The sequence below is a fragment of the Cricetulus griseus genome, chromosome 2 (assembly GCF_003668045.3).
Source record: "Cricetulus griseus strain 17A/GY chromosome 2, alternate assembly CriGri-PICRH-1.0, whole genome shotgun sequence".
NCBI classification, from domain to species: domain Eukaryota; kingdom Metazoa; phylum Chordata; class Mammalia; order Rodentia; family Cricetidae; genus Cricetulus; species Cricetulus griseus.
Window position 1 is genome coordinate 459398802 of NC_048595.1, and position 269497 is coordinate 459668298.

General features: G+C 43.5%; 3 protein-coding genes, 2 long non-coding RNA genes and 1 other non-coding gene across 14 annotated transcripts; 3 read left to right on the forward strand and 3 right to left on the reverse strand.

The window, feature by feature from the left end:
- Window positions 1-9195: 9195 nt before the first annotated feature.
- On the forward strand, window positions 9196-31631 carry LOC113830872. 6 transcript variants are annotated; one of them, XR_004768837.1, is made up of 8 exons: window positions 9199-9344; window positions 18099-20402; window positions 21975-22415; window positions 26466-26613; window positions 26718-26835; window positions 27512-27573; window positions 29079-29154; window positions 29286-31631. It is a non-coding gene; the product is annotated as an uncharacterized LOC113830872 (long non-coding RNA). The 6 variants fall into 6 exon arrangements; XR_004768836.1 differs by having other exon boundaries at window positions 9196-9344; window positions 27512-29154; XR_004768838.1 differs by lacking the exon at window positions 29079-29154.
- Window positions 31632-73105: 41474 nt separating this feature from the next.
- Window positions 73106-90216, reverse strand: LOC100773835 (myosin regulatory light chain 12B). The gene is made up of 4 exons (XM_027397819.2): window positions 90063-90216; window positions 77964-78162; window positions 75329-75490; window positions 73106-73591 (listed from the first exon to the last, which is right to left on the reverse strand). Exons 2-4 carry the CDS (start codon window positions 78145-78147, stop codon window positions 73419-73421), a joined length of 519 nt encoding a protein of 172 aa, XP_027253620.1. The 5' UTR covers window positions 78148-78162; window positions 90063-90216; the 3' UTR covers window positions 73106-73418.
- On the forward strand, window positions 74138-74244 carry LOC113830873. The gene has a single exon (XR_003481763.1). It is a non-coding gene; the product is annotated as a U6 spliceosomal RNA (small nuclear RNA).
- Window positions 90217-94435: 4219 nt separating the features above from the next.
- Window positions 94436-103038, reverse strand: LOC100773545 (myosin regulatory light polypeptide 9). 2 transcript variants are annotated; one of them, XM_027397824.2, is made up of 4 exons: window positions 102901-103038; window positions 97310-97508; window positions 96571-96732; window positions 94736-94908 (listed from the first exon to the last, which is right to left on the reverse strand). In XM_027397824.2, the coding sequence occupies exons 2-4, from the start codon at window positions 97491-97493 to the stop codon at window positions 94736-94738; spliced, it is 519 nt and encodes a 172-aa protein (XP_027253625.1). In that variant the 5' UTR covers window positions 97494-97508; window positions 102901-103038. The 2 variants fall into 2 exon arrangements, with proteins under 2 accessions (XP_035297068.1, XP_027253625.1); XM_035441177.1 differs by lacking the exon at window positions 102901-103038 and having other exon boundaries at window positions 94436-94908; window positions 97310-97493.
- A 483-nt stretch (window positions 103039-103521) lies between these two features.
- On the forward strand, window positions 103522-227167 carry Myom1 (myomesin 1). Of its 3 annotated transcripts, none has more exons than XM_027397821.2 (39): window positions 103522-103619; window positions 122832-122921; window positions 124968-125289; window positions 134082-134222; window positions 135708-135957; window positions 136999-137156; window positions 146302-146394; window positions 148143-148231; window positions 148341-148400; window positions 150732-150896; window positions 152116-152277; window positions 160977-161118; window positions 162154-162353; window positions 164819-164875; window positions 169465-169589; window positions 172172-172355; window positions 172655-172829; window positions 174719-174840; window positions 176114-176389; window positions 178139-178335; window positions 182558-182684; window positions 184378-184562; window positions 188050-188164; window positions 197621-197777; window positions 198956-199062; window positions 199175-199219; window positions 203603-203739; window positions 204382-204526; window positions 206276-206335; window positions 206586-206653; window positions 211173-211286; window positions 212047-212134; window positions 213311-213349; window positions 213438-213543; window positions 218702-218865; window positions 221750-221786; window positions 222193-222215; window positions 223486-223541; window positions 226428-227167. In XM_027397821.2, the coding sequence occupies exons 3-39, from the start codon at window positions 124976-124978 to the stop codon at window positions 226719-226721; spliced, it is 4977 nt and encodes a 1658-aa protein (XP_027253622.1). In that variant the 5' UTR covers window positions 103522-103619; window positions 122832-122921; window positions 124968-124975; the 3' UTR covers window positions 226722-227167. The 3 variants fall into 3 exon arrangements, with proteins under 3 accessions (XP_027253622.1, XP_027253621.1, XP_035297069.1); XM_027397820.2 differs by having other exon boundaries at window positions 103524-103619; window positions 122790-122921; window positions 124949-125289; XM_035441178.1 differs by having other exon boundaries at window positions 103528-103619; window positions 124949-125289.
- LOC118237762 lies at window positions 146611-158426 on the reverse strand. The gene is made up of 4 exons (XR_004768841.1): window positions 158333-158426; window positions 152872-153236; window positions 152180-152284; window positions 146611-148276 (listed from the first exon to the last, which is right to left on the reverse strand). It is a non-coding gene; the product is annotated as an uncharacterized LOC118237762 (long non-coding RNA).
- Window positions 227168-269497: the final 42330 nt, after the last annotated feature.

Sequence of the window (269497 nt, forward strand, 5' to 3'; positions counted from 1 at the left end):
GGAATGGACTTAAGAATGAGGGGACCAGACCCTCACCCAGCCCCCTACTTTAGCATCCACAACAGGCTGCAGAAAAGACCCAGCAACATGCAGGCCTCTGATTCAGTACATGTCTGACCTAGCTGGACCTGCCCTAGTCACTAGGAGGTCAGATACCCTTCACATGGCAAGGAACCAATCAGAAGTTAGCTGGTGAGTTCTGGACTTACTTTATGGAAAAAGTGGTGTAACAGTGACATGCAGAGCATAGCAACTGTCCTGGGAGGGCCTATAGGCCATAGCAACCAGTTAACCAATCAACACAGAACAGGTCACCCAAGCCCAGAAGTGCACCAATCCCCAGCCTGTTGCTTATCACTAGACACTCCCCTTGCATACCCAATAAATTCCCGCCTCGTGGTTCCCCAGGGTCCTTCTCGCTCCTACCTGCCATGTCGGAGGGATGAAAGACACGCGTTAACTTGTTAAATAATAAAAGACTCTTTGCTTTTGCATCAGGATGGGTCTCTTGGTGATTTTGGGGTTCAGAATTTGGACACAACAAGATAATTGCTGCCACCAGCATCTGAATTACAGATGTAAGGATTCAGAACAATTTGTCACCACATGATGGCTGTTCCTAGAGAACAAAATAGAACCAATGAAACAGAAACCGCCCCAAGCTTATGTAGATGGAGTTTTCCTGACAGACAAGACTTAATCTTCAGGTTCAAACAATATATAAAAATCCGGGTGGTCAATACTGATGGTTGACTGTCAAACTGATAAGGTCTAGAACCTCCCAGGAGACAAGTCTCTGGGCTGTATCTCCCATCGTTTCTAAAATTTAAAAAAATTACATTTATTTATTTGGTTTTTTGTTTGTTTGTTTTTGGTTGTTTTCGAGGCAGGGTTTCTCTGTGGCTTTGGAGGCTGTCCTGGAACTAGCTCTTGTAGACCAGGCTGGTCTCGAACTCACAGAGATCCACTTCCTTTACCCACTGAACCATTTCATCCTCTCCAGAGTTTCAAGATTAGGTTAATTGACGTGGGACTATCCACCCTAACTGGCAGCAGCAACCATGAGCTTGGGTCCTTCACTGAATAAAAAGGAGAGAGAGATGGGGGGTAAGCACACACCTCTGACCCCAGCACTCATGACAGGTGGGTTTCTATGAGTTTGAGGCCAGCTTGGTCTATATCCTAGTTCCAGGTGAGCCAGGGCTACATATAAGAACCCTGTCTTAATGAAAAAAAAATCAACTGGAGTAGTTATAATAGAAATCAACAGTACATACTTTATTCAATCAGACAGGGATAAGTAGTTATCATTGTTGTATCTATTGTCTACTATTTCTCAATAATGTGATTTTCTTTTTTTCCAGACAGGGTTTCTTTGTGTAGCTTTGGAGCCTATCCTGGCACTTGCTCTAGAGACCAGGCTGGCCTTGAACTCACAGAGATCTGCCTGCCTCTGCCTCCCGAGTGCTGGGATTAAAGGCGTGCGCCACCAACGCACGGCTCAATAATGTGATTTTAATGACTTCTGCAGGAGAAGTATTTTGGAGCTGGACGTTGGTGGCTCACGCCTTTAGTCCCAGCACTCGGGATGCAGAGGCAGACAGATCTCTATGAGTTCAAGACCTACCTGTTCTACAAGAGCTAGTTTCAGGACAGCCTCCAAAGCCACAGAGAAACCCTGTCTCAAAATCCCCCCCCCCAAAAAAAGAGGTATTTTGGGTGGCTGGAGAGATGGGTCCAGTTCCCAGCATCCAGACAACAACAGATCATCCTTCCAGTTCTGAGGGGTGATGCCTTCTAGCCCCAGTGAAAACTCTTTTGCCCTCTTTTGGCTTTAGCAGGTACCAGACATACACATAATACACATGCATGCTCCCACGCAAAACATTCATACACACTGTGGTAGTCTGAATGTAGTTCATTATGGCCCCCATAATCTCATAGGGAGTGGCACTATTAGCAGGGGTGGCCTTGTTGGAGGAAGTGTGTCACTGGGCGGGTGGGGGGCGCTTTGAGGTTTCCTATACTCAGGATTCTGCCCAGTGTCTCAGTCAACTTCCTGTTGCCTGCAAGATGTAGGACTTGCAGCTCCAGCACCACATCTGCCTATAGGCTGCCATGCTTCCCACCATGATGATAACAGACCGAACCTCTCAAACTGTAAGCTGCTCCCTCAATTAAATGTTTTTCTTATAAGAGTTGCCATGGTTATGGTGTCTCTTCACAGCAATAAAAAACCCTAAGACAGAGGCTGGAGAGATGGCTCAGAGGTTAAGAGCACCAGCTGCTCTTCCAGAGGTCCTGTGTTCAGTTCCCAGCAACCACATGGTGGCTCACAACCATCCGTTATGAGATCTGGTGCCCTCTTCTGGTGTGCAGATACACATGGAAGCAGAATGTTGTATACATAATAAATAAAACCTTTAAAAAAACTAAAAAAAAAACCCTAAGACACACGTAAAATAAAAGTAAATAATAAAAATAAAATAATAATAATAATAATAATAATAATAATAATAATAATAAAAGCCAGGTGTGATGGTATACATACACCTTTAGTCCTAGCACTCTGAAAACGAAATCAGGTGGAGTTCAGGGCCAGTCTGGCCTACACAGTGAGTTTGAGTGTTATGATAAATCTTTCCATCAAAGCCGCCCTAGCCCCACTGCCACGTGGGCAGTCTCCACCAGCCACCTGAGTTCTGCCCACCGTGTGGATGGACAAAATAATACAGAGACATATTAGGTACAAAGCTGCTTGGCCAATGACTAGGATTCTCATCTGTTAGCTCAGTCTTAATTATCATAAATCTATATATTTTATAAGACTTATCTGCCTTTCGATGGCACCCTCTCTTGCTGGTGGCTCACATCCTGCCGCTGGAGGAGGCAAAGGGGAAAGGGGACACTTCCTGTTTCTCCTTGCTTAAACATGAGTCTCCTTGCTATGTCACTTCCTGCCTTGATCACCACTTCTCTACTACATTTCCCAGAATCCTCTTTGACTCCTAGTCCTGCCTAACTTGCTGCCTCATTGGCCAAACAATATTTTATTTATCATCCAGTAAGACAAACACACAGAAGCACTTCCCCCATCATTTGAGGACAGCTAAATATACATAGTGATACACTGCCTCAAAAAACAAACAAAAAATTGTATTTTTTTTTATGGTATGAAACTACTTTGTCAGTAATATGAGATAAAGGTTCCAGAACACATCCACAAAAGCCCAAGGCTTTGGACCTGGATGAGGGTGTTAGACACACTTGGTGCTCTAGGAACGATGCCACTGGGAGACACTGTGAACTTGAAGGTGGGACCTACTGGGAAGTCTTTAGAGATTGAGAGAATACCACTGAAGAGGGTTGTGGGATCTGATCCATGCTGTCTTTCTCTCTGTTCCAGTATCATTAGCCATCTTTACCAAAGTCCCAAAGCAATGGGGTCACTTAATCTTAAACCTGGATCTCAAAAACTATGAGGCAATCACACCGGTCGTTACTTTATAAGTAGCTGTATTAGTTCTCCCCTCCCCTTGGAAAACAACAACAACAAACCAAAAACAAAAGAACAGAGTTTCATTGTGTACCCATGGCTGCATGACTGTCTTAATATCACAAAGATCAAAGATCTACATGCCTCTGTCTCCTGAGTTCTTCTGTTAAAGACACATACTGCCTCACTTGGCCTTTAGTTATTTTCTGGACTCTGTAACAAAAGACCTGACAGCAAACGACATGAGGATTAAAGGGATCTTGACTGCTGTTTTCTAAATGGGCACACTGTATCACGGCAGAAAGGTATTGTGGCACATGGTGTTAGAACGGCATGCACCACCACCGCCCGGTGCCAGTATAGTTCTTCCTCCCAAAGATTCCCACAGCCTTCCAAAAGAACACCACTACCTGTCGGTCATAATTCCCTTCCTTCAAGGTCCAACTGATAAAAGATTCATAATAATAATAATAAAAAAATCAAACAAACAAAACACCCAAGCCAATGAAAGGGCAAGAGTACAGCAAAACCAGGAAGCCAAGCTGAGCCAGGGTGAATGTGATTCAGGGGCATTTTCAGGACCACCGAGATGGTCACTATCAGGCCCATCCTCTCCAGACAGCCTGTGAGAGGTCTGGCAACTTCTGCTTACTCCTCTGGGGACTCTGGGACCCAGCTGCTGTGCTGCGAAAAGCACAAGCCACATGGACAGGCCAAGTGCATGTCTAGCCAACAGCCTTGCTGCGATGCCAGCTGCCAGCCTCTGTCCCTGCCAGCCATGGGAAGGAGGCACTGAAACAGCCCCACCCAGCCAAATGCCCAGATGAACACAGCCACAGCCCACATCACACGAAACTAAAAACTGGCCCCACAGTCCCCAGTAAACATGTAGAATCATTGGCGATAATAAAATGGGTGTTGCTTTTGACCACCAAGCTTTAGGACAACTAAACAACCACAAATAACCAAAGTGAGGGTCCAGGGGCAACCAAAGCTAACCAAAGACTCTCCTTTGGGCTTTTCCTTCTCCCTACCACCCACTCCCCATGCACTTCTATGGAGATTTTGCAAGTAGTTTCTACATCTTTTTATTTCTTGAGAAAGGAGGGTAGCCTCAAATTCACTATGCAACAAGCGCTTTGAACTTCTGACCTTCTCATCTCTATCTCCTGAATGCTGGGATTACATGTGGACATTGACACACCCTTTTATTCAGTGCTGGGTACAGAAGCCCGGCCCCGGGGTGTGCTAGACAAGCATGCTACTAGCTGAGCCACTCCCCAATCCTGATGCTTGATATCTGTTCTCTGTCTGGCATCAAAGTGAGATGAGCTGGAGGAGGTATTTACTGATATGAAGAACTACAAAACTTATTCAACTCTGTATGAGACTTTTCTTGCTATAAAAGGAAAACTGCAATTAAAAAAATACAAACAAGGATTCCAGCACAAGGGAGGCAGAGGCAGGCAGATCTCTGTGAGTTTGAGGCCAGCCTGGTCTACAAGAGCTAGTTTCAGGACAACTAGGGCTACACAGGAAACCTTATCTCAAAAAAAAACAACCAACCAAGGGCTAGGAGTATAAGGGTAGTTTGTCGCCTATCATATGTTAAGACCGAGTCCATCGGTCTGAACCACAAGACCAAAAATATTAAATTAATATTTTATGTTTTTAATTAAAAACTGTGGTAGGGGGCTGGAGAGATGGCTCAGAGGTTAAGAGCACTGACTGCTCTTCCAGAGGTCCTGAGTTCAATTCCCAGCAACCACATTGTGGCTCACAGCCATCTGTAATGAGATCTGGTGCCCTCTTCTGGTGTGCAGATATACATGGAAGCAGAATGTTGTATACATAATAAAATAAAATCTTAAAAAAAAAAAACCCACTGTGGGAGATTTAGAATAAGTCTGCAAAAAACAAACAAGCAAGCACGGAAAAAAAAAAAACATTGTATTAGTTACTTTCTTCTACTGTGATTAAAACACCACAGCCAAGGCAATTTAAAAACGGGTTTATTTGGGGCTTATAATTCTAGAAGGATGACTCCATCACTGTCCTGATGAGGAAGCATGCACGTAGGCATAGTGACTGGAGATGGAAGCTGAGAGCTGAGGCTGGCATCTTTTTTTGTTTTTTTAAGATTTTTATTTATGATGTATACAACATTCTGCTTCCATGTATATCTGCACACCAGAAGAGGGCACCAGATCTCATTACAGATGGCTGTGAGCCACAAAGTGGTTGCTGGGAATTGAACTCAGGACCTCTGGAAGAGCAGCCAGAGCTCTTAACCTCTGAGCCATCTCTCCAGCCCCCAGAGGCTGGCATCTTGAATTACAAACATGAACAGAAGGGCTAACAGGGAGGGCACATGTCTCTTGACACCCCAAAGCCTGCCCCCAGAGGTCACACTTCCTTCAGCGAGGCTATAGCCCTAAACATATCCAAACAGCACCGCCATCTGGTGACCAAGTGTTCAAATGCCTGAGACCATGGGAGACATCTTCAAATCACCACAGGCATGTATGGAACTAAGGGTATTGAGACCGTTTCTTCTGAAGAGGGAGAAGGCCTTAGTGGCATAGATTCCATTTTCCTTAAAGCCCCTATCTGAATCTGCAGCAAATAGTGTGGACACAGCCATCTAAAAAATGATATTTTAGGGGGCTGGAGAGATGGCTCAGTGGTTAAGAGCACTGGCTGCTCTTCCAGAGGACCAGAGTTCAATTCCCAGCACCCACATGGCAGCTCACAACTTTTTGTAACTCCAAGACCTGACACCTTCACACAGACGTACATGCAGGCAAAACACCAAGGCAATAAAATAAAATTTAAAAATGATGTTTTGCAGAGTTTAAAATGTCCAGCAAAGCACTAAATAATTATAATTATGGAATCACATGTAAATGTTTAAAATGTTAATGCAAATAAGTTAAGAGGTAAGGGAGACATAGAAATACAATCAGAAAGTGTTCATCATCACCAGAAAAAAGAAAAGTTAAAAATCTTAAAAATTGGGGGTGCTGGAGATATGGCTCAGCAGTTAAGAGTATGACTGGTGTTCAATTTCCAGCACCCACATGGCAGCTCACAACTGTCTGTAATTCCAATTCCAGGGGACCTGACACTCTCATACAGACATGCCAGCAAAACACCAATGCACATGAAATAAAATAATTAAAAAACAAAAAACAAAAACAAAAACATTGGCTGAAAAGATGGATCAGTGGTTAAGAACACTGACTGCTCTTGTAGAGGACCCAGGTTCAATTTCCAGCACCCACATGACCGCTAACAACTGTCTATAACTCCAAGATCTGACACCCCCACACAGATGTACATGCAAATAAAATAAAAATAAATATATTATTAAAAACAAAACAAAAAACAAAAAGAAAATCTTAAAAATTGTTCCTGGAAAGTAAGGCTGAGGGCAGGAATAATTCGAACAACTTATCTTTTAAATTTTAGATCTCTGCCCCCCACCCCACCCTGCCCCCAGTCAGAGTTTCTCTGTGTAGCCCTAGCTGTCTTGGAAATCACTCGAACTCACAGAGATCTGCCTGCTTCTAGCTCCTGAGTGCTGGGATTGGTTAAAGGCCACCACAGCCCAGCTAGAACTGTTCCTTATTTTATTAAAACTTTGTAAGAAGAGCCAGGCGGTGATGACACATGCCTTTTATCCCAGCACTTGAGAGGGAGAGGCAGGCAGATCTCTGTGAGTTCCAGGACAGCCAGAGCTACACAGAGAAACCTTTTCTCAAAAACAAAGAAAAAAACTCTGTAGGAAGTTTATACATACACACACAAACAAAAAAGGAAAAATGAAACAAAATACTAAAACTTCCCTTCAACTTTAGAAATAGATGATTTTCCCATTCATTTTATTTTCTTTGATTTTTTTTATCAGTTCCATGTATATGTGTATGCGTGTATATATAATGTATTTGGAGTATCTATAGTTAACTGATGTTGAACAAAGGATCTAAGAATATATATTGGAGAAAGGGTAATCTTTTCTAACAGAAACATGGTTATACATATTCAAAACAATGAAATTAGACTACCTCACACCACGTACAAAATCAACCAAAAAAGACCAAAACTATAGAACTGCTAGGAAAAAAAAATCAGAGGAAATACTTAAAGAAGTTGGTGTTGTCAAAGACTTTTTGTATAAGACCCATGAGCCCAAGCAACAGAAAACAAACTAGACGAGTGGGATTCTGGGAAACCAAGAAGCTTCTGCAAAGGGAATGATCAAGAGAGTGAAGAGAAAGCCCACAAAGTCAGGGAAAAAAAAAGATACTCAGAAAATATGTAAGAAACTCAAAACAACGATAATAGTGACCTAGACATTTCTCAAAAGAAGACTACAAATGTCCAGTAGGAATTGTATTCAAGTACTCAACTTTATCAGGGAACGTAAAACAAACCACAAAGAGATAGCTCACTCCAGTTAAAATGACTCTTCTCAAACAGACAAAAATTTACAAATGTTGGCAAGGACTTATAAAAAGCAAAGATTTATTTTTTGTTTTTACCTTTATTTCTCTCTATTCTGTGTGTGTGTGAGTGTGTGTATGTGAGAGTGTGTGAGAGTGTGTGAGTGTGTGAGAGTGTGTGACAGTGTGCGTGTGACAGAGTGTGTGTGTGACAGAGTGTGCGTGAGTGAGAGAGTGTTGCGTGACAGTGTGTGGTGTGTGTGTGAGAGAGTGTGTGTGAGAGTGTGTGAGAGAGTGTGTAAGTATATGTGAGGGAGTTGTGAGTGTGTGTGACAGAGTGTGTGTGAGAGTGTGTGAGTGTGTGTAAGTGTATTGTGAGAGTGTGTGTGTGAGAGAGAGACAGAGAGACAGTGTGTGTGTGTGTGAGAGAGAGAGAGAGAGACAGTGTGTATGTGTGAGAGACAGAGTGTGTGTGAGTGTGTGTAAGTGTATGTGAGAGAGTGTGTGTGAGATTGTGTGTGAGAGAGAGAGAGTGTGTGTGTGTGAGAGAGAGTGTGTGACAGTGTGTGTGTGTGACAGAGTGTGTGTGAGAGTGTGTGAGTGTGTGTGTGAGAGAGACAGAGAGACAGTGTGTGTGTGTGTGTGTGTGTGTGTGTGTGTGTGTGTGTGTGTAGAGAGAGAGAGAGAGAGAGAGAGAGAGAGAGAGAGAGAGAGAGAGAGAGAGAGTGTATTCATGACACAGCCTTCTGGTCTGTGTGTGGAGGTCAAAGGACAACTTTTGGGAATCGGTTCTCTCTCTCCACCAGGCAGTACCTGGGAAACAAAGCCAGGTTGTCAGGCTCGGTGCAAGTTCCTTTACCAGCTGAGTCTGGTCAAGGCCTCTCTGGCCCGAGAAAGGGAACCTTTACTGTACTATTAGAGTGAATGAAAATTATTAAAGCTATTATGGAAACAGTATGGAAGTTCCCCCTTCTAAAACCAAAAACCGCAAACAAACAAACAACCCAAAAATGAAACTGCTGCTGTGTGTTCTCGTCTCAGGCGTTTCGTTTGAAGGCGCAGCACAGAGCCTCTGGCCTGAACGTTTGAAGAGGAAAATTCTGAGTATGAGTCACAGCTAAACCAACAATCCTCTAATTAATTTCAGGTCCTCAGGGCAGGATGTTTCCTTGGTACCAGTCAAGACCAAGAGCTACCAGCAGTAGTGGAAGCTGACAGCACGCACGGCCAGGCTTTGTCACCAGGAGACAATAAATCCTGGCTGCCAGTTACAGAACACCCACCCTTAGGTGTAACATTTGAGATGAGGATGAAGCCACACTGGGTGTGGAGAGGCAGCGGCAGGAGGTGTCTACTCCACAGTCCCTGGCCCCCTGCAATGTGAAGTCAGAAGGATGATTTAGGTTAGTTTCAATTTTTCACCTGTCGCTCACGTCTTATCTGATATTTACTTGCTATCTTCAAGTTGTCCTTCCTTCCTTCCTTCCTTCCTTCCTTCCTCCTTTCCTTCCTCCTTTCCTTCCTCTCTTTCCTTCCTTCCTTCCTTCCTTCCTCTCGCCCTCCCTTCTTTCTTTCCTCTTTTCTTCTGATCCTCATTCATCTACTTTGATTTAAAATTAATTAAAATAAAAACACTCACCTGTATCTGTTTCATTACATTAACAATAAGAATACATTAACAACGTAATGCTGCATTGTCAATTACACTGTCTTAGTTAGGGTTTTTATTGCTGCCATGAAACACCATGACCACAGAGCAAGATGGGAAGGAAAGGGTTTATTAGGCTTACCCTTCAGCACTGCTGTTCCTCTCTGAAGGAAGTCAGAACAGGAACTCAAACAGGACAGGATCCTGGAGGCAGGAGCTGATGTAGAGTCCATGGTGCCCTGGCTTCCCATGGCTTGCTCAGCCCACCTTCTTATAGAACCCAGGACCACCTGTCCAGGGATGGAAACACCCACCATGGCCTGGGCCCTCCCACATTGATCACTAATTGAGAAAATGTCTTACAGCTGGGTCTCATGGAGTCATTTCCTCAGCTGAGGCTCCTTCTTCTGAAGACTCTTGCATGTGTATAGTTGACACACAAAACTGCCCAGTACCATCGTTAAGTATTTTTATTTCCTTCATTTCAGGTAGAATGATAACTCTCCAACCATCTTTTGTTTTATATCAAAAGTTATAAGATAATTCAACATTGGAAAGTCTGATAGGTCTCTGGCTAACTTTTATAAAAAAACTATGAGATAATTCAATATTAGGATATCTGTTACTGGTATAATATAGTAATAGCCAACAAGTTTATTTTTTTAAGGTAACACATCTAAGATAACATTCAGTACAACTTAGATTTTAAGTATTAGGAAAGTAGTAAAAGAAAGTACTTTTAATCTTTTTTGTTACTGTTGTTATTTAATTTTAATGATGTCCCTACAGGAGCCTTATCTCTGCATTGTTTTTTTCTTTTTTTCTTTTTTTTTTTTGAGACAGGGTTTCTCTATGGCTTTGGAGGCTGTCCTGGAACTAGCTCTTGTAGACCAGGCTGGTCTTGAACTCACAGAGATCTCCCGAGTGCTGGTACTAAAGGCATGTGCCACCACTGCCCAGCTTTATCTTTGCATTAGGAGTTTAGAGTCTACACTTACATTGAATAGAGTAAGCTTCCTCTATTATTTTATTTTAGTGCACACACCCCTCAGAATCATTTATCCCAAGACCTTGGACACCACAAGTATAGCTGCTCCAATCACTTCTGTGAGATGATGATGTTGAAACTTGACAATTAACTTGATGGGATTGATAGCTCCTGGAGTGGAGGGGTCAATAAAATGCCTCTCTGGGTGTGTCTATGAGGGCATTTCAAGAGGTTAACCAAAGGGAGGCCTGCCCCGGGCATGGACAGCACATTATCCTGCGAGCCTGGATGGAATAGATGGAGAGAAGCAAACACTAAAAACAAAATCCCTGCTGGTGCAGATTCCCAACCACCATGACAGGAACAGCTCTACCCCACCCTGTTCTCTTAGCCATGATCAGAGGGAAACCCTGGGAACTCTAGAGACATGAGGCAAAATCTTCTGTCATTAGTTATTTTGCTTAGACATTTCATCACACAGACAAACACACATCCTTCAGAATTTTAAAATATTTTTATTTTTTGGAAGACAAGAGTCTTACTATGTAGACATGCCTGGCCTCAAACTCCCAGAGATCTGCCTCCTAAATTTTGGGGTCAAAGGCATGTGACACCATGCCTGACTACTGCTCCATTTTTATTGTTTGGTAATGCTTAAATTATCTTAAACTTGTTCATTCAAAGACTATTCTTATAGACCCCTGATTTTTACTTGTCCTGTGTGTTTTCTGTTGTTATTTTTAAAGAATTTGGCATTTACTTTAAAACATTTTTATATTTATTTTGTGTGTTGGGGGAGATGTTCATGCCACAGAAAACACGGATGCATAAAAGGGATCAGTCTTCTTCTTCTACCACATGGATTCTTGGGCTTGAACTCAGGCCATCAGGTGTAGCAGCAAACACCTCCACCCACTGAACCATCTCACTGATGTGCTCATGTGTGTTTGAATATTTTCAACCTCCTGGGATAAGAATGATTCAGGCCTACTTCTAACCTAAAACTAGTTATTTGCTCAGGGAACCCTAATTGTTTTTTGGCAAAGACGGCACTTAAATTAATGTGTTTAATCGAAGAGTATTTTATGTTCATAAACTAGTACTTTCATTGTGGTGCATGCGTTTAATCTCAGCACTTCAAAGGCAGAGGCAGGTAGATCTCTGTGAGCTCAATGAGGCTAGTCTACAGAGTGAGTTACAAGACTGTCAGAGTTACACACACACACACACACACACACACACACACACACAGACACACACACACAGACACACACACACACACACACACAGACACACACACACAGACACACAGACACACACACACAGACACACACACACAGACACACACACACACACACACACACAGACACACACACACAGACACACACACACAGACACACACACAGACACACACACAGACACACACACACACACACACAGACACACACAGACACACACACAGACACACACACACACACAGACACACACACACACAGACACACACACAGACACACACACACACAGACACACACACACACACACACACAGACACACACACACACACACACAGACACACACACACAGACACACACACACAGACACACACACACAGACACACACACACAGACACACACACAGACACACACACACAGACACACACACACAGACACACACACACAGACACACACACACAGACACACACACACAGACACACACACACAGACACACACACACAGACACACACACACAGACACACACACAGACACACACACACAGACACACACACACAGACACACACACACAGACACACACACACAGACACACACACAGACACACACACACACACACAGACACACACACACACACAGACACACACACACACAGACACACACACACAGACACACACACACACACAGACACACACACACAGACACACACACACACACACAGACACACACACACAGACACACACACACAGACACACACACACACACACACACACAGACACACACACAGACACACACACACAGACACACACACACACACACAGACACACACACACACACACACACACACACACACACACACAGACACACACACAGACACACAGACACACACACAGACACACACACACACAGACACACACACACAGACACACACACACACACACAGACACACACACACAGACACACACACACAGACACACACACACACACACAGACACACACACACACAGACACACACACACACAGACACACACCAAAGCAAAAAAAAAAAAAAAAACAAACCATTTTTGAATAATGATTTGTGACAATTTATCCCATCTACCCCACTATCTACCATTTCAATGATGATATATTCTTGTTAATTATAGGAATAATTTCAGTTCATTTAAAAATTATCATCAGTTATATGTTATCCTTAAAATAATCTATGTACTTTTTATAAAGCATTGGTTCACTGGACTTAAAATTGATTCAGCGTAATGAGATATAGTAGATGTGCTAAAAGAAATAATTGGTTTTCAAAACAATCTTAGTACATGCCTTTAACATTTCCTTCTCAGTCAGTTCATGATTTTAGAGCCAAGCATGGTGGTGAATGCCAATAATCTCAGCATTTAGAAGGCCCACAGAGGAAGGAAGGCCAGAAATCCAGCATGGCTACATAACAAGTTTAAGGTTGGCTTGGGGTACATGAGACCTTCTTTCAAAACAAAATCAAGACAGGTTTGGTGGTTGAGAGCACAGACTCTTCTTCCACAGGACAGGGGTTCAGCCCTCAGCCCCCACTTCAGGTGACTCAAAATTGCCTGTAATTCTAGTTCCAGGACATCTAAGATCTCTACAGCTGCTGGCACTCCTGTGCACACAAAGGGTGTGTGTGTGTGGGGGGGGTAAGACACATAATAAAAACAAAACACAATGGCTGGAGGGTGAGAGCACACGCACACACAATTAAAACACCACCACCTTCTTCCTCTCGTGTTGAAGTGAGTGGCAGTGACCTCTACTGGAATCTTGTTGTTTATCTAACTGAATGATTCACTGACTGTGACACACAAGATAATTATTTCTGTTGCACTGTGGTTTCATGTCTCATGTAGTGACAGCTTTGTGCAACTCATGGGAAATGCTTCCTAAGTTCTGAGTCACAGAAGCTGTTGTGTAAACTCTTTTTTTTTTTTAAATTTTCATGTTCTGTTTAGACATTTAACAATAATATTTCAGAAATTTGGTCATTTGCTTCCTTTACACTTGTGAAGAATAGGGGCTGAGAAGGTTTTTATTTCTGTATTTCTTTTTTCTAAAGATTAATTTATTTATTATGTATACAGTATTCTGCCTGCAGGCCAGAAGAGGGCACCAGATCTCATTACAGATGGGTTGTGAGCCACCATGTGGTTGCTGGGAATTGAACTCAAGACCTCTGGAAGAGCTGCCAGTGCTCTTAACCTCTGAGCCACCTCTCCAGCCCCCTATTTCTTTTTTCTTAATGTAGCCACGGCTGGTCTTGAGCTCCTGATATTCCTGCCTCCACCTCCAGAATGCTTGGATTTCAGGTATGTACCACCAAACTATTTTTTTTTTTTTGATTCCTTAACACACAGAGATATTAGAAGACTATTGAAAAAAAAAAACTGTTATCAAGATTAATAACACTTGTTGAAGACATAATATGGGTCAATTTTTTATGTTAAGCCCCGGAACATTTATCTTGGGCACAGACGTTTGTAAATCTAGAACCCTTATCCACTTAAATTTTGAATATTTGTTTGCTTTTGATGTAGAGACAGAGGATATTTGAACGTGGGAGCTCATCACGGCTGCTAGTATGTGCTCTGTCCCTGAAGTGAACCTCAGGCCTGTGTGTATATTCTTACGTGTGATTGTGTGTGCTAAATATACTTAACAAGTTTCCATTTTCAACACGCATGTCTAGGTGTAAGGGTTCATTGTCATTAAACATTTGTCCACTGTTGTGCAATAGGAGGGTGGGCTGTAGGTTTGTGGCCTTTTCTTGTTGAGGCTTCTTTTGCGCTTGAGTCATTTCAAGCAGAGGACGATGCTTTCAATATGGAGCAGAAATATCTAACAAGATATAAAGTGTTCTGTCTTGCCAGGCATGTGGCTCATGCTTGTAATGCTATAACTTAGGAAGCACAGGCTGGAGGAATGACACAAGTCTGAGGCCAGGTTGGTTCACAGAGTGAGTTCAAGGCCACCCAGGGATATACAGCAAACAAACAAACAAAAACATATAATATGTCTTCTTGGACAGTAGGCACTGTTCTTGAGAGAAGAGATGTTACAAATATGAACTTGATAGAGAAGCTACTTTTTATCATAATGTCACACAAAAATAGATGGCTAAGGCTTTTTATAAGTAGGGGTCACAGAGTTGACTCAGAGGTTGAGAGTGCTGACTTCTGTCCCAGAGGACTCAACTGCTTGTGACCTCAGCTCCACAGAATTCAACATCTGCTTCCAGCTTCCATAGGAACTGGTATACACATAGCATAAATTAAAATAAAAATATTTATATTTTTTAATTGAAAAATTTTAAATTTATGGGCTGGAAAGATAGCGCAGAGGTAAAGAGCATTGGCTGTTCTTCAAGAGGTCCTGTGTTCAATTCCCAGCAACCACATGGTGGCTCACAACCATCTCTAATGAGATCTGGTGCCCTCTCCTGGTGTGCAGGGAGAAGACTGTATACATAGTAAATAAGTCTTCTAAAAAATTTAAAACTTATGTGTGTAGGTGTTTTGTCTATGTATGTTCTGAATATATACATCATGTATGTGTCTGGTGCCTGCAGAGGCCTGTGGGTTCTCTGTGAGTTTTACTAAGTTCTAGGCTAGCCTGGTCTACATACTAAGTTCTAGGCCAGCCTGGTCTACATGCTAAGTTCTAGGCCAGCCTGGTCTACATGCTAAGTTCTAGGCCAGTCTGGTCTACATATTAAATTCTAGGCCAGCCAGAATACATAGGGAGACCCTATCTCAACAACAACAACAAAACAAAACAAAAAAATAAACAAAAACCTAACAACTGCAGCCAGAGTTCTCAGCCTAGGCCTCCGTCCTCACCTACCATTTGCTGCTGTGTGGCTTTGGACGAGTTAAACTTGTGCTTGGTTTCCTTACGAAAAATAGTGGTTATGCCTACACTCAGTGGAGCATGGTCAAACTCCCAGTGGCCTTCGCCTTAAACAGAACTGAGGTCTTCCCCTCCCACACCCCACCAGGCGCCATCAATTGTAGAGAGCTAACTTCCGCATCCTTGTCACACATTTTCTCTCTGATGGCTTCCTGCTGAAGGGAACAGCTTCCCTTTTGGCAGCCATAACGGCCGAACACGTGCTCTATGACCTTGTCTTAGTCACTAGAAAGTCAGATGCCTGTCTTGTGACAAGGAACCAATCAGAAGTTAGTCAACTAGAAGGTCAGATCCCTGCCTCGTGACAAGGAGCCAATCAGAAGTTAGCTGGTGGCGTTATGCTTTACAACCCTGGGTGTGCTTTACGGACAAGCGCACAGCAATGACGCACAGAGCATAGCAACCACCCTGGGAGGGCCTATGAGCCATAACAACCAGTTGTCCAATCAACACAGGGCAAGCCCTCCAAGCCTGGAGGCACACCAATCGTGAGCCTGTGCGTACCCCTAGACACTCCCCTTACGCTGTCCTATAAGATCTCTCGGGAGGCCCTAGGAGCTGTCTTTTCTAGCTATCCGCCATGGCGGGTGGGTGAAAGACCCGAGCTAACATGGGGTTAGCTTGTTAAAAAACAATAAAGCCTTGTGCAGTTTGCAGCAAGCTCTTGAATCTGCCTGGTGATTGGGGTGACCGCGGTCATGGCCTGGGACCCCGGATACCTGAGTTTTCTGGAGGTCTAACACTGCTTAGGCAGTTATGGGGGGAGGTGAGGGGGGTAGGGGTTGTCACAACACTTTTCCATGTCCCTCTTTCTCAAATGTGGGTCTGCACTGATTGAGATCATGCAAAAGCAGCCTACTTGCTCTTCACAGTCATCGGAAACACGGACCATGGGCTTCCTCGTGGTTTCTGGCTACAGCACAGACCACAAGCATGGTCCCTGGCTAAAGTAGGACCACACATCCAGACAAGGCCCTCGGAAGCAGCCTGGACCATGGGCATCAACATGGCCTCACATGGCAGCACAGGAAACTCATATCAACATGGCCCCTGGAGATAAAAGCCAGTTTTTACATGGGCTTAGTGGAGTGGTATTCCAATGTGCCAGACACAAATGTGAAATTAGCAATTGACTTTAGAAAACAATTTAAGGAAGGGAATTAAAAGTCATAAAAATGTTAACACAGTTTATTTCAATAATCTGCAAGAAGAATAGAGAACTATAGTTAGTAAAGGTGACAGCTTTGGAATGTCACTCATTATGAGAAAACAAAAATGTTAACAGTATATTAGAAGAGAAAATTTAAATCATGATTTGAATAGCTTAATTTTAAAACATTTTACTTATTTAAATTTATGTGTATGTGTATGTCTTTGAGAGTTTATGTGACCCCTGTGTGTGGCATCACATCCCTTGGAACTGGAGTTACAGGTGGTTGTGAGTGCTGCAACTGGACCTGGGTTTCTGTAATAGCTATGAGCGTTCTTAACCACTGAGCCATCTCTCTAGACCCTTAAAATTTTTTTTAAAGATTTATATGATTTAGACGCTTAGCATTTTGTAGCAATGAGGACATTCAGACTAATACCTGTGGTAGCAGAATCTCGCCCTCCTCGTGTTGTATGATTCTATTCATGGGAGATTTCTAGAATGGTAAATTGATGTAGACTTTGGGCAGATTGGTGGTGGCCCAGGGCTTAGAGGAGGAGGAGGCACTGGAGGATAATTGCTTGATGGATTTGGAGTCCTTTGTAAGTAACAAAGATGTTTTGAAGTGTTTAAAATGGTAGCTATTAGACTAGTGAGACGTTCAGCAGATAAAGGTGGAGTTACTGCTAAATACCTTCACAAGGGGCAGGTCAAGCTGATGGCTCTGGTGATTCTCAGTTGTCTTTGGCTCAAAATAATCCTTTTGCTAAAGTAGCATATTTGGGAGTTGCATAATGAGACTCATTCTGAGGTTGATTTACAATGAGATATTAATATTATTTACAGGTAGTAAGGCTTTTGTTACAACCAAGCTATCTCTTCTTCTATTTATTTATTTGCTTGTTTATTTATTGGTTCTCAAGACAGGGTCTCACTATGTAGCCCTGGCTGTCCTGGACCTCAGTATGTAGACCAGGCTGGCTTGGAACTCACAGAGATTAACCTGCTTCTGCTACCTGAGAGCTGTATTAAAGGCCTGCACCATGCCTGACTCCCTACCTCATTTTCCATTTAAAAGCACCAAATCTCTAAATCCAATGGACCCTAAATCCCCTGAAGTATTTCTCCAGACAGAGACTGCAATTAGAAATGTAAATAAGGAACAAGCACTAGAAAGAAATGCTAACCTAATCCATCTGGCTCTGTCAGGTTCTGTCCAGTGATGTGACACAGCTTCCAGAACGTTCCTCACAGCAGGTGCCCTGAAAGCCCAGACCCAGCCGGCAGGTCACTTGCTGAGCTGCTACTTGAACATCCAGAGGCATCATTCAGAGTGAAGAGAGAGGCTGTTTCTTCAAAGGCAGGCGTGCTGGACGGAAGAAAACCACTGTGTCCACGATCGTGTCCAAATAAACAGAGTTAATGTAATGAAGAAGTTCCTTCGGAGCTCTGGGTCAGATCTTCTCACTGGTAAAAGGACAATTAAAAGCCTACACTCACTTTATGGAGCCCAGGTCCTAGTTAGCCTCCCAGAAACCTACATACTTAACGTTTTATTCCACAAAGTGTCCTAACTGATACAGTGGGAGAGGCATAAAAATTTAGTGTTTGTTATTTGGAACCCCCAATGACAAAATCATGTTAATGCAACCTTTTACAGAGAGAACTCAAGAGGGGAATCATCAGGTAACCCCAACGGCCTGGAAGCCAAGGAAGGCAGTGTACAGCCTGTGCCGTGGATGGATGGAGAGGAGACAAGATGCCGCGGCCATAGAGAACTGCCCCGTGTGGACAGCACTGCCCGGTGGACTAGGAATTGCCATGGAATTGGAAAGCAGAAGGGGGAGGTCTGTGTTGTCTGTGGATCTTCCGTCTAGAGTGGCCCTGGGCCCAAGCTGAATCCCCCAGCTTGAAAAGGCCAGTGTGAGTCATCAGTCCCACCCATACTTTGCCTTTTGAGGTGCTGGGGCAAGCAGGGGCAGAGAGCGTCTGCACTCTGTACAGACTAAGGAGGCAGGCAGCAACAGGAACACTCCTACAAATGAGCTTAATAGCAGTGCGTGGGCCCACACCTGTAATCCCAGCCATCAGAAAGCAGAAGCAGAATTGGGAGCTCCAGGCCAGCCTGAACGACACAAAAAGACCATCTCAAAACAAATGAACAAAGAAACAAAATCAAGAGGAGTTTAGTTTTGTGTCCCCAGAGAAGATTCAGAGCTGAAGAAAGACCTAGACATAGACAGTCAGAGGGGCTTGTTCTCTAGCTAAACCCCAGATAAGACCTGAGATTCCTGATAGTTGATCCTAAGAGTGTATTGACTCAGTGACTGTTGATATATTAGAACCCTAGTCCGAATTCAAAGTCATATAGAAACTGAAACTTAAAAGAATCTTCTGCCGGGCATTGGTGGTGCACGCGTTTAATCCCAGCACTCGGGAGGCAGAGGCAGGTGGATCTCTGTGAGTTTGAAACCAGCCTGGTCTACAAGAGCTAGTTCTAGGACAGGCTTCAACGCCACAGAGAAACCCTATCTCGAAAAACCACAAGAAAAGAAAAAAATTTAAATAAATAAAAGAATCTTCTAGAACTTTGACATCTAAAAATGGGTCCAACCTCAGGTAAATTTGGATGTTGTGCGTTGAGTATGGCAGTGTACATCTGTAATCTTGGCCCTTGGAAGGCTGACTCAGGAAGACAAGGAATACATGAGATCCATGAAACCCTGCCCTTCTAATACCTCCTTTGTAACTCTCCGAACCTAGGAGTGATGTGTGTTTGGACTTCATGGAATGGCTTGCAAGACCACAGATACGAAAAGTTCCATTCTGCAAGCTAGTAGTGTGACTCAAGCTAAGAAGTGGGAAGCCTCAACCAAAGAGGCAAGGATACAGCCCACAGGCAGAAGCCAAAGACCTAAAGCATCAATGGGCACTGGTGGGAATCTCAGAGCATAAAGACTCCAAGGAACCTGGCTTCTGAAGACGGAGAGCAGACAATGGCTAACTCAGACAATTGCTTCTTCTTCCTGGGCCCAGCCCTGTCCACACAGGGAGCAGTTCTTTTCCACTCGGTTGGCTCTGTCTCTGGAAACACTCTCACTGGCATGCCCAGAGGTGCGGTACACACTACCTTCACGCATCACTTGATCGTGTCAACACTGGAATTTTGTTAGCCACTCCGCTGCCAAATTAGCCACCACACAACTGAAACAACATAAACCCAATTCAGACCAGCAAATGTATCTTCAACCAAGTGAGCTCAGCAAATATTTCTTCCTTTCCACCCTCTGCACAGGCATGGGAGGATTACAGCTTTCCATTCCCACTGACATTTTGTTGACTAAATGACTTACTTTGCTTCTCCTAATGTAGACGATACAACAGAAGCTTGACATGAGTGAGCCAAGTCCCTAGTTAACCTTTCTTGAATGCATAGCAAGAAACAAACCTTCAAGGCATATGCCACTATTCATCTCCACACTCTATTATTTTATCCCTACAGAACCCGGTGAGGTGGGTATTATTTCCACAGTCACAAAACAAGGAAATCATGCTTTGTTTGTGGCTAACAAAATTCCAGAACCACTCCACATGTAAGTAGGGAGCAACACCAGGTTAAAAAACAGTATGAAAAGAGAATGTAAAATATCTCATTAGTAACTTATGTTGGACACCAGGGTATAGCATGTGCTGACACACACAAGGCACCGAGTTTAGTCCCTAGTACAATGAAAAGAGCGAGTACTGGAGCTTAATTGCCCACACCTGCATCAAGAGGCGCACAAACCCTTGTAACGCAAGCACCAGGGGACTCAGTGCTCTCTTCCAGCCTCCTCTGGCACTGCCTTCAGGTACACAACCCCTCACCCCCTGCCACATATACACATAATTAAAACTAAAAAGTCAAGGGTGGTAACTCACGCCTTTAATCCCAGCACTCAGAAGGTGGAGGCAGGTGGATCTTTGTGAATTGGAGGCCAGCTTGGTGTAAACAGTAAATTCTAGGCCAGCCAGAGCTATATTGTAACAACGCCTCTTAAAGAAAAAATAAATAAAAACTTCAGAATTTAAGTCTTTAAGTGTATAGTCATTATGTGATGAAATGATATTCTAGACACATTGGGTTAGATACAATGTCATTTCAACATTAATTTCACTGCTGGGTGGAGGTGGTGCATGCTTTTTTTTTTTTCTTTTAAAGACTTTATTTATTTATTATGTGTACAACATTCTGCTTCCATGCATATCTGCACACCAGAAGAGGGCACCGAATCTCATAACGGATGGTTGTGAGCCACCATGTGGTTGCTGGGAATTGAACTCAGGACCTCTGGAAGAGCAGTCGGTGCTCTTAGCCGCTAAGCCATCTCTCCAGCCCGGTGCATGCTTTTAATCCCAGCACTTGGGAGGCAGAGGCAGGTGGATCTCTGTGAGTTCGAGGCCAGCCTGGCCTAAAGAGAGAGTTCCAGGACAGGCTCCAAAGTCATAGAGAAACCCTGTCTCGAAAAACAAAACAAAACAAAACAAACAAACAAACAATTCACCTGCTCTTTCTTACTTTTAAAACTAGAACTACTAAATATATACAGTTAGGAGTTGGCTTTGCATTCCTAAGCTGTGCTGCATTCTCATTGGCTGGCACTGGTTTATAGGTTACACGCTGAGAAGGCAGGGGCCAGTTCTCGTGAGTTTAAATGCATATTTCTGTAACAAATGACTCTTTCCCCCCAGAGAGGCCATTGACCCAGGAAAGGCACCGTGGCTGCCCACACATCTGCACATCTGCTAAATTCATGGATTCACACACAGACATTTTTGTACTGTCACTGTACCCGAAGCTCTGTAGGAGGGGCTGTGAGTTTTGCTTTGCTTGGAACCTGGGGTCCAGCTGAGGCAAAAGTTTTGTGCTTAGGGAAGTTGAGCAACAGCCAAGTTTGGGAGTGATACTCACAAGAGATACTCACAAGAATGAAGCTCAGAAAGGAGAAATATGGACTGAGTCAGGGGCGTTTTTAAAAAAAGGCTATCAAAGAGTGCTAGGTGGAACTTTATTTATTTATGTTTTGTTTTTGATTTTTTGAACAGGGTTTCTCTGTGTAGCTTTGGAGCCTGTCCAGCACGAGGCCAAACTTGAAAATGCAGATTGCACTGAAGCTTTGCTGAACAGTTGCAACCCACGAAAACTCAGCAAGTGTGTGTCAACTCATTTCTAATCTACTCACTGAAAGTCAGAAAAGTCCCTTTTAGATGTGAGAACTCAGCAAGATGCTAAGGGACTCTGTCTCCTTCTGTCCCAACCAGACATTGAAATACAGTGACACACCTCACAGCAGCACTTTGGTCAAGGATGGGCTGCTTGTGACATGGAGATCCTGCAATGTGTTGATTGGTGACTTTGAAAAACAACGGTTTGTGTAAGCGTGTGCTCCATGATGCTTACACGGTGACAAAGTCACCTAGTGAGGTATTTCTCAGAACAGATCCCTTTTGTTAAGCCATGCATAACTGCCATCAATGCCATATCTCGTAAGTGAAAATAACCATGCAATTCTTGTTTCATTCTCCAGTGATTAACTGCCAATGGTTAAATTGAAATGTAAGATGTGGGCCCTTTATCACACTTTCATGTCCTGTGAGTCAATGTTTGTGCCAAAGTCTGTGAGTGTTACATCTTCGTGTGTGTGTGTGTGTGTGTGTGTGTGTGTGTGTATGTTGGTGAGCCTATATGCATGCATGTGTGTGTATGTGTTGGTGAGCATGTATGCATGCATATCTGTGCGTATCTGTGTGTGCATGCATGTGTGTGGACGTGTATATGTGTCTGCATGTTTACGCATGAATGTGTCATGTCGGAGGCCAGCCTCAGGAGTCATTCCTCAGGAGACGTCTATCTTGTTTCCTGAGACCAGGTCTCTTACTAGGACCTGATGTTCCCCGACTAAGGTAGGCTGTCTGACTAGCATACCCCAGAAATGTCTCTACCTCCCCAGTATTGGGATTACAAGTGTCTGCCACCATATCTGTTTTGTTTTGTTTTTTATGTGGGTGGTGTGGATTGAACTCCGGCCCTCACAATTCCTCAACAAATACTTTGCCAACGGAGTTATCTCCCCGGACAATTTTCATATCTATCAATGACATTTAATGCATGATGAGCTATGTAAATCCCCTCGGTCAGCGCTCTCCACCATGTGGTCTGCAGTCAAGTCACATGATACCAGGGCTGTTGTCAATGCAAACAATGTGTTCCAACCAGAACTCCGGTGAGAGTGGCCTGAGAGCCGAACTTCTTACCAGATGGTTTCTATGCACCTTAATGCTGGAGAAAGGTGAGGTCCAGAAATATTTGAAGAGGCTTCTATTAGTCAAGAGGAGTGGGGAGAGTTACTCATCGTCCCCTGGTGCCAAGAAATCTGCAATTCCTAAAGCTATGGGCTAATGCATCTTGTGTTAGTAACCTGGTACAGAAAACCCTCCACCCACAGTGCCAGGAACACAAGACTTGGCATCTTCTAAGTCAGACACAGTCGGGATTTCAAGTTACACAGGGCTTCGTATTTCCTGTGTTAGCCATCTCTCGGGATTCACCCGGGAATGGCTTCAGGTCCCCTACAGGCACCCACATCTGAGGATGGTCAAGTAGCTTATAAAACAGCATTTTATTTGCATGTAGTTCTTCAGTTCTCCCTGCTTAAATAACACAGATTACTTAGAATACTGAATGCAAGATCAATGCTATGTAAATAATTACTATACTGTATTGCTCAAGGAATAATGACCCCCCATCAAAGTTCATAAATATTCAATGGAATCTCATTTTTACCCACAAATATTTTCAATCCACAGTTGGTTAAATGCAGAGAGCATCTTTTCCTTCTTCAAGATTGGTGAGCATGTCTGACAATTTTCTTTCTTTGTTTGTTTCTTTCTTCCTTCTTTCCTTCCTTCCTTCTTTTCTTTCTTTCTTTCTTTCTTTCTTTCTTTCTTCTTCCTTCCTTCCTTCCTTCCTTTTCTTTAGACAGGTCTTACATAAATAACCCAGGCTGGTTTCAAACTTCCCACTGTAGCTGAGGATGGTTCTGGACTTCAGATCTTTTTGCTTTCTCCTCCTTAATGCTAGGATTAAAGTCAACTACCAGAACCTGTTTGTGCCAGGCAAACACTACTGACTGAGCCATATCCCAGCTCCAAAATTTTTTCCTAATTGCGTAAAAGAAACCGCTGTTTGCAGGAAATTACTGAACAAATGGCTCAGAAAAATGACACTGGTCAAGGTTCATTTGTCCCTGGTGAGAACAGAACAGCCTGGTAGACATTGGTTTGACTTTTTACTCTCTATACCATAAACCAGAGATCTTTCAGGTGTCAAATCTCTTTGGGAGTCCACAGATTGATTGGTTTTCCACATCTGAAAAATAACATTAAAATCAAGCTTCATTCAGAAAGCCTGTGAGCTGAGAAGATACTGACAGAATCCTAGAGATGTGTTCTACATCTTATTCCAGCCAGCAGATTACAGGGAGAAACTCGGAAGGGTTAGGAGACAACACCAGTCTATCATTCCAGAGCTCTGTCCTGCCCCTCTGGTCAGGGTGGTGAGCCATATTCCTGAGATTCGTGGCTTCTGCGATCCTCTCTCTGCCAGCTTTTTGCTCTTCCCTGGTTCTGTGGGAGTTTGGGCTAGTTTCTGCTGGTATCAACCTTGTTGTCTTAGACAAACCATGACCCAAAAGCCAGTTGAGGAGGAAAGGGTTTATTTTGCTCACACTTCTACATTGCTGTTCTTTACTGAAGGAAGTCAGCACAGGAACTCAAGCAGGGCAGGAACCTGGAGGCAGGGCTGATGCAGAGGCCATGGAGGGTGCTGCTTACTGGTTTACTTCACATAGCTTATTCAGCCTGCTTTTTTTTTTTTTCCATTTTTTAAATTTAAATTAGAAACAAGATTGTTTTACATGTCAATCCCAGTTCCCTCTCCTTCCCCTCCTCCCCTGCCCCCCACTAACACCCTACCTATCCCATCCCCTTTCTGCTCCCCAGGGAGGGTGAGGCCTTCCATGGGGATCTTCAGAGTCTGTTATTAGCCTGCTTTCTTATAGAACCCGGGGCCAGCAAACAGCCCAGGACTGGGCCCTCTTAATCTTTCCCAGTCTACCAATTGTTGACTGAGCCTACGGGTACAGGGACCATTCTCATTCAAGCCACCACAATGTTCATGAGTGTCTGAGTGTGCACTACATGTGGGCAAGTGCCCTCGGAGGCCAGAAGAGGGTGTTAGATCCCTTGCCACAGGTGGTTGTGACATGGGTCCCCTGGAAGAGGAAGAGGTGCCCTTAACTGCTGAGTCATCTTGCCAGATCTCATATACCTTTTATATGCCCATATGCCCAGAGTTGCATAAAATGTGCAAAAAGGCCACTAGTGGAAAAAGTTTCAGAAGTTGTGATACAAACTACTTACTGTCTTGTATGTTTATTTTGTATTCTGTAACCTTACTGCATTAATTTATCAGCTCTAATAGTGTTTTGTTGTTGTTTGTTTTGGGAAGGGGGAGCTGAGGAAGCCCTGTATGCATAAAGCATAGAGAAAGTCTTGAGCTAATGTGAATTGTAGTGGTAGTGCCACCATGTCAAAGAACCCAATGCCTCAGTTCCAAGGGAATGGACAAAACTCCCTCCACCCCCCCTCCACCCCGTGAGGCTCAGAGGGAGGTAAATCCTTCCTCTGGTCTGACTGTGAATGTTGGCAACGTGTGCAAGCATAGTGTTTATGAATGAGTGACTAGTGTGTGCAAAACCCACCAACCACAGCTTCCTCCTCCCCGATGCTTACAGCCTGCAGAGACCCTCAGCTGACCCTAGCTGACTCCTCCCCCTGTGCTACGCTCTGAGCTTCAAGATTGTTGGCATAGGGGTCTGGAGAGATGGCTCAGAGGTTAAGAGCACTGACTGCTCTTCCAGAGGTCCTGAGTTCAATTGCCAGACACCACATGGTGGCTCACAACCATTTGTAATGAGATCTTGTGCCCTCTTCTGGCCTTCAGGCATACACGCAGGCAGAGCATTGTATGCATAAAAAAAAAAAAAGATTATTGGTGTAGTTGGTTCAGCTTCGTCAGAGCACGCACAATCTACCCGACCCCAGCTCTTCTGTCCATGTGTCTGTGTATCCGTCCTTTCTTCATTCCCTCAGTGCTCCAAGACAGGTTTCTGGGACACAAACCCCTCGGGTTGTAATAGGGGATGGTTTTTGATTTTCCTCTCTATAAAATCTTGTTGTCTACAAACAGGATCATTTTGCCGATTCTTTACTTTTTGGATGCCCTTTTTCTGTCATCATTCATTGACTGACTAAACATGGCAACTTTAAGTCAGGGGTGAATGTGAGGAGCCTCCAGAGACTGCTTTTACTGTAAATCGTATTGATAATATTTGGATGGTTTCTTGCAATCAAATCTGACAAAAAATAAATAAATAAAAGGTGTGTGTGTGTGTGTGTGTGTGTGTGTGTGTGTGGTGTGTGGTGTGTGTGTGTGTGTGTGTGTCTAAATCCCAATGCATTTTGCATTTCTTTAAGTTGAGCCCAGAAAGGGAACCTCTTCCTGGGTGCGGCCGTGCACACCTGCAATCCCAGCATTGAGACAAGAAGATGGCAAGTTTGAGGCCAGCCTAGACTACATAGTGAAACTCTTGTGTATGTGAGGCAATGAAGGAGACAGATAGAGGTGAGGAAGAAACCTCTCTCACACCAACCTTCTTGCAAAGATCTGCAGAATGTGAGAATGGACTGAAGAGTAAACAGCAATCTCTCTCCTTTTTGCCCTCTTAGGACGGTCCTGCCACCCTTCCTGGCAACGTTGCAGTATCAAACACTTTGGGAAGTGACAGAGGCCTTCCTTGGCTGCAGTAGCCCTCCGTCCGCATCAGCACCGATGTGGAGGACTCGGGTGAGCAGGACAGGTTTTCCATTGGCTGGGTCCTGCAAGAGGTCAAGGTGCAAGGTTTTACAGACTTTGTCTTGGGTCTCAGGGAGTTGATGAATGAGTCTCCAAATGGAGTCTAGGCAGTGTGGAGATGTGTGCACTTGACAGGAAAAATGTGGAGGGAAAGAAACATGCCCTTTCATTTAACGGCGACGACACTGCTGTGACTTGGTATGTGATAGGTGTAGAGACAGTGCACCACATGACGAAGATTCTAGATTAATTGAAAACTTAAAGGGAATAGGTTTTAAAAGACTATGCAGAACTTCTTAGTGTAGTTATAATAATACAAAGTAGTGCATCGTGTCCATAGATCCTACAGCTAGTCGGGGAATCATGACAGTACATCTTGACGTTTGAGACATCTATTATGAAAATTTAGCACGAAGGATGTGTTTAACAGCAAATACATTTTTTTTTTTCCTGATGGAACCAAAAAGACAAAAAGAAGTCAATATAAATAGAAGTGTGTCATGCCTGTGATAAGGTAGTATGGATGCTGAAGGCTTTGTGTCCTCTCAGAGGCAGATGGGAAGGGAGTGTCTAATGGTAGAAGATGAGAGCAAGGCTGGCTGTTGACTTAGATTAATGGCACCCAACACCCTGAAAGAACTAACAGATGTGATCTCTGTCCAACCAGAGAACCCAGAGAGAAGTGGGAGATGAGCAAACGAGTTCCAGATTTCCCAGCCCAGCATGCAGGTCTGTGCACTGGCTAAGCTCAGTGAAGGGCTTGAATGGAAGATTAAAGGGAATTCTTGTGTGTTTATTCAAGAATGCGGTGACTGTTGGACATTATCACAGATTCCCCAAGTCTGAGCTCATTTTGTAACAGAGCCTTGGTGGAGCAGGCAAATATCATAGTCATTTATCTGGTAACATCCCTGTGAGTGCAGCGCCAGGCCCCTCCTTTTCTAGTGTCTACTCTATGAACTCTAGTTTTAAAGGGGCAGGGGAAGTAAAACTGTCATAACCGAGCAAGCAGCAAGCTGCATTTGCCTAACACACACACACACACACACACACACACACACACACACTCACACTCACACTCACACACAAACCTCACCACTACCACTAACTAAAGAGAAAGAGGCCATGAAATTGAAAGAAAACAAGGGGGTGAGGTACATGGGAGGCTTTCGAGGGATAAAAGGGAAGGAGAAAATGATGTAATTATATTCTCAAAAATATTTTTAAAATTATCATAACAGAAACACTTGCTTTTAAAAAACCAGATGACTTTTTAAATGTTTCATCAACAAAATTCAGTGTTTTTTGTTATGTTACATATACAGAAAACTGGAAAGAAATCATTATTATTTCCTTACTCCTTTTTTTTAAATTGGATACATTAAAGTGTGAAACATGCCATTTTAATAGACTTACCTTGATACACACATACACACAAGCACATATATATTTACACACGTGGTGAAATGGATGAGAAATGTCCCCCATAGGCTCTGTGTGTTTGAACATTTTGTCCTCAGTTGGTAGTAACTCTTTGGGGAGGATATGGAACTTTTAGGAGATAGAGACTTCCTGGAGGAAGTGTACCAGCGGGGGTGGGCTTTGAAGGTTTATAACCTCATTTCACTTCCTGTGTGTTGAAACCGTGATGATCTAGCTTCCTGTTCCTGCAGGCCACGCTTCCTTGCCTGTTGCTACATTTCCCCCACCATGACGGATTCTGTCCCTCTGGAACCATTAGCCCCAATATACCCCTTCTTGGTCATAGTATTTTATTTATTTATATCTGTTTATTTACTTGAGACAAATTACCTCTTTGGAGCTCTGGCTGGCTGGAACTTTCTATGTAGACCAGGCTGGCCTCAAATTCACAGAGATCTGCCTGCCTTTGCCTTCTGAGTGCTGGGACTAAAGGCATGCACCACCATGCCTGATCCTGATCATGGTGTCTAACAGAAGAGTAACAAGTACAGGGATCACGTGACATGCTCATCCTGCAGAGCCAGCTTCCCACGTACCCTTTGACCCTGTCATCATTCCCACTGCTGGGTCTCATCCTCCTCGATGGACCACCACTGTGGTCTGTGATGCCACCAGAGGCCATGCTGGTGTCTGTATCCATGCTCGCTGCCCCAGGGAGCCTCCATTTTATTTTGCTTAAACTTAAATTTTAGACTCGATGCCTGAGGGACTTTTCACCCTTTTTCTTTCTATGTCTCCTTTATTTCATTTAGTATAATGTCCAACAGATTTTGTTTGGAAAAATGAAGAATTTTGGGAGTGGATAGAGGTGGCAATTGTAACACAATTGTGAGTATACTTAAAACATGGATAAATGGTTGCTTTGGTTAAGGTTTTCTTTTGCTGTGAAGAGAAACCACAACGACAGCAACTCTTATAAAGAAAACATTTAATTGGGGCGGCTCACTTACATTTCATAGGTTCAGTCCATTGTCATCAGGATGGGGAACATGGCAGCCTGCACGCAGATACGGTGCTGGAGCTGAGGGCTGCATCTTGACTCAGAGGCAGCAGGAAGTTGACTGTCACACAGAGAGAAGCTTGAGAAAAGAGACCCCCCCAAGGCCCGCCCCCACAGTGACGCACTTCCTCCAACAAGGCCACACCTCCTAAGAGAGCCTGGGGTGGTGGAATGCAGCCAGGCTGCCAATCAATGAACAAATATGTGATGGAGAGGTGGGAAAAAATAGAAAAGCGAGCACTGTGGAGAGAGCTGGGACTGGAGCCTGTTGGTGGTGACAGGTGTGAGAGAGGCGCTAAGGTCAACAGCGGGACCATGTCGTTGTCCCATAGGGTCACCTCGTACAATGCAGCAGCCTGGAGCTTACACGGATGAAGACTCAGCTGCTCCCCAACCACAACACACCACCTGGCCAAGGGATGGCCTTGGTTCTGGACAACAATGTTTGAGATTAGGAATGGTTCGCTTTCTGGATTGGACCTCCTCGATGGACCACCACTGTGGTCTGTGATGCCACCAGAGGCCATGCTGGTGTCTGTATCCATGCTCGCTGCCCCAGGCAATGATGAAGCTCGAGATCCGTGTGGACTTTTGAGGTCTGTGCTGCTGACTAAAGCCGTGTGGAGCCCTGTGGGCCACGCTGCTGCTGGGGGCCATATTGATGCATCCTGTGTTGCCATCTGAAGCCACAGTGACTCCAAGTCTGTGCTGCCACCCAGGGCTACATCTGGGTCTGTGGTCCTACTGCAGTCCTGGTCTGTGTTAATGTCCATGTCCCATGTAACCTCCGGAAGGCCGTGTGATGTCTATGGTCTGTGCTGCAGCCTGAAGCCATGTTGATATTCGTGGGCTGTGCCACTGCAGGGCCATATTGACCTGGGTGGATTTCACTGTCACCTGAGGCCATGTTGATGTCCATGGTCTAGGCTGCCTCTGGGAGCCTTGTCTGGGTCTGTGGTCCTACTGCAGCTGGGGGCTGTGTGCATGGTCTGTGCTGTTACCAGAAACCATGTGGAGGCCCATGATCTATGCTCCCTGTGACAGTGGCTACTTTTACTGTCATATGGATGATCTCTGTGTGTTCAAGGTCAACCCAGTCTACATAGAGTCCCAGGACAACCGGGGTTACATACAGAGATCCTATCTCAGCAACACACACCCCCGGCCCCAAACAAACAAAACTCCAGGTTTGGGAAATTTAACAAGAGAAGAGAGAGAAAAAATTCAAGAAAAGCAGGGGTCAGGGTGGGTGGGAATGAAATAGAGATGGCTCAGGAGTTAAGAACACAAAATGCTTTTGAAGAGGGCCCAAGTTTGGTTCCCAGCACCCACATCAGGCTGCTCACAACAGCCTGTAACTCCAGCTCTGGGAGATCCTATGCAACTGACATCTAAGGGCACATTGGACTCTCACACGTACCGCCCTCTCTGCAAACACACATGCATGCTCACACACACATACACACACACACACACACACACACACACACACACACAGAGTAGCTATTGTATTCACTTATACTCAGAAAATAAATAGGAATCATCTGCTCCCATCTATCTACTTAAGGAACTTGCTGAGACCCTGAAACCTGGGGAACTCACATGGCCAACAGTAGTGAGGCAGAGAGGAAAAACAGATTTCCCCAGCAGGAAATGGCCCAAATAGAAGAAATTCCAGTCTTTGGACCCTGCTTAGACAACAGTCGGGTAGAAAGTTTATCGTTAAACTCTCAAGCTCTTTTGCCATTTAATGTACGAATGTGCTAGGTCATTGTGCTATGACTCAAAGGGGGTTAATGTTTTTCAGAAAACATTCAGAAAGCCTTTGAACAATTGCTCCTCGGGCAGGTTTGGCTGCAGGATGAATGCCACTATCACCATCCAGATGCTTTACACACACTCTCTTCCTTTAAAAAAGTTCAACCCTTGATGTTTTACGGTTGTTACTCGGTAGTAGAGCCAAGGCTACTTTATTTCCCAAGCTGAAACTCCAAAAACACTGACACACATTCTCTTGTCTGGGTTATGAAATTTCTGTGGCCTTCAAAAGCCCGTTAAGGGGTTGTCAACTCAAAAGACAGAGAAGAGCCCTTAGAAGTTCCATCCGGTGCTGCCTGGTCACATACTAGGAATCTGACCCTCAGAGAAATGTCCTAGTTTGGGAAGAAACACAAGGCTGAACTGGATGGCCCCAGATCCCTCCAGCTTATTCTTTAAGGGCAGACAACGTACAGGTGTGTGATGGAGTCAACACATAAAATATCTTACTGTGTTCATTAAATAAGTGTGGGTGTTAAAATATAAAGCTACAATTTTATTTCAATTTGTCATTCGGCACATGCAAACCCTCCTGATGGCCCCTCTTCAGTTATTCAGCCAAACAGGAAAACTATGAGCAACTTCTGCCAGGATCTGAGTTCAGAGGTAGACAAAGGAGAATAACAGATAATTAGACAGTCCGGCATAGCAAAGCTACAGCCCCTTTCTGCTGACTCCCTGCTGTTCTGACACACTTTCCATGGTTGTTTTGACCGGGGAAGAAATCAACAATAACAAAAGCCCATCCCTTTGCATGACTTCTCCTTTTTTTTCTTTTAAAATAGTCTATTTATTCTTATTTTATGTGCATTGGTGCTCTGCCAGTATATATGTCTGTGTGAGAGTGTCAGATCTTGGAGTTACAAACAGTTGTGAGCTGCGATGTGGGCTCTGGGAATTGAACCCATGTCCTTTGGAAGATCAGTCAGTGTTCTTAAACCATTGAGCCATCTCTCCAGCCCTGCATGACTGTTTCTTGATTGACTTCCATCAGGCAGCTTTAAAAGCTCTATCCATCTTTCTTCTTGTGCATGCCGGAGATGAGACCAGAGCCTTGCACATGCTAGGCAGGCACTCCATATTGAGTTACATCCCTGCCCTCTGTGCTTTCTCCAACTTTGCTGTAACTATACTACTGATACTTTTTTTTAAGTGCTGGGAGAAGGGTTGCCAGATAAAACATAGGATGGCTTGTTAAATTTCAATCAAATAACAATAGGGGCGTTCTTACAAAGAAAAATGTATTCATTGTTCATCCCCAAATTCAAGTTCTACTGGTGACCTGTCTGTTTGCTGGCACTGGCAGCCCTTCGGGGGAGGGAACTGGCTCAGAGGAATAAGCCTGACCCCTGACTCTCCTTATTTGAAAGGCTAGCCTCTCTCTCTCTCTCTCTCTCTCTCTCTCTCTCTCTCTCTCTCTCTCTCTCTGTGTGTGTGTGTGTGTGTGTGTGTGTGTGTGCATCTGTGTGTCTGTGTGTGCATCTGTGTGTCTGTGTGTGCATCTGTGTGTCTGTGTGTCTCTGTGTTTTGGTGTGTATGTGTGTCTCTGTGTTTGCGTATTTTTGTGTGTGTAATTCTGTGTGTATGTGCATCTGTGTGTCTGCCTGTGTGTGTCTGTGTGTGTGTTTGTGGCTGTGTGTCTCTGTGTGTGTTTGTGTATCTGTGTGTATGTCTGTGTGTTTTTGTGTCTCTGTGTGTGTTTGTCCATGTGTGTTTGTGTATGTCTGTGTGTTTATGTATCTGTTTGTGTTTGTGTTTGTGTGTATGTGTGTGTGTAGCTATGTGAACCTGATAACTTCCTCTTTTCTGTGTCCTGGAGTATTCTCCGAGGTGACCAGAGGGACAGCACAGGCTGCCCCAGTTCTGGAGAACAGATTTAGTGCCTTTTATATTCAAATTCTGTTTTGGATAACTTTGGCTGGAGTTTTAACCCTCAGAATAGTTTTTACTCAAAAGCACTTTCTTTGCACAAGGTACATGGATTGCCGCCTGTTTTCCACTGGGAGGTGTGAGCCCCACCAGAGCAGGTGGGACTTGCTGCATTGAGCAGACACTGTGACTTATCTTCCTTTCCTGTATTGTTCCCAGCACCTGTGCCAAGCAAGACAGCATGGTTATGGTTTTACAGTCCCCACTGTTGTGACAAAATGCTCACCACGGATTCAGGGGGCAGGAAGTCATGGCAGAGAGGCTCAGTTGTCGGGGAAGGGTACATAGAGTGGCTCGTGACAGCCAGTCAGGGAAGCAGACCTAGACTAGATCTTCAAGTGGCTGTAACCTTCAAAGGGCTCCTAGCGGACTGTCTGTCAAGCAGTCGTCACATCCCCGCTCCAAAGCAGCAGCCCCAGATGGGGACCAGACATTCAAGCAAGGGAAAACTCTGAGAGAATGCAGCTATTCTTGGAGGTGAAAATACAATTGTTTACAGGGATGGACACTTGGGGAAAAAAATCCAAAGACTTTTTTCTGTGAGTGAAAAAGGAGGACATGAGCAGAGAGAAGGCAACCCTTAGAATGTGAATCCGGGTAACAAGAAAACAGATTCAGAAGCGTGGAGTCCCCCGAGCTATTGAGCAATGGGTCTGTTCTGGCCCCCATTTCCAGGCAAGACCCTTAGAATTTGTCCTGTGAAATTGGGGACATTTTAATCCAAGACTCTAAAACATAGCACTACTATGTAAAAGACTTGGGTTACTATCCATTACAATGACAAAGCACCTGAAAAAAGTAAATGAAACAGGGAAGTTGGCTTTGGCTCCTTAGTCCACAGTCTGTTGGTTCTGTTGCCTCCGGGCCTTTGTGCGGTGAGACGGAACACCATGGCAGAGATGGAATGCGTGGTGGAAGGAAGTGGCTCATTCCACGATGCACAGGAGGCAGAGACAGACATGCCTCCACTGGCCGGCTTCCTCTTGTTCCGTTCAGGCCTCCATCCGCATGCACGGCGCTAGCCCTATTCAGAGCAGGTTTTCCCTCCTCAATATGTCCCATATGCCAGTCATCCCAGGAAACGCCCATGCCAACACACCCAAATTCCCTAACCTCCCGGGAGTCTCTCAATCCAATCAAGCTAATATAATAAGACTTACCAGGGCTGGACAGCCGAGTTGTCAGGTCCCCACAGGTGTCCCCAAGACAGAGGAAAGACCTGAACTTCCCTGCCTAGTTTCTCTCTCTCTCTCTCTCTCTCTCTCTCTCTCTCTCTCTCTTTTCGAGGCAGGGTTTCTCTGTGTAGCTTTGGAAACCAGGCTGGCCTCGAACTCACAGAGTTCTGGGATTAAAGGTGTGCACCACCACGTCTTGGCTTCGTTTGTTTCTTTTAGTTTAGTTTTGTTTGTATTTTTGAGGCAGGGTCTCACGTAGCACAGGCTGGCCTAGAACTCCATATATAATGGAGGATGACGTCCTGTGCCTGTCCCTCCCTAGTGCTCGGCTATCAAGATTAATGAAATGTTCACCAAGGCAAAAACCCTGAACTGAATTAGAGAAGGAGGTTGGGGGGAGGCACCTGGCACGAATCCTGCTTTAACCCGCAGAGTGTCCTATGATTTCTCAGGTCCTCAGCACAGTGGTGGATGCTCCGCCTGGACAGCGGCAGAAGTGGGCCATGAACAGTTTTAAAAGCCTCGGCAGGTCAGGGTAACCCGGCTGGTCTACCTTGAGTCCCACACTTCCATTACATTTTAGTGACCGCAGACTGGAAGCACACACAAGAAGGGTATTCTTTGTCACCTGCAGTGTGACCCATGCTTGTATCCCTTCCCTTTCTGGCTGGACAGGCAGTCTGTGCCAATTGCTTTCTCCTCCTATTGCTTTATAAAGGTCTAATTTAAAGTAATGGATATGGACGATTCCAGTTAAGCCACTGGCCTCAAGAACAGGAGGCAGAGGCTAGAGCAAAGCTGGGTAGTTAAGAGCACTGGTTACTCTTCTAGAAGACCCAGGTTTGATTCCCAGCCTCCACATGGTGGCTCACAACCACCTGTAATTCCAGGTCCAACGCCCCCTCCTGGCCTTCTTGGGTACCGGGCGTACCCATGGTACACACACACACACACACACACACACACACACACTCAGGCAACGCATCCACACACATAAGATAAAAAAATCTAATGGGAGGTGGGAGAATCCTTTCTTACCAAATGTTAAAAGAGCCAGGTGTGATGGTTAACATTGCCCGTCAGCAACTCCTACAGCAATTCACAGAAGCCATGAACCAAGAATGGGTTAAACTAAGTTTTCCTCAGTCCTGTCTCATAGGCTCCATCTACCCTATCACTTAACATCTCACAACAGGGATCAAAGCTCACCACTCTGCTCATTTTAGTGTGTGCATTCAAACCATCGCATGATGCTACCCCTAAACCAAGACTCTATTGTGAAACTGTTTCTCAGCCTGAGAAGCCTTTCTCTGCTTGACCAAGTAGGCAGGAACCCTTTGCAGAAACAAACACCTTATTGTTCATTTCACAAGATTCATTGCAGAAAGCAGGGAGAAGCTCAGGCCTCAAGGGAACCAGCTGGAAGCTTCTGGTGGGCTTTTCCCTTTCTTCTGACATTTATTTATTTCCTTATTTCCTTATTTAAGGGGATGGGGAACCATGTGCCAGAGCACGAGTTCGGAGGGCAAGTTGAGAGAATCACTTTCCACTATGTGTGTTCCAGGGGTTGAACTTGGTCAATGGGCTTGGTAGTAAACACCTAGAAAGGCATGGGAAATTAAGGGGACATGGAAGACAGGAGCAGTGTCTCACCAGAGTCTAGCTAAAGTCCAACACCCAGGAGTCAAGAACCAGCACAATTGAAATGGTTATGAAGGCTCCTTACACAAAGACAATAAATACCTCCTTTTAAAATATAGAGATATTTTATTTTATTAATTCTTTATTTAAAAACTTTATGCAATATATTTTGATCATCTATTCCCCTCCTCCAATTCCTCCAAGATCTCTCCACCTCCCTGCCCAACCAGCTTTATGTTCTTTCTCTCTCTTTCAAAAAAGAAAAGCCCCCAAACAAGAAACAAAAACAAAAAGCAAGGAACAAGGAAGAAGCAAACAAACAAAACAACCTACAAAAGCACAAAAATGAAAATCAGAACAAACAGGCTAAAAACCAATATGACAAAGCCAAAGCTAAGCAAAACAAAAGAAAAAGTCCACAAAAATACCACTGTGTTTGCCAGCTACTCCTGGCCTGGGCGCTGCCCTGTGGCATGGTTGATATACCCAGTGACACTCCTTTGGAAAAAACAGATTTCCCCTTTATCATTGGAGACCAATTACAAATAGTTTCCTGGTTAGGGGTGGGATTTTGAGTTTACTTCTCTCTCACATTGCTGGGACCCCATCTGGCTTGAACCTGTGCAGGTCTTATACATGCTACCACAGCCACTGTGAGTTACAAAGATACATGTGTATGTGTGTGTGTGTGTGTGTGTGTGTGTGTGTATGCATTATATATAATACAAATATACTTAAATAGTGTTAAAGCTGTAATGAACCATGCTCAAGGCCTGAACATTCATGATCTTTGAGTTTAACTTCGTTTCTTTTCCCATTCTAAGCATGTAACTTTTTTAGAACCTCAAAACACATTTATGAAGTTCGTTCACGGTCAAATGTATGTCTCTGTGACTCCCCTGAGATTGTATAGTAAGGATTCCTTTGATCTCTACAACCTTCAGAGCCATCTGTGATCTCATTAAGCAGGATTGGGAGGTGTCTTGGCAACACTTTGTGTGACTTCAGAAGCCGTCAAAATTGTTGGTGTGGCTATTGCTAAGATACGTATCCTGGAGTCTTGAGACGCCTACATTCACTTTTGGGTGTTATAAGTGTTTTTTTCTAGGCACCTTTCTCCATATGTTAATGTGCATACTCAAATCTATGCTAAAACTTAAAAAAATTTGTTTATTCTGTGTGTTTGGTGTTTTGCTTGCATGTATGCATGCACCACATGCATTGCTGTTGCTCATGAAGGCCACAAGATGTCAGATCACCTGGAATTCAAGTTGTGAGCAGCTATGTGTGTTCTGGGAATTGAACTGGAGTCCTCTGTAATATCTGCCAGTGCTCTTAACTGCTGAGCCCTCTCTTTAGCCTCATTAAAACTACTCTTCAATAAACTCCAACTTTGCTTCATGCTGACTGTTGTGTAGCAGTTTCCTCTATGATCAAAGCCTTCCATTGATGGGGGAGGTCCTTCTGTATATATGGTTCTCTTATTGGTTGATGAATAAAACACTGGTCAATGAATAAAACTGCCTGGTCAATAACCAGGCAGGAAGATAGGCAGGGCTACAAGACCAGTGGAGGAAGGAGTAGCTGAGGAAGGAGTAACAGGTCCCAGGCCCTTCTCTGGTAAGATAAGAGCACGTGGAAATACTTAGATTAATAGAAATGGGTTAATAATTAAAAGAGAGAGCTAGCCAATAAGAAGCCTAAGTCATGGGCCAACAGTTCTAATTAATAAAGGTCTTCGTGTGTTTGTTTGGGGCTAACTGGCTGTGGGACCAGGCTGGAAAGAAACTCTAGCTTGAAACATTCCATCTTGGAGGAACGCTTATTAAGACACAGAATGTTAAAGGAGGGGTGAAACAATAGGAAGTTAACTCAATAGCTTCTGGAAGCCCTGAAACTGACCAGATATAAAGACTCCCTTCCTTTCCCCCAGCATATATAAGCTGTAAAGACTGCCAAGGATACTCAAACAAGCTGAGCTGCCTGGAAAAGGTTCAGACTAGTACAGCTATGTGGGAAGGGCACTCCAACCTATGGAGCTGCCTGCAGGCTGTGCAGTGTGCTCCCAGTCTCCAGCTTTGTGAGCTGTCACCATGCTGGGGTGGACTTTGATGATGCCACTGTGTTCATTTCTGCTCCTGTAAGTTACCCCTCATCCATAGTCCTATAAGTAACACCGATAAAACAAATTGGTTCATCAAGTTAGACTTTGGTGTTACCTATATACTTTGGCTTGTCATTGGCTCCCTATCTGGGATGAGAAGATATTTGTTCAGTTGTGTGCATGTTTGTGTGTATGTGCACACACATGCATGCCTGTGCACATGTATGCCTATACATGTGCACGCGAAGGTCAAAGGGACAACTTTTGTTGTTGAGAGAAAGTTTTCTCCTTCAACCATGGGAATCAAACTTGGGTTGTCAGACTTGACAGTGAGCAGCTTTACCCACGAGCCCTCCCTCTAGCAGGCCCCTCAAAATTCTTTACTCAAGAAGACTATGTTTCTGTGTCTTAAGAGGTAAAGAAATGCAAAGAGTCTAATGAAGTGATGCAGGAGAAACAGTCAGAAGGGGCTCAGTCTTCAGTTACTTGCCGCATCCTTCTCCTTCAATGAAGAATTGACTTAGCAACCACAAGTGGTGTTCACTTAGTTACCAAGGACTTCCGTTAGCATGCTGGCTGAAACCATTGCTGGCTGTGCAACCTCAAGCCATAATTACATGGGAAATTTGCAGGGTGAATGGAAAGTATCTTATGGCCCTAATACAATCTGAGGGAACTGAACCAAAATGTATTTGTATCCAGGCATTAAGGAATTTGTAAATACTCTGTGTTATAAAAACTGCTGTGTTTGAGTATGATTGACATATTAGAATAGGCACTTTGCAAATGCAAGTGTTCGTCTGAATAATTGATTTAGGTACATTCCTTAAATTATTCATTCCTGGACATGAACTTGACTATAATTCAGGAGTGAATAATTTAAGAGAACTTCATATCCAAATTATTGTAAGTGAGATTTAACATATCAGATTTAGAATTATTTAGTGCTCAGGAAGATTTAATTTATGACAACTATGTAATAAAATCAGACATACATTGATAAGTAGACTATAAAAGCTCTTAAAATATTTAATTTTGAGGGCTGCTTAGATGGCTCAGTGGTTAAGAGCACTGGCTGCTCTTCCAGAGGCCCTGAGTTCAATTCCCAGCAACCACATAGTGGCTCACAATCATCTATAATGAGATCTGGTGCCCTCTTCTGGTGTGTAGTCATACATGCAAGCACAACACTATATACATAATAAATACATCTTTAAAAAAATTCAACTTTGTTTATATGTAAGACCAAGCTTTGATCAACACTCTCTTCAGACTAGATAAGACACATGGCAAGATACACATATAATTCCAGCATGCAGGAGGCTGGGATCGGAAGCTTGAAAGCTCAAGGCCCATTGCACGTTCTCAAAACAAATAAAAGCCTCCATAAAATAGTTGCTGAGTCTACTGGGCTTATAAAAATAGAATTCTTAAACAAGACTTAACAGCCTAAGGAGTCTTTGAGTTGAAAGATTTGCACTTTAGCATAATGAGCATTAGTAAAATTAAAACGTTTTAGGGCTGGGGACATAGTTTAGTGGTAGATTCCTTGCTTGCCATGTGCAAGGCCTTGGAGTCAATCTATGGCACCATGAAAACTTTATTTCTAATTAATTAATTAATTCAGTCTTTTACCCTGCAGACCATTGTGAGGGTAACAGACATCACATAGATTCCTGGAGTGAACTATTAAAAGGCTGGACTGTCAGGAAAGGAGTCGGGTTTATTTTGGATCACAGTTCCAGATGGATGGAGTCCCTCACAGTGGGGAAGTTAAGGCAACAGGCAGGGAAGGCAGGGAGACAGGAACAGAATGCTGGCCAATCACGTTTTCATCCAGAGACAGGAAATGGAGAAAGAGAAGAGGAAGTCAGGCCCACTCACATGCAGTGATGTGCTGCTTCCAACAAGGTTTCACCTCCAAAGGGTTTATGACCTCCCCACACTGCGACTGGGGACCAAGTGTTCCAGGACATTCACTTAGGAGGGACATTTCTCATTCAAATCCCCGCTGGCCTCCAGCCCTCATTTTATCCCCTAGAAAAAAGAGCTGTGCTGCTTCTGGGATGTGATGAGCAGTGACCACTCAGTGAAAGGACCCGACTCACTCAGAAGGACAAAGTCTCTACACTTTTACCTCTGAGCCGCCCCTAGCCCCGGACTTCATGAATGGAAAACAATGCACGTCTTTATTGTCCATATGACTCAGGGTTGTGGTCTCCTTCCTCCTGCAGACAACATAATCTCGATGGCACAGGATGTCATTTAAATCCAGTAGACGATACTTCAGAACAGAGCAGAGCCAGGGCTCTGTGCACTTCTAGCCACGTGTCTTTGGGCAACTTCCTTGATCCAGAAGTTTGCACTTCTTGCAGAGTTGCTGCAAGTCTGGAGTAACACAGGGTTTTAATACCAGTTTCTTCAACTGAAAGTGAAGGGACCAGCCCCCCCATTTTGGCAACCATGACAGTAACACGTGCTATGACCTTGTCTTAGTCACTAGAAAGTCAGATTCCCTGCCTCGTGGCAAGGAACCAATCAGAAGTTAGCTGGTGGCGCTATGCTTTATGACTCTGGGTGTGCTTTATGGACAAGCACACAGTAATGACGTGCAGAGCATAACAGCCATCCTGGGAGGGCCTATGGGCCATAACAACCAGTTGGCCAATCAACACAGGGCAAGCCCTCCAAGCCTGGAGGCACACCAATCCTGAGCCTGTGCATACCCCTAGAGACTCCACTTAAGCTGCCCTACAAGATCGCTCGGCAGCCGGTTTGAGGTGTCTTTGCTGGCCATCCACCATGGCGGGTGGTTGAAAGACCCGAGATAACATGGGGTTAGCTCGTTAAAAAAACAATAAAGCCTCATGCAGTTTGCAGCAAGCTCTCGAATCTGCCTGGTGATTGGGGTGACCGTGGTCGTGGCCTGGGACCCTGGATACCTTAGTTTCTCCGGGGGGGTCTAACAAAAGATGGTGCTTTAGCATCCGGTAAACACCGTGGTGATGAGGATGGAAGAAAGGTTTGCAGAAGTGTCTTGCAGCAATGCTGCATGCAGAGTTATTTTAATGATTGTTATTTCCAGAATATCACACTGGACTACAAACATGTTAGGGGAGTGTAGCACAGCAGTTGGATCTAATGTCGGAAGTCTCTCAGTCTCTGCGTCTGGCAAGATCTGACATAGAGGCTGGGATCTCAGGCAACTGCTTGCAATTCTGGTAGGCTAGATCCATAAACAGAATTTCTTCTAAAAACACAGTATCATGCTTGGAGCTCTCTCAGAACATTTGCGTTAGAATCTCTAATGGTGGGTCCAGCTACAGGTCTAAAAACTTCCCACATGGGAGTCTGTCAGCTGGGTTTGAGAGTCACTGAACTGGACATGGGGGTGTACACTTGTAGTCCCACTCAGGACAGTGAACAGGAAGATTTGAGTTGAAGGGCAACACAGTAAGGCCCTGGGTTAAAAGAAAAAATAATTTAGAATAACAGATCTAAGACTTGGTATATTTGAAAGGGCCTATGGGGGTGGGGGTTGGAGTGATGGCTCAGTCATTAGGAATGCTTGCTGTTCTAGGGGACTGGAATTCAGATCCCAATATTCATGTCTGATGGCTCACAAGCACCTGTAAATCCAGCTCCAAGGGATCAGATGCCCTCTTCCAGCCTCTGCAGACAAGCATGCATGTGTGTATGTGTACAAGCGTGTGTGTGTGTGTGTGTGTGTGTGTGTGTGCACGCATGTGCGTGCACACACATACACACATACTTTTAAATAAATCTAAAGAGCATACAGTAAGATCAGGGAGCACAAAGGGGACACTGGTTTAGGATGTAAAGAGGCAGAAGTTGTATCATGGACAGTAGAACACTCTACAGGAGGCCTTCCTTGTTCCTGATTTTTATAAAAGAGACCACTCATGGCAACAGTAACATTAGCAACCACAACACTTAGCATTTGTGTGTTAAATGGATGTGTGATTCAGGAGCCCAGTGGTTTTATAAATGAGGTTACTTTTAAAGATGCCTTTAGACTCCTCACCAGGCCCTCCATTGGTGCAACCCTCCATTCAAGTCTGGCTACAGTGATAGGGACCACAGGACTAGTCACAAGCTAGTTTTAGAAAAACACTTTCTCATCTTCTCCTAACCTTGGGCAGGGCTAGCTACTCTCAATTTGATCTCAACAGTTCAGATTTTGAGTAAGGTATCTAAGCAACTGGCATTCTCTAATTTGTGCACATTCCCAACATCTTCTGTCAGTTGCGTAATCTGAGGAAGAGGCTGGACTCTTGAAGCTCTTGGCAGTCTTCTTGTCTGATGAATAGTTTAGTACCTCCAGTAGCCCTTCAAAATTGGCAGTGTTCCCTCTGACTATCCATTCAGGCACACAGGATAATTTGAAATTAAATTACTGCCAGATTTTGCATTTGTAAAAGCGACTTTGATAGCTCAGTACCAACAAATGGATCTTGTCAGCCACAAATGGGTAAACACAGCTGTTTTCTTCACTCACCAAAAGCTGGGAACTAAAATATAGGGTGGCCTGTGGGCACAGTATCTAAGTCCTTACACTGACTCTTCTAAAGTCTAAATAAATTAATTTTGCTTTATTGGATTAAATAAAGTACACTGGTATAAAAATCAGAGGTTTTAGAGGATTTTGTTAACTTCCTAAGATAGTCAAAGAGGTACCTGAGGCTATTTAACTGATTTATATGTAATCCCTTACTGAGTGGGTAAAAAAGAAAAATTCATTAAACTTTGTAAATCACAAGATCTCAAGCCATTGCCTGATCCTTTCCTTTTCTTTCACTGGCTACTCAAGCCGTACAACTGAGCCTTTTCCAAATATAACTTGCAAGATCTCCCCCTGGTCCAAATACCACAAAGAAGATAAATGTATGTAGTTAGAAATAGTCTCTAGACAGAAGTGTGTCCAGAAGAAGGCTGAAAAACATATTTATAGAAGTTATTCTTTTCAGTCTTATGCTTATCACATACTGAACTGTTTTCAAGTTTTAGTATAATAAAAAAATATCCTTGCTCAAGGGGCTACTGGAAGATGGTTCAGCAGCAACAGCGTGTGCTGCTCTTGCAGAGGGCCTGGGTTCTGTCCACAGCACCAACATCAGGTGGTTCACATCACTGTAACTGTAGCTCTAGACGGATCTGATGCCTCTGACTTCCTCAGGTGCACACGCACAGATTTTTAATACCCCTATCCCAAACAGCCATGCACATAATTAAAACCAAACTACAACACTTACAAGAAATATCCAACCAATAAGGCCTTAGCATAAATACACAGTGATTTTTGTACGTTTTTAGGTGTTTTTATGTTTATCCGTCTAAGGTACGAGTCATCCATTAATTCATTTGTTTATTCAGTCTTCTATTGTATTTGCACTCATTATTAGCGAATTAGGGTTTTTTTTGGTTTTTTTTTGTTTTTTTTTTTTTTGCTTTTTCTTTTTTGCTGTTGTGATAAAACACCATGACCAAAGCAACTTAAGGAAGAGTTTAGCTTGTTTTGTCTTACAGTTCCAGAAGGCTAGATGTCTATGATAGTGTAAGACCCTCAGAAAGCTGAGGCTTTCAGAATCTTAGTCCAGGACGGCGGCCACCCCAAACACAGAATGGAGGCGAAAGCTTGATGCAAACTGCATGAGGCTTTATTGTAATTTTACGAGCTAACCCCATGTTAGCTCGGGTCTTTCACCCACCCGCCATGGCAGACAGCTAGAAAAAGACGGCTTGAAGCTGCTGCGCATAGATTTTTATAGGGCAGTGTAAGGGGAGTGTCTAGGGGTACGCACAGGCTCACGATTGGTGTGCTTCCAGGCTTGGAGGGCTTGCCCTGTGTTGATTGGTCAACTGGTTGTTATGGCTCATAGGCCCTCCCAGGGTGGTTGCTATGCTCTCTACGTCATTGTCGTGCGCTTGTCCGTAAAGCACACCCAGGGTCGTAAAGCATAGCGCCACCAGCTAACTTCCGATTGGCTCCTTGTCATGAGACAGGCATCTGACTTTCTAGTGAGTAACTTCTGATGGGTTCCTTGTCACGAGACAGGCATCTGACCTCTACGTGACCAAGGTAGGTTTATGGCAAGCACATGTTCGGCAGTTATGGCTGCCAAAAGGGAAGCCGGTTCCTTCAATAGTGGGGACAGTGTAGCAAGCAGCAGCAGGCAGCTGGGAGATCACACCTCAACCACATACCGGAAGCAGAGAGAGCAAACAGGAAGTAGCAGGAAGTCATCCCTCAAACCCTGCTGATGGCGACGGAGAAGGCTTGTAGATTCAATATACCTTTATTCAGATAAATACCAGCCAAGCGCAAGCCAGAGCGTGCCCAGAAGCAGCAAGGCAGGGAGGCCAGAGAGAAGGGGCTCCCACGTGTCTGCAGCACCTTAAGCACCTAGCCGCATTATCCTGAACTCCCCTTGACCACGCCCTGGTAGGTGGGGTCAAGCACTCCTGTAGCCAGCCCTTAGGAGGCGTGGTTACGGTGTCTCCCTACACCCTGCCCTCAGGAATGACTTTGTCCATTGAAGTTTCACATCTTAGAGATTCCATAACGGCCCCACACAGCACTGCTGTCTAGGAACTCCGTTCAGGTACATGTGCCTACAGGGGACATGTGTTTCATCTACACCACCACACTTAGGAACTGTAAGACACAATCTCAACTCAGGTTGCCTCACATTTTGCTGAGTAAGACAGGCATATAAATAAATAACAATATTGTAGGGAAAGGCTATAGAAAAGCTATTTCTAAACAACTATAGAATCATTAGGGATAGGCTGGTTGGTGTTAGAAGTGAGTGTCAGTGGAGTCTTCATAGAGCAACTCATGTTTAACTAACCTGAAGGGGTGAGTCCTACTTCTTGGGAAGAGTCATGTACATCTACAGTTTACACCCCAGTGTCTTCCATATCTCCATCTGCATGCAGACTAGACTTTACCTTTAGGCTTTAGAATACATAAAATTATACAGTATCTAGTCTTCTGTGTCCAATTTTTCATAATCTCAATGCAAAAACACAGTAAGAGATAGTTTATTTTAGAGCCAAATATGAACAGCTCATGGTCCATGAATGCACATTCGTGTTGCCTCAAATACCATATTCCATTGTGGAAGTGGTTACCTGAGATGTTTGTTTGTTTGTTTGGTCTTTGTTGTTGTTGCTGGGTGTGAGGCAGGGTCTCACTATGTAGCTCTGGCTGTGCTGGAACTCACTGTGTAGATCAGGGTGGCCTTGAATTCATAGAGATCTGCCTGCTTCTGCCTCCTGAGTACGGTTAAAGGTGTGTCCCACTACAACAATCAGTTACTTGAGATTTTATAAATTGCAGAACGAAAAGAGTCATAAACCAGAGCATTTACCAAACACATTGGCAGGCACCTCAGATGGGCAATTACAGCAAAGTAGCTTTATGGGAGATGGGGAGCCACACCCGTGGGTTTTAGCTGTTACCTGATGGCATTCTTAGCTGTTGCATCTCCAAGAGCTAGAGCCCAGCTTGGTCTACATCAAAAACTCCAAGTCAGCCGAGGGTACGTAGTGGGACTCTGTCTCAACAATATCATAAATTACATTTTAAAGATTTTTGATCATTAAAGAGGTTAGGTCATGGGGATGCTTCCCCATTCAGTCCTCAAGGGACTGAAAATGGCCCAAGATGATTTGTCTCTGCTCTGTAACATTTTATTGCTCCATAGTCTCGAGGTTCCTCATCTGACCTTGAGGAACGTGCAGTACTTGGGTTGCTTTTGCTTTTCCCTAGACTTTCTGTTTCCAGGATCTATTGTTAAAGTCCACTTTCTGATATTTCCTTGAAGAGTCTCACTTTTCTGTTGACGAGCAATATTGATCAGAAGGCTCTTTGGTCAGTGGGCATTTACTTTGTTTCTGTCTTTGGCTTTAGCATTAAGGTAGCCCAGCTTTACACATTAAAGCAACAAGCTTCTCTACCTTACCTACTGGAAGTTGTGTAGAATTGGTGTTAGTTGTGTTAACATTTGGCAAATTCCTTTAGTAAAACCAAACATCTGGTCCTGATGATTTTTTTTTAGGAGCTTTACAATGCAAATTGAATATATATATATATGATGGGAGAGCTTGTAGGTTCAAGATACCTTTTTTCAGATAAATACCAGCCAAACGCAAGCCAGAGCATGCCAGGGGCAGCCGAGCAGCAAGGCCAGAGAGAAGGGGAAGGAGAAGGGGCTTCCATGCTCTCTGTGGTCCCTTAAGAGCCCATGCTGAGTCATCCTGACCTCACCTTGACCATATATAATATATATATATATATATATATATATAATATATGACAATGAAAATGTTCTAACCAGCTCGCACAAGGTGAGCATGGCTCTAGCAGGCCTTGCCCTTCTCCCCCATTCCCTCTGACTTGCTAAAAACCATTAGATGACATTCTTAAAGCTAGAATAGCCACCAAGGCCTATTCCCTTATTTGGCTACTTGATCTTCCTGAGACCACCAAGATCCTGCTGTCAAAGTATTAAAGTCCAGCAATCAAAAGCCCCTTTTGGCTCACCTAATTAACCCTACCAATTAAAAATAAACACCTCATCCTAACGGGGGTGGTAAGGTAGAGGTAAGTGAAGAGTGACCAGCCCGAAGCCAATAGTGCTAAGGTTTTCTTTATTTAGATACACCAGTCAAGTGCAGGCCAAAGCGAGAGGGAGGGGTCTGGAACCAGCGCCGGTTGCTGGGGGAGCATAAGAGAGAAGGGCGGGGGTCTCCCTGTGCAGCCGTTAAGAACCTTCTTTTACCCCAGACTTCCCTTCACCCCGCCCTCACGGGCATGTCCAGGCACACCTGTCCGGGTTGCCTGGGGCGGGGCTAGGGTGTCTCCCTACAGGTAAGTCCCATTTTACCTTTATAGACGGCCATTTTCCTATGGACCAGGTCTGTCTCCTCTCTATCCAGAGGCAGTCCTTTACCACCCAGGGGCAAATAAACCTCCTTTGTGCTAAGACCTTGGTGTTGGGGTTTCTGAGCAGATACCAGTCTCTTACAATGTTACCTGTTTTATTTTGGGTGAATTCTGGTAGGGTATGCTGTGTGAGCAATCAGTTCATTTCCTTTAATTTTGTATATGTGTATCATGTGTGTCCAGTGCCTGTGGCAGTCAGAAGAGGGTGTCAGATCCCTTGGAACTGGAGTTGCAGATGGTTATGAACCACCATGTGGGTCCTCATAACCAAACCCAGCCCCCTTAGAAAAATAGGCAGTGCTCTTAACCACTGGGCTATCTATCTGTCTGTCCTGTCAGAAGTTTCTTCATTAGCCTTTTGATGGCATGGGGTGATCTCCCTGTTTTGCTTGCTCCCTCCAGCCCCATCCAGTTAGGCTGAATAGAGTCATCTTGATTTTATTTATATTTTAGAAACCCAGCTATTTCTTTAGGTTTATATATTATTTTCCTGTTTTTAATTTATTTTTCATTGATTTCTGCTTTAAACTTCTTTTCTCTCTCTTTCCCTAATTTCTTTTTGTTTGGAGGATTTTAAGGTTTTATTTTGTTTTTGTTTTTATGAGACAGGATTTCTCTGTGTAGCCGTGGCTGTCCCGGAACTTGCTCTATAGAACAGGCTGTCCTCCATGAGGGAGCAGGAAGACTGAGTCAGGGGAAGAATAGAGGAGAGCAAAAAAAGAGATACAATAATAGAAGGAGCCATTATATGTTTAAAGAGAAATCCGGCACTAGGGAAATGTCCAGTGATCTTACAAGGATGACCCCAACTAACAATCTAAGCAATAGTGGAGAGGCTGCCTTAAATGCCCTTCTCTGATAATGAGATTGATGACTATCTTATATGCCATCCTAGAACCTTCATCCAGTAGCTGATGGAAGCAGAAGCAGACACACACAGCTAAACACTGAGCTGAACTCCTGGAATCCAGTTGCAGAGAGCGAGGAGTGATGAGCAAAGAGGTCAAGACCAGGCTGGAGAAACCCACAGAAACAGCTGACCTGAACAAGGGGGAGCTCATGGACCCCAGACTGACAGCTTGAAATAAGCATAGGGGGCTGTAGAGATGGCTCAGAGGTTAAGAGCACTGACTGTTCTTCCAGAGTTCCTGAGTTCAATTCCCAGCAACCACATGGTGGATCACAACCATCCATTATGAGATCTGGTGCCCCCTTCTGGTGTGCAGATACATATGGAAGCAGAATGTTGTATACATAATAAATAAATAAAATCTTTTAAGAAAAAAGAAATAAGCATAGGACAGAACCAGACCCCCTGAATGTGAGTGTCAGTTAGGAGGGCTGGGCAATCTTTGAGGCCTCTGTAGTGGATCAGTATTTATCCTTAGTATATGAATGAACTTTGGGAGCCCAATCCACACAGAGGGATACTCTCTCAGCCTAGACACACGGTGGCAGGCCTAGGCCCTGCTCCAAATGATATGACAGACTTATAAGATCTCCCATGGAAGGCCTCACCCTCCCTGGGGAGCAGAAAGGGGGCTGGGATGGGGGGATTGGTAGGGGGCAGGGGAGGAAGAAGGAACTGAGATTAACATGTAAAACAAGCTTGTTTCTAATTTAAATAAAAAAATAAACAATTACCTTAGGGAAGAAAAAAAAAAAAGAACAAGCTTGTCCCCAAACACAGAGTTCCCTCTGCCTCTGCCTCCCAAATGCTGGGACCAGCGGTGTGCACCACCACGGCCCTGTTTTTTTGTTTTTGTTTTGCCTGCATGTACATCTGTGTATCATATTCATGCTTGGTGCTCAAGGAGGTAGTGAGCCTCCATGCAGATGCTGGGAATCAAACCCAGGTCCTTTGCAACCCAGGCTAGTCTTAAACTCATTTTTAAAATGACTTATTTTTTTTTACTTATGTACATATTTGTATGAATGTATGCCATATATGTGTGGGTGCCCATGGAGTCTAGAAGAGGGCATCAGACTTCTCATTTCTGCTGAACAGCAAAGGGAGTTCTGGGGCAGCACACGGTATCCTCTGAGACTGTTGGATATGAGTATCTCACTCGTGCCCCAGTATGACTTTTGCTGACAACAGAGGGTGACAGTGTTGTTGTAGGAGCGTCCTGACTCCCCAGTGCGTACTCTCTGACAACGACCAGGTCAGTTGGAGAAAGCTAAGCTCCACATCTGGTCTTGCAGATAAGAGTGGTGTTTGGGTAGAGTGGAGTGGCTAGGTGGCCCCTTCCCTGCAGCCCTTGTCTACAGAGAGCAGGCTTTGTTGTTTTATCTGTGTCAGTTGGAATTTCTGGGTTGCTGGCTTCTTCAGAGTGTTGGCTGGAGGAGGCAAAGGCAAGCCTAGGGGAGTTCGCTATCTTATTCCTTGAATCTCAAGGTCCCTTGCCAGCCTGCTTTTTCTCTCTACATTTTAGAGTTTGGCTCTGTGTCTTATCTATTGTGCTCGGGGATTAGCATTGTAAATGGGAGGGATAAAGAAAAGTACATACAGATTTCATGAAACACATATTTCCACCCATGTTTTTAGCATGTAAAATAATTTATCATAGTTTAGTTTGCTATTTTTCTTTTTTATAATTTATTTTTATTTTATGTGCATTGGTGTTTTGCCTGCAGGTGTGTCTGTGTTAGGATTCTGGATTCCCTACAGACAGCTGTGAGCTGCCATGTGGGTGCTGGGGATTGAACTCAGACCCTCTGGAAGAGCAGCCAGTGCTCTTAACCACTGAGCCATCTCTCCAGCCCTTAATTTGTTATTTTTCAATAGCGCAAAAGAAAAATACAGAGGGGATGGAGAGGAGGCTCAGCAGCTAAAGCACTGGCAGTAGTCCTTCCAGAGGACCCAAGTTCGATTCCCACCATACATTCTGTTCCTCAATTCCAGATTCTGGCCTCTTCTGGCCTCCTTGGCACCAGACACACAAGTGATGCACAGAAATACACATAATAAAAACACCCACGCACATAAAAGAAAAATAAAAATGCGTGTTCAGGGAAAGCTGTCCTTGGAATTTTGAATTTTGTCTTTTTCTTGGCTAACAATAAGCAGTAGAAAGCTGCTGCAGTGCCCACCTGTATGTGTCATCTGTGTCTTGCTATGTTTAAGGTGGGCTAATCTAAGCTATGATGTTTAACAGTTAGGCATAGAAAATGCATGCCCATGCCACCCTATGCTATGCAAAAGACAGTGAAGGGAAGGGGAGTGTGTTAAAAGGGGTTTTGTTGTGTTTGAGAGAGTCTCCCTGCACAGTCCAGCCTGACCTAGAACTCACGATTCACCTGCTTCTAGCCTTCCAAATGCTGGCATCGCAGGCCTGCTCCACAATGCTCAGGTGGTAAATGAATTTTTGGTATTTTAAATATACAGTGGAATTGTAACTTTGCTGTGCGTACATCAAGAAGTACCTGTATTATATTTGCTCTGCTTAGTTTGGTTAACGTGACACAAGCTCAGGCCATCTGTGAAGAGAGAACCTCAACTGGGACAACGCCTGCCTCATATTGCCTGTGGGCATGTCTGGGGGTCATTTTGTGGGAGAGACTGGACGCCGTGAGTTGTGCCACCTTTCGGCAGCTGGTCCTGGGTTGTACAAGAAAGCAGGCTAACTAAGCCATGGAGGGCAAGACAGTAAGCAGCATTCCTCCATGGCCTCTAGTTTGGTTCCTGTCTTCAGGTTCCTGCTTGAGTTCCCTCCCAGGCAGGCATTCCTTGACTGATGATGGACATGTAAATCAAGGAAACCCTTTCTTCCCTGTGGTGGTTGAATATGATGGCCCCCCTATGTAGTGGCATCTTGCCTGGCCAGTGAACTTGTATCAGTAGCCACACCCCTTGGGCATGGCTTCCGGTGCAGATGTGACCCATTAGGGTAGATGAGGGGCTGGCTCATGCTCTCTTGGGTTGTGGAGAGCATCCAAAGGGCAGAGACTGCAACTTCTGGAGCAGGAAGACCATGGCAGTTATTTACTCCTATCTGTGTAAATGCTTCCCTAATAAATACCTATTAAACATTTATCTTGGGTCTGATGGACTCATTTCAACCCTGCCTTCACCCCCTAGGCTCATATATTTTCCTTGCTTGATCATCAGGGAATGGTACTGCTTGAGAGGGATTATGTGGTGTGATCTTGTTGGGTTAAGTGTGTCTCTGGGGGTGGGCTTTGGGTTTTTGGGCCTAGAAAGCCATGCCCAGTGTTCCCCTCTTCCTGCTGCATGAGGATCTGGATATAGAACTCTCAGCTACTTCTCCAGCACCCTGCTTCCTGCCATGATGATAATGGACTAAACCTCTGAAACTGTAAGCCAGCTCCAATTAATGTTTTTCCTTTATAAGAGTTGCCGTGGTCATGGTGTCTCTTTACAACAATAGAAACCCTAACTAAGACAATACCCCCAGTTACTTTTTAGAAGGCTTGAGCAACAAATACCTGTAAGCAAACTCTGATCTTTGTAGCTTAACAGAAAATCGTAAAGACAGATGGTGATCATTAGCGTTTCCTTATGGGAATAGTGAAAGTAGGTCGTGTATAGTTGGTTTTTTTTTTATTTCATCTATTTATTTAGACTGGCTCTCATATAGCTCAGGTTGACCTCAAACTATCAGTGTAGCTGAGGATGACCTTGAACCTCTAGTCCTCTTGCTCCCACCTCCCTGGGATTTCAGGCACACACACACTCACACAGCATTCAGTTTCATGATGCATTTGGATTGGAGCCCAGTCATGGCAAATGCTAGGTAAGTATTCCATCAGTGGGGTACATTCCCAGCACCTGTGTGATCAGTTTTTATTAAAAGCTTGACACTGCATTTTAGGTACATTCTCATTTGGGAGTTTTAAATTTATTTACCCATGGCCATAAATAAACATGTTCCTACAAGATCTGCTCAGGGTAGTCTGGGAAGCCAGATCCATAGCAGAACCTAGTTGATATTCAACTACAACATTTCTGCCTGAAGCAGTTGAAAGAAAAGGCAGTGTGCACTCTGCCCTTCTGGAAGGATTAGCAGGTTGCTGTTGGGATGAATGGAACGAGATCAGAGAAGTCCACCATGAGATCATCTGAGACAACTGTTCATGTTCTGTAGAGCATGACCTGTTTCTCCCTTTTACCCACTTTCTCAGGGAGCCGCTGATGGACCAAACATCCAATGCAGGGTGCACTGTGTTCCCATCATTATCAGTTCAATCACAAGGGATGAATGTGTCCATTAAATGAATGTTTAATTAGGGGATGTTTCATTAAACGAAACACAGTTCTAAAACACGGAGCAAATGTTAAGGTGAGTTGTGATTTTCTTGAATCAAAGAAGCAAGTCGGTTAATTGTTAAAGATCCAAACAAAGCTGATAAACCAATATTGAAAGCACTAGATGGGTAGGATGAAAGGAACTGTTCTGTCAGGTCAAGATGCAAGGGGATAGACACTAAGAACTGAGTTTTAATCATTTAATTGGGATCCTAAGACCTACCCCTCCCCAATGACTTATCTGTTATTGACGAGAAATGTAAAAGATTGATCATGCCCAGCACTGGCAAGAGAGGAAGAAAATAAACCTTTTGATGCAGGATGTAGGATGTACACCGACAAGCTCTTTGGAATGTATTCTAGTTTGACTTTGTTGTTGCTGTGATAAACTCTAATCAAAAGCAAGTTGGATTACACTTCTAGGTCATAGCCCATCATCAAAGGAAGTCAGGGCAGGAACTCAAGGCAGGAACCATACAGAAATCGTGCTTGGCTGCCTCACTCTCTGGCTTACTCACAGACCCATGCTTAGCCTGCTTTCTTAGACAGCCTAGGATCACCTGCCTAGGAATGGCACTATCCATGTGGGCTGGACCCTTCGGAATCATCAAACAGTCAAGACAGTACCCCCACAGAAATGTCCACAAACCAATCTGAGCAAGGCAATTCCTCAACTGAGGCTTCCTTCTAAGATGACTCTCTGCTGTGTTACACCAACACAGAGGGATAATTAAACAAATTCTACCAAAAATTTAAAATGCACTTATTGTTTGATCCACTCTATAGTTCTACTGTGACTTATAAATGGGATGTAATTGTGAAAGTATACCTCATTGTAAGCGTAGAGATGCTCATTAAGAATTAATAATAATAATGTCTTAGAAGTCACCCCAAGCAAGCTTATTTGGGAATCAATCCAATGAATTGTGGTGTGGCTGTCTCATGTCTCCACAAATCAGGAATCAGAGAGTTCAGGCCAGAAGCAGGGCTGGCCATAACCTTCAAGACCTTCCCTCAATCAACCCACTTTTGTCAGCAAAGCCATATCTGAAGATTTCATAACCAGCACTTGGGAGGCAGAGGGAAACAGATCTCTGTGAGTTCAAGGGTATTCTGGTCTATAGAGTGAGATGTAGGACAGCCACAGCTACATAATGATACCCATACTCAATGCCCACTTCTGCCAGATAAACCCACCCCTTAGCCAATAGTGTCACCCACCGAGAAACAAGGCATAAGTCTGTGGCAGACAGTTCAGATTCAAACCATAACACCTTTTTTTTTTTTTAGCTGCTTGAGTTGTTTCAACCACCCACATTTCTTTTTCTTTCTTTATTTTCTTTTGTTTTTTCTACAGGGTTTCTCTGTAGACCCAGCCGGCCTCTGTCCCCCAGCTTCTGAGATTAAAGGTTGAGCCACTACCACCTAGAAACCATCTATATTTCTTGTTTTTCTTTTTAAAAATATTACCTCATTACCTCACCCAGTGAGCACAGTCAAACGTCTGATATATTCAGATGTGTTGATCAAGTTCAAAATGCTAGCATCTCACTCATAATGTGCATGTTGAGGCCTTCATAAGGAAGTTGAGGTCAGATGGACGTGGTGGTGCTCGCCTTTAATCCCAGTTCTTGGGAGGCAGAGGCAGGCATACCTCCCAGTTTGAGGCCAGCCTGGTCTACAAAGTGAGTTCCAGAACAGTCAGGGATACACAAAGAAACCCTGTCTTGAAAATCACAACCTGCACCAAAAAAAAAAGGAAGAAAGAAAGAGGTGGGAGGAGGAAAGAAGGAAGGAAAGAAGGAAGGGAAGAAGAAAGGAAGGAAAGAAGGAAGGAAGGAAGGAAGGGAGGGAGGAAGGAAGGAAAGAAGGGAGGAAGGAAGGAAGGAAGGAAGGAAAGAAGGAAGAAAGGAAAGAAGGAAGGAAAGAAGGAAGGGAGGAAGAAAGGAAGGAAAGAAGGAAGAAAGGAAAGAAGGAAGGAAAGAAGGAAGGGAGGAAGAAAGGAAGGAAGGAAAGAAGGAAGAAAGGAAAGAAGGAAGGAAAGAAGAAAGGAAGGAAGAAAGGAAGGAAGGAAAGAAGGAAGAAAGGAAAGAAGGAAGGAAGGAAGGAAAGAAGAAAGGAAGGAAGAAAGGAAGGAAGGAAGGAAGGAAGGAAAGAAGGAAGGAAAGAAGGAAGGGAGGAAGAAAGGAAGGAAGGGAGGGAGGGAGGAAGGAAGGAAGGAAGGAAGGAAGGAAGGAAGGAAGGAAGGAAAAGAAAATTGATATCTGGAACATTCAGGTAGCTTGGACCAAATGATTGAGCAAGCTGGCAACACAGCCAAAATGGGAAGATGTGAGTCAAGTCTCCCTCTCTCTCAAATTGGGGATGAATGTGAACTCCTAGGCAAGCATTGTGACACTGAGATATATACCTGTCCCTATTTTTTTGAGACAGCATTATGTAACCTAAGCAGCTCATGTTCCTCCTGCCTCTGTCTCCTGAGAGCTGGGATTATAGGCAAGTGCCACCCTGCCTGACATGAAGTCAGGTCCTCACAAGCCCTGGTCTCACAACTGACTACTGTATCTTGTGGTATCTGGACAATTATTTCTAAATATACCCAAAATTTCAATCAATTTAGATTTCATCGTTTCATTTGCTAATACTAAAAAGGCCCAGATGCATTGGAACAGACACCCATGTTCAAAAGCAGTCACTGCTGGTGAGCAGACACACTTCAGATCCACTGGTGACTATGAAGTACAGACCCCATCTGTCGGGTCACCAGTTTGTTCAAAGAACACAAGTGTGGACTGTTGAGTGGCTTACAGCACTACCCCAGGGTAACTAGAAATGAACTCCTTAATAAACAGAGGTCGTTGGCAAATGCTTCACTAATGTTCAAGTCTTATTTGTTGAAGTGTAACTTGCATTTAGTAGTGTTCTGAGTCACAGCGTTCAGCTCAAATCTTCACACACGAAAACACTGTACACCAGGCCTTGGCCTCTACACAGATCAGGCACCCAGCAGACTTCCTGTGCCACTCTGAATAAATATACAACATTTGGTCTTAAATGTCAAGTAAGCAGTAACTTACTGGCCTGGCCTTGAACACTAAAGATTTGTTTTCATGGCTTTATTTTTTTTAAAATTTCTTATTCTATTTTTACTTATCTTTCTCTTTCTCTCTGTCTCACTCTGTGTGTGTGTGTGTGTGTGTGTGTGTGTGTTTGTGAAAGAGAGGGGGAGGGAGAAGAGAGGAAGGGAGGGAGGGAGGGAAGGAGGGAGGGAGAGAGAGAGAGAGAGAGAGAGAAGTCTATGTGGGTGTGTGCAGGTAGAAGCCAGAGGACAGCTTGTAGGAGTATGTTCTCTCCTTTCTCCATATGGATCCTGGATGGACCTTGGGTTGTCAAGTTTACCCACCATCTCACGGGTCCTTTTATTGTTAAAATAAAAGTCATGCAGAGCTAGGCTACTTAAGCAGAAGGGGACAAATGTGTTTCAATCTGTTTCATCCCTTAAAGAACACCTCTCACTGCCTCTTATCTTCTGAGTTCACCGTGTTCTTTTTAAAAACCATCATGCAAAAGATCTTAGATTTTAATACATCTCTTTTGAAGGAGACTTTTTCTAGGGCCTCTCTCTTTATGGTTTATTTATGCTTGAACTTTTGGCATGCTCCAGAGATCAGAGGAAACTTAACAAGGTGGAATGAGGAAATGAATTAGAGAAGGGTCTTGACTTTTTTTCCTAAGTTCTGCTTTTCCCTCCTGTTTTAGTTGCCATCACCTTTCCTTAGCACCGTAGCTCTGCAGAGTCACAGGAATTAACATCTTACGTCTCAGAGCGTTACTGCTTACTTGACATTTAAGACCAAATGCAGAGAGATGCCCGATGTTGCAGAGCAATTGCTGCCCTTGCAGAAGACCTGGGTTCAGTTCCCAGCACCCATACAGTGGTTCACAACATCTGTAACTCCAAATCCAGCGATCCAATGCCCTCTCCTGGCCTCTGGAGCACCTCGTGCACATGGTACGCACATGCAGACCAAACACTTTTAATACACAGAAATAAAATAAAAATAAATCTTATTTTTTAAAAGAAAGAATAAAAGCAGGGAGATTGCAGAGTTTGGACATACAGACCCCAGGGAGGCAAATCCTGAATGGATTCTGTAGAGGGACAAAGTACTAACTTAAAGGTTCCTGAACTAGGACTTCTTACAAAGACATGATTTGGGTGGAGTCCTGGTGTTCTTAAGGACAGCTTTAACCTGGCACTACCTGGCTCAGGATTCCAGCCTGGCCAACTTCATGGGGATACCCTATCTACTGCTGCTGTTGTCTCTGGGGGATGAGACTATTTCAGTCCAATCCCTTTCAGGTTCACTGTGCAACACCGAGAAACAGCTTTCAGGAGTCTGGAGTTGGCAATGGCAAAAACAGCCCAACCCCTGCAGACAGCAGCCCTGACCTGATGATGTGGTCAAAGAGCTGGAACATGAGTACCAGGTCATCAAAAGCAATCTACACAAACTTCATTTAGTGTTATAGTGACAGTGTCTGGTGGGTGTGAAATTAATTGCAGGAGTGGTTCTCACCTGATGTCCAAAATGTAGAAGCAGAAATATCAATGAGTATTTACTTGGAGTCTTGACTATCTCACCTCATCACACTGGTCCTTCCAGTATGAGCCACAGCAAGTAAATAAATAAAAATTTAAAACAATAATAAAAAACAAGTGATAAAACATTCTTTGACACATACTTTTCTGACAAAAATCTCTGCCTACCTCTATATATCCAAAAATTGGATGTAAACACACAGGTGTGCAATGCATTTTCTCTCTTTTCCTCCCTCTCCCTCCCCCCTTCTCTCTCTCTCTCTCACACACACACATACACAGCCCTACATAGTCATGTCTCACACAGGCACACACCACACTCACACACACACACACTCACACTCACACTCACACACACACACACACACACACACACACACACACACTCACACACACACACACACACACACACACACACACACACACACACACACACACACACACACGATACTAAGCAACCATGTCAGTGACATTATAGGCTGTTATCCAACAGTAGCTGGTAAAGGAACTAGGAAACAGGCATGAGACGAAGGCTCTGGAGCCTGGACTTGTGGTTATATTTGAGGAGGCAAGTATGAACACCTACAGTGCAAGTGTCTATTAAAACACAGAAAGGTGGGGGCATGGAGGAGAAGCACACACTAAAGGAGCTCAAGCCAGGCTGTCATTGGAAAGGCCCCATTGCTGCCACTTAGAACACTTATTATTATTTATTATGCATGCCAAGCAGGACTTTCAAATGATTTAGACTGCTTTTATAGGCCAGTTGGAATATTTTCTTTCTTTTTTGGGGGGGCTGGCTGCCTAAGGAGAAAAATACACAGCATGAGCATCACATATCCTGAAGTGTCTTCATTTATTAAGCAAAAGTAGTTTCAGATGACCATACCTGTCAGTTAGCAGCTAAGAAATATCTAGCAACACAGCAGTAACAGGACTGCCGCTTCTTAGTAAAAAGCCACTAATCAGCTTTTATCTCGGGTTGACCAGATGGCTCAATTCTGTAGAGTACTGTCCACCCAAGCACACAGACCTGAGTGCACACCCCCAGAACCCAAGTGAAAAGCTCATCATGGTGGCAGTCACCTGAGACCCTAGCACTGGAGGGGCAGAGGCAGGTAGTTCCCTGAAGTTCATTAGCCAGATGGCCTAGCCAAACTGAAGACCTTGAGGTTCAGTGAAACACCCAGTCTCAAAAACAAATAAGCAATCAAGGTGAAGGGTGATCAAAGGTGACACTTGATGCTAGCCTCGGTACACACGTGTGCATACACATGCTCACACTCACTATATGTCACCTCCCAGCAGACACCAAAGAAAATGTATACATTGCCAGATGGCTGAGACTCATCACGTTAGAGTCCACCAGAAGAACAGCACTAAAGATACAGGTTCATACACGTTCATACAGGCTCTTCTTGCTGGAGGTGGGGGGCTCATGTCGTTAATCGCAGGGACCCGGTAGGCACACAGAAACCAGTCAAGTGGGATGGGCCTAGACAGAGAAAAGTCTCCCTCCATAGTAATGACAGTTAGATACACTTTGGCAAAAGGGCAGTTGCCTCAAGATCATCCTTGAATATCTCTGTCCATGTGTTCCATGTCTAAGCATGTCATAAATAAAAAGCTCACTTGTCTAAATAATATGGAGAGGCAGGGAAAGGGTTGATTTAATTAATTGACTGAGTAATTCTCTTATCATCTTGGTCCTATCCCTCAACTTATTGTTTAAATAAAAAAACTGACTTCATAATCAATGATAATAAAGTGTTACAAGGCAGAATATTTGTCAACACACCTTGAAGAAAAATGGGTGAGTCTTGAATAGTTGTAAGGGTCCAGACATGAAGTGACATACTTCCTATGGATTACAACAACCAATATCCATAGGACCCCTCTGAGGCTGAGCTAATATTTTCTGTTGATAAAAATTAGGCTTAAAAAATTTTAAGGACCAGTGATATGGCTCAGCAGGTAAGATGCTTGTTGCTACGCCAGATGACCTAAATTTATTCCTGGAATAGATACTGTGGAGAAGAGAACCAACTCCTGAAAGCTGTCCTCCGGTCTCCACACGAATGTTGCAGCAGGCACTCACAATAGGCTGGGTGAGAAGAGAGCAATGAGTTCTGGAGCTGAGGACCAGTCTACACTGGTGCTGAGGATGAGTCTATACTGGAGCTGAGGACGAGTCTACACTGGAGCTGAGGACGAGTCTACACTGGAGCTGAGGACGAGTCTACACTGGAGCTGAGGACGAGTCTACACTGGAGCTGAGGACGAGTCTACACTGGTGCTGAGGATGAGTCTACACTGGAGCTGAGGACGAGTCTACACTGGAGCTGAGGACGAGTCTACACTGGTGCTGAGGATGAGTCTACACTGGAGCTGAGGACAAGTCTACACTGGAGCTGAGGACGAGTCTACACTGGAGCTGAGGACGAGTCTACACTGGAGCTGAGGACGAGTCTACACTGGAGCTGAGGATGAGTCTACACTGGAGCTGAGGATGAGTCTACACTGGAGCTGAGGACAAGTCTACACTGGAGCTGAGGATGAGTCTACACTGGGAGTGTGAAGGGGCATGTGCAGCTAGAAAGAGGAAATGGTCAAATTCTAAGCAGGAAGTTACCATTAAACCCTTAAAAGCAATGGGTGCCTTCTGAATGACCAAGGCCTGCGTAGAGATGATAATCACAACCAAGCTGTGGTTTGGTGCAGATAGCTGGACCACATGAGATTTAGCCAGGCCTACAAGATGAGAAACCCTGGCTTCACGAACGGTGTCCTAGCTCCAGCCGTTGGGTGCACGGGGCTCATATGTTCCTATGACATTCCATCCTACCCTCCTTCCTCTTCCATGGCCTGTGTTTATGACAGAAAGCAAAACACTGAAGCTTATAAATACTTTACAATCCTATTACCATTTTTCTTGTTCAAGATCCAATTTCTTCAGAGTTTGGCCATTAATCTCATTAATCTAAAAATTAGATTAATTAAAATTAAATTAATTAAAAATTAATCTAAAAACACAATCATCGTGTTAATGGTGCCGCTTACACCGAATGCCTCCAAAGTGCTTAGTTTTCTCTCGGGTGTGTTAATGACTCTACCAGTCAATGAGCTCATACACTGCAGACCAGAACACTGTGTAGGATGCATGTGAGTCAGTGGCTTCTAGATATTCTTTAGGAGATCTTCTTCTAAGAAACATTTGCCAAGCACAGTCCAAGGTTTTCTCCACAGAGTCTTTTTTGAGGGGATTGGAGCAAGGCCCAATCTTCCACAGGCCTGCCAAATGCTCTGGTGAAGACCTAGGAGAATCACTGTCTACAGCTGACCTTCACAGCTTCTGCCCCCACATGCAGCACCAAGCACTCTCCTGTTCTTACCCCCGCCCAAGGACTCCTCCTTCAACCCCGGTAAAGCTTATAGCAGCATCTGCTTTTGTCTTCTACCCATTATTAGCCTTCTTCCAGGTCATGATGACCTGTCTTCTAATGTCACAAATGCTACATATCTTTTCTCATTGACCTAAAGATTATTTATGTGGAATATAATTGATATAAATTTGAACTCAAATTTACTTTTAGTTTTAACTGTCTTTCTTTTTTGAAGTACGGGAGCTCAAACCCAGTGCCTTGTATACATGCTAAGCAAATGCTCAGCCACGGAAATGTGTCCCTAAATCCAGGGCCTAAACGTTACGTCAGAGGGACTATTGCAAAGAATTGCAAGAGCTCCAAGGATACTGGTGAAAATCTTTCAGACTGCTTAACTGTACTTCCTAGTGGAAGAATAAAGAAATTTACACAAGAGAAGCCTGTTTCCACTCCACAGAAGATCTAATGAGTGGTTCAGAGGGGACAAAGAGACATGACAACGACACCCTGAGGATATAACCATCAAAATCTAGACTCCAGGAAGCTCTAGAGATAGTTTTGTTGAATCAGTGGTCCATGGACCAGAAGCATTGGACTCTAGATTAGTCAAGGTTATCTAGAAAAACAGAATTGATAGAATGTAATAAATCATTCTAGTGATTTATTAGAATGACTTACAGGCTGTGGCCCAGCTAGTCCAACAAGGGCTATTTACCAATGGGAAGTCCAAGTATCTAGTAGTTGTTTGATCCATGTGGCTGGGCATCTCAGCTGGTCTTCAGAAGTATGCTCCTGTAAATGGTGCTTTTTGTTCCAACTGCCTGGTCTCAAATAAATGCTCGGCCAATAGCCCAGGCTTATTACTAATTAGCTGTTACATTTAAATTAACTCATTTCTTCCTCCACTTCCTCCAGGGCCATAGTTTCCTCCACCATGCGGTCCTCCCATGTTCCTGCTACCACTAAAGTTTCCACTCTTCAGTGGGCCATGGTTAGAAGGTTGCTGGTTATAATTTCCAAAATCATTGTAATTTCCACTTCCATAATTTCCTCCTCCATAGTTGTCATAACCCCTTCTATAGCCCCCACCCCGGTTGCCATAGCCAGGTCCTCCACCACCATATCCTCTTCTTCCTCCTCCATAACCAGGGCTACCTCCAAAATTGCCACCTCAGGTCCTCCTCCCTACCCATTACAGCCGTCCCCAAATCCACGTCCACTTCCACATCCGTCAGAACACCCCCTGAAGTTGCTTCCTGGTCCTGGTCCAAAATTGCCACCACCACCACGAGAATCCCCAAAACCAAAGTTTCCTCCTTGTCCACTCCTAGAACTTTGGACTTCTGGCATTTCTTGTCTAGACAATGCCTTTCTAACTTCTGCACCGTGGCCATTGACGGTGTGACGGGGCTATGGTGGAAAGAGCCGATACTGACCATCTTCCTACTTACCATGGGCTTCACTGTATAAACAGGAGAGGGTGAGAGCCCAGAGGTAACAAAACAGCTTCAGGTTATCCAAATAACAATGTTAAGGAAACTCTTATCTCAGTCATGCATAAATATGCAATGATATGGCAGAAGACACCAGAGCAGATGCAGAGAGCCATTTTGTGAATGGATTGGATTATTTAATATCATTACCTTACTGTGGAGGAAGGATTGTAAAAAATGCCTTTGAGACAGTTTCTTAGCTTTTTAATTGTTGTTTCTTTCTAGTGGTCTTTGTAAGGGTGTAGAAGCATTCCTTCTTTGATAATGTTAAATTTGTAAGTTTCAGGTGACATGTGAAGCTTTTTTAAAGATTTTTCTCAAAAGTTTTGAAAAGCTATTAGCCAGAATCGTGGTGTAATAAGACAATGTTTTTCCTTTAAAAAATTTAAGTGCGTGTGTAGAGTTAAAAAGCTGTTGTACATTTATGATTTAATAAAATAATTCTAAAGGAAAAAATAAATTAACTCACTTCTACTAATCTGTGTATTGCCACATGGCTCGTGGCTTTACCTGTCCTTTGGCATGTCTTGCTTCCTGGGTGGCTGGCTGGCGCCTCTCCTGACTCTGCTCTCCTTGCCATCATTCTCAGTTTGGCTTTCCCGCCTAATAGCCAGCCCAGCCACCAGCTTGTCAGCTTTTTATATTAGCCAATGAGAGTGATACATATCCATAGTGTAGGAAAGACTTGTTCCCCAGCATGCCCCAATGCCGGTGAAAGAACAGACAGTTCTTTCACCTCACAGTGCCAGTGAGGAGAGAGTAAGCAGGCAAAGAGAGCAAACTTCCTTCCATGTCCTTACACAGGCAGCCAGCAGAAGGTGAATGACGGTGAATCTTCCCACCTCAGAAGGTCTGGGTTAAAAGTGGGTCTTCCCACTTCAAATGATTCGATTAAGAAAAGAAATTCCTCGAAGGTTACGTGGCTGCACGGGTTTTAGTTAATTCCAGATGTAGCTAAATCGACTAAACAGCCATTTACAGCTTCTCCTGGGAACCTGCCAGAAATGCACACTAGGTCCCACTTTACATCAGCTTTTTAAAAAGAAGCTTTGTCTAAACACGATGTCCAGGTGATTGGCATGTCATTTAAAGTATGAGACCTGTTATTCTAACCACAGAAGACACCCTGGTTGTTCAAGAAAAAAAAAATTGAGAGAAACAGGAAGAGAAGCATAAAGGATAAAAGTGGGTTTCCGAAATGGCTCAGCAGGTAAGGGCACTGCTGAGCCTGATGGCTTCCAATCCCCAGAGCCCGAGTTAAAAAAAAAAGAAAAACCGTGGTTGTATACCTTTGTAACCTCACTGGAAAGTTAAAGACTGGTGAATCCCAGGGGTTCACTGGCCAAACAGCCTAGTCTACTTGACAAATTTCAGGCCCTGGGAGACCTTGTCTCAAAAACAAAAGATGGGCAACTCCCGAGGTTGTTGTATGGCCTCCATATGAACATGCAAGAGCAAACACACACACACACACACACACACACGCACACGCACACGCACACGCACACGCACACGCACACACATGCATATACAATTGAAACAACAGAAATCTAACAGAAAAAAAAAAAGAAACAAAGAAAGAAGAAAGCCTTTAGGTTAAACATTGCACATGCTTGACTGACATACATAAGAACAGAACAAGCAGGAGTGCCACTCAGAGGCAAGAAGGGACAAAGGGCTGAGCAAACCTAAAGCATCAGTCAATCACAGATCCTCTATAGATCTTAGGAAATGGCCACTGGACCATCCAGAAGTCAGATGCCAACCAGTGACAGCTATTCTTGTCCCGTGTGACCTCAGCATGATGGGTAAGCTCCAGTTGTACACAGGTCATTTGGCTTTCCATTTCTTTGAAAGAGAAGCTTGTTGTGTTGATCCTGGATGTATTCAGTCTGCTGAGACTCCTTGTTCACCCTCAACTCCGACCCCTCTACACGGCAGACCACACAACCAGGAGGAACCGTGTGGTTCTTCCATGGGCTCATGCCCTTTCACTAGGGTGACAGCCTGGATCATTTTTCTCTATTTCCTGTTGCTTTGTGTCTTAGGTTTACTCAGTGTGGTGATTAGTTTTGGTCATCAACACAACTTAGAAACACCTGGAAGGACAGTCTTAGTGGGGTCTTGTGGGGGATTGTCTTGTTTGATGTGGGACGACCCAGCCTGGAAGTGGGAGGCACCATCCCTGCTTTGGGGGCCTGGACTGTATGAGTAGTGAAAGCTAGCCAGGCACTAAACATAAATGAATTTATTCTCTGCTGTTGACCATGGATAGGATGTGATTAGCTTCTTCAAGTTTCTGCCGTAATAGACTGCAGCCTGGAATCCTGAGCTTAAACAGACCCCTTCCCCCTTGCTCTGGCTGCCTGAGGAGGGTGAGCTGAGGCGGATCTCAGGTGGGGCACCTCCCATCTACTTCTCAATTATCTTTGTGCAGCTCATTTATTTCCAACTCTGCCACTCCAACCTTAGTCCACATCTTTCCAAGACCATAAGTCTCCCAATGATAGGGTAAGGAAGGTGGCTTTCAGGCCCCAAATTCTTGTTGTGTTTTCCACGGCTTTGCCATTAGGAGTTCCCAAACCATGCTGTTGCAGAACCCTTCGGCACATATACACCCATCCTTCAACAGAATGCATAGACCTACTATGTTGCCTTCCCTCAAACTGAGGCGATAAGTGACATTTCACTACTTTATGGAAAGGGCTGGACTTCTCTAGAGAATATCTTTTAAATTGACCTAGTCTTGTGAAATATGTTGTTTTGGTAGGTTGATTATGGAATATTTTTGTGTTTTAAATGAGAAATGCCAGCACAACTTGCAAAATTTTAAATTGAAAATCTGATGACCTGAGTTGAATCCTCTGGACCCATATGGTAGAAGAAAACTTACCCCCGACAAGTTGCCCTCTGCCCTCCACATGCGTGCTATAGTACACACACACACACACACACACACACACACACACACACACACACAGAGAGAGAGAGAGAGAGAGAGAGAGAGAGAGAGAGACAGAGAGACAGAGAGAGAGAGAGAGAGAGAGAGAGAGAGAGAGAGAGAGAGATTCATAGTACATCAGTAGTCCTTCCAGTACCATCTGGACTCTTAACTGGACTCTGTTTTAGCATATGGCCACAGGTTGCCATATTGTGTGTCATTTCTGACCTTGATAGCACAAGGAAGCCCAAAGGAGGGAAGATGACCGTGGCCTGCTGGCATAGTCCACCCAGCCATCATCCGCCAGCCCCCACAGCCAAGCATCCCTGAAGCATGGCACCTCTCTTCACCCCTCAGGAGATAATCCATTTTGTTACATCCCTCCAGTTCAGCCCAGCAGTGAAGAAAGCTGGACTTTCTAAATCCATGGCATCTTTTCAAAGAGAACTGTGCCACCAAGAGTTTTAAAATTTCGATCTGTCCTGATAGTCTAGTCAAGAAGCAAAGTGGCGGAGGTGACAGACATGTGGAGGTAAAGAGAGAGGCCTCACAGCAAACGCCATACAGTAAGAGAAGGGGTCAAACCAAGAGGTCAGCAAGGATACTAGCGTTCCCAGTCTTCGTAACTGCGGAGAGTATAGAAATGCTTATTGTTGGTTTCTTTAAAATGCTCAATCTGTTTCCTCTCTGTAACAATTTGATTGCATCCATATGTCCTCCATCACGTTTATTCACCCCTGGCCCAGCCTGCTGCCTTGAGGGGCCAGCTCCATTTGTAGGTCTTCCCAACGCAGCCATCTTAGACTAGCCATGGTTTTGCCCCCTCTCTCTGCTTTCCTCCCTCCCCTTCCTTCGTCCTTCCTTCTCTGTTCCTTTCTGCCTCTCAGCAGGTGCATCGTGGACTTCTAGATGGCTAGTGTCCGAATTGCCTGCTCTGGTCGGCAAGCCCATGAGATGAAAGGAGTTTCTGTTCTTGTTGGGTTAATGTTCTGGGGGAGAGATGGGACTGTAGACCCTGGTGACTTTTAACAGACTCATGAGCAAGGTAAAAAAACAAAACAAAACAAAAAACCCAAAGCAAATCATCTGAATATGGTACAGTTTAAGAAGTATGTTGCAAAAAACAAAACAAAACAAAATCCCCTAGTGCTCTTTTACTTAGGAACTAACACACACAAATGGGGACAGGGAGAGAGTCAGACACAACAAACCTTTTGGGTTTGGGAGGAGTTTCTTGGAATCACTGATTAAAATTGGCTGGCATAATGGTTTTCTAAGATTGCTCTGTTTATGAAGACAAAAGCAGGCACTGTTTCCCATTTGCCTCTGTGTTTGGAAATTCTTGTCTTTTCTTACATTCAAGGTTTGGGTTCTGTCATGTTTTTCAGATAGTAAATGTTTCCCCACAGGATGTTGTGATGAGGGCTTGGTTCCCAGCTGGTGGTGGCCTAATTTTGAAAGTTCTAGAAACTTTAGAATATGGTATCTCATAGATGGAGGAAGTATGCCACTGGGGGCATGGATTTAAAGGTGATACTTGGTCCCTAGTCCCTAGAAAGCTCTTAGCTTTCTACCCACCATGTGGTGAGCATTCTTCTCCATGTGCTGTTCTTATCCCGTGTATAGGACCAAGCAACTACAGAGAGAGCCCTCTGAAACCATGACCCCAACCATGCCCTGTCTCCTTAGAGTTGTTCTCCTAGAAACATTAGTTATAGTTACACAAAAAGAATTAACAAAGGCCCAAAGCGTGTGAAAACACTTTTTTTTCTTTTTGCAACTCAAGTGTGAAACTGAAGGGCAATTTCAGCAGCAGCATCACCAAGCTCTGGGATTTGGTAGCCAGGCCAATCCCATCTCTTGATAGACAGAAGATAGAGAGAGCACAGGGGGCCAAGGAAGAGGCTGAGTAGGAGATGTTTCTGCTACAACCGGCTGTGACATCACAGGGGAAAGTAGGGGGCACTGGACTGTCAGTCTTCTGCTCTGAGAGGTGGGAGTTGTCCTCCCAAAATGCCCTTAGCAAATGGACCCCAATGTTGACAAGGAATTTCAAAGACTGTGTCTGCGATGGAAATTTGATCTATGGCTTGCCTTTGTTACATGTCTTGTTGAGTTCTTAGTGTTGCTGGGGTAACTGACCAGCATGAAGGCCAGCAATGGGACTGCAGAGGAAATAAATTCTCCAGCAAGCAGAAACTAGCTTTGACAGCCTCCTGGGGTGTTACACATTGAGACTCAATAGCAGCTGTCTTTCACGCTGATAAACAAGGGGGACTGGCACTTATTACACTCTCCTAGACAAACAAGTAGTGTGTGAGTGTATGAGTGTGTGTGTGAGCATGTGCGTGAGCATGTGTGTGCACACACATGTATGTGTATGAGTGTGTGTGTATATGAGCGTATGTGTGAGTGTGTGTGTGCATGAGAGCATGTATGAGTGTGTGTACAAGTATGTGTGAGTGTGTATGAGTGCGTTTATGAGTGTGTGTATATGAGTATACACACATATATACACACATATACATGTATGTGTGTGTGCATGAGAGCATGTATGAGTATGTGTGAGTGAAAATGTGTGTATGAGTCCATATATGAGTGTGCGCGTATGAGTGTCTAAGTGTGTGTATGAGTGTGTGCACATGTGTGAGTGTGTGTATGAGTGTGTGTACATGAGAGTGTGTGTATGAGTGTGTACATGAGTGAGTGTCTAAGTGTTATGAGTATGCATGTGTATGGGTTTGTTTATGAGTGTGTATATATGAGTGTGTGTGTGTGATTGAACCAGGGGCCTCAACGTGCTAGCCTAGTGTTTCACCACTGAGCTACATGCCAGCCCTAAAGTGCTGATGCTATGCCACTCTCAGAGAGAAGGGTCAGTTTTTGTATTGCCTTTAACACCTGAATACAACAAAAATGAGAACCAGGCAAACAAAGCATGGAAAAAAGATAATCGGAGAGAGCATAGTCAGCAGGTCTCTTATGTCACCCAAAGTCAGTTTGCACGAGACGATTAGAAAGCGAATAGAGGAAAAGCATTCATACAGGTGGATTTTGCAGCGTCAGCTACCAAAGTCTAGGAGGAAACAGACTTCATCATGCTCCTTCAGAAGAGGGGTCTGAAAGGAAGGCATTGTGCCCTGAGAACTCAAGACAGCAGAAGCAGGACTGGGGAATTAGGGAGACTTCCTGAAGATATGTCAAAACGATCTCTCATATTTAAACATACCTACCCATGTGCATCCCATGAAATATTTCTAGCCACCTTTTGCCAAGCCTTTTATTCATTTGTCATTTTCCTGCTATTATTCTGATGAGATTTCCAGGAGATGGGGGGAGGGAATACCAACAGGAAGAAACTGTCTCATAAGATATTTGTGTTGTCTTAGTGCATTTTATACACGTCTGCAGGCTACGGCCTTAGTCTTCCCCTCTCTAAAATAGACACTGTAAAAGCAACAATGATCAAGTCCTGCTCAAATACTCAGTGACCAAAAAGTGGAACTGGGTGAGGTGGTGTCTGTAAGCCCCAGCTACTCAGGAGAGAAAGATCAGAGGACAGTTTGAAAAAGGTCAGAGGACAGTTTGAGCCAGGAATTTGATGCAAGCCCATGGGGGGGGGGCAGAGAGACAGAGAGAGAAGAGAAAGAGAGAGAGAGAGGGAGAGAGAGGGAGAGGGAGAGACCCAGAACAGGATATTCTGGAACTTTCCAATTACTCAACAAATATTTATACGTGAATTAATGATGGCTGGCTGGAAGGAAGGGGAGTAAGGGAAGGAGGGACTTTCTATGGGTATCTGTAAAATCAAATCCCAGAAACTACTCCCTAAATTTCAAATGAATGGATGTGTGAATTCCCTGTTCTCTCTAAAGAATTCTGAGTGGGGCCAAGGCTCTAAAGGCAGTGCAGCCATCATCACTCAGCACTCTTAAAGTTCCTTAAGGCTTGGTTTACTACAGTACCAGGAACAATAGTGCCACCTAGTGACACTTCGAGTTGTTGTGGCTAAACAATTGAGTTAGACTTTCTTTTTTTAAAAGCAAGATCCACTAAGTACAAAGATGTGTATAATTTGCAATTGCCACCATTTTTCAACCCAAGAACCCTTCCTTCAAAACCACAGGACGCGATAAACTCTCACATCCTAAACCAGTCTCCTCGGCTGCATTCTCACGAATCTCTCCACACCAGGTCTTTTAATACTTCCTATGTTCATATTTCAAGGATTGTGCGTCTACGGTAAGGCATAACAGTTTTTTTTAAAATAAAAATTTGTTATTATTTTACTTACGAGTATGGTGGGAGTTTTGTCTGCACGCACGTCTGTTCATCTGGTGTCCAAGGAGGCCAGAACAGGTAGCAGGATCCCCTGGAACTGGCTTGTTATAAGCCTCTGCATGGTACTGGAACCAAGCTGAATCTTCTGCCAGAGCAACAAGTGCTCGTCTTCTGTAAGTGCTCCGAACTGCTGAACCATCTCTCCATCCCCTGGAAGGCATAGTGCTAATAGAACCATGTATCAGTCTAGACCGTAGCATACGCATTGACTATGTTAGAGCGCAGAAAGGTGATGAATCCCCACTATGTAGTGCTTAAGAATGCTGATGAAAGCAGAGGTTTGCTCTGAAAAACTACCTAACAGGCATTCTGAGAAAAGAGCTGCGTCCAGGAAAAGAGGCCAAAGGAGCAGCTTCTGACCCAGGCTGTGACCTAGTAGTCCTCTAGTGACTGCTCCCTGGGAGAGTTTATCTTTTAACAAGATGATGTTTGTCTGTCATAGATTTCTTCCCTGCAGCCTCCCCAGTCTGTCAGCACCTACCCACCGCCTCCCAAGCCTCAGCCCCTTATTCAGACTGGATGACAAACACCTGACCTGAGTCACCTGTGAGGGTGTAAGGGCAGCTGCAGGTAGATTTTTACACTTTTCCTATTGTCAACCTAGACCAGTGTCCTGGCTAGTTTCATGTCAGCTTCATATTGTTGTAATTTAAGAAAAGTGGTGCTCGAGAGAAAGATGCCATGCAACAGGGTTCAAGCAGAGGGTTTTGTTGTTGTTGTTGTTATTGTTTTAATTAGGAAAAGGGATCATAAAAAGGGGAAATGGAAAGTAAGAGCAGCCTTTGGGGACAGGAGCAACAGGAGAGAGGAGAAAGGAAACAGGGGGAGAGAGAGGAGAGGGAAAGGGAGAGAGAGGGAAACAGGGAGGGAGAGAAAGAGAAAAGGATGGAAAGTGGGCAGAGCCCTTTAAAGGGGAACATAGTGGGAAAAAGGGGGGGGGGAACACAGTGAACAGGCACAGGTGGTGCTCTCAGTGGTTGCAGCTGAGGGCTTGTCCTGTCAGAACCCCAAGGACAGGCCAGTGCAGATGCGTGAATACTAACACATACAACAAGCAAGACTGTTGTAAGCTTGAGTTTTGTTTTTACCTAGGTTGTTCTATTTACCAATAAAGACCCAGGAATCAGATCACAGAAACTAAGAAGCAACCAGCTGACCTTCCTTTTTGGCTGGAGACCCAGCAAGACAGTGTCTCCCCACCCATCCAAAACCAAAAAGACCGTGAATCTCGAAGTCTCTCGAAAGTCTCTATCCATACTCCTGGCTCCGCCCGTCCTCACTATGGCTCATTCCTGTCAACTAGTCACTGGTTCTGCCTCCTGATCCAAGGTTAACTTTATTAACAGTCTCTGAGTTTCATCGTTTGATCAAATAGCCCACAACGCTAGAGTCATCTGAAAGGAGGGAACCTTAATTAAGAAAATGCCTTCGTAAGGTCCAGCTGTTGAGCATTTTCTTAATCAGTGATTAATGTGGGAGGGCCCAGTCTGTTGTGGGTGGTGCTATCCCTGGCCAGAAGGTCCTGGGTTCTGTAAGCAGGCTGAGCAAGTCATGAGGAGCAAGCCAGTCAGCAGCACCCATCCATGGCTTTTGCATCAGCTCCAGTCTCCAGTCTCCTGCCCTGCATGAGTTCCTGCCCTCTCTGTCACATGGGACTGTGGGTGAAATAAACCCTTTTCCCCCAAGATGCTTTTGATCATGGGTTTCATTACAGCGATAGTGACCCTGACTAGGACACCTAGTGGGACACGTTACTGACTTTTAAAGAGTAGAGGGAAATTTTAAATCCCTTGTAACTGGGAAGTATCATGATCAGTCTATGGGTACCAATTATTTAATTAGGAAATTATAGGCTTAATGTTTGGGTCAGAAAACTTAGAGGCTAGACTCTGTCTAGTGAGTAAAGTTGAACAAACCAGGTAACTTCTGTAGTTCAGTATTCCTACCTATAAAATAAACAACAATGCCTGCATTATCCATGTCCTGGAGTTCTGAGGGCAAAATGCAGTGACTAAGGCTTTTATAACTTCTGGAAAAGGATAACAAATTAGTGGTGTCATTTCTGATCATCACTTTCGTGGGCCACCCCTGGAGGGAGTTGTTTATCATACTTAGTAGAGAACAATAGCAGAGAAACTGGGTCCCTTCTTGGGGTTCTCAGTTCCATTAATAAAATGATTTAAGGACAGACTCATAGGGGAGCTTAAAGACAACTTTATTAGGGTTTTAAATAAAAACCCCAAGAGAAACAATTTGTAAAACCCAGCAGCTGCCTGGAAGAGGACAGAGAAGAGAGATCAAAAGCCATGTGAGTTAACCCTGCATGGAGATGAGTCACTACGTCGATGACATCCTTGAGTTGACAGCATCTTCATGTTGTACTTGTTACTGCCACTGTGCCTTGGGAGAAGCTGTCTCCTGAGGGTACCGTCTCACCCCAGCCTTTGCATAGGGACTCCTTCTTGTTAAGCAGACCTCACCTTGGCTATGCCTTGTAGGGACTGTCTCTGACTACATTGTCATGCAGTGTTCTTCACCACCACACAGTATCATGTCTCTGCCTGGAATCTGAGTCTGTCTCTCCTGTCTGTCTTGGCCGTTGGTCAGCAACACAAGAGCTTGCTGGCTAATACGTACTGCGTAAGTGACTTGGTGTCTATTTCTGCCTTGCTTTACCTACATACAATTCTTTTGGTTTTGTGACACTTCCTAGTGACTGAGATGGAAACGGGAACCTCATATGGATTCTTGGGATTCATCATGTTCCTGGATGGGAGTGTTGTCTTTTCTTAACTTCTATCAGTGAGTAGTAGCAGTGATTTCTCCTCTGCAGTGTGAGTGCTTACTTGGTAGCAGGACAATATCTTGCCTACCTGAGCTGAACCCTGTCTCACTTAAAGACGAGAGAAGAGCTCAGCTACTGAAAGGACAGCAAGAGAGAGCAGAGCAGAGTGCAATCAAGCTCCACAACACAAGTAGCAAGCAGTGCACATGCTGACTTTGACCACCACGTTTAGAAGGAAAAATAGGTTGTCACTGTCACCAAACTTCCAAGTACGCCTTTCTCTCCTTCCATAAGTCTATACTGCAACTGTCTTTAGCACATCTATAGTTGCTTATGATGTTTATCCACTAATTTTTTTCACTGAGGTTTGAACACAGGGCCTTGTATATGCTGAGCACAGGACAGCCTGTTCATCTCTGTCTTCTGCTTTCTCCCTGGGATAAATCTTCCAAAAGTTTTCAAATTACTGTCTTAAGCAAGATGATTTTAAATTTCAACCATTTGACTACTGAATTCTACTACTGGATTCTGAATTCAGTGAAATGGAAATGTGTCGGCACTTTTGCTTTCTGTAGACCTTGGTTCCAGTGCTGTGAGCTCTGGAGTTAGTAAGACAGAACTATGACTCTAACCAACAATGACCAAAGAGCCAGATTCTGGGCTTCTCTGAGTTTAGCCCTCACCCAACCCCAACTTACAAAAGAGGGTGAGTGGCTCTGTGGAACAGCATACTCAGGGCCCTGGTTTCAACCGCAGTAATCACTTCCATTTCCAGTACAGTTAGTAACAGTTCCTCTCACCAAACTGTGATGAAGATGCTGTGAGAACCATGGAGGTGCAATGTTATGCACAGTAAACATTCACTTCTCCAGAACTATACATGTGCTTACAATGAGATCAATGAAATATGTTTTGCTAGACAACACTCTATACTTAGCATTTAGTAGACATCTCCCTAGAAGGAGCAGGATAAAGGTTAAGGGTGTAACTAAATTTTAAAGATGCTAAAGTGTACTTAAAAGTTCTTGCCAGGTGTTGGTGGCGCACACCTTTAGTCTCAGTACTTGGGAGGCAGAGGCAGATGGATCTCTGTGAGTTCGAGGCCAGTCTGGTCTACAGAGCTAGTGCCAGGACAGGTTTCAAAACAATACAGAGAAACCTTGTCTCAAAAAAAAAAAAAAAAAAAAAAAAAAAAAAATCTGAAGAACCCCGTCCCAGGAATATGAAAATTATAAAGTCTGAATCTTACCAAGTTGTAAACTTGAAGAAAGGACTACCCCAAACTATCACTCATGTGTTTTATACTCCATTTGAGTCAGCATAATCTTTATTTCAAAATAACATTTTTATTATATAAAAATGTAAAAAATCCAGCAAAACCAGAAATACGGATGTATTTTCCTGGGCTTTCACATTTTTTGATTTTTATTTGTGTCTCATTTTCAATACAATTTACAACATTGTCCCCATTTCCAGTCTGATTATACAAGTGCTAAGTGACAGAAAGGTCTGAAATAAATACATTAAAGAGAGGCAAAGCTGTGAAACTAAGTGGCATGCACTAGGTCCTACAAAGTGGGAGAAGCGTCTGAGAAATGAAGCGGTCAGCTAACGCAGCAGGAGTTTCAGCTCAAGTTCTTCAGTCGTCCTTGTCTTTCGCTCCGTGCTTCAGGATGCGTGTGAACTCGATGTAGTTGAAGTTCCCCTTTTTGTCAATGGGGGCCTCCCTGTACAGCTCATCCACTTCCTCATCTGTGAACCGGTCGCCCATGGTTGTGAGCAGCTCCCTCAGGTAATCCTCCTGGATGGTGCCTGGAGGGCAACAAAGGGCAGACTTCACGGCACGATTCTAAAGAAACCAGCCTCTTGTTCCAACAAACTCATCACTACAGCCAGAACCCATGCTTCAAAACAGAGAGGTGGCTCAGTGGTTACGAGCACAGGCTGCTCTTTCAGAGACAGGACCCAGGGTTTGATTCCCAGCACTCGACATGGTGGCTCACAATCATCTGTAACTTCGGTTCCAAGGATCTTATGCCCTCTTCTGGCCCCCGATGGTACCGGGCATGCACATGGTGGTGCCACCATCTCCCAGCGCACGAAATATTTATACACAAAAAAGAAAAATAAATCCATTTAAAAACCACAGTATAGGGGCTGGAGAGATGGCTCAGGGGTTAAGAGCACTGACTGCTCTTCCAGAGGTCCTGAGTTCAATTCCCAGCAACCACATGGTGGCTCACAACCATCCGCTATGAGATCTGGTGCCCTCTTCTGGTGCAAATATACATCGAAGCAGAATGTTGTATACATAATAAATAAATAAAATCTTAAAAAAAAAAAAAAAACCACAGTATAGTGCTCACTTTGGCAGCACATATACTAAAATTGGAAAAAATACGAGAAGACTAGCATGGCCCCTGCACAAGGATGACATGCAAATTCGTGAAGCATTCCATATTTTTTTTTTTTTAAAATTAAAACAAAACAAAAAAACCACAGTATAGAAATATAAAGTTGCCAGGCATTGGTGGTGCACACCTTTAATCCCAGCACTCAGGAGGCAGAGGCAGAGGCAGGCGGATCTCTGTGAGTTCGAGACCAGTCTGGTCTACAAGAGCTAGTTCAGGACAGCCTCCAAAGCCACAGAGAAACCCGGTCTCGAAAAACCAAATCCAAACAAACAAACAAAAAAAACAAAACAAAACAACAAAAAAGAAATATAAAGTCAAATAAAAATTAAGTGGTGGCTGCCCAGAACAAAAGGCAACGTCACCTGGAGACAATCACAATGTGCCAGGGAGAGTGGGGAAACCAGGAAGGAGCGAGTATGTGTGAGTGTGAGTGTGAGTGTGTGTGTGTGTGTTTGTGTGTGAGTGTGTGTGTGAGTGTGTGTGTGTGTGTGAGTGTGTGTGTGTGTATGTGAGAGTGTGTGTGTGTGTGTGTGTGTGTGTGTGTGTGTGTGTGTGTGTGTGTGTGTGTGGGTTGATTCCAGGTGACATGTGAGGCCAACCACAAGAAAAGGAGACATGACTGAAGAAAAAAGGAAGGAGAAAAAGGAAGAAAGGTGAAGGCTAAAAGGCTTTCACATTAAAGCTTACTTCTCCAAAGGGGCAGGAAAATGAAGACAAAACAGAGCGAAACCCCGAGGTAACCCCAGAGACACAGAACCTCAAATGCTCACGCTATGAACTGTGCTGTTCAGAGAAATCAGGGTCCCTAAAAGGGGTTTTCATTCTCTAAGACTATATAATGAACCCCACATTCTTACAACTTTTTTAGTCACTCTCTAAGACTATATAATGGACCCCAAATTCTTACCATTTTTTTAAGAAGCTTGAAGCCAAATTCAAAGGTGAACAAGATAGCCTGCAGTTTTGTGGCCTATAACAGCTGTGTGGCAAGGCCATTTCTGGTCTATTGCCCATTTTAAAACAACAGGGTTTTCTTTTAAACTAAAAAAATATTTTGCACATTAAAAACATGTCCTAAAATGTGCTTCATGTACCCTAAAATGAGGCTGTACACAAACACTCAAGCAGCATTTACCTGTTGCTTCCTCGTCAAAGCAAGCGAAGGCATTTCTGATGACATCCTCGGGATCTGTGCCATTCAACTTCTCTCCAAACATGGTGAGGAACATGGTGAAGTTGATGGGGCCTGGGGCCTCATTCATCATGGCATCCAGGTAGGCGTCGGTGGGATTCTTGCCTGTAAGAGCACACATTCAAACAAAGGACAAGACCACTTCAATTGGATCATCTGGCTATTGTTCTGCTACCAAACATATTTTAAAAAGGTTTTCATTGCATTATTTTTCGTGTGTGCACTGTAACACGTGTGGAGGTCAGAGGACAACGGTTGAACCCACAGGCTTAAGACATAGGTATCTTTTCGTGCTGAGCCATCTTGCCAGCTTCTTCACCACTTATTGTTAATAACCAAAACCAACCAACAACAAAAAAACAAAAAACAAAAACCCCCAACCAACTAGCCATCAAACAAAACCCAAACAAAATCTGGAAAGTCTCAAGCTTTGATGCTATCACACATTGATTCTACATTGGCTCATCAGGGGTTGTTATTTTAATACCAGCTATTAAAAAAATCAACATTAATATTTCTAACTATGATATAGTTGCATGTGAATTGGTATGCTTAAAAATTACTTATAATTGGGGCTGGAGAGATGGCTCAGGGGTTAAGAGCACTGACTGTTCTTCCAGAAGTTCTGAGTTCAATTCCCAGCAACCACATGGTGGCTCACAACCATCTGTAATGAGATCTGGTGGCCTCTTCTGGCACGTACTGCATACACGATAAATAAATAAATCTAAAAACAAAACAAAACAAAAAACAAACAAACAAACAAAAAAACCAGAACCTGCCTGCTTTGGAAACCCGGGGCCATTCTCTTCCCAGGGAACAACCCCAACATGGTGGAATAAAAAAAAAAAAAAAAAAAAAAAAATTATAACTATTAGGCCAGTTTGGGACTGGGAACTTCTTTTGAACAGCATTAAAGAAAGCACCGTCAGTCCCAAGTGCTTTGTCTACATGCAGCTGACCAGAGTCTTTTGCTTTGCTTTCTCTCTCTCTCTCTCTCTCTCTCTCTCTCTCTCTCTCTCTCTCTCTCTCTGGGGGGGGTCTCACTCTATAGCCCAGGTTGGCCTCAGATTCACAGCAAACCTCCTGTCTCATCCTCCTGCAAGCTGATGGATGAGCCACCATGACAGACTTGAACAGGGTTCTCAGTCTTGTTTGTAAAGAGAATCCTACATCTCAGCTCCTACTGAACATAACTCTTAGCGGCAGGAGAACTGCCTGACTGACAGTGAAGGGAACATCCACACAGCTCCCCACAGGAAAGGTCCTGAAAACCAGTTCACCAACTGGTTACGAGGCCTGGAAAAAGTGGGAGAACTGGAGCTTACACCCAGTGCTCCAGACACGGAGTTTAATGCCACCCAGTCCACACAGCCTCCCTTAATCTTAACCCATGAAAAGGACTAGTGAACATCCGTATCTGGAAGGAGCCGATACACATGGAAACGATGTGCTTAAGGAAGCATCTCAGAATTACACCACACTAAACACCGACGACACTCCAATCTATTTCACCCAATGGCAACTCTACCTCACTACACCTACTCAACCCACTGGTACTACATCAGTCACCAAACAAGTAAAACTAAAAACCTGCTTCCCCATTTGCAGATCAAACCCAACTCTCCTGCAGCATTCTAGGGGTAGAGGGCAGGGATGACTGATCCAAAGATTCAAGAGGTTCTCAGAGTGAAACAGGAATCTAAAATGGATCTTTTAAAAAATGTGTGTGTAGCTGGGTGGTGGTGGCAGCGTACACCTTTAATGCTAGCACTAGGGAAGCAGAGGCAGGCCTGGTTTACAGAGTGAGTTCCAGACTACACAGAGAAACCCTGTCTCAAAAACCCAAAAGCATATGTGTATGTGTTCATGTCTGTTGGCGGTGCACACATGCACGTGTGTGCCCCAGTGCTGTGGGGCACATGAGGGAGACAGAGAACAATGTCCAGGAGCCAGGTCTCTCCATCCTGGGGCTCACACCGACGGCACCTCGCTTGGCAGCACGCACCTTTACCCACTGAGCCACCTCATCAGACACGTCTATGTTTTTTTTGGGGAAAAAAAATTCAATCTCTTTCTTTTTAAATTATAAAAATATCACTGTGGAAGTCTCTTTTCTGGGGGTCCATTTTTGAGTAACAGTGCCCTTCCTTCCCAGGAAACCATTATTAGTGATAAAGTGTCACCTCTTTGCTCATTTGTTCATGACTTGTCTTCCAGCCACAGATATTACCCACAGTATATTATTAGCTGCATTTGTTACTGAGAACTCTGAGTTTTTGCACATAGCCACCAGCATGCACGCACGCACGCACGCACACACACACACACACAGACACACACACACACACACACAGACACACACACACACACACACACACACACACACCCTCCATGCTCACACAGACGCAATAACTTAGCTAATAGGAACAGTACCCGCTAGATCCCCCCCTGCAGCTGATCCCCCTCACGACAGCTGAAAGTTTCTCAAAGGCTGTTTGGACGAGAACTGAACCACGAAACGAATGATTCGGAGGTGGACTGCCATCAGGGAGAATACACATAAAGGCTAGCTTACCTAGAGAAGCCAGCATGTCATGCAAGTCCTCCTTGTCAATGAAGCCATCCCGGTTCTGGTCGATCATGTTGAAGGCCTCTTTGAACTCCTGGATCTGGGACTGGTCAAACATGGCGAACACATTGGATGTTGCACGCTGAGGGCGCTTCTTGGTGGTCTTGGTCTTGGCCTTTTTGCTCGACATGGTGGTGGTTTAAATCTGGAATTGAATGAAAAGAAAATACATAATACTCCAGGGGAAGCAGAAAGGATATGTGATAGGTAGGGTTTTAATTAGGGGTGGCAGGGGAGGACGGGAGGGACAAGGGAACTGGGATTGTCATGTGAAACAATCTTGTTTCTAATTCAAATTTTAAAAAAGAAAATACAAAATACATAAAGCAAAAAAGTACACACACAATACACACACACACCTAGTTAGTTAATAAAAATATCTTTCTTAAAACAGAGTCTCCTCATGTAGCCCAGGGTGGCCTGGACTCACTCTGTAGACCAGGCTGGACTCCAACCTGGAGATCACTCTCCTCTGCCTCCCAAATATTGGGATTAAATGTATATTCCACTACTGCCCAACTCCCATGAATAATTTTTTTTACCATTGGAGTTTATAGAAACACACATAACAGGGTCTGGTGAGATGGCTCAGTGGTTAAGAGCACTGGCTGCTCTTCCAGAGGATCTGGGTTCAATTCCCAGCACCCACATGTTACCTCACAACTGTCTATAGTTCCAGAGCATCCAACACCCTCACACAGACATGCAGGCAAAACACCAATGCATATAAAATAAAATAAACCATAAAAAGATACATCAATCAATGGGAGCTGAGTACTATGCACCTAGCCCTTCTTTGATGGCACAGGGCGCCTCACACAAACCTCTTACCCTTGCTAGGTTCAATTTTCCCATTTATCCCTCACAAGGACCAAATGTGATCAGTACTTTTCTTATTATTTCCACTTTACTATCGATATGAAATCACCTTTCAGAACCCCAGTTTTTCACCATCAAAATCTACTATTACAAAGCATGGTGTGAACTAAGTAGGTACTGTACAAGGATGGGCAGATATGGTGCTCACCTTTAAAATACATCATCCAGACCCAACTTCCTCTTGCAGGCTTCCCAGCTACCCCTGTATTCACCTCATTGGACAATTCTCAATATCAGTTAGTAGTCAACTGCTCCCACGTCATTGTCTTCCCAATCATTTCTAAGCCTCCACAAATGGCTTTAGTGTTACCCTCCAACCCTCTACAGCCAGCCATCAGCAATTAAACTGTTAAACACAATGCTAGTTCCCATTTTTTTTTTTTTAATAGGGTCTTGTGTAGTTCAAGCTGGTACTGAATTCACTGCAGCCGAGGATGACTGCAAACTCCTGGTCCTCCCACCTGTCTCTTGAGTGCTGGGATTATAGGCTCTAGCTGCATTTTAAGCAATGTAAATACCTGCATGGCAATGCTTTGGTCATCTGACAGACAGCATGTGCACTGGTATATACCATACAGTCCTGGCCTGCAGCAAGTTATTCTATCTGGTTTGTGTGAGTAAACCCTATGGTGTTTGCAGAGAATTGAGACTGATTAGCAAAGGGATTCTCAGAATATGTCCCCAGTACTAGACAATGCCCAACTGCACATAAGACACAATACTATCAGCTCTGACTTAGAAGTTCAAACGTAAGCCATGAAACTAACTATACATAACTTGGAAATCTCACAAATATCAGGCCACTTTTCAAAAAATATTTTTGAGTTTTTATTATTTTTACATGTAGAGTTTACCTTCATGTAGTTTTTGCACATGTATGCAGTGCCCATGGAGGCCAGAAGAGGGCACTGGGTCCTCTGGGACTGGAGTTACAGACTGATGTGTGTCACTATGCAGTGCTGGGAACTGAACTCAGGTCCTCTAAAAGAGTAGCTGGTGCCAAAAGCCAATAAGCCGTCTCTCCAGACCCTCAGGCCAACTTTTACAAATATTATTATTATTTTAAAAAATTATGTGTGTTTTGCCTGATGTAGTTGGTGTACTGCATGTGTGCAGTGTCCAAGGAGGCCCAAAGATGATGTCTGAAAATGCAGGTGAGTGTATGGAATTTCAGAAACTCTCTCTCCTTCCACTGTGGGATCTAGGATCAAACTCAGGTTGCCAGGCTCGAACAGCAAGTGCTTCTTACCCACTGAGTAATCTCACCTGCCCATGGCAACTCTTTGATCTAGTGTTTTATTATGCCTCTACAAGTGCCCTATGAGATAGGTACTGCCTAGGTTAAAATAAAATCAATGTCTCTGGGTATTAAATAATTCAAGATTGTTGAGAGGGATGTCCTACCCAATATTTACTCTCTTAGGTCACACCTAACTATGAGTTACAATGGGAGATTTTTGTTCATATGGCATCAGCTTGACTTCTGACAGGGCTGGACACCCAGACATGTGGGAGTTGAGTATACCTCCACAACAAAGCCCTGATTTCCCTGATTGGCACTATTCTGCATACTGTGGCACATTACTGCTAGTAGGAGCTGACACTGTCCATGACTTCACTGGGCCAGACAACTGAAGCTGTGTTAGGAACCTTCCTGGATTTGCCCTGCAGGGAGAACCACAGCTCTCAGCTGAGTTCCGAGAGAGTCCTAACAAATCATGAAAATGTAGCACGGTCCCTGGACACCTAAACTTAAAACTGGTGTGAGAAGCGAAGACTGTATAGGGTACAGTTCCCCATCTGCAGCCCCATGGTTAGTACAGATGGACAACTCGCTGTCTTAGGGCTTCTATTGTGATAAAACACAATGAACAAAAGCAGTTTAGGAAGGAAAGGATTTATTTTATCTTACAAGTCTCAGGGAAGTCAGGGCAGGAACTCAAGGCAGAACCTGAGGCCCAGACCATGGAGGAGTGCCGCTTACTGGCTCGTTTCTCATAGTTTGCTGAGCCTGCTTTCTTATACAACCCAGGACCACCCACAGTGAGCTGGGCCTCCCACATTAATAAAAACAACACTTCACAGACTGGACTACAGGCCAATCTGATGAAGGCATTTTCTCAATTAAGATTTCCTCTTTCCAGATTATGTCTAGGTTTGTGTCAAGTTGATAAAAACCAACCAGCACTCTAGCCACGTTAGTGTCAACAAAGGAGTTTGGGCTTTGGAATTTCTATTCAGTGTTTATTCTCTTCCATCAACAGAAAACATGCTCCCAAAGTGTACAGATGTTTCCTTTAGTACAGTTTTGAAGTACTCTAGCTCCACAGCCCTGACTCTCAACATTCCAACACCTTGCCTTCCTCACATATCTGTCCCGAATACATGTTAATTTCCTTCTCCTGCCTGTAACTTAGCTTGATATTGGACTGTAGTTAACGAAAGTTAACTATATTGAAAGTTAAACGAAAAGCAGAATTCAGTAACTATTGAGGCATTCCTTTCACTTTCCTTCTTTTCTTTCTTTTTATTTTTCTGGCTGCTGCTGAGGTAGTGGCCTTGTTTTAGGATTACAATTTGGTGACAAAATATCATAACCAAAAGCGAAAGGTGGTACAGAGTTCTCCATCTTTCTGCCTCCCCAGTGCTGGAATTATGGCATGGACCACACCTGGCTCTTATGTAGAATATTTTTAAAGTCTCCAAGCCAGTCTCCACCTCTTGGTTGCATCAAAATTCCCATACATGGCTTAAAGTACTTGACTTTCCCTGGATGATCTCATCCACTCTCACTGTTCTGGCTCCAAGGCCTACACCTCCTCCAGGCCTGCACTTTACCTTGAGCTTCAGGGTCATATCCAACTGCTGAGGAAACACCAACACACCCATCCCGACATCCCATATCAACAAGCTGAAAACGGAGTCCATTATCCTCCTTCTTAACTTTCCCAGTCTAACCACTCACCCAGCCAAGAAGCCAGGTCATCCTCCACAAATCCCTCAGATGGGCTCATTTTCCTCATTTCTGTCACCACAGAGAGGCCCATCTTCTTCAGTCACGTGGACTTAATTCTGGCTCGAGACAGACAACCTCACATTCCTGATCTCACCTCTCCAGTGGGGGTATCAAAGGATGCATTACCATACCTGCATTTTTTAATTTTTTTTTTTTTTTTTATTTGTGTGTGCCCACACATGCATATGGCTGTCAGAAGACAAGGTGTGAGAACCGGTTTCCTCGCACCAAATGGGTTTGGGGATCAAACACAGGCTGCTAGACTCAGCAGAAACGGTCTTTACGCACTGAGACATTTCTTCAGCCCTATATATACCTAGTGTGTGTGTGTGTGTGTGTGTGTGTGTGTGTGTGTGTGTGTGTGTATCCCCAAGAGAAAAGGTTTATGACACCTTGCATTAAATGAAATTGCCTGCCTTCCAAATGATGCAGACCAGACATTAGAGAACTCCCCAGGTCAGCCATACTCAAACCCCATTGGAGTAATTTCCACGTACATACTCCCTACGCCATGCTAACCTCTCTTCTGGTTACTCACTCAGAACCTTCAAAGTTGCCGACAGAGACAAATATGGATTTCTGAGCAGCACTTCTCCTCTATGCTCAGATCACAGACAAGCAGAATTTTCATATAAATCCAAACATGGATATTAGGACTGCACGGTGAGCAACTAACAGGTGGAAGGCAGACCCTGGGATATGGGGTGTAGCAGCTCAGACTGGGTTAGTAAGTGGCAATATCTCCTAATAGCCATGATTTAACAGAGAAACCTTTGTGCTCAATTATCAAAGTGTCTTGTGGTTGGGGGGAAGGGGGACCCACTTAACCCAACCCTCTACCCTTTAGACTACAGTCATAGATGAAAATATTCACAACAGGGGGCTGGAGTGGCTCAGTGGTTGAGAGCACTAACTGCTCTTCCAGAGGATCCAGGTTTAATTCCCAGCACCCACATGGCAGCTAATTACTGTCTGTACCTCCAAGATCTGACAACCTCACACAGATACACATGCAGGCAAAACACCGATGCACATAAAAATAAATAATTAGAAAAGAAAATATTCACAATAAAACACAGTCCAGAATGTAAACTACCAATAAAAACAAAATGCATTTCCTTTTCAAACATTTTACTATTTCTCTACATTCCTAATGTAGTGAACTAAGGGGTGCTTGCACTCTCAGGTCACACCCTGGGCAGGGGTGCAGGAAGCTAGCCATGTGCAAGGGTGCAGGAAGCAGGCTAGACCACAGGCAGGGTGCAAGAAGCTGACCATGGGCAGGGGTGCAGGAAGCTGGCCATGGACAAGGGTACAGGAAGCAGGCCAGACCACAGGCAGGGTGCAAGAAGCTGACCATGAGCAGGGGTGCAGGAAGCTGACCATGGAGGGGTGCAGGAAGCTGACCATGGAGGGGTGCAGCAAGCTGACCATGGAGGGGTGCAGCAAGCTGACCATGGACAGGGGTGCAGGAAGCTGACCATGGGCAGGGGTGCAGCAAGCTGACCATGGGCAGGGGTGCAGGAAGCTGACCATGAGCAGGGGTGCAGGAAGCTGACCGTGGAGGGGTGCAGCAAGCTGACCATGGGCAGGGGTGCAGGAAGCTGGATTCACAAGTGATGTAAATGTCTGGTAGCCAAGTCAAAGTAAAGAACATATCATTAACGAGCAGAAATCTGTGAGTTTCATTCTGCCTGTAAGTCTTTACCAGGCTTGGAAAGATGCTCAGAGCACAAGTTGCAGCTGTTTATGGCTTCCAATATCCCTTTAATGCTTTCCCAAATATTTGTTAACACCACATGGCAAATAAACATCACTCTCCCAGCAGCTGGTCATGTATCAGTCATCTCTGAAGTTTGTAAAAAATGATGCCTGGGTCTTCTTAGTCTAGCCTAACAGAAACAGAAGGTTGGCTCACTGGTTAGGAGCACTTGTTGCTCTTGCAGAGGACAGGGTTTGATTCCTAGCACTCACATGGAGGCTCACAACTGTCTGTGACTCTAGTCCCAGGGGATCCAACACCCTCTCCTGACCTCCACAGGTAGCAGGCATGCCCGTAGTGAATAGACATACATGCAGGCAAAACACTCAAAATCATGAGATGACAAAATAAATAAAATTTTAAAAATGCACTAAAAGTGATTCCAGTGTACAGCTAAGGTTGAAACTACTTAGTCCACTCTGGCTGTACATATGTACAGTTTCCCCTGGCTTTTCAAAGTTGGTCATTAACGGTAAAGGGAGATGCAGGAGGCCTGGATTCTAATTCCAGTTCTAATATGAACAGCTGTTTGACCTTTGGCTAGTCAAGCTATTCCAGACCCCATTTTCCCCATCCATCTAAGAGGTGGCTCTGGGTAGGAAGATGGCTCAGTTTGCCTTTGAGTACAAGGACCTGAGTTTGAGCCTAGCCCATGTCTGGTGATACACGCAGGCTAGTGGGAGACAATGTCTCAAAAACATGAACACACCTAAGGAATGATACCAGAGACTGTCCTCTGGCCTGTACATGCATGTGCACACATATACACATACCAAGAGGCAGCTCATATGCAGTAACTGACGGCCAGCAAACTACATGCATTCTGTAGGAAGGTTTACTTAGTTACCCCCAAGATGGCCTTTAAAATGTCTCTTCAAAAATTAGCTTGCTGGTTTTTTTTTTTTTAAAGGCGACATTTACTTAAAAACCTCAATTTGGACAACTGCAGAATGAACAAATAAACTAGCATGCCCCTCCCTCCATCCTGCCCCACCCCCTTCATGTTACCAGCACGGTTCCTGACTGCACAGAACCTCCTTCCCCCTCTTGCCACAGGGTAGCTAGGCTCCCAGGTGACCATCAGCAGCTGTCATTGTCCAGCTACCAAATGTGAAAAGAGCAACCCACGTAAACAACAGAGTATTATGAAGTGACGGTGGTTGACATCACAACCCACACTGCATCCCGCTTGCTGTTAAGTCAATTTGTAGATGCAAGCACCAGGAAGCAGGGACCTGAGGCCTCTTACCACAGGCAGCAGCAGCTGGCCGGCTCCGTGAGTCAGCCATATTGGAGACAATCCTCCTTCAGATAAGGACAACCACACAAGGCTACACTGCTAGGAGAGCCTTGGCTTTTAACGACTGGAATTTATTAGTTGCCAGGTGTGGTGGCACACCCATCTGATCCAAGTACTCTGGAGGCAGAGGCAGGCAGATATCTTTAAATTCAAGGTCAGCCTGGTCTATAAAGATCCTGTCTCAAAAACAATGAGAAAAAATATCCCAGGTATTGTCTTATAGGTGCTCAAAACAAAACTGAGAGCAATTTGTTATATATCAATGGGAAAGCAGCAACACCACTGGTACTTTATTTCTTTAACAGACGAGGAAACATTTTTGTTTGTTTATTTGTTTCAAGATTAGAGTCACAGAATTCCAGAAAGCTCAGATGGACCACCGGTTACTCTATTTCTGGTTATGAAAATGTAACCGTGATAGAATTTCCGCCCCAGTTTGGCAGGTTCTCTTAAACCAAGTCTTCTCTTCTCCCCTCAGTCACCACTATCCTGCTTCCTATTTTCTACTGCCTTGCAGGTTTTTCTTGCTTTCTAATTGCAGCTTGCTTCAAAGTTCTATCCTTAAATGTGCTTAAACACTGGTTGAAAAACTTGCATCTCAAAGGTACCACTCAAGCTGGGTGTGTCGCTTCATGTCTGTCATCCCAGCAGTCTCCAGGCTGGGGTAAGAGGATTGCCAGCAGTTCGAGGCTAGCCTGAGATACACAGTGAGTCCCAGGCCAGCCTGGCTACAGAATGAGGCTTTGTCTCAAAAAACAAACAATAAAACTGAAAAATAAAAGTTGTCACTCAATGTGAGTCAATGAGGGAGGAAAGAGTGGAATTGGTTTTATGGGCAAAGGAGCCATAAAGGATTAAGATTTTAGGGGCTGGAGAGATGGCTCAGTTGTTAAGACTGCATACTACTCTTGAAGAGTACCAAGACTGGTGCTCAGCATCCACTTGGGAGGGGCTTCGAAACCACACCCACCTGTGATTCCAGCTCCACAGGGACCGATGCCTCTGCACCAATATTCATTCATTCACATGTACACACCCCACCCTAGACACATAATTAAAACTAAATCTTTACAAAAAATAAGGGTTCTCCTTTTAGCCCAACCACACTAGAATGGTAGCGGAGATACCCAGGACGGATGCCCAAGGTGGGGGTTGTGTATCGAGGGAGTGGGGTCTCGTTTATCAGATTTGTAAGCAGATTCACAGGAGGAACTGAAAAGCACAGAGCCGCTCCAGGGCTTAAAACTGTCATCTTTTAAAACTCAGTTTCATCTTTTCCAAGGTCTGTCAGAGCCTAGAAACTTCACATGGATTCTCATGATTAGTTTGTGCTTGTTCTAATTGTGAGGAGCACATAACTGGATATAACAAGAGCAACAGTTTGAAAGCAGCAATCAGAGAGAGAATTCGGTATATAATCAAATTAAAATGCTCCACAAAATTAACCTTATATACTTAACGACATGTTATGTTTTTATACTACATACGTAGGTTTTTTTTTTTTAAGTTCCATAATTATCTTTCTTTTAAAGAGCCAAACAGTTTTTACAGCTTTTCTGAACAGCAGACAAACTTGCCCCATCCGTGTATTTTCACAAGACACATACACTAGTGTCATCTCTTCCCCTTTACAGGTGTTCTGGGAGTCCCTGTCAGCTCTCTATCAGAGGATATCCCCATCATTTCTAAAATACACAACTCACTGTGTAACCATGTATGCCCATGTAATAACCCAGTTACGAATGTTAAACATCATTCCAGAAAGCTCCCCAACCCCCTAGGCAAATTTTGTTTGGATTTCTTTTCCTTTTTTATGAGACAAAGCCTTACTACACTGTGCAGGCTGACTGACTAACAGGACCCACCTGCCTCAGCTTCCAAGTGCTAGGATTAGCGGTTATCGGAGGTCCATAACTACCCTGACCTTCTCTTGTCTTGAGTTTCTTTCTTTTTTTTTTTTAATTTTTTTTCTTGAGTTTCTTTGAAATCAAACGACAAATGTATACTTGTGTAAGCCAGGCTTCTTCATTTCCTTTCCTTTCCTTTCTTTTTTTTTAAGGCTTATTATTTTTTATTTTTTATTTTATGTGCACTGGTTTTCCCCTGCATGTTTGTGTAAGGAAGCTAGATCCCCTAGAATTGGAATTATAGACAGCTGTGAGCTGCCATAAGGTTGCTGGGAATCGAACCCAGGGCCTCTGGAAGAGCTCTTAACTGCTTTGGCATCTCTCCAGCCCAGCCTGGATTCTTTCAATGTAATATTTTTGAGACTGACCCATTGTGTTGAGTTTATGAGTGGTCCTCCTCTTTTAAAAAGATGTTTTTGAGTGTGTGTGTGTGTGGGGGGGGGGGAATCAAACCCAGGGCCTCAAGCGTATTAGGCAAGAGCTATACAACCCAGTCCTTTATTCTTTCTACTAATTAGTAGAATTACATTGCAATTACAACTTACAAATATTTTTACTTTATTATTATTATTATAGGTTTTTCAAGACAGTGTTTCTCTGTGTAAAGCCCTGGCTGTCCTATAACTAGCTCTGTAGACCAGGCTGGCCTTGAACTCACAGGTACCTACCTCTACCTCCGGAGTGCTAGGATTAAAGGCATACATCACAAATATTTTAAATTTATTTACAAAGGCTTTTTACCTTTCTACTTGGATTATAAAGTCTAGAAGATTGCCTTGCACATGGCAGGTGCCAAATAAATACTAGGTAAGCAAGAACATGCATATAATTAATCTCTTCCAATCAAAAACAAATTGCACACACAAATGTTCATGGTTAGGCAAGTGCTGGATCTGAGGACTCCTGAAATAAGGCTTTTTTTCTAGAGCCAGTGTACACTTAGCCAGTCTTCTTTTCAAGAGGTCCTTCACAAACTCTACCAGCTAGTTACTCCTTGCTCAGTACTTGGAAAAGGAATAATTAGCAAAGGACAAACTATAGGTGTCACATGCATTAATATTTAATCCGCACAACAGATTATAATGCAGGCTCGTTGCTATCACTATTTCCCAGATAAAAGCTAGAAAGTGGCAAAATGTATACCTAGGGGATCCAGCCACAGGATGTGTCTCACCAGCCCCTCAGGCCCTTCCCATCAGCAGCTACACCTTGAAAACTTAAGGTGAGGTGACTAGCAAGGCTAACCAACAAGTAAGTACCTTGGGGCCTAGAAAATGGTAATGTTACGTTTGGTGTTTGCCATGCTGAGTTCCTTGAATCAAAAAAGAAGCACTTTTAGGTCTCCCGGCCTCACTTCTCCATGCAGATCCTTTGGCTCCGAGTCTGAGGAGGACCTAAGCATGGGAAGTACTTCCACAAAGAATTGAGTAGCTAGCTAGGGTCACCTCCCAGTGTCTGCAAACAAATCTAGAGTTCACAACACACTCAGCGCCCAGAGCAACTATCCAGGATATCATGTTTTTCAAGCCAGTTTACTTCCTCTAAAAATGCCAACCGGCACCTCCCCACCGCATCCCTTGAACACAGTAAGTTTTGAATACCCTTCCTCTTGTTATCTGGCTACTGCCAGTCACAGTGAACTCAGTGATCAACCTTCAGAGGGTAGAAGGAGATTTGTTTTGCCTGCCATGTGGAACTAGCCAGAGCCTAAAGATGCTGGCAATGGGGATACATAGTAAAACTCATCCTTGGTCAGCCAGCATCTTTCAACCTTGGGAGGATGGGGACACTGACCCACCCTTGACTTCCCTAAGCTTAGCCACCATCACCTGGGGATCCATCCTTCAGGGGCTGCAGCTCAGTAAGCCAGCCTCACTGAAGCATAAGCAAACATGTAGGCAACCATCATAGACTCTTTAACACAGCGGGAACAAACAAAAAGCTGTGCACGCAGATATAAGAGCGATCATCAGGTGTGTGTGTAGGGGCGCGCGTGTGTGTGTGTGTGTGTGTGTGTGTGTGTGTGTGTGTGTGTGTGTGTGTGTGTGTGTGTGTGTGTGTGTGTGTGTGTGTGTGTGTGTGTCATAGACTCTTTAACACAGCGGGAACAAACAAAAAGCTGTGCACGCAGATATAAGAGCGATCATCAGGTGTGTGTGTAGGGGTGTGTGTGTGTGTGCGCGCGCGCGCGCGCTGCGTGAGAGTGTACAGAGAAAACTGGGAGCATCGTATGAATTCCTCAAGTGACCCCAGGCAAATCAACTCACCACTTTCCATGATGGTAAACTAAAAGTTTCAGGAGATAGTCTAAAAGAAGTCTATTGAATTAGAAAACGCTGTAGTTTTTCTCCAACACAGAGGACTACAGCAAAGCCACCTTTAACAAAAGCTGTCAACCTGATCCCCTAAACACCCTCTTATTGTGCTATTTCTTATAGAGGAAGCCAAGCGACTCCCTAAAGCCTCTTATACAATCTTTCATTCCTTTTCAGGTTTTCAGTACATCTATAAAAAGGCCTAATTTAGCTAACTACCTTATTTTATAGGGTCTAGCACGGGGCCTTGTCTACAAGAGCCCTACCCTTCCTCGTTCCCAGCTATTCTTCTGTTGCTCCGTTCGGGCTGTTCTCCCGTTGCTTCCTGTTAGGCGATTCGATGCCTACCTTTTGAGCTTTCGCTTTTGTAACCTCCCAGCAGACACCCCGCCCAAAGCACCCCCAGTTCTTCCTCTTGGAGCCCTTGCTCGGTAAGTTCTCAATTCTTCCCAGCTTTCCCGGCACTACCCCTTTCTTACAACGACCTAAACCTTTGCAAGACGCCGGGCACGGTAAGAACGTACTGAAACCGGGCCCCGCTCTGGCCTTTGCTCACCGCGGACCCCAGTACCGGTTCCCGGCCTCTTCCCCCCGAAAGCGTCCACTTGCGCGCACTTGGCGCAAACGCGCCGCTAGCACCTGAAGCCTGCAGCCGCGGCAGGTGCAGGCAGCCGGGCCCCAGGTGTCACTCATGCGGGCGACGCAGGGCCTGTGCCCTACCAAGATCCGGGGGCCTGGGGCAGGGCTCGCCAGCCCAGGGCCTCATCCCCTCCGCCGGCCTCGGCGGCCCCGCCGCCCGCGGGCTCCGGGCGCGCTCGCGCAGCAGGAGGGGCAGAGGTGACCTGGCGGCGCCGCGAGCCACTCACCAGATCCGAGGATGCGCGCAGGAGACGATGCGACCCGACCCGATCGGCTACTGTGACCGCCGGAGGGCTGCGGAGGGACGGTGGCGGCGCCGCACTTCCGGCCCGGGGCGGGGCGGAAGGAGCACCCGCGAACTGGGCGCGACCAACCGCGGCGGGGGGGGGTGCGGCGGCGACGAGCCGGTCCCGGGACCCGGGGCCCGGCGGCCACCAGCCTGGCTGTGCGGCTCGATGAACACAGCCTGGGTGTCCGCGAGTGCGGACCCCGAAACTCAGCTGCACGGCATGCCCCTGCCGCAGCCGCCCCGGCACCCCGGTCTCCGATCCCCCCGGTTCCGCGTGCGGGTCCCGCGGCCCTTCCGCATTCCCGGGCCGAGGGCGGAGCGCCCTCGCTGGAATTTGACCCGGGCGCGCCTCGATCCGCCCTGGTTTTGGGGGTCCCCTGGCGCCGGGGAGCGGCCACCCCGAGGTTGTTTGATTTAGCAAAGGGCAGTTAGTTGGCCTGGTTGAGGCGAGTTTGAGATAAACAGTTTTCTAGAGTTGGAGGAGGAGGAGGAGCGCGACGCCTTGGAGGGTTTGAAGACGCGCACTCCATCCCCAGTCGGTGCTGTTCTCTCTCCCCAGGTCCTACTTGCAGATTATCAGGGCTCAGCCAGTCAGTGTCTGCCTCATTCCGCTTTCGGGTCACTGGAAAAGGTTATTTTTGAAGACGGGATTGAATTCAGAGCACGCACTGCACAGGATTTGTTTTAGATACTGTTCGTGGTTGTATTCTTGAGGGTTTTTTTGTTTTTGGTTTTTTTTTTACCCCCTCATACTGGATATCTAGGTGGCTAGCACTATTTTAAAATAATGAAGGATAGTCAGTCTAGTAGCTGTCTTTATATTTATATATATATATATATATATATATATATATATATATATATTTTTTTTTTTTTTTTTTTTTTTTTTTTTTTTTTGCCTAAACGTGTGCCAGGCGCTGGGGAGACAATTAAAAAGGGTCTTCCCTCTGGAGTTCATATTCTAGAAGTCTGATCAAAAATTCTTTGAAGGTAGGAACACCATGTGTGTCCAACACCGAGTGGTACTTAGACCACAGAACAGAAACATGCTGAGGGCCAGGAAGATGATTCAGCCAGTGAAGGTGCCTGGCCACCAAGCCTGACTGTCTCAGGACCCACAGAGAACCAACTCCTCCAAGTTGTCCTGAGCTCCCTCTGCAAACAAAACACACAGATCAAATGTAAAACAAAAGAACCCCCGGGATAAACCGAGGGTGGCTTTAAATCTGCGCTTGAAAAATCTGACAGTGAGCCGGGCGTTGGTGGCGCAAGCCTTTAATCCCAGCACTCAGGAGGCAGAGGCAGGCAGATCTCTGTGAGTTCGAGGCCAGCCTGGTCTCCAGAGCGAGTGCCAGGATAGGCTCCAAAGCTCCACAGAGAAACCCTGTCTCGAAAAACCAAAAAAAAAGAAAAAAAGAAAAAAAGAATCTGACGCTGGTATTGAGTAGGTCAGAGATGGAAAATAATTTCCATTTTTAAATAATTATGTTTCTTATAAAAATCTTAGAAGAGTTTGTCACAGAACTCTTCCAGTCTACGGCCACTTCCTAAGCCCTCACTCTACACAATGTAAGATCAGCTAACGGGCAGGAGGTGGGGGTGCATGCCTTTAACCCTGGCATCCCAGTGGCAGAGAAGCAGAGTGAGGCTGAAGAGGTGGCTGGGGGCTAAGAGAACTTGCCATGCAGGCAAGAGGACCCAAGATTGAATTCCCAGCACTCACACAAAGGCCAGACTTCCGCCGTCTATAAACAAGACTGCATCTAGAAGAATAGGCCCTCTGAGCCTTATCTTCTCTTCAGAATTTTTTTTTCAGAGACCCACTAGTGAGCAAAACAAAAATCACTACAATTTGAATATCTGCTGCATTCACCTCTTTTTTTCTTTCTTTCACGTTTCTAATTTTTGCAGCAAACTTAGAAGGAAGCATTTCTATTTCAGATGAAGAGGCTGGCATTTAAGAACAACCTGACCACAATTCTACTTGGGTAACGGGTGGGTGGGAGGGTGGTTGGGGTTTTATGCAACCACACCCAGCTCTAGATACCAGTTTCTTTTAATCGTAAAATGCCATTATGAACAGCATTAATTCATTTTGTAGGTGAATAAATGGGTCAAAGAAGGTTAAGTAGCTTGCCTAACGCCATAGAGCTCTGGTGTGGCAAAACTGGGACTTGCAAACACAGGTCTGTCAGAGCCCTGACTTCATCATTGTTCACTGTCATGGTTTCTATTTCCAGAACTACCTAATGACTGGTGCATGCAGAATCTAGGGGGCTCCTTCAAACTTCCCTATACTTTTCTGTGACTTGACGACCACCCTCCTTCCTCCTAAAACTAGCTTTGTATATCCAACTGTGGCCCTCACCCCTCGACGTCCTCTAGTCCCCTAAACTTCTTACTAACATTTTGTGTAAAGTGGCTTCGTTCTCAGAACTTGTCTTCTTCCTCCCTTTGTCCTAGTCACATTCACTTCCTGCCCTTAAGTCTCAGGCTCCCTGATCAGTTTGGCACTAGTCCCAATGGTTGGCCACACCATGAGCAGGTGGTCCGGGTGCTGCCCCTGTGGGGGGCTTCACCGGGGCTTTTGAGCTGGATTTTTTAAAAAAAAAAAAAAAAAAAAAAAACTAGTTTATTTAAATTTATTTCATCTGCATTGGTGCGAAGGTGTTAGATCTCCTGGAACTGGAGTTACAGAAAGTTGTGAGCTGCCATGTGGGTGCTGGGAATTGAATCCGAGTCCTCTGGAAGAACAGCCAGTGCTCTTAACCGCTAAGCCATCTCTCCAGCCCGAGCTGGATGGTTTTGAGATCATTCCCCTCATGGGAACTTTTAGAGATGGGTTCTGCAGTCAAAGTCTGTGCTAGGGGAGATTCTTGCATCTTTTCGTTGGCAGCTATTCTTGCTTAAGCAAAGCCCAGCCTCTGTGCAGAGAATCCTCCTAGCAAATTGTTGTTTCATCCAGGTTGACCTACTGTTCCTAAGAGCTACTTAAAGGGTTGCCCAGATGGAAATGGATGTTGCATGAGATAATTTTAGGAGTGCTAAATAGTGGAAATAACTTATTCCTTATTCCTCGTTGAAGATATTTTAAGCAGAGATGGTTGGTTCGGGTTTTGTGTTTTCAGTAGAAATGGAAATTCAACAAGACTAGCACTGAGTGGATAAGCTGAAAAAGGTATTCTGCTTTAAAAAAAAAAATGAAATTCAAGCAGGAAATTAGGGCAGATTTCTGTGATTCTAATCTTGAAGGAGTAGTTGTTACTTAGTCCCCCACTCCCCACCCCCATTCTCCGAGGCCGGTTCTCTAACCAGCTGTTCAAAGGCATTTCGTAATTGTTTATCAAATGAGGTAATGGTTTCCTTCAAGGGCGGTCTTGTTGAAGCAAACCCACCAACCCCCATGCTTCAAATCTTTTTAAACTTGGGAATTTCTGAAACATACTAAATAGAACAAGTGTTCTCCCGGATCAAACTCTGCAACAGTTCTGAATTATCACAAATAACAGGAAGTTATTTTTAAGATCGAAACAATGACCTCACTTTCCCAGGCATGCAGCACAGCTGTTCTCACTGTGGGTAGGTCAGGAATGTCTAAAACACACATGGGTCCTGATGGACCTCTGCATAAACAAACATGGTCTTTCAATAGGGGCTGCTATAATAAGGAAAAACTGTATGCACCAACAACAAATACTATGTGTATTGCCAACAGCCGGAAACACAACATAGAAACCTTTTTGCTAAAAAGCATTCCATAGAGCTGAAATAGTTTCTAAATAGAATGAATGATCTTATTTTAGGTGGCAGGAAGTGATTTACAGAGGTTTAAAGTGGGGGCCAGGCAGTGGTGGGCACACGCCTATAGTTCCAGCACTCGGGAGGCAGAGGCAGGCAGATCTCTGTGAGTTTGAGACCAGCCTGGTCTATAAGAGCTAGTTCCAGGACAGCCTCCAAAGCCACAGAGAAACCCTGTCTTGAAAAACCCCCCAAAAAAGTTTAAAGTGGGAAGAAACAAAGCAAGAGTGTCAAACTCTAGTATTTTAAGCTACTCAAGTGATCTAGATTCTGCAGGAATTATTATCAAAACTGAAGACCAAGTCTAGGAAATCCAAATAGGTGAGTTAAATTCTGACTTTCCTGAGAGGGAAAGAATAAACAGGAGGAGAGGAAACCAGGACTGCTTTAAACACAAAGAATGCTGGAAGAAGTGTGCGCAAACTCGGATGGGAATGTCATTGACCTCATCTGCCCTGGCTTTGAAAGACACAAATGAAACTAAAAGTCAAGTGAGGAATAAGTTTAAACGACTAAGGATTTTATCAGAAAGTTTAATTGTCATTCAGAAAAAACTGAGCGGGTAACTTTCTCTGAAAAAAATATATCAACTCTGTGTGGGCTGCAGTTATTACACAGGAGGGGCAGACTGCCTGTAAATTAAATGACAGAAGGCCCCACTTCCAGTCTGATTAAAAAGGTACATGTGGCTCAAACAAGCTGAGATTATATAAATACAAAACAAGAAAGGGGGCATGCAATGGGTTCTAGGAGAAAAATCTCAGAAATACCCCAGGTGGCAACAGGGAACATTTGGCTGGAATCTGAAGTTCTTCAGTCGTCCTTCTCTTTCGCTCCGTGCTTCAGGATGCGTGTGAACTCGATGTAGTTGAAGTTCCCCTTTTTGTCAATGGGGGCCTCCCTGTACAGCTCATCCACTTCCTCATCTGTGAACCGGTCGCCCATGGTTGTGAGCAGCTCCCTCAGGTAATCCTCCTGGATGGTGCCTGGACAAAAGAATTGAGGATCAGAACACGAACACCCAACTACACAGCCTATGCATTTCCATGGCCCCGGCAACCCCAGTAGAGAGCACACTAGATGCTCGGTGGCATTTTTCTGCTCTGTCTGCCCACCCCACATCGTTCTTGGTGGCTTGGTGTGCAGCAAGAGGCTCTATCTATTTACCTGCCACCTGACATCATTTTCATAAAACCTACCTGCCAAAATAACAGCAGGACCCTGAGTCAGCCCTGATTTCTTTCCTAGCATTGGGAGTTTTAAAGGGCTCCCTAAGTAACTTGTGTGCACAATGATTCAAACAGAGGTTTAATCACAAAGCAAAGAAAAGGCTGACAACTTCCTCATGTGTGAAATTAATACACTAAGAATACATTTCCCACCAAGTGAGCTCGAAAAAATGAGATTAACAAAGAAACTCCAATTCTACGTTTTTTAAAAAAGGTTCCTAGAATCTTATAAGTGTAGCTTTGTAGAAATAAATCATTAACTCCAGCCAGCTCACCTGATTGGCATATAAATTAACTGTGATTTGGAGTAAAATATATCAACCATGCATGTGTCAGGAGATAGACACAAGCAAAAAACCTGGTGCATGGAAAGAAAGAAAGAAAAGGCTTATTGATTTTTAGGAGCCAAAAAATGGTCTACAAAGTCACACACACATGTGCTAGTCCTGCACATATGAAAATGTAGCCATACATGAAAATAAGAAGGCTACAACGAGGAGACCAAGTTTCCAACAGCTGGCCCTGACAACCACTGGCACTTAAGATTAGCCTATTTAATGTAGGCAATCAGAGGTGTGTCTTCTCTCTCCACACACATTGGCTGAGCCACAAAAGTGGAAATTTAGAAAATATGCCCATATGCTTTCTCCTCTACTTTTGCTAAAGGACCAGGCATTCTAATAGTTAGCACATTCTGTTTGTTTTAATGGTTTGTTTTTTGGGATATAGTCTTCTTACTGGGTAGCCCAAACCCATGATTCCGGACTCAGCCTCCCGAGTGCTGGGCTTACAGCCTCTAGTCCTGCAGCACCACACCTAGCACATCACTGCCAGCAGCATGCCAGGCACCCAGCACACCCTCTCATTTCCCCATTTCACCCTTGTAACAGCCCCACAAGATGGGTCACAGTATTGCCAGCTTCACCTAAAACAAAACCAGAACCTTACACCAAAGTAACCTGCCTGAATTACACAGCCACCACACAGCCAAAGAACCCAAAACCAGAGTCTAAGTTCTTCTTGGTATATTTTAAAATAGAGGTTAGGCAGCACCCTGGACGATTCTGGAGATGAGAGATACCCAACAGGCAAACACCAGATGCTACTGTGCTACAGCCAGTTACCGGGATGCTCTGGTCAGTCACTCATTTAACACAGAACTGACAGCCAGGACCTTGGGGAAATTAACCTTTATGTAAGAGAGTAAATATGTGTTTCAAAGAGGTTGCAAACAGAACCAACACACCTCTGAGAACTACCAAACCAACACTCAAGGGGAGGAAGAGTGAGGTGAGTGATGAGCACAGCAAAAGAAAGCCGCAAAGAAAACCCTCAAAAGTGCCAACTCACTGCAGTTTAAGTACTGTATATTTTGTTACGTAACTAGAACAACACAGTGATTAAGTTACCCTGACTTACCAGTGGCTTCCTCGTCAAAGCAAGCGAAGGCATTTCTGATGACATCCTCGGGATCTGTGCCATTCAACTTCTCTCCAAACATGGTGAGGAACATGGTGAAGTTGATGGGGCCTGGGGCCTCATTCATCATGGCATCCAGGTACTCGTCAGTTGGATTTTTCCCTAAACAAAAGGAACCATATTGGTGATCCCACTAGGAAATATACCAACTACTAATCATGGCAAACATTCTGGCAGGGAATGAAACCACTGTCTGTTTGCTATTTGGGTTCATGACAGCAAAACCACAGGAAAATTTGGAGATACATAGTAATAGTCCAATGAGACGCTAGAAGGGTAAGTACTGCTTTTAATCAAGATCTCTCACGTTCTCTTTTTAAGGATTTATTTTTAATTACGTATGTATTGTGGGATATATGCACATGAGGAGCAGGAATACCCCTGCAGCTGGAGTTTCAGGTGGTTGTGAACAACTGAATGTGGGTGCTGGGAACCAAACTCAAGTCCTCTGCAAGAACACTATGCATTCTTAAGTCCCAGTCATCTCTTAAGCCCACTTTCTCAAACAATACCCACAGACATGCATGCACACACAGTCCTTTGGCCCAACCCTGAGATAGGTACAGGGGTGTGCATGTGCCCCAGTGTGAAACGATCACTTAGACAGGCTTCTTCTTAGAGCTGTAAGAATCATGAAGACATCTCTACCCAATACATCCACATCCTAAGTGGACATTACCCATCGAGGCGAGCATGTCATGTAAGTCCTCCTTGTCAATGAAGCCATCCCGGTTCTGGTCGATCATGTTGAAGGTCTCTTTGAACTCCTGGATCTGGGACTGGTCAAACATGGCAAACACATTGGATGTTGCGCGCTGAGGGCGCTTCTTGGTGGTCTTGGTCTTGGCCCTTTTGCTCGACATGGTGGCGGTTAAATCCTAATTGAGAAATAATTCAAGGGAAATAATATCAGTATCTAAGATTATAGAGTATGAATCACAACAGTGATTAACAAAGATAAGTGGAATTGTCTTTGTTCAGTGGTCTGATTCAGTGGGTAACATAACTGCATAAAAATTTCTAGCAATTCACGACTATCAGCCCAACAGCCAAACTAAAAGAGAAAACCAGTTTTGAGTTCACTCACTTTTAAAGCTGAAAGACTTTTATAAAAGGACCATCACTTATTTCCAATTCCAACCAGCATCAAGTCCAAGCTCACAGCACATAAAGACTGAATATCCCTAGAACCACCATAAGCCTAACAACAAGAGGAAAATTAAAAACCAAGGAGGCGTGTGGTGTGTGTGTGTGTGTGGTGTGTGTGTGTGTGTGTGTGTGTGTGTGTGCGTGCGTGCGTGCGTGCGTGCGTGCGTGTGTGTGTGTGTGTGTGTGTGTGTGTGTGTAGGGGAACCTCAGATATCGCCTACATTAGCCATTCCATGCCATCAGAGAAAGAATGACCAATGGAGCAGGCCTTCCCTCCCATCTCTACTGACTAATGCTATTCTTCCATTCTGGTATCAACTCAGATCTCACCTCATTCTGGATTGGTTGTCATGTAAGAACACTGCTGAAAGGCTGACATAAAAGCACAGAAACTGAAGTTAATCCACCAAGAGCTAAGTCTTACAGACGGCACTTCATATAGACCTGTTCTGCACGCAACACCCTGTATCGCTAAGGCGTCTCTTCTGCAATCAGGGGACAAGTTGCAAAGCAATTTCTTTTAAAGAACACTTTAAAACATAGATACTACATTTGCCCTCTAATAAATTTATCCCTGTAAAACTTAAAAGAACATCCAATACATAAAATGAAAATATATTTTTCCCTGTGAACACGAAACTTTAAAACAATATAAAGCGGTTGAAGTGGAAAACCCCACAGCTATCAGATAATTAAATTCTAGCATACCATTCTTCAGAGTCCAGGCGGAGGTGACAATCTGCAAAGCCCTGATCAGCAAGACTAGTCCCTGCTGAGTTATATTCCTCTAGGCAGGGCTAAAAACAGGCACCACTGACTCCACTCTGACAGAGATAACAATTTTAAAGCTTACGTCCTGAAAACAACATTTAGCCATGATGCAGCAAAGCGCCATGCCCTTGCTCTAAAAATAAAGTCTGTGGACTGCAAAGAACGAGCCGCTACCTAGATTCCAGCACCCAAAGTGACCCTCAGAGTGTTTCCTATGAGTTATAAAAAAAGGAGCTGCTACTTCCTACATTCTTTCCTTGATTACACCACACCACCAGACTACAAACAGTTATGGAAACAACTAGAAGAGCTTGGCTCACTTTCCTTATATGTAAATCTAGTTTCAGATTTTAGTAGAAAATTCTTAAAAGGATGGCCAGTCACAAATCCAGTTCATCTACTACAGCAAGTAGGCAGTACAAGCAGAAATTATATATTTCCAAATGTCCTACTTTTATTTATTCTTTAGGAAACTGTCTTTTATAATCTATTGAAACCATCATGAATATTTCCACTCTAACATACTTTGGAGGCTGTACATCCCATTTACTATACAAAGTTGTATTCTTCCCTCCTGATCTAAATGGCTAATGACAAGGGTTGTGGAGAATATTATGATTGCCTCTGAAGTGCACACAGATCTTCAGTGAGAGTTGAGACCAGTGAGAGGCACACATTTACTAGCCCACATTATCTTCAGTATTTTAAGCATAACATGCCTTTGCAAGTCAAAAGCCATCCTCAAAAATAGCCTGCTTTAGGGGTGGGAGGGAGAACTGTGGTTGGAATGTAAAATAAAAAAAATTTTTTGAAAAAGGAAAAAAATAGCCTGTTTTTTATGACAACAGTGTTTCCCTTCCCCCAACGACACAGGAATGTCAAGTTATCTTAACAACAGAAAATCGGATGAGGATCACAGGTCAAATGGCTGATGAAGATGCGTTTTTAATCCATAAAAATCTCATGGAAAACTAAATTTGATGGGGGTACTCTTAAAATTCCTTTATAAAAATGCTTAACATGTTAAAAGTAACATGTAATTTTTAAGAATATATTTCCTATTATTTAAACCATGCATTTAAAAATTAGTAAACACACTCTTTTCATCTCTGGCCACCATCGGGAAAGGAGATACTGCCAAGTCCAAGCATAGACGATGGATGGTGGTTCGGAACTGCTCCAGTTTCCTGATCGAGAGGAACAGGCAGACTACATACAGCACCAAGCCCAGTAATCTGAAAGCCCCAAACTCCTTCTGCTACAACAGGGCTGACTCACAGCAAGACTGTGGGTGGGCATTCTTCTGGCGTTTTATTTAGCATTAACAATAGCTTCACCCAGACCTTTAGCTCATCCCATGCTTAATTCAAATGATCGTATTAGTACCAGCTACTTATATTAATGTACATCAAATGTTATTAGCATTGAACACTAGTGAAAAGTTTAAAATGTAAGGCACATACATGATTTATTCTCCCCTCCCTCCCCAGACAGAGTTTCTCTGTGTGGCCCTGGCTGTCCTGTAACTCACTTTGTAGACCAGGCTGGCCTCAAACTCACAGAGATCCGCCTGCCTCTGCCTCCCTGGGTGCTGGGATTAAAGGTGTGCACCACCACTGCCTGGCATATGTGATCTATGTTAAAGAAGTTAAAATATAGTTGGAGAGGCAACTATAAAGAAACACAAGGATTAGTTCAACTTACGAAATGAGCAACATACTTCCCATTCCAGAGGTATGACTCTCAAGTTAACACAATGCATAAAAATAATGAAATAATGAAGTCAGGAATGGTGGTAAACAACTTTAAATCCCAACAACGGGAGGCAGATGGATCTCTGGGAGTTTCAGGACGGCCAAGGATACACAGTGAGACTCTCTCAAAAAGAAGAGGAGGGGGGGATTAGAATTACTCATCAGGTGGCATACAATCATTAAACACTGAGAGTTCAGAACTCACTAGTTTCTACAAGATGGGAGAGGAGACTAAATAACCTAATGTATTATCAATTGGAAATGATAAACTATCTTCTTCAGGATCAAGAGTCAGGTGTTCATCTTAATTCAGGTTGTTAATTCTGTCCAAATCTGATAATGTCATGTTGAGCAAGTTACTCCATGGGCCTCATTTTTTTCAACGAGAGGAAACTGATTCAAGAACTCATCTCCCAACGCAGAAACCTGGAGCTTCACGGCCATGGGACGGTCAACTACACATCTATACCCAACTACAGGCCCGGCTGGCATCAACTTAGGTAAAGGGCATTTGGAGAATGGTGCTATGATGTCAAAGAGGTGATGTTTGACAGTGGTAGAATTCTCTTTGCTGTGGTTCTGAGTGACGCTGTGCTGTAATACATAATTCTCATGTTAGTTTAAACAGTTACAGCAAAGTGAAACTGCAAGCATTTTACAATCATTGTGACTATTTTTTATTTAGGTTGCATGGGAGGATCACCTGAGATCCTCACTTTGAAAGCCTTTGTGAAAGATCTTTGGGATGAAACTTGAAAGATTTGTAGACCGGCCTTCTATCAAACACATGAGGGCTTCAAAGCAGCAGAAAGAGAAGGAAGGACAGTCAAAGGTGGTCAGGATTTCTGTTCAAAGATGAAAGGAGTAGAACCTCCTCTTAAACCAAGACAGAGCTGCATCAGTGACTAGTAGTGTAGTATCCATTGTTTGTTTTGCAGTTCTGAGGATTTATCCTAGGGCCTCACATATGCTAGTGAGCACTTTACCCCCAGCCCACACAATTTTGTGTGTTAGCCGTTTGCTAAGATGGGAGCCTCATGCTTAAAGAAGATGTCAGACTCTGAAGACATTCGTCAAAACAAAAGACAGATCCTCAGAGAGGCTTTCTACACATACCACTTGCAACTGGATTGTTCAGAATCTTTAGAAATGTAGAATTTACAGAAACTATGTTATCTAACTTTTGAAAGAGCTAAAGCTGGGTGTGGTGGTTCATAACTGGGTATATAGTCCTAGCACTTGAAGCAGGAAGACCATCTCAAATTCTAGGCTAGCCTGAGCTACAATGACAGCCTACCTAAAATAACAGCAACAAAGCAGCCTATGAAACCTATGAAGTAGGATAGACCAATCCATCCTAAGACATACAAGAGACTGCCTAAGTTAAAAGAGTAGGGTCTCACACTCCTAAACTGGCAATGCATGTAAAAACTAAAAAATCCTTTAGCAGAACATCTAAAGTACACATACTTAGGAAATACCTTTTAATGAAAACCTCTCTTAAAACTGGGAAAGGTATCCTTTGGAAAACTCCCATCTCAGAACCTCGATGAGTGCTAGCACCTAGGTATCTGACCTGCTTCGAACCTCGGATCAAATCTGTCTCATTTATTTAATCAGTGCATTTTTTTCTAAAATGAGATGGGAATGTGTGTGTGCGCGCGCAAATTCAATTTTTGAAAGTGTATTTTCAAGTTGGGTGTTTCAATCCCAAGGAAAGTCACGTTTTCTTTTCTCAGGCACACTTCCGGCTGAGAGTCAGTTTAGATCTCCTAGACAGCCACACCCAAGAGTTCTGAGCACTTTTTAAAAGTCCAATTAGTGGCCAGGATTTGACTTGTCAACTGCGCCTCACTTCTAAAGCTAAAATGCCTTTTTCTATTTAATCCTCATCAAAGGCCACCCAGAAAAAGAAAACACCAGCAATTTTAGTAAAGACTCGCTTTTCTTCACCTTCTGATACAAACTTTTTGCATTGAAGGAAGTTAAAATCTTAAACGATGGATCCCTAAAGATTGTAACAATACGTCTTATATGAACGACTTGAACTAACTAAAAACAGTCCTCTGAAAAAGTCGACTTAGGCAAACGAAACCCCAATCAATCTCCTCCCTGTTCAGACATCACTTAATTTAAAAAAGAAAAGTTCTGCACAGAGGAGCGTACAGGGAGCTGCTCATCGGAGTGGGTTCTTCCTGCTAAACGCAGCCGCACAGCTGCCACGACAGCTGCAGCGAGGGTGGCGGTGCTGCGGTGCAGTCTGCAAACCCCTCCCGTCTGGCGCGTTGACGTTAGCAACCAAACACAGCTCCGGAGTCAGCTCCGCGGGGGCTCCGGTTTCGCGGCCCGGCAGTCGCCCAGGCGCCAGCCAGCGAGCTAAGCAACATTTTCCAAGCTCCGAGTCTGGCACACAGAGCAAAGCCGGCTGCCCCGGCTGGCGAGCCCACAGCCAGCCGCCCGCTGGGGCTCGCACACCTGCCCAGGTGCGCTCCCCATTCCGCTCCGGCCGCGCGGCTCCGGCGGCGCTCCCCGCGGGGACACCCTCTCGGGCCGGGCCGGGCCGGGCCACGCACGCCCCGCGGCCAGCCCCACTCACCCTGCTCAGCCGCGGGAACCGAGGCCGTCACTGCGAAGCTCCACCGGCCGCTCGCAACCGACCTCAGCCCCTATATCTATCCAGAAGCCCCGAGGACAGCCACTTCCGGTCTCCGCCAGCAAACCGGAAGGAAGCCTAGCCGCCATTGTCCACCGCCTCCGTGGGCCAGCGCCGACCACGGGGGGCGGGGAGACGGGGAGGAGACGGCAGGGAAGATGCCCGAGCGGCCGGCGGGCGCAGGGCGCCGAGGCGGGAGAACAGAGCGGGGAGCTCGGGACGCAAAGGATCCTCGTGCAGAGGGTCTCTCGCCGTCATCGCCGACCCCGCGCCTCTTTCGGGGTTGCGGCTGCGCTCCCCCTCCTCCCCGCGGATGGTTGCGTCCATCCCGGGCTTTTCCTGAGCCCGCCCGCCCGCATTCCAGAGCCCCCGGGCAGAGGCGGGGACCCCGGGTCCCAGTCCATGTAGGGAAGTGGCGGCGAGAGGGGCGGGGCTGCGGGCCTCACGTGACCGCCTCGGCCCCGCCCCCGGCCGCGGGAATGCGCCCGTGCGGAAGTTTGTGTGTGTGACTCAGGAGTCTAGGTCAGCTGCCCCCTCAGGGCCCGGGCGGCGCGCCGGGAGGGCGGGCGGGCGTGTGCGAGCGCTGTGAGAGGCGGCCACGGCGTGTCCTTATATGGAGAGCCTGGCTCTCCCGACGTGGGAGGAAACTCCCTTTGGTCCAGGTAGAGTTCATGGATGCAAACAGCCTGAAAGTAGCCATCGCTCCCTCTTCTCCCTGAAAGTAGCCAATGCTCCCTCCTCTTCTCCCTGAAAGTAGCCATTATTGCTCCCTCTTCCCAAAAAACATTCCCTGGAACTTCCTCCTCCCAGAGCCCCCTCTGACCCTGGTGGTGACTCCTGCTCCACACGTCCATCGCTCCAGGGCGACTTGGTGAAATAGGGCTAAAGTGCTGCTGGACCTTGCGTTGAGTCAGCCGCCAGCAGTAATTCTTCTTAAAAGCGAAGGGAAAGCTCGACAGATTCGTTTCGCCCCTGCCGGGAATCCTGCCAAGGCCGGGGTGTCTGTTGTTGGTGGTCACTCTCGGGTCCAGAAACAAATGACGACCCTGGCGGGAACAGAGCGGTTCTAGAGTTCCATATCCATCCTCAAGGCTCCGGCGCTTGACAGACCAGATGTTTTGTTTTGTTTTTTTCTCCTCTTTTTAAAATTTAAGTTAGAAACCATCTTGTTTTACATGTCAATCCCAGTTCCCTCTCCCTCCCCAACCAGATGTTTTCTTCAAGGAACTCTCCTAACCCTAACCCTGATGTAGTTTAAAGTTAACTCAGAGGTAAAGTCACTGAAGAAAAAAAAAAATAAATTGCCCTAATCCTATAGGTGACAAAATTTCCCTCCTTTTTTGATACTATGAAGCACTTGCAGTGCTAACTAAAAATACAATTAACTGGGTAATTCATCTCCAGCTCTCTGAATCAAGGTCTTCAAGAGCAGGTTCTGGAAAGTCAAGGACTTAGGAGTCCAACATGAGTTTTTGGGAAGGTCTGGGACACAGCTGGTGGCAGGCCGAGACAGTACAAACTCAGAGAGCTGAGGAGTCAGACAACAGTGGATCTTTGCAGCACACTAACACCTCCATGGAGTAATGGCCTGTCACACTGGGAGGCGCAGACATTCTGGGCTGGCTGTCCTGCAGGGGAAAATCAAAACCCCTTTAGATGCAGCCCAGTTTCCCCTTCAACTGGAAAACAGTGGAGTTGTTGCTTCTCTAGGAATTCTCATTGTGTCCTCAAATTGTTAGACCCCCAAAAACTCAAGTATCTGGGGTCCCAGGCCACGTTCGCGGTCACCCCAATCACCAGGCGGATTCGAGAGCTTGCTACAAACTGCACGAGGCTTTATTGTAATTTAACAAGCTAACCCCATGTTAGCTCGGGTCTTTCAACCACCTGCCATGGCGGATGGCTAGAAAAGACAGTTTGAAGCTGCTGCGCACAGATCTTTATAAGGCAGCGTAAGGGGAGTGTCTAGGGATACGCACAGGCTCATGATTGGTGTGCTTCCAGGCTTGGAGGGCTTGCCCTGTGTTGATTGGTCAACTGGTTGTTATGGCCCATAGGCCCTCCCAGGGCGGTTGCTATGCTCTCTACGTCATTGCTGTGTGCTAGTCCTTAAAGCACACCCAGGGTCGTAAAGCATAGCGCCACCAGCTAACTTTCGATTGGTTCCTTGTCACGAGACAGGCATCTGACTTTCTAGTGACTAACTTCTGATGGATTCCTTGTCACGAGACAGGCATCTGACCTCTAAGTGACCAAGGCAGGTTTATGGCAAGCACGTGTTCGACTGTTATGGCTGCGGAAAGGGAAGCTGGTCCCTTCAAAATCAGCCAATAGCTATTAAACTTGTGAACACTGTGATAGGGGCTATGGTTTGCTCATTTTAAAAATGAACAGTTGGGACCTCTGGGGTTGGGTTGTGCTATGGAACAGAAAGGGTGGAGAATTACAGCGACAAATATGAAACAGTGTAGCATGAATTCTCTTTGGTCTTAATAAATAAAAACTTGGAGTCAGTTATTGGGGGGTGAAAGCTGAAGGATCAGAGAAGCAGAGCATCCATTAGAGTTCTTACCTCTACCAATGCTCAAACCAAAGGGAGCTATCCTGTCCTCAGACTGCCTCCTCAGACTGCTTCCCTGCCTTATATCTCCACCTCCTTAGTGCTGGGATTAAAGGTGTGCAGCACCACTTGGCTCTCTGTCTCTTTCAGACTGGATCAATTTCATGTAGCCCAGGGTGGCCTTGAACTCTCAACGATCCCTCTGCCTCTGTCTCCCTAGTGCTGGCCTCTATGGCTAACTAGTATGGCTAGCTCTGCACTCAGATCTTCAGGCAAGCTTTATTTGTTAGATCACAAACAAAATATCACCACAGAACAGGTTATAGAAGGACAAATAAACCCTCCTAGGGACTAGTGGAAGATGTCCCCAGAGGGCAATTCTAGGGTGCTGATTCTAGGGGTTAGTGGAGGAAAGGAGAGAGGCATGTCAGGTCTGGGGGCCGGGGTAGACAAAGAACCTGGCTGATTGGAAGTTGGGTTCTGTTCACCTTTTATCCATGTCTGCAGAACTATGGATATACCAAGTCAATGTGGAGAAATCAGCTTAAGTCTTACTACTCTATCTACTGTTCTGACATGAAAGTTTAGTGATCAGACCCTCTACCAAAGGCCTCTGACTCTGTGTGATGTTCCTGTTCTTTTGGAACTTAGAAGAGGTCTTCCAAATACAGCCGGTGAGAACCTTCTCACTACCAGTTTGACAATCTGCGTTCTGCTTCATATCTTTCCTTTAGCATAACTCTGAGAACAAGTCCCTTGATTGACCTCAATTTTCTAATATCTCTCAGCTGACCTTACAGGGCTTTCTGATTAAATGAGGTCATTTATAAACTTATTTTCCTTAAAGATTTTAGTTTGTGCCTATGGATGTTTTGCCTGCATGTACATCTGCACACCAGAAGAGGGCATCGGATCCCATAGGACTACAGTTATAAACCGTTGTGAGCTGCCGCATGGGTGGTGACAATTGAACTCTGGATCTCTGGGAGAGTAGCCAGAGCTCCTAAGGGTTGAGCTATCTCTCCAGGCCCCCATTTATAGCTTAAAAAAAAATGTTTCTATGTACAGAAGAGTGAGTTTTTTTAAAGTGGCGTGTGTGTGTGTGTGTGTGTGTGTGTGTGTGTGTGTGTGTGTGTGTGTGTGTGTTACCGTGGGATGCACATAACTCATTGTACACGTGTACACACCAGACATAAGCATGTGGAAGCTAGAACAAGATGTCAGGTGTCTTCTTCCAGCACTATCACCGAACCGGAAGCTGCCTGTTTCTACTAAGCTGGCTGGCCTTTGGAATCCTCCTGTGTCTGCCCCCGCTGTTGGAGTTACAGGCATACATAGCAAGTGCTTTTACCCTTGAGTCATCTCCCCAGCTTGTAATAATAAGTCTTTCCTCCAGCGACCCGAGTTCCGCCTGCCTCCACGTTATGGTCCCAAGTGACACTCAGAGACTTATATTAGGTATAAATGCTGCTTGGCCAATGACTAGGATTTCTCATCTGCTAGCTCAGTCTTAATTATCATAAATCTATATATTTTATAAGACTTATCGGACGCCAACGGAAGCATCCTGTCTTTCCAGTCTCACATGGTGACTCTGAGCTTTCTCCTACCTTTCCCAGAATCCTCCTTGACTCCTAATCCCACCCATCTTGTTTTCCTATTGGCCAACAGTACTTTATTTATCAACCAATAAGACAGTCATACACAGAAGGACCTCCCCCATCACTAGTTTTTAGTGGCTTTCAAACTTTTAACTGAAACTTGTAGTATAAAATTTGTATCAGTGCTGGTAAGATGGCTCAACCTGCCACCAAGTCTGATGACCTAAATTCAGTCCCTGGGATCTACATGGCAGAAGGAGAGAACTAACTTCCACAAGCTGTCACATCCCCACAAAATAAAAAAAAAAATAAAAAAAAACATAATAAAAATTAAAAAGAAAGGTGTATCACTAAGCAATACCTATCTGTGATCTTTTGCAAGATTTCCTATTCTATTAAAAATAGAATTCTTTTTTTTTAAATTGCTGGCTAGGCAGCTTAAATAAAAAAGAATTTGTTTTCCACTTTGTAGAAGCTGAGAAGTCCAAGATCAAGGTACTGGCTGGTTCACTTCTTGCTGAAGATCCTCTTATGGCTTACAGACAGCCGCCTCTTGCCCTGTCCTTCATGGCAGGGAGAGATTTTCATCCTCTTCCCATGAGTGCTAACTGATTAGGGCCTCACCCTATGGTCTCTAAATTTTTATTATCTCCTAGGGTTCCTCTCTTGAAATATCCTACAAGCCCCACTAAAATGTGAGGTTGTGTTCCACTAATGCTGAGTTCTCAATAGCCAGTGGTAAGGAGTGTAGATTTTGCCTCTAAAGCAGTGGTTCTCAACCTTCCTAAGGCTTCGACCCTTTAATACAGTTCCTCATGTTGTGGTGACCCCCAACAAAAAATTATTTTAGTTGCTACTTCATAACTAATTTTGCTACTGTTATGAGTTGTAATGTAAATATCCATGTTTTTCTGATGATATTAGGCAGCCCCTGTGAAAGGGTCATTTCAACCCCAGAGGGGTCAGGACCCACAGGCTGAGAACCAGCGCTCTAGAAGAGCACTTGACAGTGTCAGGAGACATTTTGAATCATCATAACCAGAGGGCTACTACTGGGATGTAGAGAGTAGAAGTCAGAGATGCTGTCTAAAGGGCTAAGATTGAGAGAAAACATTACACTAATGATGGGGGGAGGATCAGCATTACAATGATTATTTGGGGGTACTATGAGTACCAGAATGACAGTATTTATTTTTCCTTTCTCAGAGTAAGATATTTATTTTCTTGAGGTCAGGGCTAAAGAGATAGAAGGAGCTAATAAAACATCACATGCCTAGCATGTATATGGTAGGTGTCTCCGTAAATTTTAATTCCTCACACAGCTCCGTGGGATCTGCATTAGCATTTGCTTTTCTCACGTAAACTGGGATCCAGTAGACTTCAGTTATTTGCACATTTTATCCAAATAGTCATTCAAAAGCCAAATTATAACTTATGTCTTTGGTTTTCCAGGGGTAGGAGAGAAAGAAGCATGGGGCAAATTCATCCCTCTCCCCTCATATAGTATTGAATTATGAATACCAGCAGATATTCAGTAATTGGATATTTATTTGAGTGCAGATATCTAGGTAGTAGCACAATAAAAAAAATCCATGTTTTCTGTTTCTTTTTTAAAAATTTGTGTGTGTAAGTCAAAGGACAATTTGTGGGACTCAAGTCTCTCCTTTAACCCTGTGGGTACCAAAATTTCATTCAACAGCCTTGGTGGCAAGCACTTTACCCACTTAGCTTATATACTTAACCATGCATATAAGAAACCATTGAAGCCAGTGGTGGTGCACATCTTTAATCCCAGCACTTGGTAGGTAGAGGCAGGCAGATCTCTGTGAGTTTGGTGCCACCTGGTCTACAGAGGGAGTTACTGGACAGCCAGAACTTCACAGATACACAGAGAAACCCTGTCTCAAAAAACAAAACAAAACAACAACAACAACAAAGACCCATTGAATGTTGAGAAATATGGGCTTACATTCTTGTTTGTTTGTGTTTTGAGATATGGTCTCATGTATTTCCAGGCTGGATTTAAACTCTTCTTCCTCCTTCCTCTACCTCCCAAGTACTGGGGGTTACAGCACATGCCATGTGCCTGTTTCTGTGCTACTCTGGGGATTGTAGTGAGGACTTCATGCATACAAGTCGGGTGCTGTACCAACTGAGCTACATCTCCAGCTCTGCCGTTCTGGTTTTAACATCTATTCCAGTTCCTTGTAGGTGAGATCTGTAGATGTAACAATGGGCATTAATCTAATTAGTCTAAGAAAACAGTAGGAGGAGCTCTTGTCTTTCAAATGAAGAGGATGTTTAAATAAGTCTGTCTGATAATTAAGAGCACCAGATCTACAAATAGAATACAAGTAGTGTATTAAAAGTATATAGAAAAGTCAACATGAATGAAGAATTTCTGGCTTTTAAAATTCAGTCAGTATTTTTTTTCTTAAAAATGTTTTGTATTTGTTTAGTTTATTTTATGTGTGAGTGTTTTGCTTGCACATTTGTAAGTATACTATATGTAGCATGTGCCCCTGGAGGTCAGAAGAGGGTGTTGGATCCCCTGGAACTGGAGTTATGGATAACTGTGAGCCACCATGTGGGTGCTGGGACCTAAACCTGAGTTATCTGCAAAAGCAACAAGTGTTCTTAACTACTTAGCCATCTCTCCAGCCCCAAAATTACTTTCAATGTAATATTTTCTGTTGGGAGCCATACAGCTTGGCATGAACCTTTAGGCCAAACTTGGCAAGCCACACGGTTATAGAACTATCTTTTGATTATAAATGGCTTCTAAAAGCATGAGCACTCAGAAGGAACAAAATGACCCAGACATCAATCCTTTGTTCCAACCACAAGCCCACTCACCTAAGCAAACCTCCCGCATCCCACCACTTACCTAAGCAACCCCCTTCCCACCACTCACCTAGGTAACTCTCCCTCTCCCCACCACCCATGAAATTTTTACCCTGCCAAAATCCTCTTTCTATGGTTTTCTAACATCCTGCTTAAACTAACACCTGGCTCTTGGCCTCTTCTCCCCTCCCCTTTACTCCATACTACTGACTATATAAACTAGCCTGGAAAAAATAAAATTTGCCACTTGCTTAGTAAGCACTTTCCCACTGAGCTAAACCCTAGGCTCTGTAGTAGTAAAACTAAGTGAAGTAAACATTTAGGAAAATTAGAATACTAAGCAAGATGCAAGACAGAATATAAATAAATCATGTCAAAAGAACAGTAGCGATTACCTTGATGATACCTGGCTGTGTTAAAGACAGGCTGCCCCCGTTGTTAGAAACATTCCTACTATCATAAGCTATTCAAAATGTTACCCTGACATAAGTGATTTTAATTGTTAACGAATAAATGTATTGATCAGATTATATTTATGGAGTTAATTTTATGACGCCAATATTAGTTTGAACCCCCTTTGAAATTAATACATAAAGCCAGAATTAAAGTTTAGGCTTACTTTAGCAATTCCTTTAGTTTTCGTCATCTGAAAAATAGCACAACAATATTAATATGATCTACTTTTTTCAGCTTTTGTGAGGACTGGGGAGAATCCATGCAACTTTGTCGGTACACAACTTTGCTTGTATTGAGGCCTCAAATTTCAAGTGATAGAGCAGTTAGCTTACTCTAATTAACATGGCAGATTTCTTTGTCTGCCCGACTGGAAGGAATACATTGAGTGATCATATTCTAATCTGATCACAGACTGATTCAAGTGGGCCATTTTATGTGTCTCTAGTCCTGTCATGCTCTTTTCTCTTAGGTGTCAGTTTTATAATGTACCTCCTCTTACGTGTGTGTGTGTGTGTGTGTGTGTGTGTGTGTGTGTGTGTGTGTATAAATGTACACATGTATGTGTGCTTGTGGAGACTGGAGGGAAACCTCAGATATTGTTCCTTGTGCACTACACACTTTTTTATTCTATGAAGGCTAGGCTCGTTGGTCAGCAAACCCCAAACCCCAAGGGTCTGCCTATCAATGACTCTCACCACCATGCCTGTTTTTTTTTTGTTGTTGTTTTGTTTTTAAACATGGTTTCTTGGGATCAAACTCCAGCCTTCATGCTTGCAATGTAAGCACTGCTAAGCCACATTCTGTGCCATTTCTACCCCATTGTGACTCACAGTTGATGGTCTTGCTTGTAGTCACTGAGAAAATAACAACTTTATTGTCTACTGCCCAATGACTGCTCCAAGGATCTTCTCTTGATAACTAGAGAGAATTGATCCTTGATCTTAAAAAGGTCATTTCTCTATTTTCCTGCTCAAGTCACACTAGTAGTTCTGTCCTCTTCTGCAATATCCAGTTCTTTTTCCCTTTGGATTGTTCTCAGAAGCAAGAATGCTATAATGCATATCTGAACTCCTAGAAGCTTTGTCTATTGGGTTACATTGCAAAGAGAATTAAAGTAGACAATGAGGGCTGGAGAGATGGCTCAGAGGTTGAGAGCACTGGCTGTTATTCTTTTTTTTTTTTTAAAGATTTTATTTATTTAATGTATACAACATTCTGCTTCCATGTATATCTGCACACCAGAAGAGGGCACCAGATCTCATAACGGATGGTTGTGAGCCACCATGTGGTTGCTGGGAATTGAACTCAGGACCTCTGGAAGAGCAGTCAGTGCTCTTAACCTCTGAGCCATCTCTCCAGCCCCGGCTGTTATTCTTTATTATTATTATTATTATTATTATTGTTAATTCAAATTAGGGAACAGGCTTGCTTCACATGTAATTCCCCTCTCCCTCTCCCTCTCCCTTCCCCCGGCTGTTATTCTTTTGCTTAAATTAGAAATGAAGAAGAGACATGAGACTATTAGACATATTAACCAGTTTATTTTAGGCCCAGCAGAGTAGAGAGACTAAGAGAGAAGAGGAACAGGGTTAATGGCTGACCACCATGGCCCGTTGCCATAGCGAGGCAGAGAGAGCATAGGTGGGAGAAGAGAAGAGAAGAGAAGGTAAGTGGGCAGGGGTCTGTCTTTTAAAGGGGTTCCTACACTTGCATGTGAACTTAGTTCCCATGGAACCCTGACCTGACCAGGGTACTGTCTGAGTGGATTCCGCCAGGTAACAGAGGCAGTCCAGCATAATGCCTGAACCTTTCAATCCCACATTTACTTATTATTATTTTAAAAAAAGGAGGGTGTTAGACATGGCAGATTAAGGAATAAGGGTGTCTCATTCTCAAGACTGCTTCCTTCTGACGTGGGGGAGGCATTGACCATATTTGGGGGACCTGAGAAGGTTGGGGTGCTACCACGTCCTGGGTTAGCTGGTTGTTTCATCGCAGTCCAGGCTGTATGGAACTCCCTGGCGCCTCTTTGACCTGGCAAGATGTTGGCAGAGCAGAGGACAAGGTTAAGTTTAGAAAAAAAATTTTCTTAGGTCCTGGCACTTGAGGGGGAGATTGTAAGATGAGGGAAGGGTTCCGGAGGGGTCCCAACATGAGGGAAGGGAGTCCTGGGACTAGGGAAAGATTGAATAGTATTTATTTGGAGTGAATCTGACCTGTTTGTTTGGATCCAATTCAGTTCCCTGGAACTTACAAGAATCCTTAGAGTTTGTGGAAACATAAGTATTAGACACATTAGCAGCATATTCATGTTAGAACCAACTTGGCTGAAAGCATTGACATTTTAAAATTGACAGATTTTTTTTTTTAGGACAAAGAATCTTAATCTTGACCTTGTAGTTCTGATCCTATAGTGGTATTATAGAACTTTGCTATGAACAGTAGCATGAGGAATAGAGAAATCCAGAACTTATGCATATTTTTATGAAAACATCACCACAACCAAGCTAGTGAATGTTCACGTCACTCCTCAGAGCTTCCTGTCCTTCCTGTCCATCTCCCCAATCCTCTGACTTCTCCCCTTCCCAAACCCAGGCACCACCAGTCCCTTTATGTTAGTAGAGTTTGAACGAATATGAGTTTTTTTTTTTTAATTGGTGGAAGTATTACTACTATACAACTTATGGTTCTGTTTTCATAAAAGAATAAAATACGGAAAATTTAAAATGGAAATGTTTTTGTGATAGATAGGACAAATACTAGCGTGATTCTAGAATATCAAACATTTAATAAAGCACGGCATTTTCACTAGTTTGACAACAAGGAATAGAGACACAGTCCAGAGAGTTCGAGAGAAAGTAGACCCACTTTAGGGAGTTGCTGAACACACAGGTAACATGAGGAACTGGCTGGCCCCTTGGTTTCTTTCTGTCTCACAGGTCAGATGGTGGTTCGACCGCACTGCTGCTGTCCTGCTCACTCTCTACTAACTGCCTTCCTCCACCTTCCTTACTTTGTGGTCCCTTGTGACTTCAGTTTGCTGTGGCTTACCTGATTCTAAATATACTCAAGGCATCTCTTGGTTTAGCATTTTTGACTTTTTTGTTGACTTTTTTGACTTTTGTTCCTGCTACTAAGTGTTGTAACAGTTATTTCCAAATTGAGTGTAGGTTAGCTTCATCCACCTTTTTAAGCCAATCTACATTCTGTAGGTTCCTTGCTGTCCAGGATATACACCAGGTACTTTTGGATCATCTGTGGTTGGAGAGCAGCAAGCAGGGTCTCTGTGCTCAGGAAGGGACACAAGCAGAGTAGGTACCAAGTGCTTGCCTGTCGTGAGCAGAGTGGTCCTTTAGAGTATTCGGGAACTGGGTTTAAAGCTGAACTCTGTCTACGAGCTTTGTGACTTTCAGTAACTGTAGAGCTAGAGAAGGAGTCATGCCTCAGCTCTCTGAACTTTAATGATCTCATTTATACTCGGGCATAATAAGTACCTTTCAGACATTTGGTAAAAGTCAAAAAGTTAGCATAATATGGATAACATGGTGTGCAATACACAGGAGTTCTCAGCAATGGTGGATGTTTATAACAGCTTAATCTTGATATCAAAAAAAATCTACCTATAGTTCAACATATGTTATGTATATTCTATGGTAGAGCCAAAAATAGCTCACCCAAGAGGAAATCCAAACAGTTAGCTTTAGGGATGTCCAGCCCCACAAATTTATAATGCATTAAAAAATAGATGTCTCTTATATCCATTGAACGTTTTGACAAAATATTCCAAACATTCTAACTTTTCTTTTGCATTTGTTTTTGAGACAGACTGGCCTTGAACTAATGATCCTCCTGCTGCAGCCTCTGTGACTGTTCCATTATGAGTGTGCATTACCACACTGGCCAGCATTGTGGTGTTTATGGGGTACTAAGTAACAATATGATACATTTGGTTTCTGGCACCATAGATCAGTCTCATTCTTCCAAATGGCAGTCTCATAAAACATACTCTGGAGTTCATAATACCCATAATACTGCGTGTAGAAGACTTCCTAAGGAAATAATTGAAAAGGGAAGCTTTGGTTTGTGCAGATATTTATAGCTTTCTTCTTAGTTCAGAGGCTTTTGTGATTTTAGGACTAAAAGCGGTGAGATGATTTTTTTTTCCTTATGTTTTATGTTGGAATCATCTTGGAGCTTTTAAAAAGCATTCATGTCCCATGCCAAAGAATCTAAGTTAATTGTAGAATACAGCCTGGTCCTGACTGTGGTTCTAAAGCATCTCGGGTGAGCCTAACAAGTATCGAGCAATTCTCTATTGCTCTTGCCTCTCCCTATGAAGGGACCTGTGCAAACACAAGAACCAGACAGGCCTCTCAGCAGAACATACAAGGGGTGATGAAAGAACTAGGTGAAAATGAATTTGCACCCACTGCCTCCTTCCAGGTGCTCCACATTTAGACTAGGCGACAAAGTAATACAATGTATCCAGCAGCATTTAGACTAGGCAACAAAGTATGGGGGAGTAATTCAATGCATCCAGTAATATTGCTGAATGGACGACTACGGACAAGTTAGAAAATAGGTTGATGAGAACCGAGGTGACTGGGGTCCACACTGCCCCCATGCGGAGCCGCAGTTGTTCCTGCTGCCTTCTTTTCCCAGAACACAGCTCTTTCTTGAATTCCCTGATCTACTAGAGGCAAGTCTGTCTGTTGGAAGGGTGTGGCTCTTAGATGGTGAACTTGGCCATACAAAGCAGTTATAAGTCAGCTAGAGTCTCCTGACCCTCCCTGCCCCCCCACACCTTTTAACCATTTTATAGACCACTCTGTGGCATTAAGTACCCTACTCTTGATCATCTCTAGAACTTTTCACCTCTCTCAACCAAAATTTTGTACCCATTAAACACACCACCCCAGTCCCTGACAATGGCCATTTCACTTTCTGTCTCCATGAATCTGACTCTCGGAGGTAGGCTCAGGGCATAGTGGTTTGGTTGGCTCTGTCTCCAGCTCTGGAGACAAACAAAGGGTAGATTGATGGGGAATGTACTGTGTATGTTCATCTTATTGATTATTGAATAAAATACTGTTTGGCCAATGAAATAGCAAGTTAGACAGGACTAGGAGTCAAAGAGGATTCTGGGAAATGTAGAGAAGTGGTGATCCAGGCAGGAAGTGACATAGCAAGGAGATTCATATTTAAGCAAGGAGAAAGAGGAAGTGGCCCCTTTTCCCCTTTGCATCCTCCAGTGGAGGGATGTGAGCCACCGGCAAGGAGGGACGCCAATAAGGCATCCAATAAGATAAGTCTTATAAAATATATAGATGTATGATAATTGAGACTGAGCTAACAGATGAGAATCCTAGTCATTGGCCAAGCAGCATTTGAACCTAATACAAGTTTCTGTGTATTCATTTGGGCCCTAACTGGGGCGGGCGACTGGCGTAAAGCGCATACATGGCGGTGGGGCTCGGTACCTTTTGGCAGAAAGATTTATCGTAACAGTAGATGGTATTGAAAGCTGTTCTGATCTGTTACTCATCTGTTGATCCTGGGCCTGGCAGTCTCATAGTTCTCGATTTTCCCGTCTCTAATTAGTCCCTGATTGCTTATCAAATGCCGGTTAGCTATCAAGAGGTATGCTAGATACTGGGAGTCACACACACACACACACACACACACACACACACACACACAAAGACCAGCTTCTGTCTGCAGGTAATTCACAGTGCAGGAGACAGAAAGACAAACACATTGTTTACACATCATGTGATAAAATTCACAACCTAGTGGAATTGAGGACATTTCCCCCAAGGGGATGACAAGGAGTCCTCATGGAATGGAAGTGAAGCAAGGGAAGAAGTGTGTGTGTGCTAGGTGGGACTGTGAGGAGAGGCACGTGAGTGTGCTAGGCGACTGTGAGGAGAGGCACGTGAGTGTGCTAGGTGGACTGTGAGGAGGGGCACGTGAGTGTGCTAGGCAGACTGTGAGGAGGGGCACGTGAGTGTGCTAGGCGGACTTCGAGGAGCGGCTCATGTGGGGAACTGAGGAATTCAAGTTCCAGAGCGTGGGGGAATTGCAAGGACTTAGCTGTGGTTGGAACTGAGGGGCAGAGTTAGGGAAACAAAGGGCTGGGGGGTGTTGGGGAACCTGTACCATGCCTGCTTAGGGGCTGGCTACAGGTCGGCCTGACCACGCCCGCTGAAGGAGTTTGTGGGTCCGGTGGCCACGATTCCCTAAACCGCTGAGGAGGGGCCCCAGGAAGGTTCCAAGGGAGAGAAGGGAATGAGCTGTCTGTGCACATCCCCAGCCGCAGCCCTGATTCTGCCTTGACTTCAGGACCTGGTTTGCTGTAGTTAATCATAGCTCCCGGGCTTCCTGACATGTGCTTAGTGCTGATGCATGAGTGGATCACAGCGTCCAATAATCCTGACAAATTACCCGTAATGTACCTGTTAGTCTGGAAAACAAATGGACCTGTGAATGAATTTTGGTTCTAGTTACAAATGCCTCTGTATGGAAACAATGATGAATCATCTTTCTTCAAAATGCAATATTTTGTAATTTTCTGACTCAGGAAATTCAAACATACGATTTGCTGACACACATTAGTTGACAACGAGAGGGAAACATCACAGCCGGAGTCAAGCAAAGATTCCATCAGAACCACAGGAAAGGAGGATGGGGTAGGGAGAAAGAGAAAAGGAAAGGAACTGAGCAGATAGCTGCCTGACTCACTGTTCTTAGTATTTAGCCTCAGGGGAACTCCTCAGTATGCACAGAGCCCTTCATTTACTAGTGGTGAGCAGAGGGGCCTGGTGTGAGCAGAGGAGCCTGGTGTGAGCAGAAGGGCCTAGTGTGAGCAGAGGGGCGTGGTGTGAGCAGAGGGGCATGACTGAATGCTAAAACATAGTATAGTTACCTTCAAATTATCTTGGGGTATACTAGAGTGTCTTAGACTATATTACAGGTAGTTAAGACTTAGATGAGTTTGGACCTGCTTGTAATTTAAGATGCTGCCCCACAAGCCAGGTGGTGGCACACCATTAATCTCAGCACTCGGGAGGCAGAGGCAGAGGATCTCTGTGAGTTCAAGTCCATCCTGGTCTACAGAACAGGTTCCAGGACAGCCAGGACTACACAGAAAAACCCTGTCTCAAAGGAAGGAGAAGGGCCAGGCGTTGGTGATGCACGCCTTTAATCCCAGCACTTGGGAGGCAGAGGCAGGTGGATCTCTATGAGTTCGATACCAGCCTGGTCTACAGAGCTAGTTCCAGGACAGCCTCCAAAGCCACAGAGAAACCCTGTCTCGAAAAACCAAAAAAAAAAAAAAAAAAAGAGGAAGAGGAGGAGGAGGAGGAGGAGGAGGAGGAGGAGGAGGAGGAGGAAGAAGAAGAAGAAGAAGAAGAAGAAGAAGAAGAAGAAGAAGAAGAAGAAGAAGAAGAAAAGAAAAATGGATGGTTCCCCATTCATACTAAACTCTGCCCTCATTTACCCCCGGAAGATATAGTCTAGGAAGAGAGATGTCAAGGCTGCAGTTTGGATCTAGGGTGGTGGCAGAAGCCAAGGCCACTCCTTCAGCTCTGCATCAGTAAGAATTCCCATTAGTGCCACCAACCCTACTCACTCTTTCTCTGCTTATGCAGAAATATTTTATCAGCCTCTGCTGACTTAACCAACAATCCTAGGCCAGATTCAACATAACAACTAAGGGCTTCCCTCCTCAAGCAAACATGGAGGGTGTGACAGTTAATCTTGGTTATCAAGTTGGTCGGGATTAGAATCACCATAGAAACATACCTCTGGGTCACCATAGAAACACACCTCTGGGTCCCCATAGAAACACACCTCTGGGTCACAATAGAAACACACCTCAGGGTCACTATAGAAACACACTTCTGAGTCACCATAGAAACACACCTCTGGGTCACCATAGAAACACACCTCTGGGTCCCCATCGAAACACACCTCTGGGTCACTATTGAAACACACCTTAGGGTCACTATAGAAACAACCTTCTGAGTCACTATAGAAACACACCTCTGGGTCCCCATAGAAACACACCTCTGGGTCCCCATAGAAACACACCTCTGGGTCCCCATAGAAACACACCTCTGGGTCACAATAGAAACACACCTCAGGGTCACTATAGAAACACACTTCTGAGTCACCATAGAAACACACCTCTGGGTCACTATAGAAACACAGCTCTGGTTGTGTCTTTAAGGATGTTTCCAGAAAAGTTTAATTGAGCAGCAAAGACTTTGAATGTGGGTATCACCATCCCATGCTCTGGGTTCCCAGACTGAGTGACAGGAGAAAAGCCAGCTGAGCTCCAGCATGCGTATCTCTCTCTGCATTGGTTTCCACGGGAGAAGAAAAACTTTGGATACCATCAAAGTTGATCAATCGAGTTGAAAAAGACAAACCTCTCGACAAGGACGAGTGACAGGTATTTTACTAAGGTATATACTCATAAACTAAATAGAAACCTCCCAAAGGAAAGGGAAGTGTTTTGCTTCTATATTCACAGGAAAACTCATTTCCAGAAATCCAAGAACACTACATGAGTAGATACTTAAGAAGAGAAGGTAGCTATAACCATCAAACAAAAGGAATGTGCCATATGGTAAACTTTATAGCTGTCTCTCAAATAACTCTATTTCTCTTCATTTTTCTGGTCCCTATTCAAGTAAATCAATGCTGGATTTAGAATTCGATTTGGCTTTCCTCCCCTAAAATCCAAGACTGCACTGGATACAACTTATTCTGTTTCAAGTGACACTCCGACCAGAGCTTCGAGTACTGACTTCAATCAAGTTGAGGATTTCAACCTAAATCTTCAATCAAGAAAATCCCATCTAACATGGACTGGATATAATCCATTAGAGACTTTCACTATGCTAACATTTTCTTCCCACAAGACCCCACAAGGCTACCATCATCCTATTTCATCAGGAAGTAAGTTGGAGGATGCTACACCCCCATCCCCCATTATTGTCTATTAAGGTAGTGTAAGCCTAGTTAGGAATAACTTTCCTATTGTTTAGGGTTGGGATTGGAAGGAGATGTTCAGGTTTGTACCTTCTTTCAGATGGCTTTAGGGTTTAGCTGAAATAGACATGGTTAGAATGTGCAATAGCAAATTTCTTGTATTTCACCTTTATGATTGTTAATTTTGGATACTTTACACTGTTAAGTTTTAATCCTCTTTTAGACTAAAAGGGGAATTATAGGGGACAGTAAGCCACGCCTGTTAGAAGCTGGTTACAGGTGTGCCTGACCACGCCTGCTAAGGTGTGGTCAAGGTGAGGTCAGGATGAAGCCGGATGTGCTCTTAAGGGGCTGAAAGCACATGGGAGGTCCCTTCTCTCTGGCCTCACTGCCTTGCTGCCCTGGGCATGGATCTGGCTTGTGTTTGGCTGGTGTTTTTCTAATAAAAATATCTTTATCCCAAGCTCCTTTTACTTCTTAATACTGCGGGATTGTTTGAGCTTACTGGTAGCAGAGTCTACTTCAGTGGCATGGCAGTGGACAGGACCTTAGTGGGTGTTGGGCCCAGTGTCATCACTTATCTGCTGGTGCTGTACCATCACAGGCTTACCCAGGGCCAATGACCCAGAATCCACCCTAGTTTGGAGGGAGCTTGCTTGGGTCATTCACAGCCTGCAGGGCCTGATGGGAGACTGTTGGCTTCATTTTGCCACTGCCTAGATAACTAGCTCTAGTTTTAGATCTAGACGTAGTTCAGAACTGGTTCATTTAATAACTAGGAGAAACTTGGCTTCTGGTAAGAATTCTAGACCGTGTCCTCTCGCTGTTTCCCTCAGCCCCCACTCCCCTATTTGCAACCATAGCCTTAAATGGTAACACAAACACATTTCCAGATCATTTTCAGGGACATTAGAGATTAAAAACATAAAACAACACCAACGAATGGGGTGTTTTGGAGGTGAAATGTCAACTCCGAGCAGTTTCCTTTTTTAGAACCAACTGCTCCAGATAAGGTGCTGATCAGTTTATGAGCGAGGACAGAGTAGAACAGCCGCTTTCTAGATTACAAAGCCCAGGAAATCCATCTAGAGACAATTTGAGAAGGAATTAGGCTCTAGAGCTTTAGAGGCATGAAGTGGTTTTTGAAGTCATTTGATAAACAGTAGACATCAGATAGCCAAGACCCACCCTGCCTCCAATCTCTCTCTCTCTCTCTCTCTCTCTCTCTCTCTCTCTCTCTCTCTCACACACACACACACACACACACAAACACACACACACGGCAGATTGAAGCTAGTGGGAATACAAGCTAGTTATCTTACAATTATAGGTTACTCTAACTGTAGCCTTCAAAAAAACTCAATGAACAGTTCATCTAAGATTTTTCTTACATTTAAATGATCTGCTTTGGAGGTAGAGGGCTTAGAATTTGGAAATTTTTAACCACAGGGCCTGTATCAGTTATTTTTCTTTCCCCTCTTCTAGCATAATGTTGTTTCCCCCTTTGTTCTCATCTTGTGAAGGTGAGGATATCTTTTAATTTTGCTTTATGAAGCTCTAACCAGGAACCATGCCTTCCTCCTGTACAGTACCCTAATTTCTCATGTCACCTATCCCATCATACTGTAATTATTCCAAAGGAATCTTTCCATTCTGCGGTGTGCTGTGCTGTGCCTCAGTGTACCTGGTGTGTAGCACAGCGCTGCAGTCATGGGTAGGCTTCCAGCGAACACTTTAGGGACTAAACTGAAGCAGACTTTTCTTTTTCCGTATTGCTGAAATGTGAGTTTTAGTTGCGATTTAAAACTGACAGCCTAGGAAAGACCTTTCTTAATTTTAGGTGGAGTTGGTCTTTTATTTATTTTCTTTACATTTCATCTCTTAACAATACTTCTTCCATTTTTCCCCCCTTGCACAGAGTAGTGATCAGCTACTAATTGCTTTGTGTCCTACTGTAAAATGAAAGTGAGCTGGCAGAACGCTAGGGCCTACATACAACTTGTACATGTATTTTGTCCTTTAGTGACTCATTATTTCATACTCAGAAAATGTTAACATCTTTCCAATTAGTTTAAAGAGAAACATGTTTTATTTATGTATTTTTTTTTTCAAGATAGGGCTTCTCTGTGTAGTCCTGGAACTCACTCTGTAGATCAGTCTGTCCTGGAACTCAGAGATCCTTCTGCCTCTACCTTGAGTGCTAGGATTAAGGACATGCACCACCACAATCTGGCTTGAATTAAAGTATTTTTAAATTTTTTTAGATTTATTTATTTATTATGTATACAGTATTCTGCCCACAAGCCAAAAGAGGGCACCAGATCTTATAGATGACTGTGAGCCACCATGTGGTTGCTGGGAATTGAACTCAGAACCTCTGGGAGAAGCAGTCAGTGCTTTTAACCTCTGAGCCATCTCTCCAGCCCTGAATTAAAGTATTTTTTATGGACAATGTAATCGCAATAAACTGCATCTACTAAGGAAAGTCTCTTGGAACTGTGCGAGGCAGATGCAACTAGAGTTCTTGAAGCAAATGGTTTCTGAAGTTTACAGATTGTAGCCATGCATTTCCTGTTTATTGTCAGTGTGGATACTTTGTGTATGTGTGTGGAGGGAACAGCTTGCTGGAGTTGGTTCTTCCTGCCACTTAGCTCAGGTTTGTCTTGTTCAGCTGTGCTGAGTAGTCCAGATCCCACCAGCTTCCTGGTGATTCACCTGTCTATTGCATTCTGGAATTACAAAGACTGACCCTGCTTTTGGGTTTGGAAGCACACAATAATGAATTCCTCTCCCTGAGGCTTTTGCTAATAAACAAGGAATTAAATACTTGCACCCAAAAGTGTGATTTATTTTGTAAATGTTCCTGAACAGAGAAGAACAGTGAGTGTTCCCTGTGGAGTGAAAACGCCACCACATGGTACTTCTGGACAGCCTCAAGTTCTTTCTTCCTGGTCGTGTTTTTTAACTCTGTGGTTCGTGCCACCAACGGCACACACAGAGCCATGTCTTGGCAGTAAAATTCCATGGAGTCCGTTTTGAGGATCAGATTCCTACACCTGTTTTTAGCTCTAAATACAAGCCATGCATTGCATCTCACTTTTGGATATAAAGTGATAAAGTTGTACTGGACACAGCCCGTGTAACCCAGTCAAACTGCTCTATTTGGTTTATTCAGTCCACACTCGTGGAGCCATCAACCTAATCCTGCTCCTACAGCTTCCTGCTGTACTCTTCTGGGTCTCTTCTGGGTCTGGGACTGCTGTCCCCATGTGCTGCTGCTATTTTTATCTGCCCTCTTAGCCATAAAAGGCTGGCTGTGGGGCCCTGATGTTCTGTTGCTTGACCACATGCATTATTTTTGAACTGGCCCCCAGGTCCTGCCTCTAGCCCTGCCTCTTAACTTTTCCTGGATTCAGCCACCTAGGGTCTGCATTCTCTCCTCCTGCTCCTTGGTCACAGCTGTGGAACATCCCCTGCCATCCCTGCCATCCCTGCCCCGGAGACTGGTAAGTGTGACATAGAGGCAGCAAATGTCTGTCTTCTCAGCTCAGCAGGGAAATGACAGAGGAAAGGGAGAGCAGGGCAGCACAGTGCCTGCTGGGGCCGGCGGCTGTTTTGTCATGTCTGTCATGTCACTATATTCTTTTGAAATGAAGCAGCTATTCCTGGAACTATAAGATCATATTGTCTCAGATTCAACTCAAGTCCTCTCTCCAAGTTTATAGTTCAGTAGTGTGGTTGAAATATGGACTGGGTGAGGGACAGGAAGCAGTGAAATGTTTTCCCTCCTCTGCATGCCTACAGGTCTATCTCCCTGAGTGCAAATCAGGCTAGAAGGATACAGATTCTCTTTAAAGCCACTGTTTCATGATCCAGTGACTTTGCTCTGAGAGGGCAGTGTGGCTGAATTCTCAAGTGCAGTGCGTTATTTCTGACTTGAAAATGGTTGGGTGCTAGAGAGGCGGCAGGCCCAGCACTGGGACCCTGAAACCATCGCCTTCTATAATTTTCATCAGCTTTTGGCCTCCGATGCCAGCGTTAAGAGAATTGCTGCAAGATAGCAATTGCAGAGTTAGTGTTTCTTCCTGAGCACCCGAATTATTTTTAGGAAGGAAATTTAGGTTTCAGAGGCACAGAAGACCACAAAACCATCTTTCTTTCTAACAAATTTTGGCTGTTGTGTGTTGGGCTAAACCTGGCTCACTTAAGAAAAAGGAGGTGGTTATACCATCGTTCCAAAGGTCAGTCAGCCCTGGTGACTTAAAGGCAAGCCCTGTTTACTGGTAATATGTGACCCCTATGTACTCAGCACTAAATATGAATAAAATAAATATGTTTGGGGCAGATAACAAAGAGTGGAAAATAGAATTAGGGCAAGACATTTGAATAATCTGTTTTGTGAAAATGATAGTGTTTTGAATCATCTGGGTGTGGTGTTAGTTTATAATGCAATATAATATAATACAATATAGTGAATTATATGTGATCATCATATAATATAGTGAAAGTTCTTTGTTATTTGTAAGTCATTCCATTGGCGCTGTTACAGAGACTTCTCTAACACTTCATGACACTAATGGCATTCTAGACTAATGTATCCTACCCTTTATACTCTAAACATTATTTAATAATTATTCATTAAGTACAATTCTGTATACTTAGTAACAGAAACAGCAATCTATTTAAGGGTTGAAACCAAATTACTTGCTAGTAGCTATTTTTTTTTTTCTTCTTAGGAAATGCCATGTAGACTGGCATTTCTGGATTTTCTTCTCTAGAGAGTATATTTGACTTTTTAAGTCACTTAAATAAAATTTAGTATTAAATTTGACAAAAATTAAAATGACTCACTCCTCACTTAGGATTTTTAAGAAAAACAAAGTTTGAAGAAAAAAGAAAACCTTTACTTGAAAACAATTTTCTTGTGTATTTTTGAAACTAATATTTTAGAACTTTATGCATAAGAGTATTTTTTAAAGCCTAGTTTGCCACATGGCTGATTGTCTTCCTTTTGGTGAACACATTATTTACAAGAGCGAAAGTGGGGGCTCTGTGAGTAAAAAAAGGCACTTCTTGCCAAGCCTGCTGACCTGAGTTTCATCCCCGGAACCCACATGATGGGAGGAAAGAACTGATACTCACAAGTTGTCCCCTGCTCTCTGTCTACACGCTGTGACACAATGCACCCCACATATGACTGATCAATAAGACAGGCAGATGCAAAGAAGAAAAGTAAATGCAATGCGGAGCCTCCCAAGTGAAGCATGCATCAGACTAGAGTATCAGAAAGTTAGAGATGGGCATTGTAGAGTGTTTGAGAGAAAAGCACACTAGCCAGAGAGGAAACTCTGTTCATCTGTCCTAGACAAGAAAGAACAGAATGCATACCGGCAGGGGGTGCGTGTGGGGGCCTCTGAGGAGGGGCTTTGTGAGTACCCACTCACTTCTCGTCATGATTGCAGTCTACAGATTTCTGCATTGGCTGAGATGACTTGTTCTCTGGGATTGTTCTATCGAGATTGCTTTCTTACAGGTTGCCTCCTCCCCTCAAGGGCCCACGATGTCATTGCCTTTCTACCAGAAGTCCCACCAGCACTATGATCTCAGTTACCGTAACAAGGACCTTCGCACCACCATGAGCCACTACCAACAGGAGAAGAAGCGCTCTGCCATCTACACCCATGGCTCTACTGCCTACAGCAGCCGTTCCTCGGCAGCACACCGCCAGGAGTCAGAGGCCTTTAGTCAAGCATCGGCCACCTCCTACCAGCAGCAGGCCGCTCAGGCCTACAGTCTTGGAGCATCCCAGTACTCTCGAGGGTCTGAAGTCAGCCGGAAGACAGCCTCGGCGTACAATTATGGCTACTCCCACGGGTATGTCAGGAGCAGCCTTCCAACCTTGGGCACATGCCCTAAATAATCACGTTTCCTGTCTTAAATATGGCAACCCTGTTATACCAGGTGTGGAGGGGAGACCTGAGCACTGTGTCTTATCTTTTCCGTTTTAGTGTCTGTTTGAAATTCACGGTGTTTTAAGGGTCTTGCTTGAGTCATCCACTGTGGTGATATTTCTAGAGGTAGGGAAGTTTTGGTTACTCTGGCAGCCACAGAGACAGGAAACATTTAGACAGCAGGTTTCCTGGCTCTCATAATGTATATGCTTGGATTAAAAGCCAGTAGAGGATTTAAAATTCACAGGTGCTATGGAACAAACATACAGTGGAGATGCACTGGAATTTTTCAACATCTGAAAAACAGTACTCAAAATTCTGAGTTAATATTTTTGGTTTTTTTTGTTTTGGTTTTTCGAGATAGGGTTTCTCTGTGTAGACCTAGCTGTCCTGGAACTAGCTCTTGTAGACCAGGCTGGCCTTGAACTCACAGAGATCCACCTGCCTCTGCCTCCTGAGCGCTGGGATTAAAAGTGTGCGCCACCACTGCTTGGCTGTTAATATTTTCTATATCTGGAATATTTTATACAGAAGCAGGGCCTTTTCTCAGTGAGCTTAAGAATAATAGGAACAAGTATGTATTAGGCCAAATTAGATTACTGACCAAACACAATGAGGGAGACTCTACTCCCAAACAAAAAAAGTTATGTTAGGATGCTAGAAGAGTGAATAGCAGATGAAGGTCTGTTCTGCAAAGCTTTCCCTGGAAGCAATAAAGCTAGCATAAATGTGAACTGATATATCTGGAAAGTTCCCGTTTGGATCTCTTTGCCTGGAGTGGACGTTAAGGTTGCTTTCCTGACTGAGGTCTTCCAGGCTGAGAGTGGGAAGTCTCCTTCTTTTAAGAGTTCTTAGTTTATTTCAGCGTATGTATGTGTGATGGCATGAGTTTATGTGTACCACTGGCATGCAGGTGCTCAGAGAGCTGAGAAGAGGGTGTCAGAGCCCCTGGAACTGGAGTTTTAGGTGGTGGTGTGAGCCACACAATGCGAGAGTTGGGAACAGAACCTGAATCCTGAGAAGAGTATAAAATATTTGTCAAGTGCCTCTCTCAGGGCAAATAAAAGGTTACTGGGGAAATGATGCGACAGCTTGTGGGCATCGATGTGGAGAAGGCAGAAACTCATGTTGTCAGTGACAGTGACCTCGAGGGAGCTTCTGACTGGTTCAGTCACAGAGCCAGAGTCTGCCAGGGTTTACCTGGAATGTACGACGGCAACACTCCGAAATTGCGCTCGGAATGGAACAGGATCACTTTGCAGTCTCACTTTCATAGGTCATGTTCTGCCCTGGGATATTCATAAGGATCTCATGTTGGCTGCAAAAATGGAAATATTGTCGCTGAGAAGAATCTGTTGCTTTTAGCACTTACTTCAAATGAATCACCTTCCAAAGGAAAATTGGGAGAAATTAACAGTGTGTGTGTGTGTGTGTGTGTGTGTGTGTGTGTGTGTGTGTGAGAGAGAGAGAGAGAGAGAGAGAGAGACAGAGACAGAGACAAAGACAGAGAGACAGAGAGAGAGACAGAGACAGCATCAGTTTGTTCTCTTTTTTCCTCAAGAAATTATTTTTTTACTAGTTCAAATTAGAAACAAGCCTGCTTCATATGTCAATCCCTTCTCTCTCTCTCTCTCCCCTCCTCCCCCACCCCCACCAGCTCCCCACCCCATCCCTCCTCTGCTCCCCAGGGAGGGTGAGACCCTCCATGGGGGATACCCAAAGTCTGTCATATCACCCTGGGCAGGGCCTAGGTCCTCCCCCATGTGTCCAGGCTGCAGTTTGTTCTCTTGAAGAATGTCCCATAGCTGTATTCAAGAACCTCATTTGGGAAAGCAGCTGTCTTGCAAAGAGCAGGAGGATTAGATGTTAAATATCCATCTTCCTGGATTGTCTGCTCCAGGTCTACAGAAGATGGTGATTTTATGATCATGAAGCTAGCTAATTTCTGGTGTACTTATTTCATTTTCCACACATGGAAGAGTCGATGGAATGGTGTACAGCTATATGTTCAAATGATTTTATTTCTTTAGCTCCACTGCAAACTTCTATGATCTAACCACTTTGATGTTACAAGGTTCATTTAGATTCTGTGCAGTATCCGTATTTATAATTCAATACAGCATCTCAAGCATCAGCAGTTGGAGTGGTTTTTTTAGAGAGAGTAGGGGATGTTGTCATAAGAAAGGAGCTGTAATCATTTTTCCCATGTTCCACACCACACCTTGTTCCTACTGTGTATGTAGGTTAGTGTTTGTAAATGGCTTGCTATGCTCAAACAAGACTGAGTTCAAGATTCTTGGTGGGAACAGAATGAGCTAGAAACAGTGCATGTGGGGGAGAAAAACACCAGCACTGTCTTCCCCACTTCATATCGTGAATGTAAAAAGAGAAAGAAGCCTACCATGACCTTGGATGCATTTCAGTGTGGCAGGGAGTATTGTTGGTTTGTTTGTTTCATTTTAGAACTAGGAGTAACACATGCAGGCTTAGAATCTTTGTAATTTCTTCAGGCTGTTCTTAAGTTTATTCAAAATGAAAGGGTTTTCCCTGCTAAATGAGGTGTGTCTTTGGATTGTGAACAGTCTCTTTGATAAAGTCTCCTGTGTTGGAACTGCAGCCCTCTTAAGTGTATGTCAGCACTAGGCTAGGTCTATTTTTACCCTCTACTTTGTAGTTAGCTGTCCAATGTTAAGTTGGAAAGTACAGAGATTTAAATGTGCTCAGGGCTTGGCTGACCTCAGTAAGTCTTGCTTGGAGTCAGTGTGGTTTGCTTGATGTCAGTGTGGCTGTTAGCATGGATTGGTTACTGACTATGTTGTAAAACACTTTAAATGCCTTTAATTCATGGTCACGTTGATAAAAAAAAAAAAAAAGACCCTAAAAGCAGAGTGGTAAGATTGACATTTTATGTAATAATGGTGTCAACAACAAATGTGATCAAAGGGGAATACAAGGGCTCTGTGTGTGCACATTCACGAACCGTGTGTGCCTGCACAAGTGGGGGCCAGAGGTCAATGTCCAGCACCCTCCTCTATCACTCTGCACATTTTAGTCAAGCACTCAAGATCTGAGAATTCAGTTGGATTAGCTGGATGGCAAGTCCCTGGGATCCTCTCATCTCCATCCAGTGCTGAAATTACGGGTACCACCTTCAGCTTTTCTCATGAGTGCTGGGATCCAGCTCACATCCCCATGCTTTTACAGCAAACACTTCACATACTAAGCCACAGCCCAAGCCCACGTTCTGTAACTCTGGCTTTCCTGCTTTTGTTCCATTTCCCTTTTGCGGAGGTACGGATAATGATTCACAGGACTAGGCTCAAATATAAGTTAAATATAATTTATTTCGGGGAAAAGTCACTTACACAAGAAGCAGACAGCTCTGCACAGGCTGCTCCCTGTGACCTGACCCGCCGCAAGCGAGAGCCACCTGCCTGGACCCCAGACCTAAAACTCACTCTCAGTCATGTTCACACCTGTGACCACTCCCGAGCAGGTGTGATCATCACTACAGGTTCGAGCGGTGTGGATATCTCACTATACCCTTTGATCTTCAACTATGCAGGAAGTAATATGATGTCTTTGTTTGGTACTTAAATACCAGAAGAGTGCTGGTGATACGGCTCAGTGGGTAAAGGTGCTTTCACCAAACCTGCTGACCAGAGTTCAATCCCTGGACTGGGGGTGAAATGTTATGTCTCTTGGTATATAACTTTCCTGCTGACCAGACATTGGGGAAGCCTGCGGGAACTGTTTCATTTTGCTTGGTTTTATATCCTATTATACTTCGTTTTTAAGGACTGGAGGTTGAAGCAAACATCCTTTTGGTGTGTTTGTTTGCTGAGACGGGGCATCACTGTGTAGGGGAGCTCACTAGAGGAGCTTTTGAATTCATGGAGATCCTCCTGTCTCTGCCTCTGCCTCTTGGGATCTGGGATTACAGGCATGTGGCACCATGTCTGGCACCTATTAGATTTATTTTTTGAAATTATTTTTTATTTTTATTTATGTGTATGTGTGTTTGACTGCATCGCTGTATGTGTACCAAGCGCATGCCTGGGACCCAAGGAAGCAGAAGAGCATGTCGGATCCCCTGGAACTGGAGTTAAAGATGCTCGTGAGCCACCCTACTGGGGCTGGGAACTGAACCTGGGTTCAGTAAGAGTACCCAGTACCCTTACCTGTCTCTCCAGCCACAGATGCAGGGTTTTTTTAATGCTTCCTGAACCTGCTTGTATATCTATGTTCATAAAAAAATACTGGGCTGTAGCCATATCCTGATGTCTTAATCAGAAGACACTGGCATTACCGGATGAATTAGACAATGCTATTTTAACATTTTTAAAAAAATATTAAATAATCATTATCATTTTTTCCTTAAATATTTGATAAAATCTATCAGTGAAAACCACTTAGGTGTCTGCTTTTCCTTGTGAGAATATTTTAGATTATTAATTCAACTTCTTGGCTTTGGTAATGCAGAGTTTTGTGTTTCTTCTTGAGGTAGTTTTGGTCATTTTGGTCTTGTAGGAATTGCTCCATTACATTTTAGTTTTCTAGTGAGTTGACATGGAAGCAGCTACACTACTTTGCTATGAGTCTTCTTAGTTTTGAGGGCTGGTTATGATGTTTCCACCATCACTCTTGGTTTTAATAACTTAATACTCTTTGCATGATTAAACTACTATGTTTTTTCAGGGCTTTCTTTGAGGGGTCTTTGCTGATAGCAATTCTGTTCTGTTTCATATTTCATTGTTTCTTCTTGACTCTTCATTATATCACCCTTTTCTTGTGCTTATTTTAATCTACACACACACACACACACACACACACACACACACACACACACACACACATATATATATATGTGAAGTATTGACTAGGGTCATTTCATTCTAGGCAAACCTTCGACCTCCAAGGTGTACTACTAGCCTTCCTTTATTTTACCTTTTACTTTGAGACGGATCACGAAGTTGTCCAGGCAGCTCTTAAACCTGTGATCCTCCTGCCTCAGTCTTGCCACAAGTGGAGTCTAACCTCCATACAACCCAATGGATGATTGTATGCAAGTTTTAAGAAGGAATTCATTTTTTAAATGAAGAACCACTTCTCCATTCAGTGTATTCCTGTGTCTGATTTCAGAGCTGAGTCTTGTTGTTTTATCATTGACTTTTGACTAAAGGAACAGATGAACAACTCACCTCAGTACTGGGAATCCTGCTTCTGCATTGGTCATGTGTGTGTGTGTGTGTGTGTGTGTGTGTGTGTGTGTGTGTGTGTGTGTGGTGTATGTGTACACATGTGTGATGTGTGCGTGTACATGTGCGTGTGGTGTGTGTGTGTGAGTTGGGGCCAGAGGTCTGTCTCCAGTGTTGCTCTCAGGTGCTCCCCCCTTGTTTTTGTGATATGGAGTCTCATTGTCTTGGAGCTTGCCAAGTATTTTAGGTTGTCTGGCCAGTGAGCCTTGGGAATCCTGTCTCTGCCACCCCAGGACTGGAATTAGAAATACACATCATCACACTTAGATTTTGTTATTTTTTATTTATCTTTTATTTATTATGTGCGTTGGTGTTTGACCTGCATGATTTGTGAGGGAGTCAGATCCACTGAACTGGAGTACAGTTGTGAGCTGCCATGTGGATGCCGGGAATTGAACCTGGGTCCTCTGGATGAGCAGCCGATGCTCTTAACTGCTGAGCCATCTCTCCAGGCCCCACACTTAGCTTTTAAACATGGGGTTTGGGGGTTAATTAATTTTGTTTTCTAGCTTTAATAAATAATTTGGAAGCTGGACATAGTTGCAATACTGTAATCTCAGCATTGGGAGGAAGAAATAGAACCACCGTGGTCCCGGGCCAGCCCAAGCGACATAGAAGGGCACTGTCTTAGTCAATCAGTCAGCAAATAACTTGACATTATTAAGTCATCTATTTAGATAGTAATTTAACATCCACTTCACACACTGTAAAAAACAATAACTTAGCTAGTTGTGGTGGCACATGACTTTATTACAGTGTTTGGGGGCAGAGGCAGGAGAATCTCTGAGTTCTAGGTCAGCCTGGTCTACATAGTGAATTCCGGGACAGCCAGGGATATATAGTGAGACCTTGCCTCAGACTGAAAAAAAGAAAGAGACAATAACTTGAGTTAGCTTTAGAAAGCATAAAAAAATGGAGCAATCTTGTATTTCCTGTATAATACTGTATAACATATAACAACATATTACTTTTTATAAAGTATTTGTTCAAGATAAAATATTAAATGGGAGCTAGTGCTATTGCCACAAATGTTTAGCATTTGGTTTAGCTACTAAAACTCAGTTCCTATAATTTACCGTGAGAATGGGATAATCTCATTTGGGGTATGTCCTATGTAATAAATTCATTATTTAAAATATTTCTCTTATGGGAAAAAAGCCAACAAAAATAATGGAGTATCATAATTTCTATTGCAATCCAACATTGAGTTTGTTTTCAATGTTGGATTGCAGTAGAAATTATTTCGATGAGTTTGCGAAAATTTGATTGTAGGGAAAAATGAAAAAAAAAAGGCTAAAAATAGAAGAGTATTGAGAAAATTCCACTGTTCTCAAAATAAGAAAGGCAGCAATACACTTGATCTCATGGTTTATTTTGTATAGTAATCAAGAGGTAGAGACACATACCACTTTAGCATAGGCCTGTGTGAGCACAGGCTGTACTTTGTGACCTGGGGTATAATATGCAGTCCTTTTGCTGGAACAGTCAACCAAGGACAAATTTCACTCTGGCTTCCAATCGGTAAGCAATCTACAAGCTTGACTTTAAGGTTCTAACCTTTAGCTCCAATGCTGCTCCAGAGAAAAGAGTAGCTATTGCCCTGGGTAGCAGAGTGTGCCACCTCCATGTGACCGCATCAGAGTAGCCCAACCTGCACATGCAACACAGTTTTAATAGACAAGATACACGCACACTCATCCATGTGTGTGTGCTCAATGTCTACTCAGAAACCGGGCCTCTGTGCACCCTGTAAATCTTTGACCCTTATTGTTTTGTACAGCACTACTTACTTTCTTGCATTACTGGTTTTATACTGTGTGTATGTTTGGCCCATGGTTCTGCTTTTGAATTCTCTTTGCTTTTCTAAATCTTAAAAAAAGATTATTTATTCCGTGTGTGTGTGTGTGTGTGTGTGTGTGTGTGTGTGTGTATGTGAGTGTGAGTGTGTGAGTGTATATGTGTGTGAGTTTATGTGTGTGTATATGTGTGAGTGTGTGAGTGTGTGTGTGTGTATGTATGTGTATATGTGAGTGTGTGTATATGTGATTGTGAGTGTGTGAGTGTGAGTGTATTGTGTGAGTGTATGTGTGTATATGTGTGTGAGTATGTGAGTGTGAGTGTATGTGTGTAGATGTGTGTGAGTGTGTGTGAGTGTGTGTGTGTGTGTGTGAGTGAGTGAGTGTGAGTGTGAGTGTGTGTGCCTGCATAAGTCTATGTGCACCACATGCATGCAGGTGCTCTCGAGGCCAGAGGGCTTTGGATTTCCTGAACTAGAGTTACAGATGGTGGTGAGCCAACCATCTGGGTTTTGGGAACTGAACCCTGGTCCTCTGTAAGAGCAGCCCTCTGCAACATCTCCAAGTGTTTTTTAAACATTAGGCAGTGGTCAAGACTTGAGTAATTTTAACTGAGCAGCTTGATATTTGCTAAGGGATACCACGCACAGGCTTTGCCTTTTCAACAATTCTCTGGACTAGGAGCTTTAATGATACTATTTTATTTTAGAATAGTTCAAGTCTATAGGAGGAAATTAAGTATAGAGTGTTCCCACACAGCCTCCTATTGTTGGCATCCTTCATCTCCTTAGACGCCAGGGAATTTTCAGTCTACACATTGGTTCCTGGGAGTCTATGCACTAGAATTCATGAAATCTTTTGTCTGTATGAAAAAATATTTTATTTAATTCAACAACTACATAGGTTAAGGTTGTTTCTTTGTTTTGCTAATTTTTATGGTTTCTACTGTTTCCCACCTCCCAGTGAAGCTTTTCATTCATTCAAACATGAACTACCTCCTTGCACACATTTGCCTCAGTGTACATAGTCAAATAGAACTGGTCCAAGTATTCTTTATCATACTCTATCACTCAACACCAAATGTCCATGTAATGAGAACTTATTTGATGAATTCAGGGTTTCCTCGGTGGCTGGAATCTGACTGCAGTAAGTATGGAAAGGTCTCACAGTGAGAACCTAGGGTTCTGCATCAGAATAGCCCAGGATTACTGTGTGTAGAATTGTCCATTTCCCATTCTGTTCTAAGAGGACATGGATACAAAATATATCAAAACCATTTATATGCTTGTGTACAAGACCCTGGATTTGATTCCCAACACTGAAAAAAGAAACAGACAAACAATTTATATAGATTGCCTACATTTCAAACACCAACCATAAAGGCTATTTGAAAATATCAATATCTTTCTCATTTCAGATGAAATTTTAGAGGGAACAAGCCATGAAATCACTACTTTTTCTTGGTGACTGTCTAGAGTACATTTACATATCTGCTATCTTTCTAACTTTAATTCATTTCTAAAGGGAAAATATAACAAGATTAGAGACCCAAGGTTCTAGGAAAATTCCCCTGCATCATGCCCCCTACCCCAGCTTTGTCAACCCTTGGAATATCTTAAATGCACTTTGTGTTCTGTCTAATGTTAGGAATCTTATTTCAGACTAACAGATTCCAGTCTGCTATTAGAAGATTATTCATCCAAGTTGAGTCCCCAAACAAAGAGAGCCAAGCGGAGCCTTCTGTCTGGAGAAGAGACAGAAAACTTGCCAGACAACTACATGGTGCCTATTTACTCTGGACGGTGAGTGTGCTCTCTCTTCCAGTGTATAATTATTACAAAGAGGGAGTCAATAGTAGCTAATATTCATTGAGTATTCACTATATATTCGTTTAAAAGGGACTTAGGAAATTTAGAACCGACGCTGAGAAAGATGAGCTGATGGAAATCAAGGGCTTTCGTTGTCAGATATTTTTGTCATTCATAGGGAACATGACAACAGAGAAAGACTAGGGCATAATGCTATGCATGTGGTCAGATGGCATGGGAAGCAGAGCTTTAGAGTGTTTAATATTACCTGTAATCAGTATTGTACAGTAAAAGGAAGATTCAAAACTGCAGAGTGTAAAGTAAGCAGGTAAGAAGGTTGTGGAAGGGCAAAGAGAGGAGGGCAAAGAAAGCACTAGAGGTATGAATATAACCAAAATATCAAAATGTATTGTGTTTGTATGGAATCTCAGTAGGAAGTATTGCAAAACTAGTATATGCTGACAATAATTTTTAAAATTATGTATGTTAAAAACCCAAACTATAGCTGGGCGTTGGTGGCGCGCGCTTTTAATCCCAGCACTCAGGAGGCAGAGGCAGGCGGATCTCTGTGAGTTCGAGGCCAGCCCAGAGCGAGTTCCAGAACAGCCTCCAAAGTCACAGAGAAACCCTGTCTTGAAAAAACAACAACAACAACAACAACAACAAAAACCCAAACTATAAAATGTTGGAGGAGTGGAGAAACCCGCTATGTACCAGAGTCTTATGTGACATTAGGACATGTTACATGTCTGGGCTGTGCACTACAGCAGAGTTCACACAGTCACATATGAGGTCGCAGACATTTGGTCTGTGTTTCATTGTACATTGTCAAATTTTCTGGGAAAAAAACGATTAACTTCCTTTTTAATTGTAAACTAAATTATATTTAAAACACACTAAGTTGGCCAGTGACATTCCTTGGGCTGTTTAATTAACTTCTTTAACCCTTGTAACCTTGTATCTAAGATAGGAGTGATAGTGTCTACCTTGTGGGATTTTATTTGGGTGGAATGAAAGATCATACTTGAAAGGCACAGGAACCATAATAGGAACCGTTACTTTTGTCCTTCCTAGTGTTAAAGGAAAGCACTTTCTTCTTCTATAATAAATAGACTCTGATTTATCACAACATTTTAAATGATTTGTTTTCTGTTTTGTGTGTATGAATATTTTTCTTGCATGTATATAAGCATGGCTGATGGAAGTCAGAAGAGGGCATCTTTACAGACTGGAGCCACAGAAGTTTGTGAGCCACCAAGGGGAATCTGGGAACTGAACCAGGGTCCTCTGCAATGTTCTGCTGAGCCATCTCTCCAGCCCCACACCTGGGTTGTTTTTTTTTTTTGTTGTTGTTGTTGTTTTTGTTTTTGTTTTTTTTAATGGCAGATTTCCTAAGGGCATGGACAGTGCCTGAGCTCAGTGAAAGCAGACAAGCTTGTTACTGCCATGCGGTCTCTACTTTCTGCTCTGTTGTTTCAGCCAAGTGCACCTCAGTGGAATTAGAGACACAGAAGAAGAAAGAATCAAAGAAGCTGCTGCTTACATAGCTCAGAGGACTCTTCTTGCAAGCGAGGAAGAAATCTCAGCCTCCAAGAAGTCCATAGCTTCCAAGCAGTCCAGAGTATCCAAACAGGCCACGTCCACCCTTCAACGAGAGGAAATGTTTGAAAAGAAGTCGAGGAATGTTGCAATTCGAGAAAAAGCAGAAGAGCTGTCACTGAGGAAAACAGTAAGGAGAGCTAATGTCATGGCTGCTGTAATTTAAAAAAAGTGGTGCTGTGCTATAGAGTTCAAGCGGAGGGGTTTTTTTTGTTTTGTTTTGTTTTGTTTTGTTTTTTAAATTAGGGAAAGGAGTCATAAAAAGAGGAAAGGGAAAAGGGGAGGGGGAGACCAGCCTCTGGAGACAGGAGCAGCAGGAGAGAGAGGAGAGGGAGAGGGAAAGAGAGAGGCAGAGGGGGGCAGAGAGAGAGAGAGAGAGAGAGAGAGAGAGAGAGAGAGAGAGAGAGGAGGTGGTGGGCAGGGTGTATCCTGTCAGAACCCCAAGGACAGGCCAGTACAGATACCTGAATACTAACAATGCTACTTATAAAAGTGGAAATGTGTTTCAGAAGCTGTGTGTGTATGTGTGTGTGTGTGAGAGCATGTGTGAGCTCGTGTGTGTGTGTGTGTGTGTGTGTGTGTGTGTGTGTGTGTGTGTGTGTTTCAAGGGCAGAGCTATGTGGGTTTCAGGGAAACAAAGTTAATGGAAACAAGGAGAAAAGGTGTTGGAATGCATAGGTCAAATAAAGGCAAACTTTGGAATTTTAAACTTCATGGAGATTCAGATTTGAAAGACAATAAACAAATTTATGAAGCCACTTTATCACAACATCATAGAGGTATTGCTCAATCTTAGGGTTTTAAAAACCAAACTCATTTAAAAAAAAAACAGGAAGGAAATGATTTTTACCTGACTATGAAAATAAGGATAAAAATGTAAAATTTAGGTCTGAGAATTCAGTTAAGTTCATATTGCTTGCACAAATGCATAGAGCCACCGGTTCAGTCCCCACCACTCCATAAAGTGGGACACCATGAAGATGCCATCCTGTAATCCTTGACCTTAAGATGTAGAGTCGGGAATATCAAGTTTAAAGTCATCCTTGGCTGTATCCTTGGGTGAGATGGAGGCCAGCCTGGGCTACATAAAAATCTACCTCAAACAAAACAACAAAAGAAGGGAAAGTAAAACATTGGAAACATTTGGTTGTTTACTTGCTTGATTTTTCAGTTGGAAGAGACCCAAGCATATCATGGAAAGCTAAATGAAGATCACCTACTCCATGCTCCTGAGTTTATCATTAAGCCTCGTTCTCACACAGTGTGGGAAAAAGAGAATGTGAAATTACACTGCTCCGTAGCAGGCTGGCCGGAACCTCGTCTCACATGGTATGTTTTCTTCGTGGATGCTAATAGAATTGATTACCAAGTTAAGTTTACATCCACAGAAAGCACCCTGAACTAGCAATATGCAAGAGTGAGCAAAGATACCTGTAAGTCTGCACACATTTTCAAAAGAGTAAAGATATTGAGACAGTTTTATGAATGGGAAGAACAAATGGTCTTATATAGATTATGCATTTTAATAACTTTGTAATCATAAAGGAGGGAGAGACAGTGCCATTGGTAAAGTGCTTGCTGTGTTAACGTGAGGACCTGGGTTTGGTTTCCTGCACCCATATAGGAAGCTGGGAAACAGGGAGAAAGAACCCTGGGGCTTGCTGATCACCTAGTTTAGACAAATCATGAAGTTCTGGGCTCATCATGAGACCTTGTCTCAAAAGTGTGGTGGAGAGTGATTGAGGAAGACACCGAGCTCTCACACACACATGAACACTTGTACACACTTGTACAGGTGCACATGCACACATGAATATTCATTTGTACACAGAACACTAAAACTCAGAGAGCTTCACCTCTGCCCCTCCTGTCTCACAATCAAAAACAGAAGCAACCATAGCAAAATGCCAAAAATGACTATGAATTTCTATGGCAAATAAATACCACAGGATATTTCTAATGTTTCAACAAAAATGAATTTTTTAAAATTTAGCTCACAAATTTTGAAGTATAAAAGTAAATTAAAAATGGATTCCTATTGCTCCCATACTTCCTTCTTACTATAAAGTTGCACCATTCAACCTTTAAAGGATTTTTTCTCAAAAACCAACAAACAACAGCCACTGAGCCAGCAAGATGGCTCATCAGGTAAAGGCATTGGCTACCAAGCCTGATGACCTATATGCAAGCCCAGAACCCACAGTGATGGAAGGAGAAAACCAACCCTCACAACATTCCATATATACATTCATTCATACACCCTCTCTCTCTACACAGACAGACAGACAGAAAGATATAATTAAAAATTACAGCTGGATGTGATGTCGAACACACATCTTTAATCCCAGCATTCAGGAGGAAGAGGCAAGAGGATCTTAGTGAGTTTGAGCCAGCCTAGTATATTGTGAGCTCCAAGATTCTCAAAAAGAGGATTGCAAGTTCAAGACCAGCTTGGGCTACATAGTGAGACTCTGTCCAAAAACCAAACCAAAAGGTACACAACAAAACTACAAATAAACAACAAAAATGTCTAATTACTGGTCTAGAGATGAACTTCATTGGTAGAGCACCTCTCTTATGTGAATTAAATCTCCCCCCCCAAACAAATATCACTTACCAAATTCGAAAGAAAATCCAAACATTGCTATGGAAATGCAGGAAGATGAATGAATGCTTAGTTCCCATAAATACTATTTGATAAGTTAAAAAAATCATTCTCTCAGAAATTTAAATATATTAATGTTGACTAAATAGAGTCCTTAATCAAATTGAAAGGTTTGCCGAATATTTTCCTAGTTTTATCTTTTGCTTTTAATTAAATTTTTTATTATCTATTTTTGTTTGTTTGTTGTGTGATTGTTTGAGATTAAGGCCAGCTTTGAACTTGTGATCCTACCGACTCAGACTCCCAGATGCGGGGACTGCAGGAGTGTACAACCTTGCTCAGCTCTTTTTTTGTTTGTTTGTTTTTAAATACTAAAGATGACTTTCAAAATGGTGCAAAGTAACAGCTAGGAGAAAACTATTAATTTCGTAAGCATTTTTTTTTTTAATTAAGCGGCTGGAACATAGACTGCACCATGTTCCTGATGGTGTTTTTAAATGAGCAGTGGTGTTTCTCAGAGGCAGGGCTCACTTTGCAGATTAAACTCCTTAGGTGCCCTCTTTTGGCCTGGAAAAGGGATAATTAACAAACAGCAAACAGATAAAAGCTCCCCACGCAAAGCTTGAGACAACTAAGGCGATGGCTCTTAAAATTCAAGCTAAATTTAAAAAATCCAAGTATTGTCTGTTCCTCAGTTCTCCTCACTAACATAGCTGAATCACAATACATTGACCCCAAAACTTATCCTTGTGGCTGTGAAATATTTATTTCCATTTGTCTCAGGAGGGATTGGGAGAGTAGCCTCCTTCTTCGGCAGTGTCCTGCTCTCTTCCCTTCTGTGCTTGGGGGAGGTGACTTCCTCTTACTTGATGGAGAGAGATTCAATCTTCATTCTCTTTTTTTTTCTTGTGACCATGACTTTTTAAATTTTTTTTTTATTTATTTTACATACCGACCAGTCTCCCCTCCCTCCTCTCCTCTCATTCAGTCCCCCCATCCGGCCTGCCCCATCCACTCCTTCTCCGTCTCCATTCAGATGGGTAAAGAGCCAGATCATGCACTGAGACCCATTCTTTACACCAGTTCTTCCTGAAGGGAAAGGCCAGGAATTCCAGAGAAAGAAAGTCCCCCCTGATATGCTCAGTGAAAAACACAAGCCAAAAAAAAAAAAAAAAAAAAAAAAAAAAAAAGAACTGGAGAGCAACTCCTATTTCTGAGTGGGCTGGCAGATGGCTCAGTGGGGAAGGTGCCTTCCACTGTTGTGAGACCAAGAGTTGCCCCTGGATGAGCAGAAATGTGGGGAACCAGTGTGCGCATGGTGGCAGCTGGCTATGGTGACAGCAGGGGAACCAATGTGCACATGGTGACAGCTGGCTGTGGTGATTGACAACAGGCAAACCAGTGTGATATAGTGAAAACTGGCTCTGGTGACAACAGGATCAGATCCAGGTTTGTGGAGCAAGAAGCTTCTACAATTTGGGGGTCACATTACAAAAATGAATACAAGGCTAATAATGTTAAGTTTCTCCCAGAGAGGATCCCTGGAACGTAAACCCGATTCACTGCCAGGCAAACGGATGGAGCAGGTTCCTTATGGGTTTATGGCTCCTCTTGGACACGGTGCCTTTTCTAAGATGCATCAGCTGGAATTATAATTTATGTCACAACATGAATGCAAGGAGAATACTTTTCACAAGAATCCTCTTACTCACAGGGCAGGGAACTCATTACCAGCTGAGAGCCAAAGCTGTTGGTGATCACATTGTTGGCCTCTCTGGTGCCTAGCTGCAGCTTTATGGTACTGACACCGAGTACAAATGAGAGAAATATGGGAGGATGTGTGTTCAGCTAATGTCTTTGTGAGGTGCTGGGTGCAGTCATACTGCCTAGTGAAGAGCAGCTAAGTCCTCAGCTATGTCTTTCAGAGGTATGTGCCCTAGGGGTGTGGTTCCTTCAGAGACTTTCCCAAAGACAGTTTGGCTCCAAGTTTCCACTGGCTGCTGTTGGGTCATGGGAGTCTCTGAGGTCTAACAAATGTGAGCAGGCAGCAGCTGTTTTCCTGGCCAATCTCAAGTTACCAGCAACTTCCATTTAAGTGGAACTTAGAGGTTACCCAGAGAACAACACGCAACAAAAAGGCAACTCTCAGCAAGGCCAGGTACAGAACACATCGGAGGTCCCAGATCTCCCCAAAAAGCAGGAGGAATCTATTTGTGTGCTTTAATTCAGAAGGAAAGTTGGTTACAGAGACCATCAACACACTAGGGTGGCGAAGCCACCATCATGGAGAGGGCCTTGTCAACATAGAGGGAAAGATATTTCTGTAGTGGGAAAAAATGAAACTATAATGTTTAGTAGGCTATTTTATACAATAGCCTGCCTAACATCTATTGGTCTAAAAGGGGAAAGTAGAATTTATGTTGTTTCATTTGCATAGATTCTGGAAGGTTATGTTGGAACCCAAGGAGAGCAATTGACTCTGATGGGGTGGTATAAAAGGGCAAAGGCTGAGCAGCCTTATATCCTCTGGCACTTTCTTTACATTGGGTTCTCACCAGTGTTCCCATTTCTGGCAAAATTTAACGTGTTCAAGGTCATTTCAATCTGCACGGAATCTTGACAGAGCCTTCCTGTCTCACTGAATTTCACCCCTCATCATCAGCATTAGCTCTGCCATAGGCTGACATTTGTGTGTTAAGGATGAAGTGTGTTTTATACACTAAATGGACAAAGTCACAGGACAGGAGAGTGCTATTTCACAAACACCCCACACAAAAACTATTTAGTTAGTGCTTCTTTATAAACTACATGAACAGGTAAGGAGAGTGGCGTCCACACAAAGTGTTTAAGCAAGCCTTTGGAAACAGTCCCAGGGTGTATATTACTCTCCACAGCTAGCTGATGACTAGCTAGTTTGGAATTCCACTTTTCAGAAGCAACAAGCTGTGAAGTATGAGGGGAGGGAGGCCGAACCCTCTTCTTTTCCATTCTGACTTAATACCGAAGGCAGCCAGTCTCAAGTGACCCAAAACTTGAGTGCCTCATAGTAGACATTCCCTGCAGAATAGACTAAAACCTCTTTCTGGCTTAGTCCTTTTATACTGCTTTAACCAGGAGTTTTTGTTTGTTTGTTTTCTCTGACATGGTGCGTTCTGTGCGGTTCCATGGTCAAGTGTTGTGTATTTTAAACCGGTTTCCGTTGCCAAGTGGTCACATTAGAAGAGCTGTGAATGTTTAGCTGGGAAAGAATAAAGGTGCTAAGTCGAGTAGCACTGGAGGGCAGGGACTGTGGAGCTGCAAAATACCACTTTAACTCAAACTTTATAGAGATATGAACAGCATTGTTGACTGGAAGCCAATCGAGTGTCACTCAGTCATTCGGTCGGCCGGGCAGCACATGCCACAGTGTTTAGTGGCATACCACTCCCCTTGGGACTGGAAGAACTCCTGAAAACCCTCCAGCTCGTGGAGAAACAAACAAGCAAGCAAGAGAGAGAGCTGGCTCAGCCGAGTCTCAGTTGACCCAAGCCGATCTAGTCAGAAAGCACATCCCTTTCCTCATGAAGACAGGAGAGTCCAAGATTCAGAGTTGGAGACAGCCTTCTCTGATCACATAGTCCTGACTGTCAATCAAGATCTGTGTTGAAACAACTGCCTGAAGCCACTTCTGGGCTTTCAAGAGGCAGAAAGGCAGCACTGTGAGTAGGGAGAGGGTCACACAGCACACCTGCCATCCAGCTGTGACTCGGGCTAGAGCAGCCCTCCTCATTTCAGACCTGAGGGAAACAGGACTCTTAAAGCCTCAACTTACTCTCTTCATGTGCACTCATTTAAAATCATCCTTAGCACAAGGTATGCATTTCCCAGAGCTTGACTTCTTTATGAAAAAGTATGAAGGTATAATTTAACTATTTTATCACACAACAATTCTGCTCAGTCATTTTAACCAATGCTCAGCAACTGCAGCATGCCTATGACACGCTCAGGAGTGGGAATAAGAAAAGAAAATGTATATCAAACATACACACAGTTCCTCATCATCAAAGGTCTAGCAACTTAGTAGGAGAGATGCAGACCCAACCATAACTTTTTTATGTAAATTGTATTTAAATTATTTTACATATCAATCCCAGTTCCCTCTCCCTCCCATTTTTCCACACCCCCAAAGATGCCCCCCCAATACCATTCTCCATCTACTCCCCAGGAAGGGTGAGGCTTTCCATGAGGGATCATTAAAATCTGTCAAGTCATTTGAGGCAGGGCCTAGGCTCTCCCCTGTGTATCTAGGCTAAGAGAGTATCCCTTCAAGGGAAATGGGCTCCTGAAGTCCATTTGTGCACTGGGGATACATCCTGGTTCCACTGTCAGAGGCCCCATAGACTTCCCACTGCTCCTAACTGACACCCACATTCAGGGGGCCTGGTTTGGTCCTATGTTGGTTTCCCACCTGTCAGACTGGGGGTCCATGAGTTTCCACTTGCTCAGGTCAGCTGTTTCTGTGGGTTTTCCCTGCATGGTCTTGACCCCTTTGTTCATCACTCCTCCCTCTCGGAAACTGGATTCCAGGAGTTTGGCTCAGTACTTGGCTGAAAAGGACTACCAGCCTACAATCCACACTTCCAGAGAAGCTAGGAAACAAGGAGGACCATAAGAGAGACACACACAGTCCCACAGTGAAGCAGAAAGGGACAAGGATCTCTGCTTCTGCTTCCATCAGCTACTGGATGAAGGCTCTAGGATGGCATTTAAGGTAGTCATCAGTCTCATTATGGGGAAGAGCATTTAAGGTAGCCTCTCCACTATTGCTTAGGGTCCTAGTTGGGGTCAACCTTGTAGATCTTTGGACATTTCCCTAGTGCCGGATTTCTCTTTAAACCTACAGTGGCTCCCTCTATTGATTTGTCTCTTTGCTTGTTCTCCTCTATTCCCCTCCCCACTCAATCTTCCTGATCCCTCATGTCCTCCCTGCCCCTCCTCTCCCCTCCCCTCTTTCTCCTACATCCCTCCCCCTCCCCCATACTCCCCATTTGTTCAACGGTTCTTGTCCCTTTCTGCTTCACTGTGGGACTGTGTGTGTCTCTCTTATGGTCCTCCTTGTTTCTTAGCTTCTCTGGAAGTGTGGATTGTAGGCTGGTAGTCCTTTTCACTATCCCAATGGTAACTTTTTTAAAAACTCTTTTTTAAAAATATTTTATTTATATTTTCTGTATGAGTGCTCTGCATGTATGTATACCTGAATGCCAGAAGAGGGCATCAGATCTGTTACATATGGTTGTAAGCTACCATGTGGGAATTGAACTCAGGACCTCTGGAAAAGCAGTCAGTCCTCTTAACCCCTGAGCCATCTCTCCAGCCCTCAACCATAACTTTTAAAATTACTTTTATTTAGTGTGTGTGCATGTATGTGTGTGTGTGCTTCTGTGAGGGCATGTGTACCTCATGTGTGGGGACATCAGAGGACAAGTTGGGGGAGTTGGTTCCTCTCCTTCCAACATGTGGGTTCTAGAGATCAAACTCCGGTCATCATTAGGCTTGCTGGCAAGTTCCTTTACCACAGAGCTATCTTACTGTCTCATAACAATAATTTTGATAATTGCTGTATTTAGCAGAGTAACAATGATGATTCAAAGAGATGGGACTAGTTCATAATTTGGAAGACTGGTAAAGAGGAGTACTGAAGACTTGGCATCTGGACTGAGTTTTGACAGCTGAGTTGCAACGTAGCTAGGTGGAAAGGGGGACAGTGATAGCATCAATAGAAACGTCCAGGACCCACATAAATGCCAGGTGGGCATGGTGGCTGGCCTGTAATTTTAGCTTCAGAAGGCAGAGACACGACTCCCCAGAGCAAACTGGCTACTAGACTAGTTGTATTGTTGAGCTCTGGGTTTTTTGATTGAGAGGAAAAGAGTAGAAGAGCAACTGAGGAAAATGGCTGATTTCAACTTCAGGTTTCTATATTCACATGCACCAGAACACACGTATATGTAAACACACAGAGGCATGCTCATGATTCCACACACACACACACACACACACACACACACACACACACAAGAAAAGAAGAAAAATGCAGTGTGCCTTAGGAGTTATGTTAGCTCTCCATTTCTGTATCAAAATACCTAAGGATACTTACAAAAAGGAAGATTTACCTAACAGCTTTGGAAGTCCAAACAGCGTGGTGCCAACTCTCAGGAGGGTAGCTCTTCCCAGTGCCACATTGTTGCAAATGGAATCTTGGTAAGCTAGCATGATTACTGTAGTAACTCATTATCTTGGAATTAACAAACATCATACTGCCACCAATGATCCAAGGCCTTCCCAACTAAAGGCTTCACTACCACATAATGCTACAACATTGGGGACCAGCCTTCTAAAACATGAATCTGAGGAGGACGAAGTTAGGGTGGAAGAGTTAACTGAAGTCAGTATCTTTCTCTTTCTTTGTCCCACTTTCCTACCCCAACCTTCCTTGTATCCATTTCAAAAAGTCTAAGGAAATGAAATGCAGCTACGTAGCAAACAACTAAAAAATGGGAATGTCACTTAAGTCAGGAGCCAGGACCTTGGTTCAAATCCTAGCTCTGTGAAGCCTGCCTGTGACCAGGGTGAGTTCCTTGGTCTCTCCATGCCCTCGTCTCTTCCTTGGCATGTGAGGTTAAATAGTGTCATCTCGTTGTTGGTTGTGAGGACCAGATTTACTGATGCTATGTATACTGGGAGTCCTCCCCCACATGTGCTTACTAGTTACAGTAGTTTTACCACAAGGCACTCAAGAGGCTATTGAAAGAGAAGCAAGGGACTCCCTGCTGCTTCTCCTCCTTTTTAAGCAAAAAAAAAAAAAAAAAAAAAAAAGTTTAAGGGATGAGCCTCACGTGGCACCAGAGCACCGGCTATCGAGAACTCAAGAAGACCAGTACCACTTACAAAATGGAAGTCCGTGTCTCCCAGAGAAGCTGTTGTGCATGGGCTGCCTCCTGAGGGAAGCATGCTGCAAACGGGCATGAGACAGCTGGAAGTTTCCTTTCATGGTTTGAAGTTATTCTAAGGCAAAAGCCATGCTTGCTTACGACAAAAAACAAGCCACTTGCGTAGAATGACCTTTCAACACAATGCACTGTTTTTAAGGATAACACGAGAGAATGCTAGTAGGAGGGATATTTTGCTTTGCTCCCACAGAGATGGTCAACAACAAGAACCCTAACACAAAGCTTTCATTCTGTTATGTTAGTAACAGTCAACTTTGTTTTTTTTGGTTGTTGCTGAAGTATAATGTCCATACAAAGAAGTGTATGTTATAATAAAGGGAGAGTTTGGGTGAGTGTTTGTTGGACTGTACACACCTGTGCAACCAGCACCCAATGGAGCCCAAGCATATTCAGTACCCAAGACCCCTCCTTCATGCCCTGTGCCCACCTCAGGAAATCACTGCCCCAATCCCCAGCAGCATCAATGAGTTATTCCGTGTTTCTACTTTGTATAAACCAATTGCTACCCTGTTTACTATTTCATACCTGTAGTTTTTTTCATTATCATTATGTACATGAGATGCATACAGATTGTGACTGGTTCATTTTTCATGTGAATTTTAAGGAAGAGGAGGAAGCCCTTTGAGAAGTTTTATTGTAGTGATAGTGAATTTAATTAAGCTCAGGTAACTTGCATTTTTTTCAATAGATGGAGTTGCTGAACTTAACAGGTATATCTACAAGAACAGTGATTGTGTGTGTGTGTGTGTGTGAGAGAGAGAGAGAGAGAGAGAGAGAGAGAGAGAGAGAGAGAGGGAGAGGGAGAGAGAGAGAGAGAGAGAGAGAAATCATGCAGTTAATTATTCTTTCGTCTTTTCATCTTGTTTCCATTATCTTTCAGGTATAAAAACCAGGTGCCTATAGATGTCCATGCAAACCCAGGAAAGTACATCATTGAAAGTCGATATGGCATGCATACTCTGGAGATCAACAAGTAAGAGAGCATCACTGTGTGTGTGTGTGCCACCCAGAAGTCACCTTATCACTCCAGATCACAGACAGACAAAATCTACCTTCTTCCCGGTCCCGGTTGCAGGTTCATCTCACAGTGGTTGTTCATGCACATTTCTCTTGATGCAAGCATCTAAGTCTGCCATGCCCACAGTATACCTCCTAACTTCAATCTCACATTTGAATTTCATAAAAATGATAAAATGAGTATGTATGTTTTTATTTAACCCCAATATATGAGCATATCCCATAGAAATTACTAAGAAGATAGTAATTGGCCAACAACAAGAACCCTAACACAAAGCTTTCATTCTGCTATGTTGCTTAAGTAGGCATTTCTGAGTTGGTATCATCACAGAATCCCAAACCCACAGTACTGAGTTCTTTTATTTTTAACCAGCAAAAGGCATAGAGGCTGGGATGGGTGTCACTGAGTGCTGGACAGAGTAAGAGAATGTCCTTCCTGCCAGCTCACCAGAAACCATGGGATGTTGTGGGTGAATCAAGGACAGACATTGGGATGTTTCAGGGTTAAGCAAATTTGAAATGGAAGCTCTATTAAAGTTGCCAAGTCATAAAAAGTGTAAAATGTTTTCCAAGTTGGTTTGAAATGCAAACTTGGTTATGTGGATGAAAGAGTAAACAAGGGCCACATGCAGAGCTGTAAAGGAGCTTATGTTGATCATCCTCACAGCTTTCTCCCCAATGGAAGAGTAGTCTCAAGAGATCCTGGGCTTCAGACAGAACCCGGCATCGCTGACATTCTCCAAACCCTCATCTGAAGTCATATCACTTCTGCTGGAGCAGCAGTGAGCCTTGCGGTTGCTTTTAAAATTAAATAGCTCTGAGAAAGGAGATTATATTTATCTTCCTGGAGTCTAATGCCTTTCATTTCTGCAAGACACAAGTGTATCACAAATGAAACTAAACTAAACCCTGGGAAACAAGGAAGAACGTGGGAACTGGCGTGATTAGAGACAAAACAGCCTGACTCTGTGAGAGTATCCTTCCCTTGTTCCATCTCTATAAGACATACCTCTTTCTGTAACTTAAGGAACACCCAGATAGTACTTGTTGTGTTCTACTGTGAGCCGGAGCTCCAAGTGGAACCCAAACACCAGTAGAATCAAAGTATGAAGCCACTTGTGTTTTGAAACTAGAACACGGAAAGGTATATAAGACCAGCCTTGCACAGGTTTGTGCCTCAGAGAGGCTGTGGAAAATTATCATGAGAAGTTGCTTCTTTCTGTTCCCTGTCATCCTGATGCCTGCCACCAGACTGAGGCCCACCTCTTGGGACAGGACAGCATGGGGCATACACACTCAGGGCCATTATCTGCTACAAAGCTACATGAATGGCTGGACATTTTCTTCAGTAGTACAAAGCAGGCATCTGCTGTGTAATTTATAGCCGTCGTACTTGGTTAGCTTTTTGTTTGGCATTTTAAATGAACCAAGGTTAGGGTTCATTCACCCTAACAATCACCAAGGGAAGATAACAGTAGATGTTATCTTCCTGCCCTTCTGCCTTGTGACCTTTAGTAGATAACTTGGACTATATTATGTCCCACAGGAACAGAGATCGTCCCTTCCCTTCATCAAGAGTCCTAAAGAGCCACCTGTGGGCCACTGACTTGCAATCTGCTATGTTAGCAAAGAATTTCTTGATAAGTCAACCAACAGTTACCAGGAGTCACCACCATGGTCACTCATTTCCATGTGTCTCTGCAGGTGTGACTTTGAAGACACGGCTCAGTACCGGGCCTCAGCGATGAACGTTCAAGGAGAGCTCTCAGCATATGCCTCGGTTGTGGTGAAGAGTAGGTTTGCCCTTGCTTTATTCAAAGTGGATTTAAAACTCCTTCCTATGATAAAAACAAAATCAGGCAATTACCAACTAGCTCACATGTGTTCTCTTTTCTTCTCTAGGATACAAGGGGGAATTGGATGAGCTTCGCCTCCATGCAGGAGCGTCCATGCCTCTCAGCTGTAAGTTTAACAGCACGTTCTCTTTATGTAAAGTGTGGCACAGTAATGCTCGGTTCCAAACAATGTTCTGAATCCTAGAGTTCATGGAAGCAACATGATTTTTAAAATGATGAAATAAATTCACAATACTTACGATGCATTAGTACTTGCCAGGATGGGTGTAACACTTACTACCCAGCCATGGTTAATTTGTTTTTTAAATTCTTTGGTTACTATTCTGTTTCCAAGTTTAATAGGTTTATTCTTTCTATTTTAAAAGTAGCCTGTTTGTGTTTGTTAAACTGATCATATGCTCAGACTGAAAAGGACAGTTCAGCCCACACTTACTCTCTACACGTTCAATCATGAATGGTGGTTCTGAAGACACTTAATACCAATCGTTCTTCTGGTTTGGTCTTCCACTTAACTGGTTGATTTGCTGATGTCTGTAGATGACCTACTCCTCAAAGATGACTTCATGAATTGTTCCAAACTTCAAAGTTATAGTCCCTGGTATCAGTCCCATGGAGGAGATAATGGATGGACATGGTCTTATCCCATCCCATCAGTAATTCTGAAATCATGGCATCGTGCCCACAGTCCCCGAGATTGGCCTGATTTATCATTTCCCGATCCTCCAACCTTATCCTGCTCCTTCCTAAGGCCAATTTTCTTTTGTCGCCTTCTCTTTCAAGCCAGGTTCTGAAAGCCCACTTAACTCTGTTTTTTCCAGAGCGTCTTCTGATTTCCTCCTGGATTAATGCATCTGTTCCTAACACACGAAACACAAACACCTCAGTAAGCAGTAGGTAAATGAGTGTGCACAGCTGGACTCCAGTAAAACCATAAATATGGATGGACATTGACATCTGGATTTCCTATGACTTCCCACACATCATAAACATTAGATTTTTATCTTTTTCAACTGTCAAAAAAAATCTAAAAATAAAACCCATCCTGAATGATACAGGAAGCAGTCTGGATTTGGCTCACGGGTTTCCCAGATTCTGCTGTTTCACCAAGATGAAAAACACATGTGACACAGGGCCACAGAAGTGACAGTGGACTGCTTTGTCTCCTGGCTGTCATAACCAACTTCCCACTGAGTACCGAGGCAGTCTCTGGTGTCCAGCTCAATGCTGCATATGGAAAAGTTAAAGCCTGTGCATTTCCAGTTGGTGTTGGACCTCAGGGCAGATAAACAACTTTCTTATAACTCTCCTTTGCCCTCCAAGGCAGCCCCAGATCCACTTGCATATGCTGTGCAGGATCTGATCCAGGGAAATCTCTTGGGTTTCATTGGAATATTATCACATAGAAATTAGGCAGATTGGGAGACGTTCTTCAAAGAAAAGCTATTTCCCCGTTGACTAGTGGTTGTCTGCCAATACACAAATTCAATGTATTGGTTGAAACGAAAGCTCTGGGCAGACATTTAGCCATACCCCGGAGGAGTCCCACGCAACAGTTTCTTCTGTGGAGAACATAATTATACTTACCAGGTAGAATCATCATGGGCATATCTGCACTGATAGCTATTAAATACTTAGGATATCTGACAAAATTGAACTTAATGAAGGATAGGTTGTATTTTTGAGATAGTATTTCAAGGTCTGGGAAAAGAGACAAAACATAACAAGAAAGGACTCAAGCATTAGACTTTGGCAGTTATAGACTTGTGAAGTCATGGCATTAGCTGTCTATGACCTCCATGAGTTTCCCTAATGACTTTGCTATCAAGTTGTTGCAAGGAATAGACTGTGTGTCTCATATGAAGTGCCTGGCACATCAAGTAACCTGTCTATATGTAGCCATTTCTTTCTTAACCCAGGAGAGTTGATCATGATGTAGACATTTGCTAAATCTATAAAAGTACTTCTAAGAATAATCTTTGATAAGTTGTATTTTAAACTTTCAGTATTTTCCTATTGATATTTCTTATAATGCTTTATATAGATCATAAAAGAAAATAAAGTAGCTTTCTGAAAAGCATGTAACTAGTAGAACTGTTATATCCAAAGAGTGTAGTAAAATTTATCTCAAAATCTAAGATTTAAAACCCCATATATTATAACTAAGAAAGCCTAGGCTAGATGATGTTTTAGTTTACATTTAAGACACTACATGTGACGCTATGAATTGTGTTCCTACAATAGAATATAGACATTTAGCTTATATGATCAATGAGGTAAGAGTTTTTATGCAAACAATGTATGCGTACATTCTATGTACTTCTATGTAGAACTCAATTTGGTCTGCTTTTCATTGCAGCAGCTTTCTGCCTGTGCTTACTAGGAATGCTGCCTCCCTTTGAAGAGACACATGACTGGTCTTTGTTTTTGTTGTACCCAGTTGCTGTGACCCCTTACGGTTATGCATCCAAGTTTGAGATCCACTTTGATGACAAGTTTGATGTGTCTTTTGGGAGAGAAGGAGAGACGATGAGTCTGGGCTGTCGTGTAGTCATCACTCCTGAAATTAAACAGTTCCAGCCGGAGGTCCAGTGGTATAGAAACGGCGAGTTTTTCTTACTTTGCTTCTTAATGAAAAATGCATTGTGGGACAGTTGCAGATCTGCTTCTGAGGGCTAGCATAGCCTGTAAGCTGAAGACAGCACTCTGCTGTGCTAAGTTTTTAACATACATTTCAAAATAATGACTCTGTGTGTGTGTGTGTGTGTGTGTGTGTGTGTGTGTGTGTGTGTGTGTACCATATATATCTTTTCCCTGAAACAGGGTTTCACTGTGTAGCCCTGGCTGTCCTGGAACTCACTATGTAGAGCAGACTGGCTTCAAACAGAGATGTCTGCCTCTGTCTCACACTGTTGGGATTAAAGGCGTGCACCACTGAACCATGGATGTTTTAAACTGAAAATAGGGTGTCTTAGTTAGGGCTGCTATTGTTGTGATGAAACACTGTGGGGAGAGAAGGTTTATTTGGCCTACACTTCCACTTCACAACATCACTGAAGGAAGTCAGGCGAAGAAGTCAAAAAGGGCAGGAACCTGGAGGCAGGAGCTGACACAGAGGCTATGGAGGGGTGCTGCGTATTAGCTTGCCCCATGTCTAGTTCAGCCTGCTCTCTCTCTCTCTCTCTCTCTCTCTCTCTCTCTCTCTCTCTCATTTTCAAGACAGGGTTTCTCTGTGGAGCCTGTCCTGAAACTAGCTCTTTTAGACCAGGCTGGTCTTGAACTCACAGAGATCCACCTGCCTCTGCCTCCCGAGTGCTGGGATTAAAGGCGTGCACCACCACCACCCGGCTTCAGCCTGCTTTCTTATAAAAACCAGAACCACCAACCCAGGAATGGCACCACCCATGATGGGCTGGCCCCTCCCCCATCAATCACTAATTAAGAAAATGCCCTATGCTGAATCTTATGGAGGCATTTTCTCAGTTGAAGCTCCCTCCTTTTGGATGACTCTAGCCTGTGTCAAGTTGACATAAACCAGCTGGCACAGAGGAAAAACTCAACACTTTGAGCTTCTCTGCTCTTTGAACAAGAGCTTTGAATTTTAATTTTGTCAGATGCTAATGTGTCTGCCACGGAGCCCCTCACTTCTGTCTAGTATTTTCCCTAAGATTAAACACACCAGAATGGCTTTAAGATCTAGAGAGTTCTAAGAGCCAAGTGACTTTCAGTGTGGAAGAAAGGAGAGAGGGAGAGGTGTGGAGTGGGGAAGAAAGGGAGCAAAGGGGGGTAAAGCCAATGAATTCGCTTGTTTTTTACACTTGTAGGAGCACCCGTTTCTCCATCGAAATGGGTGCAAACGCAGTGGAGTGGAGACCGGGCAACACTCACCTTCTCTCACCTCAACAAGGAAGATGAAGGCCTCTACACAATCCGCGTGCGAATGGGAGAGTATTATGAACAATACAGTGCTTACGTCTTCGTTCGAGGTAAAACCTGGCAAAAAGCAGAACGCACAACCACATTTGAAACACGGAGGCCACAGTCAGCACTAACATGTCTTAGGAAGGTGACGAGTCATTAAAAACTCCTCCCTGATAACCCAGAGGAGGAATGTGAATTCCTAGTCAAGCTAGACCTGGTAGAAAAGACGATCCCCACAGGCACCAAAGTGCTTGGTCTCTAGGCCCTGTCTGCACTAACAAGAGGATACTGTCTTTGGTGGGACACTAGTGCAGTGAGTGGGGCTTCTAAAGACTCGTCTTTTGGAAAGCTGTGTTAGTTTATTGAAGCTGACATGAAAGAGGCTATGCTATTTGGAGACTTCCTCTTTAATAAACATCCCAGGGAGCAAATGTATTATTCACGCCAGACTCCTTCTCATGGCTTTGATTTGATGGGGAAGGAAACAGGCAGTGGAACTTAATTCTTACACAAACTGCAATTGTTGGGCTGGGTATGTGCAGTGGTGTGTTGCTCCCCATGGGATCCGAGCACTGTCAGCCCACCCTCTATGTTTTCCGGTGTAATAGGCCACAGAGGGGACACAGAATAGTCTTAAGAAAACAGTGTATTCTACTCACGGGAATCAGAAACAGGAGGCTCCTCGGGGCCCTGTGGAAAAGCACCAGGGCCAATGGCTCCAGAGGCCAAAGGCCAGGAACTTGGGAGAACTTGGACTGTGGCCTTCTTTGGAGTCATCCAGAAAGGGAAAGGTGTAGGTTTGGTGGTTAGATTGACTTTGGGGGGCTCTGAGATGTGTTAGACTCTGTAAGTGCCTGGTTAAGAGTAAGGGAAGGTAGGGGTGTGGGAGGCTGATTAAGAAGGCTGCTTCCTGGGCGGTGTGGGCCAGGTGGAGGAGATGCTTGCCTGCATGTCCAGGCCCTGCTGTGGAGATAGATAAGCTGTTGTCGCTAAGCTTCAGACAGCCTGGGAAGGAGCAGTCTCTCTGAGGTCAGAAAGAATAGAGGTCATCAGAATACACAAACAATTAAAAGTACAAACAATATAGATGGCTTACTAATTTCTATCTCTTATGTACTAAGTAGAAGAACTAACCCATAGGCATTTGATGAAGATGGAATTATAGCTGCCAGGCACTTGCCTTTGCAGTAAGAGCAAAGACTCCCACTAGCTCTGCAAATGAGCTCAAGTCTCATGTCTTTATGGATTTTAAAGCACTGTTTTTACCGGGTTCAGGAGATAGCTCAGATGGTAAACTTCTTGCCAAGTGAGCATGAGGACCTGAGTTCAGATCCCCAGAACCCAGGTGATGGGGAGACACTGGTAAGAGGGTCTGTGGGGTTTGCTGCCCCGCCAGTCTTGCTGAATCTGCCAGATGCAGGTTCAGTTAGAGACCTTGTCTCAAAAAGTAGGATGGAGATTGGTCAAGGAAGATGGCCAACATCAGCCTCTGGTCTACATGCTTGCCACACGCACACAACACACACACACACACACACACACACACACACACACACACACACACACACACACACACACACACCACACATACACACACACACATACACACACATACATACACACACACACACACACACACATACACACACACACACACACACACACATACACACACACATACACACACACACATACACACACACACACATACACACACACACACACACACACACACACACACACACATATACACACACACATACACACATACACACACACATACACACACACATACACACACACACACCACACACACACACACACACACACACACACACACACACACACACACCATAAAATTTAATTTAAAACAAAAACATTGCACTGTTCTCACCAGGGGGTCTTAGAAGGGCCCACAAACCCCAACAGTAGTTAAGGACACATGTGTTCTGGTGCCTCAGCTAAAATTTAGTTAGGGTTCTGCCTGGGCTGCTGAGATGAGGAAACCACTAAAGACTTCCCCGCCTATGTCTATCAGTTTCTCACTTCCTGGCCATTTGGCTCAGTCTGTCACTTTAGAGGTCAGATGGTGGTCCTGTTGGCTCTGCTCAGTATGATCAAGTAATATCCCAGGTCCCATTATTTCATGCTGTTGTTCCAATTATCATTCCAAGTTAAGAGGGAAAACAGAGAGAAGTGGAGCTGGTGGGACAGGCCTTCTCACTTCTGTTTGGTGAGCAAATATCTTGTATATTCCACGTACAGCACTCACCAAGGAAGGACCATTTGTTCCCCGCCAACGCTTACTGCTCATAACACCCAACAGAAGCAGGAAGAAGGAGTTCTGGGACACTCAATATGCTGTATCAAATCCCTATTGAACAATGGCAAATGCTCACTAGGTTCCGTCATGAACCAGAAACTGATAAAAGATGTATGAACATCTGTAACATCTGGGAAACGTGTCAGAGTGTCTGCTCCACAGAAGCATTGTGGGCAAAGTCAGGTATTGCTGAGGGAATGGAGGAGGCAGCCTTCATAAAGGTTGCTATGGAAACAGGGTCACTGGGACTCATCTGGAAGTTAGGTTAGCCAAACAACCTGGATCAGCTTAGCTAGATAATGACTGGATATGCAAAGTCTTCCCTTCCCCTCTTAGAGCCTCTCTCAACCAACTGGAGAATGTCTCTACTTAAGTTTTGGGAACCCTGGCCTGGCGGGTTGCTCGGCATTTGTCACGACCCTGCTACAACTGTGTCTCTGCCAGATTTGGACGAGACGTCACATGACTGACTCCAGATGCAGAGAGCTTCAGCGGCCAACATTTAAATTCCACATATCAGTTCTCATAATCCATGAATTAAGGAAATGGAAAGATCCTAAAATGGATCCCATGTTAATATGAAAGGATTGAGTAGGTAACTGAAAAAGATAAAAAATGAAGATTTCAGCAATTGCACTGTGAGCTTGACAACTTTTAGAAAAGTTTATTTTTCATTTTTCATGTTACTACTGCTGTTGCACTGTTGTAAAGCTCAGGGACTTGCATGTGCAGAGTAAACACTCTGCCACTCGGCTTCATCCTTTATTCATCGGAAATAATGTATTTTAGAGTCTTAAAGGCATCTCTATTTAGGTATAAACACACATAAAGTTCTCTCACATTAGCTGCACCCTTGAATGTTTGTAAATACATTTGCAGAGTTAAGTAGTCATCATCCATAGTTTCCTTCTCTAATATTTCTGTCACTCCGAGTTTCCTGAATCACTCTTATGCCCATTCACGGCTTTTGTGGCCACAATTTGCTCTCCGTGTCTACAAATTTTCTTTCTGGACATCAGTGTTCTTCTGAGTCTGCCTTCCTTCAGTCAGCACTTTGAGGTTCACTTATGTCATAATACATATGGTAGCTTGTTCCTTTTTGTTGCTTGACTAGTATTCCCATGTATAGATGTGCCTCATGCTGTCTATATATCTACTAGTTGATAGGCAACCAACAGGATTGTCTCCACTGTTTAGTGTTTTTAATTTGCTAGCACTATCAATATTCATGCTCGTATTTATGGGACAGTTTTTCATTTGTCTTTAATACATACCCATGTGTTGAATTGTTGGATCATATGACACATTCATATGATCTATTTCAGAACGACAAAACATTTCCAATGATATTTTATATGTTTTTAAACTTTTCTCATGGAGGTGTGAGGTGCTATTAAAAGGCATTCTTTTTGGGGTTCTGGTATTTTTTTTTACTGCATGCAAGGTAGCTTCTGTATCAACACAGTTGGTAGGTAAAGCACCATGTTCTGTAGAAACACTGCAGAGCTGAACACATTTGGACAGGTTTTTATTACCCAGATAATATGTTAATTGTAAAAATATAGGTGTTATAAACAAACAATAAAAAGAGAAGAAACACTTATAAATTGTCATCAGAAATACACAATGTCAATATTTGTTACATACTCTGTTCTACCTGAATCCCTCCCCTACACACACACACACACACACACACACACACACACACACACACACACACACGAGAGAGAGAGAGAGAGAGAGAGAGAGAGAGAGAGAGAGAGAGAGACAGAGACAGAGAGAGACAGAGACAGAGAGAGACAGAGAGAGAGACAGAGAAATCATAAAGTTATAGAGTATGAGACAGAAATATCATGAAGGAAGATTGCCATTTCAAATGGCAATCAAATACATGAAAAAAATGTTGCTAGTAACCAAAGCATTCTAAATTGCAGACAGGTGATGCTTTATCTACCATACTGCAAAGACAGCAAGATTTTAAAACTCCCTATGGGGGCTGGGGAAATAGCTCAGTGCCTGCTGCATACACATTCAACCCCAGCACCCATGTAAAAGCCAAGTGCAGCAGCATACATCCGTAACCTAAGCGTTGAAGGGCAGAGGCCTGAGGGCTGGGGCAGAGGCAGAGGCAGAGACAGGTGGACCCCTGAAACTCTAGCTTCAGAGACAGACGGCCGCCAGCCAGTGTAGACTCCTGGTTTAGTGAGACACTGCCCCAAAAAGCAAGGTGGAGAGCAACTGAAGAAGACACCACCCCTTGAATTCTGGTGTCCATACATGTATACACATATGAATGCCTGCACACATAGACACATGCACACCACCATACATCATACACACACTTAGTAAAAACAACTCTACCGGGGTAGGAGGATGAAGGAACAGGATCTTCAGAGTTTCTTGGGGTGTTTTGCAGCTGTGTATTTAGAGCACATAGTCCAATGCCTCCAGTTCCAGGACAAAGTAGAAAAAGGTGAAGACAAATATTACAGAAAACTGGAGATATCCAGTTGTTCACCAATATGAGAAAATAAAATGTATATATATATATATATATATATATATATATTTAATAAGGAGGCATAAATATATAGGAATAATATAAAAAGTTCATGCTCTACATAAACAACAAAGTACTATATAGCAATGAAAACTAATGATGTGTACCTATACTTACTGAAATGTATCAAGAAAAAAAAGGCAGTTTTCATAAAGACCATGACCCAGGCTTATTTAAAAAGCAATCATATTTAGCCAGGTGTGGTCACATATGACTGTAATCCTCAAACAGGAGAGATGAAGCGGGAAGACCACCATGAGTTCAAGGCCAGCCTAAGCTATATAACAAAACACATCTCAAAAAAAAATCATCTTTTAGTTTATAAATATAAAAATAAAACAGATCCCTCTGAATGTGGGTGCCAGCTAGGAGGCCAAGACAGTCTGTGGGACCTCTAACAGTGGAGACAGTCTTTAACCCTAGAGCACGAATGGACTTTGGGAGCCCATTCCCTATGGAGGGAGACTATTGCAGCCCAGATACAGCAAGGAGGGCCTAGGCCCTCCCACAAACGATATGACAGACTTTGAAGGTTCCTGGTGGAGGGCCTCACTATCCCTGGGGAGGAGTTGGGGGGTGGCTTGGGGGATTGGTGGGGAACATGGGAGGATGGGAGGGTGAGGGAATGGGGGGATGGATATGTAAATATGAGTAGTAATTAAAGAATTTAAATTAAAAAATTCATTATAAAAAAAAACAAATCTAGAAAGGCCTAGGCCAATATGTCAGTCATCAATTATTTTGAGTTATAGAGTCAAAAGGAGATTCTAACTTTCCTGGTTATCATTGATTTGATAGTCATGTGGTACCTTTATAATAAGTATAAACAATAAAAAAACATTTTGGAAAAGGTTATTCTTTGCCTGTGTCTGAGGCCAAACTGTAAGGAGTAGCAGGCTCATCTTTGACCCAGCTTATCGGCCTACACGAAGTTCAGCTATTTGGAGGTTGGGAGGGAGAAAGACAGATGCTCAGGAGAGGTAAATGTTGGCTGAGTGAGCATGAGGCCAGACAGTACAGCAGCAGCTGCTGGAAACCAGGCATGTGTGAGCGTACTCCCCGGCTGTGTTGCTGACATTCCCAGCATACTTGGCTCCCCACAGTGTGCTGCACCTTCTTGAGAGCAAGAAACATATTTATTTTTAACTTTTGTGTTTAGTACTGTCTTAGTTAGGGTTTCTATTTCTGTGATGAAGCGCCATGACCCAAAAGCAACACAGAATTTATTTTAACTTACAACTTACAAATCCATCGGAACATGAAGGGAGGAGCTGATACAGAGGCATGGAGGAGAGCTGTTTACTGACTTGCTCCTCTTGGCTTGCTCAGCCTGCTTTCTTGTAGAGCCCAGAACCACCAACCCAGGGATAACTCCACCCACAATGGGCGGGGCCCTCCCTTTCAATCACTCATTAAGAAAATGCACCAGGGACTGGCCAATCTAGTAGAGGCATTTTTTCTCAATTGAGAGTCCCTCTTCCGAATGACTCCAGCTTGTATCAAGCTGACATAAAACTAGCCAGGACAAGCACCTAGACAGTTTTAAACGAACCTAGGGAACCAACTTTGACACAATACCCACACCCAAGTTTAGTAGAAATCTAAGATAATACAGGAAGACATTTGTTGTTCACAGCTAAATTAGTGGTTGCTCTTGTGGTATTTTGAATTAGGAGCTACTAAAGTGAACCTTTGCTTTTCTGGGACAGCAAATGCTGGGTCAGCTGGGCCTGAAGAATCAGCTATGATTAAGACGAGACCTGTGTCATTGTGGCAGAATTTTCTGGGAAGTGTTTCCTCAGCGTCAGCACATGGAGGCTGTGGTCCTCAGGTGGTCATGAGTGGATGAACAAATGAATTAGTGCCTAAATAACTCAGTAGATCATCAACCCGTCCCCTGAGCGACATCTTGCCAACTGTGTTACAAAAATGCTGACTCATGGCTCTCTGGACACCTCTTGTCTGTCTTCCATGGTCTGCTACAGTGTGCCCCTGCTTTGTATCACACACCAAATACAGTGGCTGTTCAGCTAACTGGACTCCACTCTGTCAGCATGGGAATTACTCCATCAGTGTGTGGATGTGGAGTCGGAGCCTTTAGCACAAGGATGTGCTGTTGTCATCAGCTGTCCCCCTAGAGATAGGCGCCTCTTCTGGTACCAGGCATACCAGGGTCAGCATCACTTACCCTGCTCTTCCTTCTGTCAGCAACGTCACTGTCCCTACCCTGCTCACAAAGCCCGTGAGGAGGGAGAAGTGCTTCCAGGAAAGCCCTCGTTCCCTGTTGCATAGCATGCAGGGATTCTAAATCCAGCCTTGACCATGATTTGCTGGTGTCTTTCTCCTTTAGCATGTCTGCCGGAGACATTTGCCCAGAGAACATGCCCTGGTGGTTTATGGGACATGAAAATGAATGTCCAAAATCCAAGAATCTGAGCTCTTGACAAGTAATGCAGACCTACTAACATAAAACCCAGAAGTCTGCCAATGTTTCTGTCATCATATAAAATACCTTTGTAACTCAAGAGAGCTTCAGAAGTGTAGCTCATAGGAAAAGATGGTTTGTTCTGTTGTCAGGAGTGTTTTCTCCTGGGTAAGTGGCTCCTATGTGTCCCTGGCTGTCCTAAATAATTCTGTTTATGAAAGGGCTGCTCACATGCCCGGTTGGAAGAACTGGGAGTGTGGGCCCCTCCCCCAGACTTATCGTTGACTTTAATCATTCTCACTTAAAGGGTTATTGATGGTATATTTTATTTCATTTCCTTCTGATTCATTAATTAGCTATGCCTGGGGAGTTATAGGCGGGCTCACAGTCTGGGATCTTACTTCATAAATGGTCAGTGCCCTATTTCCTGTGTTATTGCAGACTTTTACAAAACTCAAATGTGGATACTGTGTCAGAGTTCTTTTCCTAAGTGTCCCCGGTTTTGGAACAGTTATTAGTTGTACTGATTTTTGTTGGTTTGTTTTGTTTTCATTTTTGGTCTTCTGTCAGGCTCTGCTACAGGATTAACTTTAGTTGACAGTATCAAATGTTTCAGCCCATGGTAGGCTCCATATTCCAGGCCTGTGGTGAGACACGTGTGTGGCAGACTGGGTGGAACAGACTTGTATAACTCATGTCAGCTTGGAAGAAGGGGGTGGCAGCAAGAAGGAGCCAAGACAAGACATACCCTTTAAACATGTGTCCCACTGACCTGCTTCATCCAGCCAGCCAATCCCACCTTCCACAGTCCCCCTACTCACCAAACATGTATTCAGTTATTTAATTAGCACTGTGTTAAACCATTGATTAGGCTGGAGCTGTCTTGACCTAATGGTCTTGGGGACACATGCTTAGACATACTCAGATGCACTTTAACAATCTCCTTCATGTCTCTCTATCCAATCAAACAGACATCAGTAACCATCACATTTGGCCAAAGCAGGTTTTTCTTCTTCAAAGGGCAATGCCCACTTAATAAGCTTCATGGTTTTTATTCTTGTACGTGCATTCAGGTAACATGAGGCAGGGGATGTTGTCTCTTTGGGAGCCTGCCAGAGATTTAGTACCATTGCCCAACCAATGTCTTAAGAACAGACTTTCTGGCATGAGTCACCAATTTGATATCTCCCCATCAATATTTTTGGAATACTTAGGGAAGCAAGGGTGAGGAGACAAATCCATGGAGCCTTCTCAGAACGCTTTTTATTATCTATCATAATGCTCTTCCCCTAAAAGTTGAAAAGCGCACCTTGTTATATTGATAAACAAATAAGAAGATTTGAAGCTTGCTCTATGAAGCCAAATATGTAGCTACTGTGATCTGTTGGAAATGTGTGCATCATGGCCAAGCTGGCAGAGGCCGAATGCGTTTAACAGGAAACATTTGTTTCCACAGATGCCGATGCAGAGATTGAAGGAGCCCCTGCAGCACCCTTGGATGTGGTGTCTTTGGATGCTAACAAGGATTACATCACTATCTCTTGGAAGCAGCCAGCTGTGGATGGAGGGAGCCCTATCCTGGGATACTTTATTGATAAGTAAGTGCTTGGCCTAACCTCAGTCAGAGTTCTGTGGGCATACAGGTGTGCACTTGATTCCTCCCTTGATTTCTAAGCTAAGTGCTTTCTCTTCTGGTTTTTGTCTCCTATCCCTTTCTTTCTCCATATGTGTTTATATAACATATATATATATATACACTTGTTTACATAAATTCCAATGCAGAAATGAAATAACTGATATTCAATATACTTAACATCTGTATTCCTAGTATGGCAGTTATTTAAGAGTACCGATTTTAGGAGCACAAATGCATTCCTCACACCATACAACATGGCTTCAAGTTATCCATGTTATACAAGAAACAGTAACAAAAATTCTTCTTTTAAAAGAAAATGCCTAAAGAAGACAAGGAAACCACTAACAGTGTAATTAAACATGCCAGTAGGAAGATGAGTGAGGGATCCTCCTGTGGACCCTCTCTGTGGTTAAAGCCCTGACTGCACTTCCAGAGGACCCGGGTTCAAGTCCTAGCACCCACATGGCCGCTCACAGCTGTCTGTAACTCCAGTACAAGGGACCCAACAATGTTGTTTGTCGTTGGTAGGCACCACACACACACAAGAAGTGCACAGACATACATGTGGGCCGGACATCCCTACACATTATAAAAAAACAAAACAAAAAAGATTCTGGATACCTGCATGATTTTCTTACCCTCCTCTCTACGTCCTCTTCTTGACACACAAGGCCCCCCAGCTGCTTGTCCAGGGAAGGTCTGAGGCTTTGTTCTTCATGTTAAAAAAGACAAATTGTTGGCTGGTAAGATGTCTTAGGGAGTAAAGGTGGACGCTCATACCCCACATGATAGAAGAGAAACATCCCCCCTAATTTTAAAAGAAAAATGTAAAGGACACATTGGACTTGGGTGGAACGGAGTGTCTGCAGTCTAGACCTAACAAGCCGTGCAGGTGTTGCACGTTTTGACCCAGAGCTAAAGTGACAGGTGAATTTGCTCCTTGGACCTCTGCACTTAGCCACACTCGGCACCTTCTGCCAATTCCTCTTCCCCTCAGGTGTGAGGTGGGCACAGAGAGCTGGTCTCAGTGCAACGATACACCTGTGAAGTTTGCTCGGTTTCCAGTCACTGGTTTGATAGAAGGTCGTTCCTACATATTCCGCGTTCGAGCTGTGAATAAAACTGGAATAGGCCTGCCATCTCGAGTTTCTGAGCCCGTGGCTGCTCTGGATCCAGCTGAGAAAGCTAGACTTAAAAGTAAGCCCTCTTCATTTCTCTTTATCTTCCCTGAGCCTTAAAACAGCAACACTGCAACTCTACTTCTGTCCAGTAGAGGGAGGCAAGAATAAACCATCCCTGTGATCAGAAAATCCTGTGGTTTAGTTGGTGAGTCCAGGAACCTAAAATATATTTGCTCTTGATTCATTGGGGTGAGGGGGAGGGCTTTTAATAAACACCAGTTTATCTTATCTTTTAAAAAATCACTCAGAAAAGTGTATCTTCATTTCTAGGTATGGAATGAAATATAGGAACAAATAGCCTAAGGTCATTTTTATTCACATTATCAGTGTATTCCAAATATATCTGAATTTATGGTTCAGAGTGAATTTCCTGACCCTGAAGTCTCTGTCCAAGCATTGCTATCCAACCCCTGTGAGCGTCTCCATGTTGGTTAAAAAACAAATTTACATCTGATCCAAATTTGGGTTTTCATTTATGGGATATAAAATAATCTTGAACTGTCAAGATGGTTCAGCAGGTATCCTGCTGCCCCGCCTATCTGAGTTCAATGTCTCCCTCCCCACATGGTAGAGGGAGAGTGTGAACTGCTACAGCTGCCCTCTGACCTCCATGTGTACTCTGTGGCTTATGTGTAGTCACATGCTCCCACACACACCGTGTGCACGCACACACACACCGTGTACACCCACACGCACACACACACACACACAGTGTGCACCCACACACACCGTGTGCACACACACACACAGTGTGCACACACACACACACACTGTGTGCACACACACACATACAGTGTGCACCCACACACACCGTGTGCACACACACACACTGTGCGCACACACACACTCACAGTGTGCACCCACACACACACACCGTGTGCACCCACACATGCACAGTGCGCACACACACACACACACACCATGTGCACACACACACACACAGTGTGCACCCACACACGCACAGTGCGCACACACACACACACACACACACAACTAAAATATAATCTAAAAAATCTTTAAAATAGTTATAATTTTATCTGTTTACCTTCTGAGCCTGAATGGCAAAGCCAAGGTACATAAATTATGCCTTCAACGGGAACCCGTATTATGTCATCCCCAACACAAGGAATCATAAAATGATATCATAAGAATCCCTAGTTATTGGCATTTCATGCTGTCCCAGGAGCCCTTGTCACACGTCAGGCCAGCAGCTGTTAGCTGAGGGAATAAGCACCTGGGAGGCTTACGGACAGACCTCGCCTCTGCCTACTTCATGCCAGTTGTAATAAAAAATGTTTCTGGATGCTGTCATATATCCAGGGAGTAGGAGATAACTCATGTGGAGGATTACAGGTCCATTCCGAGTTTATGGTTTTATTCTTTACCTCAGTGACTTTCAGTGTCATCACAAAACTCCAGGAAAACAGCGTTGCATTCAGACTCACCTCCTTGTGAGATTAGTCAGTTTTGTCTCATGTTTTCTTCTATTCCCCTTTTATGAATTCCAGTAAAAATAAGATTTTTGTGACTGAGAAACACATCGTCTTCTTTACTACCTTCCTGTTTCCTGTAGACTCCGATGAAAAGTCCCCAAGTAAAGCAAGATAGAACCATCTTTCTTTCCTAGACAATCTACCTTCTCTCCCTCCCTCCCTCCCTCCCTCCTTCTCTCTCTCTTAACTATCATTATCTATTATCTATCTATTGTCTATTATCTATCATCTATCTATGTATGTGTGTGTGCGCATGAGAGAGAGAGAGAGAGAGAGAGAGAGAGAGAGAGAGAGAGAGAGAGAGAGAGAGAGTGAGTTCGGGCATGCATGCCACAGGGCTCATGTGGAAGCCAGAGGACAACCTACCATCAGGAATTGGTTGTCTCCGTCCACTGTGTGGGTCTCAGGGATTGAACTTAGGTCATCAGGCTCAGCGGCAGGCACCTTTACCTTCAGAGCCACCTTTCCCACCCCACCCACCATTCTCCTTTTCATGCTTTTAGGGCCACAGGATGGAGCTCTTCTTTAAATTACACCTTTCTCTTCCATCTCCCTTACATGATCTAAGCTGATTTCCCATGACCAACACTTTCCAAAACATAACAGGAAAGGTTTGCTCAGTTAGCTCTCCTGCCTAATCTGTCTCTTGTCTCCTCTGACCTCCATGATGACAGACAGAGAACTACTGGGCTTATGACCGACCTTCTTGTCTCAGAAGAAGGCCTGGGAAAGCCTACATGTTTGGGGGCCGTGTGCTGAGCACAGGTTGCTCAGTTATCCTGTATAAGTAGAACTGCAGAAAATTCAACTCAGTCCAGGGAGACTCTAGGTCCTGGCAGGGGCCGTGTTTCCCATATACTGTTTACATGGTGACAAAGATGCATCAGGAAGACAAGTAAGAGAACTGGAACCCATTCGACTAACCCATCCAGTTTATTGGTTTACCAAAGAGTCTGTGAACATGCAACTCTTACACTTGTCCTGTCAGGTCGTCCTTCAGCACCCTGGACTGGACAGATCATTGTCACTGAAGAGGAACCTACAGGTAAGAACTCTGGCCTCTCAGATACCACTGCTGATGTCTTGCTGTGCAATTTAGCTTTGCTTGTGAAAGCATACATTACTGTTTGTGAAGCGTTGGGAAGGGACAGTAGCTGAAATAACTTATCAAAGAACCATGTGTGTGGCTGAGGATTGAGCCCAGGGCCTTGTGCAGGCCAACAATGTGCTTTATGTTTTGAACTATACTTCCAGGTCCCAAAGAGTCATGTTTAATTTTATTTATTTATTTTGGTTTTTCAAGATAGGGTTTCTCTGTGTAGCTTTGGAGCCTGTCCTGGCACTCGCTCTGTAGACCAGGCTGGCTTCGAACTCACAGAGATCTGCCTGCCTTTGCCTCCCGAGTGCTGGGAGTAGAGGCGTGCGCCACCAACGCCCAGCTCATGTTTAATTTTAAAGACATATTGTGGTGCAGCTGTCATAGGTGAACTGTGCATATATATGTCGGCGCACAATTTGATAAGCTATATGTGTGTGCACATGAGACCTAACCACTGTGATCAAAACAGCAAACATGCCCCCACTCCTAAGACCCTGTCATGTTCTTCCCGTGGTTCCTCTCTTCCACCCCTCCCCATCTCCAGGTCATCTCTGGCCTGCTTGCTGACACTACAGTTTGTCTTGTCCACGTTTCATAAATAGGTTTGTACTTATCTTTGTCTGTTTTTGTAGTTGGTGTTTCTGTTCTGCCTGGACCTGCAGCCAATTAGCCCCAAAGAAACACACAAAGACTTATATTAATTTATAAACTGTTTGGCCGATGACTTAGGCATCTTACTGGTTAGCTCTCTCTTAGTTATTAACCCATTTCTATTAATCTAAGTATTTCCACATGGTCTTATCTTACCAGAGAAGGGTCCAGACCTGTTACTCCTTCCTCAGCTACGTGGTGTCTCCCTGGTGGCTTCCCCGACCCCCCTCCAGTCCTCTCCCCAGAATTCTCCTCATCTGGTAGCCCCACCTATCCTTCCTGCCTGGCTACTGGCCAATCAGTGTTTTAGTCATCAGCCAATAAGAGAAACATATATACAGAAGAACACCCCATCAAGTCTTATCAGCACACTTATTCTGTGGTTTACTCATGTAGATACTTGTATTGATTAATAACGATTCATCCGTACTTTTTTTTTAAAGTTTCTGTAAGTTTGTGTAGATGCATGCATATTTTTATTTATTACACCAGTTTTCTTTTTCTTATTTTCTCTTTTCTTTGGACTTGAACATTTTTAAGTATCCCATTTGATTTTCATCATATCATTAGTCATCCTTCTTTGTTTCAGGTTTTAATATTTGATATTTACGATGTGCGTCTTTTCTCAGCCCACCTTTCCCCTTCCTCCATGCTGTATCATGCACACATATTGTGCACATTGTATTTGTGCATAGATCATAAGCTGTACAGTATATTATGCTGACCTCGAACAGTCATCTATCTTTCAAAGAGATTAAAAGTTAGAAAAGGTTTTGTTTTAAAAAACATCATTTTAGAGATTTATTCATGTTTACTTTGTGTATATGAGGGTTTTGCCTGCTACATGTAAGTGTACTTTGTGTGTGGCTGGTACGGCCAGACAGAGAGGGCACTGGATCCCCTAGAACTGCAGTTGGAGCAGTGTTCTTAACCACTGAGACACCTCTCCAGCCCTCTGAAAGAAAAGTTTTCTGTATTCACTCACATTTTTCTTTCCCTCCCTCCCTCCTTTCCTCCCTCCCTCCCTCCCTTCCTCCTCTTTCCTTCCATGCATGATCTCACAGGCATGTGCCACCATGTCCGTTTTTTTCTTTTCGTTATCCAGATTCAGGGGTTCTATTTGATCAGATTTTCTTTCATCCTTTAACTTTTCTTAGTGCAAACTTCTGGTTACCAGTTGTTTTACCTTTTGTGTGTCTGAAAAGGTCTTGGTTTAACCTTTACTCTTATAATATACCTTCCCTGAATATAGAATTCTAGCTTGACAGTTTTCATCAGGACTTAGAAGAACTGAGTCCAGTCAAGAGGCAGTGACAATGGCTCGAGAGCCATGGGTCAGATGCCAAGTGTCTATGAGGAGGACTTGTGTCAGAGGAGTGCATGGAGGTTTTGCAGCTCTTTGAAACACTGCGTGGACTAGATAACAAGCTTTTAAAAACCATCTCAGTGCATCAGGGACAGCTAGAGCAAAGATAAATGAAAAACTAAAAAGTAATGAAGGTGACATTTAGCCTAAGAAAGCAGAAGAGTTGGTGAGAGCAGCTTCTGTTGCTCAGAATGTAGCATACAGGGTAACCACTCTGAGCTCAATGCACTGAAACTGGTCTCCGAAAATGTTTCTAGGACATATGCCATATTATGATGCTCCAACTCAGGAACAGTAAGTCTCGTAGGATAAAACGAGTCTTTGCACATTTTAACTTTAAACTTAAAACTCTGGCAAAGGTCCTAGAACTTCTATGGAGTTGGTTTGTTGAAAATGAATGAATACAAGAGCAGCTTCATAATTTCCCCTGAGGGGAGCGCTGCTGAGAGCTGCAGAGCCTGTGTTAAAGGCCTTAGGTAAGACTGTTCATTCTCACTGGAAACCTTTATACAGTGATGCACATGCTTACTTAGGGAGTAAGTAAGTAAGATTCCCTCCTCTTTCCTGCTGATAGGGATTTGGTTGTAACAATGCCATCTGAAAAGGAACGTCTTGACAGGTTGGTGAGTTTTCTTCCCATGGGAAACACAATGGCTCAATATAAATTACTAGATTAAATTGATGTCAAGGCACTCAGATATTGAATTGGTCAGAAGCAAACAGTTTTTGACAGCCCGCCACAGAGGGTAGCCTTTGTCTCCCAGAACACTGTAGTTATTTCTGCAGCTAACAAGTAATCAAGTAGTTTCTTTTAGTGACAGGGTACTTCTCTGTGTCTTTATAGACACTTTAAATTAGTCTTCTTTGGATAGATGAATGAACTATCAGATCACTTGGGGTCACTATGGAATAAAGACATCCTGACTTAAGGAAACAGTTGCCATTCATGAGGCTATAAATAGTTTTTATAGAGTTATTTATGTTTAGATAATAATTAGATTATTTTAAGAAATATAATAGACAGTTGCATTCTTCTCATTGTAATCAACAAAATGTCAGTAAATTCTTCTGTACCTCCCATCCATGCAGGATTGGCAGTATCACAAAGGGGCTTGGAATCCTAACATCTATTTAATGGAGCATTGAGAGAGAGAGAGAGAGAGAGAGAGAGAGAGAGAGAGAGAGAGAGCTTAGTTCATTGTTCTGCAGATCTGTACTGTAACAATAACTATTGTCATTGTGAGTTTTGTCCCTGGGTCGTACATCGTTTTTCTCTTCTTGCTTCTATGACACTCTGTTTATCGCTGGTTAGAATGTTTTTGTTTTTTTGTGTTTTTTTGTTTTATGTTTTTTGTATTTCGAGACAGAGTTTCTCTGTGGCTTTGGAGGCTATCCTGGAACTAGCTCTTGTAGACCAGGCTGGTCTCGAACTCACAGAGATCCGCCTGCCTCTGCCTCCCGAGTGTTGGGATTAAAGGTGTGCGCCACCAACGCCCTGTGCTGGTTAGAATTTTAATTATGATATGCGACAGTGGTTTTCTTCCTATATATCGGGCTTAGGCTCAACATGCTTCTTAAGTCTTAGGGTTTATAGTTATCATCTGATCTGAAGAGGTTTTACCGTTGTTTCTTTAAATATATTTGTTTTATGTATCCCCTTCCCTCTCCTCTGCTTTGGGAATTTCAATTTACCAGTTGAAGTTGTTTCTTAGCTCATTGGTGCTGTTCCTCCCCCAGTCTTCATTCTCTTGAACATGAAGAAATGTATATAACCATGGCTTATGTTTGTAGCCACTTCCATGTCCCTGCCACTAGTGATTGCTTAGTAATTCACGGATGATACTAATTCTGGCATTTCTGGGTCTGTTACTAATGATTAATCCTCCCCCATACAGGCTTTATTTCCTTACTTTCATACACACTTCTAATTAGTACCAGATATTTTGAGTTTTATTGCTTGATACAAGATATTTATAAATTTGTAGAAATGCCTTTGAACATTGTTTTGAGGATACAAATCTTTTCAGGGTGGCAGGGAGTTCAAGGGTTGTGGAGGGGATGGAAGGAGGAGAGGAGGGAAAAAGGAAGAAAGGAGGGAAGAAGTTTTCTAGTGAAGATGTAATTGTGAGGTAGATCCAGAGTATATCATGCAGCTGCCACACTTCTGACCTTGACACAGAAACCAACCCCACCACCTCATGGCCCACTCTAGGCTTCAGTTTGTACTTTATGTGCTTTGGAACAAAAGACACGCTTCTTTGCACTGTTCAATTTCTGTCTTCACCAGTTCAGCCACAAATCATATAAAGACAAGTCCAGTCCCAGGTCCCCTTGGTCTGTTTGTATGTTAAATGCACAGTGTCATCCAAATAACTGAATGAATGAATGATTTTTTTAAAGAAGAGCTTAGAGACAAGTTTTCTTTACATAGTGGAGCCGGGAAGAGAGGAGCACTGTGGCTCTCCTGTGTTCCAGGCTCCCCTGAATATGTGCCTCACTTTACCTTGTTGTTTTTCAGAGGGTGTCATTCCTGGCCCCCCCACAGACCTCTCTGTCACTGAGGCCACCCGGAGCTACGTAGTGCTGAGCTGGAAACCCCCTGGCCAGCGAGGTCACGAGGGCATTATGTACTTTGTAGAAAAGGTAAGACCCTACCATTATCACCTATGCCATCTCCTAATGGTCTTCGTAAGTCACATTAATTTCTAGTAACAGTGGATTAAAGGAAGGCAGCAGCAGGGATAAACTCTTTAAATTCTTACGGATTATGAATTGTCTCTGTTGAATATATATATATATATATATACATACATACATACATACATACATATATATATATATATATATATCTTCATCATGGTGCCTTGAGACTCATTCATGTTCCTGCAACTATAGATTGCCTGTATGGTGGTGTTTTCTAGAGCAGTACCCTGTCTCTCTTGCTCTAGTGATGCCTGTTTGTCTACTGGTCCTTCTGTCATGATGATAAAACAATAAGTTCATGACCACTTTCCCAAACAACATAGACATCTTCCAAGGGTCTGGTTTTATGAAATCTAAAATTATACTTATAGGTTTGTATTTTCTAAATGTTATCCCCAAATAAACATTTGGTAGCATCCTTAGCTTTTTTCTATTTTAATAGAAGCAATGATAGCTAATAGCTAAATGTCTATTTCCTGGTATATTTAACACACACCCATGCCCACTGAGTTCTTTGACACACTCCACAGGAAGAGGCTCTGAATGAATTCTGTGCCAGTAATTACCGCTTGGATGAAAGAATGACGTATAACAACCCACTCTGAGACATGTTTTCAGATGAGTCAGCGCTGGCTTCGGTTGACCATTTCCTTTGGTCACACCAACCTGAATTTTTCCATGAAAGCCTGTAACTTTCCCAGGTCAAAATACATATCATCCATCATTAAACAATTAAATATTTTTTCTACCAGCCTGCTCAGTTGGATGGAAGAGAAGATACTATTTAAGAGTATGTCATTGCATGGAGAAACCGCACAGGTTATATTTCACTGTTCCAGTATCCAGAATGTTGTAGAAGTCAGGATGCAGACTGTGTTCAGAGACCTGGGATGCAATTACGGAATTCTCTAAATGTCAATCGATTCTCCTATGAGTCTAATTATTTCTGATGAACCATTTTATGAGCCGTTGGCCTTCATAAAGTTTCACTTACTGGTTCCATGGCATGTTTTTCACCCATGCAGCCACAGTGTTATCTCCTAGGCTGTCCCATGCTTGCAGTTGAAGGGACTTTCACCAGGGATTTTATGAGTATAAACTATGTGCTGTTCTGTCATGTTACAGGCTTACAGTAAAACATTGAAGCCATGGCTATGATTCCTAAGATGACTGAAACTTGGCGGGGGAGGGGGTGTAGGGAGACACCATAGCCCCGCCCAATAATCCTGGGACAGGTGCCAGGTGGACCCGGGACTATTGGGCGGGGCTAGGGTGTCTCCCTATGGGGGGGGGCTCAGTAGTGAAAGTACTGGTGAACCAGGGTCTTCCTTTTGAACTTTCCCCTCAGTTATCTTATGTCTTGGACACTTTCTATATTTACCTTTCAAAAATCTGGTTATGTCAGACACAAAACAGTGTTACTTGCTAGCACTTCTTGTGTCTATAAGAATGAACGTAAGTGGTGTTTGCCAGGGAACATCACTGTATCTCACACATTAGTTAACCTACTTAATTCTTAAAAGAAACCCTGTTAAGGACATACTTTTATTTTCATTGTACCTATTTTATAGGAACTGAGTATTTGATGGGTTTGATAATTTGCTCCAGATTGCACAGCAGGTGCAAGTTAGAGGTAGGATTTGAACATGCATAATCCAGGTGCAGATCCATAAACCCAGCTATAGACTGAACATCTCTAATCCAGAAATCCAAATTCATGGTCCAACAAGACACTCAAAATGTTTTGGATTTTGGATTGGGGATACTTAAATAGTTAAAGTCTATGTAGATTACAGACACACACACACACACACACACACACACACACACACACACACACACACACACATATATATTTGGGCACAATTTCACAAAGGATCATCTTTGAGTTTCTGTAAACTTATTCATTTGTTCATTCAGAGAATAAACTTTTAGTGTCCTTCTGGGCTGAGGCAGGACAGTGAGCCAGCAGGTCCCCCGAGCTCATGGAATGCTCTTTCTGGTAGAGGAGAGAGCAAATAAATAAGCTTCAAATAACGACAAATGGCTTAACTGCTGAATAAAGCAGGGCAAGGGGGAAGGGTGATGAGAGAAGGACCTGAACTGGCGGAGGGAGGTGATCCACAGGCCTTTCTGAGGAGGTGGCAGCCAAGTGTGGGCCTGAAGGGTGTCACGAGTCATAACACTCAACTAAAGTAACACAGTTCATAGTGACATTGCACAGATATAAGTATTGAAAGCAGTTCGTTGAAGTGATGACCTACCCTGAGACTTAGAGAAGTAGCTATCCTTGAAATCAAGATTCCTATCAGTAGATTCACATGCGTGCTGATGGACAGGTGACAAAGTGTTGCAGCGGTTTATCAAACAGCTCAGTGCCACACGTGGCACTCAACTGTCCCTTTCCCACGTCTGTTCTCCAGTTCAGCTCTAGAAACGGGGGTGGTTTGTTGGCAGGTAAATAAGTGTGAGTTCCCTGTGTGCTCTTGGGGCTTCCAGTGATGTCACTGTTCCTGCTGCAGTGTGACGTGGGGACAGAAAACTGGCAACGTGTCAACACAGAACTCCCAGTAAAGTCTCCTCGCTTTGCTCTGTTCGACTTGGTGGAGGGGAAATCTTACCGCTTCCGTGTCCGATGCTCAAATTCAGCAGGAGTCGGTGAACCATCAGAGGCATCAGAAGTGACTGTCGTAGGGGACAAACTTGGTAAGTGTAGGGTCAGACTGAACAACTGAGAAAATTCAAAACCAAGAATAAAATAGTGTTGCTTTGTTTATGCAAAGAAAATGTCAGGAGTTTCAACAGCTAGTATAGTTTTCAATGTCCATTGACATTTCATTTACTATTATGCTTCCTAAATAATATTTTGAGCAACACATTGTAAAGCAAAGCAACTGTGTGTTTAACATAATGTGTAAGCATTTATGCATGTGCTTCCACATATACAGTGGAAATGACTATATTAAACTACCTTCAGTTTGATCACCACTTCCTTTTTTACACAGATATCCCCAAGGCCCCTGGCAAAATCATCCCAAGTAGAAATACAGACACCTCAGTGGTGGTTTCCTGGGAGGAGTCCAAAGATGCCAAAGAGCTAGTTGGATACTATATCGAGTCCAGTGTGGTTGGCTCTGGCAAGTGGGAGCCCTGCAACAACAACCCTGTGAAGGGCTCACGGTAATGTGTGTGTGTGTGTGTGTGTGTGTGTGTGTGTGTGTGTGTGTGTGTGTGTTGAACACTTAAACATAAAATATCATCCAAAAGTTCATTTTATAGTTCTTCTCTAATTCTTTTTCTTTTGATTATCTTTTTCCATTGTTATTCTCTGGTCTTTCACATACAAAATGATATTAGACTTCAAGGACCTAACAGGCTCTACCAAACATTGATGAGGGAGGTCCTTCTGTGTATATGTTTGTCTTATTGGTTGATAAATAAAGCACTGTTGGCCAATAGGAAAGCCAGATAGGTGGGGCTAGGAGTCGAGGAGGAGTCTGGGAAAGGTAAGAAAGAGATGGAGTCGCCATGTGATCCCCCGGGAAGACAGGATGCATAAGGCCAGTGTACTTGATAAGTCTTTATAAAATATATAGATTGATGGTTATGGTTGATACTTAGGACAGAACTAGCAAATGAGAAATCCTAGTCATTGGCCAGCAGCATAAGACTCTGTGTGTTGTTTGGGGTTCCTAACATGGCGGTGGGGCTCTGGCGGCTGGCGGAAAGAGTTATTACAAAACATGAAAACCTAAGGACAGAAAACAGAATATCAGCACCCTACAAGTTCTGAACATCAACATGATTAAACCCAGGACCAAGCAAATGGAAAACAAATTCTGGCAGTTTGTCACCTCTTTTTCTCTGTTTTCAATGTGGGGAGAGTAGTTTTCTTCTTGCCTTTAATTATTTTCTCAACCAGTTGAGCCTGAGTAATTTAGGACCAATTTGATAATTGTTCCCTGTAAAGTGTCTGACAGGCTTGTTGTACAGCTTCTGTCTTAGCCCTTTCCCAAGGCCTTGCACTCCCAGAGGATGGGTGGAACCAGAACCTGAGAGGCTGGAGACCAGCATGACATTCATTTCTTATACTGAGATGTCCGTGTAGTCCATCTTCACCCTGGGCATTCAGAAGCCCAGGAGCCCAGAAATCTACCTTTCTACAAAACAGCAGGAGCCAGTCAGTGAAGGGAAGACACTGTTGCTATTGTCATCATACCTATGACAACCAGTCCCATGTCTTCACCTCTAATGTGCTCAATAAATATTCACCAAACCAAGTTGACCCTAGATTGAGATTTGACTTCCTTTATTAACTATCCAACAAGTGTGTGGGAGAGAGTCCTTAGCAGACTATTTCCCAGGTTAGTCTTCAAGGCTGGTTTAATGGTCCACTGGTTTGTGAAATACTATTTATAGCTGTTGTGGATGTTAAGGAGTAAGGTGGTTTTAAATGGGAGACTACTGTGGATTCACACTGTGTTGTTGGATCTTTGCATCTAAATGGCAATTCTGGAAACTATTTTTCACTTTGTCTCAGATTCCAGTGCAATTTCTCAAGCAATGATTCCTTCCCTGGCATAAAGAAGGTGGCGGCTCAGTGTCTATGACAGGATTTATCTCAGTACCTTGCATTTTAAGTATATACCTGAAATAGCTACTCGAAATATTGTCAGTACACCTATTATTTATTAACTGCCTCATTTGTTTCAGACCCACTAATGGTATTTTAAACACTAGATCACTCATTCTTTATGCAGAATCAATATGTGGTAATGTTATTGTTTCCCTGTTGAACATTTTCTAATGAACATTTCAGGGTAAGCCAGGACTCCTCATTTTTTTTAAACAGATTTAAAAATTGCCCATATCACCTTCTTATCTAAGGTGCATATGTTACTTGAAGGTCTCATTTTTGAAAAATGAATCTTTTCATAAAGCCAGGCCACTCAGATCACTCAGCTAATCTGCCAGTCATCCTCCCTAATCCTCCTTGGAAAGGCTCTGAGAGCTTTCTCTCTCCTGTAGATTTACTTGTCACGGATCTGAGAGCTTTTTCTCTCCTTTAGATTTACTTGTCACGGATTGGCCACTGGTCAGAGCTACATCTTCCGGGTCAGAGCAGTGAACGCAGCTGGACTTAGTGAATATTCCCAGGATTCGGAAGCCATTGAAGTCAAAGCTGCGATTGGTAAGCTCCTTCTTTGTAATTTAGTCGAGGAATACAAATGAATTTTCCAACTCTCCACCTCCAAAAATGGTTTAAAGTTTCTAATTTCATGATCCCCCCCCATTAAATGACCATTTCTCTTTGGCTCTAGTTGACAACTAACCCTTGATCTCATCACTTACCAGCATCTGTACCTCTGTAGCACTCTCGTCTTTCATCACTCCAGTTTCCTCAGACATTCCCCATTGAGTGAAACTTCATGCTAACTCCATGTTCATCCTGGGACCTGACAGGCCATTCCTCTTCCATGAACTCCTCACCATAACTCCATCATCTTGTATCTAAACGCCGTTTCATCTGCAGCAGAGCTCTGCTGCCTTTTCCTAACAGTAACAGACTGCCATGCTTCTTAAAAATGCCTCTAAAAGTCATGCAAGACACATAGTTCATCTGTTTGCAAACTAACAGAGTAACACCATTAATACAGTAATTATATGTATATATGTGTCATACCCCCCCAGTCTTGGATAGGGTGGGAAAGGGACCCAGCTAATTCAGAAAAATAAGATAAAATAAGATCTGTAATATGCTAACGTATTAAGAGAAATATTTGATTGAGTGTGTATCTCAGTAGTTGAGCATGCAGTTATGCTGTGTAAAACCGCAATAAAAAGATTAGGCAGGTGCAATGGTGCTTACCTATAATCACGGCAACTGGGCAAGCTGAAGCAGGAGAATTAAGAATTCAAGGTCATCCTGGGCTACATAGCAAGACTCTGACTCAAAATCCAAAGCAACAGAACAACAACAACGAAAAACAGATTTAAAGTTAGTTTTCTTCTTTGCCATTGTTTTAAGGTAGGCAGTAGTTCTTTTGGGGGTTGGGAGGTACCGTTCACTGCTGTTGCACTAACAGTCATGATTCTGTTATGCAGCTGGGATCTTTAATAATGTGTCTCGTGCACTCTGTGGTCCTTTCTCTACTAAGTTCAATATTAGAGCATATTGTCTCTCAAGAATTGTCTGAGATTTGCCTTTTCCTGTATAAACTAAAACCCTTTGGGTTCTGCAAAAAGAAATGGTTGCTGTTCAGTCTGTGGTATGGTTTTGCTCTTGTTTCTTCTTTTTCCAAAAAAATGGAGAGGTTGAAATGTTCCCTGGTATAAATTCTGTTAAGCCAAGATTGTTTTTATGCTCTGCTTGTAGTCCTAACACTTCTGTTTGTTCTGTTATCCAAGAGTAACATATATGGGGTCTGGCTTATGTCGTTTCTGTTGTTGTCTGGTGACTGTAGGGGGAGGAGTGTCTCCAGATGTGTGGCTTCAGCTGAGTGATGCTCCTGGCGGACTAACAGACTCCAGGGGGGGCATGAATGGAGCCTCCCCACCAACCTCTCAAAAAGACGCTTTGCTCAGTAGCCAACCTAACAAAACTTCACCACCCAGTAGCCCTTCCAGCCGGGGTAAAGTAAGTGAATCAGTGCGGGAGGAACTCAGCCCGCCACCACAGAAGGCAGCTCCCAAGGAGCAAAGTAAACCTGAGCCCCTGAAAAAGAAGAAGGACCCCGTAGGTGAGAACTGCCATGCCCGCCCTTCATCGTCTCCATCAGTGTGATCACCCCTCATTGTCCAGATCATACTCTCCATCTGTGTCCATCCCCCACTCGCTGTTCTGAATTTTATGTCTCCGTTGGCGTTCGGCATGCTTTCATCTAATACACTATCAAAGTCACCCTGTGGGGTCGGCTTGTACGCATTATTTCTTAGCCTGAGCAATGACAAAATGTTTACGGGACTTTTTGAATGAGGGAGAGTTAGTCAGGAAGATACTCGAGACGTGAGGATAGGAAGGACTTAGTGATTAGTCAGGTTGTGTGAAGCTGACTGACCTTGATGTGATCTCTTTGACACACGTGTAGAGGAAAAGATTTCACGATGAAATGAAGGTGTACCAAGTTCCATTGTTCATCTTCAGGTTTTTAAGTGACTGTTCAGATTTCATTCAGATCACTAGCTTAGCCGTTCTGAAAAGTTCGGAATGGTGCTATAGCCATAGAGAACGACATTCCATGATGCAGAATACTCCTTCCCAGAAGGGACTCTTGGAGATGGTTTATTAGAAACCTAAATGTGAGCTGGTTGGGTTACATGTGTGTTCCAGGAGACCATATAAACCATAAAAGTGCTGATAAGTTTTAAGTGCCTCCTGCCCATTTCCCCGTCTCTACCCACCCCAATTTCATAATCCCTCTACTCTTTTATTTTGAACCCTTATTCATGCCATTAACTAAGAAGAAATGGGATGGTTACTTGAGGATCCGTCCTCATAAGTGCTCTGAAAAGAGAGAGAGAGAGAGAAAGACAGAGAGAAAGACACAGAGAGAGACAGAAAGTTTTCGAGACAGAGAGAGAGAGAGGGGACTTTATTCTAAAGGTTTTCTTTGTTCTGAAAGTTGTTTTGAATAGGAATGTGATAATTTCTATAACTCCTATAATCAAACCATATCCTTGGAAATTTCTCTGATATACTGCATATCTAGATATATTTCTTGCTATCGCTGTACCTTTTTTCTCTTCGTTGAAAAGTGGCCAAACGTAAAGGGGACCAGCAAAGCCGTGTAATGTACTATGAGTTTTGAAGTAACCTTCAAACATTTTTCTAGCTAGGCACTAGCAAATGCAATAATAGCTACATAGTATTTTGTGCTATGTAAAACACTCTAGTACCAGGAGTTTAAAATCATAGGAGTTTAAAATACCATGATAAACGTGTATCTACCAAGAGAAAGTCATACGGCAGATTGTGCCTCGTGCTATAGAGTATTTTTTAAAGGTACATTTAACTGAGATCCAGGACATTTTCCTGACTGGAGTATACAGTACAAAGTCTCTCAGGGTAAGTGTACATGAAAATGAAGCCGTTTGGAAATGTATGGAGATGCCGAATAAGCAAACTGAGACAGAAGGCAAGATATGTGCACGTTCTGTTGTCATCAGAGATAGAATAAAAACAAAACCACAAAAAGTATAGCTCTTGAGGGAAATGTTCCTTCCTATGGGAAAAAGATCATTATTTGGAGGATGTAGCATTTTGCCAGACAAGATTTTTACGACTCAGTTTAATGATTTCAGTATATTTTCTCAATGTCTGTTTTTTTTTTTTTTCCTCATACACCAAGTCAGGTGCCAAGTTTCAGATCTGTATCACAGTTTCATTGTATACTACAATCTAGTGCTCCCCACATGGTACCAGGTAAGCCTGGCGGATGTGTACAGAATCATAAATGCCTCTCTCTTACGAGCTATTTATATTGCAACAGCGGCACCATCTCCACCCTATGACATCACTTGTCTCGAAAGTTTTCGTGACTCAATGGTTCTTGGATGGAAGCAACCAGATATGACTGGAGGGGCAGAGATTACGGGCTATTATGTGAACTATCGTGAGGTAATTGGTGGGGTGCCAGGAAAATGGAGAGAAGCCAACATCAAGGCCGTCAGTGATGCAGCATACAAGGTAGGCATGCCTATCTCTGTGGTGTGATGTATCCTGTGAATGAGGCAGTGCTGGCATGTACACACTCACAACTGTTAAAGGGTTTGTGTCATTTTGCCAATGTTCATTGTCAGCACCAGTGTGAGTTTGTAAAAAAAAAAAAAAATCCCTTGGTAGATAAGATTAGTATAGCTGGCCAAGCAGGCCTTACATTTTCTGATTCATACATGTAAGCATGATTTTTTTAAAAGAATATTTACCACAAAGTGTGCATTTATTATGATAACTAGTATTTTCCTTCAAAACTTAAAAAAACTTCTGTAACTATGTCACTAGCCTCAGACATTGCTAGATCCTATAACTCTGGACTTTTAAAATTTTTTCACAGTTAAAATCATGATGGCATGGCTCATTTGGCCCTCCTCCTTCTGGTGTGTTCCCTAAAATAGTGGCTCTTATGGCCAGAAAGAAGAACATACATTCTCCTCTACTACTCTGCCTAACACAGACCCCTCAAGGACTCTCTGTTGGCACAGCTGTTGGTCTTTGTTAGAGCATCACCTGCTCGGTCCAGATACCAACCCGCCAGCACTCACGGACACCCCAACACAGTGAAAGTACATACAGAACAAGACCCACCCAGGAAATAGCCCATCTTGAAGTCAATGCCACACTCTATTTAATATTTGAAATTTATGAAATATTACACACAGACTGGGCATGCTAACACAAAATAGTTCTGTTTCTGTTTTCTGTCACAAGTTTTTATTATGTGGCCCAGGATAACATCAAACTTGTAATCTTACTCCTCCATCCCCAAAGTACCAGTATTACAGGCATGCACCACCACACCCAGCTACAACATTGTATCCTTAACATTCTCCCATGTTGCTATGTACAGCTTTTTTTTTATAACATATGGTATTCCAACATGTGACTATACTATGATATGTGCACCATTCCCTTATTGATTGCTGCGTGGGCTGTTTAATGTGGTTTTAGCTGCATCACACAATACAGCAATGAACATATCTGCTAGTACATACATGCAATGGTTTCTCTAGGCCATTACCAAAGTAGAGTTGTTGTGTCCAAGGCTCCATTTTTTTCTCTATACTGCTTCCTGATGTTTGTAGTCCCTGCTCTGCATCTTTGCCCACATGTGGCTATTCAGACATTCTCAGATTTGATATCTGGAATGTCAAATGAGTTTACAACAGTAAACATAGTCAGTGATCCTGGTGCCTTTTTGAAGAAAGGTCTCCTTTATGCCAGGACCACAGAGGTCCTGCGTCTGGTTATGTTCTAGAGCGGTAGTTCTCAGCCTGTGGGTTGCAACCTCCTTGGGGTTGGACAACCCTTTCACAGGGGTCCTAAGACCATCTGTAAACACAGATGTCTGTATTATGATTCACAACAGAGGCAAAATTATGGTTATGAAGTAGCAATGAAAACAATTTTATGGTTGGGGTCACCACAGCATGAGGAACTGTATTAAAGGGTTGCAGCATTAGAATGTTGAGAACCACTGCCCTAGAGGGTTTGCAGCCATTTATATTTCAGTCATTAATTCCCCTTTGAAGTTTGTATATGTTGTGAGCTGATGGTCAAGGCTGATTGTCTCCCGATGGAGACACAGCCGTGTCAGAGCCGCCAAATGAAATCCACCCTCTCCCCCATTATTCTTGTGTTTGTGTCTGTCTCTGTGCCCTGAATTCCACTCTGCTAGTCAGTTTGTCCAGCCCTGAACTAATATCCCACTAATTCAGTTATTACTGTTTTATAGTAAACAGCCACATTCTCCCATTTCCTTAAATTTTCGGGGTTATTCTTAGCTCTCTGCACTTTGATATAAATTATAAAATTATGTTTCTACTATGTTCTTTCTGCCAAAAAAAAAACAAGACCAAGTATAAGGAAAATAATAAGTCAAACTAAAACCTATTCTGATGGAGAGTACATAGAATTTATCAGTAAGTTGAGGAGTAATTGACACATTAAATATATTGATTCTTGGGCTGGAGAGATGGCTCAGAGGTTGGGAGCACTGGCTGCTCTTCCAGAGGTCCTGAGTTCAGTTCCCAGCAACCACATGGTGGCTCACAACCATCCGTTATGAGGTCTGGTTCCCTCTTTGGTGTGCAGATATACATGAAAGCAGAATGTTGTATACATAATAAATAAATAAATAAAAATCTTAAAAAAAATATTGATTCTTCTAAGCCATGAGCATTAGTGTTTGCCTCCATTGATTTTGCTGGGGGGTTGGGGGGCATACCTTAGGAGGTCAGAGGACAACTCACAGAAATAAAAAATGCAAATAATATATAGTGATTTTACATATGGCTGTTTTAGTTTTGTTAATTTAAACATTAATTTATAAGCTCCTTGGGAGTCTCTTTAGAAAAAGTCCTATCAAATACAAATAATCCATTTGTATCCTTCACATCCAGACCTTATACTTTTGTTTCATTTTCTCTAATTAATTTCCCCCTGAGACCTTTAACAAGGCAATGTTGTCGTTCTACACAAGATCCTTTGGGTTTTGTTTGTTAGTTTGTTTGTGTTTTTGACTCAAGGTCTTATTATGTAACCTAGGCTTTCCTAGGTTGCAGCAATCCTCCTGCCTCACATCCAGAGTACTGGAGTTAAAGCCACTTGGCACCACACCTTGTTTTGCTTTTAAAATGCTAAGGCTGGGAGCCATGCTTTTATCATGCATGCCAGATAACCACTTTATCACTGACCACAGCACCAGTCCTTGTCCTTATCTTATAATAAAAACATTGCAGCATCAGCATTATATTTGCTGTAGTTATTTTGTAGCCAGTATTACCCAATAAAGGAAAGTTTTATCGTAGTCCTTGTTCATTAAAAGTGAATTCAAATTATTAAAAGCAAGAGTCAGCGTTGTCATACACTATTTCTCCTTTAATTTTAATGTAATATAGTCAAGTAATTGACTGAAAACAATCTGTGTCCCTTTGACATTCTTTATACTATTTTTATCTATTTCATTATCATCCAAACTTCCTGATGTAGTGTTAATGAATGAGATTATCCCGAGACTGGCTAGAATTTGATGCCAATGAATGATTTGAACAGTGGACAGGAAGGGAAAATTGTTCACAAGTAAGCCTCCTCATTTAAATGACACTTTATGTATCTTTGAGGTGACCTTGTTAGATGAATGCAAAGTGAGTCTTTAGTGCTGAGGGTAAGCTTTGCCTTGAAGGCTATGCTTTCAATTATTAACGACAATGCATAGATTTTTCTTTTAGTTGGTGTTTACATGGCACATAATTTTTCATTATTTAATTTTCAGTCTTTCTATAATGCTTTTTATGCATCTGTTAGAAATAGCATAACTTGTCAGGTGGTGGTGGCACATGCCTCTAATACCAGCACTCAGGAGGCAGAGGAAAGCGGATCTCTGCGAGTTTGAGGCCAGCCTGGTCTACAGAGTGAGTTCCAGGACAGCCTCCAAAGCCACAGAGGAACCTTGTCTCAAAAAAAAAAATCAAAATCATTTCATTTCCCCCTATTCTACATTGAAAGATATATCCTGTGATTTGAGGTTGATTGCTTATGGTTGGCGGAAAAACAATTAGAATTTGGTGTTATTCTCTTTGTTTTACCCTCATTTCAGAAACATAAAACCTTAAAATATTTTAATTCACTTACCCTCTTCCTAGTTTATATCCTACTGTATTTTATTGATTTGTGCTTTTTAATATTACTAATTACCCAGTCTTTGGTTTGTGTCTGGTTTGTCTTTTGAGACAGACACCTGGCTGACCTGGAAGTTGCTGACTAGCCCTGGAAGGCCTCAGATTCACAGAGATCTACCTATCTCTGCCTCCCAGGTTCTGAGATTTAAGTTGTGCAACATCACACCTGGCACAATTGCTGATTTTTGCATTTTATTTTTATTCACGCTTATGGGTGTATACCTGCTTGTCTGCATATGTACTATGTGCCTGCAGGTACCCTTAGAGCCCAAGAGAGGACATCAGAGTCCCTGGAACTGAAGTTACAGGAGAACGTTCTTTAGGCTGCAGGCAGGAATGTGGTTATAAATGCGTGACTAACAGGGGGGGCATGCCAGGATATATCCAACACATAAAATAAATAAGTTAAATGTTAAACACACGGAATAAAACTAGATCACCATAGGGTATATTTGTGACACAGAGTTAAATAAAAGGCTGAACAACTGCTTGTGGTGTTACCAATGTTATAGATTAGCAACTTGAAGGAAAACACAGTGTACCAGTTCCAAGTGTCAGCCATGAACATCGCGGGGCTGGGAGCACCCTCTGCAGTGAGCGAATGCTTCAAGTGTGAAGAATGGACCATTGCGGTACCAGGTAAAGTCCCAGCTAGTAATGTATACATTGTAGATGACTTTAATTTTGTGTCTTTCCTCCAACAAAATCTACAAGTTAGAATTAACTGAAGTACCACCTAGATGGCATTTAAGAGACAAGAGTATGCTTGCTAAAATATTTTATGATGGCTTAAATAATAGATAAATGATAGCCAGCAAGGTGTCACCTTGAAAATAAATTCCTCATGCTCCTCTTTCAAGTAAAACCCATAGCTGCCATTGTTCGGCCTCTGTTTGGACAGAAACGCACGGTTTGGGTGCCAAGCAAGCGTTGGAAGGGTTCCCAAAGTTTTCATTTGTCTCTTAGAGGCCACCTGAGAGCACCAGTTCGTATCCCACAGCAAATTTATTTTCAGAACCACTTCCTGCATCCTTCATGGCTGTTCTGCTCTGAAGTGCTCACCTGTCAACACCCAGATCTCCTTCCAGAAACTCAGCCCAGATGGTGGCTTCTCCCTGTTATCTGTCCTCCTCCCTGGTCCTAGCTCTCCATAATTCTACATGGGCTCTCATGCCTGCCTGCGGTGTGAGCCTGACTTCTCTCTACTTAGCCTTAGTATCTGCATGTCCACACACCACCCCCTTCCCTCAGCAGTCTCAGAATCTGGTTTGCAGATGGTCTGCTGTGGAGGTTGTCACAGAGGTGGCTGGGTTCATGAGGAAGAAAAAAAAGAACTAAGCAGAAAAACTTACCCATGCTTACACTTCATAAGGTGCCATAAAACCAAACACATATAAACACTGACTACAAACAGATTTACTAAGTAGTAAGGTCCCATCTACTAATGCGTACATTGTAGATGATTTTAATTTTTCTTCTGATTCTGGTATTGATTTCTGAGACCCAAATATTCTGAATGACACAGGATTCCTGGATTTGATAATCAGCATATCTAATAATTGGCATGATACAATCTTAGATTTTATAAACATTCCAGATAGCCACCCTGCCCATTCCTCCCCCTATGCCACCCTTTCCTCTGTCTGAAACCCTGTGTCCCAGAAGAACCACCATTTCCATAGGTGACATTGGAAAATAAGAATGGTACATATTTGAAATGTCTAAGCCAGGAAAATAGTAAGGCAAATATTGAACTATATCAGTTGCAAAACGCTGAAGCAAAGAATGGCAGTGTCAGTGTTTGCAGCTGATGTCAAGTCACTGTGAGTCACTTCAGGTGATTCTGATTAGCTTTTTAGACAGAAGTTGTTATTTGAAAAAATATGTGTATCACTTAAGTAGCAGTCAGTGGTCACACAAAGATACAGGTGGTGACATCACTGTTTAGACTCTTTAGAAATGCAGCCGTGTACACACAGCACACACCATAGTATTTGTTTCTTCAGAGCGTTATCAAGTTACTTGGCTTTTGTGGACTGTGTGCTAACTGCTGTAAGAGAATTGAAATCAGTGATGGCATGTCCACCCAAGAACAGCCAAAGAGATGCTTGATCCAGCTCCAAGAGGTATCTGGACATGCCCTTGACCACTTGTGGCTCAATAAGTTGTTGCTCGGCCACTGAAGAAACTTGCAGTGGCTACAACATGCCTACTTTCAGGAGTCTGGTAGACTTCTACAGAGAATAGCAGCCTGAGAATCAGCTGAGAGACCCTAGATGTGAGTGTGAAGGTACTCATGGTGAGTCTCCTCCACTCTCTGTCCCTCACTCAGGACCACCACACAGCCTGAAGATCAGTGAAGTCAGGAAGAACTCCCTGGTCCTCCAGTGGAAGCCTCCAGTCTACTCAGGCCGCACTCCAGTCACTGGTTACTTTGTGGACCTGAAGGAAGCCAGTGCCAAAGATGACCAGTGGCGAGGACTCAATGAGGCAGCCATTGGGAACAAGTACCTGAGGGTAAGAAAATGCGCTGTGACTTGCAGGACGTTTTTCTCTCTATACAGGGAAACTACTAATACTAAGCTATCATAATGAGAGTCAGTGTCATATATCGGGCTCCTTCCTGGTAAGTTCCATCCACTTGGCAGTAATTAAGGCTGGGGAAATTTTTGATGCTTGAAATTGTTTGGTGGCATTTCACCTGAATTCTTAATCTGGCTTTGAAAGGCATCTACCAGTCCCCTTCCCCCCCGCCTCCTTCCCTCTTTTCTTAGACTTCCTCACGGTTTTGTTCTGCACAATCTTTAAACATTACCACTCGTTGCTATCCCCAAAAGGTGATTCTCATTCCTCCTCTAGTAGTTTTTGACAGTAGCTTTTTCCTGGACGGTGCTCTTTTTACAGAGTTCACACAGGTTCTCCGGAGTCATGCCCCCTCTCATTTTACTTCCTCTGGCATGCCTGTGCTCGCATGAACCCCTTGGCATGGGTTCAGCAACTCTTGACCTTCACCTCACCCTAACCATGTCACTGCCTCCAGTTTCCCTGAGTGTGCTTGCTGAACCTGTGCCTGACTGACGTAGATGCTGTTTGGAAGCAACGGGTTCTCTCACTTGTCTTGGCTGGAAGCCCACAAAAGATTGTTTTCCCCTGGAGTGGGGACAGAGAGTACCTGAAGATCCTAAATTTGTAGCAGGGCAAGGAATAGGATTCCATAGCTTATAGCTTAATTAGTGTGACTTTACCAACCACTCAAAATTTGTATACCATATTCATACTAAACAGTTCATAACTGTATTGATAATTAGAGAGTGTGAGACAGGAGTGGATGGATGGAGACAGAATATAATTCCTGTTAGGATTATAGGAGAGGAAAAGAAATCCAAGAGTATGAATGCATAGATGATGAGTTAGTCATGGTGTCGTCCTTGTGCTGGGGTGATGGAAGAGTGCAGATGTCCTGCTGTGAATGCTGACTGGCCTGTGAAATGAGGGTCTCTCCCTTGTGTTATGGAAGCCCAGCTCACAGCCACCCGTCACCTACGTGTCAGGTACAGACATGACAGGCACCTGGTGACTGGTCTGTTTTTAACAATAAGAAAATATTTCTGTTCCTTTCTTAGCATTATTTCTCAATGTAGAATTTGAAGTATATTAAACTCTATGTATTTAGCCTGTGCTCTAATTCAAGTTCATTTGCAATTTTGAAATTATTTTTTGAAAATTCATTACCTCAGGTAGGTGGGGTGGCAAGCCTGTAATCCTAGCACTTGGGAGACAAGCAAGAAAACCAGGAGTCCAAGGTCAGCCTCCACTTTGTAGTAAGTTCCAGACCGGTCTGGTCTACACTAAATTCATTAGCTCCAGTGAGAGCTATCACTATATAATAATATTATGCTGCCATTGGAACCCAATCCAACAGTTAGATTTGAAACCTAACAGTCTAAGCATAGTTAATCTGCATTCGTAGTCACAAAGGCTTTGTTTATTGACTACATGTTCCCCAGCACTGTTTGGTTTAAATCAAATTTCAATGTTGATCTCTACCACAATGTTAGGGGAGAAACTACACCTCCTGGGTATAATAAATTCCTTCCTAAAACAACTCTTTTAAATTATATGTTTTAAAAATAAAAATAATTTTGATAAATAATATTAACAGCATTGTTAATACTGGGAACAATAAACAGCACAGAGCCCAAACCAACTCACAAATTTATGAAACATGTTCTTAGCAACCCTCCTGATTATTTAAAACCTGAGAGGGTCGGAGAAACTCTGTGCCATGCAAAGGACCCAGGTTCAGCTCCTGGCATTCACATGGCCACTCATAACCATTTGTAACTCCAGATCCCAGGGACCTGCTGCTCTCCTCTGGCCTTCACAGGCAAGCATGTAATCACGCACATACCTGCAGGCAAAATACTCTTTCACATAAAAATTTAAGAACTAACAAACAAAAACCCCTTGGTGGTAAGGCTGAGGATACTTGACCAAGCTCAGCAAGTAAAGGCACTCGCTGCCAAGCCTGGCAATCCGAATTCAGTCCCCAGACTCCACATGCTGAAGGAGATATCTGACTCTCACAGGTTATCCTCTTTCTCCTACAAGTGTGCTGTGGCATGGCCAGTATCCGCATCCCATTATGTACAGACAACAGTAAATAACTTTTAAAATAAAGGATGTAGAATATGTTTAATTATTTTTGTCAGCTTGCAAAGTAATGGGTTCCACTGTAACACTGTAACACACGCTTCACTGTAACATTGTAACACAGGCGTCATTACCCTTTGTTTTTAGCCCCCCCCCCCCAGCTCACCCTGCTTTCTGTCCCCGTGGCCTGTAGCTGGCCTCCTTCCTCTTCCTGTCACTTTCATATCACATAAGTCCCACTAACCTCTCTCCGTCCCCGTTCTCCTTCCCTTTAGGCTTTTCCCTCTCCTTTCATAGTTCCTTTTCTACTTTTATGTCTTCCATACATAAACATTTAAGTTTGTGCTCCATGTGTGAGATGAAGCAAGGTATCTGTTTTTCTGAGACTTGCATATTTTACTTAGCACAGTGACCTCCAGTTCCACCCATTTTCCTGCAAATTTTATAATTTCATTCTCCCCAGCCAAATAAAATTCCATTGTATGAATGTTATCAAATTTCCTTCATCAACTCAACTGTTGGTGGACATATGGGCTGGTTCTCTAAGAGGGTGTAGAATTTTAATACACTTTGATTACTCATAAATGTTTTTAAAACTCACAATTATATTAGTCTCCTGTCTATTTGGTGATAATTAGGCATTAAATTTACAAGGACAATGTTTGTTTATGTTTTAGTCCTATAATATACTTTTAAATTTTTTTATTTTATTTTATGGGAATGAGTGTTTTGACTGCATGAATGTCTGTGCACCATGTGTGTACCTAGTGCCCATGGAGGCCAGAAGAGTGTGTCAGATCCCCTGGAACTGGAGTTACAGACAGTTGAGAGCTGCTGTGTGGGTGCCTGTAATTGAACCCAGGTCCTCTGGAAGATCAGCCAGTACTGTTAACCTCTGAGCCATCCCTCCAGAATCTGTAATATACTTTTGAGCAAATGCAAAATGTCTTTTTTTTTTTTTTTTGCCAAGGGAATCACTTCGAGGTGTGTAACATAAATGCTATTTTGAACACCTTGTATTTTACCTTTTGGACCAAAGCATAAGACAGCTAACTCATCCAAATTATGCATGCTTTTCAGAAAGATGTAATATATTTCTGATTTTGGAGGTGCTTAATTTATCTAAGAGAGAGGATGTGAGAATGACATTGGATTGGAAGGGATTTCAGCAACTCTTCCACTGACAGCTGGTCCACAGAAAGTCGAAGTCCAAGCCCCCTGAATGACAGAGTCAGCTCTAGGGCACAAGTCCTATTTCCTTGGTGTTGTGTGAGAAATGATACCTACAGAAGAAGATCACACCTGCTATGTGACATAAGACACTCATTACGTCTAAACCTGCTTATTCCAGGTGCAAGGACTCAAAGAGGGTGTCAGCTACGTGTTCCGAGTCCGGGCCATCAACCAGGCAGGCGTTGGAAAGCCTTCTGATCTTGCTGGCCCTGTTGTGGCAGAAACACGTCCAGGTGGGTCCTTACTTCTTCATTAATATTCATCCCCACCCTTGGGTGTCACTCAGTGGAGCATTTGACTGTCATGCACAGGAGCCAGAGTTTAATCCAAGTACCAAAGCAGAAAAAAAGAGCTGCTCTTCCAGAGGACCCTAGTTCAATTCCAGGCACCCACACAGCAGCTCTCAACCATCTGTAACTCCAGTTCCAGGGGATCTGACACACTCTTCTGGCCTCCATGGGTACTAGGTACACACATGGTGCACAGACATCCACGGGGTCAAAACACTCATTCGCATAAAATAAAAATAAAATTTAAGAGTATATTACAGTACTAAAACATAAACGAACATTGTCCTTGTAAATTTAATGCGTATTTCTCACTCTTAGCCAAAAGTAGGCACCATCTGAGCAGTCAATAACTGTACCCTTAGCATGTGACAATCCGGTATTCCTCAGAACAGGGATGGGCCAGGTTTGAAGTAGTCGAAGGAGCTACTGTGGCTAGCACCCAATCACAGGGTATTCTTCCTGGACCAACCCTAAGCAAGCATCCATAGAAGGCTGTTCCTATTAAAACCTGGCTTTTAGCTCTGATAAGCTATTTTCCAACCACACAGGGAGCTACAGTAGCCCAGGGAATGGGCACACCCTTACACAGATGTAGACTGTATAGAATTTCAGCTCTGAAGTTAAACCAGAGGTCAGCACACTTTCTGTTAAGGGCGAGGTAGTACTTCCAGCTTTACAGCCATATGGCCCTTGTTACAACCTTGGCCTGCCAGGGCACGAAGGCGACCACAGACTAGTACATAAGCAAGCATAGCTGTGCTCCAATAAAACCTTTTCATGTTTGTTATATAGTATAGTATATATTATATGCATCATATAGTATCATGCATTCTGCACATTATATAATAATGTTATACATTATTGACACTATGAAATTTGAATTCCACATTATGTTCCCATACCTTGAAACACTAATCTTCTTTTGATGTTTTCTCAGCTGTTTTATCGTCTGTGTTTTTGTTTGTTGGTTTTGAGACAAGGTCTCATTATGTAGCCCAGGCTGGTCTGGAACTTGCAATGTAGACAAGCTGGCCTCCAATATATGCCTCCTAAGTACTGGGACTAAAGGTGTGTGTCACCCTATCTGGCCTTTAAAAAACATTTAAAAATATGAAAATCATTATTGCTTTGTGGATGCAAAGAGCCAACAGGCCAGATTTAGCCCATCAGCCATGGTTTGCTGACCCGTGGGTTAAATGAACAATATTCCCATGTGTATGGTTGACTGAAGTAGCACAGCCCTCTCTACCAAGTTCAAGGAAGCCATGGTGGGCCCCAGAAGACAGTGTCTCCTGTATTATAAAAATCAAGTTTCTAGTGCCCGTTGCTCAGTTAGTTCCTAATCACTGCACAATGATGATGATTTCCATTCTTGTTCAGTTTGTTCTGTTTTAAAAGTCTTATTTCTGTTCACCGAAGTCTCATAAAAGAAAGCACCAGTAAAAGAAGTAAAAAAGAAAGTAACAGTAAAGGGTAAAAATTATTACCCAGTTACCTTTTGTTTTTATTCATTCTAGTGTGAGGGCTTTTGTTCTAGTGTGCCCCTATTTTCAGAAATGAAGTGGACACAGGGCAAGTAGAGACTGTCATATTTATTTTCCACATGAGGAAAATGTAAACACAGGAAACTCCTACTCCTTGAAAACTCCTATGACTTGAAAACTATCAACAGTGCACCTGCTGAGGAACAGTCTGCCCACTACATCCGTTTCTTCACAACTGCTTTCATCTGCTCCTAAGCTAGTTTGTAGAAGGGTGTCTGGCAAAAGTGATCTTTATGAAGTGAGGCAGGGAGTGCCACACTTCATAGTACCCTTTGCAGAATTCCAACAAAAGCAGAATGATGCTAGGAACAGACATATGAAGACACCAGGACATGTTATATACATACATACATCTTATATGAGGACTCAGACCCCTCAGTTGTCAAATGTGTGGATATCAATGGTGCCAAATAGACATTCATAAGTACTCATGTGCAATGTCTACCGTCAGAGAGCATTTATATTACGGTATGAGGGAACTCTTCTTAGTCTAGCAGATCAAAAGCACCATTGAAGCTTCCCAACTTGATTAAAGGAAACTCAAATCAACCTATTTTCTCAATCAGAGCCTTCAGAGTGGCAGGCCACCAGATGTGGCATTAGCAGAGCCATCTCTCCAGGGTTGGCTATTGACCTCCTGGGTGAAAGTTTTGTGTTACTGATTTGGAATAGGTACCAAAAGTTGCATCTATGGTGATGCAATTCTTGGACTAGAACTTTCATCAACAGCTGCAATATGGATATGCCTACCTACTCACAGCGCAGGAAAGACTCCTTGGACACAAAAAGTCAAAAGTGACATTTTGGATCTGTTTATAGTCAGCAGGCATGCTCACTCTTGCAACATGAATGTCTGAAGCTGCTCCTACATGGCAAGGTCCTGTATGTGCCCTGGGAGTACTGTGCTACTCATTATGTTTGTGATCATGTGGGAACAACAGCGTTTACAGCTTGGTAGAGTGAGAGCTAGGACAGACATTCATAAAAATCTGCACAGCACAGGGTAGAAATTAGGATTCAGTGTTTTGCAAGTCGTTGGCCAGCAAAACTTAAATATAGCCTAAAATCACTTATTTATTTTTTTCCTATTTATTTCTTTTACTAAGATTAAGTGTATTGTTTTGCCAGCTTTATGCTAGAATGAGTAGGAGGAAGAAGGGGAGAAATGTTATCAGTTTCAAGATTTGGGGATTGAAACTTGCAAACTTAGTTCAGAGAATACTCTGGTTTCTCTTCAGGTCATAGGAATCCTTAGCCTTTTTTATTTGAGAAGAACACCTTCACTTGTGATACATTATTAAATTCTTGGGCAGCAAATAAAGCTTATCAAATACACCTCATGAGATACTTCAAGTGTAATTGGGTTTCAGTTAAAAGTTCACTTAATCCTCAGGAGTCAGCAGGATCACTGGCCTCCCTTTGAAGTCAAAGATGCTGCCCAGGTCCAGCAACAAAGTCTAATTGTGTTGGTAATGAGAACCCAGACAGCAGCCTCCGTGTGCCTGCTGTGCCTCCCCAAGATAGCCCTTATCGAAAGAAATCTACAGACAGAACAGGTTAGAACTATTTAGTACATTTGGTGGTGCCTAAAAAGGACATTTTCTTCCTAATGTCTGATACTTTTAAACTGTATCTGCTGTTGACGATGGCATCACGCCAACAATGGAGGCAGAGCTCAGGTGAGCCAGATCAGATAGGAGACAAGGGAGACCTGGCCTGGGGTGATCTGGAGGTCAACGTGTTGGCACTGCAGCTTGTAGGTATCCTTGCCAGAGAAACACAGCAGCAGGTAGGAGAAGAACCCAGACAGCAAGCAGGACCTTGTGTAGGAGCCGGACACAGGCAGCAGAGCAGGAAGCAGAATACACTTCCCCAGAGGAAAATGAGTTGGGATTCAGTCAGCAACCAAGGGCACCTTGCAGTTCTAGTGTCTAAAGTTGGTTGGTCCAGAACCTTGTACGGCATTGAGAAGGCAAATGTGGGCAAGGGGCCTCATGGTGGAAGACTGAAGGGATTCTGGGGCAGGGGCCTGGCTTTACCCGCTAATTCAGAGGGCTGCACTGGCACCTGCTCCCTGACTGTCCCCTTGACTCCCACCACAGCAGTTCTCAATGGTGGCTGTGCTTTAGAGCCCTGTTAGGGACGCTGAAATACTGACACCCACTCCAGAAAAGGAAGTCAAAGTCAAATTACCCAAGCCTGACTGCATTAGACTCTGGCTCCTTCTTCATGTACCCTGAGGGCTGAGCACAGAGCCTGCTGTTTTACATAGTTAATCTAGTAGATGAAAAAAAAAAAGTGCTGTGCTGCCATGTTACATAGCTTTTTCATCACTGTGACAACTATCTGGCATAAACTTAAGAGGAGGAGAGATTTGCTTACCTCATGGTTTGAGAGGTTTTAGTTCATGTGGCAAGGAGGACATGATGGAGCAACTAACACCATAAGGGGAACCAGAGAGCAAGCAAGGGACAGGAGACCAACTTCAGTGACTTACATCCTCCATGTAGGCCCCACCCCCCTAAGGGCTCCGGGTTTCCCAAAGTAGTGCTGTGACCATCACCACACGAACCTCTGGAGGACATTTCATATTTAAACAGTAACAATCACCATGTTTTGAGCAGTGTGAGTCGTCTCCCAGCATCAGAATGTGCCCTTCATCCTAAGCATCTTTGTAATTCATGCCTGGCTGTGAAGGATGAGGTGGGAAAGGCAGGTCCAGTGGAGGCCGCAGGGTAGGCACCAAGATGACCAGTAAGCCAAGTGTGATAAATAACATGCTAAATAACAGTGACTCAGCTCTGTTTGAGTCATCTGTTCCTTTCAAGTTTTTAAAGGCATATAAGTCACACTTGTGCACATACAATATGGAACGGAGCGAATAAAGCTCATTAGCGCTCATGTGGAAGACTGTAAAGTTAAATCTAGCTATGAGGTGGGCAGGACAGCAAACAGTCGTCTACTTACTCATTTCTCTTTAGAAAAGAGAAAAGTGGGGTAGAATCAGTTAATTTTTAAGTACTTTATGTTACCCCTAATCATTTCTTATCTCATTCTCATACTGGGAGTCCCTGATGCCTGAGGGCCATTGCAATATCACCCATCAAATCAGATGTCCCCATGTCTACATTAAGGATTTTTGTAGGTTGAGGCACTGACTAGGGACAACTTTTCTTTATCTTTTTTCTCCTTCCTTCCTTTCTTTTTTCGAGACAGGGTTTCTCTGTGTACATTTGGAGCCTGACCTTGAACTCCGTCTGGAGACCAGGCTGGCCTTGAACTCACAGAGATCCGCCTGCCTCTGCCTCCCGAGTGCTGGGATTAAAGTCATGTGCCACCCCCACCCAGGAACTTTTCTTTTCCTTAAAGGTTGATTTCTAAGTCTGTGTTTTTTGTGTGCGTATAGGGTTGGTGGGGATATGAGCACAAGAGTACAGGTGCCTGTGAAGTCCAGAGAAGGGCACTGGATCTCCTGGAGCTGGAGTTACGGTCAGTTGTGAGCTGTTGTGGATGCTGGGAACCAAACCTGGGAACCTACTCATACTCCCTTTGCCATCTCTGTAGTCCCAGGACAACAGGCCAAAGTAATCTTTCATAGTCTCTATTCAAATCTCCTGATGTGCCAAGTGAATTTTCATGTGTTTAAACAGATTGACAAGTCGTTCCTGAAAAATCCTGGGTCACTGAAAACTTGGGTTCCCTCTTCCAACCCAACTTCATGGCAAGGTGGGCTGGCCTTTCACCTAGATGAGACTATTTGAAGGGAGCCCTTTCTTGACTACAGAACAAGAGAGTTGGATCTTGCTCCAGATTCTAAATGTAAAATGAAGAAGGAAAGCTATGGCCACTAGGACAAAACCTTTATTCCGCTTGATGTTTATTGAAATGCTGATGTCATGTGGAAGCTTTAATATAACGTGTTCTAATAAAATATAAAAAATTTTAAACTATGGTTTTTTAAAGTTAGGGTTTTCATTCCAGTGCCCGGAACATAAATATGCATAGAAAATATAAAAGATGGAGTTTCTCCCTCTATAGATTTTAGCCCTATTCTCAATAATTAAAGAACCAGAGCAGCTTTTTTAAAAAATTTATTTATTATGCATACAACATTCTGCTTCCATGTATATCTGCACACCAGAAGAGGGCACCAGATCTCATAAGGGATGGTTGTGAGCCACCATGTGGTTGCTGGGAATTGAACTCAGGACCTCTGGAAGAACAGCCAGTGCTCTTAACCTCTGAGCCATCTCTCCAGCCCCCAAGCAGCTTTTTGGAAAACAAAAATGCAACTAAATAAAGAGTCATCTTGATAAGTTTTTAATTTTAAACCTTAAGACCCAAATAGTTCCAACTGTCTTTATTTGTTCTCCTTATTGTCCGTTTATTGAAATAAATTGCCATCATCCATCGTAGGTACAATTAAATTTGCACAAGTTGAAGGAATGCGCAGGCCCCTCTTTTCTACTTCCTGCACTGTTACCATGTGCCAAGCTGACAAAACTGACCGAGAAGAGCTCCACAGACAAGGAAAATGCTTAGATGCTAGGTGAATCTGCAACTAATTCCTACATCACTGTCTATCCTAGAGACTAGGTTTTTTTAAATTAAAATTAAATTTTAAAACAAAGAACAACTGTATTCTTTTCCAAAATTATAAAACATCACATTTCTTAGGCTAGATGCCAGTTATAAGGTAATGAGGTAAGATTCACACATGGTCGAGGTAAAGGGAATACATCACACTTGAGGTTTAAAATAGTATATTTGAAAGGAAATAAAAAAGGAAAGATCACCACTTATGTTGCAAAAATTAATTTCCACAATATTTCAGTCAGTTAGTTCTGTCTTCTCTCAACACATCGAGACAAGTAAGACATCAACTAAGCCTGGCCATCCTATCCTGACACTAACTTGTATTTAAAAACAAAATTTGGCCATTAAACCTGCCCTGAGTTTGCTCCTCAGCACCACAAAATAAGTAAGTAGATAAATAACATTTGGTTTTAAGTATCCAATTGTTCTGTTTATCTGAGAGTTCACCACCAAGTCATCAGTCCTTCAATTTTCATTTGAGACTATGAAATTCCATTTGAAAAGATTGTATGTTGCAATAAATACTTTTTGACGTAATGTACTGCACCTTACTTACTTTTTGTATACAGCTCAGAGTCACAAGTACTAACCTTATTTGTGACAGAGTTGCAAAGTGATGATATCTTTACTGGTAAGAGGGTGTTTGTTTTTTTCTATCTTCCTTCTGGTTGTTTTCAGTTCTTAAAATGCTTGCTGGGAGTAGTGTCTTCTCTGTTTACTAAGCTTAACCCGGGAGTAACCAGTTAAGGTTGTCAGACCTGCTGTGTAAATACATTCCATGTGACAGTCTGGAATCCCCCAGTGTGAGCAGCTCCCTCAAAGTGGACTTCGGTCCGAGGTCCGTGAGCATTGGCTCTTAGAGAGCTATGTGTTTTTATTTCTTGGTTTGGGTTCAAGTTCCAAGTGGGTGAGGCTTTGGAGTCCAAAGGTTGTCTACAGAACTGGGAGAAAGGTGATGCCAGTGGAACTGCTCCTGTGCTTTCGGTTTTGCAATTTCTTTGCATAGAAGTCTAGGCTTTGGCCTTAGGAGAAAAAAATCAAGATTTTAGCCCAAAAAATACCTTTCTTTTATAAACTTAAGTCATGTCCTTACTATAATAAACAGCAAGAGGGTGATTCATTTTCTCTGGAAAAGGATTACAGGTAAGAAATGATCAATATGAATAATTTGTCATGCCTCCAAAGTAGATACTTTGCAAAAAATGAAAAAGATTTAGTCAACACCGATCACTTCTGTCCTCATTATAGTAATACAGAGATACTGATATGCTGACTTTTGTATTCTCACAGTGACTCTTGCAAACTCTGTGATGTAACATTACCTGAGCCCAAACACTTCAGCACTAGCCTTTGCATAAATTCCATCCAACAAGCACATTGATTCAGTACTTTACAACACGGGTGTGGGCATTAGTCAGGTGCTGTCAGGAACAGAAATGAGACAGGGCCTGCCACTTCACAAGGACCATATGGCAGATGCTTCACTTAAGGAACAATTAAGCAGTCGATTGGTTGTTATTTTAGGTCACCTATGAGTCAAATACGACAACAGGCATTTCTTAAAAGTAAAACTTCAAAAATCTGCTAGACCTAGTGTCCGTTCTACTCTTTATATGTGGTAACCATTACCTGTTGGACATATATGCACATAGGGAAGTTAAAGTGTGCATTGCCATCAGTCAGAAAGAAAATTATATCAACCGTCAGGACCGGGATCCAGGATCCTCAGTTATTCATTGTCTCAGTCCCCTCTTGAACATCCCAAGCAGGACTCTGGCACTTCCCACCCCACCCGTAATTGTATTGGACAGTGCCCAGGATGATGGATGGCCTTTAATGGTAGTATCTAGAGACAAAACAGCAATCCTTTGGGGGAAAATCTATAGGAAAGTTTTTTTTTATTCTAATACTTTAAAAACGAATAAAGCTGTATCTTTCTGAGACTAAATACAATTTTCCTAATACACCGAAACAAACCAAGTTGAGCCAGTGACATAACTTGTGTAAATCAAGCACATTTTGCTCCTTTCAAATGTATTTGGCCATAGATGTGCTGCTGTAAAACTTTAAATTGCCACATTGGATGCCAGTGAACCCTGTATCCAGGAGGTCACCAGAAAAGCATAGAAAGACATAAAAAAAAAAAAAAAAAAAAAAAAAAACTACAGAGAAATTTCCAAGAGAAATTAGAGAGAATGAGAATTGCCTGCTTTCACCCAAAGGAGGAAGAATGTATGTGGGAACTTAGTCTACTCACCCCATAACCTTATCAATTTGAAGATGTCTCTCTACATTAGAAATGACAGCAACCTAGAGAAGACCAATACTGAACCATATTAAACCTTACATGGAGATAAAATTCAAGAGATGAGATGCATTTCAAGAAGATTGACTTCTGGGTTTTAAGAGAAAATAATTTAGACTTATTTTATTTGGGAGATCTATTGAAGCAAAAGTCGCAAATCCACTTTTCTTTTGCCCAAGACTTTGTTCATAATGGCAGTCAAATCCATTCCCTCACTGTGACATCCATTTCACTCAACTTTTTCTCAGTTCCAGACAGACACGGCAGGTGTGGTGTTGTGTTACGATAAATCTTTTCGCCAAAAGTGGCTGAGCCCCACCACCACGTGTGAGCTTTACGCCAGCTGCTTGTCCGAGTTAGGCCCAAATGAATACACAGAAATCTGTATTAGGTACAAAGCTGCTTGGCCAATGACTAGGATTCCTCATCTGTTAGCTTAGCCTCAATGATCATAAATCTATATATTTTATAAGACTTATCTTATTGGACGCCTTATTGGCGTCCCTCCTTGCTGGGATCACATCTTGCCGCTGGAGCAGGAGGGGAAAAAAAGGGCCCTTCCTGTGTCTCCTTCGCTTAAATATGAGTCTCCTTGCTATGTCACTTCCTGCCTGGATCAGCACTTCTCTACTACATTTCCCAGAATCCTCTTTGACTCCTAGTCCCGTCTACTTGCTGTCTCATTGGCCAAACAGTATTTTATTTAACAATCAATAAGATAAACATACACAGAAGTACTTCCCCATCAGTGTTGACTTTACATAGGAGACACCACAGATTCATTTAATTCCATATTATGTTATGGACGTTGAATTTCAGTGAACACTGGGGACCTATCCCTGGCTCAGGGACAGTGTCTTGATTAAGGCTAAATAAAGGAAGGCATCTCAATGCAAGCGTTCTTTTGTGGCTGGTTCTGTGACAAATTCAAAAGCTTTCTTTATGATCTTCTAGGTACCAAGGAGGTTGTTGTAAATGTGGACGATGATGGAGTCATTTCCTTGAACTTTGAATGTGATCAGATGACTCCCAAGTCAGAATTTGCCTGGTCCAAAGATTACATACCTACTGACGACTCTCCACGATTAGAGGTCGAAAGCAAAGGCAATAAGTAAGGAATATCTCTATCTAATAACACATTCCATTTTCACAGCAAGAACATGGAATAGGCTCCTTGCCCCCTACTTAACTCCCTTGCAATAAGAAGATGAAATCAGAACTATTTCATATCTGGCATTATAAAAATCCATAACCAGTATAAATCTTAAAATAATCCTAATGTACAATTCTTGGTGTTGTAATTTAAGAAAAGCAGTGCTTGAGAGAAAGACGCCATGTGACAGGGTTCAAGCAGAGGGTTGTTTTTTTTTTTTCTTTTAATTAGAGAAAGGGATCATAAAAAAAGGGAACAGGAAGGGGGGAAACCAGCCTCCAGAGACAGGGACTTCAGATGTGAGGAGAAAGGAAAGAGGGAGAGAGAGAGAAGGAGAGGGGGGAACAGACAGAGAGAGGGAAAGAGAGAGAGATGGGCGGTGGGCGGGGCCCTTTTAAAAGGAAATGTAGTGAATGTGCACAGGTGGTGCTCTTTGTGGCTGCAGCTGAGGGCATATTCCGCCAGAACCCCAAGGACAGGACAGGACAGGCCAGTACAGGTGCCTGAATACTAAGACTTGGAGTAGAACACAGTTGGTTAAAAAAAAAATAATAATCAAACTACCAACTTTTCTTCTGGTTTATTCATTTAACATTTAAATGTTTAGTTGATCTCCGATGATACCATGACTAGTCAAAGTAAGATCTGTTCCTTAATTCATATGCTGTGTTCCAGACAAGGTGCCAGGGATGCAACCAAAAGCAAAGCAGAAGCCTATCTCTGAAGGCATGGGCATTACGCTGGGGAATAATCTGGTGTAGTATCAGTTCTGAAAAGAGAAGTACAGGAATAGCACAGAAACACCCAGAGTCACCTGCAGGCTCCCCTACAGGAGAAGAACTTAGACACCCAGCCAGCCAAACAGAGAAATGCCCTTCTGTAGATGTGTTTTATACATATGTAGCATGGCTTGGAGATGGGGCATTCCTACTGTGCCACATCAACCTACCAGAGGTCCAGAAAGTCTTCCTGGTAGAAAAGGCATTCAACCCAAGACCCCGAGAGCTAGCAAGCTTTAGCTCAGTGGGGCTGAGGAGGTGGGTGGGGACATGAAGAGAGTATCATGTACAGGGGATCGGAGATAGTGCCACCGATGGTGCACAGTCTCATTTCTAAGACAATATTTTGTTTTGAAGGACAAAGATGACCTTCAAAGACCTCGGGACAGATGATTTGGGCACCTATTCTTGTGATGTGACAGACACTGATGGGATAGCATCAAGCTACTTGATAGATGAGGAAGGTAAGTTTAAAGTCTGTTCACTCCTAAGTCTAATGTTGTTTTAATTTTCCAGTTATCATCAAGTGACACTCTTTTTAGTAGGTAAAGGTTTGTCTTCTGTTTCTCCACACAGAAATGAAACGTCTGCTTGCCCTCAGTCAGGAGCACAAGTTCCCAAGTAAGTATCCCCAGTACAGTCACAGATTTTAGCAGTTTTACCAGAGTTCAGCTTTGCAATAGAACAAGGGACAGCTCGGATGAGATTGGATGGAGTTTAAAGACCTACCTGACGGCACAGCCCTGTGATCTTAGTCACTTAAGAGGTGGAGACAGGAAGGAGGAAGGCAAGTTCAAAGTCTGCCTGGGCTATGGAGTTCAAGTTCAAGGCCTGACCAGACAGGAATCTTGTCTTTACCTAAGAGCTGGAGATAGAGGCAGGAGAGTCCTGAGTTCATGGTCTTCTCTGGGCTACATGGTAGAACCTGTCAAAAAAAAGTAGGGGCAAGGAGGCATGGAAGGAGAAAGAGAGAGTAGAGAGAGTGGCTTAGGGTATACATCCCAAGCCACTATCCACAGGAGCACTTTCTAGAAATGATAGTTTTCTTAGCCCTTTTTTCTCTAGAAATCCCAAGATATTAACATAGGAAAAGGTACTCCATGGGGCTGTGGTCAGTAGAGTACTCATAGCATTCACAGATGCCTGGATTGGAGCCAAGTGTGGTGGTACAACCTGTTATCCCAGCACTTGAAAGGTAGAAGCAGGAGTATCCGAAGTTCAAGGTCATCCTGGGCTATGTAGCAAAATAGGAGGCCAGCCTGGGCTACCTGGTACCCTGTCTATAAAGAAAGCAAAAGAGAGGGAGGGAGGGGGGAAGGATGGGAGGAAAGAGAAAGGAAAGGGAAAGGTATAGAAAGAAAACACACCCATTGCTTCCTCCTACAGGGCAGTGTGGTGATCCGAAGGTGAACTCAGTAATTACGTTCTTCAGTTTTGACCCATGTGTTTTGGGATCACATTTGTATCTCATTTGTATCTCAAATGTATCACATTTGTATACATATACTCGTGTATATGTTTTGGGCAGACCTGTGATGTTGGCTTGTAATAGAATACTCAAAGCTCTGAACAAAGACAACGTTTTATACTCTCATACTCTTGGAAAATAGGACAAGGGCCTCTTTCAGAAGAAGAGCCCTTCTGAACTATTTACAAGCTGCTAAATAAAGCACCTTCCATATAAAAGATTAAACTCCACAGCTGACACCTAAGAGAAGAGAAAGAAAATAACACCCAAAAAGGCCCACTGGCCTAAAACAAAAGAAGAGATGCCCCTAGAGAAACACAATGTAGTGTTTGAGAAAGCAGATTAAAAAGTGTTAAAATCCTCTCCCTCCTTTAAATTAAGACTCTAAAAGATTCCTCAGTGCTTACACATACTTTTTCCTTCTGGAATACAGAGTTTCAGATACCAGTACATGGCATTAATTTCATCTGTGTGTTCATTAACCATAAAACTGGAAAATACTATTGTGGTTGATGTTTGAAAAATTAATTTTGAAAATCGTATGAAAGGTGAAGGCCTCCCTGGACATTCTGTGTTCTGTGACCCTGAGAAAATCATCCCCATTTCCCTGGGCTTTGTTTTTGTTTTTTTTGTTTTTTTTTTTTTTTTTCTAGGATTGGCTATTGTGACAGTGCTTAGTACCTAATAAGAAGCTGTTTCTAGGGTAGATGTTTACATCCTCAACTCAAGCCTGGTAGAAATGGAAAGAAACACTAATCTAGTTAATAAATACCGCTCACATATCCAGGCAACAGCTTTCCCAACAACATTTACATTTAGGTTAAAAGATGGTGGTAAGAGAAGTCAAGACAGGGTGTTACAGCTAAGCTCACATTACCTGGGCCTCCTGCGGTTTGATGGTCTATAGACTTGGAGATAGTATAATTAAGGAAGTCATAGCTAACTCATGTTGTTGTCATCTACACTGAGATCTTTTATCTTGAGTAAGCCTAAGGATTATATTATTGCTGCTTACAGAGAGGGTGACAGCAAACTCTAGCTTCCTTGTCAGAGACCAGCTGTGACCAGCTGTGACATGGTTGGCACAAAGGGAGAGCCCAAGGATGTGTTTTAAACTCTGAGTATGAATATCAAATCCCCAATCCAGTAAAGTTTTTCTTAGACTCTTAAAACTGAATTTTAAATAGGAAAGTTCCAGTATTTTCTTTCCCCAACCACATCGATGACATCACTAAAGTAACATTTTTTTTTCAGAGATCTGCCACCTGGGTTAAAAGAGTATATCTAATTTCTTAAGTCACATCCACATCCTCCTGGTCAAGGAAAACATTAACTCGTTTTATTGAGATTCATAAGGTTTTAAATGTCTCATTTCTCATTAAATGTAAATTTTAAATGTTCGGTTCCTCTATCCTTTAATATGGTAAATTTTCCTCTGTAAAGCCATTTTCAAAAATGTTTTGAAAGCCATTAAGCATATGCCTCCAATCTACAAATAATATGTTTTCTAGTACAAATAAAATGCCAGGGGAGGTGATTTGGATCTGAGAAAAGGAAAATATAAACAAAAAGTACAGGCATAAAAACTGAAAATAAATGACCTGCTTTGCCAGTAATAATCCTAAATTACAGTGTGGTGAGTCAGAGGGTAGAAGATGTAGTATCCCTGCCTCACAGTTGTTCATTTGTAGGCATTTGCTTTTGTCCCACCTGCACAGATAATGTATTGTGTATACACACATAGGCATATACCTATAAATATAGATACACTGCTGTGTGCCTCCTAGTTGTCAACACAGGATATTTTATAATGATAGGATACTGCTGAAGCAGCTGGAGGAAAAAACAGATACCAAATACTAATAGCCAAAATTAAAGAGCACTTATCATATGCCAGGCCCTTTCTAGGGCATTTAGATGGAATGCTTCATTTGGACACACACCAATCCAGAAAGAGTCCATATGTGGTGGTTTTATTTTAGAGGTTAAGCATACGAGACCAGTGCCCGGCGTTGGTGGTGCATGCCTTTAATCCCAGCACTTGGGAGGCAGAGGCAGGTGGATCTCAGTGAGTTCGAGACCAGCCTGGTCTACAAGAGCTAGTTCCAGGACAGCCTCCAAAGCCACAGAGAAACCCTGTCTTGAAAAACCAAAAAAAAAAAAAAAAAAAAAAAAAAAGGAACATGAGACCAGGGGAGTTCATAACTAGACCAGGTTGCATATAGCCGATGAAGTCTAAGGGGCTGATTCAACCATGCCAGAGTCTGCCTCCATTGTATGTACATGCCGTGTGCTCTGTGCCCTCAGTGGCAATTCATGGCGGTCTGTTTTCTTCTAGACAACATTCTTGTGACTTAGGGCAGACAAGATAACATGAAGGCTCCCAAGAAGGCCAGTCCCTTCCTTTGCATTGCCACTCCAAATCACACCACCCATATATTAGGACCTCCATGATGGGATCCAGACTTTACTAAAAGATGCTTTCTATTCTCAAGACTTATTTATAGCACAGGTTGGCCTATGGTCTTGAAGGGTTAGCCTCTGGTCATCTTACGTGTTAGCCTCTGGTCTTGAAGGGTTAGCCTCTGGTCATCTTGAAGGGTTAGCCTCTGATCTTGAAGGGTTTGCCTCTGGTCTTGGGAACTTGTCTATTATCTGCTCCACTCACACATTTATTCATACGGGAAAACCACAGTGTTCATCAAAGAAATGGAACCAGGACAAAGAACAGTACAGAACAGCAGAGATAATCACGAGCTCAGCTCTGTGGCCTGGATGCCATGACTCTTGCTAACCATTCAGCTTTCTCATCAGTAAACTTGGTAGGGGACAGAGAACTCACCTTCCAATTACTGCCCATTACCTGCAGTATGTTAACATATCCTGCTGTGCCATAGTTAATTGTCTGACAGCCGATCGATCGAGGCACTCAATGCCGGTGTTGACAGGTGAGGGCCATAAGGCTAAAGGTGGGGAACAGCTGTTGAAGATCATGTTTCAGCTGCAGAGCCCATCTTCTCTCTCCACGGGGACCTCCTCGGTGCTGAATGTTCAAACACAGTAAATCGGTAAAGAGTCTGTGGAGTGGATGGGGAAAGCAAACGGAGGGGCCTCTGCAGCTTGACTGCCCACCCAGCTTATTCCTAGAAGACTTGGGGCTAGCCGTCCTGGGTAATCTGAGAGCTTTTTCATGTTTCCTGGTGAATGCCCTTGAGCCATCCTGACTGAAGCTGCAATGGGGAGTCACAGATGTTAACCAGAAGCTCCCCTAGAGTTCCCCTTCATCTTCCCTGTTTTGGCAGTTGGCACAACTGTGATTCAAAAGGGGTGACATCCCAAGGATGACAGCCAAGGCCTCTGTCCCTTATTCTGAGGTCTCCTATAACATGCTTGTATCTCTGGGTCTTGCAGGAAGCAGGGGCTACACTGCTATTGGTATTGACTGTTTTTTTTTTCTTTCACTTGTTAGAATGTCAGTATCAATATTGCTGTTTGCCAGTATGATGACTTACCATGTCTATTTTTATTTTTCCTAGCTGTCCCAACTAAGTCAGAGTTGGCAGTTGAAATTTTGGAGAAAGGCCAGGTCCGGTTTTGGATGCAGGCTGAGAAGCTGTCTGGCAATGCCAAAGTCAACTACATATTTAATGAGAAGGAAATTTTTGAAGGGCCGGTAGGATTCCCACTCCACCCCCTTTTTAAAATAAAATATTTATTTATTTTAATATTTTGCTTTTGTTTAATTTTTTAAAAAAATTTCATCCATTATGCTATATATACATTATTTCTACCCCTCAACCCCCCAACTCCTCTCATGCCTTCCTACTCCCTTTTAAATTCATAAGCTCTTAATACAACCTGCTGGGTCCATTTAGTGTGACGCGCGCGCGCACGCGCGCGCGCGTGCGTGCCTGTGTGTGTGTGTGTGTGTGTGTTTAGGAATGACTACCTGGGATTGAATAACCCATCAAGGGGCTCATCCTAGGAAATGGTTGTTTCTGCCTCTCTTGGCAGCCATTGCTTGCCTACAGCTCTCATTTCGGGATGAGGCCAGTGTAGGCCCCGGCCTACACTGCCATATCAAGGTCTTGTTCGGTGCCCATATTGTTGAGATTTCAAACTACTCATAGTCAATTACCATCTAATTCATACACCCACTCCTTTTTCCAGGAATAATATTTTTTTAAACAATTTGTTTAGTTGCCTAGAAATATTAAAATTCTGATCCTTTGGGGTTCATTTTTATTTCATCGGGGATATTGTCTTCAAAATGTTTGCCTCTCTGATTTCTCTGTCTTTACCTCTCCACGTGAAGAAGTACAAGATGCATATTGACCGAAACTCTGGTGTGATTGAAATGTTCATGGAGAAGCTGCAGGATGAGGATGAAGGGACATACACATTCCAGATTCAAGATGGAAAAGCAACTGGCCATTCTACACTTGTTCTCATTGGAGATGGTGAGAATTCTGAGGGACAGTCAGTGGACACTTGGCTACTTACTTCAGTGCAAATGCCTCATGCCTTAAAAGGGGTCCCATGACTGTCATCTGGAACTGTTTAATGAATTCCTGCATCAAATTACAAAATCTAGTCAATACTTTCCACAGAATCCCATTCCCATTGCCTTGAAATGAACATCACATTAAAAGAACACCAAAACTGTTCCGAGTTTCAGGCATGGCTGGACTTAAATAGTTCCATATGTTAAAAAGTACCATTACTAAATTCTCCAACCTAGGAAGTTTCAGTACAGCCAGAACTGTGTGTGTGTATGTGTGTGTGTGTGTGTGTGTGTGTGTGTGTGTGTGTATGTGTGTGTGTGTGTGTGTATGTGTGTGTGTATATGTGTGTGTGTATGCGTGCGTGCACATGTGTATGTCTCAGTGACAAGCCACGATACTATTTTAACAATATGTGATTACTGTAAATTATTAAACTTTGGAAAGAAAAAATGTAAAAGTACTGAGTGTGTGCCAAATCTGTCAATCATATGTTGTAACTAGACTGTAGAGATCAGATGTAATAAGCGTCTGTGAAAACCATCGTGGTTTAAAAAGTGGCACTTCACAAGCTTCAAAAAGATTGATAGATGTCTATATTTGTAACAGCCGGTATGGGTTCATCATTTCCTAGCTTTATGACCTTGGAAAAGTTACTTAGTTCTGGGGCCTTGGAGATGGCTTAGTCAGTAAAGTATCTGCCATGAAAACGCTAAGACGGGAGTTCAGATCTGCAGGACCCAGCCTAGCATAGCAGCACACGCTAATTCCTGGGAAGCAGGGACAGGAGAAGCCCTGGGGCTTGCTGGCCAGCCACTCTAGCCAGTTTAGTTAGAAATCCTTTTTTTATTTTTTTATTATTTTCAGGTATGTGTGTATGAATTTCCATGTAGGGATGTTGCAGAAGTGTTGGAGCTGAGTTATAGGTGGTTGTCAGTTTTGGGTGCTCCAACTCAGGTCCTATGCAAGAGCAGTACAGGACCTTAATCACTGAACCGTCTCTCCACCCTCCAGGTTTATTTTCAAACCCAGTCTTAGAAAATAAACTGGAGAACTGGGTGTGGGGGTGCATGGCTTTAATCCCAGCACTTGGGAAGCAGAGGCAGGCAGATCTCTGTGAATTCAAGGCCACCCTGCTCTTAAATTCCAGGACAGTCAAGGCTACATAGTAAGACCCTGTCTTGGGGGAAGAGATGTAGGTAGAGAACAGTTAGCAAATACCCGATGTCTACTTCTGGCCTACACACACACACACACACACACACACAGAGAGAGAGAGAGAGAGAGAGAGAGAGAGAGAGAGAGAGAGAGAGAGAGACAGAGAGAGACAGAGACAAAGACAGAGACAGAGACTCACAAACTCATACCCACACAATGTTATTTAGTTTTCAAAGGTTGTCTCTTCATCTATAAAAATCAGAACAAGCCGGGCATTGGTGGTGCACACCTTTAATCCCAGCACTCGGAGGCAGAGGCAGGCGGATCTCTGTGAGTTCAAGGCCAGCCTGGTCTCCAGAGCGAGTGCCAGGATAGGCTCCAAAGCTACACAGAGAAACCCTGTCTTGAAAAAAAAAAAAATCAGAACAAGCGGGGCCGTCGCAGTCTCTGAGCACCATCGCAAAGAAAGCAGGCCACTTAGCACAGTGGCTGTCATGGTGTCTGTGCTGCTCAACTCAACCTCACACCTCCTTGTTCTTCTATTTCCAGTTTATAAGAAACTCCAGAAAGAAGCTGAGTTCCAGCGACAAGAATGGATCAGGAAACAAGGTAAAAACAGACTTTTTTGTATAAAATATTCCAAGGTTATTTTTCTATAACAAATTTAAATGAACAGCACTTAAAATAACGACTATTATCCATGTAGACATTAGAAATATTTTAAAATGAAACCGTAGTTTTAAGAAAATCTAACTTCAAACATAAACTGCCTGGAGATTTAAGAATGAGCTTTGATCTTGAATTTGCAGCTAATTAAATTAATCAATAAAAGAATAATTATGTTATTAAAATTTCACAGGCCCACATTTTGCGGAGTATTTGAGCTGGGAAGTGACTGGAGAGTGTAACGTGCTATTGAAATGCAAGGTAAGAGATGGGTGCGTTTCTAATGTTTTATTCCAGAGAAGTAAAGATAAAAATCAGTGTGGAACAAGGATCCATTTTCCCCGTCCTCTATTTAATACAAAGTGGATGAGCAACAGATACTTTACTGCTGAATGTTGTGGAACCTTTGGTTGGTAAGAAACAGAGTAAAACAACGTGAAAATAAGATGAGGGCGGTGACTGGCCTGTGGTCACCCCTGAGCTACAGAATGACATGGAGTCTTCAACCACAACTTGAATGTCCCTTTTCCAAAAAGATTTGGATCAGAAGTTCTTGGGGTTTAGGGAGAATTTTGTTTCATTTTGGATTTTTGGAATATTTTTTAATTTTGTTTCTATAATGAAACATCTGAGAGAACTCGAATCTGAATATAAAATTCATGTATGTCTCACATATTATTTTAGAGATAGCCTGAAGGCGTCTTATGCATTATTTTGGATAATTTTGCCCATGAAGCAAGGTTCTGTGGTGTGGAATGTTCCACTTGTGGGTCCACGATATACTGGCTGGTTTTGTGTGTCAACGAGACACACGATAGAGTTATTACAGAGGAAGGAGCCTCGGCTGAGGAAACACCTCCATGAGATCCAGCTGTGAGGCATTTTCTCATTTAGTGATCAATGGGGGAGGGCCCAGCCCATGGTGGGTGGTGCCATGCCTGGGCTGCTTGCTGATCCTGGGTTCTATAAGAAAGCAGGCTGAGAGAGCCATGGGGAGTGAATCAGTAAGCAGCTCCCCTCCACAGCCTCTGTACCAGCTCCCGCCTGCAGGATCCTGTCCTGCTTGAGTTCTTGTCCTCACTTCCTTCAGTGAAGAATAGCAATGTGGACATATAAACCAAACAAACCCTTTCCTCCCCAATTGACTTTTTGGTCATGGTGTTTTGTTACAGCAATAGAAGCCCTCACTAAGACACATGCTGATGCTCAGAGAACTACAGACTGTGGAACCCTGGGTTTGGACTTTTGGGTTAGGGATGGTCACCTTCTGTTGATCCCAGGATGCCACACAATGCTTTCATTTTAGGCCAAATCTGCATTCTAAGTGGTAGATTAATCCTAGCTCACCCCAGCTACTGTCTTATTTGGTAAACTTTTCTAAGTCATGAAATTTGCACAGAAACATGGCTGAATATCCAGCTGGACTTCTCGGTCTCGAATCTGTGCCGCCTTCCGGGACTGGAGTTGGGAATCGTTAATGGTTTTATTAGGTCTCTGGGATGATTGTCGAGGAGGGGATTACAAAATAGCATCCTAAACTGTCTCACATCTTAGCATTCCATTTTTGGCTGAGAAAATCATGAAAGGTTTCAAGGGCTTGGGGGTGCAGCTCAGGGGCAAAGCACTTGTCCTGCATGTACAAGGCCCAGAATTTAGCCCCTAACCCCGAATTAAGAGCTTTGGGCAGTGGCACCGTCATGTCCACTCAGGAGGATCCTTGAGGCCTAGGAGCTAGAGGACAGCCTGGGTTTATATAGCAAGACTCAGGAAAGGAGGTCCCCATAATTTAAAAGAAATCTTAGAGGAGTTGTTAGGTTAATTAGAGCAGGGACATGATGGCTAGTGACTCAAGACAACCACAGTTCTGGCTTTACCACTGTGCATGCAGGCCACACACACACACACACACACACACAGATGCATGCAGCCCCCCCCCCCCGACACACCATACACAGAGATGCATGCAGGATACACACACACACACACACACACACACACACACACACACACACACACAGATGCATGCAGGCCCACACACACACACACACACCACACAGAGATGCATGCAGACCACACACACACCACATCACACACCACACACACCACACACACCACGAATACGTGCATACAGACCACACACACAGGCACACACACCACACACACACACACACATACATGCATACAGACCACACACACAGGCACACACACCACACACACACATGATTGCTGTGCTCAGCAAGTCCATAGAGTTCCTACTTTTCAAGCCCAGGTGCAGATTGTCAAGTTGGTTGTCTTTATCAATGTTACCCAGTAACACAATAGATTCCTGCAATTTAGAGACCAGTTAATGGCCTTTTGTTTACTGACTTCAGTATCATTGTTTAAACAGCATTGCTTCTTATGTTCACTTACTAGATGAACTTTTTGGGTGTGTGTGTGTGTGTGTGTGTGTGTTTTGGATGGGTACGTGTGTGTGTGTGTGTGTGTGTGTGTGTGTGTGTGTGTGTGTGTGTGTGTGTGTGTGTGTGTGTGTGTGTGTATGTGTGTGTGTGTATGTGTGTGTGTATGTGTATGTGTGTGTGTGTGTTGTGTGTGTGTGTGTGTGTGTGTGTGTGTGTATGTGTGTGTGTGTGTATGTGTATGTGTGTATGTGTGTGTGTGTGTATGTGTGTGTGTGTGTATGTGTATGTGTGTTTGGATGGGTATGTATGTGTATGTGTATGTGTGTGTGTGTGTGTGTATGTGTGTGTGTATGTGTATGTGTGTGTGTATGTGTATGTGTGTGTGTGTGTATGTGTGTGTGTGTGTATGTGTATGTGTGTGTGTGTGTATGTGTGTGTATGTGTGTGTGTGTGTATGTGTATGTGTGTGTGTATGTGTATGTGTGTGTGTGTGTGTGTATGTGTGTGTATGTGTGTGTGTGTGTGTGTGTGTGTTGCAGAGCTTTACACTTTACCACTGAGCTACATCCACAACACAACTAAACTCTTTCAATGAAGCAAAACATGAATACTTTTGTTTATAATGAACATATTAATTTTCTGTTACTGTGATAAAGCACCATGACCAAGGCAACTTATAAAAGAAAGTGTTTAATTGTGCTTATGTTTCCTGAGGGTTAGAATTCATAGGTGACAGAAACAGCTGAGACTATGCATGTCAAAACAGCTGAGACCATGTGTGTCAAAAAGCTGAGACCATGTGTGTCAAACTGCAAGCAAGAAGCAGAGAGTGCACCCTGGGAATGACATGGAGAATGGAATCTTTTGAAACTGCAAAGCCCACCCCTAGTGACACACCTCCATCAATAAGGCCACACCTCCTAATCCTTCCCAAACATTCCACCAACTGGGAACCAATTCAAATATATGAGCCTATGGGCGTCATCTTCATTCAAACTACAAGTAAACATTTCTCCTCGTTTGTCTTTCAGCCATAGATCCTCTTACCAGTTGTCCAGTGGGGGTCTCTAGGGTTCTTTGTTTTGTTTTCCTGATTTGTATGAAGTCTTTACTTTTTCATACAATTCTAATTTTCAAGAAATACATGGATATATTCCTCTCTGTGAAAAATAATCCAAATGTTGTAGAAAAAAACTCAGGTGCCCTCTAAGAATATGCAATGGCTTTCATCCATCTGAGAGTTGCATTATGATATATGGGTTAGGATCTAAATGCATCTTCTCAAACTTGCTAAGTAATTAAGTTATTAAACCTTACTTCTTTTATACATGTATTTGTAATATTCCTTTATCTCTTTTATAAATTTTTAGACATGTACTGGAGCTTACTCATCCAGTTCATTTTGTTGGAAGACTATTTTAATGCCGTAGGAAGTGTGTTTCTTTGGTTTTGAGATTCTGCTGTTGTTGTTTAAGCATTTATGTTAGTGTCTATAGTATCCTTTCTTTTCATGTGTACCCACAAACTTTGGACTGGGGGCAACATCTCACATTTTAGCCAGGCTGCTTTCAAACTCCTGGGCTCATGCAATCTTCTGATGTCACAGGGACTATTGTACACTACACCACCATGCCACACTAATCCAATGAATTTTTTTTAATTTGGAGAGTACTCTACTTCTTGGCTATCCCCTGATTTAAGTGTTACACAGTGCTTTCCCTTGGCATCAATTTTAAGCTGTTTTTTTTTTTTTTAATAAATCTTTTTTTTTTTTTTAGAGATTTATTTATTATGTATACAGTCTTCTGCCTGCAGCCAACAGAGGGCACCAGATCTCATTCAAGGTGGTTGTGAGCCACCATGTGGTTGCTGGGAATTGAACTCAGGACCTCTGGAAGAGCAGCCCGTGCTCTTAACCTCTGAGCCATCTCTCCAGCCCCTTAAGCTGGTTTTGAAACAACTTAGTGTTGTACAAGCTGGCCTGGTTACTGATCTCCCTACTGCTTTGAAAATGAACCTGGCAACAGAACAGTTTCCATTCTGTTCCAGTTGGTCCTCTACATCCATGCAGAAAGCAGCCCCAAAGCAGCATGACTGCATTTGTCATGGACATAGATGTTAAGACAATTTTTACTGCTGGAAATAGAGATCCTATTGATTTAGGTTTATTCACTGGTGTTCACTTTATTGTAACCCTTTCTCTACTACAATAGTTTGGGACTGATTTCTTTATAAATCTGTGTCTTCTGACTCTGGTTCAGTGTTTTGTTTTGTTTTTTTTTCTTTAATGCCCCATGCATTAAAAACTGCTTACCGTCATTTAAAAAATGACATTGATTTCCTTATTTCAAGGAGGGCAATTATGATTCTCCCTACAGGTGGCGAATATTAAAAAAGAGACTCACATTGTGTGGTACAAAGACGAGCGGGAGATATCAGTGGATGAGAAGCATGACTTCAAGGATGGCATTTGCACCCTGCTCATCACAGAGGTGGGTGGCTACAGGCATCAAAGCTGCTGGCTCCGTGTTACAGTTCTTCCAGCAGAAACTAGATTCATCAGTCATTCCACACCCAAAGGACTCACAACAGTTTCCATCTGTTATAGGAACATACTTATAATCGCAGTGGTGGAGATTCAGAGACAGGTGGATCCCTGGGGCTTTGTGGCCACCTGGTCTAGCTGAATTGGAGAGCCCCAGGTCCTAGTAAGAGACTTTGCCTCAAAAAACAAGGTTGGAGCTAGAGAGATGGCTCAGCAGTTAAGAGCACTAGTTGCTCTTCCAGAGGACCTGGATTTGATTTCCCGTACTCCCACGATGGCTCACAACCATCTGTAACTCCAGTCCAGATCATCCAGTGCCTTCTTCTGTTCACTTTATTGTAATCCTTTCTCAACTAAAATAGTTTGGGACTGATTTCTTTAGAGATCTGTATCACTGTCCCCAGTCGCAGCATGCATACGGGGTAGAAACGTCTGTGCAGTCAGAACCCCATGCACATAAAACTAAAGCTAAAAGGCTAAAACCAAACAAGGTAAATGGCTCCTGAAGAGTAATACCCAAGGTTGAACTCTGTCCTCTGCACACATGCATGTGGTATGCACATCCATGCATTAACCATACAATATACACTCATACACACGTGAACACACACACATGCATGTATGCACACACAGAGACACACATACACACACAAACGCAGCAACCAGATCTGAGTTATGAAAACCTGTAATGTTCATTGTTTCCTCAGTTCTCCAAGAAAGATGCTGGATTTTACGAAGTTATCCTGAAAGACGACCGAGGGAAAGACAAGAGCAGATTGAAACTTGTGGATGAAGGTGACTGCCAACTGCTGAGATCTGTCTTAGGGGTTCTACAGCTACCAGAGTCATGACTGGGGCTGGGCTGGCCATGGCAGTCATGCTGACTTGTGTCCACCAATTTTGGTTTAATTGAAATTCCAGCAGAGCAAACTACTGTTCTTTTTCAAAATTATTTTCCATTTTGGACTTCCTAGAAATCAAAAGTGTGTTTTTGATCCTTAGAGAATTTATAGCCCTCAGGCCACTAGAAGTCTGTTTCCAATTTAAATCATCATTTTTCTCTCAACTCTACAAAAATGTTCTAGGATCAAAACCTTCTGTGAGGAAACACACTAAAAAAACAGCCCGTTGTTAAGGGTGGGGAGACAGATTTATGTATGAGACTTAAAGCCTTGCAGTTATTCGTAGAACAAAGCAGCAGTTTTCAGTTTTCAGAGGTGTACTAAGGACAAACATATCATGATACTTAGAAGCTACTTATGACCCCACCACCAAATCTCCAGTTCTCTTCCTAAATGCAGAAGGCTTCCAATTAACCAGCAGAAGCCTTAGGGATTGCCTTCCAGTTCTCAGAAGAGGTGAGGCCATGGTATTACTGGGCAGAGGATGGCCAACCAACCTTGACAGTTAATTCTTTAGGAACTAAGTCACAGATAAGAAAACTCCTGTAATCCCAAGGCTTCTCAGACTTGAGAAGAAAGGGTGTTCCAAAGCCATTAGGCTTCCTGGAGATCTCAGTATGGTCTTTTCTAGAATGTTCATAAAATATTAATTGCAAACCATTTAAGGAAAACTTAAGTCAAAACAAGAAGACTTTTAAAAATTCTTACAAAAATTAAATTATTTCACCAAAAAACCACTAATTATAGCCGGATGTTGGTGGTGCACGCCTTTAATCCCAGCACTCGGGTGGCAGAGGCAGGTGGATCTATGTGAGTTCAAGGCCAGCCTGGTCTCCAGAGCAAGTGCCAGGATAGGCTCCAAAGCTACACAGAAGAAACCCTGTCTCAAAAACAAAAACAAAAACAAAAACAAAAACAAAAAACCCACTAATTATCATGAGTCGACAAATTCACCTTCTGTCTAATAGTTTTCACCAGACAGGGACTTTTTGAGAGCTAACAGCTTGAAATTTGACCTTATATAGAATATTCTCATGCTAAAGTTTTGATTATGACCCTCTACCTACAGCCTTCCAAGAACTGATGACTGAAGTGTGCAGGAAGATAGGTAAGTTTCCATCTCCATAGCAAATGCTCTAGTATGCTCCTTCCAGGGTGAGTTCACAGTTGCTTGAACTGTGCTGTTTCTTCCCCAGCTTTGTCAGCTACAGACCTGAAAATCCAGAGCACAGCGGAGGGCATCCGGCTGTACTCCTTTGTCACTTACTACCTGGATGATTTGAAAGTTAACTGGTCCCACAAGTAAGTAAAATCATACTGACTTGCTAGGTAGACATCCCCACCCCCCCACTGGCCAGCATGAGGAATGAAAACAAAGGACCCACCCCTTTCAAGTAAGAGGGTTCACATGGAGGATCAAGGTGCAGAGCCCCTCCCTTTCTTCAGGTTATGTCTTCCCTCAGCGCATGCATAGTGAGGTACCCATAATGCCTTTCTTGTAATAGGCGTACCATCATTTACAGACATCCCTGCAATGTGGCCTCCACATGAGATGGCCGTGTAAAAGCCACCTCTGTTCTGCCGCCATCCAGAGCTGTGCTTGCAGCCCTCTCTATGTACAGTCAACTCTTGTGATCCGAAACAAAACGGAAGCAGTGTGCACTAGGAGACTCCAAGTTTCCTGCAATCATAGCCAGTTCCCATACAAGTCTCATCCTGAGAGTCCCAGGCTTCTCATCATTGTTGGTTACAGCAGCTGGCATAAATAGGCGTTAGCATCTTGTATCCTGCTTGTCTACCCTCAGAAGGCTTTGGGGACCTGTGTTTGAACAGGATTGAGTTTGAAGTCTGTTTTAATCCTAGCCTGCCTTTGTGGAATTCACCTGGAACTCCACAGGTTTCTGAATCAAACCAGACTTGTCAACCTAATCCTGACAGTATACTCAACCTCTGGGCTTCCTTGAGACATACTTGGCAGAAACAGAAAAAAGGCAGGGTATAGACAATCTTTAGGAATTTCAGTCCAATTTCAGTAAAGACATTCATTCCAAACTGTTACCAGAAGTCCTTGAGGATACAGATAACAATGTCTGTTTGTATTACACCTTCACTGGGCACTAGCAGGCCACTGGGCATTGCTACAAACCAGTAGACATGTGGATTCTTCCATAGCCACAGCTCTGGGCAATAGGCATTCGTTACTTCACGGGAGAGGAAGCTCAAGTTTGGGGAGGTGACAAGTGTGGGCACACAGCTAAGTGAGCTGAGGGTTATGCCTGGTGAATCTGGCTCTAGAGCTAAGCTAGGTCATTGTAACACACACACACACACACACACACACACACGCACGCACGCACGCACGCACGCACGCACGCACGCACGCACCACACACACACACACACACCACCACACACACACACACACACACACACACACACACACACACCACACACACACACACACACACACACACACACACGCACACACACATGCACACACACACACATGCACACACACACACACATGCACACACACACACACACACACACACACACACACACACACCTCCAACTTGAAGTTTAGAATGAGGGAGGAGAGGCTGATCACTGAGCACTAAGGTACAGAATATAGCTAGATGTCCTTGCTGCTGTTGTACAGTCTAGTGACTATGATGAGATATAATACATTGTATATTTCAAAAAGCTATAGGAAAGGTTTTTGAAAGTTTACACCATAAAGAAATTATAAAGCAGGCCAGGTGTGGTGGTGCTCACCTTTAATTCCAGTGCTTGGAGGCAGAGGCAGGAAGATCTTTGTGAATTTGAGACCAGTCTGGTCTATATAGTGAGTTCCAGGCCAGTCAGAGCTACATAAAGGAACAAAGAGAGGGACAGAGGGAGGAAGGAAGGAAGGGAGAGAGGGAGGAGGGAGGGAGGGAGGGAGGGAGGGAGGGAGGGAGGGAGGGAGGGAGGAGGGAATGTATGTTTGAGAAGGTATGATTTAAAGGTATACTGTCTCTTTATCATATAAACACACACCAAGGATTGTCATACATTTACCATTAATGCATATATGTATGAAAATCTTATGACTGAATGAAAGCATGACTGCTCCTAGTTATGATTGTGGAGAAGGTTTACTATAGATATGAGGGAGAAAACAGGCAAAGGCATCTGGAAATGTCCAGACTGAACCAGGTCATGAGAAGGGGGGGGCAAGGTGAGAGGCCAGCCTTTGATTTTGTCTGTTTAATAGGCACTTTGGTTAGCCAATTGTCCTGTGTTTGAGACCTAATGATCCTATTAACCATGGTAGCACACAGCTATATTTGGAAAGTTGAGGCAGAAGAATTTTAAGTTCAAGGCCAATATGGCTTACATAGGGAGCTTCCAGCCAGCTGGGCTGCATAGCAAGATCTTGCCTCAAAATAAATAAATAAATAAATAAATAAATAAATAAATAAATAAATAAAGTCGAAGTCACAGGATGCTGAGGATGTTGGATTACAGATGCATGCCTGTAATTCCAGCAGTAAAAAGTGGCAGGAGGACTAATCCTGCAACTTGTGCTACAGAGTGAAACCCGTCTCAAAACAAACAAAACCAAAACAGCAGACCTGACACCACCCCATTAAAACATGTATCAGTTAAAAAATTAGTTTAAAAAAGAGGCTAAGGCTAGTGGTGTAGCTCGGTGACAAAGCACTTGCCTAGTATGAGGTCAGTCCCCAGCACTACAAAGAAAGAAGAAAAAAAGAAAAGAGAAGAGAAGAAAGCAAGTTGAACAGGTGAACAGGTGAACCAGAGCTGGGGCCCACAGAGCATTTGCTGGTGCCGACTCGTACACAGGCTGGTATTCCACTGGCCCAGGAGGCGTTTCCTGAGTTCTAAAAGTAAGGAGAAGCAAAACACCTGTGTGAAATGCTTGGGCTTTGGACCCTTTGTTCTCTCTCTCTCTCTCTCTCTCTCTCTCTCTCTCTCTCTCTCTCTCTGTTTTCAGAGAACATTTCAGGGAAGTAATTAAAATTGAAAATAGACCCAAGTCTTCTGTGACACCCAGGATGATAATATATCAGTCTAAAGAATGAGGGCAGCAGAGTTAGCTGGGTTGTCAATCATGGCACTGTGTCTTAAAGCCAGTGAGACGGTTCAGAGGGTAAAGACACTCGGACCTGAGTTCTACCCCCAGGACCTAGGTGGAAGGGAACATGACTCTAACAAATAATTGTTCTCTGACCTACACACACACACACACACACACACACACACACACACAGAGAGAGAGAGAGAGAGAGAGAGAGAGAGAGAGAGAGAGAGAGAGAGAATCAAGTAGATAAATGTAGTATTTCTAAGTTGTATCCTTTGTAAAAGAATTGTTTTGACCGGGCAGTGGTGGCGCATCCTTTAGTTCCAGCACTCGGGAGGCAGAGGCAGGTGGATCTCTGTGAGTTCCAGACCAGCCTGGTCTACAAGAGCTAGTTCCAGGACAGCCTCCAAAACCACAGAGAAACCCTGTCTTGAAAAACAAAACAACAACAACAAAAAAAAACCAAACCAAAACAAAAAAAAAAACCAAGAGTTGTTTATTCACAGACTGGAGAGAGCGCTCAGTGGTTAAGAGCACATATTTATCTTCCAGAGGACTGGAGTTCAATTCCCAGCAACGTGTCAACATGATGCTATAGACACCTGCACTCACATGTATATGGCCTCCCCAACACATATACACATAATGAAAAATAAGTCTTTTTAAAACATATTTTTAAAAAATGATAGTGTTGAAAATATATTTTAAGGAACTTGCTGTTGGAGTAGCAAGGCAGGAACTTCCTACAGTTTTAATCTAGTCTACGTGAGCTTCTCAGATATTTATTTGCCCTCACAAAGCTCAGGAACTAAGAATTGTACGACTGTTTTTCCTCAGTCTGAGGCAAACTGAGAAGAAGAAAAAACACACCTCAAAGTGGGTGTTAGACTTGACTCTGTCTTTATCTTCTTCAGCAAGTAATTTAATTCTATGAATTTCTTCTCTAAATAAGAACAACAGAATTCATTCTGTCTGAAGTACTTGACATATAGAGGCTCCATTGTGAGAGCCAGCCAGAGACTAAATGACTCATGCAAAACAGAGGATTGCCTTCCTGTCTGACTCTCCAAGAAATGCTATCATTCAGGCTAAAACCTGGGGTACAAATGTGTTTCTTTACCTAGTTTTATGGCATTTGAATTGCTAATATATTTTCAGATAGTTTAATAAATACCCTCATAGCATCTGGTGTCATAAGAAAAATACTAAGTATTTATTGGAAGCTAAAATATTTTGGTGAAAAAAAATTTTAAGTTCACTTTGAAATTCTACTTAAGCTGTAAACTTTGTATGTGTTTTTCTGGAAAATACATTGATTGATATTAGAAAATAGAAAGATTTATAATATGACATCATCAATAGCTTTGTTAACCCCTTTGTGCACAAAAGTTTTAATATTTTTCTCCATGTATAAATGTAGCTATATATGTATGTATGGTAATTTTACATACTGTTTTTTAAAAAATCATTACATTTATTTTGTGTGCGTATACATGTACACACCACGGCACATGTTTGTGTGTGTACACGGTACATGCCACGCACACTCGGAGGTCAGAGGACAGTTTGTAGGAGTCAGTTCTTTCCCTCTACCACGTGAGCTTTGGGGGTTCACTCCAATTCTGGGCTTGCCGACAAACAAAGCACCTTCACCCCTGCACCATCCGCTTGTCCTTTACTGTGTCTTCAAATTTCCTCAAAGTTTCACAAATTCTTCATGAAGTGGCTTTTGACAATTTGAGAACATCACTCTGCCATGCCCTTGTTTTGTCTATAACAGGAGTGTTTCTACACAGTCAGATCACAATGGACCCCTAGGGCTGCACTGCCCTATGTTCTCACACAGGATCATAGCACATTCCTCCCTGGTCTTGACAGCCACTCTGCTTTGTATTCACTCTTGACTCCACCAACATATATATATTTATGTGTTTTAAGTAGATGTCACTAGATGTCATGCACAGAGAGTCCCCATCATTGTGTTTTTACTTACCCAGTTTGGCCACAGAACATTTGTGTTAAATATGCAGCAAAATAGTATGTAGTTTGGCCTTTCACCTTTAAATATTCCCCTATTCCTAGAAATAAACTCAAGCAAAAACCAAAGATAATTAGTGTGGCTGAGAGGTATTGGTCTTGAAATCTACACTGGGGCTCAGGCTACTTCGCTGAGTTAAGCAGATGTTCAGGCTGTCGGTCCCAGGTCCTTGGAATCCAAGGGCTTCAGGGCCCATAATTACCCCAAGGCAGAAGGGCATAAGCAAGTCTCATGTTTTCTGAAAGCCTGTAAAGGTTTATGGTATACCAGCTAATAAGAACCAGAGGAGATCAGCCGAGCAGGAAACAGTAATGACGCCTTCTTTCCCCTTAACAGTGGCACTGGCATTAAGTACACAGACAGAGTTAAGAGTGGCGTCACTGGGGAGCAGATCTGGCTTCAGATCAATGAGCCCACTCCAAATGACAAAGGGAAGTACGTAATGGAGCTCTTTGATGGCAAGACTGGACACCAGAAGACCGTGGATCTTTCTGGACAAGGTAGACATGCTCATTAAAATTCACTACAGGATGAACCAGGGTGAAATGAGGTTATTACACTGGTGGTGTAAAGAAGTTGCTGTGTATGACGCTTGGGTTGAGTGAACCTGTTCTGATTGGCTACTCTGAGTCCCAGTCTTTTTGGAAGCCTGACTTGTTTTTAAGTTCAATTTGATTATATATCACCTTATATTAGCAACGCCATTCTGGTTAGATTTGGTTGGCTGGGGACTAGGGCAGGAACTAGGCTAAAATAATGGCCTCTGATGTGTTTTATTAATAATGATTTTTGGCGAGACAGTCTTAACTGTCAAGAATTTAGTGGGCAGACAACTGTAAAAAAGCAAGCTGGAGACAGTAAACACGGAGAGAAAGGACCACTCTCACAGGAGTGAGAGGTCTATTGACTCAAGATCACTTCCTTAAGAGCAAAGTGTGAAAAGCAATTGTGCATGGGGACTGAAATCATCCAGTCCTGGAGGGCAGCTGCTGTGACTATAAAGACTGCAGGTGCAGGGGAATCACTGACCTATCAAAGCCCCGGAAGGTGGGGGTGTGAGACTCAGGGCAGGGGGGAGTTGCCTATGAAGATTATGATAATAATAATAATAATAATAATAATAATAATATAAAAAATAATGGGGCCTCTCTGTCCATAGAGGGCAGTGAGTGATAATTAAAGGAAAGCAGCGAGCAGAATGAGGAGCTGCGAGTCTAAGTCTGAAGGGTCCCAGGGTCTTAGTGTCTGTTGAGAGATCAGGGGTTTTCATAGATAATGGGGAAGGTAACAAGTCACAAGAGAAGCAAATGACTTGCAACAGGCAAATATTGAAGGTGGCGCACCATCGCTGAGTAAAACTTAGAAAGTTAGGTAAACCGCCAAATTCACCGTGCTGTTTCTTCCCATGCCCTGGCTATATTTTCCCCCTGTGCTTCCCTAAAGAATATAAGTCTAGGTGAAAGCCACCAAAGGAGGCCAGACCGACTCTCCTCCACTCCTTGATGCATCAAGATGCAATCTTAGTGTCTCATAACTCAGCATAGATTCACAGTGTATGCAGAGAAACACTTCCCAAGCATGCATTGATAGTGTGTGTGTGTGTGTGTGTGTGTGTGTGTGTGTGTGTAGGCATGCACACATGCTGTTATCTGAGTCCCCTACTCTCATGACACCCCTACCTATTATGCCTACAAAGACTCACTGAAGGATTTGTAGTCATGGGAGAAACTGCAGCAAAGAGGCAGAGATCTTCTGACCCACATTGGCCAGCGGCGCTGTGGAGTGCCGTGGGTTTTCCCCACCCTTCATCTGATGGTGGGAAATACAATAGAAAGAGGGAATCGGTAACGGGTGGAGAAGTCTAAAACACTTCAAAAAGTATTTTTAACAGCAAAGCTTAGCAACTGCCTCACTTTTAACACCGTTTAAGACATATGCTGTGGATCCTCTCACCAGGGTTGCCACAGCCACCAAACACAAGTTAGCTTGTGCCACCCACACTGCTCTTTTTCTGCATTCAGTGTGGGGACCAGGAAGATTTCTATGCTGTCATCCTGGTTCAGCCTGAATCTCAGGCATTTTTCAGATGAGAAAAAGTAAGGCCCAGCAGCTTGAAGCCTGACTTTATACCCATTCTTCCATATAAAAAAATATGTAGATTAGTATTGTCCAAATAGTCTCTAGACTTAAAATATGGTTCTTAGCTGAGAAGGTGGCACCTCGGGTGTAAGCATTGGCTGTGGAAGTCCAACGGCCCGAGTTTAGTCCCCAGAACCCGTGAAAAACTGGATGTCACAGTACATATCCATAATGTCATTATGTCCGCCCTGAGCTGGGGCTGGGAGTGGAGACAGAAGCATCGTCTGGCAACTCAGAAGGCCAACCAGTCCAAAGTGAGCTGAGCAGCAGCAGAAACAAAAGTGACCTAACCTTATTGAGCAGCCATTGAGAACTGACTCCTGGGAGTTGTGTTCTGACCCCTCCACACAAGCCAACTCACACTCTCAGCACACGCATGCAAATAAGTCGCGTGTGTTTGTGTGTGTTTTTTGAGCCCCAAAGGAAATGGAAGATGAATTAGAAGGATTTAGCCTTTTTTCATGATCTTCTGCCAAGTGTCTTACCCTGACATCACAGGGATAAGATTATTTTGGAACACTGTAGTTCTCATCTTCTTATCTTTCTTGCCTGTGCTTCTGTCTGTGTCCGTGAGAGGAGAGAGGAGGGACAGAGGTGGGAGAGAATATAAGCAAAGCCCCATGACACATGATATGAAATGTCATAACGAAACCCATTATTTTGTATGCTAGCAAAAATGTATTTAAAAATCAAAAAGAAAGAAAAATTACAGTTTCAGGGCTCTGTTCTGTAATGGACGGCACACTGGACTTCAGGCTAGTCTCAGTATCAATGTGATCACCATTCCTCAGTGTACTCTCCTGCTTAAATGGACCAGAAAAACCTAATGTGAAGAGGTGTGAACTGTCTGGCCCAGGAGCCAGCCAGGGATAATCTAACAAGAAATTTGTTTTTCAGGATGCTTAGACAACACACCTTTATTTGAAAGACTTTTATCCCCATTTTTCCCCTTGGGTGGGACTGATAGCTAACTTTTTTGCTGAAGGTCAAGGGCCCCTTGCTGAGATGAAAGCTTCTAAAATCTCCTACCTCATATTTTCTGCATAGAAAGTACTTGTCTTGTTGAGAGTGTCACATGGCAATGTGAAGCCACAGGCAGTCTCCTGGGGAGGTGGGCAGTGACCTAACCTTGCGGCTTTAATCAACCCTATGTGCCTCAATTCTGACCGAGAAATTTTTAACTTTCTTTCTTTCTTTCTTTCTTTCTTTCTTTCTTTCTTTCTTTCTTTTTTTTTTCTTTTAAAGCATTTGATGAAGCCTTTGCTGAATTCCAGAGGTTAAAGTAAGTTACCCTTCCTGGCAAGTACCCCTCCTGCTCAGTTACATTCTTGGGACTCTGTGTACTGCTTGACTGTCTGAGTATCAGAAAGAATGCTTGTTTCAGCAAGTACAGGAAATGCCCCACTTGACACTGTTAGCTGAGCTGCAGAGTATCTCTGATATGGACCATGGACTGACTCCCCTCCCGGTTTATGTATTAAATGCAGCCCAAGGTTGTGCAAGTCTTCATAAGACAGCAACCTTCTAAACCTGCACTGAGGCATGCCTCTGTGTGTGTGTGGGGGGGGGGTGCAGAGAGACAGAGAGACAGAGAAGGACAAAGAGATAGAGAAGGACAAAGAAAGACTACTTGAAGTGACACTAATACAACTCTTCTTTGTCTGTCTGTCTGTCTGCCTCAATCACAGACAAGCCGCCATTGCTGAAAAAAGTAAGTAATTGCCTTCACATTTAACACAGAGGCAGATTCAAAGTCAAACTTCATTTCCCAGCACAGATACAGATAATAATGAATTTTTTTTCTTGCTGGGCTTGGTGTCACAAACCTATAATCCCAGCACTTGGGAGGCAGAGGCAGAGGCAGGTGGATCTCTGTGAGTTCAAGACCAGTCTGGTCTACATAGGGAGTTCTAGGAAAGCCAGGGCTGTTTCACAGAGAACCCGGTCTCAAAAACAAAAAAAGAAAGAAAGAAAGAAAGAAAGGAAGGAAGAAAGAAAGAAAGGAAGAAAGAAAACAGATTTTTCCCCCTCTTCTTTCTTTCTTTTATAAATTGTAGATGGTCTACATATGTTTTCACTTTAGTCTTATGTCTGTAGGAAGCTCTCAATTGTGACATCTGAAGACATCCTAGGAAGTCTCTTGATTACAACCATATAAGTATTAATCACTTGTAGGTACAATGTATCAGAAGAAAATTAAACCCAGGGAAGAAAATAAGAGTCTGAAACACTGTCATTTTTACAATGGGTAAATTCATAGAAGCAAGGTCGGAGAGTCACAAATGGAAGGAAACAGCCATAAAGGCTGGTAACCTGTGAGGCTGACAACCACAGTGCCCGTGCCAGACAGGAGGCCTCAGGAGGCGCTCAGACAGTCATACCCAGAGCATACATCTTGGCCAACAGCACCAGCCCTAAATTTCAGCACCTCTCCTGTACCTATTATCTCCATCTATATACTCAGCCACAGACAGACCTGCACAGCACTACCGAGAACCAAGAAAATGAAGCTATCTAAGGAGGGCCTCAAAGGAAGCCTGCCACTGTGCAAGTCTCTGGAGCCCCCAGAGTATGTATGGAGTACAACTGGCACTCACGACAGGGGAACCATAAAGAGACCACATCCAACTCATATGTTAAGATTTGTTCTGCTTCCTTGACCTTAGGCCTGCTGAGCTACACAAGGGCTATGGCCGGATATGGCCATGAAAAATGATACAGCAGGCCTTTAAGTGACACAGTTGTCCCAAGCTGGTGCTTTAGGTACAGCTACAGTCACCTGTGTGTGAGCAGTAAGTGAGTAAGGAAGTGACCAAAGTCAGAGTCACTGAGACATTTTCCTATTTTGCATGTTGAAAGCAGTCTTGAAATAACCACCAGGACAGGAGAAACTAACTTGGGAGATTTGTGTCATGAGGTGGTTTTGAGGGCATGCTCATTGGCCCTCCTCATTGATTAACCAGAAATTCCTGTGCTTGCAGATCGGGCCCGGGTGTTGGGTGGCCTCCCTGATGTTGTCACCATCCAGGAAGGCAAGGTGAGTATAGGGTACCATTGTCCCTGCCTCCACATGGGGAGCAGGTCCCAGCACCCCGCACTGTGGTCCTTCCTTTGGCATCACACCATGTCTGTCTTACTCCTTGCATCTGCACTTCACCAGAAGAGCCAGATATAGGGTTCAAAGTTCAGCAGTCCAGTCATAATGTCTTGTCAGCCCAGCATCAGGATCAAAGTTTGTCTCGTGATGCTAAATGTAAGCCACTTCTCTAGAGGCACATTTAGAAACCAGCAGAAGCCATTCGGTTGTGTGAAAATGAACCTGAAAACATTCACTCATAACCTGTAACAAAGAAGAAAAGTTATTCCAGCACACGCTGGAAGTTAGACCATGTTATTAAGAGTCCCATGGCAGGGAACATGCTGCCTTGTGAGTTTCTATTTGGTCCATCTCCGATGAAAACCAACTCCTCTCCATTTGATATTAAACTGGCATTTCCTGGCTTCATTAATCTGAGATGAAATGCACGTGATTACATGATGCCTGTAATCAAAGAACTCAGCAGGGTGATCTAGAGTTCACAGCCCACAGTCTACCTAGCCAGACACCATATCAATAAAAATAAGTTTAATAAAACTTGTCAAAGTCCAAACAGACTTGTAGTGAAGTAAAACATTTTCCCACTTAAAAGGAACTACTGACTGTCTATGGTGGTGGTGGTGGTGGTGGGTGACCATACAGAACTTGGGTAGCAAAGCAAGGCTGTAGATTCCATTCAGGGCATTTCTTTGTAGGGGGAAAGTACCACAGTCAACTTTAAGCCTAACCTCTGAGAGAAGCTTCTGTTCTTAAACTGTCCTCTCCTCACTTAATGAGGTTGAAATCACTGGGCATCAGGGAAAAATTAAGGGAGAGTGTTGTGGAAACACCTGAACCCATAACTCAGATGGAAAGGATGGGCACTAGTTTTCCACAGTGCTTACAGCGTTTGGGGTTTAAGATCTATCAGCAAGATGTTTAAAAGAACACTCATTTCCTAGCAATGCCAACTTCATCCCTAGTCAAGATAATTAGGTAATTTGGCATCACCAGCCGTGGGGGGCGGGGCAAAGACACAGTGAAATATATACTGAATTGCAGAGATAAGTGACATGCAACAGAAATGCAAACAGTGCAAATGCAGGCAGAGATGCGGGGAAACTAAACTACTTACACATTGTTGGTAGGATGTAAGCCAAAATTATATCAGCTCTTAGCAAAAGAGCCTGGCAATGAATGAATCATATATTTATCGTACATCCCAGTGACTGCACCTGGGCACTTAGCCCAGAGAAATGGAAATGTTAAACAAGAGCCTTACTCTTTCTTCGTAATAGCCCCCAAACTGGAGACAGCTATATATGACCCTTAGGAACGTGCAGGTCACTAGTCAGCAATGAAGGACAGCATGGGTGGGTCTGCAAGGGATCATGCTGATACAAAGAAGCAGCCTGGAAAGTTTGCACACTGGAGATTATGTTTATGTAACATTTTTGAAATGACGTTTTATAAATGGAAAAACGAGTAGCAGTTGCTGAGATTGAGAACAGAGTTGACAATCAAAATGCAAAGATAGAGAGGATAGTCCCAGTGGATACATGTATAATACAATCCCCCACCTAAGACTCAGGAATCGCTGCAGAAGAGGGGGCAGAACGACAGTCAGAGCCAGCAGAGCTGTTGTGAGACTGTGTCTGCCACCATCATAAAGCCTCACCAACATGACTACCTAAACATGAGCTGAACAAGGACAACATCAGTGGACATGATAAAATGTCTGGGAAAGAGAACAAGAAACCTCAACCCTACACAAAGAACTATAGGCAACTAAGGAAGCTGAGAGCCAGAGAAATATTCTTCCCCAGGGAAGGGAAAACCAATTGGTTATCCAATACCAAATGGTCACCCTGAAAAATCACGCATACAGGTAACATTATACAGACTGAGCTGGTTATACTTAGGAATACACACACACACACACACACACACACACACACACACACACACACACACACGAATATAACAACAATTAATGAAACATAGACCATGAATTTGAAAGGGAACAAGGAGGGTTTGGAAGGAAGAAAGAGAAGGGGAAATGATGAAATTATCATCGATTGTATTATAATCTCAAAAACATAAAAGGTAATTTAAAAAAAGGAACAGGGTTGAAAAGTTGGGGTAGGTCATGCAGCCTTTAAAGGACAGCACACAGGGAACTTGTGATGATGAAAATATATCGACTGTTGTGAGTACAAAACACTGAATGGAACAATCTTCACAAACCCAAGCCTCTGCCATACTTCTGAGAGCTGCATGTGAACCTGGCTGTTTTCTTAGTAAGGCTAAGTAAAACCGCAGCCTAGAGGTCAGTATTTTAGAAGACGGTTTCAGCACAGCTGGGAATGTCTTATTTAGGATGCATTTGAGCCCAGCACCTCTGCAGCAACACAGATTGGATGGGGTTCAGGGAGCTAAAGAGAGGACGATGGAATGGGAAAATTAGTCAAATTATGTAGAGCAGCTGCTGCCATTCCACTCTGGGCTCTGTGACGCCAACGAGATGCCAAAGTGAGCAGGTGGTGAGTATGGAATGTGATTTCCCTGCTGATACAGACCAGAGGCCAAAGGCATCTGGCTGTTCCTGAAGAAGTAACTGGAGCTGGAGAACAGGAGGGAGGCTCCTCAGTGGGCTGACAGCAATCACTCTGGAACCCCAAAGCCCTGCCAGCCCTTATAGATGGATGCCACTCACAGGGTACCTCAGAGCCTGACCAAAGGGCCATCACAGAACTACTTTAAACCTCGCCTGGGGGGCCCTATAATTACCCTTTAGATGAGCTGGATCAGATCCGTCACATTCCTTCCCATAAACCTGTCTTGCAGGCACTTAATCTCACTTGTAACGTGTGGGGCGACCCAACCCCTGAGGTGTCCTGGCTGAAAAACGAGAAGCCACTGGCCTCCGATGACCACTGCAGCCTCAAGTTTGAGGCCGGGAAGACTGCCTACTTCACCATCTCAGGTGTGAGCACTGCAGATTCTGGCAAGTACGGGCTGGTGGTGAAGAACAAGTACGGCTCAGAGACAAGCGACTTCACTGTCAGTGTCTTCATCCCGGAGGAGGAGGCAAGGAAGGGCCCATCAGAGCCCCAGAAAAGCAGCCAGAAGTCCAAGTGAGACTGGGTGGAGCTGCGAGGAGAGCCAGGACCAGCTGAGCCACCCCCCTGCTGCTGCTGTGAAAATGAGTTGGGTTACAGATGGGGAAGTCCCCCTGGTGTCTTCCTGTTTTGTGCTGGTTTGGGAGGAAGTTATCAAATCTCTTATTCATTTATGTGAGGCACCAATTAACGACACTTTAAGGGTTTTTATCTACAGTTTATATAGTAAAAAAATCTTAGGAAGTGGTTTCACGGAAGAAGGCCAGGAAATGTGGAGAGATGTTGACTGAGAGAAGGAGAGGGACAGAGTTGGAAGCAGACCAAGTTCTTAGGAGTTGTGTCTACACTTGGCATTTAGTCAAAGCAGAAACATGCTGGTCAGGCCATGAGTGTGGTTGGTCACTATTACCGTAGTAACCGTGCAGCCTGGTGGTGTGAATAAAGAGTCTCCTCCCTTTCCTCTCCTTCCTCGTGTCTCTCTGATCCTCACCATGTTGCTGCTTAGGTGGGGCTTTCCTGCCTCTCCTTGACACTACTGTAGCTCATCTTCTGATTTGCACCCTTTACACAAAAGCAGTACCTTCTGGACGTAGTCAGATAAACCATTTAAGGTCAACAGAGGCCCTGAGTTCGATGCCTATCTGGTCACTTAGCCTACATCTCATCATTAAGATGGAGCAGTCATTGACTGACATGTGACAGTTAATTATGACAAGATGCATGATACTGAAGAGGTCTTGTCTCATTTGACCTGTCAAAGGTGGGCATCTTAGTCGATGTAATGCTTGTATAGCCAGGACACCGAAACCGAGTGACTTAGAATGAAAAGAGATTAGTTTTTGTTTGTTTGTTTGTTTGTTTTCTAGAGGCCCCCAAAGTCCAAGATCAAAGGGTTATTGTCTGGCAAGGATTGGGCTAGAATCTTGCTAGGGGCCTTTTTTGCTTCCCTGTCTGATGACAGGAGGAAAAAAGCAAGAGAATAAACTCTCAGAGGAGAGGAAGTCGGGTCCAAACTCAGCCTATTGTCAGGAACCCTCTCCAGCGGCAGCCAAACCATTCTGTTGTGTACCCTGACTGCGTTCTGAGCATATCAAAGATACGTTTCTAGTTGTGAACACAGGAGATGTTTAACCTGATAGTAAGAACAAAACAGAGACCTCCCTATACAGGAGAAACGGCCCCTGTGCATACAGAGCTTTAAAAAGTTCTGGACTGAGGTTGGCTCCTGTCTGATTGTTGGACATTCACTGCCTAGCTGAGTGTCTGCTGCTGTGCACTGGACACATGAGAAGGAGCTGTTACCCGAATCTCACTCTGGCATCCTCTCTGGTGATGGCAGGCCTCACTTCAGGACTCTCATCAGGACGCCTCACCAAAGCCACTGGGGCTGCCTGGCCTTGGCTGCCCCGCTTCTGAACTAAAGAAAGTTCATTTCTTTGCAAAGTCAGGCTTCAGGTCCTCCAATATAGGAAACATATATACGCTCTAGCATAGCTAATAAGTTCGTTTCTGGGAACCAAGTGAGGGAGATCCAGACATAGTCTAAATCCTCCCTGCCTCAGCAAAAAGGCTACCCGGGGCAAGTAGACCAGAAGGAAAGGGCTGCCAGGTGCAGACCTGGCAGGAAGCCATCTCCCATGCCCTCCACAGAACCCACAATACAGCACACATAAGCAAGGGCCAGCAGCAGAGTCCGGTGTTAAGAGACAAAGGGTGAGGGAAGTGGAGTCCAGCGCCCTGCTCTGGGACCTTCTCAGGCTTGAGAAGGCATGTCGAATCTCGAAAACTGAGATACCATGTTCTGATTTCTTAAATTGTATGAGAACATGAAACCAACATGTGCTCCACCAGGAGCCCCACCATGTGGCAGAGGGGCCTGATGGATGGGGGCGGCAGGGAGAAAGACAGGAATGTTTATATTCAGGGCAATATTTGCTGATATTCCTCAACAAACTGATTCTAAGAAGTATTCCCGCCATTACAGTGGCCAAACTATAGTATCAACACCACAAAACCAGGAGCTTTTGAAGCTATTTCTAAATGGAAAAACACAACTAAAACCATAGATCTGTTGGCGTAACAATGCTGAAGTTTCCTCCTAACGCGTAATTCGTGAATCTGTGACCTGCTATCAGTGTAGTCATATTGGAACACAGTAAAATCTGTTCCTATAAAATTAACATATAATAAGGGCAACTGACAAATTCTGAAACATTTCTAAGCCCTGCAAGTGCATTTTGACTAGTCTCAAAATAGGTTAATGCAACTTTATTCAGGGAGAATGCACTTACACAAGAAGTAGATGACCACCACAAGTTCCAGCTCCAAGGATTCACCCAGGATGCCCTCTGTGACCCGGCCGAGAGCAAGAGAGAGCACCTGTCCCAACCTCAGACCTAAAACCCGCTCTCCATTTGGGTGTGGTCAGTGCTACAGGTGCAGGCAGGGTGGATATCTCACTATACATCCTTACATTTTTCTGTTTAAAAATTTAGTCATTGAGGGCTAGAGAAATGGCTCAGTGGCTAAGAGCACTGACTGTTGCTCCTCCCATAGGACCTAGGTTCAATTTCTAGCACCTACATGGCAGCTCACAACTGTCTGTAACTCCAGTTCCAAGGGATCTAACACCCTCACACACACATACATGCAGGAAAAACACCAATGCACATAAATTTTTAATTTTAAAAAAGTATCAAAAATTAGTCATTGAAAAACAGTTTAAGGACTACTCTTTATAATATTAAAAATTCTCTTTAGTTTGTTATATTCATCAATTGATTTTTTTTCCATTTTAACCATTGCTGTTATCTGGCTTAGACAAAACAATACCAAGAAACTAGCCATAATTGCCTATTAAACTATGTGTATAAATATGGAAAATTTGTGTTCTCATGTTACATATAAAGTGAGATTTAAAATGATAGTCAAGCCTTTTAAGTTTAGAATCAGAAATGTAAGCTGTCACTAGACTAAACTTTCTAAAGCATTCCAAGCGCATAAGAATAAAACAGAAGGACTGGAAGAGGGTTCAGTCTGTAAAGTACTTGCCACATGCATGAGGAGTAGAGTTTGATCCCTACATGGCATGAGGCATGAGAAGTCAGGTGTGGGATTGTGCGCACTTGCACTGGGAGGCAGAGACTGAAGGATTTGGGGCTGTCTGGCAGCCAACCTAGCCAGAACAAGGTAGACAGCTCCTAAGGAATGTCACTGAGGTTGACCACACACACACACACACACACACACGCACGCACGCACGCACGCACGCACGCACGCACGCACGCACGCACGCACGCACACATGCACCCCACATAAAATACACAGACTATACAGCTGCAAAACTAATTTTATATCCATAGAAACCCTCACAACAGGGACTGGAGTTTAATACTAACACCAGAACAGGAGATGTGGACTCAGATTGTTCAAGGCGGACTGTGCAAAGTCAGCTTAGACTAAACAAAGATGATAGTAATAAAATTACCACCAACTGACTATTGAGTTTGCCATCTGCCTGGAGATGGTTCTGGGGAGAAAAAATAAATAAAATTCCTCAAGTCTGTAATGGCTACATGTGGGGTCTACGTGTATATCATGGCATCCTGTACGAGCCCTGAGCCAAGAACACCCATGAAAATGGAAATGATGTCTGGAGTCCAGAGAAGCAAATATAAAACTACACTACAAGGGACTTCTGTGTCTAACCACAAAGAGTCACTGTTAGGAGGACCGTCCTTGCATGAACAGCTAGAAAACCTGGCTAAATATAAAGCAGAAAATGCTGGGGCCTGGGCTAGCTCACACATAGGACTGTGATTCCTGGGGGCAGGGGCGGTGGGGGGGGGCTGGGAATGAGTTATAGCAACAGCTGTGACTTCTCCAGCTGTTTGCTTGGATGGAGAGCCCAAGCTACAGCTCAGTCTCACTGAACTGAAGAGAGGGAGATGTGATGGGGAATGTACTTCTGTGTATGTTTATCTTATTGATTATTGAATAAAATACTGTTTGACCAATGGTATCAAGTTAGGCAGGACTAGGAGTCAAAGAGGATTCTGGGAAATGTAGTAGAGAAGTGGTGATCCAGGCAGGAAGTGACATAGCAAGGAGACTCATATTTAAGAAAGGAGAAACAGGAAGTGTCCCCTTTTCCCCTTTGCTCTTCCTCCAACGGTGCAATGTGATCCACCGGCAAGGAGGGACGCCAATAAGGCATCCGATAAGATAAGTCTTATAAAATATATAGCTTTATGATAATTGAGACTGAGCTAACAGATGAGAATCCTAGTCATTGGCCAAGCAGCACTGTACCTAATATAAGTCTCTCTGTGCATTAATTGGGGCCCTAATTTGAGCGGGCAACTGGTATAAAGTGCACACGTGGCTGTGGGGCTCAGCGGCTTTTGGCGGAAAGATTTATCATAACAGAGATGGAAGTTAAAAAAAGCTGAGGTGTCAAGAATGCCTGTGAAGCTTATTAGAGAGGAGAATTGCACGGAGGCCAGAGGGCTGGAGTGATGCAGCTGGCCAGGATGACCTCTGGAAGGAGCCACTGGAGTGTCTCAGGCAAACAATTCTTGATGATCACTCAGGGTGGAAATATATCTCATTGTTACCAGCACAAATGAAAAGTGTGATACATGGGACATTGGACAGACTCCTCAGAAGTTTCTCACTTTAACGCTAGAGGCAAGTAGTCCTAGACTGAAAGCTGCTCCTGGTCCCAAAGCTAAAAAGGAAGCTGCAACCATCTGGAGAGATGGCACAATGCGTAAGCGTGCTTGCTTTGAAAGCATAAGGATTTGAGTTCAAGTCCTCAGAATTCACATAAGCAGCATGAAAACAAACCAGCTCTTGAACCAGTAAGCCAGGAAATAAAGGTTCCATGTCACTGGACAAGCAGAACTCAAGGATTTCCTCCCAGAAACCAGCTGTGTCCCTTGTATTGTTCTGTGTCCTTTATCTGATGTCTCTGAGGCTAAGACTGGCTATCTAAACAGTGCTCAGAGCCTGCCCACTGAAAGCCCCTTCAAGCATCTCTTCAGGCCAGCCACAGCCCAAATGTGGAACCTATGCACCCAGCTCTGCTGCCCTCCACACTTCAGCATTCCCTGCTGGCTCACCAGGCCTAAAAAGCACCCGTGCTCACCACCACCTGCCAACACAGGCCCTTCCTGTTCCTGTTCTTCCTACACAGTACAGCTCCAGTCACCAGAAAGTCACATGAGAAGGGTCCCTTTTCACACTCCCAACCAAGGACCATGATGCCAAGAGGAGGTTTCTTTGTTTTATTTCATGGAAGATAAATCTGCCGAGGGAGAAGTGAAATAATCGCTGGGTACGCTGGAATCAGTGAAGCTGAAAACCCCCTCTCCAGAGGCTGCCAGTTTCTAAAGCACAAAAATTAAGATGAGGCAATGATGCAAATGAAATCCAACTCTTGATTTCCTCCAAACTGAAAGCAATTACCTCTATGCTGGGTTATTATGTAAGATATCACATCTTCATCATTCATTTAGTAAGTAAGCATGGGCAGAATTTATCAGGTAAGACAGATCTGTTCTTCACAGAGCCCTTGGCATGACAGCTGAGAAGCCCCAGCCCTAAACTTCCAGCAAGGCTTATGTCCAAGTGGAAAGTTACTGATGGCTTTGACCTCTGCCACACATGCTGCTGGAAGTCAAGGAAGTGCCCTGGGAAAAGAACTGTTATCTTTAGTGTATCAGGGCAGAGTTCCTCAGGAGTGTCCAGCTAGGGTAGGTGACAAAAAAAGGGAGAAAAGACAGAACATAAGCATGACCTGCTCAAATAACATCGTGCTGATGAAGAGCTAGACCACTGCATTTAAACACTTTCAATGGGAAAGTTTCTTAATTATATTTCTTTTGTTTTTCTTTCCTTCCTTCTTTTTTTTCTTTCTTTTTTTTTGTTTTGTTTTTTGTTTGTTTGTTTTCAAGACAGGGTTTCTCTGTGTAGCTTTGGAGCCTGTCCTGGAACTCACTCTGTAGACCAGGCTGGCCTCAAACTCAGAGACCTGCCTGCCTCTGCCTCCTGAGTGCTGGGATTAAAGGCGTGCGCCACCACCCCCTGGTGCATATTGTCTTATTATAATGCTATGTTATAGTTGTTTACTATAGAGCTATAAGTAAATAAAATTAAAGGTCTTGAACTTTAAAAACACTGCATAAAGACCTTAAATAACAAAATGTTTGAAACTGCTTCCGGCTACCCACAGTGGCTGTGGAAATACACCGTGTCCCTTGTCCCACAGAGGAAGCTGGTTATGAAGACATCATTCTGAATGAGAATGAATTCCGGGAACTCCCTTTAGAGGAAATGGGAGAAACAAAATCAGAATTCATTTGCTTCTGCCGGCTTTTAAATACTTTATGTAGGGACCATTGAGATGGTTCAGCGGGTAAAAGTGCTTGGCATGCGTTGTGTGACAAACTTTTCCTGGGGGAGTTGCAGCACACAGTCTACTTACCACCAGACAGGGAACCCACGACTGGACAATGCACAGATAGCACCAAAGTCCAAAGTCACTGGTGACCCAGTGAGCTTTACTGAGATGACTTATAAGAGTTTGGGTGAGGGGCAACTCACAGGAGCAGAAATGACTCAAAGACAGCTGCACCACCAAAGCCCATCCCAGCATGGGTGACAGCTCCCCAAGCCAGGACCCTGGAGCACACCATACACACAGCCTGCAGGCAGCTCAACAGGTTGGAGAATGTCCTTTCCAGGTGCCTCAGTTGGTCTGAATCTCTTCCGGGCAGCTCTAGCTTGGCTGGTTTCTGCTCCTTTCAGGCAACTGGCGTGGCCTGAGTTGTCCAAGCTTGTATTGATTAGTTTGGCAGGGAGGAGCCTAGTGAATCTGATCAATTTCAGGGACTTCCTGAAGATAGTTTGAGTTGTGTGCCTTCCTGTTGAAAGAGCTTCCCAGCAGGAGGGGGTGTTTCAATTTAGGAGGCATCTGGTACACAAGAGCATGTAAGCCTGACAAGCCAATGTTGATAACCTGACTTCCGTTCCATTTCACTTACTCCTTCAAAATATATTGACTGAGCAAAAACTACGAGGATGCAAAGATGAGCCACATGGAGACCTGTTCTCGGGATGCTTGTTGAACACTTAGCAGTGTAGATAGAGTGCTGCAGGACCAGGAGGGACAGAAACTCCATCTACATAACATGCAATGAACAGCTCTAAACCACATGTGAAGCCAGACATGCACAAGGGAGACAGACAGCCGTTCTTAGGAGGGATGCTGCAATTGCCCTTTGGTGAGGTGACCATGTAGGAAAAGCTAGAATCTAGGATAAGAATGGGTTCTGTGGGGGTGGATGCATTCGTTCTTTCCAAGCTTTCACAGAAGGTGAGTTTTGCTCTTTTGAAACCAAAAGGACAAGCATTACCAGTAGAAATCACTCAGCATCATGAAGGAACCCCCAGAGTAGACAGATACTTCCAGATAAAAAGTATCCAAAGAAATCATTCTGTCCTTATTAGGGGATGAATTATTTATTTCAAAATATGTATACTGAACTCAACCCCTAGACCTTAGAACCTGATAGTGTTTGGACATTAAGTCCTTTAAAGAAACAAAGAAGAAAAGAAGCCATTGACTGACTGGAAAGATGACCCAAGGATTAAATGTGGTTACTACTATTCCAGAGGATCCAGGTTTAATTCCTAGCACCCAGGTCAGGTGGCTCACAACTACCTGCAACTCTATCTCTGGTATGATCTGATGTCTCTGTCTTCTGAGGGCACCTGCACTCACACTTGAGTACTTACACACACACACACACACACACACACACACACACACACACACCTGCATGAGAGATCCTTGTAAAAGCCAAGGAATCCCCTCTTCTGTAACACAGAAACTAGAACATTCTACCTGGACAAGCAGCTAGTTCCTACATCCCATGCCCCACAGCAATGAACCTCTCCTCCTGGAAGTTTGTCTACACAACCCAAGGAATGTGGGGCACAGAGAGAAAATCAGTACTACTGATGAGTCCGTGAACGAAAACTCAGAAACCACATGGGAAAAGATGTCTCCTGAGAAGACATCCCAGAGGAGACTCCTCCGGGAAGAATAAGAATTAGTGGAATAATAGAAATGAATTTTTAAGGTAGTGTTGTGTTTAAATTTGAAACAAAGAAAGAAATGGAGCCTATAAGGCAGGAACCAGTTGCTATAGAAACAAGCAAGTGGATTTGGAAAGGAACATCAAAAACATATTTACTGAAATGGAAGAAAACCTTAACAGAGAGTTGACCAGAGAACTAGTTAGTGAATTAGAAAGTAAATTGAAGGAAATTGCTCGCGATTCAGATTCAATATATAAAAAAGAAAACCCTAGAAGATCATCTGAGAGACATGGAATGGCCCAGAGGTTAATAGCACTAGCTGTTCCTCTAGAGGAAGAAGATCCAATTCCCAGCACCTACATGGTGATTAACAACTATCTCTCACTCCAGTTCCAAGAGATCTGATGTCCTCTCGGGGCCTCCTCCGGTAGCAGGAATACACACAGTGCATGGACATACATGCAGCAAAACACCCATACACATAGAAAAAAAAAAATCTGTTAAGTGAGACATATTAGGTTGGATGTGGTGATACACACCTTTGGTCACAACACTCAGGAGCAGAGGTAAGTGAATTTCTATAAGTTGGAAGCCAACCTGGTCTACACAGCAAGTTCCAGGCCAGCCAAAGCCATATGGTGAGACCATGTCTCCAAAAGAACAACAATAATAATAATGTAATGAGACATATCAGTATAAACCCAAGCAGGATCCCAGAGACAAGAGTAAGAAGAGTACAAATATTATTATGTTTTATGTCTGAATTTTTAAAAATCAGCATATGTTAGATGCCATTATGCTATTTTAATTTTTATGATGTTTTCACACATACATATTCTGGATTTCTGATACATGTTTCAAAATGTATGTGTGTCTGTGAATGAATGCCATGTGTGTGAAGATGTCTGAGGAGGCCTGAGAAAGGTGTTGGGTTCTCTGGAGCTGGACTTCACAGGCTATGCTGCTTAGTCTGAGGGAGTTTTTGTTTTGTTTTTTGCAACTTGTCACAAGCCGCCTGCTGGGAAGAAGGAACTTCAGTTGAGAAAATGCCTCCATCAGATTGCCTGTAGGCAAGTCTGTGGGGGCATTTTCTTGATTAATGATTGATGCAGAAGGCCCAACCCACTGTGGGTGGAACCCCCACTGGGAAAGTGGTCCTGGGGTGTATAACAAAGCAGGCTGAGCAAGCTATGGACAGCCTGGTTTACAGAGTGAGTTCGAGGGCAACCAAACTGTTACACAGAAAAACCCTGTCTTGAAAAACCAAATACGACAAATAAGAAAGAGAAAAGGGGTAGGGGCAGAAAGACCCCCTAGTGACACACCTCCAACAAGGCCACAGTTTGTAAAAATGCCACTCCCTATGGGCTAAGCATCCACACACAGGAGTCTATGGGGGCCATTCCTATGAAAACCACCACAGGGGGCAAGCCTGTAATCCCAGCACTGGAGAGACAGAGGCAGGCAGATCTCTGTGAGTTCAAGACTTATGTAGTGAGTTCTAGGCCAGTCAGCCCGACATAGTGGGACCCTCTCTCAAAAAGAAGGAAAAGAAATGAATGAAAGAAACCAAGAGTATATGAAACAGCAGTTTTAGTTTTCCAAAAGAAAAATCGATTTTGTTTGAACCAAATACATGTGGGTGGCTAACTGTTGGTCACTCATTTTAACTATTTTACTTGCTGCAGTTTTGTAGTGATTTCTGTGACACACAGCCCTCCAATGAAGCAAACGTATCTATTTTGGAGCTTCCTGTTGAATTGTTTTTACACAAGGGATTCTGCTAGAAGAATGTTAGACTTTCTCCCTTAGGAAACAGATCCAGATATTTATAATCACTCTTTACAACAAAAAAAAGAGGGGGGGGGCAAGAAAAAGAAAAAGAAAAAATTTACAATTATATCTTTTGACACAGAAAATTCTACATTAAACAATGCAGTATAATGCAGTAGAAGATGTTTGAGTACCTATGTTCATCACAATTTTTTTATGCCGCCACCACCACCACCACCACCACCACACAAAAGGCTATTTTGATGCTAAGGGATAGGAGGTTAGTGAAGAAAAACCTTGGAAACCTACTAAGGAAATGCTATGCAGTTACTTTATACTGACTGAGATCTTACCTAGGGAGAAAAGGCTTTGCTTTGCTTGTTTTGTTATGGCCTCTACTCTTGCTACTATTGGCGTTATTTGTTTGTCTTTTTGAGATGAAGTTTCAGATTTACTGTGTAGTTAAGGGCAACCTTGAACTCCTGATCTTCCTGCCCTCAACTTCCAAGTGCTGATATTACAGAGGTATGCCACTGTTAGACCCCCCCCCCCGAAAACTCAAGTTTCCGGGGTCCCAGGCCACGTTCTCGGTCACCCCAATCACCAGGCAGATTCGAGAGCTTGCTGCAAACTGCACGAGGCTTTATTGTAATTTAACGAGTTAACCCCATGTTAGCTCGGGTCTTTCACCCACCCGCCATGGCGGACGGCTAGAAAAGACGGCTCCAACGGGCTCCCAAAAGATCTTATAGGGCAGCGTAAGGGGAGTGTCTAGGGGTACGCACAGGCTTACGCACAGGCTCACGATTGGTGTGCCTCCAGGCTTGGAGGGCTTGCCCTGTGTTGATTGGTCAACTGGTTGTTATGGCTCATAGGCCCTCCCAGGGTGGTTGCTATGCTCTCTATGTCATTGTCGTGCGCTTGTCCGTAAAGCACACCCAGGGTCGTAAAGCATAGCGCCACCAGCTAACCTCTGATTGGCTCCTTGTCACGAGACAGGCATCTGACTTTCTAGTGACTAACTTCTGATTGTTTCCTTGTCACGAGGTAGGCATCTGACTTTCTAGTGACTAGGTCAAGGTCATAGAAACACGTGTTCGGCCGTTATGGCTGCCAAAAGAGAAGCCGGTTCCTTCACCACCATGCCTGTCTCCTGTGTTTTCAACTCAGAAGTAAATGAATCAGTGCAGGGGACAAAAGATCAAAGAGGCGTGTGTAAATTAATAACTGTTATAGTTGTAGAATGGAATTATGGGAGGTTTTATTTATTTATTTATTTTTAGTTTACTTTGATCCTTTGTGCCTTACTATGTTTAGGGTTTAGTTTTCTGTTGTTGGTTTTGATTTGGTTTGGTTTTGGTTTTTCAAGACAGGGTTTCTCTGTGTAGCTTTGGAGCCTGTCCTGGTACTTGCTCTGTAGACCAGGCTGGACTGGAACTCACAGAGATCTGACTGCCTCTGCCTCCTGAGTGCTGGGATTAAAGGTGTGCACCACCACCACCCACCCTGTGGTATACCAGTAATCTGAGCTCCAAAAGCACAGTCAGGAAGACTCTATGTTTGAGGACCACCTAGGCTTCATGCCGAGTTAAAGGGTATCATGAATTAGCTAGCCTGAGCATACGTAGCCATCAAGGAAAATACCCAATTTTATTTTGTTTCCTGTCTGTGCAAAATGTATTAATCAACCAGTCTCAAAATTGTACTTGAGTCTTCTTTAGTTACAGCTGGGAAGATGGTTTGGTGGTTAAGTACTTGCTGTACAATCATATAAAACTTGAGTTTTGATCCTCAACTCATAAAAAAATCCAGTCAGAGGCAAACATCTGTATTCCAGCGCTGGGGGCTCGGGGGATGGAGGGAGCAGAGAATCATAGGAGCTGGCTACCCATCTTGTCTAGCTAAATCAGCAAGTTCCCGTGTAGTGCTGTGAATGTAATCTCATAGGAGGTGGCATTCTTAGCAGGCATGGCCTTGTTTCCTATGCTCAGGATACCACCCAGTGTCTCAGTCAACTTCCTGTTCCCTGCAGGGTGAAGGACTCTCAGCTACTCCAACAACACATTTGCCTGTATGCCACCATGTTCCCAAACCATGATGATAATGGACTGAACTTCTGAAGCTGTAAGTAACGCCCCTCAGTTAAAGGTTTTCTTAGAAGAGTTGCCATGCTCATGGTGTCTCTTTCACAGCAATAGAAATCCAAACTAAGATATCCAGATTCAGTAAGAGACCCTGCCTCAAAAAATAAGATGGAGAGCAATAGAGGAAGACACAGGATCTGGAAGGCTGTAGAGATTTTACCCATGATCAGAGGGAACACAGCCTCAGCACACACCCAGTCTAGAGAAAATGCAAATGAGTTTTGAGTTCCTGTCAGCTGCCCTGAAGTTCTCACCCAGCACAGCATCTATGGCAATCAGATGTTTACCTCAACAACTTCCAGTTCATTCCTCCTGTGTCTCTTCTTCCTTGATGATTCTGTGGGTCTTTCCTACCTCTCTGTCCTCTTCCGTAGACTCTGTGTCTGCCTTCTTTATGCCAGAGCGTTAGGAATGTCTGCTGGACATAGGGCATTCATGTTCTTCAGATGGGGTGGTCTGCACAGCTGACCAATCTCTCTCCTGCTCATATTGTTACAGTGTGTGCAATCTGAGGGAGGCAGAAAGGAGAGCCAAGGAAAAGAAACACCTTCATATATATATATATATATATATATATATATATATATATATATATAATGTTTACATATTATAATATTTATGTTTAAATATATTCAAGGAAGAAACAATATCATAAAACTGAGTTGGGTTCTGTTCCAGTTTCATGTCTGTTGCTGTAATAAAAATATTCTAGCAAAAGGCATCGGGGAGAACATGTTCATTTTAGTGTGTTACTGCTGGGAAGTCACAGCAGCAGGAACTTGTAGCAAGTAGTCACGTCACACCCACAGTCAAGAGCAGAGAAATCCATGCAAAGGGTAGTTCAGAACCCCTGCCTGGAGAATGGTGCCTCCACAGCAGGCTGAGTCTTCCCTCATCAATTCCCAGGTGACTCTAGGCTGTGTCCACTTGACAGGTAAGGATAACTATCACAGGCACTAATAAATAAATCCCCAAATAACAATGGCTTAAAACACCCAGAGGCAGATTTCCCCTCTTACATCAAATTCAAAATGTGGCTGTTTACTCCAGGACTGGAATAATGACCCAATACAGTTCCATGAAATTCTCAGGGACCCAGTTCTTGCAAGCCTGCTGTCCTAGAGTGGAACATGGCCTTGGCTCAGGAAGTCTCACATGCATAAGAGCTTAGCTGAAAAGAACAATAGAGAGTGCCAGTCCACACAGAGGCACCTGCAGAACCAGAGAGGAGAAGAAATGCTGAAGAACAGCCAAGGTCTTAAAAACAGACCTCCATCTAAGGCCTCATTACCCTCCCAATGCTCCAGCTCATAGCAGCTTCATTTCATCATGGTAGGAGAACAAAATACAGTAAATAGCCCCCCCTCTTATCTAAGACCACCCTCCAATGGATGCCTGAAGCCTCAGTCAGTATAGCCTTCTGTGAAAACTAAATAGATAGTGTTCTTCATATACACTCAGGCCAGTGATGAAATTTAATCCTCAGAGTAGACACGCTAAGAGAGTAACCACAGTAGCCAGTAATAAAATAGAAAAAAATATAATAATATACTGGGATAGAAATTATTTAAAACTTACAAGTTGCCTGTGTCTGGAGTTTTCTGTTTAGTACATTTGGAACTCAGTTGGCTATCTGTTCACTGAAACCTTAGAAAGTGAAATCTGGGTAAAGGGGTAGGGGTGCGGGGCCTGTGACATAAGATATAAAATATCCAAACAGTGCCAACTAATGGGTAATAGAAAGGCGCAGGGCAGAGAGGTCACCTTAGGGCTGGCGGTCAGGTCAGTTGAGGAGACACTGGGCAGAGACTTCCTCTTGCTTTATTTCCTGCAACAGTGCTGTTTTTCTGTACTCTCTCTGCTTATTTTACTAGGGTTATTTAAGCCCTCCTTTTTGCATAAAGCAGACTTTCTCAGTACCTTAGCTCAGGTCCTAGTGTGACTGGTAGATGTCTGGCTTTTTGTTTGGCTGCTCATGCATCAGGTAATGTCTTCTGCATAGGGAAACCCTTGCTCTCCACTTCCTTTCTCCCTCCCTCCCCCAGCCAGGCTTCATCAGGCAACCTATTTTGGCCGTTTTCTAGTTCCTAAGCAGCCTCCCTAAGGCTATTAGCCTCAGATTCTTCCACCCTTGCTGGGCCTTCTGATAAGCACCGTTAAAGGCATGCCAACACGGTGCGGCCCAGTGCCACCCGGCCTGGCATTTTCCTACATGTCTGTTCATAGACTTGACTTCCTCTAGAATGCTTAGTGTGGCTGTAGATCTTGGCTACATACCACAGGATAGAGTCCTCGCTCAGACAGCCTTGAATAAACACTTACCTTATCCCTGCTAAACCCAACCTCAGGCAGTCAGTGGGGGGCCCATCTGCACAGTTGGCCATTCAGCAAGCAGCAACTAGATCAGACCTGCTGCTGATCCCCAAACCTTTGAAATCTGTTAACTCTGGAATTCATTGACTACATTTCCACAATAGAGGCCTTGTTAAGGGGCCAGTTTGGGGGCGTGAGCAGTTCCAGGCAAATCCGTCAGTGAAGTGAAAGCAGTAAGGGCGGGCTTGTGGGCCTCTCCGCCACAGGCGAAATCACAGAACTCTTCAGCAAGAATGAACAGTGCAATGATTTCCCTTCTTCCCTCTGCAGCAACCCCCCCCCCCACCAACCGCCTTGCAAATAAGAAAGTCAGCATAGAAGACAATTTACAGTCACCAGACTGGACCAAAGATCCAGACCCAAAGCTCCTGGCTCACAGGAGGTGACCCACGGGCCTCTTGCACCAGACGGTTGCTATCTTAATTGAACATTGCAATGTAGGCATAAACGTATAACACAGCACAGAGCTGAGCCTATCTGTGAGTCTTGCTACACACCATCAAAAGTTCTCTATCTTGTGCTAACTGCATATGCTTAAAAGCCATCTGGGACAAATGTGTCTTTGGTGAGAGTCGGCTTTGCTCCTTGTTAACTCTGTTACCCATGTTCCTTTTGTGGGTCAGGGAGCCACTTAGGCATTGTACAGTAGCAGAATCACAGAACTAGGTAGATGGGCTCCAAATATACCTCTTTCTGACCATAAGCCACCTGTAAATGGAAATAAGGACACTGTTCTGTCTCCCACATGGACACTGAGCCAGGATTAATGAGAGCGCTCATTTTGTAAATATCTATGGGAGAGAGGAATAGAGAAAGGTGACCACTATCTACCAAGCAATGGACAGAAGTTCTGGGGCCTGTGAGATTGCTCAACAGGTAAAGACTCAGCTGGGTTCCTGGGATCCACACAGTGGAAGGAAAAAAATGGATCACTTCACGTTATCTTCTGACCTCCACATAAATGCTGTGGTATATGCAGGTGCGTGCACGCACAGACACACACACACACACACACACACACACACACACACACTAAACAAATAAGTGCAAATTACAACAGAAAGAACTGGCATGGTATTGCAAAGCAGGGTAACTACAGAAAAGCACCAAATCCTCGCATAGTGAAACAGAAGAAAGGCGTGAGGTAGAGGAGATACCTGTGCTTAACCTGATGTAATCATTATAACACGCAGGTGTTACAAGTATCATGTGACATCCTGTAAGTGCATGTAAGAATTTCATGCTCTTATGAGTCAGGTAAAGGATGTTTACTCAGCAGGCGGTCACGTTTGTCATTTCAGGGAACAGCAGACACAGGAGGAGGATCACTACCAATCCCAGGCCAGCCTCATCTACACAGTAAGAAATGAACAAGTGAATTTGAATAGGCAGGAAGATGTGCCCAATAGAATGTCATGTGACTTAGATGACTAATCAGGGAGTGCTCCTGTTTTGCTGCCTTTACCTCCTGCTCATTTTCTGGGGGTCCCCTTTTCTTTCATTTTTTTTCAAGGCAGGTTTTTTTTCTCTGTGTACCCCTGGCTATCCTGGCACCCGCTTCATAGACCAGGCTGTCATCGAACGCACAGAGATCCCTCTGCCTCTGCCTCCTGAATGCTGAGATTAAAGGCGTGAGCCATCACCAACGGACCTGGGGGAATCCCCTTTTCAAAAGACAACAAAGACTATTAAAGACATAGAGAGCTTCTCTCCCCACCAAGAAGTCTTTTGAAGCATGTGAAATAAGGAATTTATATTGGTGTAATATTTTTACTTACATTGTTCCAAAATTTTACAGCAACTATTTTATTTCTGCTGAATCAAACACTTTCTGATGGAGACAGCATTTCTTCTACATGCAGTATTGGTAGAGTGTGAGTGAACCAAGGAGACCTGTAGGAAGTAGAGTCAGTGGTCATGAAGGAAGATGGGAATGTCTCTCCACCCCTCCACACAAGCTGTTTCCTCTTTCAGCTGTACTAAGGCACTGGTCTTTTGAAGCCAGTGGGCTGGACAGTAGCAACTGGTTGCATTTATATGACTCTGATTTTCTCTGTAAACATAAGGGAGCAGATGAAGGCTGAGGGCATAGCTCAGTAGAAGAAAGCTTGCCTGGAATGTATGAGATCATGTTGGAGCATGCATGTGCACACACAGAAACACACAAATACACAAGCCACACCACACACACACACACACAGAGCACACAACACATAGACATGCAGGTACACACATACATACACAGCACACAACACACAGACAAGCATATACACACATACACACACAGAACACACAACACACAGACATGCATATACACACACAGCACACAACACATAGACATGCATACACAGAGAGGGAGAACTCACAACACATAGACATGCATACACACACACAGCACACAACACACAGACAAGCATATACACACATACACACACAGAACACACAACACACAGACATGCATATACACACACAGCACACAACTCATAGACATGCATACACACACACACAGCATAAAACACATAGACATGCATACATATGTACATACAAGGAAGGGGTATAAACACAGGTGTTTATTACATTGAGTAGAGGGAATGATATCTCTCACCAACACCCTAGAACTTGATCTATTTTGCTGCCTTGGAAAAAAACCTCAGGTTCCCCTGACCCTCTCCTAACTTTCAGAAGGCGCCATCGCCTGGTAAGAGAGAAGGCGAGAAGGCTTTGCACCCAAAAGACACACAAAAAGTGGGCAGGGGGGCCGGAGAGATGACTCAGTGGTTAAGAGCACTGATTGTTCTTCCTGAGGACCTGAGTTCAATTCCCGGTAACCACATGGTGGCTCACAACCATCTATAATGAGATCTAGTGCCTTCTGCTGGCATGCAGGCCAAAGACTGTATACATAATAAATAAAATCTAAAAAAAAAAAAAGAAAAAAACAGTGGGCAGGCATGAGGCAGAAGACAAGAACTGGGGTGACAGTCTTATTCTTGAGCAGGCTTTTCATGGTCCCACTGAGACAGATGGCAGCTCTCTGTAAAATATGTTTTCAAGGCCTATTTTTTTTCTTCACTTTGACTTGTTGTGACAAGTGGAGTGAAGTTGTAGGCAAATAAATATACTGGATCATAACTTACCCTTAGTGTTGGGATAATTAAAGCGGTGAGCTTCTCCGTTCCTTTCATGAAAGAAGCATCTCTCTGTGGCGTGGGTTCTCCTTGGCCTCTGGACTTCTGTTTTAAGCTGAGACAATGTTTATACATCTTAATAATGCACTTGGTTGTGTGTAACAACCAAATCGGGCTAACAAGCCTAACCACCAGTATACAGAGGGGCAGCCAAGAAACCTCCAAAATGGCTCCCTGATGGGGGGAGCAGAGTAGAGCAGAGAGAAAAAGAAACAGGCTGGACATGGCCGGGGTTAGGGGAGTGGGGAATGGAAAAATCATTCCCGTTATAGGGAGAGTGAGTGGCTGCAGGAGGGAAAAGGGTAAACTCAGCAGCCTGGGAGTTTAAGGAAGAGGAGGAGGCAAGAAAGGCCAGGATGCCAGAGTGAGGTCTCTGAAAAATATACCAGGTACTTATAAAAAGGGGCTGTGGGAGCCTGGAGGCCATCAGGGTGTATGGAGAAACATGTTCCTTCTGCCAAAGGCAAGAGAAAATGACTCCTTTTGGTGGGGGTGGGGTCGGGGGCATTTCACAAGTTCCTTGGAATTCTGGCTTTTACCTAACTGCCAGAAATCTTCCTATAGCCCAGTTAGACTCAGCTCTGGATCAGATCAGTGGGCCTTCCCCGTTTGGGGGGAAGCAGAGCACCCTTTGTACCCGACACGACCAAAGTGCACCTGGGTTTGATGGTGAGACCGACGGAGGAATACAGACAGTGCTGTGTCTGTTACTGTTTTGTTTAAAAAGAAGAAAAGAGAAATGCTGAGACAGACACAAGACTATAAGTTTATTATAAGGCCCGGCAGAATGGGGAGACTAAGAAGAGGGGTAAATGGCTGACCGCCATGGCCAGTCGCCATAGAGAGACAGAGCAGGGAAACAGAGAGAGGGGAACAGAGAGCACAGAGAGAGTAAATGGGCAGGGGCCTATCTTTTAAAGGGGTCCTCTGCACCTGCGTGCTGACTTAGTTCCCATGGAACCTTGGGCTGACCAGGGCACTGCCTGTTCCACCAGGTGACAGGGGCAGGCCAGCATAATGCCTGAACCTTTCAGTGTCTCCATCACAAACCGCTTCCACTAAAGATAAAGGCAGAGTTGGCTCCAGAGCAGGCCATCAAGCAAGGGAATTGTTTTATTTTTCTCCCACTGCACACCTTCCTTTAGTGTGGTCCACCTGGGGCTCACTAGCCTGAGGCAGATTCTGACTGACCAAACATCTGACCCTGTAGGCTTTTATAGGCTGCAGATACACTTGGGGCTTCTCTGCCATTACAGTCCTCCTGACCCAAGAACCAGAACCAACTCCAGGCAGTCCTGTGCTAAGTAAGCTCCACTCCCTCACTGGCCTCCAAACTGTTCTGTGTGTCACCAGTGCCATATAATAACCCCAGGCAGGTCTGGTGGCACATGAATCACATCGATCAGGAAGCAAAGGCCGGTGGGTCTCTGCAGTGGAATAATCCTTCTGTACTCTGTGAGTATGTGTTACTCTCATTGGTTAATAAAAAGCTGACAGTCGGGGGAGAAGGAATGGGGGTAAGGGGAGGGAGAGGGAGAGGGGAAGTACATGTGAAACAAGCCTGTTCCCTAACTTGAATTAATAATAATAAAAAGAGAGAGAGAGAGAAAAAAAAAGCTGACAGTCCAGCAGCCAGGCAGAAAGTATAGGTGGGACATCCAGAAACAGAGAACTATGGGAAGAAGAAGGTGTCAGAGGAGATGCCAGCCAGCTGCTGAGCAAGCAGGACAAGTAGAAAATGAGGCAACAAGCCACAAGCCACGTGGCAAAGCATATATAGAAATGAGTTAATTTAAAGGTAAGAGTTAGCTAGTAACAAGGCTGAGCTATTGGCCAAGCATTTATAAATAATTTGGCAATTTGGAAGCAGCTGCCAGGTGGTCAGGACAGGAAAAGTTCCAACTACAGTTCTCTTGTGAGTTCAGGGCCAACCTGGTTGGTGTTCAGGCCAGCAAGGACTTCACAGTGAGGCCCTATTTCAAAAAACAAAACAAAAATAAAATAATAATGCCCTTTGAAATACACATTTTAATTTAGTTTGTGTACAGTTAGTTTGTGTGTGGGCACACGTATGTGCAGGTATGTGTGGAGACCAGAGTTGGGTTTTTTTGTTGTTTTTTTGTTTTTTAAATCAAGGCTCCACCTCAGTCACTTTCCACTCTTTTTGAATCAGGGTCTCTCACTGAGCTAGCTGATTATGTAGGCTGCTGGCTGGTTACCAATCAGGCCACCTCCCCCAAACCATGAAAATACACATTAAGTGTTAGCAAAGGATCTAATGGTCGAGACCAGAGTCCCTAATAGGGATGGCATCTTAGCGGAGCAGGATATTTCAGAATTCTAGCCTTGCTGATCTGGCTGAGCCAACTGATAGCCTATGGAAATGGCAAATAACCGGATGTGCCAACTCTCAAGAAGGATCATCTTTTTACATCTTAGACCATAGCCTTCAGAGCCAATGTGACACACATCACTGATGGCTGAAATTCAGTGGAAGATTGAGAAAAAAGACGAGAAATTCACGAGCAAGTATCAAGAGGAGGCTTTATGGAAATGTGGTTATATATAATTTATGTAGTATGTAACATATAGAATAGAATTAGTGGCAGGTTTCAGAGAGCTAAGGTCAAGAGCAAGAAGGAAATAAAATGATGGTTCAGAACAGTTTCTCTATGTGGCGATCAGCATAAGTTGACCTGATTGGCCCCTTTGGCTTTCTGATGTACACAAAACAGCAATAGGTGCTCAGGTGTAATCTAGTTAGTGTTTAGTCTTTGAAAATAATCTGTTCCTTTTGGGGGGGGGATGGTCTTTAAAATTTAGATTTGGAAAGCTCCTTTGGGTTCTTGTGTGTGTGTGTGTGTGTGTGTGTGTGTGTGTGTGTGTGTGTGTGAAGTTTTTTCTTTTTTCTCATTCATTCATTCATTTACATTTTAGACAAGGTCCCAGTCTGAAGTTCAGGGTGGCCTAGAACTTGTACTGCTTCCTGCTCAGCCTTCCAAGTGCTGGCTCTACAGGCATGTGCCATCACACTCAACTAGTCTTACAGAACTGCATGGTGAGATGTTAAATACAGAGTTCAGATCCCCAGCACCCACACAGTGCCAGTTAGATGTAGTGGTCCACCCGTCATCTCAGTACTTAGGAGGCAGAGACGGGGGATCCTGGCTAGTCAAACTAGTTGAATTGGTGAACTCTGAATTCAAGTAAGAGACCCTGCCTCAATATACACACGCACAGGAATTCATGTACATATGTCCAACCATAGGAACACATATGTGCACCACAGCACACACATGCACATACCCAAAACAAGAAAAATTAATTTCTTTTGTAAGTGACTTGCAAGTGTACACTACTATTAAATAGCATTTTTAAGAAACAAAGAAAGTTTTCTTTCCCCTTCTAGCATCCGTCAGAGTTTCGGTCCTGCAGTGGGCAGAGCTTTTTGGTGAGGGTGTAACTTGCTTGTGTTCAGTGAAGACCTTACTTTATGAGTTTTTATTGTGTGTGTGTGTGTGTGTGTGTAGGGGTGCTAATAGGAGCCCATGCTGTATTTCTCTCTGTCTGGTACCACATTTAGTACTCTGCTAGGTAGGGAAGATATGCTGGTAAGCCAGATGTGTCAACAGGAAGAAGGAAAACTTTTAAATTTGCAGAGACAACACAGTGAGTCAGGTCTTTCTGTTCCATTCCCAGCTGGCTCCACATGGTTATCAGGGTAATTTGAGTGAGTCATACCACACACTCAGTTGTTGTCCACATCAGCATCTATCAAGAGGAAACAAACCTGGTGACCTAGCTGGATCCAGTGTAAAGATTAATGGAGTAAGTGAGAAATAGCTGGAAATAGAATTTTATTTACATTATAGAGTAAAAAAAAAATCTAAGAAATATTTACCTTACAAGTAAGTATTTTCTAAGACTGAATTAGTGGCATTCCTAGAAATTTCTTTTTTTTCCCCCCCAACTTTTTTTTATTTGAATTAGGAACAGAATTGCTTTACATGACTATCCCATTTCCCTTCTCCCACCCGTCCTCCCCTACCTGCTCCCCCCAAAACCTTATCTGTCACATGTCTTCTCTGCTCCCCTTGGATGGTGAGGCCTTCCATAGGGTGTCATCAGAGTCTTATGTTTCCTTTGGGGTAGGGCCTAGGCCCACCCCCATGTGTCTTGGCTCAGGGAGTATTCCTTTGTATGGAATGGACTCCCAAAGTCCACAACTATGCTAGGGATAAATACTGGGTTTCTACAGGAGGTCCTATAGATTTCCGAGGTTTCCTCGCAGAAACCCATGTTCCTTGGGTCTGGATCAGTCCCATGCTGGTATTCCAGCTATCTGCATCTGGGTTCCAGTTCAGATTGGTGATTAGTTATGGGTGTCTGCTTCTACTTCCACCAGCTGCTGGATGAGGGCACATAAGTCAGTCATCAATCTCATAATCAGGGGAGGGCATTTGAGGTAGCCTCTCCTCTGTTGCTGAGATAGTTAGCTGGTGTCATTTTTGTAGATCTCCAGACATTTCCCTAGTGTCTGATTTCTCTGTAAACCAAAAGTGTCTCCCTCTATTATGATATCTCCATTCTTGTTATCATCTATTCTTCCCCTGACTCATACTTTCTGCTCCCTCATGTCCTCTGCATCCCTCCTCTTCTCCCCTTCTCATTCTCCTAGCTCCCTCCCCCCTCTTCCCGTGTTCCCAATTTGCTCAACAGATCTTGAGCCTCTCCCCTTCTCCAGGGGACCATGTATGTCTCTCTTAGGGACCTCCATGTTTATTAGCTTCATTGGCAGTGTGGATTGTAGACTGGTAATCCTTACTCCATGTCTAAAATCCACATATGAGTGAGTACATACCATGTTTGTCTTTTTGTGATTGGGTTACCTCGCTCAGAATGGTTTCTTCTAGATCCATCCATTTTCCTGCAAATTTCAAGATTCCATTGTTTTTTCCCGCTGAGTAGTACTCCATTGTGTAAATGTACCACATTTTCTCTATCCATTCTTCCATTGAGAGGCATCTAGGCTGCTTCCAATTTCTGGCTATTACAAATAGTGCTGCTATGAACATCGTTGAAAATATGTCTTTGTTGTATGAATGTGCTTCTTTTGGGTATATGCCTAAGAATGGAATTGCTGGATCTTGTGGTAGACTCATTCCCATTTTCTTGAGGAGTTGCCATACTGATTTCCAAAGTGGTTTACAAGTTGGCACTCCCACCAGCAGTGGAGAAGTGTTCCCCTTTCTCCACATCCTCTCCAACATGAACTGTCATTGGTGTTTTTGATTTTGGCCATTCTGACAGGAGTAAGATGGTATCTTAGAGTTGTTTTGATTTGCATCCATGGCTAAGGATGTTGAACACTTTCTTATGTGTCTTTCAGCCATTTTAGATTCCTCTATTGAGAATTGTCTGTTTAGTTCTTTACCCCACTTTTTAATTGGGTTGTTTGGTGTTTTGGAGACTAGCTTCTTGAGTTCATTGTATATTTTGGAGATCAGCCCTCTGTCAGATGTGGGGTTGGTGGATATCTTTTCTCAGTCTGTGGGCTGTCGTTTTGTCTTGCTGACTGTCTCCTTTGCCTTACAGAAGCTTCTCAGTTTCAGGAGGTCCCATTTATCAATTGTTGACCTCAGTGTCTGTGCTACTGGTGTAATGTTCAGGAAGCAGTCTCCTGTACCAATTAATTCAAGGGTATTTCCCACTTTGTCTTCTAATAGGTTCAGTGTAGCTGGATTTATGTTGAGATCTTTGATTCATTTTGACTTAAGTTTTGTGCAAGGCGATAGGCTTGGGTCTATCTGAAGTCTTCTACATGTCTGCAACCAGTTATGCCAGCACCATTTGTTGAAGATGTTCTCTTTCTTCCATCGAATAAATTTGGATTGTTTGTCAAAAATCAGGTGTTCATAGGTGTGTGGGGTAATATCAAGGTTTTCAATTCTATTCCATTGGTCTACCAGTCTATTTTTGTGCCAATACCAGGACTATAGCTCTGTAATAGAGCTTGAAGTCAGGGATGGTGATGCCTCCAGAAGTTCCTCTATTGTATTGGGATGTTTTGGCTATCCTGGGTTTTTTGTTTCTCCATATACAGTCAAGAATTGTTCTTTCAAGGTCTGTGAAGAATTGTGTTGGGATTTTGATGGGAATTGTATTGCATCTGTAGATTGCTTTTGGCAAGATTGCCATTTCTACTATGTTGATCCTACCTATTCAAGAGCATGGGAGATCTTTCCATTTTCTGGTTATCTTCTTTAATTTCTTTCCTTAGAGACTCAAAATTCTTATGGTACAGGTCTTTCACATTTTTGGTTCGTGTTACCCCAAGGTATTTTATGTTGTTTGTGGCAATTGTAAAGAGTGATGTTTCTCTGATTTCTTTCTCCACCAATGTATCATCGGTGTATAGTAGGGCTACGGATTTTTTTGAGTTAATCTTGTATCCTGCCACTTTGCTGAAGGTGTTTATCAGCTGTAGGAGTTCCCTGGTAGAGTTTTTTGGGTCACTTATGTAGACTATCATATCGTCTGCAAATAGTGAGAGTTTGACTTCTTCCTTTCCAATTTGTATTCCCTTGATCTCATCTTGTTGTCTTATTGCTCTAGCTAGGATTTCAAGGACAATATTGAAGAGGTATGGAGAGAGTGGACAGCCTTGTCTTGTGCCCGATTTTAGAGGAATTGGATCTAGTTTCTCTCCATTTAATTTGATGTTGGCTGTTGGCTTGCTGTATATTGCTTTTATTATGTTGAGGTATGTTCCTGTTATCCCTGATTTCTCCAAGACCTTTATCATGAAGGGGTGTTGGATTTTGTCAAAGGCTCTTTTGGCATCTAGTGAGATGATCATGTTTTTTTTGTTTTGTTTTGTTTTTTCTTGGTCTGTTTATATGGTGGATTACATTGATGGATTTTCATATGTTGAACCATCCTTGCATCCCTGGGATGAAGCCTACTTGATCATGGTGGATGATTTCTCTGATGTGATCTTGTATTCGATTTGCTAGGATTTTATTGAGAATTTTTGCATCAATGTTCATGAGGGATATTGGTCTGTAGTTCTCTTTCTCTCTCACCCCTGGACAGGACCACCAGACAGAAACTTAACAAAGAGACAAAGGAACTAACAGAAGTTATGACCCAATTGGGATTAACAGACATTTATAGAACTTTCTATCCAAACACAAAAGAATATACCTTCTTTTCAGCATCACATGGAACCTTCTCAAAAATCAACCTCATTCTCGGCAACATAGCAAACCTCAACAGGTACAAAAAAATTGGAATAATCACCTGTGTCTTATCAGACCACCATGCTTTAAAGATAGAAATCAAAAACAAATCAAAGTGCAAAAAACCTACCAACTCATGGAAATTGAACAACATGCATTTGCAACATTCCTGGGTCAAGGAAGAAATAAAGAAAGAAATTAAAGAATTCCTAGAATTCAATGAAAATGTTGACACAACATACCCAAACTTATGGGACACTTTGAAAGCAGTACTAAGAGGGAAGTTCATAGCTCTAAGTGTTCACATGAAGAAACTAGATAATAGCCACATCAGAGATCTGCCATCACAGCTGAAAGCTCTAGAAAAAAATGGAAGCAAATTCACCACGGAGGAGCAGACGCCAGGAAATAATCAAACTGAGGGCAGAAATCAATAAAGTTGAAACAAAGAAAACAATTCAAAGAATCAATATAACAAAGAGTTGGTTCTTTGAAAAAATCAACAAGATAGACAAACCGTTATCCAAATTAACCAAAAGGCAGAGAGAGATCATGCAAATTAACAAAATCAGAAATGAAAAGGGGGACATTGTTATGATAAATCTTTCTGCCAAATGCTGCCTGAGCCCCACCGCCATGTGTGTGCTTTACACCAGCCGCCTGCCCGAGTTAGGTCCAAATAAATACACAGAAACTTGTATTAGGTACAATGCTGCTTGGCCAATGACTAGGATTCTCATCTGTTAGCTCAGTCTCAATTATCATAAATCTATATATTTTATAAGACTTATCTTATTGGACGCCTTATTGGCGTCCCTCCTTGTCGGTGGCTCACATCCTGTCGCTGGAGGAGGCGAACGGGAAAAAGGGCCCTTCCTGTTTCTCCTTCGCTTAAATATGAGTCTCCTTGCTATGTCACTTCCTGCCTGGATCAGCACTTCTCTACTACATTTCCCAGAATCCTCTTCGACTCCTAGTTCCGTCTAACTTGCTGTCTCATTGGCCAAACAGTACTTTATTTAACAATCAATAAGATAAACATACACAGTAGTACATTCCCCATCAGGACATAACAACGGACACTGAAGAAATCCAGAGAATCTTCAGGTCATACTTTGAAAACCTGTACTCCACAAAATTGGAAAATTTAAAGGAAATGGACAATTTTCTGAACAGTTATCACTTACCAAAATTGAATCAAGAACAGATAAACAACTTAAACAGACCTATAACCTCTAAGGAAATAGAAGCAGTCATCAAAAGTCTCCCAACCAAAAAAAGCCCAGGGCCAGATGGATTCACTGCAGAATTCTACCAGAAATTTAAAGAAGAGCTAATACTAATACTCCTCAAATTGTTCCACAAAATAGAAGCAGAAGGGACATTGCCAAACTCTTTTTCCGAGGCTACAATAACCTTGATACCCAAGCCACACATAGAAATTTCTTTAAAAAAATACTTTATTTAACTTTATTTTATGTGCATTGGTGTAAGGATACCAGATCCCCTGGAACTGGAGTTACAGACAGATATGAGCTGCCCGGTAGGGGCTGGGAATAGATCCCGGATCCTCTGGAAGAGCAGTCACTGCTCTTAACCACTGAGTCATCTCTCCAGCCCCCTCTTAGAAATTTCTATGCTATACATTGTTATAACTATTATTAATTTTATCCTTAGCAGCACTCTTAACCATTGAGGCATCTCTCTAGCTCCTCGGCATCTCTTTGAACCTTCTTTTGGTCTCCTTTAGTTCTTTAGGCTCCATCCTCCACATACACACACACACACACACACACACATCACACACACACACACACACACACACACACACACACACACACACACACCACACACACACACACCACACACACATACACACACACACACACACACACACACACACACACCACACACACACACACACACACACACACACACACACACACACACACACACACACACACACACCACACACACACACACACACACACACACACACACACACACACACACACACCACACACACACACACACACACACACACACACACACACACACACACACACACACACACACACACACACACACACACACACACACACACGAGGGGGGGGATTTTATCTTTCAAATTTTGCAATTTCCTATCCTTACAGGTAGTACAACTGCATCCATCTAAGAACCACATTTTCATTACCCGTTCACCTGTTGATGAGCATCCAAGCTGGGTCAGTCCCTAGCCACCATGAGTGTAGTGACAATGGATGAGCAGCTATCTCTATGGTAGAATATGGAACTGTTGGGTATATGCCCAGGAGAGGAGGCATAGGTGGGTCATACGGCAGCTTTGTTTGTTTGTTTGTTTGTTTGGGGGATTTGGGGCTTTTTGTTTGTTTGTTTGTTTTTCTTAAGAATCCTTCACGATGGGTAGTAGTGGTGCATTCCTTATCCTAGTACTTGGGATGCAGAGGCAGGTGGATCTCTGTGAGTTCGAGGCCAGCCTGATCTGCAGAGTGAGTGTCTGGACAGCCAGAGCTACACGGTGAAACCCTGTCTCAAAAAGACCAAAACCAACAACAAAAACAAAGAATCCTTCATGTTGGGGCTGGAGAGATGGCTCAGCAGTTAAGAGCACTGACTGCTCTTCCAAAGGACCTGGGTTCAATTCCTAACACCCCACATGGCAACTCACAACTGTCTGTAACTCGAGTTCTGCGAGTTCTGACACCCTCACACAGACATGCATGCAGGCAAAACACCAATGCATGTGAATTAAAAAAATAAATGTAAAAAATATTTAAAAGAATCCTTTGTGTTGATTTCCATAGTTCTCATTTGTATAATAGATACATCACCCCTCTTGAGAAATGTGGATTGGTAATTGCCCCATTACCTCTGCGGTAATGATTATTCCTGTGAATGACAATTCTGTCTCCTCTAAATGCCTCATTCCAGCCCTCCTAAATACATAGATGTAAAACTGGGAAAGTCCATTTTTCTTTTTCATCACCCCATCCAGAACAGGTCCGTGAGTTCCTCTCATTCCTTCCCTGCCTCCTTCCTCAGGCTGATGTAAGCTCCCAGCCACTAACCACAGCAGACTAAAGACCAACATGATTTATGATGGGAGGCTGGGCTTACAAGAAAAGACCACCGTTGTTTATTGATCTGCCTTGCTGTTTTATGGCTGATTTCAATGAAATGAGACAAGAAAAACTTTAATTAGAAGTGCCCACAATTTAGAAGACATAGTGTTGTCATTAGCAGTTGCTGTAAATTAAATACAGTATGTGTAAGATGTTCTGCACGTCAGGTGATACTGTTGCCATGTTCCTGAACAATGCTTTCCGATACAAAAGAAATCTTTGAAAGGGAAAATTTTTTTAAAAAAAAAATCTGTCTTGAAGCCTTTTGTAAAATTTAAAGCCTTTAGCAACAAGCTACTGACTTATTCTGTATAATTGGCATTGATTTTAGCCCAGAAGTGAAAATACACTGAGATTTTAGGCTTTAGGTTATTGAACTAATAAATGTCGGTTCAGTAGTAAATGCCAGATTCTGCCCTGTACGCTGGAGCTACAGTGGTGAGCAGGAGAGACATGATGCTGTCTTAATGACATTCGCAGCCTCGAAGGAGAGACACACAAGCAGAGGTGGTGGCCATAGGAGAAAACAAGTGGAATGATGAGATGGAGCTTCGTGAAGGGCAGGCTTTCCCAACAGAGGCAACCTGAAGGCTGAGCATGAAGCCGCATATGCAGAACTAGGAAGCTGTTTCAGATCCGAGTAAGGCTGTGAAAGGCTAGCCCTGGGCTTGTCAGGTATACATAAGGAGCAAGGTGGAGACTGACGTGTGTGTGTGTGTGTGTGTGTGCATGTGTGAGTGTGGGGTGTGTGTGTGTGTGTGCATGTGTGAGTGTGGGGTGTGTGTGTGTGTGTGCATGTGTATATGTGAGTGTATGTGTGTGATGGAAGTGTGTGTCTCAGTAGTTACCCTTCCATAACTGACAGCGTTCCAGAAATATAATAGGTATTTGTGGCAGAGGCAGGCCATAGCAGGAAAAGGGGCAGGCACTTATAATCGCTGTTGTCATTATTTCCTAAACTTATAACAGAACTGTAAATAATTGAAGGATATATTTTGGTTCTTGAGGAAGTTACAAATAAGTTGGATAAAGCAGCTGTGTATACGGAAAACAAATGAAACCGAAAAGCCTCATAGGTTTGGTACTGAATGGGTGGTGCTAACACTTTATGTTCTAAAAGTCCCAGACTAGGACAGATTGATAGTAATTTTGATTTTAAGTTTTGGTGTGAATTGCTTGGCTCCTAACACTAGGTCATTTATCCCAAGTACCTTCAAATCCACTTTAGCAGACATCATTAGCAGTTCTCACTGAGAACAACACAGGCAAGTTGACAAGCCACTCTGAAGCCCAGGTCTGTCTTCCCAGGAACCCTATCTCCAAATCTTAAACACTAGCAACATAAAATTTCCTCTAGGCTGCTAAAACTGGATGGGGAAGACATGCTGACCCAGCACAAAGAGCTTTTCATGCCTGTGCACACTTGCTTAGGGGACCCAAGTTTAGACTCCAATCGAAACAAAGTGAAGAGCCCTTTCTCTGCAAATTCCACATCCCCCTTTGAGTCTTTTGTACGATAATTCCAGAAGCTTCCTTCCCGGGCCTCGTCAGTTTCTGGACTATTGGTCTACAGAGCTGTGTTTTCTGGCACCAGATCACAGAAGAATTCCAGAGAAACAAAGAAAATGCTCAACTCATAAAGTTTGGCAAAGAAGGTACAGGGTGGTGATACCTTCAGCCCTGGGAAGGTCCTCCTCCTCTTCCTACTCCTCCTCTCACCAAATCTAAAAATGTTTTTTCTTGTTCATGGTCAGGCAGCCTGGGCTTTCTTATCCTGGTGCTCCTTGCCCCTCTCCTGTTTGTACTTTTCCTTTCTGGGCAAGAACAAAGCCTGAGTGTCTTGTGAGCTGTGTTTTGGAGGGGAGGATGCTATGGGAGCAGGATGGACCGTTCGCTGGTGTCACAGCTGCCCTACAAGGGTCTTCCCACCCAGCTGTCCCTTTCCTTCTTCCCAAGCTCTTTGGGACAAATCTGGCCAAATTCTCTGCTTAGAAGTTGATGCTTAACCAAGTGGGCCATCCCTGGGCTTGAAAGTGGTCTCTTTTCTCATAAAAGATTGTGGATGGTGAACAGATAACTAATTAGCTCAGGGGGTACCCTGTAGATTCACTAATCAGTGAATACTCACACAGGGCTGTAAAATGGCTACATCTCTATCTCGTGAACTCTAGGGAATATCAACAACAGCATATCAACTCTCAGCAAGGAAGGTAAAAGCCAACATCCACTCCTCCTCTGTCTGGAGACTTCTGTTAACATTAATAAGCCATCTAGAGAAATGTAAGGAAGAGGGGAGAACCAGGGGTAAGAGGGACTTTCATGAGACAGAGTGAGGAGGGTGAGACAAGAGGAAGATGAGGAAACCACTCTACTGCCAAAGTGGAATCACTTCCCTAAGACAACAGGGCCTCTCTCCTGGTCAGAGAGAGTGCACCTGGTGCACCTGGGCTCTATGGAGGAGGAAAGGGAGGTTCCGGAGGTTTCTTAGGAAGACTTTCAGAGACCAGATGTCTGTCTTCTCACAGTACCTTCTTAAACACAGTCTGCAACAGCCCAGGCATTCCATTCAAGTCAGGAGCGAGCGATGCAAGGTCTAAACCAGCAGTCAGAGGCTGAGGCAGGAGGATCATGAGTTCCGGGATTTGAATAGAGTGGCTTTAAGGCCAGCCTAGGCTGCATAGGAAACTCTATCTCAAAAGTCAATAGGTAGAGCTAGAGAGATGGCTCTGAAAGAGCAGAACAGTTAAGACTCACGTATCAGAGCTTTCTAGGCCAACCTTAGAATCATGGCTGCACTAAAGCTGGATGCCTGAAAGCCTCCACACATACTGTGGGCAGAGACTCCCTTTGAGGCTAGTGACATTCAAAATTCCCATCTCTCTTAACTGATAAAAAGATTTCTTTCATCAATTGTTGGATTATGTAAACACAAACATTGCCAAGGAGCAGAGAAATTGTACAGTGTGTGTGTGTGCCCTTCCCTCGTGAGTGAGTGTTAGTTTCTATTAACAGGTACTAAATATCCTCTATGTTATCAAGTGGTTAATTCGTTTGGAAAAAAAAAGTACAGATTTCTAATATTTTTTCAGTGAGCAATATATTCATATCATCTCTCTCTCTCTCTCTCTCTCTCTCTCTCTCTCTCTCTCTCTCACACACACACACACACACACACACAAACATGCACACACATGCTTTTGTCATTAGGTAAGCACTCCACCCTGAGCTATCCCTCTAGCCCTGGACACTCTTTTGAATGAGCAGAATCTTGATAGGAGCAGCTTTGTAAGAGACATATTTGTGTCTTTCCACAGTGTGTCAAAGTTAATTGAGTAACAATAACTTCACAAGCTAAGTCATTTTTATTTTATTTTTGCCTTAACTATCTTAACTCAGGCCTCTATTGATGTGATAAAACACCATCAAAAGTAAGAGGAAGAAAGGTTTTGCTGCAGCTTAGAACTCTCAGATCACAGTTTATAATCGAAGGAAGTCAGGACCGGAACTCGAGGCAGAATCCTGCAGGCAGAAAAATGAAGCAGAGACTGTGGAGCGGTACTGCTTACTGACTTGCTCCCCATAGACCCCAAGACTACCTGCCTAAGGTATATAGCACCACCTACAACAGTCTGGGCCCTCACACATCCATTGCTGATTTTAAAAATGCCAGGCTTATGGAGACATTTTCTTAATTAAAATTCCTTCTTCCATGTACATCTAGGTTTGTGTCAAGTTGACAAAAACCAACTAGCACATCCACCAAGAACTCCTGACTTCACTTGGTACCCATGGCTATTGGCCAACATGGGTTTTTAATTCAGCCTTAATTACCAATAATATATCATAAATACACACATACACGGCTACAAAACAGCCTTTTTTTCTTACTTACATGGCAGTTGGTCTGAGTAACTTTTTAAAGCTTGTTTCTCCTTGTTCCTTCTTGTTTATACTTTTCCCTTATCTTTTCCATTCTCAGCTAAAACAAAGTCTGGGTGTCATATGAGTTGTATCTTGGAGGGGAGGGCACACACACACACACACACACACACAGAGAGAGAGAGAAAGAGAGAGAGAGAGAGAGAGAGAGAGAGAGAGAGAGAGAGAGAGAGAGTTATAGGGGACTAATAACACCCGCAAGGAAAAGCTCCCAAAAAGGACCAGCTAGGAAACTTGAAGAACCACAAACACACAACTCTTCAGGGCACAAGGCTGTGGCATTCAGGTAGTAGACAATGTGAAGTGAACTAAATATCTTAAACAGGAAAAACTGAGTTTGAGCTGGAGCCCAGGAACTGAGGTAGAGGTCCTTGGTTGCAGCAGTTTTCCTGGGCAAGACTTAGGATGAGTGCCTGGGTGATGGGTCAGTATGCTACCATGGCTCAGCTTGGGGGTACTTCTTTTACAGCCCTAGGTGAAGGAGTTACGTCTGGTATTCTTGATAAGCTCATGGGCCGTCTTTTGTGATATGATTTTGATAAGCCCAAATGTCCATGTCTTCCTGACTTAATTTCGTAAGCTCACTGGCAGTAAAATTTTATTTAGATAAATAAGTTATCAGTCTGAACCTGATGATCTCTTTTGGGTAGATAGTGGCTGGGTACTTGCAGGGTCACAAGGAGATGCTGAGTCATTCTGTCACAGCATTTACACCCAAAATGGAGTCACCCAGGGCAAAGGACAGCCTGAAAGACATTGTTCCATATAGTATGAAGTAATTTAGAACAGGGCCTAGACTAGTCACCACAGCTCTAGTGCCCAGATCCTTCTTATACAGAATTGTTAGCACATGCTGTTTCTCAACTGGCTAGTTGAAAATTATGGGAGGCAGTGGGTAATCCAAATAGTTATGGTTTTTTGAGAGATTCCAGCTCAGCCTTCTATAGATAGATCTCTCTACTGGGGAGGGTGACAGTCCTAACTGTTGATTATGGCGTAAACTGCCCCAGACATGCCCCCAAGGGATTGAGCTAGACAAGATGGCCATCCACAGAGATTTCAACTACAGCAATAGTTGCAACACAACACATTGGTCTCTAGGGGATTCAATTTTATGAGCTGGTGAAAGTTGCCAACAAAAATAAGAAGCTCATGGAATAGCTAGAAGGGTGGAATTTCTCAGGACAAAGACTCATAACCACCATTCTAAAAGAAAGCAAACGATGCAAGGTCTAAACCAGCAGTCAGAGGCTGAGGCAGGAGGATCATGAGTTCCGGGATTTGAATAGAGTGGCTTTAAGGCCAGCCTGGGCTGCATAGGAAAGTCTATCTCAAAAGCCAATAGGTAGAGCTAGAGAGATGGCTCAGTGGCTAAGAGCCTTCGCCACTCTTCTAGAGGACCTGGGTTTGATTCCCAGGACACAAATAGTGGCCTATAATCCTTTGCTACTCCAGTTCCAGGAAACCTAATGCTCTCTTTTGATCTCAGTGAGACATATCAGGCACACACACGATGCGCAGACATACATTCAGGCAAAGCAAACAAACACATAAAATAATTTTAAAATAACTAAATAAAATGGAGGAAAGCTAAGGGACCCAAAAATGCAGCTCACTAGCAATGCACTTGCCCAGCATAACTGACACTGTGGGGTTCCACTGTCAGAGCATGGGGAAACAATTGCAGAGGCCTGAGTGCAATGCACTGGAGATATGCAGTGTAAATTATGGGTGACCTGTTAAAAGAGCTCCCACGCATCAGCTATTTCTTTTTTGCCTGTCTGACCCATTTTACATAGCTCTTTCCTCACCATTTAGAAGGGTTTCTTACAAAACAAATTGTAGAGCTCCCTGTTTAAAAAGAAGCCATTCCTTGCAAGGTATTAGGGAGATTCTTAAATGATCTGATTTTGTCTTGTAAGCGATACTAACAAAGTTTGTTAAGTACACAATAACTTAAAGGAATAGAGATCCACTGACTTAATTCATTTTCCTGTCTTTCAATTATCTTAAACTTTTATTGTGAAATAAAGATGCAACACTGCACAGTCTAAGCAGCGGCACATGACTGGTACAAAGATACTGTGCGTCCTCTGAGACCTCAGCAACCTCTCTGTTTTTTCAAGCAGCCCCTTCTTGAAACTTACTTGTTTATGTATGTTTGTTGAGACAGGGTCTCATGTAGACCAGGCTGACCTCAGACTCATGGTATAGCTGAGGCTCTTCTTGAACTCTTAGTACTTTCATCTCTCCTCCCAAGTGCTGGGATTGCCGGTCCTTTCCCTGAAAGCTGTTATTTATTTATTTCTCTGTTTTTCTTTCCATTGTTTATTGGTTTTGTTTTTATCCTTAAACGATGTATCACGGAATAGAATTGGCAGAATGAAATGCTAGTCTTCTGATGCTTGCTTGCTTGAGATTATATTTCCAGACCCTTCCATGCTGACATAATCAGGTAGTGCTTGCACGATAACACAACGGTTGAATGTCCCACCCTAATGGGCTGCTTCTTGCTCCTTGGGATTATCAGAACCCTGCTGTATTGTTATGTGTTTCTTTGTGTGCTCTTGTGCAGTTATTCACCAGGGCAGGAAGCTAGCTCTGGAACAGCTTGCGGATGTGGACTGTCAACTTTCCTTTTTCTTTTTTTTTAAAGATTTTATTTATTTATTATGTATAAAGCATTCTGCTTCCATATATATCTCCAGAAGCGGGCACCAGGTCTCATAACAGATGGTTGTGAGCCACCATGTGGTTGCTGGGAATTGAACTCAGGACCTCTGGAAGAGCAGTCAGTGTTCTTAACCTCTGAGCCATCTCTCCAGCCCCGACGGTCAACTTTCTAACTATGAAATACCAAACTGTTTTCTAAGATTACTATGATGTGAGGGAGCCAACTGGTTTTACTCTGTGTGTGCAACTCTCATAATATCCCGGGCCTGTGATACCTTCAACATCTTTGAGTCTCCAACATAATCTGCAATATAGTCCAGGCTTCATGCAGTGGCCTCTCAGAAACTCCAGGCAGGTACTCCCCGGTCATATGCCTAGTCTCAGTAGCTCTCCTTAGCCACAGAAAAAGATTCTACAGTCCCTTTACTGTGTATCACTCATACCTCAAAAGTCAGAATCCTGTGGATAACACTGCCATGTTTGAATGCCAGCTTGGAGTGAGCCCTGGCACCCATGAATCTCATTTGCAGGACCTTTTATTTGTTACTGCTTTTCAGAAGCAGAAAATTCTTTTTCTTTCACAGGTTGGAAGCTTGGCTGAGTGGGGTCTCCCTGACAGGACCCCTCTCTTTATTCTGTTTTTGATCAGGCCTGTCCTTAATCTTATCTCTTTCAGTGCAAGCATTGGTGATGGGGGATGTCCTTCTGTATATGTGTTTCTCTTATTGGTTGATGAATAAAACACTGTTTGGCCAATAGAGGCAGGAAGATAGGCAGGACTAGGAGAATTCTGGGAAAGGTAGGCAGAGAGAGATCTCGAGGAGACACCATGTAGAGACTGGGAAGATAGGATGTTCCAGGTGTTCTCTGGTAACATACAAGGCCATGTAGAAATGCATAGATTAGTAGTTGTGGGTTAGTAATTAAGAGAGAGATAGCCAGTAAGAAGCCCTAGCCATCAACCAACAGTTTTATAATTAATATAGCATCCATGTGTTTATTTAGGGCAAAGTGTCATGGGACCAGGTGGGACAGAAACTTCCATCTTCACCTTGGCTCCAACATTAAATTTCCTTGTGCCCTTTTTCTCTTTAAACCATGTATGTTGTGTTTCTTTTTGCTCTACCTGCTCTTTCTCATTGCAGAGCTTCCTAAGAGTGATTCCTAATAATCACGAGACAGAGTCGACATCAGGCAGTCTTCAAATCTCCACCATCGAAGAGATTAGTCCATTACTTTTCAGTTTAGCCTCAGGTGAGTTGTTAGGACAAGTGTAGAAAGCAGCTATATTCTTTGCCAGAATATCCCAAGTGGTCTCTCGCTCAGTTGCTAATGGTTCTCCTCTAAAACCTCTTGAGCTGGGGCCTCTATAGTCCGTGTTGCCCTCAGAATTATGTTGCTGTCTTCTAATCACCTGCTGGGGTGGTCTGTTAAGCTCTAACGGTGTTCAGCCACTTTCCTAGTCCCAAGTCCCAAAGTCTTCCAATTCCCTCCATAAGCCAACATGGTAAGGTCCATATTACCACTTCCTGGCAATAACTTCAGTTAACTTATGTTTCAGTTGCTGTAACAGAACACCATGACCAAGGTAACTTATAAAAGAAAGCATTTAATTGGGTTTGCATTTTTCAGAGGGTGAGTCCATGAGGCAGAAACAGCTGAGATCTCACACCTGGATATGCAAGCATAAGGCTGTGGACCAGGCAGGAAACTACACTAACGGGATTGATCGTTTTGTCTGCCCCTGTGCCGCTACCATCCGACCTCCTTATTAGAGTTTTTTGTCTGCCCCTGTACCGATACCATCTGACCTCCTTATTAGAGTTTTCATAGCTACAAGGTAATTTTTACTTTTATGTTCTTTAAGAATTTCTTGACGAATGGGCCTTTATGTAATTGCGTTGACTCCACAGTTTAATTATAGAGATCTTCTGGTCTGTTATTTCTAGCTGGGTATAATGATACATGCCTGTAACCCCATCACTCAGGAGACAGGAGCAGGAAAATCATGACTTCAAGGCTAGCCTGAGACAGGAAAGAAACACTGCCTCATAAGATGACGAGCAAGGAGTGTAGCTCAGTGGCAGAGTGTTTGCCAAGCTTGAAGGCTTTCCTTTTCACTCCCTTTACCCTGTCTACACAGACACACAGAACGTTATTCCTTCATTTGATCTTCTTCATGGTCTTTCAGTGGGGTTTTAGAAAGATCTTTATAAAGGTCAGGCATGTGTTCTGTTAGATTTGTCTCTTAGTATCTTGCTCCTTGATATCAACAGATTCTAAATAGATCTGTTGCTAAAATTCCTTTCCTGGGAAAGATATAAACAATGTCTACCTCCACCTCCTTCTACGCTCCCAATGACAAGCTAAGGTACAGTTCCCCCTTCACTCAGAGGACCAATGAGTTTCTCAGGCTGATTTACAGAGCTATGAGCAAGGAGTTATGGGCAGCAATGTGGGTGGTTTCTAAGCAGCCACACCAGGTCTGCATATACAATGGAAGATGACTCCCGCTAGCTTTGAAGATGGAGACCCCTCCCCTACTCTTTGTTGCCTATATATTCCAGCCCCTTCCCAAGGTCAGTGAAGTTAGGGCAGAGTTGCATACAACTGGTTGAGAGGCGTGGCTGTTTGCCTGGGTGAGGGTCCCATGACCACCTCTGCCCTTCCTCCTATTGATACTGTTGATACTGTCAACAAACCCCACTGTGATGAACCTTTGCAAATAGGCACAGCCGATATGATGAAGATGGTGGCAGTTTGTCTCAGAGAATGGTGATATATCAGGATCTTTAAAAATACAAACAAAAACTTCCTGTTTATTGCCACAGTTTTTAAATGCTAATGATTTTGCATATTGACTCCAGCATCTGGCCACATTACAAAGGCTTACATTCTGTTCACCATTTTAAGTCTCACTATCTTAAATATTCTCTTGAATATTTGCATACGCAAGTCACATCCTTGCGGCTGTCCCACGGCCAATCTGAATATATTTTACTTCTTACTCTACTGCTTTGACCTTCATACAGTACTGAGAAAAAAAAATGCAGCTAACACAACAGTTGTGCTCAACTTTCAAAGGAAGGATGGCTTATGATATTGTCTATCAGTTTCTAAAAAATATTCCTCTTTAAGAAAAGCATTCCTGAGAGATGTGGTGAGATTGTCTTTAATCCTAGCACTCAGGGAAGCAGAGGCAGGTGGCTCCCTGTGAGGCCAGTCTGGTCTACACAGAAAGTTTCAGACTGGTCAGGATGTCAAATTGAGAGCCTTTCTTTAAAAAACAAACAAACAAACAAGCAACCACAACAAAAACCCATTCCTAGTTTTCTGTGAACTTTGTCTGGGTGGATGCCCCATCCAGCGGGGTTCTGGTCATTCTCGGGTTGCGAGGGGGACTAAGCCTGAAAATAAATGGGCGAGAAAGAGCGAGACCAAGCAATGGGTTGTCAAGGTCTGTTTATTGAACTTAAGCAAAGAGTTCTTAAAGAGAAAGAAAGAGGAAGTAAGGAAAGAGGAAGTAAGGGATGGGGAGGAATGGGTGTTTAACGCCCTCAGGCCTGGGCAGGTGTTCCAGAACATTCTTGTGGTTTATCTGGGAACACTAACCTTTGGGGAGGGGGTGGGGTGTTTGACTAGATTGGCGGTTTAGCCAAGCGTGGAGGTCGCCAGGCCTCTTGTAAAGGAGACTTTTATATCTAACCAGGGCTGGCTCCTGACATCTCCCCCTTCTATGTATAATAGAATGGAGCATCTGTCTTAGGTTACGTGATGGGCATCCGAAGCCAGTACCCTATGTTTATGATATTGTCATTTATATGACCGTGAGGGGTAGGGCCTCTGTCTTAGGCTATGTGAAGTGAATCCGCCCCCAGCACTCAGGGGACCTTCATAAGGCGAACAGCTCCAGAGTGCTTGGAGTGGGCCCCTGGGGTCACAACCTCACCCTAATGCCGCTAATCCCGTCATTGAGGAGCACTACAGCTGGTGAGATGGGTCGGTGTCTGGCCTTCAGCATCACGATAATCCCGTCATTGGTGTCTCCAAGGCCAAGGAAATCGAGAGGTTCGATGTTCAAGGCCCGAAAAATCTAGGCCTTTAGGAGGATTGTCAGGGTTTTCATTACGGTCAGGCAGCTCAGGGTCTGGTACCTCCAGTTGATGATAATGAACCGAAACAGGTTTTCCGAGGATGGTGTCAATCTGAGACTTAATGAATCTGGTTAATCTTTGAAAAGCCCAAGGCCCGAAGGAAATTAATAAGAGAAGCCCAACCATAGGACCAAGGATGGAAGGTAACAGAGTGGAGAGCCATGGAGAAGTGGAAAACCAATATTTGTAGCATGATTCTGCTTGTTCTCTTTGTTTTTTACGTTTCTCTAGGCTATCCTGAACCTTTTTAAGGCTGCCTTCGACTAGGCACGTTTTATCTGCATAAAAGCGACATTCTTCTTTGAGGGCCACACAGAGACCTCCTTGTTGTAGGAAGACGAGGCCTCTCCTGTTTTGGAGAACGATCTCGGAAAGGGAGGGGAGGGAGTCTTTGAGGTTTTTAAGACCTCTTTGTAGTTCTTGTAAGTCTCTGTCTACAGCTACGCTTAATTGTGCGTATTGTCTATTGCAGTGTTACTAATGAGGCTATGCCTGTCCCTGCCCCTGCTGCCCCCAGTCCTAGGATAATGGCTAGGGTGACAGCAGTAATGGGTTCTCTTTTGGGTCTGGAGTGGAGGGTAGTGCCTCGGTCCCAGAAATCTAGAAAGATTGATGGCTCATGTATGGTTAGTCGGGGCAGCAACTGACACAATAGTCTCTTTTAGACAAGAAGGTAGAGGTGACAATATAAGTAGTCAATCCAGTAGAACAGGCAAGGTAGGAATTATTAAGTGCCAAAATGTATAGAAAAGAGGAATCAACTATAAGGGTTTGATTGCAAATTTGAAAAAGGGGGGCTAGGGGAAGCATATTTGGTCCAAGAAGGCTTAGGCCTAAGCCTGACACACCTGTCCGAGTGTTAAACCCTGCCCGTCAGTCGGATTCCAGCGCAGGGAGGAGGTATCATTAGTGAGGTGTAAGTCCCCAAAACCTGCAATTCCCTCATAAAAGGGAGGGGTGGAAGAATAGCAGACCCAACAATCCTCTATGAGGGAGTGGTTGGCTGAAACTTAGCAGAGGGCTGGGCGGGAACTCCTGGAGTGAGGGCTACTGGAGGTTTACGCAGAATTGAACCAGGTTGGTGTAATTCTGTATTAGGGCCAGTAGCTGTATTTGAAGTAGTAGGAAGGGCTGAATCTCAAAGGTAAGGCCAATGCCGCGGCCTGAAATGTAGAGGCGAAGGCCCCATTCCTTGCCTCTACCATACCAAAGATCGGGGTTCATTCCCCGGTTTGTGAAGGAGGTTTTTATGGGGTTACACCAACCCTTTAAGGGGGAATCAGAACCACATTGGGAATTTAAGGGTTGAGGGCCCGTGAGGGAGTAGACCCTTTTGGGGGGATTTTGTCTTTTAATGGTCATAAGGTCCCAGCTAGAGGAGGGTTTCCAATAACTATCTCCCGTGGTTTTGCATCCCCAAGAGGCACAGAAAAAGTCCTGTTCATAACCACATTTTCTCCCAATGGTACGATCTCGGTGACTGCCAGGGCAGACATATAACCCATCTTGCTTTAAGGCAAGAACTGCCCTTCTAATAGTAGAACTGCATCCCATATTTGTGGACACATGTTGGAGGTCTAAAGCTTTGATCTGGGGGGAAAAATGATCAGGAGTGCCCCGGAGAGGGTCAGCTCCCAGCGCCAAGGCGCAAAGATCTACTATCAGGGGGGAATAAGAGGGCTGAGTTCCAATGTATGTAGAGGCATTGGCAACATCACCGACTTGATTGATGATTATCCAGGTGTAGTTGTAGATCTGATAGGAGCTTGCAGCGGCAACGACAATCGAGGGAGAGAAATACACAAGTAGCCAGAAAGACATCATCCTTTATCTGGAATTAAGCAGAATTAGAAGACTTCCCAGGGGCTTCCTTGGGTGGATTATATAGTTTTAAAAGGAGTTCAGGCAACCATCTAGCATTATTGGCCTGAGTATCAAAAATACAAGCATGTACTTTTCCCCAAATGAGGACTGGGTCTGTGCCATTTATGAGTTAGGGGATCCTTCCATAAGGCCTGAGCATAGTTTTGAGCCGTTGATGGATGCCAGAGGCGACCCACGGCTGATTTTCCTGTAGCATCATATGTGAGGAAATTTAGCACAAACAATGAATGATTGAGTAGGTTCTTATGATTGCCTTTAGTGGGGTATAGAATTCCTCCTCCTGAATATAGTTTAAATATCATGTTTTTAAGTTTTTAAGTGAGCTCTTTCAACGATCCCCTGGCCCTGGGGGTAGAGGAGGCTCGACCAAGAATGAGGAAACAAGTATCTGGGGGTGGTGGGCCAGAAATCCCTGTGGAGAGAATCTGTACACCATCCTCAGGGTTTAGTATTGATTCAGTGGCGGCACACAGGTCCAGTCCTGCGCTTCCGGGGGTGGTTCTGTAGAGCTTGGAGACGCAGGTTGGAAGGATTGTGCCTGCAGGCTTGGCCCAGATGCTGGCAAGAAGGGAATTGGCTGTTTGGCCCGGGGCTGGCGTTTCCCTGAGGAGGAGGCAGGGGATTCCCTTGAACATCAGTTTTGGATCTACAGTCCCTGAGCCAATGTTTATCCTTTTTGCACCTGGACAGACAGTTTTTGGCAGGGGTGAAGGGGCAAGGGTTGAGATGCCATTTTGGGATCGAGATGTTGGGACACCCTCTGAAGGTTGGGGCGTAATATTTTAGGGACATTGTTTAGCAAAATGTCCAGGTTGGTGGCATTTAAAGCAAGCTCTGTTATTACCTGTTGTTTGTAGAGCTCCACCAATAGCCATAGTGACCCCCTGGGAAATGCTCTGTGAGAGCTTTTGAGAAAAGGGGTCAACATCATTGCAGGCCCGAATCATTTCCTCAAGGGACTTGTTTCTAAAGGTGCCTCTGAGGACAATGCGGCAAACGCTGTTGGCATTCTCCAAAGCTAGTTGTTTAAGGAGTTTGTTGTCAGTTTCTTGTGTGCCAAAACCTGTTCTGCGGCCTCTGTAAGTCTCCCTACAAATTCTGTATAAGGTTCATTGGCTTCCTAAATGATCTTAGTAAGGGGTATAAGCATGGACCCTGGGCCTGGGAGAGCTTGCCAAGCACCAGTAGCAGCCTGGGAGGTTTGTCCTAAGAGACCTATGGGAAGTTTAATCTGGAGATTTTCAGAGACAAATTTTCCTTGACCGGTGAGTTTATCAAGGGTCCATTTTTGAGTGGAGGGCCTTTGTTGATTCTTGGTTTTGGCAATGGTCATAGAATTCAGATTTCCAAGTTAAGTATTGCCCGCGGCTAAGGACTGCCTGTGCAACACGGTGCCATTCGGCTGGGGTGAGGTATCCCTCTCCTGAGAGGGCCTCCAGTAAGGCAAGGGTGAAAGATACAGTGGGACCATAATTTTTGACCCCTGAGTTAAGTTCCTTAAGGGCTTTAAATTTTAATTTTTTAAAGGTGTTTTCTGTTGTTTCTGTTTGTTTATCTTGGTCCTCATTATCTGACTCAGAGTCATTTTTATCCCTCTCATTAATTTCATCCTCTGAGTTTTCCTCCTCATCCTCCTCCCTAGTTGTATGAGAGAGAAGGGGTCTTCGTCAGAGGAGGATGGTGTATGTTTGGAGCCCTGGCGGGTTAAGACAGAAAAGGCCAGCTTAGTGGATTTGGAGATTTTTGGCCTGGCGCCTGGTGGAAGGGAGGGTTTAGGGGCTGTAATGGGCTGAGTGGGCAGTCTGAAGATCTATTGGCCAACTGTTTCTCACGCTCTTCTGGTCAGATTTTGGTGCAATGCTACCTTAGCTCCATGAAATGAACTGGAAAAGAAGTCCCCTTATCCTACACTGTTTGATGACTTGTACCAAAATCCTTCAGAGAACTGTTTCAGGCTGAATTTTTCCTTCTGGAAAATATCCACTGGCGTAAGTTCCTGCATGATTATGACTCTGTGCTTATTTTCTGGTTCAGTTTTCAAATTCACTAGCATGAAAGCAACATTCTCTTTGTAATTTCTAGATTGTGTCTGATTATGTTATTCACATTGGGGTCTTCCTTTTTTTTCATTGTTTTCTACAAGGTTTGTAAATTTATGAGTCTTAGATAAACAAACT

Coding starts and splice junctions, on each gene's coding strand:
- LOC100773835 (XM_027397819.2), bottom strand. CDS start 78,147: ATGTCGAGCAAAAAGGCCAAGACCAAGACCACCAAGAAGCGCCCTCAG. Junction 75,491..77,963: donor TGACATGCTGGCTTCTCTAG/GTAAGCTAGCCT, acceptor GTGCTCTTACAG/GCAAGAATCCCACCGACGCC. Junction 73,592..75,328: donor CTTTGACGAGGAAGCAACAG/GTAAATGCTGCT, acceptor GTTGCCCTCCAG/GCACCATCCAGGAGGATTAC.
- LOC100773545 (XM_035441177.1), bottom strand. CDS start 97,493: ATGTCGAGCAAAAGGGCCAAGACCAAGACCACCAAGAAGCGCCCTCAG. Junction 96,733..97,309: donor TGACATGCTCGCCTCGATGG/GTAATGTCCACT, acceptor CCTTTTGTTTAG/GGAAAAATCCAACTGACGAG. Junction 94,909..96,570: donor CTTTGACGAGGAAGCCACTG/GTAAGTCAGGGT, acceptor TCTTTTGTCCAG/GCACCATCCAGGAGGATTAC.
- Myom1 (XM_027397821.2), top strand. CDS start 124,976: ATGTCATTGCCTTTCTACCAGAAGTCCCACCAGCACTATGATCTCAGT. Junction 125,290..134,081: donor AATTATGGCTACTCCCACGG/GTATGTCAGGAG, acceptor ATCTTATTTCAG/ACTAACAGATTCCAGTCTGC. Junction 188,165..197,620: donor TGTGGCAGAAACACGTCCAG/GTGGGTCCTTAC, acceptor ATGATCTTCTAG/GTACCAAGGAGGTTGTTGTA.